Source organism: Amblyomma maculatum, chromosome 6, assembly GCF_055883805.1.
Source record: "Amblyomma maculatum isolate TAMU_Amacu chromosome 6, ASM5588380v1, whole genome shotgun sequence".
NCBI lineage: Eukaryota > Metazoa > Arthropoda > Arachnida > Ixodida > Ixodidae > Amblyomma > Amblyomma maculatum.
In genome coordinates, this window is record NC_139349.1 from 96,196,781 (window position 1) to 96,485,138 (window position 288,358).

The 288,358-nt window shown below is 46.2% G+C and overlaps 4 protein-coding genes and 1 pseudogene across 14 annotated transcripts in view; 3 read left to right on the top strand and 2 right to left on the bottom strand.

Moving 5' to 3' along the window:
• The window catches only part of LOC146186351 (uncharacterized), a 34,762-nt gene extending 21,674 nt beyond the window's left edge, over window positions 1-13,088 (bottom strand). The window contains exons 1-4 of the mRNA XM_084608037.1: window positions 12,528-13,088; window positions 7,876-8,005; window positions 5,516-5,734; window positions 766-1,032 (exon numbers count right to left, since the gene is read on the bottom strand). Coding sequence (XP_084464163.1) covers window positions 766-1,032; window positions 5,516-5,734; window positions 7,876-8,005; window positions 12,528-12,817 — 906 coding nt within the window. The 5' untranslated portion in view covers window positions 12,818-13,088. The remainder of the gene's footprint in view (window positions 1-765; window positions 1,033-5,515; window positions 5,735-7,875; window positions 8,006-12,527) is intronic.
• A 4,097-nt stretch (window positions 13,089-17,185) lies between these two features.
• On the top strand, window positions 17,186-35,785 carry mdlc (RING finger protein mdlc). The gene is made up of 10 exons (XM_084607120.1): window positions 17,186-17,441; window positions 19,159-19,232; window positions 21,036-21,131; window positions 21,224-21,331; window positions 21,454-21,563; window positions 22,064-22,170; window positions 24,653-24,836; window positions 28,556-28,662; window positions 30,798-30,928; window positions 35,568-35,785. The coding sequence occupies exons 1-9, from the start codon at window positions 17,321-17,323 to the stop codon at window positions 30,914-30,916; spliced, it is 1,026 nt and encodes a 341-aa protein (XP_084463246.1). The 5' UTR covers window positions 17,186-17,320; the 3' UTR covers window positions 30,917-30,928; window positions 35,568-35,785.
• Window positions 35,786-41,337: 5,552 nt separating this feature from the next.
• Vha14-1 (V-type proton ATPase subunit Vha14-1) lies at window positions 41,338-42,707 on the bottom strand. The gene is made up of 5 exons (XM_084607121.1): window positions 42,549-42,707; window positions 42,175-42,256; window positions 41,961-42,043; window positions 41,699-41,821; window positions 41,338-41,503 (listed from the first exon to the last, which is right to left on the bottom strand). The coding sequence occupies exons 1-5, from the start codon at window positions 42,588-42,590 to the stop codon at window positions 41,474-41,476; spliced, it is 360 nt and encodes a 119-aa protein (XP_084463247.1). The 5' UTR covers window positions 42,591-42,707; the 3' UTR covers window positions 41,338-41,473.
• Window positions 42,708-42,902: 195 nt separating this feature from the next.
• On the top strand, window positions 42,903-239,538 carry LOC146186354 (uncharacterized). 11 transcript variants are annotated; one of them, XM_084607132.1, is made up of 78 exons: window positions 43,176-43,355; window positions 52,031-52,479; window positions 52,941-53,036; window positions 53,802-53,983; window positions 55,196-55,265; window positions 57,585-57,809; window positions 62,518-62,633; window positions 63,551-63,660; window positions 63,859-63,963; window positions 64,098-64,155; window positions 65,214-65,391; window positions 65,782-65,896; window positions 66,148-66,341; window positions 67,258-67,348; window positions 68,084-68,126; window positions 72,596-72,705; window positions 73,349-73,483; window positions 75,564-75,677; window positions 77,301-77,411; window positions 78,519-78,623; window positions 79,463-79,644; window positions 80,245-80,409; window positions 84,121-84,251; window positions 85,991-86,086; window positions 86,696-86,977; window positions 89,617-89,751; window positions 90,134-90,214; window positions 96,379-96,551; window positions 96,995-97,258; window positions 97,395-97,515; window positions 97,801-97,962; window positions 101,246-101,314; window positions 102,093-102,288; window positions 102,645-102,826; window positions 103,521-103,594; window positions 111,035-111,082; window positions 118,090-118,345; window positions 119,620-119,717; window positions 121,821-122,420; window positions 126,082-126,547; window positions 128,397-128,486; window positions 128,752-129,261; window positions 133,728-134,177; window positions 137,584-138,524; window positions 140,162-140,429; window positions 144,024-144,403; window positions 146,359-146,703; window positions 155,627-155,824; window positions 157,785-158,028; window positions 159,502-159,837; window positions 161,973-164,141; window positions 165,473-165,534; window positions 169,230-169,418; window positions 173,548-173,880; window positions 181,420-181,473; window positions 181,585-181,786; window positions 185,049-185,224; window positions 186,743-187,076; window positions 188,819-189,190; window positions 190,385-190,561; window positions 190,659-190,692; window positions 191,432-191,601; window positions 192,660-192,718; window positions 195,948-196,218; window positions 198,196-198,353; window positions 209,062-209,157; window positions 212,792-213,082; window positions 215,307-215,411; window positions 215,574-215,683; window positions 218,482-218,725; window positions 218,809-218,918; window positions 219,276-219,393; window positions 221,708-221,867; window positions 223,968-224,104; window positions 224,398-224,528; window positions 225,184-225,490; window positions 225,621-225,803; window positions 237,893-239,538. In XM_084607132.1, the coding sequence occupies exons 2-78, from the start codon at window positions 52,070-52,072 to the stop codon at window positions 237,983-237,985; spliced, it is 16,956 nt and encodes a 5,651-aa protein (XP_084463258.1). In that variant the 5' UTR covers window positions 43,176-43,355; window positions 52,031-52,069; the 3' UTR covers window positions 237,986-239,538. The 11 variants fall into 11 exon arrangements, with proteins under 11 accessions (XP_084463249.1, XP_084463258.1, XP_084463248.1 ...); XM_084607123.1 differs by lacking the exon at window positions 43,176-43,355 and adding an exon at window positions 42,903-42,989 and having other exon boundaries at window positions 181,420-181,786; XM_084607122.1 differs by having other exon boundaries at window positions 181,420-181,786.
• LOC146186355 (uncharacterized) lies at window positions 228,160-230,925 on the top strand (annotated as a pseudogene).
• Window positions 239,539-288,358: the final 48,820 nt, after the last annotated feature.

Here is a 288,358-nt window from a genome sequence, read left to right on the forward strand (position 1 = left end):
CACCACGTGACAATACACAAATTAGGAGGCTTCGGTTAGGTGCATTCAAGTGTGCTGTAGTTGGTGACATATGGGCTCATTGTGCATTTTCTCTAGCGCTCGTTTTAAAAGGATAAGAAACAGAAAGTAGGGTATAGTTGAGTCTGTTCACATTTTTGTCCCTTGTTCTGTATGGTCGCTAGTGAAAATTTGTTTCGAGGCTTCATCCAGTGTAACCTTGTAAATTAAGGGCTGAAATAACTGAGCACTGGCGCGGCGAATTGATTGCCGCGTCGTGAAAACCAGCGCACTGAAAACGTATCACGCGAAGGAAATAAGACCACAGAGCCACACTGACGTCCGCAGTTGCTATTCTTTATTCTTGACAAACAGCCTCGTACGTCATTCTTGTTACTCAACTTAATCAAAACCATAAGCTTCGATGTCTGACCACAGCACATACGCAGGAAGCGCACAGCTGGCCTATAAAACCACCTTATGGTGTCAAAGTATTATCACTGCTTCAAAAACATTTCGTTTACTCTTGCTTTCGACTGTATTTTGGAATCGCAAGGCAGGCCCCGCGCTATACGAGCATTTATTCTTTGGACACAGTCTGTATGTTTCTTTGGCCTAACAATGGATAGCTGGAGGCTATGGGGATGGGGGGGGGGGGGGGGGGTGATATTGGTTTGAACTGACGGTGGCCAGCTATAGCCATTTTCAGTGCGCTGGCTTTCACCATGGGATGAGGTCTAATATAGGTCGACGCACGCCAATCTTGACAGCCTTGTTGTCCCACTTGTGCAGCGTTCGGGGCGGCAGGGACAGGGACTCGGTGCGGGCGCAGCTCTTGAGTACTTCGGCGCATTCTCGGGCCTCCTCGATGATCGACTGGACGTAGGTACGCAGCGAGGCTCGCACCTCGGGGTCGTTCATCATCTCGCGAGGGATCACGAACTGGCGCGAGGCGAACGCCGACGGCTCTTGCTGCAGGCCCAGGTACACCTCTCGCTGCTCGGGTGACATGACCTCGCGCAGGTGCGCGGGCATCTGCGCAGAGTGACAGATCACAATAGAGAGTTTTAGCTTACCGTGATCCGCCATCTGCTACCGTGATCCGCCATCTGCTACCGTGATCCGCCATCGCGTATTCCACTGCGCATGCCCAGATCCCTTGACGCCGATAGATGGCGCCACATACTGGATGTCGGCACATAGACCTGCCACGTCGGGACCAATCAGCTTGTGCGCCCCGCCCACGCACGGTAGAGGGTCACGGTGGTGGATCTCGGATCACGATAAGCTAAATCTCTCTAATGGGTTTTCATAGCGCAAGGGCAGATGCGGTCAATGGGTGGCAAGTACAATGTCAATGACCCATACAGGTAGAAAAAAAATTAGAAGAGGACAAAAGGGAAGAACTGTACCACAAGCAGAACTTTGGTATACGTCCGCGCTTTTCTAGTGTGAAGCGAGCATGACTCTTGTGTATCACCAAATGGAGAACATTAGCTTCACGCACGAGCGTTACCGCTGTCATGCTGTTCTAGCTTGTGCCGCAATATATAAGGAAAATCAAAGGAAACCACTTTAGGAAAGCACTGCGCACATGTGCGAACAGTTGTGAGTTAGAGAAGCCGGCCGAAGGTACGACAGCTTGTTGCTGTATACACTGTCCCAACCACGGCCGGCGCGGTATCGAGGGGAAGCGCGCGCGCTACCCTCGAGACCAGCCGTGACATTGCGCAGGAATATGCTGGAATGAGCGGTGCATATTTAGGTAAATCCACAAGCACCAAAATCTATATTTAAACCAAAATTGTGAATATTATAGTCGAGCGGGAGAGACATTGAAACCATTTGGTCAATGGGAACAGAAAGCCAGTTCAGACAAAGCAACCCAGTCGCAACGCTGTTCAGAGCGCTCCTTTTGCTACGTAGAGCGAATGCAGTTGAACGATACGAGGCTAGACATCCGTGCGGTTTGGCCGTTCGTTCGATAGCTGCTGTGACCCAGCGCGCGAGGCATGGACAGACGTTGCGATGGTAGAACGCGAGAAGGCAAGTGCGCCCCCACAGGGCCAGCAAGCCGGAAGCGTAGGTACGAAACATACGTATACTGTTTTGCCAAAAGTAACCTTGCGCTTCTGGGTTGTATTCTAAAGCCAACGTTAACTCCCAGAGAATCGCAATTGTTAAGAAATGAGGACAGGAGCTATCATTTACTTTTCAAAGATTGACAGCTTCAGAAGTGGTACAATGCTCTGCTGTCCGGCTGATAATTGTGGAACACGCACCCTGGTTACTTTTGGCAAGGACGGTACGCGCGTACTCACTGTGCGCATATATATATATATATATATATATATATATATTGTAAAGAAGACAAAGAACAGAAAAACGCTGCGGCATCGCCATCACCATCGCTTGTCTCCGGCGCCCATCTAGCTCGCGCTGAAGCTGTGCCCTGCGGTTGGTAATTCGACCCTTCTGTGCCCGAAGTACTGCCAGTGCTAGACGTTCCAGCCAACCATTAAATCCACATTTCACTTGGTGGAGGTCAATCTGAGGTTCCCTGTACTCATCTCGCCCTGGAACTTCGCAGCAGAACATTGACTACCCCAATGACGGAGCCGACTTCACTGCACCTACCTCCGTCAGTCACCTGCACAAGTGCCGTTCGTCAACGGGACCCGGCTACCTTCAGTGGAAGCAGCGATGACGACGTCGACGATTGGCTGACCACTTACGAACGGGTCAGCCGTCACAATAACTGGGACGACAACCGTAAGCTCAACAATGTCATCTTTTACTTGAGCGACGTCGCTAATCTGTGGTTTCGAAACCACGAGTCGGACTTTGGCACCTGGGCGAATTTCAAGACGAAATTTTCTGATGTCTTTGGCCGCCCCGCCGTCCGAAAACTCCGCGCGGAACAGCGTCTTCGGTCGCGACTGCAGCTGCCCGGTGAAACGTTCACCAGTTACATTGAGGACATTGTTGATATGTGTCGTCGCGTTGACCCGACCATGACCGAGGCCGCTAAAATACGTCATGTCCTCACAGGAATTGATGACGGCGCTTTTCACATGCTCATCGCGAAAGGCCTCACTACGGTCAAGGAAATCTATGACCTCTGTCAAAGCTACGACGAGCTCCGGAGGGAGCGTGCTTTGATTCGCCAGCCTCATACATCACTTGCTGGACTAGCCGCGGAGAGGGAGTCATCTAGCCTCTCTGAAGACATCAAGGCTTTTGTACGCCAGGAAGTCGCGCGACAACTGTCCCTGCAGCCCTATGTTAAGGAGTCGTCAACAACTGGCCTTGTTCCGGAGCTTCGCCATGCAATCCAACAGCATGTATCTGAAGTCCTCCCTAATCCTGTTCCTCAACCAGCTCCGGTCGCACCTTCAATGCCGTTACTCACGCCCACAGTTTCATCGTCCGGCGTTGCGCCACTGAGGTATACGCTCCAGCATTCGCGCCAGCTCCTCCTCAAGTATTGCGCCGCACGTATGCCGAAGTCACTTCAAGTCCACCGCCTGAGCCAGCATATGCCTATGCTTCGCCCCCCATGCGGTCGGCACCAACAGCTTTTGCTCCCCCCTTGCTTCCGACACGATCTCCATGGCGCACATCAGACAACAGGCCTATTTGCTACCACTGCGGCATCCCTGGGCACACTACACGCTACTGCAGGCGCCGAATAAATATGGCCTTTGCTGCACGGCCTGCGCCACCTTATTTGGCCCCCCAGTTCCCAGTCCCATCGGGTCCTCCAACAGCACCCCCTCATCCTCCGGACTTCCTCCCTTGTCGTTCGTCATCACCACGTCGCCGCTCCATTTCGCCAATGCGCCGACGACCCGCTACCTAGCCGGAAAACTAACCGCCGCAGTTCGCGAGGCACGAACTGCGTATCCGACCGAATTTCAAAGTCCTCGTCTTAATCCCGCGAATGTTATTCCTGTCATCGTTGAAGGTGTTCATACTCTTGCGCTCGTCGACACCGGTGCCGCTGTATCAGTTATCAGCCAAAAACTCTGCCGCTCCATCCGAAAGGTGACTACGCCTCTCGAGGGACTATCGCTTCGTACCGCATCCGCTCACAGTATACAGCCGACAGCTATCTGCACTGCTCGCGTCGTCATTGCTGCAGCCTTGTACATCATCGAATTCGTCGTTCTCCCCACATGTTCTCATGACGTCATTCTCGGCTGGGATTTCCTGTCCCAGCTTCATGCTATCATTGACTGCGCCAGTCCTCAAGTAGAGCTCATTGAATCGAGTGATGCACCGTCTGATACCCTGCTCCACGAGCCGTGTCCTCGTTTTGCGACCAAACTCCTCGTAGCACATGACACAACCATCCCACCCGTTAGCGCTGTTCTGGTTCCCCTCACTGCCTCTTACCACCGCCGCGACAGTCCTCTTTGTGCCCTCTAACGTTGTCTGCCGCCGCCGCCACTTACCGCTGCCGTTTGCCGTCCTTGACATGAAAAACGGCGCTAGCACACTTCTGGTAGCCAATCCTCTTCCGTCTCCCGCTATGTTGATCGAAGGGGAGTGCCTCGGCCGCATCGAGCCCGTGGACCTTCTGTTCACCTTTGATGATGTGTCATTCCCTGTTTGCCAAGTTGACGCCTTGACTCCAGCTCGTGTGGCTTCAGATCCGCTACAGCGGGACCTTTTTGACCATTCCGTGGACAGCGCTCTAGAACCGCGCCACCGCGAGCAACTTCTTGACCTTCTACACCAATTCCGCGCCTCCTTCGACATTCCGCAATCTTCCTTGGGCCGCACGACGACCGTTTCCCACCTCATCGACACTGGCGCTCACCCACCTCTCCATCAGCGGCCGTATCGGGTGTCCCCGACTGAGCGCCGTGTTATTGCCCAACAAGTCGATGACATGCTGCAACGCGGAGTAATTAGAGAATCCTGTAGCCCATGGTCGTCTCCTGTGGTCCTAGTTAAAAAGAACGATGGCTCCATACGATTTTGTGTTGGTTATCGCCGCCTCAACAAAATCACTCGTCGTGATGTGTACCCCCTCCCACGAACCGACGATGCCCTAGACTGTTTGCAAGGCGCAGAATTCTTTTCCTCACTCGATTTACGCTCCGGGTATTGGCAGGTGCCCATGGCAGAGGCGGATCGTCCTAAGACCGCCTTTATTACTCCAGACGGACTATACGAATTTAATGTTATGCCATTCGGACTCTGTAACGCCCCAGCCACATTTGAAAGAATGATGGACACTGTACTGCGCGGCCTGAAATGGAACATCTGTTTATGCTACCTCGATGATATCGTCGTCTTTTCAATGACATATATATATCATTTATATCATTTATATCATTTTCTTTGCAGCTTAATATGTGCTGAGATTTATCACGAATAATCGTTTGCACATTGCTTGACTGCAGTTGCATGTGCAGCCTCGTCTTGCGCATGCAAGACCAGGCAGCATGGTCGCATTTATGACGACTAATGCACGGGTGTAGGAGTAAAGACCACGGGTTACGCTTACGTGCAGGAAATACGGCGAATCAGGGGACTCTGAGCGCCGCTCGGCCATGGTGGACATTTGTACGCTGGAGGTGTCGACCCAGCGACGCTGGTTCAGTGAGTTGTCCCGGGGCGGTCGAAGGGATTCCGACAGCGAGAAGGGAGTCGACAGCGTCTCGAATACTGAGCCTTCGTGGGCCCCAGACCGCTGCTGCTGCTGCGTACGCTGTTGTTGCTGCTGCTGCAGCGGATAGAGGCATAAGAAAGGCTTTAGCATAACGCATACCGGGAAGGTAGGAGGGGGGGGGGGGGGGGGGGGGGAGCATGAAAGGTAGAGGAGACATAGTAGTCGGCTTTCATTCTTTATATTTGTCTGATTTTTCATGTAGGCCTAGCAATATTTATAACTTCGGCACAGATGATAAAGATTGCAATTAATTATTCACTTTACACAAAGGCAAAGGTCGCATCTATGAACAAATTAATCTACAGAACAAGGACTACAGTTTAGGCTACTAGTAATGCACCTTATAAATAAAACGCTGCTCAACACCAATGCTGGCGTGGCAAACGCTGTAAAACACGCGCACTTTTACACTATAGTTTAACAGATCAACTCACGCCAGAAATTCGAATCCACGTCCAACGCTGTACACACGCGGGGAAGACGTATCTCGAATAAATTGCACTAGAATAGGCTGGTATGCTTTACTTTGGACCTTTGATATCAGCCACGACTATTTGCATGACACTTACGTATTTACATGTGAAATTATAGTTGCCACACGCAAGAATTGGTTGAACATGCAAGCAGAGGTACTTTGCACGCCCCGGCCATTCATTAAGCACCTAAACTATAGTAAAAGAAATCTAAACCAGGATGTGACCATTTATGTACTTCCTAAAAAGATATCCGTTACGAATTAAGGGCGTACCTTCAGAAAAACAAAAGAGTGGGTACATTCCCCCCCCCCCCCCCCCCCCTCCCCCATGGAGCGCTCGAGCGTTGGAGTCTGAGCACGTTTTGACTGTGACCACATTTTAAAGGCCAACTCCACAGACATTTCTGAAATTTCTCGGAAGCAATTTTGTTGTCTACGGGTGCCTGAAGTTCCTGAGAGAGAGGCCATTTAGCTGAGACGTCATAACCCTGTCGGCATAAAAGCGACGACGACGAAAACGCCAACGTTGGGTTGTTTGGGACACAAGACATTTAAGCTATCGCGTAATGTATATACGACAGCGCTGTCAAGTGTGTGGCACGATACCTATGGCTGCCCGCACATAATGGAACAGCCAAAGTACCAACACTAGGCAATAGAGAGTTTTAGAATAGGGGAACCCTATTGCGGGGCAACAACACGAACGCGCGGAGTGCTGCGATGAATAGTCGAGGGGTTCGGTAATCACCCTCGACATGCGCACTCTCGCCTCGCTATTACCCTATTCCCCTAACCGATAGGGTCCCAATATTCTAAAGCTCCACAATATGGAGATTTAGAATAGGAGGACTAGCAAGGCGACAATGCGCACGCGCGGAATGCTGCGATGAATGGGCGAAGGTGCAGCAATTAGTCTGAGCCTGCGCACTCGCAGCCTGCTATCAATCTATCCCCTTAACCGATATGGTAATATAGGGGCGAGAATGCGCACACAGAGTGATAACCGTACCCCCTCCTTTCATTGCGGGTTTCCGCGCGTGTGCATCACCGACCCGCAATTACCCTATCCCCATAATTGGTAGGGTCCCCCTATTATAAAACTCCCCAATGTCACTTCTTTCCCGCAGCGTATGCGCCTATGCACGGCGCCTTCCTGAGGCAGTCTCCAGCACCTGCCCACCATCTTGGGGGAGGAGCCTTAATTCCCTTTCCCCGAAGAACACGGACTCCTCACAAGTGTCGCTTAAATAAAACTTTTCTCTGCGTCTCGCCACTGCGGCGCCTCTTCTGTTTCCCTTCTTTCACGCTCTCCTTCCTCCCTTACTTCATTATCGGTTGAGATGTCCATCGAGAATTCAGGAAGCTGGTACGCTGTTCCTTTTCGCAAAACAAATTTTAATCGTGTTTCGGCAGTGGCGAATTGGCGCACCCTCTAGTGGAGGTCTTGTCGAGAGATTAAATGAATATGTATCCTTGTAAAAAGAAGGTTCCAAATATTCATTTGCAACGTCTTAGAATATCTGCGGTGAGTGTTCAAGACAATCCTTGTATCCGCCGGCCAGCACCTCCAGCCACGTGTGCTCTTTTCGCGTGCAGCTCTGTACCATGTGTGCTTGAGGAAAAAAGTAAACATAGGAGCAGACAAAATTAACGCTTGCTTATTGCTTGTACAGTTAATGGTTGGAAGCTTTAGTAAATGAACAAATAAACCATATTTTACCAGCGGTGGTCTCGGTAGTCTCCCAGACCTTGCCAGTTGCCCTGTTGATTCCACTGACCGGCCAGTGTTTGGTGTCCTTGTGTGAGAACCATGCTGGTCGTAAATGGCCTTGGACAAGGACTTGTTGCTCCTGAAATATGTAGCCGGCCGCTAAACGTTGAATGCACTAAGTGCGAGCTGGGCAAGCAGTCTCGCTGGAAATTGTTTTGGCCAGAAAAGAGCAAGGCGCTCTGTTCATCGCCTATCATAATTTGGCCTGACGCATTAAGGTGCGTTTGCCGAATTCGGATCCCTCTTCCGGCGCATCTCTTTCGTGAAACTCGAAGCAAAATGTGGATAAAGGGGAAGAAGATAATAAAGACTCGACCGCTTCTCTCATATCTCCATACAATTAGGCGCTTTCTAAAAAAAACACTATCCGAAAGCTTCCCCTTCAATCGGCCACAAAATGTGAGAGGCCGTGCAGTGAACAAAATTTTCTTGCCGAAGTATGGACTAATTAAGTGTAATAGCACAGAATAAGAGCGCATCAATGCTTGTATCGCCTACACATGTGCTGTTGCACTGCATCGCAGTGGTACGCGTGAGGCTACCTAACCGTGCCTACGCATTACTAGTGCAGATACAATAGAAACACCAAACAGCGTACTTACATGTTGCAGGAGCAGTGGAGAGACGAGTTCGGCCGGCGTTGCTAAAAGCTGACACTAAAGGGAGAAACGCTGAATTGTCACCTTTAGAGTGGGCGCTTAAGAAGCCTGACACTGGAAGAATCAACAATCATTCTTAGCTCGTGCTGCCTCGAACACGTGCGCACATGGCACGATCGTCTTCCTTTCCTCTGTGTACGAAGCGCGTTTTAATTCAGCTGCGGGGAAAAAAATAATAACGAGGTTCGAAAATTCAGTTATTACTGTGTATGCGCATGTTCTGTCCCAGCGTTTTGCGTTTGCAGCTTTGTCAAATTATTGATGACATGCATCAAAAGTTTTCTCTATCTACTCTTCCATGCGTTTGGGAATAGGAGGAGGAGGAAGATGAGGAGGAGAGGCAGGGAGGTTAACCAGTAAAAGCAACCGGTTTGCTACCCTGCATTGGGGAAGGGATGAGTGGATATATAAGTTGTGAGAGATGGATAGTTGAAGTTAGTACAGTCACATAACAGACATGCCACATCACATCACGTCACAGTCATATCATAGCAAATTCATAGTCTTTCGATTAGGCCTGTGCTTTTCATAAAGCGGAGCAGTGCCTGGGAGGCCTTCACCGCAAACGATCGCCGTGGCCAGGGACCGAAAATCTTAATTTCAGTCAATGGGCGTCCATCTAGATGCTCCAGCGTACGGCACAGACATTGCCTTTCCTCACTGTATACCGGGCACTCACAAAGAATGTGGCCTATAGACTCGTCGCATCCACAGTTTGTAATGCAGGGCTGTTTGCCATGCCTATCATAAAAGAATACGAGTTTGAAAATGCTACACCAACCCACAGGCGGCACAGCAAAGTTCTTCGCGTCGGGGTAAGCCAGGTACAAGGCGGAGCTTCAGGTCAGGGTCCAGGGATTTTAAGCGGCAGTTCGCAAACTGGCCAGAATTCCACAAGGAGAGTGTGTTCCCGCGCAAGTGTGCGAAGCCTGCCCGCTGCGTCTGCCCTGGAAAAGGGAATCAACACACTATCGCCGTCTTGGTGGGCTGTTCGTGCGACCTCGTCCGCCTGAAGATTGCCTGCTATGCCGCTGTGTCCTGGAAGCCATTGGAAGATGATGTCATATTCTTCATTAATTGCACAGTGATGAATTTGTCGTATTTCCGCAACGAGTTGTTCATGGGCTCCACGGCGAAGAGCCGCTTTTAAGGCTTGCATGGCTGCTTTTGAATCTGTTAAAATAGACCACCGTTAGCGGCTCTGCTGACTTATATGCCTAATTGCGATACGAAGAGCAGTTAGCTTGAAAGAAGCACGTGTTGTTTGGGAATAGGTTTCAATGACATATGGCAGGCTATTCTCCTCCCCCTCTCTTCGTCATCATCTTCTCGACTGGAGTCCTAACTACAGCGCCCCAGTGATGCTCCGAAAAAGTAGGGCCGGTGCACCAGGAACCACAGGAGATGTGGCTTCAGCTAGGAGTGAGGAGAGCGTTATTTGGGGGTGACGTGTTCTTGAAGGCGCCGCCCTGAAGCCGTGGCGGCAGCGGTGTAACTCCAAGCTAAGGAGCCATGAAAAGCTGTTCACGAAACTTGGAAAAATGCACGACCAATAGGTATTCTATCAATGGTTATCGCTACTGAAAAATTTTTAAGCTATCTTGATTGGCGCCGAATATATTGGCGATTGAAAATGGTAACAGAAGTAAACAAGTCGCGACGGCGCCTCATGCCGTTGTCAGATAGGAAGGGGATTTGGCAGTTGGCACCCGCCGCGTCCCTGGATCACTCATAATTCATCAACCTATCATCATCCATCCGACGCCAAGACCCCTCCCCCTCCCAGATGGGTGGGGGGGGGGGGGGGAGAGAGAGTTTTTGTTTTGGGGCAAAGGTCCTGCCCGCACAAGGGCCGCGACGCGCCATGACGACGATCACGGTCAAGTGGCTTGCGCCCCCTCCTCTGACGAGGAGCTCAGTTCTTCGCAGTCGCACCGACCTGGCAAGGCACCCCAGCATAGCACACACGACGCAACAGAGGCACCCTTGCTTTCGTACGGCGGCGACGGCGCCCGCTCATTTTGCCTCTTGGCACTCGTAGCAGCTCTCGATGTCGTCGAGCTTCCTGTGGATGCCGTCCGGACCAATGTTTTTATCTAAAAACGTTGGTCCAGACTCCGGTGGTGGGCGATGTGTGGCTGCAGCCCGCGGCCTGCTTTACAATCACTAGAAAAAAATTTCAGAGTACCGCATTCGTTTTCCCTGCGCCGCCGACTCGCCTACTGGCTGATCCGCGTCGCGTGACTTTGCGTCGCCATATCCCTTCCAAGCGCGTGCGCGGAATATGTATCTTGCGCTGCTGTTCCTCTTTTTCCGATCGTTTCTCGCAGTATACACGTGAGAAATTCTGCTGTGCCTCTGGTGTGACGCTAGACCTGAGTCTAGAAATGCTTTCTTTATGTGCCTGAACGAAAAGAGTGAATCTGCACCAGTGGTAGGTGTGGCTTCATAGAACCAACCAGGAAAAATTCGTGCCATCAAGGAGCACCTTGTGCGAAATACGCTGGTTCATTGGTTTGAAATTTTGTTCGTTTAGCCGCGAAAAAAGAGCACGAAATATTCAACGGGACATGTTTCGCCTAACGGCAACATGTGTTTACCTTCCAACGCCGTGTGCCGCACGTGCGCAGCATTATGCAAGGTCCATTTTACTTGCGGAAGTTTGCGAAAGCTGTTCTCACATTAAGTTAAATATCCAGCCAGCCGGCATCAGATACATGTATGTTCAGTTCTGCGAAATCACACGCACTCTGCGTGTTCGAATCGATGACCCCCCCCCCCCCCCCCCCGCAGCTCTTCCTTTTTTATTTTTATTGTTAATGTAAATATACATAAATCTCTATGCACAGATTTATTAGTTATTTATTTCTAGTTGTACGTTAAAGAAACCCAGGTGTTGAAAATATCCGGAGCTATCCACTACGGTGTCTCATTGTATGAGCCGCTCCGGGATGTTGAACCCCATTAACTAAACCAACCAACCATAGTTGTGTGTTCGCAGCTAGAAACTTTTGGCAAATCTCTGTCAACCAGATATGCCATCAATGACGGCATATCTTTTTTTGACGGCAGCTAATGAGCGACGTTCTAGCAGATTGGCGGCACGAGGCGTATGCCGATGAAGCACATACAGAGATATAATTACACAATGAAAAGTACAATATTCACAACCGCGCGGTGATAGCCATTATATAGTAGGCCATGTTTTTTCTTTTTTCAGGGTGAAAAATGGGTGCGACCAGCGCATTACTTTTCCTTCACTTTATGACAGCGCCGCAAAAGAATTAAGTTCACGCAAAACAATATACTTCAACGAAGCCTGCTTGGCGTTCTTGGCGCGGCGACGGCGATACTAAATTGTATGTTAGTCTATTTAAGCTGTCTCGGCAAGCCTGCTGCTTCACTTTGCGTTGCTTATACAAGGCGATTAATCGTATCAGAGCGTAATAAACTCTGCACCTCGTCCTCCGTGTCTTTACCGCGTTTGGCACAGCGGCGCCAACGGACGGCATTCTCAACGACTTAACACAATACGCACACGCTCCTGCGATCTTCGCAGACATATTATTTCACACTTCATCACTTTATAATGTTGTAAAACATGTAACACTACTGCACTACGCGTACAACACGAGTTGATCCAAATTGCCGGCGATTTACAAGAGCAAGCGCCCTGAAGCGTTCGCCGGTTCACCTACACGCATCATCTTTTCCCATCGACTACGGACTAAAGTAATAAAGTCAGGGACCAGATAATCATTGGTGATACTTTTCCGAATAAACATATCAAAATATTTCAGTTTTGCTATCTTTAAAACCTGTTAGAAGCCTACGAATGCGGTCACTCGCTGTTCAGACGGTGGCTGGGTCCGGCGGTCTGGGAGGAAGATGGCGCCCGCGGGCACGTTTGCGGTATTCTGAAAATTTTCCAGTGATTCTAACCTGCTTCGCTTCCTCCTGGTGAGGGGAGTGAACTCCTCATCCCCGGATTGGTCGAGGCTGCCGCTCGTCTGGCTCTCCAGCTGGTCCACAGCGACCTGGTTGGGCGCCACGTGCTGTTGGTTCTCGGCCATTGAGGGGGCTGCCTCCTTGTACCGGTGTGTTCCGGGCTGCTTCGCGGCGGGGTCTGTGGTAGCTGCGAAAGCGTGGCCTGCGAAAGCGAATTCGAAGCAGTAAGGTTGAGTTCGCGGCCACGTCCATGGTTGTTGTCCTCTCCGCGGCGTCCTCGGCATCCTCCGGCGGCCGCTCGGAAGGCACCGCACCGACTGGCTGGCTAGCAGCAGGCTGAACAGGTGGCGGCAAAGCTGCGGCCGCAGCGGCCAACCCCATTGCGTGCTTGGCCACGGACGCGAAGGTTCGAGCGCCGCACTTTATCACCGCGTGGTCCGCGTCGCACTGAGGGCAGGACAGGCTACACGAAGGGTGGCCGAAGACCCCGCAGCGCGCACAAGGGGATGTCGCACGCCGCCCGCACGTAGTCACGCGCGCCACAGCATCGGCAAATACGTGCGACCCCCTCGTACTCGCACTGCAGGGTGAATTCGGTCACCTGCAGGAAGTTCGGCAGGGGCCACCGCATATCCATCTTCACGCGGAGGTTGCCTCTCGGGGTCCCCTCGAACACCGGTACGAACATCATGGAAATGGACTCCACGGGCCCGTACTTCTCGAGCGCCTGCGGAGCTCAGTCACCTCCAGGTCATCGGGGACGCAAAGCGCAAAGCGAACCGCGGTGCCTCGCATGGTCACACATGGGTCCACGGCTCGCCTGGAAATCCTGGACGCCTCCAATTTCCGATTTGCCACGCCCCGTCCCGACCGCGTATTTTGAGAGCCTCCAATGAGCGGGCGCGCCCGCAAGCCCATTGATGTCACTTGAGAAGTTCGCGCGTTGCGCGCGGGCATGTGTCGCCCCGATCGGTAGCGAGCGGTCGCCAAGAGCACTTTTTAAAAATTATTTGTAAATTACACGCTTCACGCAAAGCTTTCAAATTTGACTCGAATACTCATAAAGGCCCCTTCTATGGATTTCTTGCATTCGAATATTACCGCATGTAGCATTTCAGGGGCCATTTAAGTTATGCTTCAGTGTCTTGCCCATGGTGTATACGGACGTGACTGGGTCTCCACTATCCTTTTCCGGTTCCGAAGTCGCACCACCCGGTTCCGTCATTTCGACCAATCAGATGACTCGAGGTCACGTGAGATAGCGACATTTCGATAACGACGCAAACTCGCAATACGGGCCCAGGTCAACGCCGCTTGCGGCGGGGGCTAGCCAGCCACCAAATTTTCTCTGTTATAGGCCGCCATTGCATCCGCCACTGCTTCGGTGGTGGACGACGGCTGTTGCGGCGCGCGTCTTTCGCTCCCTCTTCTTTTTCCTTTCTTCTCTATTTTCTCCTCTGTCCGCGCGAGGCAGCGGAGGTGGGAGGTGGTGAAGGGTGGCAGTTCCTGGCCCTACGTGGCTGGGACGGTAGGTCAACGCCGCTTGCGGCGGGGGCTATAGCCAGCCACCGAATTTTATCTGCTGTAGGCCGTCATTGCACCCGCCACTGATTCGGTGGATCTACCTTGGGTGGACGACGGCTGATGTTGCGGCGCGCGTCTTTCTCTCCCTCTTCTTTTTCCTTTCTTCTCTATTTTCTCTTCTCTCCGCATGAGGCAGCGGAGCGCACGTTAAAGATCCCCAGGTGGTCGAAATTACTCCGTAGCCCTCCACTACGGCTCCTCTTTCTCTCTTTCCACTTTCACTCCTACCTTCCTCCCTTCCCTTGCGGCGCGGTTGCGATGTTCACAGAAAACAAGTGAGACAGTTACCGCGCCTTTCCCTTCCTATAAATAAATCAGTTTTTTAAATAAATCAGGCAGCGGAGGTGGCTCAGCTACAGAGCCAGTAGCAGGCCCGTGCATTTTCTTTTCCTTCTTCCTAGAGCAACAGGCAGCGGAGGTGGCTCGGCTACAGAGCCAGTAGCAGGCCCGTGCATTTTCTTTTCCTTCTTCCTACAGCCACAACAACGCTGACATCGTACAGCACACGGACGCCACTTCGTTTCGCCTTCAACGAAACGCAGCCGCCGTGGTCGGGATCAACGTTGTCGGGATCGAACACGGGAACACCGGCACTGTAGTCGGACGTCTTACCCTTTCTTTAAAACTGATGCAGGCAATGCTAAGTAGGTGCTCGCGTGGTGCTTTACTTTTCAGCACCGAGTGCGTAGCACGAAGATGCTAAGTTTTAACAGACACACAGAGAGACATGAGGAAACGCAAGGTGAACACGCAGTAGGGATCCCGCACACTGCTGTACCCGCTCTTCCCATCCTTGCAAAACTTGAATAAAACTTAAGATATCTCTATCTAAAAAAAGAAAAAAGCTTTAATTTTTTATATATGCCATATTAACCACTTTCTGTTAAAAAACAGAAGATATTTCTATTTTTTTTTTATCTACAACCAGCTGTAGTTCTCCAGCGGCGCTAGTGAACCTCGAATTTTCTAGATACCTCCAGGATGCTTGAGTCAGCACGGCTATGATTATTTATTTATTTATTTATTTACAATACTAAGCACTTACGGGCTGTTACAGGGTGGAAAAATAAAGAAGAAATACAGAAGAAAGCCAATCTTACAAGCTGATAAAAGGCATCTTCATCAAATACAACACTGCGGTGTGCTCCTGTGCGCATGTAGAGAAGCTTTTCTCATTTCGTCGCTTTTAGCACGCTCTCATCGCCCTCTTTCTAGACTAAATAACGTTCAGCCATTTTATTTTGTTTACCTTGTAGCTTATTTTGACAAAATGCAGAGCTTAAAAAGTTTGTTATATCGCACTAATGGCAATATAACTGTTCAGTTCTTCAAATGCACGCAGGTTGCGCCTTTGCACCTGTATGTACAGCTACAGGTCGGTTCGCATGAAGAGCATTAGTTCAAAGAAATATATCGCTAGGCTGCTTGTGGAAGCAATGCACTTATCTGTAACCATGACTTCAATTTAATGTGAAGTTCTGTCAAGGCTAGCTGCCCAAACAGTAAATCGGTGCTGGCAAGCCATTTCAGAAAAACTGCTCTATAGGAATGCTCTAAAGATTCCAGAAAGCACGGTATAATTTCCTAATGCCGCTAATCAGGATTTCACTGATTTATCGAAGTATCGACGATGTAGTACCGAGCATCCGTATCGAAACTCGATTTCGATCCTGTATCTTGTATCGGCATCGGAAATACAATTTTTCAGGGTATCGAGTGTCGGTATCGAAGATACTTTTTCGAAGTATCCCTCCCAGCCCTGCCTTCCGGTGCAAATTTCATTTAGGAAACAGGGCGGGTGGTGAAGCTGACTCGCGAAGCTGCACTATCATAGCTGCACGTTCTTTTGGAACAAAAGTTTAAATTCGGTGGGGGCCACGTGTTTCTTTGCAAAACGTGACTACAGTGCACGGTGAAAGAACATCTTACACCGCGCTACACATAGAGTTAATACAAAGACTCTAGAGGGAAAGTGGTTACGACGCTCGACTACTGTTCCCAAGGACGCGGGATCGAATCCCGGCCTCGGCGGCAGCTTTTCGGTGGAGGCGAAAAGAAAGGCGTCCGTGTGCTGTGCGATGTCAGCGCACGTTAAAGAACCCCAGGTGGTCGAAATTTCCGGAGTCCTCCACTACGGCGTCTCTCATAGCCTGAATTGCTTTGGGACGTTAAACCCCACAAACCAAACCAAACCATCTAGAGGGAAAGCTGGGCAGGGAAACGAGCTTCTCACTGGTTCGCCGCCATCATCAAATTTATCATTGTGGCCAGCACAGTTTCTGCTCACTGCGTCAAAAATGAACAAAGGTTTGAACAAAAGTTTTAAAAACCGCTGCCGATAACACAACTGTAGGAAATTTCTATAGATTGTTTTCAAGTTTCAAGCATATTATATAATCTTTCAGGCACCTTCTTGGCCATAAAGGAATGATGTAGAAAAATTGGAAACCATGTTTGCGAGCAGACGTAGCAGATCAACAGTAAACACACACGAGCACCTTTTGACATTTACTGTATGCAGCACTAGCCATCCCGGATAGACCAAGGGCCGTTGCTGTGGAATTCGTCAGTTTTTTTTTTTTTTTTAATATACTGTGGTCGTCGTCTTGCGCCAAAGCAAATTTCTGACATATTTTGAGGTGATTGGGCACAGAGGAGATGCATGTGCGCTCGACGGACGAAATGCATGCGAAGCGCGGAACAATCGCAGGGATAGCCGGCCTTGCGATAACAACTCAGAATAATCAGGGCACCTATGTGATGTTGCAGTAGGTACGCGACGCAACATATCACAAGAAATGCTCCACACGCGACGATTCTGCCGTTGTTTACAGCACCTACTGAACAGTAACCGCCCGCCGTCGGTTAGCTGCACGCCGCCATCTTCCCACGATCTAAGTTGCCAGCTTCAAACCATCTTCTTCGTGTGCCAGATGTAGCAAGTAAAATTCATCTGGCAACCAATGAACAGTGGGATAATGGCGGCAATCACGCGGTCACCCCTCGAATGCATTGGGTGAACGGGCAGCTTTCCCTCTAGAGTCTTTGTATTAACTCTATGGCGCTACAGTGCCCTAGTTATCAGTTACATCGTTAGATTGGTTAGATGGTCACGACAGTAGGCCGGTTGCAAACCATGTAATACAAAAGCTAAAGTAGCCAGGGCAAGTGCGAACCGAAGTCAATCCATCGCGGTATCTACCATGGCGTCGTTTGCGAGCGTCGAAGTTTCAGATCAATCGGAGAAACCAGTATGTACATTCATTAAGAAGCCGAACTTCAGAAAAGGAAATCAGAGAAAGAGAAGAGGAAGCAGTGAAGAAGGTAGCTTCGTGCCCATTATTTTGGTGTGAAGCACGAGATGGCGGCATATTCAGAACGGCGGGCTTAACACATTTTATTGGGGTGATCGTTGATATTGTTGCCTGCTTTGAAGAAATTAAATGAATCGCCTGTCGTGATAATTATGGGGCGCCGCTGTACATGCATTTATTAGACAACAAAGCTGCTTGCAGTTTGGCATCGTTTACCTTGGTAAATAAATTATATCTTTGCCTACCAATTCAGTGACAGTACCCTTCAAATGGCGCTGTTCGTTGTATGATTAGATTTGTTTTATAGGATTTAACGTCCCAAAGCGGCTCAGGCTATGGGGAACACAGCAGTGGAGAGCTTGGAAGTTTCAGTCAACTGAGGTTCTTCGCGTGCACTGACATCACTCGGTACACAGGCGTCGTGCTTTTCGCCTCGGCTTGGATTGAACCCGCGTGTTCTGTTTCAGCGGTCGAGCTCCCTAATCACAGCCACTGCGGTGGGACGTTGTGTGATTAATTGCATAATAAATAATATGAGTAAGCTCTATCTGAAGTTCGGCTATCGCTTTCACAGGAAGCTGGTAAGACGGGACCGAAGCTACCACGCTCGTTCGGTCTTACTTCTAGCTAGGAATTGGTTGCAAAGAGCTCGTCGATGCACCTTACCTTTGATTTGTTCGAAGCCCACTAGCGTAGTTGCAGGAAATGTGGACAAGCTGCCCAACGTGCCGCCTCCCGAAATGATCGTAAAACTTCAGTTTACTGTATACTTGCATCAGTATAGCATCTTTGAATGCTGACAGAGGTTCCACATGGCGCGACACGTACTTCAACTCTCGCCACAGTTCAAGCGCCGCGTGAAACTGAGGTCAGGGTAGCAGTGCAAGCCATATATGGCTTGAATGTCGAAGAACTTAGTGTGTCGTCCATAAAGTCATCAAAGGTGGTGGTAATTTGGGACTGAGAAAGAAAAAGTTCCTTTTCAAGAATGTCCCAACTTAACTTGTGCTTCCTTAAAAAAAAACATAGGTGTCCAGCATAACCAGGCTGCAAGAGTCTTGTGTGTACAACAATCGTTATCTGCTGTTCCTTTCATATGTTAGCCTGCACAATGGTGTCAATGAAATATCATTGCATTGCCTTTGCTAGGTGCAGAAAGCCCCGAAACTGAACACTGTGTGATCAGTCAGTGAGTCCGGTTCTTGCATCTTGACACTTCCTTTTTTTTAAGGCTAAAACCTTTAATGGCTCATATTGTCGTGGACAAAGTTTGTACCGCTTTTGCGATGGCTGCTGCGTGGCGTTCCTTGGTGCGTGTTCAAGTGTGGGATTGCAGATGGCAGGAACGCTAGACAAGACGAGACTTCTCAGGCTTCCGCCTTTCACTACTTTAGTCGCTAAAGATTCCCCCCCCCCTTTTTTTTTAATGACTAGAATTCAATTAGCCGTTGAAATTCCCCAGTGAATGCACACAGCACACAGATGTATACATGCATCATACATTTTTCAAAAAAGAGAAGTATTTGGAAGGAGTACTGACTTTGTGTAGATGCCTGCAGGAATGCTTTTGTACTCATAATTTTGTGATTGCTTGCTTTTATAAATACTTTGCAAAAAATGTATGTAATTAAGTTCTGTTGCATTAGGTGGGTTTGGCGTCTGTGGTTTTAGTGAAGACTCTTACATTATGCTGCTTGTGAGATTAATATTCCTGTCCTTATTTTCAGCGAGTAGCGAAGATGAAACAAGAGTTGTGAAGAAGGAGAAGAAGACAGACAATATTAACCCAATGATACAAGGGGCAAGTATTGCATTTATAAGGTAGAAAGACCCAAAAGTCCCTGGTGATCAAAGTTTACTGGTATCTTCCAAGCAGATCGAAATTATGATGATGTATTATGCTACAAAGCACAAAATATATGGGCCCCGCCGGGGTGGCGCAGTGGTTAGGGCGCTCGACTATTGTTCCCAAGGAAGCAGAATCGAATACCGGCCTCGGCGGCCTCTTTTCGATGGAGGTGAAAAGCAAGGCGCTCATGTGCTGTGCGATGTCGGTGCACGTTAAAGAACCCCAGGTGGTCGAAATTTCTGGAGTCCTCCACTACGGCGTCTCTCATAGCCTGAGTCGCTTTGGGACGTTAAACCCCACAAACCAAACCAATCAATAAAATATATGGATGAATAGTATCATAACCACTTTAATAGATGCTGTGAAGCATAGTAAATTACGGGTTAAATTCCAAAATGAGTGCATTTGAACTTTTGCAGTACACTTCAGTTAAAAAATTGTGGTTTAGCTCTGGTTAACCCTAGTTAAATTGCAAAAGCAATGGCGGAAGTTTCTTTTGCCTACTGCATTATTCCCCTATCGTGCCCTATCAGTGTAAGGTGCTACATTATTGAATACGCTTAAGCTCGTTCTTTAAGGGTATGACGCGAGAGCGTAAGCTACCAGCCCACATATAAAGTCGCACTTCAACCAAGTCGTATGGACGTGCCTGCATGTTGTAGGTGTAACGATAATGCAAACGGTTCTGGCAGGCTGATTGTGATATCACCCTCCCATATGAAAGGAGCGACCAGAGGGGTAACGTGAATTCAAATGTCATGGCAGGCCGATTTTTTAATGAGGAGACCGTAGCTACGCCTCTTCACGACGTAGCTGCAGCCACCCGAGGTCTCGCTTTGGCTGTCGTAGTATTGCATTCGCAATGAAACTTTCTTGTACCACTTTTCTGCCAGAAAGATTATTGTCTTTGTTGTGTGTGAGATAGATATTTTTATTGCGAAAGCAATACTACGACAGCCAAAGTGAGACCTTGGGTGGCCTTAGCGACACCGTGAAGAGGCGTAGCTATAGTCTCCTCATAAAAAAATCAGCCTGCCATGACATTTGAATTCACGCTACCCCTATGCCATGGGCAGGAGATGCCAACTTGGGTCGCTCCTTTCATATGGAAGGGTTATATCAGAATCAGCCTGCCAGAACTGTTTGCATGCTCGTTACCCTTACGACATGCAGGCACGTTCATACGGCTTGCTTGAAGCGTGACTTTATATGTGGGCTGGTAGCTTACGCTCTCGCGTCATACCCTTAAAGAATGAACTTAAGTGTCCCGAGTAATGTAGCACCTTCCACTAATAGGGCGTGATAGGGGAATAATGTAGCAGGCAAAAGAAGCTTTCTGCCGTTGCTTATGCAATTCGACTAGGGTTAACCAGAGCTAAACCACAACAAATTTTTTTTTTTTTACTTTTACAAAGTATGGCAGAAATAAAGGCTTTCTATCAGCAGCGTCATAAATAACGTACAACTGAAGATAAAGGGATTGTCAACAGTGTGTCTCTGCGTAGCTTAGAATGGAAAGGCAGGTTAGATGTGAATCGAAACCATTGTACGAGTTTTTGCCTGAATGTTTTGTTTTCGAGCCACCATGCTCCTACTAAAGTATACTGATAGCATGTGGCACTCAATATCAACAAGTAAAGTCTTAGAATGTTTTAAAGCGTGTTTGTTATTGTTAAAATGCATGGTGGTGTAAATGTTTGCTTATTTTTATTTATAAGAACATCTTTGTGGCACATGTCCTTCATACTGTTGCAGACATCAACAAAAAAGGCAACAACTTACACGACTCACAGTGACAGTGATGATGAGGCTGGCACTGTCGGAGTTTCCTACAAGTCCCGAAGAACCACTGTAAGTTTTGATAACTATTAAAGTCAAGTGAATTATGCTGTTTATTTGGGATCACTCTTGCATAAATGCTCTGTGGATGTTTCGCGTTCAAGGAAATGGAAGGACCCAAAGATATGGGTGCAACCGCTGTCCTTGAAATCGACACAGAGAAAAGCAAGGACGCTCAGACCATATTTGAACGAGCACAGGAGATAAACAAGGTACGGCATATAGGAAGTGTTGAAAGAATTGTAATGGTCATGCCATGACTGCAAGTGTCTGTGCTGCTGTGTGGTCACTGGTGTGAATGATGTGTGATCTTGTGATCTAATACTTTTTCCAGGAACTTAAAGGGAAGCCAGATGACAAAATTTACCGAGGAATGAATAATTACACACAGTACATAACGAAGAAGGACACAGCTCAAGGGAACGCCTCGAGTGGTATGGTCAGGTTAGTGGAAATGGTATAGCAGCTTTGGTCAGTCCTAATATACTTTTTCTCTGGGAAGTTCTATGCATTCTATATTCTCATAGCTCGTTTTCTTTCCAGATAAGTTACCTTTTGCAGTTCATCCAGCTTTCGTTCTGCATAAAAAAAAAAATGTTTCTCTCCGTGTGTTAGGTTGATGCTTGCACAAGGAGCAAACGCTGCATTTATTGATGAGAAAATGGGATTCAAGAATAAAACATTTTAATTTTTCCTCTACTTGATTCAAGCCTGTGGCATCACGATGAGAGGGAGTTTGTGATCACTGGCTTCGAGTGACTAGCAATGTGGCCTAGCCTCAGAGACTTGTATCAGTAAATAGAAAAAGCAATGATATCACTGTCTGTGAAAATGAATCACGGTGGTGATGATGTCTGTGTTTCATTTTTGGGCTCGCTAGCGTGAAATAATTTTTCCTCTTTGTTACAGTGCAGTTCATTGTTACACTTGGCTTTTATTTGCAGAAAAGGCCCTATACGAGCGCCTGAACATATCCGCTCTACTGTCCGATGGGACTACCAGCCTGACATTTGCAAGGACTACAAGGAGACTGGGTTTTGTGGTTTTGGAGGTAACTTTCCTTAAAGCCTACGGTGTACATTAAAAACAGCAGTTTTGGAATTAACTTTCCATGGAGGTTACGGTTTGCATTGAAAACAGCAGTTCTGGAGGTAATGTCCATAAAGGTTAAGGTTTACATTGAGAACAGCAGTTTTGAAGGTAACTTTTTATAAAGGTTACGGTTTACAATGAAAACAGTAGTTTTGGAGGTAACTTTCCATAAAAGTTACAGTTTACATTGAAAACGGCAGTTTTGGTGGTAACTGTCCATAAACGTTATGGCTTACATCGAAAACAGCAGTTTCGGAGGTAACTTTTCGTAAAGGTTATCGTTTACATTTAAAACAGCAAACTGTATTTTATAGTGGTCAGGGCCATAGCAACCGCACTATATTGTAGGTAAAATGCAAAAGCTGTCCTTGTATCGAGATCCTTGCTTAATGCGTCTGCTGGCTGGGAAGCACCAAACCTTCTCTGCCTGGTGACTAACAAGTGTTGCTACACTATCATCACTTGATTTGGGCAGTTAGCACTTAGGTTAACCAACTGCATGTAGAGCACATACCTAGTTTCTACATGCAGTTTTTCATCATTTAACTTGTTACCTTCTAAGGGACTAAACACTGACCAAAATATGTAATGGGATTATTTTGGAAACATAAAAAGATCTTGCCTCGTGTAATATAGGTTGAGCACTACAACATCCAAGAGACGAGGATTTGTCATTTTAATTCTGCACTGAAAATCACATAAAAACGACTGAACTGGCCTTTTACGGCAAAACGTTGTAATTATCATTGCACATACACTTTGCAACTTTTTTTATTTGTTTATTTCCAAATACTGTTAGCTCCTCCGGGCTCTTACAGGAGGGAAAGGTACATTCAATCAGTTCAATACAGTGTCAACATTTCTAAGGTTTTTAAAAAACAAGCTCTATCAAATACACGTTGGTCAGTGTTATTCCGAGCTCTGCCATAGTGGCGCAGTGGTTAAGATGCCTGGCTACTGTGCCGGAGTACCTGGGTTTAAACCCGACCGTCGGCGGCTCCATTTCGATGGAGGCGAAGCAGAGAGGTGTCTATGTGCTGTGCGATGCAAGTGCACCTCACAGATCCCCAGATAGTCGAAATTACTCCTTAGTCCTCCACTAGTGCTTCCCTTTCTCTCTTTCCACTCTCACTGCCACGTTCCTCCCTTCCCTCACGGCGTGGTACAGCTGTCAATAAAAAGAAGTGTGACAGATTCTGTGCCTTTCTCTTCCCGTGAACCAATTATTATTATTGTTGTTCAAGGTTATTCTATTCTACAATTGTTTTAGGCAGAAACAAAAATTTATAAACTTATAAACATCAACTCTAGGCACATAAAAGAGAACTGCAAAGGGGTCGTTAGTATGGGACGACATTCTTCCGGGCGGATGACAGTCTGTTTAATCAGGAATCTTTCATGTATGCTCCTGTTATTCCATGCATACTCACTAGCATATATTCATAACCTATCGCATTATGTGGAGGATCACCTGATGTAAATATAAAGCCCTGCTGTGACCAAGCTATACAAATGTGCATGCTTGGCTGTGAGGTAGCACATCTGCCTAGGTATTCAAGGATCCCAGAGGTTTCGATTCCCATCTCATCTTCCCATCTCAAAAGTACTTCTGCCAATGCAGCCTTCATCACGTGATGTCACACAAGCCAATGGCCAATCAGTGCCGGTTATGTCACCTGGCGACTACCACCTGCCAGAGGCGTGGTCGTGATTTTACGCTCAAAACTAAAACAATGTCATGGCCTATCCTTATGGAGAATGGGGCCTTTAAAGGCGGACAGCCTCATCTACATCATCGAGGAGGTTGTCGTAGTAGGGGGGCTGCAGTACCAACAGCATCTCGGAGGTCTTCGTTTCCTGGCCGCCGTTTTTCCATGGCGCAAGCGACCAAGATATCTCTTAATGCTGTCGTGGTAAAAAAAAGAAAGCCCACATTCAATTAATAATGACATGAATGACGCGCTGTAGAAGAGAGAAAGTCTACCCAACACCAACACTATACCAACACTGCTTTCATAAGCAGTGTTGGTATAGTCAGTCTCAAAACGGAGTGGCTTGAGGTACGGCTAGGTTTAGGTGCTCTGCAAAAGGCACTCAAAGGAACCCTTGGAAACAGAAGCATACCCTTGCAACCTACTTTTGGGCCCCTCATGTTGAAATCAACAAATATTAACTCTTCTAGCCATGATAAAAGTATATGTGCAAGTAGCAGCCTTCTGCTTTTATGTATGGTAACTATCATAATGTGGCGAACTGCAGACAATGTGGAACTATGGGGCATAATTGCTTGAGAGTGAAAAACAACAAAGTGTTAAGACATATCGTGACAGCATCATGTTATTGTGGCCTAATGGAGTGCTTTTGACTTGAAGCTATGTTGCTAACTTGAACAATGATTTTATGGTCTTCTGTATTCTTTTTTTTTTTTTTCTTTCTTTTAGATAGCTGCAAATTTATGCACGACCGATCTGATTACAAGCACGGCTGGCAACTAGAGCTGGAGATGGAACGTAACCAGTACCGGGAGGAGGACACTAGTCGTTATGAAATCAGCTCCGACGAGGAGGACCTACCGTTCAAGTGCCTTCTTTGCAGGAAATCGTTTGTGGACCCTGTTGTCACTAAGTTAGTAATTTTGCCATCACCAAGCTGAAAGATTCGATAGCCTGCTTTCTGAACTTGTGGTTATTGTTAAACCATGTCAGCTTTCAAGTGTGTGCCATAGGGCTTTTAGATAGCAGTCGGTGCTTTTGTTGCTTTTTTTCTGAATTTCATTAAGGCTAAGCTGCTATGTCAAGGAATGGAAGGGGCACCAAAGATGAAGAAAATGAGCTTTCTTGGCTCTCTGTGGGTATGGTAGTATTTGGCAGCAAAAGACACGCTTATTGATAAAAAGAAATTTCATTTAATAATGGGAGATTCTTTTTTCCATTTCGTAATTCAAAGTCGTGAAGGTAATTAACAAAAAGGACTCTGTGGTCACCTTATGGATGAGAGTGGTGGCTTTGGAGCCCTGTGTGCAGACAAATAAATTACATACTGACATCATTGCAGCTTGCTCGTGAGAATGGCGAGTAATGGGAGCACCTATATATGGCGAGCGGGGAAAGAGGTGGCTGCCCCTTCCAAACGAGAAATTTTCTGTGGGAAAAACAAGGGGGGCGCCAGTTTCTTTTTTTTGGAACTGGTAGACCAATGTGAAAGAGCTGCGAAACTTGCGCGTCACACAGCTGCGTCATCTGCTTTCTGCGGCATTTCAGTATTTGCATGCGAGTGTCGTGTTCATATCCGTTTATTCCTGAGCCCTCCATGCTCCAGAATATCAAATTTTGAAAGCTTTTTCTATTGCTTAAATAAGAAAAGTCATTTCCTTATTTCGCGCATTTTTGATGTCGAGCAGACAGTGTATGTGATAACATCTTGTCACGGCTTGCTGCATGCAACAAGTCGTTCGCAGCGAGTGGCAACATTTAGTACATTGACCTTGTTCAGGCTGCTGCCGAAAAGGTTCCTTTTGTGTAACGATAGTGTAAGTAGGCCCCCTCCACATGAGTGGCGATAAAGGGATTTAGCCATCTAATTGGTAGTTGTTCGCTCCCAAAATAGCACCCAGAGCATTCATCTTTGTTGTGTGCACAGGCTTTAATGAGTCATCTCCAAGTAAAGGCTGCAACCTACTTTTTTGTGAACAGCACAAACAGAGATGTTGCCACTGCCTCGGCATAGCAGAAGACTACATTATTCCGTTGCATACTTTTTTTTTTTTTGTACGTAAGCTTGCCGTAAGGCATATTAAAGAAACTCATGTAAATGGTTTTTCGTGAGGAACCGGAGCAGGCTCCCACTCTTAGGGTTGTCGATGAGCCATTGAGAAAAGTCCTCTTCCCTTGTTGTGGTTAGTCCCACTTCGCGCAGAATCTGTGTCCTTGATGCCCTTGTCCCTGCACAAGTCCATAGCAGGTGGCGAACATCCACTTCTGCCGCTGGTGTGGAACACTTCGGGCATGTGGTTGGTCCAATGTCTGCTTGCGATTCCCATCGGCATTTTACCGACGGGGTAAGGGCCGCCCCAGCTCTTATCCTTCTAAGGGAAACCTCCTCCAATCTCGTTAAGTTACGAGGGAGTGGGAATGTACACAGGGGAATGAGGGCACGTGTACTTTCCTTAAAGAGGATGCTAAGATGCGTTGCATACTTCTGTGCCCCTCCATTTTGAAAACACAAGGTGCCATCTTAAAAATCCCTAAAGCTCCCTAAAGCCCAAAGGGCTATAATTTTTTCTGATCAAATTTGTAGTCCTGTGTTGTGCACTCTAGCCTGCGCATATTTTGCTGGTTTTATTCTTTATCTGTATAGGTCTACTGGGAGCATATTTATTACTTGATATGTATCAATTATTTTGCTAAGCCCACAACTTTCTAGAACTGCAATAAATAAGAAACTAGCCTCTCGGATTTAGCAAAATAGAAAACTTCGCTATTATTGCCAGGCAAACAGTAGCCAAACAATGAAGTAGCACAATTTCAACCACGTTCGCTGCTGCAATTTTCTCTTGCCTCGGAGGAGCGAAGTCATATTTCCACTTTCTAAACATCTGGAAAGTCTTCTTAGATGGCACTCTTTGTGTAAAAGTACACATTCAAAGCCACAAGTCAATCAAGACACTTTTAAAGGCAATGAACAAACATGGCACCGGAGAAAGATACTTAATTGGCCTCTTGTTGGAGTTTGCAAAACCCTGTTTTGGGTTTCTATTCTTAAGGCAAAAGCCTTTCTAGGCTCGTGGAATGAAATCCCTTGCGGGAGAGTTGTGCATGGGATCTGTGCATTGGATTTGTGCGCTGATGTGTCACTTGCTAATAACGGATGTATGAAAAAATATGCAGAAAAATAAAAATCCTGTCTCCACAGGGAGTCAAACCTCCATATGTCGGATACCTGTCCGAGCGCTTTAACCAACTGCGCCACACCCGGGATCGTGAAACGCACATCATAATCCTCCTTGTCTACCGTGAGGATGGTAGTAGTGATGACAATGATGCTGCAGTTAGTGATAGTGGTTACAGTGATGATTTTAGTGATGATAATGATAGTACGTTTAGTTGATAATGATAATGAAAGCAAACGTGATGCACTGTGTGCAGCAGCAACGCTCAGACGTACGCATTTCTGCCATGTAAATTCCACAGTGCTCTCGAAATATGCTTAGCTATGAGTGGTAATGACTACAATGACTAGGTATGACCCAGAATGACTACAGAACGACCAGTATGACAAACGACGACTTGTAATGGCTGCAACTGACTGGAAATGAGTAAATATGCTTAGCTATGAGTGTAATGACTACAATGACTAGGCATGACTCAGCATGACTGCAAAGTGACTAATATGTCAAGCAAGAACTTGAATGACGCAACTGACTGGAAACGAGGCAAATGATAAGGGGCAAGCAATGAGACAGATATCTTTTAGATGTATTAAGAGACATCTAAGAGGCCCTTTAATTTTTTATCCAGTGAGGCACAATTTTATGGTAGCCCTTTTTTTGCTCTGCATATGCTTTGCCGTACTATGTGTTGACAAAGAAGAGCGTAAGCATAAAATGACCTTTGAAATTAGGTTCTGCATGCCTTGCCGGCTGTATTCCGCGCTCCGCACACGCGCTTTGAAAACGGGGCTCACGGCTCGTTTTCGAGAACTTGAGGCAATGTGCATTGGCCACGGATGGCAGGTTGATCATCACTTCTTGCTTTCTAGAGCACAGATAAAAACTAATTTTCTAGTAGTTCCTAAGTAAACTCGGCAATTAACAAGTTTAAAAATGAAAACCTCATTTCTCTGGTGAAAAGCGCTGCGTTTGCTACCGCCTCTTTTCGCCCGCGCATGCGCGATGCACCGGCTGCAATGCTTGGAGGTAGGACAGCATCCTTCTGATCGTTGCAGAGGAAATTCTAGCTCAGGTTCACTATTGCTGCAGCATCTGTTAGCATTTATCCTTCTTGTATGGCACTTACTACATTGGTTATGGTGTCTCAGGATGAAGTGGAGTCGAATAGTTATTTCATTTTACTTGTCTGCACTGCACAAAACCTCTGCTGTCACAAAATGACATTGTCCATCATTACTACTGCCATTGGATGCCACTAAAAAAAAACAATTGAACTTGATAATTAAAAAAAAGAATTACATTTATAGCTTTGAAACAGTTTAGTGAAGTAGTTTAAAAGTTTTCTAGTTCACTTTTTGTATTATAAGGTTTGTCATCAAATGCCAACAAGAGGGCACAGTTTTGGTTTCCTGGATATCTTTTTCACGCCTGTGTTTTGTGTTCTGTGGCTGTGCAGGTGCAAGCACTACTTTTGTGAAAAGTGTGCCTTAAAGCACTACAAGAAGACGACGAGGTGCTATGTCTGCAGCCAGCAAACGAATGGTGTTTTTAATCCTGCTAAAGGTACCTCATCGTTGCAACGTTCAGTACTATTGCATTGACCATTAACCAAAAGAATTACGATATCATTTTTTGTCGTTTTTAATGTCATAATTACCAAAAACAATGGTTTTCATTCAGGAATCTTCTTAAAACAAATGCGACAACAAAAATTATTGTACATTTTTATTTTTCATAGTTTATTGCACAGCCCAATATATATGGAAAGTGTGCAATATTTTATTAAAATAGCTACTCAGGGGGAAAACGCTATGAATGTTCACGTAAGCTAAAATGCCAGAAAACTGTGTTTCGAGAAAAAGAATAAAGAGTTCGTGTAGCTACATATGTCATATAGCAATGGCCAAGAGAATTAAAATTGGCTACATTTATAGCCAAGGTCCTCCTTAGTCTTCTCTTTACCTCTTTTTGCCTCTGCATCTGCTTGCTTTCTTCGTCACGTTTCTTGCGGCATTGATAGAGTGACGGAAGGATTTCTCGATGCGCTGTTTGTCACCTGTCAAGCAAGCTTTTAAACACCCATGTAGTTAAAGCACGTAAACGAGTGAAGTGAAGGCCTGGAAGTACACGAGGCCCTGAGTGGGTAGTCTGCAGGATCAATTCATGCAGGAACGCTTCAGTGTGCACCGTCTACGTGATTTGAACATCATGCGTCCCTCTTGTGAACATCTTTATTCTTATATGTAAACACAAATAGATATTCATGTATGGAAACTAGTGTGATTACAAAGCATAAAAATTAAACAAAAAACTGCAAGACTACCAAAAGAGGGGAATATTTTTTTGATACGTGGAACCCGAAAATAACAGTTTCGGTTTGCCAAAATGCTCAGACTTTTGCAAGCTTGGCTGTCTTTGCAATGGTTTTATTCAAAAGTATAATTTCTGTCAATCATTTAGAAATGATCATATAAATTGCCAGAATAAAATTTAAAAATCAGATCAGTTCGCAGCTGCATCAAATTGAAACCTACGTGGGCAAAATGTCATGCGCCTTCTTGTGAGCGGTTTTGTTGTTGAAAGCAAACAAAAATCGACATGCATGCTTAGAAACAATTAATGATTGGAAATTGAAATATTTAGAAGGAAAATAATGCAGGACCATGAAAACGTGAAAAAATATTTCGGTATGCGGAAACCGAAACTGTAGTTTCGGTTTGGCACAATGCACAGGGAGTTACAGATTTAAAGAAGAGGGCTTTGTCGGGCTGGTTGGTTCACGTTGAATGGTAGGAAGAACCAGCTCAAACGGACAGGACGTGTTGTTAGTCAGCTCTTGTGTCTGTCTCTCCTTTCTACATGTCCCGTCCGTTTGAGCTAGCTGTTTCTTCCCTCAAGTTACAGATTTGGTTGTATCTCTGAAACCGATTTAGTTGCATAATTTTTTTCTGCTAATCATTCAAAAATTATTGCATAATTTAATAAAATAAAATTTGCAAAATAGACTTTTTTTTTCAAAAGTAAGTTTTCAAAGTGGCCTCGTACCTTAAGGGTGTGACGCGATAGCGAGGCTACCAGCCCACATGTAAAGTCCTGCTCTAACTAAGCCATATGAACGTGCCTTCATGGTCTGGGGGTAATGTGAATGCAAGGATCAGGGCAGGCTGATTCTGGTATCACCATTAGGTGTGAAATGAGAGACCCGGCTCCTACCAAACGTAATGTCGGGAACTTATATGCCCAGTTAGTGCTCAGCTATGTCAGCTGCCGGCTACTGCTTGCTAGTGCTATGCTCATGATTTTTCGCTCACAATGCCAATGCCGATTTTTGCTGAATCGGACCTTTAGCGCTCTTATGTTAAAATCATGACCATGGCGTTGGCAGGCAGTGGCCAGCAGCTGACATGGCAGTGCACTGACTGGACTTAAAGTTGCCTGACATTACGTTTGGCAGGAGCTGCCAACCACTGGTGATGCTATGATCAGTCTGTCAGGACCTTTGCATCACGTTACCCCTAGGCCATGTAGGCACGTTCATATAGCTTGGTTAATGTGGGATATATACTATGTGGGTTGGTAGGTAGTCTAGGCTGTCCCGTCATATCTTTAAAGGCAGAGCTTAAGTGTTGCCCCTAATTTCTTTCTTCATTCAGGGCTTTGAAGCACACCTGTATTTTTTACGTGTGCCTGCATTTCAGAAATAATACAGAGACTGAAGAAAGCTAAAGAAGAAGGTGGATTAGAGGAAAGTGGTGAGGAAGAGGAGCAGCAAAAGGATGCCACACCTCTGCCAGATGAAGACGACAGCGACGACTGATGAGCTGCTGAGGTCTGTTTTTCCTAAGTTACCAACATGACAAGGCTGAATAGGCTGAGCTTATGTGACAGCCCCTACTTATTGTTCCCTTTTTTCCTCTGAACCAATGACAGTCGTGTTGTAGGTTGCCTAGGTATGCACAGCTGTTCATTGCTTCAATGGGCGTACTGAGGCTAGCACTAGGACCCACATTTTCTTACATGCACCTTGCTCATTAATTCTTGCAGTCTCCATAAAGAAAGGAGTGGCTTTTGAAGACTTTGTACATGCTGCTTTTCTGTGTATGTAGTCTACAGAGTTTGAGGGCTAGCACTTGTCATGAAGTGCCTGAATGCTGGTGCAGTCTGCATGGATGTCTCTGTGCAGAAATACATTCTTACACACTTCAGGAGCCTTAGCAGTGAGGCTGATTAACATGCTTACTTTACCTTACTTTGTCTTGAGTAAACAAGTAGCTTTTTCAAATATTATATACTGTATTTACTCGCATAATGAATGCACTTTTTTTTCCAAAAAACCGAAGCAGAATTTGGGGGGGGGGGGGGGGGGGATGCGTTTATTATGTGGGTTAAATTTTACAAAAAACATTTCGGGATGACCAAACAATGTGATAATGCAACACAAAAAAAATATGCGTTAGACAGCTTACCTTTTGCAGTTAATCACGCAAGCACTAGTATATGTGAACAGCTTCTGTGCTAAGCTGGGCGTGATAAAGAACAAATGAGGCAAGGACCTCACTGAAGCCTCAGAGATAAAGAAGAGGTGGCAGGAATACACAGAAGAACTGTACAAGGAGGACCCGAATGTGCAAACCCAACATAAGACGGTTGTGATTACTGATCTCGAGCCGGGCATCCTGAAGAGTGAAGTCGAATGGGCCTTAGCCAGCTTGCTAAGAACAAAGCTAGCGGAATTGATGGCATTCCAGTCGAGTTGCTTCAAAACCTCAACCATGACGCTGTTAACATTCTGCATACATTATGTCAGAAGATTTGGACAACCCTGCAGTGGCCACAGGATTGGAGGAGGTCAGTTTACATCCCCATTCCAAAGAAAGGCAGTGCCAAAGATTGTTCCAACTACCGCACGATCGCGCTTATTTCGCATGCTAGCGAGGTGATGTTGAAAATCCTCCAAGGTAGGCTGCAGCAGTATGTGGATCGAGAGCTTCCAGACGTGCAAGCTGGGTTTCACAAGGGCAGAGGAACTAGAGACCAAATTGCCAAACTTCGCTGGATCATGGAAAAAGCAAGAGAGTTCCAGAAACCCATCTACTTCTGCTTTATTGATTATGCGAAAGCGTTTGACTGCGTAGATCACAGCAGATTGTGGCAAGCTCTCCAAGAGATGGGAGTTCCAATTCACCTCATCTGTCTCCTCAGGAACCTGTATGAAGGACAAGAGGCCACAGTCAGAACTGGGCATGGTCTTACTGATTGGTTTCCGATTGAGAAAGGAGTGAGGCAAGGCTGCATACTGTCGCCCTGCCTATTTAACCTATATGCAGAGTGCATCATGAGGAAGGCCGGTCTGGACGAGTCTTCAGCTGGAGTGAAGATTGCTGGAAAATGCATCAACAACCTTAGATATGCGGATGATACCACTTCAATGGCAGAAAGTGAAGTGGAACTCAAGAGACTTCTGATGCGCGTACAAGAAGAGAGGGAGAAGTTTGGGCTTAAACTGAACATTAAAAAGACAAAAATCATGGCGTCTTGCCCTATCAAGTCCTGGAGTATCAATGGACAAGAAGTGGAAGCTGTGACAGATTTTCTCTTCTTGGGCTCCAAGATTACTTCGGAAGGAGACTGCAGCCATGAAATTAGGAGACACCTGCTTCTGGGAAAGAGAGCAATGGTTAGCCTTGACCGCCTAGTAAAGAGCAGAGACATTAGTCTGCCAACCAAGATCCGTATAACTCGTGCTATGGTCTTTCCAGTTGTGATGTATGGATTCGAGAGTTGGACTGTGAAAAAGGCTGACCGCCGAAGAATTGACGCGTTTGAATTGTGGTGCTGGCGAAGACTCTTGAGAGTTCCTTGGACTACCAGGAGATCAAATCAGTCGATATTGTCGACCATAAACCCTGACTGCTCATTGGAGAGTCAAATTCTAAAGTTAAAGCTCAGCTACTTCGGTCATCTGATGAGAAGAGAGGAGTCGCTGGAGAAAGATTTGATGTTGGGAAAGGTTGAGGGTCGCCGGAGAAGGGGTAGGCAGCGAACGCGATGGTTAGATGGCATCCTCGAGGCACTGCAGATGAAGTTATGTGATGTTAGGAAGATAGTGAGAGACCGGAAAGCGTGGCGTGACATGGTCCATAGGGTCACGAAGAGTCGGACACGACTGAACTGAACTGACATCTTCGTTTCTCTATGCTTCACTCGTCAGAATCTCTAGACCAGTCATACACATCGTGCTCCCACAACTGGCCATCCTCGCTGCCGCGCTTCCTGGCTGTGGCTCGCACGTGTGACCTGATCATTTCATGCGAAATGACACAGCCTTTCTTCCGCAGGTCCCGGACATATTCCAGGACCTCCTCTTCCACACCAGGAAACTTCGCCATCCTTGGTCCCATAAAGGCACGCCGCTCCCGATTCGTAGCTTGCAGCTTGTTGATCGTGCTGCTTCCGCCAGTAATGCACGCAAACTTCGTCTCTTCCGGAATGCCTACCAGTTGCACGATTCCCGTGCTGAATTGCTTACTTCACAGTCTGTAACTTGAAGCCGGCCGTGTAACTGACATTGCAGCCCACCACCCACGGAAAAACGCAATACACCAAATGCACGTACGCAAAAGGCACAAAAAAAAAACAAAACGAGCAAATCGGAGTAACTGACAACGTTGTCGCGGAGCGGTAATGGCTGCCAGAAAAAAGTACGGCTAGGACTACGCCACTGTCTACTAGCGTCGTTTTGATTGGCTGTCTCCGCGCGCCCCCGCCATCCTCGCCGCCAGTTGCCGCTGGCTCCTGACAGTTTCGCACTGGTAGGAAGCGGCATTATAGGAAAAGAGTGCTAGGGCGCAAAGAACTGCCGCACGGCTGTTGCTTCTGTTGCCGTGACAACAGGCAGATCGAATGAAATGGGAAAGCTACAGCGCAGCCATTTGCAGGACTCAAGGGACGAAAGTTGGGGGTGCGTTTATTACGCGAGAGAAAAAAATAGAAATTTTGACGACGAAAGTTGGGAGTGTATTCATTATGCAAGTGTGTTCATTATGTGAGTAAATACGGTAGTATTTCTGCCCTTATTTATTTCATTTATGTTTACAACGTGTGCAGATGTGTTTTCACTAGGGGTGGGCAAATATCCGATATTTCAAACATGAATGATGATTCACATTTGTAAAACTGACAGTATTGCAATATTTCGGAATATTAGAAAATTACCAAATACACCGAACATTTTCGAATTCAATGGTTTTCCCGCACTGCACGCTTCACTGCAATGCTTGAGCGTGTAGGCTATGCAGTGAAGCATTCTCAAAATGCCTTTAACCGAACGGCCGCTGTGTGAAGATACCCTTTTAAAAAGAGGGCCTTCCTTACAGTGTCAAAAAACATTCGCAGTTCGGTTTCATCTCAAACGCAGACATCCATAGTACATGTGTTGACCACATAAAGTTACTGTGATGCAAACGGTTTTTTCACGTCCATTTGATAATTCGAGCATTCAGTTAATTCAGACATTTTTTCTGGTTCCTTGAAGGCTGAATTAACAAAAGTTTACTGTATTCATTCAGCAGCGATATGAGAGCTCCACCTATTCTTATGCAGGTCCTTCGTGTACAAAAACAGTGGTACTACATATGTGCAATCCTGTATAAAATTTATACTGGAATTTTCTAAAGGTATAAATTTTTGTTCAATATTAATCTTAGTTTCAAATACTACGTGAATTCTGAAATAAGGTGAATAGTGTTTGATATTAATTTTCCATTTTTTTTAACTTGTCAGATATATATTCAATATTTAAAGGCATTCTTTTCCCACATTCATATTTGATGTGTATTCGAAAAATTTCTATATATGTACACCTCTAGTTTTTCACAGTTGCATCAAGAAAAGAAATTGCAAGTGCGACTTTATTCCTTCCATTGCTGTACCAGGGGTTTTCACAGATGTATGTCCTATTTATTAATGCATAAGCATTGTGTGGCTATGCAGGCGGGTTTTGCAAGGGCGTGACCCTGTCGGAGCTGTAAAAAAGGTACTAGTTGGTATTACGGAAAAGGAATGGTACCATCAGATAGGGCATCAAGGAAAGGTGCGCAAGCGACAAAATGGTTGATGTGGGTTAATTATGGAATTATAATTAAATCCAATTGTGTAATTTGGAGCCAAGATGGCCGCCAACCGACTTTCGATTTCGGTTCTCGGCTTCCGGTCGCATGTATCAGTGAATTGCCCATCTCAATGGGATGTCCCTTGTGATTCCTTTGAACTCATCAAAGTTGACCAGCGTTCTTTGACCGGTTTACAGGAAAGGAAAGGTCCAGGATCTGTTACTCGTGGAATCCCACTGATGCATCTCGCAGACAACATAGTAACGCTCAGGCTTACACATTTCTCCAGTGATCCCGGAAGATTTTTTTATCATTAGCACTCTTGACGGATTGACATTCTTTTTTCCCTCTCTGCAGGCGGAGAACGGAGGTCCGGACATTCAAGTGCACCAATGTGGAGCAAAGCTTTGGATTCAAGGCCATTTCATTTAATCGGCTGTGGATCACGTGCTTTTGCTTAATGTGGAGCAGGAGAGGTGTGGTTTGTGATGCTGTCGCTGAAACAACTGTGTACACGTGTATATAAATGCAATATCGAGCGATAAAACTGCAGGCTTTTGTTTCACGGTGCGAAATCACTGTTTGTGTAATTGTCTTAGTGGCAGGTGCAGAAAAGGATCAACAGAAACCTAACCCATGACCATTTCAACTCTTTATTCAAAGCGGCAGTGTCTCCACTGCACATGCAAGTTTTATCATTTCTCAACCAGCCATTTAACAGAAATAAAAGAAAAAGTGGCTGACATAGTGTAGCAATGCGTCACGAAGGTTCAGATATACAGTCGAACCCGGATATATCGAACTCGAAGGGGATCGCGAAATAATTCGATATATCGATAATTCGATATACAGAAATCGGCTTGTGACGGCACTTACGATGCGAAAACGATACCGTATTTGTCGCGTAATCAACCAACTCGCATAATGAACCCACCCTCCACTTTTGCACCCGAGAATTTGAAAAAAAAAAAAAAAAATGCGTTAAGGCTAGCTCGCTCACATGCAAGCGACGAGCGGCAGCGACATGGCGAAAATTTTCAAACTTGTTGGAACTGCGTCCCTCTCGCCGCTCGAGCCACCGCGGCAGCTCAAAACAAAGTTTCTGTGTTGGTGTTGCATGTCGATGGCGCACGTCAGTCCGTTTCGGTCGTCTCATCCACAGCTCATTGGCAGCGTGCCAAGATGCTGCGCAGCGATAACGTCAGGGCGCGTTTATCTTTTTATAGCTCCTGCAGTGACGGGGAGCGAACTTGGCAGAGTGCCCGTGATGGCTTGATTGCACAAGCCTGGTTCGATTTATCACGCCGCGCTTGGGGCGGGCGTCATGATCGCAGCAGCTGACCGCGTGCTTTCGCTGATTCATACATGCAAGGATAAACGATAAAAAAAAAAAAAGGAAAAAATCCCCTGCCGCTTTTTAACGTCCGCAGCCGCAATATCTTACGCTACGCCGCGCGTACAGCCCAACGATAGGAAAGGATGACTCTCGCAAAAAAAAAGAAACAGAGAGCTGGCGCTTCTTAACATCCGCAGGCGCCATAGCCACGTCCGCCGCCGCGCCGCCGTACGTACGTAGAGGGTTCGCAACACACGCTGGAGAAAGCGTCCGACGGCTGTCTGAAAACGGTCCGAGCTGGCTTGGCGCATGCGTTGCGCGTGCTGAAGGAGAGAGATAGCTCAGCAAAAGAATGGGCACACCCACGCACATGGCTTGCAAACGTCATGTGTTGGCGCGCGGGAAACGACAACTGCAGATGCGCGCGCCTTTGGGGAATGGGCGCGGCGCTGCCCAGACCAGCCGTCGCCGAAGTGTCCCCTCTCATTCCTTCCGCGCGTGGCTTGAAAACGTCACGCGGCAAACGGCCAAGGGTAATGCGACCATCTTTGGGGAAGGCACGCTTTCCAGTGCGTGGTGTGGAGTTCGATATATCGAACGACCGGTGAAATTGAGTTCGATATATGACGCGGCTTTCCTATACTTTTACATGGGATTTTCAAGGGGATATTTCGTGAGTTCGATATAACCAAAATTCGATATATCCGGGTTCGGTATAACCGGGTTCGACTGTACTTTGAAAGAAAGGGCATTTCGTGGCAGCCAGCTGCCCTTGAACTTTTCTTCCTTAGCTATTTGTCAGCGTCGTCTTCTTCGAAGCAGCAGCTCACATTTCCCCAGTGATCTTGGAAGATTTTCCTAAGTTACCAACATGACAAGGCTGAGCAGGCTGAGCTTATGTGACAGCCCCTACTTACCTTGCTTTCTTGCAGCTACGACTTGGGGCACAGTTTCCAGCTTAATAATGCAAACTTGAAAGGGGGGAGTTAGGAAAGCCCCAGTCTGCTGACCAACCTTTCTGTGGAGGAACTTGTCTACAAAATTTTTACCATTTGCTTTGGAGAGATTTCAGAAAGCTTACCGTTATTGATAAGCTCATATGCTAATTTGTAGAGTGTAGTGCGTGCAACGCGTAAAATTTTGGATCCCATGCCACTAGCTGGAAATACATCCTGTCAGATAGAAGCAGATCTGTGTGAATGCATTTGCTGTGCTTTTGCATGTGCACTTCGTTTTGGATTATGTGAATATTTTTTGAGAGCTCAATAGACTGGTGTCATTGAGCTTTGGTGGTATAAAATAACGTTCATAACTAACCAGTATCACCTTGCATTTGGCTGGCACATTATGGCTTAAATTGTTAGTGTGCCTTTATATTGGAGGTATATTACTATTACTGCTGCTAGGTGTACTCAAGTGAAGACAAGCCCTTTTGTTGAAATGTTGGTCAGCATAGTGTATGCTTCCCTCCCTTTCCTTGCTCAAAGTTTTTGCTTATGGGAAACCATCTTCTGTTCTCACCCATTCTGTAGTTGAGTTATGAAAAGCTATATAGTGGTTTCACACAACAGTGTACTATTTCACTTGAACTATGATCAGGATAGAGTGATATTGTTAAGGTCTCATTTTTAGGGAGCTGTATGAGAACTTCACATTTTAAGTGGATTGCTACTATGGTCTTGCGATATTGCAGAACATTTTTTTGTTCAGTTCATTAGCTGCTGGAAATTTGAAACCCTCCACCACGAGGTCCCTCATAGTGCGATTCACTTCGTGGTGTTACACCCCACATACCAATACCAACATGAACAATGCTTGAACTGTTGCTGGGACGTAGTAAGTCAGGGTTGTGGTTCCACAGCCAAGCACTCATCATGCTAGCATCTGTTTGGAGTGCGACCGAAGAAATTAGAGCAAAGTGCAAGAGCCTCATGTATGCTTAGTTTTTTACCCTGTAATGAACTTTCTTAATGAGCACAGATGGAGCAGAGTGAAAATGTGCTGCCTGCTGTGAAACTCGTGATGTTCACATCTGGCAGTTTCTGACCGACAGCAGGCATCAACTGCCAGAGATGCTTCTGAAATAACTTGATGGGTTTAGTTTAGTAGTGGCTTCAGTAAGACAAAAATTTTTTGAAGTTATTACATTTGTATTTCTGCTAGCATGTCTTGTTCGTTCAGCGAAAATATCTGTCGGTTGCAATGACACCATTGCGTTACCTACAATCGGTTGCAGTCTATGTACTTGGGCTGGGCCATTCACAAGGTTTCAGGTGGTGCAGTGCAACGGTACGTGGCCTAGATGAGAAAAGGGGAGAAACAGCACTGAAATAACGCCATTTCAGCACTGTGTTTGTCCCCTTCTCTCATCTAGGCCACATGCCGTTGTGCTGCACTACCTGAAGCTATGTTTGACCAACTAGCCCTCCAGTTCATGCTGTACCATTCACAAGGATAAGCAGAAATCATAAGCAGGTTTGTATTTTTTTCCATTTGTGCCTTAGAACCCGCACTGTGGCGTCCTTGGAGCCAAGTGTGCTCAATTGCCCAATCGATGCGCCATTTTTTGCACAGGGCTTCAGTACATTTACTTTGGTTTTCTCTGCTGTCTCTCAAATCAGCAGTGAAGATGGCCATAATGAAAACTTTTACTAATCTCGTTACAAGAGACGCTCGGTTATAAGAGACATTTGAAAATGGTTTGGTTGGTTTTTCTATGTCTGCCATGTTAACAACATTGCATACAAGAGACATGGTTACAAGAGACACTCGGTTACTAAGGACAACTTTTTCAGGTCCTTGGAGTAAATTCTTCACTATTTACAAGAGACACTACCCAGTTGTGCTCATGTAATGCATCTGGAACGTACCAACTCGTACATGATGCACTTCAGATTCCCTTAGCTAAATTCTGTTCCATATCAGTGCCCTTTTTATTATGTATGTCAGGAACTGAGGAGTGCTTCCCCATGATTGGAAAGTCAAAACGGCATCGCATTACTGTTACCTACGAAGCAAATTAAAATGCATGAATGACATCCAGCATTTTTAACTCCTCACTGTTAAAATTTGATCACAAGATGAAAGCTTAGAATCCTGATGTCTTTCTCTTCTGAATCATCTGAGGGTGACGAGCATGCAAGAGTGCCTCAAAGGTATTAGAGCAACAGGAAGGCTTGCAAAGTGAAGTGCTTTACCTCCAGAATTTGGGAAGGAATACACTCTGCACTCACAAGAATACATATTAGTAGGAATAACTTCTTTAAGCTTTCCTGAACAATTTCCTGTTAATGCATGTGAATGCATTTATATACTGATGTGCAGTAAACTGATCAACACAGTGATTTTAGAATTTTTGGTTACAAGAGACCTTGCTTACAAGAGACGTTTTTCGGGTCCCTTGAGTGTCTCTTGTAACGAGGTTTTACTGTATTCTTTTTTGTCAGTTCCACCACACCTAGCATATAACATAGATGAACTACCGATAATAACGTGGATGAATGATAAAAGTACCAACTTTGACACAATTCAGAAAGTAATTTGTTCCAAAAGGCACCATGCCATACATGGCATTTCTACCCTAGTGGTAAAATATGACCCAAGAACTGTTTGTTCTCTGCAGGGCTTCAGTTCACTAGCCCTTATACTGCAGGTATGGCCATGTGACAGTGCAATTCCCTACTGTAGGCTGATGACTGCAATAACGCTATTGTTTTAATTTGACATGCAGGTTCACTAATGTGTGCACAATTGCAGTGTGTGTTGAGAGTTGTATGAGTTTATCTCAAAGGGACACTGACAACAATTTTTATGTTAGCAGAACCCGATAGTATGATATTTCGTGACATTGCCGTCACTTGTCCGGCAGCAAAAGATGCATTTATTGATGAAATATTGTGATAAGAAGATAAGCAGCGCATTTTTTTTTTCCTGCTGGTTGAATTTAAACAGTTCAACCCAACTACATAGTTCGATAAAATGACGCCGTGCCTGACTGCTGGCCTGCATTGAGCGGTGGGGTCCAGCAGCAGCCGAAATGAAAGCATGAAAACTACCGCTGGCCTTTGCGGCACGCACGGAGGCACGAAGTGCACAGTGGTCTAGCGTAAGGTAGACTGCTGTAAACTCAATGAACATATGTTGCAGGTGCGCGGCGAAACATGCTCTTCCAAAGACACTTAGCCATTTCAGCTGCACGTCGAAAATGAAATTATGCGAGCACGCCTGCGCTGAAACATCACTGAAACTAAAAACAAAACAAGGCCAATTTAGGTTGCCTTTTCGCAGTCATCTCCACGTGATAAAAGCATGTTATTTGGAGACAACCTACTATTCGATTCAAACATGCAGTGTAATTAAAATTTGTCAGTCTCCGAGATCTATCACGCGTTATGCGACTCACATTTGCGAGCTTCGGCCGTTTCGGTTGTGGCGGCGATACCTGTATCTCTATTCTTGCTCTGTTCTATCTTACTAAAACTTTTTTTTCAGTAAGAGTGGTGTCCTTGTTATCAGAAACTGGCATTTTATCGACGCAAGCTCACTTCACTTGTCTGTTCAGTGTCCCTTCAAAAAAAAAAATTTAGCTGTTTCTTCCCCATTTTGACATTATCTACCACTTGCACATACTTAGGAGTGTTGGTCTTGTTGCATGACAATTCAAATGGATCAGTCGCTGCTAAAACTAACTCTGCGAGAGCTACCACTGCCGAGGGATTGAGTTCCAAATTGAACTTTGTTGACGCATTAGACACACCACAAGCTGCCTTATGAAAGTATGGAGGCAACATGCTTGCTCTTACATGTTTTATTTAATGTACAGATGCCACATTCAAAACAGCCAAACATGTTCCTACAGAATAGTTTTCTTCGTTATGCAGCACACCACTTGATTACATTAAAGTATGTTACGTACAGAAAAAAAAAACTACTTGTAATCTTCGGTGGTAAACATCCCCTGCAACAGAAAATAAAATTTTAAAAATTATGGTTCCTTCCAGAGCCCAAGATTCACTAACTGGGTACTATAATAAAGCGGCAGCTGCCATTTTCAGCACTGACAGCACTGATACGAGAGCAGCACGCTAACTACAAGCTGGCTCTTGATGTGCTCACGCCACATACAAGTTTGAAACCAAAGTGCGTTTGTCACCTTTGCTCTCCTGAGGATCGAGTCCTTGTTTGGGTCGTAAGGTTGGTCTTTGGATGGTATTTCCAGGACTGCAGGTATCGATTGTGTGTGGCTGTCAATCGCATGTCTGATCATTTCAGCTATCTGCACAGAAAAAAAAAAAAAAAAAAAAAAGACAAATTTCGCTTATATGCACTGCACTTGTGTGTCTGCATAATGTAAATTCTAGACAATGACTCGCAATGATAACACATTCAGTTACAGGAATAAAAAGAAAGCATACATTCTGGTTGATGAGAATAATATCCACGTCTCCACGCTTGACGAAGTTCTTGAAGCATTCTTCTATTTCCGAAACACTTGTATCTGAAATAATATGGCAAAAGGTTTAATACACGGCATTAGTAAGATCAAGCTATTGCGATCCTGCAGGCAATACAGCGGGCCACGGACCCATTGTTCGGAAATTACAACGAATACTATAGCGGCAAACGTACTCTTGTCAACAACTTTGAAGTTAGGCTGTCTCTGCTTGTTGATCTCCCCAATGCCACCGAGAAGAAACCCAACACAGGTATCCTGCGACAGAAAGAAGCAGGTGTAAATATTCGTCGCACAGGGGTCCAAATGCCTGGCCGTTGGAAGCAAGCCTAACACCGTCATTGTGGCACAGGGCGGAAATAGGAGTTCCAAGCTCGTTCTTTCATTAACTTTTGATAAACGCAAAAACACCACTACGATGTTGGAAGGGAGGCGATGTATCTAAGTAAGTACACGGCAGTTTGGACACAACCGAAACAGCCTGTCCAAGGCTTTTTGCAGACGCTGAAGGAGCACGATACTAAAGCACACGCTATTTTTGTTTGCTCACCTCATCTCCTATAATGGCAATAAGCTTTCCCCTCGCGCCCATAATTTCCTTTGCTCGAAACTGTGCGACACGGCAACAGCACCCAGCCGAAGTCACGGGACGTCAAACAGACGAGCAGAAATGTTAGAACTGAGCAAGCCTCCCTCTCTCATCCATAGATCTTCAGTAGACGGCGCTAGCATAAAGCGCATTTCATAATGTATGCAACGTACGCCTTTACTTTCATTAAGTTAACAAAGTGTTTAATTTTTTAACTTAGTTATAATAATGTATATTTTCTGTAGAAAGTACAAATTGTATACAAGCTTTAGTTACTTGTGCATTGCATTTGACGCATTATTTAAGTTGTCTTGGTACAATGTGCCTTATTTTCGATTCCGTTTTTAGGGTTTTCCTGCGCGGACCAAGTTGAATCGTGAGATCTGAAGCTAATATAAATGCGTAAGTAGTGTGTTTACATTATTGAAATGAGTTCAGGAGAGCAAAGCAACTGTGGAACAAAATTACAAGCTGCTTCACTGAAGGAAGCCCGAGCAATTTCGCTGCGTGCTGAAGCCCTGAAGTGAAGTATGCCGAGCATGGTTGTTGGCAACGTTGGTCTATTCAGGGTGGGAATCGGCCCCTTCAGTAAATCGGCGCTGCTGGCGCTAAACATGGCGTATAGTAGTTCGTTTTAGTGTTGGTGTGATGTGTTTTGGTCGTGCCGTTGTTATTTTTCTTGTTATTGCCTCAAGGTCGCAGTGTGTTGTGCACTTTTTTTCATGGACCAAATGTTGAACGTCTTCTTACAAGCAGCAGCACTGCCCGGTGAGTGTACCGTCGCGATCAGTGCGTGCGCACAACGTTGCGGCTTCCGTCACCGCACGATCGTTCCTCAGGTTGGCCTCTCGCTCGGCATCATGGCCGAAACCTAAGGTCCTGTCCCGTCTAACGCGATGCGTTTGCGTAAGGTGTCAGACAGCGTCCGCTGTTTCTGCGTTGACGACCTGCGCTCCCTCACATGCTTTTGGAACTTTGGCCGGATAGTTTGATGTTTTTTGTTTTGTGCACTGTGGTCAAGAGCGTCGCGACGCCTCGCATGCGTGATTGTTTGCGGTCCGAACACTTCCCGTCAGTTTGGGATCCTTCGATCGTAGACGTGCTGGTAAGCGATGCCGAGTCTGCGCGGGCCGTGATTTTGACACACACATCTTGAAAGTGGTGCTGCATGGTGAAGTCCTACCGCATGCGGATTCTCGCGCGTGCGGTGCGGCGGCACTGGGTGAAGCACACTTTTAGGGGACACCGTCGTCCATGATCTTGATTTTGACCACTCGCCGCCGTGTTTTTCCATACTCGTGCAGCACTGCCAAACAAAGTGGAAATTTTATTTTAGCGCAGTAAATTCACACCTTACGCTTGACGCACTACACAGTCGTGCACTTCTGCGTATTTCCGTCGCAAATTTTGTCGACATCAGCTCGAGTTGTAATGAGCTCGATCTAATTAACATAATCGCCTTTGCTTGACAGGACTTTGACATAAGGCGCCGTACGGCCGGTTAACTACGAAGTCTCTTTCAGGGACATAAACTTCAAAAAGAAGAAGAAAAAAAAAAAAAATCTAGTGCATTGATCAAGTGCGGAGTAAGCTTCTGCGTCGAGTTGCGAAATAGACCGAGTTCGTCCGGCAAAATACCAGCCGTAGGTGGGCTTTTTTGCGAGATCCATGGAAGTCGAAAAGAGCAGTGGGTGTCTTGCGATTATTGATTCGTGGTGTTCGAAATGCAGCAGGTCCTTTCGGGCGGCTGTAAATAACCTGCGTACATATGCTGTGTACACATTGTGTAGGTGAATACAAGCCAGACTGCCTTCTGACGGTTTGCGCTGTCCAGTGCTAGGTGCCATAGTCACGGTTCTGCAAGATTTAGTACATAATTTTATGCATACTACAGTTATTTCTGTTCTTAAAAATATATATATATATATATATATATATATATATATATATATATATATATATATATAATACATTGAATCGGATGTAAGGTTTTCACTGCACCTCTGTGCACCTTTGCCTCAGCAGCAACTGCATTATCCAGGTTTTAGAGTGATGGCTCAGTCGACTTCTGTAGGTGCATGTTTGCATACTGAGGGTAGTGTGACGAAGAAAAGAATGTACGCAGAACTTGCAGGAAGGTTCTAAGTATGCTTGTTGGAGGCCGCAGCTAATTCTTGTTGACTTTTATCTTTCTTCCAAAACCAGTCTTTAGTTTGAGATAACAACCTTTTGGCTAAATCTTTGTATGTGGAAGCCTTGACTTATAACATTTTTTCTGTTGGCAACCTTGAGCAAAGGCAAACCTGCAAATATAGTGCCTAGAATATACTATAGTGCCTAGAATATATACTACTATAGTATATTCTAGGCACTATACTGCAAAGGAGCATGAAATCTGTCTCAACCAACAAGGGCTCATAATTCGATTCCTGATTACTAATTGAAGCATGCCCCAGATTGCTGATAGAAAGCTTATTTATGTTAGTAGATTCCATGTCGACATGTTGAAAATTGTACTGGTGTTGGTTCGTCATTAGTTTTTAATCAGTGATTTGGCACGCATTTTACCATGTCCAGGTATTTCGTTTGATACCATAGATACAGCTTCTGCTAACTTATTCATTGCTGAACTGCGAAATTAGTTGTGTTGTAGGTTCAGGTAATAGACACATGAAAAGTGTGTTTTTTAACAGCAAAAATGTGTTTTTTGTAGTGTTCCTAGTGCGAAAAAAGGTATTGCCACGTTTCCTTTTGTGATGTTCATTTTTCTTGTGCTGTACTTTTTTGCTGGTTGAGATATAGTTTGCTTTTTAAACCACAGTATGCGTACCTCAAAGGAAGTTGGAGGCCGATTGCCTATTGATCTTACTGAAGATTCCATCAAGGACTCGCGGCTTACTGGATAGGTTTTGCAATCTAGAAGATCTAACCCAAGCATCGTCTCTAGTTGCTCTGTTTAAAGCATAGTTGAGCAGTGGGTATGCCAAATGCAATGGATTTTCACCTGTGTATGCAATTGAGATGTTAATTTTTTCTCTTGCTTGCAAGTCACTCTAGGCATTCTTTTCTTTTCTCATTAATGATTAACATTATTGCTTTATTTTAACTCGCAGGCCTGTTTATTAGAAATCTTGCTAGCTGTAAGATAAGTGTTCGGTTATCACTAGTTTAGACCGTAAGGTCTGCTGTGAATCTTTTCCTGTCGTCAAGTTTCATTTCCTCATAAGTGCACAAAGAGCACATACTGTTACTTATGAGGGAGTGAATTTAATTGCTTGGCAAGTGCTGAATGTGGGTTTTAAGAATGTTTGTTTTATTATATTCATCTGTACAGTACTGCAGAGATAATTTTAGTTCTGGCAGTAGGAACGAATGTTTATAATCTTTCAACTTCAACACAAATGTCAGTAGCAGTAGTGCTTGCTTCAAATGAGTGAGTAAAAACGTAATAAAGTGTAGAAAAATAAAATGAGAGATTTCTAGCACTATAAATCACGACATCGCAGCTCCACACTAGACAGATGTCAAGATTACAATACACTTGCTATAATGTAAGCACCAATGGCTAAACTTGCCGTTTTAAAGCACACTGTGCATATTCCCTAAATTCTGTCATGCGTTGAATTGATGTGTATGTGATGGTGGTTTTTCTGTAAAAATCTCATTATGAAGTAACATTTTTACAATAGGAGTTAAAGATGTAATAGACATATACGTCCAGTGACTAAGTGCACTTCAAAAGACTCTGGTGTCTGTCTGGTTGCAGAGGTATGTAAGCATTTTATTCAGAGGTGTGAGTACTTGCAGTTTTCCTCTTATTCTTCGTAGGCATCAGTTGATCTTTTTTACGTGCAATTAAAATTCATTAAGTCCTTTCAGTATTTATTGAATGCAAGCGTTTATGTGTTGCTATGAGTAATCTGAGAATGCTCGAATTAAGGTGCCTTATCAAGGGCTTTGGAATGGTTGTTAATGCCATGGATAGCAAGTCTGCGAAGTCATTGAAGCGGTCTGAGTCCTCTCTGTTTGGATCGGCTGTTGAGATCATTAGGTGGTGGGATCATGAAAGTGTGAGTTAAATAAGGTTGCTTTATGCATAGCAAGCAGCCCATAACATTGCTTTGAAAGCTGTGGGCCATTTTCTGCAGTTGTTTCGTTCTCGGCCTTCTTTTGTAGTTCAACCACTGTTTATGCCTTTTGCGGGCCGAGATAGCAGGTGGCATATAATAGACGCATTCCTTTAACGTCACGAATAGCAGGTGGTAATGAAAAAGAAGCTGCAGAAATACTGAATTGTGAAAATATGGCCGGTCATTTGACTAAACAGCATTAACCCTTATGAGAGAAAATGCAACATTGAAGATGCAGTCATCAACACACTGAGCATTGAAAATTTCTCACATTTCTTGCATAGAAGCAGATTCGTAGTGGCTTTGGCAAAGTAGGAACTACAGAGGGGATGGAAAAACTTGTAAGCACACTGGGGGAAAGTTTTCAATTGGTTGCTGATGCAAATTGCATATGAGGCCTTGTAAAGGGAGAGATATGCAAGCGGTGCCCATCAAAGGTATGCTGAGGATCACTCCGTACCGTTTTCATTTTTAGTAGAGATTGTTTCACTTTTTGTGGCGGTGTTGATTCTTGTTTGATAGTGAAAGAAGGGCCTATTGCTGGCAAAATTGGATTTGAAATTTGGAACTTCTTTTGTGTTGCACGGCTTGATCCAATTTTGGGATATCGGGACCAAAACGAACTCTCCGATCTTTACATGAAAGTGGATGGGTGTTGTAGTCATAGCCTTGTCTGAGGGATCTGCACTGACAACAAGTCTGTCTTGATGTTTGCAGTTTGCTCCCGAAAAAAAAAAAAAAAAAACGAAAAAAAAAGAAACTGGGCAGGCATCAGTGATGCGTGCATTTTATTTTTTGTTGGTCTTTTCTAGTTTAAATGCCAATTTCCAGTGAAAGAGGCCTTTCTCTATAAGAATTTGGCAGTCTTTCAGTATAAGGCAACTCTAGTTTTTCCTCCGTTTGATGTAATACTGAACAGATTTTTCAGTTTTGGGAAAAAGGTTTTCTGGAGCTAATTAAATGATGTGGGCCTCTCTTGTTAGGCTTGTTTCAGTACAGACAGCTATTTCCATTCTGCTTTAGAGTACTTACTTTTTGCAGCTTTATTTTTTTTTTTTCCTTTCTGTTTTCTGCCGCTGTCAGTAACAGTAGGCTAATATTATACCAGGTAAGCATTATTCCTAGATTTTGTTTAAAACAACCGCCTGAGGACTTTTTTCATTCCACTTGACTTCTTTCTGTGTGAAGTTAATGCTACTGCGCCTGAGATTAAGCAGAGGTTTATTGTTGCCATGCTTCTAGTTGTTAACACCCTTTCCTGTGTTCCTTCGGTATTGTCGGTTCCAAATTAATCTGGTGCACTTTCATGTAACATGAAATTTTTGTTTCGGTGTGAGAGACGTTATGCGAATATGTATGTCAGCCTCATTATTTATTTTATTTCCATAGTGTGCACACTTGACAGCTCTAAAAGGTGCAGATAGCCAGTGTTCTGAAAGAGTTTGTGTGCGTGGGCTGTGTTTTCATGACTTTTGACTGGGTAGTGCTTGTGTACACAGATAAAAAAGAAAGAGTATTTGACAGTAAGTTACTGGACACAAATGTAACATGTGCAGAGAGAATACATGCAAATATGGGTCGAGTATATTGTGTGCATTACAAACAGTGAAGGACTTGTATGTTTGTTTTTGAAGTGAGTAAAGTCAATGCGCAGGCACCGAAACACATTGTAAGCAAGCCTAGTCTTTTCTCGGTAATCCAATCGTTAGGAGGCAAATTCCTTCGAATAAGCGAGAGCCATTTATTAGACTTGACGATGGTGGTATCAAAGCATCAGTTCAAGTAAGCTGCTGAATTCAGTTATGTGAGTTTGCATTGATCAGAGTCCAGTGTAGTATTGTAAAACCTTGGGTAGTCTACGCTGGTAAGAGAGTAGTACATCCCATTTACGTGCCGCATCTACAATTCTGGGTGCAACCCATCCCTAATAATATTTTTGTGCTTTTGCCAGTGTGGTATCAATTATGGTAAAGCCACGAAAAGGTGAGGCTGGTGAAGTTGAATGGTTGATGATTGAAGCTGCAAAACCCTAAGTTGGCTTTGAATGCTCTCAAGTCATGGTTGAAAATACATGCTCTTGTGGGGGGGGCACTGACAAGTTAAGTTTTTTAACTTCCCCGAACCCAGGAACAAAAAAATGACTACTGCGGGCTACTTCGCATTTCATTTCATTTGCTTTTTGCCACAGTTGGTTGGAGTATAGCTCAGTAGTGTGAAGAAAGAGCAGTCCCCGAAAAAGGCGCTTTTTGGCTTTCAAACTGGGGATGCAAAGAGGCAGTTGCCTGCAAGCAAGAAACTCGAAATGGTGTAGATGGACAGGCTGCACAGGAAAAGTCCTGGAATCTTTCTGTTTTCACAAAACCTTCTTTTTCACAAGTGGTACACTAAAGAAATATATGTGAGGTGTGTTCTGTTGTAAGTAAACATTTAACAGTATTTAACAATAAGTTGAGAAAATCAAGAACATGTTGGAGTGCTTTAGTTCATACAGCATCTTTGGGACATGATGTCTGCGGTTGTGAATGCAATGGAAAAATGTTCAGATGTGAAAACGTTTACATGATATTTTACACTTTGCTTCCAGCAGTTCTGATCACACTGTAGGTAGATAATTTTCCCTCTCAGCTGGTTAAATTGGAACGCGAAGGGAATATAGATTTGTTGTGTACTGTATTAAGCTGTAGGAACATAAGCAAAAGGAAGTACCTTTCCTTGTCTGTAGGCCAATTTACAAATAGGGGTGCTCACGGATGCCAGAGATAGCCGTGGGTTTATTTGCACCATTGTCTTATGAGGATCGGTGTTCACTTCGATTCACTTATCATGGCTTTAGCTCTGTTTATGCAGATTTGTCTAGGCCCTCAACAATCGAGATTGCTCACCTTGTTATGCCCTTCTTCAAAGCACTTATCAACTGTTATAGAGTGACCACATGTGTCAGTACGCTATGGAGCATGAAGAGTTTATTGGATAGTTTATGTAGGTCACTTTCCCTCTCGGTACCACCAACGGGGCTGACTCCCATGTGTGCATATTGCGGTGTTCTAAAAATGCACTCATTTTAAAATGATGCTTCACGCTCTCACCATCTGTTTTGTGATGTACTTGGCCTTTCTTCACAAAAGGATGATATTGTAAGCTTGCTGGGGAATTGGAAAGCCGCTTCGAAAACTGTTGTTACAGTAATGAGTAATGACCCTAGATTTTATCCGCAGTTGGCGATAGCAGTGTCTCTGTGTTTTGCCTCCGCCGCAAATTGGTGTTGCACTATAGTTATTAGGCGTTACAGTGACCGTGAACACTGTCCCTGTACTTAGGTCTTTCAATTGCATCCACACTGGAAAGATACAGTGCAAAAAGACACAAGACGAAAAGAAGACGGATAGGCAGAATTGCATGTCTTTAAACTTAATTGAGATATCTCGCTGTCTCTCTCTCTCTCTTTTTTTTTTTTCATTTGAGTTGTGCTGTGAATGGAGTGTGGGCTCGGTATTATCTTTGTTTTTAGCCAAACCAAACAGAGGGCACATTTCCTAGCATCCTGGTTGTAGCTGACTGCTGCGGTAATAAATGAGTTGAGCAGTCAGCGATATCCATGTGCCTCCACATAGCATTATGCAATACTGAGCAGGAGCTTTCCTGGGGTTGTATAGGGTAAGGCTTATGATGGATTAAGCGAAATACTGAAAGATATCTATAGTGGCTGCACAACAACCATAGTTCTGCATAAAGAAAGTAACAAAATTTCCTATAAAGAAAGGTGTTACACAAGGAGGCACAATCTCTCCAGTACTATTCACAGCTTGCTTAAAGCGTGTATTCAGGGACTTTGAATGGGGGCAGTTGGCGATAAGGGCTTATGGAGAATACTTCAGTAATCTGCTGATGACATTGTTTTGCTAAGTAACTCAGGGGATGAAGTGCAAAGAATGATTGATGACCTAGACAGGAATAGCAGAAAGGTAGGCTTGAAAATCAATATAAGTCTAAGGTAATGTTTAATAGACTTAGAAAGGAACAGCAGTTTACAACAGGTAAGGAAGCACCGGAAGTGGTAGGCGAATATTTCTGCTTAGGACAGGTAGTAACCACAGATCTGGACCATGAAATGGAAGTAACCAGGAGAATGAGATTATGATGGAGCGCATTTGGCAAGAACAGCATATTGGTCTAGTTGGTGATTTATTATAGGTTAAAAGCGTAACGGGAATACGGAAGAACACGACACGAGCAGCAGATGAAAGACTGAAAGAGCGAAAAAGTAATGTTCATGAAAAGGGCAGACATATCTTAGTACATGTGAGAGACTGCCCTCAGAAACTTGCACCGCAGCATTTGACCGTTGCAAAGTGCTTGAAAAACATAATAAACAGCTTTCGCGTGAGACAATAGAGGCAGCTGAGATGGCTAGACTACAAGAACAGCGCATAAGCAAAATGCCGCTGCTGCTAACAAAAAAGGAACTCAAGATGTTGAACGTATCGTGATTTCCTGAGTGCGCAAAAGTATGTGTATCATGTAGTGCCAAAGTCACATGTTTGTGGCACATGTGCTGCTGTATATGCGGATGTGTGCTTATCGAAATAAACATTGTTGAAAGTCAGTGCTCATAGTGTCGACGTGTTCTTTTGTGTTCCCATTACGTTTTTTGCACTTTTAACCTAAATAGCATCTGGTAAGTACTCACAGATTATGACTAGCAGCTTACTGGTATTGCTCAAGGGGAAAGCATATAACCGTTGCATCTTGTGTGTACTCACCTATGGGGCTGAAATGTGAAGGTTAACGAAAAGGGTTCTGCTCAAGTTGAGGACAACACAGAGAGCTAGGAATGGAAAATGGTAAGTGTAACGTTAAGAGGAAGTGTACTGAGGGGGTCAGAGAAATAACTCGAGTTAGTGACATTATAATGGAAATCAAGATAAAGGAATGGGCATGGTCAGGGCATGTAATGCAAAGAGAGGGTAACTGATGGTTGTTAAGGGTAACAAATTCGATTCCAAGGGAAGGAAAGCATAGAAGGGGCGGAAGAAAGTTAGGTGGGTGGATGAAGTTAAGAAGTGTGCAGGGGTTGTGTATCCAGCTAGCACAAGACCGTGTTAATTGGAGTAATATGGGAGAGGCCTTCACCCTGCAGGGGGTATAGCTCAACTGATGATGATGGTGAGGTGAAGTAGCATGAAACTTGTATTTCGAGCTGTGTGATTTCATGGAGCTTCAGCAGTCCTTTTCTTTGCTGATCACACAGGAGTGCCTTTTCAAGAGGAACTTGAAACACTTTGAGCATTTCTCGTTGCTTTTTCTTGTTTTCAGAGGCCCTTGGGACAAAAATTCGCCGAGGCAGATGTCGCGATGGAAGCAAAACTGGATAGAGCCGCAGACGAAGGCAGCAGTGATAGTGCTGCTGCCTCTCTGCCGCCTGCCGCCACGGTCTCTCTTCCTGCTGCAGCGGCCAGCGGCGCACAAGGTAGCGCCAAAGAGGAAGGTTCCGTTCAGGTGACCGAAAAGGCGAACCCGTCAGATCGGTCGGGTGCTGGGACTACTTCCCTCGATGGAAGAGGTGGCGGTGCAGAAAATGACGGCCACCAGCGCGAGGGCACCCCTGTCGTTCAGCAGGCTGACGACTCTCCAAAGTCGTCCGGTGCACAGTCGGGGACGGCATCTGGTGGAGAAAGCAGTGGGGTTGTTTCCCCGCTGGTGGTGAAGAGGGGCCCCGGCAGGCCACGAAAAGATGGCAGCAGTCCAGTGCAGCGCAAAAAACTGTGAGTTGTTTTACTTACGGGGAAGCGCAAGTACCTAGGATGGGGAAGGGGGCGCCACTCTCGCCACTTTCGGGCCTTTCCAGCTTCTATGCAGGGGTGTCTAAGTGCTAGTCAAGCGAGTTTTTAACTCAACCCTAGGCATCTCATTTCTTTAGCGCAGTTCAGTAGCTGAATCTCCTTGTAATTAATAGTCTCTTCATTTGTTCGGTCAAGAAAGCAGTTTCTTCTTTTTTAGCCAAGTAACGCACATTTGACTGAAGCAGATTGTAATTTCGTGTCATAGAAGTTACCTAAAAATGTTAAAGGGACTGAACGCTGAATTTTGAGCGTCAAGGTTCTTTTCAACGCAGTGGAAAGCTTGTTTGGTAGAATGGTTGATTCCTCAATGGTTTTATGAGAAATGCTCTAGAAAATTTTCACCCAGAATCTTCCGGCCAATACATGTGCCCATTTCTATGCAGTCCGATGCTGGAAACCGTGATCAGCGAACGCGGCAGTGATTGCGTGTTAGGAAAAGTGATGTACCAAAAACTAATGCACATCTCGTCCGTCAAACAGTAAGTAGATATTTTTACTTTAGAGCAGTGTCCCGTTCAGTTTCCACACTCAAGGTTGTTATGGGATAGGCCTTGTTTAGCTTTATCACTGAAATTCAAATCACTGTGGCACCATCTAGAGAAAAAAAAGCTAAGAGCACATAATTATATTGGCAGTTTTTCACTACAAGATGGCACTCGAATTTCTTGTTTTACGTAATTTTTAGAGCCAAAGTAAAATGATAAATTTTCATACCTTGCATATTTTAGTGCACAGTTTGTATGATATGATGCAAAATCTTTTCATATCCGCCATAATCTTATGACACGCACTGGTCAATGTTCGGTCTCTTCAACTGTGAAATTCATAATCAACCATGCTACAGTCCTTGCGCTGTCTGTTCTCCACTGTGTGGGATTCGTTTGACATTCTGATGAAACTAGTGCAAGCTGAAAACCCCCTTTATTGGACTTAGAGCGCCGTTACTTTTTTGCAGACAGTTTATTCATCACATAAAGCGTGTTGCTGATAACTTGTGACACCAAATTAGAGCATTTCGTCAGTTTGCAGGAATTCCACCATAAATATTTCCATTTGCAGAGAGATCGTGCTTTTACATCAGGCTTCATGTGTTGGCAGTTGAAACATGCTAGGCGGTATTGTTAGGTTGTGACAGAAAAAAAGAGAGCTGTTTACAAAAGTTGCTGCGTGACTTTGTCGTACTGCTACTTTGCAAGCTTTGAAAATGCGTTATTCAGCAAGAAAATGGCGCCACTTTGTCCCAGGCACAGCTTCCCTGGCAGGCCCAGGGTGCGATCGCGGAAGCCGAGCTTGCTGTCGCTGGCAGGCAGCAGCAGCCGGACGCCCCCCGGTGGCTCCCTGCTGGATTCCTCGTACGAGATGGAACTGGAGCACCCAACCCAGCCACCACTCACGCCTCAGGCCAGCGCATCCACTTTGGATAGTGGTACATTACTCCCTTTACTCCCAAAAAACAAGTGAGGTGCAGACCCAGTCCACCTCGGCGTCTTCCGTTGTGTATTTTGACTCGTACTGTTTGACCTTTACCCCCTTGCATGTGAGTGAGGTGGATAGTTTTTGGTATGCCTTGGATTTCTTGCAGTGCTCGCTGGCTTTCTTCGGAGTTTGCCAAGGCGTAGTAGCGTAGCAGCAAAGAAAAGACAGGAATGAGGCCCTGACACAAGGTGCTATCTTCCAATAATTTTACTAGAAAAATATACAGCACCTCTAGTAAAAAAAGAAAAACAAGCAAAGTGGGAAAGCAGAGAAGAAACGGGAACAGCTGAAAATTTGCCTTACAAAATCAGTTATAGAAATTCTGGATACCCGATTCTAATGTGCACCGATTTTCCATGCTCAAGAAAAAAAGAAAAGTGCAGTGCCTTTGTAACGTAGACCAGATTTTTATACCTCGATAAAATATGAATCTTGTCTTCACTTGAAACAACCTGCTCTATTGTACTTGCTCTAATGCCATTGTTAAGCATATGGTGGAATTGTCTCAACTTTCAGCTTGGACAAAAAAAAGATCTACATGTTTTCACAAAATGTGTTGTTATCAAGCACTTACTGCTGTCCATGTTAGGCCCTTTTGCTTCGCCAGCCGCATAGCCGTATCTTTCAAGACCCCCCCCACCCACCCCATGGTCAGCTCTCTGCTGTTGCATGAAGTCGACAGCCTCTTCTACTTTCAGAAACATGCCCTTCTTCGTCCTGTTAAAACCATTTAGATTCGACTGGAGTCGACTAGAGTCGACTTGCATTTTCCAACCGCGCATGGAAGATTCAGGAACACCAAATGCACGTGAAGCTTGCACACACGAGGCCTATTCCTATTTTTTCTACCCAGCATCATAGTGAATTTGGTGTGTCTTTACAGCAAATACTTTCACATTGGCTCATGTGCATTCCAGCAACTGCACAGTGCTGCAATAGACTAGGTAGGCGATACTGACACGCAAAAAATGCCAAGCCGCCATTTTGTCATGCCAGTGATGACGGCATGTTGCTAGTGTAGTTTAAGTTTTGTACTCTATTCTAGCATGCATGCCATTTTTAGGTGCTTTATTTTCGGGGGAAAAAAAAGTGCTTATTAGAATCGAGTAAATATGGTGTTTCCTGATATGAGCAATATGTCTTCACTCTCATTTTGGTGCAGCTCATTCTTATGACCAGCCTGGTCTGGCAGAATCTCCAATCGAGAAGCAAGATGAGCTGTCACAGGAAGGGTAAGTGTGGGGCACGCCATTGCACGTCCTGCCATATAGTTTCAGTGCTTACCCAGTGGGGCTGTTGTGCCTTGGCTTCGTTGCTTGCCACGTGGGGGCATTCTAGTTCTAGCCGAGGGCAGAGTCAAGGACCTTTGAAATGGTTTCAATGACGCCTTTAAAAAATGACAGTTGAGCTAGTTTCTCTCTAAAAAGCAAGGTTGTATAGATTTTCAATGTAGGAGCGCTTCTCAGATGAAGCAGTGGAAGACAGGGAGAGGATGTTCTTTTTATGCTGGCGAACTATTGTGAATAAATTGTCAACTGGCATGACTAATATGAAAGCACTAGAGCTTGAGAACGTGTCAAGAAAAAAAAAAACAATCTCTCTGACAATGCTGATGCTAAGTATGACATAACTCTCCTTGCCGAGGCTAACAATTAAGGAAACAGAAATAGTCAGTTTGAAGAGGGAGGAAGACCGGGGCTAAGCAGGAGTCAAAGGATTTGCAATCTATGCGATCAAAAGAAAAAAAAAAAAAAAAAAAAGACTCCTTGCCCACCTCGAATATCGTGTCCTTGGAATCCTGGCATTCTCCTTGGCATGGAAAAGAGAAGTTTTCTCATTTGGCTTTTGGCAAGGCCATTGTTTGCTGAAAAGGAAAGGTGCAGTACCTGTCACACTTCTCCGTGGACATTTTAACCGTGCTGAAGCAGCAGAGGAAGAGAGAAAGAGGTGCTGTAGTGGAGGGCTATGAAGTAATGACCACCTGGGGATCGTTAACGTGCGCGGACATCACATAGCACATGGACACCATTGCATTTCGCCTCCATTGAATTGTGGCTGCCGAGATCAGGTTCGAACCCAGGTACTCTGTTTCAGTTGCCAAGCGTCTTAACCACTGATCCAACACACGGCGGGTGCACTAAAATGTTCGTTATGAGGTCCATTCGATTCAGCTGCACTCTTCGAACCAGCTTTGTAAAGTTCTGCGGCAGTGCGGCAAGCGTGCAGCGCCCGTTTCAGCAGTTCAGGTGCAGCATCGGCACAAGCCGCTTCCAAACGAATGGTAGAGTGCAGGCCGGGCTGTCTGCTAGCCTTGGCGTCGCCAACAAGCTGTGGTCGGTTGTGGGTGCAACTCGCATCAGCCGATGCCAATGACCCGGTTAACTTGATGAATTTTCAAAAAGCACATGGCAATTAAGTTTTGCCATTATCCAGCTGTGATGTTTTTGGCCTGTGCGTTGTAATAAACGGCGAAACGACCTGACATCATTTATTACACTTGTCAACGAGAATGCGATCAAGTTCGCCAAGGAAACGGCTACGCATATTCGCAAGAAGCAGATGCACGCATGCGGTGTAATGCATGCTGATTATATACTTCAAACATGGCTATGTGCGCTTCGATTGCCGACTGCCGCAAAAGGTATGCATTTGCACAACACGTACTTAATGCGATGTGCTATTTGAAAATTTTTATGTTCGGGATGATTAGTGCCTTTGATCTGAGTGGCATATGCACAGATGATAGGATTCATTCATGCATGATTATGCGTTGCGTATATGTATAAAAGTTGACCGCATTCATTATATTGCCACTCACATCAACCGGCGCTAACATGCCGAATAAGATCAATTTTTAAATAGCACATCGCAATGAAGCATTGACACGAAGCAGCCTCGATGCATGTGCACCATGCACAGCTGGCACGAAGCGCAAACAAACTTCGATCATGATTGAAGTCACCATGAATCATAATGCATGCACGTGCTTACTTGTTAGACATGGTTTGAAGTACGTGTCTTCGTTTCTTTGCCGAACACAGGCACCATTCTCATTGACGAGTGGAATATCTAGGGTCGCTTCACTGTTTATCGCAACACGTAAGCCATCGTCGTGCAAGCTGTCTGCTTTCATGCGGCGGCTGCAGCTGCACCATTTCGGCACTGACCACTGAGGAGGTGCACAGTTTTGCTGAATTTTTCGTGAACTCGACCTGCACGATGTCTGCACTTTTTGAAACGAACGAAGTGGTGCAGAGGGTGCCATGTTGCGTTGCTGAAATGAATGGCAAAGTGCAGCACCACAGGAACCAGTTCACTTATTGCAGGTGAATCAAACCTATCTGCTGTCATATGCATAACTAAAAATAAACTGCGTGCTCATTTCGTAGCACTGTCCAAAAAAAAAAAAAAAAAAAAGACCAATACAGGAGGTACGTCGCTAGAAGAGATACCCGACCCTGAAAGGAAAAAAAAAAATATAAACTTTGTCTTGTGAGTAGAGTGTGCATGATTGAACCGGGTGGTCACACGAGCCGTGTCACATAACGCAGGCCCGAGCGTGTGTGTGCGCTGTGCAACCTGGGTGATGGCAGTGCCATGGGGCAGGGCAAGCTGGTGCGCTTCGACCCGACCTTGGGCTTCCAGCCGTTCCGCAAGGCCTCCAAGCTACTGCAGCAGAGGGGGCCTGCACCTAGCGACGAACGGTCTGCCCTCCTGCAGCAGGGGAGTCCTGCACTGCCCATTCGCCGAGGGGGAAAGGGTCTCCGAATGTCTAGGTATGCTCGTCCTGCTTCTTGTGTTGGTCTCGAATCGCATTCTTAAGGTGGCCCTGCAACACTTGTCCGCTATGTTCTAGATTAATTATTTGTGTCACGCAGATACTGAATCAAAAAGAATTACAGGAATTGGTGCGCTAGAACCGGAGTTATTAAGGAATGAATGCTCAAAATACAAGCAGACCAAAAACTGCCCTCAATTCAATTTTCCTGGTCTTTTGCTTTCCCATTTCACTCGCACAATGACGATGCTTGTGGCACCAGTCGAAACAACCTACCTGAGCACGTCACAACGATGTCATGCAAAATGTCTTCTCATGCTTTCCTGGTCATTATGGCACGTCTCTGCTTAACTCTTTCGGGACCGCCCGAAAAGAAGGCAATTGTGATACAACTTGGAAAATATTTTTTTATTCAATGACATTTTCTGCTAGCTTGTTGTAACATATATTGTTATGCAGCTAAATGAACGCACTTTCACGAGAAAAAAATTGAGATGCCTTAAAAATATACATGATATCACAAAAAAATCTCAAAATATAACTTTTCTTCTTAAAAAAACATAAAAAAGAAGGAAATTCTTGAATACGGAAATAAAAAAGAGTAATAAAAATATTTCAGAATATACAAAATGTGATACAATGCCTCTTTTCTAACTTCAAGACAAAAAAAAGTGGGAGGCTTATGTACAACATTTTTTTTGTGTGTGCTTTCTTGCACCACTTGCGCGGCCTGACGCGAGGTTGACGCCATGGTTCTCAATCTGCGCCGCCGCCGCGCCAAAGGTTAAAATCTCTCCCGCGTCGCCGCCTGCCGTGAAAAAGGCAAACTACACCAAAACCGAAAGTTTAGATACTAGACTACTCACTAGATGGCGACACGTGTTCCAATGAGCGGATATTTGAGCTTGAGAGCGCGCGCGATTTGATCGTGCATTTTTACACGATGGCCTATGGCGCGGTCCCGAAAGAGTTAAGTTGAAGAGATCTCTTCTATGCCGCCTCGCAGAAATTGAATGAGGAACAAAGAGACCAGGAGCAGGCAGGGGAAGGAGACATTTCTTTGTCATCATGCACCCTCAACTATTGTGCTTTTCTCATGAGCCCACTCCTTGACCTCTCCTTTCTCTCTGTATGCAGGCATTCTAGAGTAGCGACAAGCGAGTGGCGAGGTCGTTGAATTTTTTCTGCTATATAGTCATAGGTCGTGAAAGCAGGGAAAGTCTGTGGTGCGAAGTAGTAACCAGCGCCTCTGTTGGTGCTTTTCGAGTCACTTGCTTTGCAGTGCATTTGTGTAAAGCAAACATGTTGGTTTCATTGTCTTAATATAAAATACAACAAAGCGACAACAAATTTTTCTTATTGGACACAATTTGTTGGGCTCTTGCTATTTATTCAGTCATTAAACGCATGCCTGTTGATGTCATATCCGCTGCAAAGAACCACCACTGTGTGCCGACACCGTCAGTACCAGGATTTTGATTCTCAAGCAAATTACAATATTAAGTACTGAAATATGCGTGTTACGACAGGTGGTAATAACTTCGGCATAACTGAACAGTTGCAACAAACAAGCAAAACAATGCAGTCAAGTTACGTTGCAGGACCCCTTTAATGTGAAAGTATTTCTTGGCTCATTAGTGCTGTGTGCAGAAAGTGACTGTCTGTGGAAGACCAAAGGACAGACCCAAAGCCAATCCAATACAGTCTACATAACAAGCCAAAAAAGGCAATTGACTGAATCCAGTCATGATTACATGGCTATAATGACTTAATGATAGTGCATAATGACTAGCCACATTAGTCATAGCCCAAATCCAAGTCATATCCAAAAAATACAATCCAGGATCCACATTACAAGCCAGTAAAATCCAGTCATGGTTAAGTGGCTATAATGCCTTGCATAATGCATAACGACTTGCAATATTAGTCATATCCTGAATCTAAGTCGGCCAAGAATCCAATCCAGAATCCACATAAGCCAATACCAAATCCACCCATCATTAATTGGCTTAAATTGGTCATGACAGCTAACAACTGAGCATAAACTGATCATTGCATTTCACTCCTCTCACATTAATTATACATCCTCGAAATTTGAGCTCATTCGGTGCAGTAGATATCTTTAAAGTTAACTTTTATTATTAATATCAGAATCAGCTTTCTGGTCTGGCAACCATTGGCAAATGGCTCGTGAGTGCTTCAACGTAAGCATACACCATTTAGTATTTAGTGTGTGAACCCTAAACTCCCGTAGGATTGCGCCGATTCGCGGATTACGACTGCGCCCCCAGACTGTTTGTTTACATAGCTTTTGTAACGACTGGATTTATGTTGCTCATTCACATGGCATAAAATTCAAGCTGAGCTAGCGATACCTAAACTATCCACTGTTTTTTGCACCGGTTGCACTTTTATTTGTTCACAAACTACAACTGCGCTGCAAGAAGCGCCGTGGATGCTAGGTCCCCTGCCTGCACCGGGTATACCGTATTTACTCGCATAATGCTCGCACTTTTTTTCGCGGAAAATTGATGCTAAGTTGAGGGGTGCGATGATTATGCGGGGAAAATTTTCGAGCAAATGTTTTAGAGTGCTAAAAGCAAATTTAAATAGGTGTGAATCGGGATTCGTAGGTCAGCTATTGTAAATATAACCAAAACGTTACTTTCAAGCAGAACTTACCCTTGTTATAAAAGTACAGGGTCGCCAAAAGCACTTTATTTACTGCACGAATCCTCATCATCACTTCCCGCGTTCCATGGTATAATGCTCGCAGCAGACCATACAGTTCTACTCTTGATCAGAGACTTGATCCGAGTCCTTGTCGACACTGCAATCGCTGTCTCGTACTACGCAGAACTCGTTGACGCCGAAGTGCCTGCTGGTAGCGCGGTTGCTATGCTGTAGCCCATACTCGAAAGCTTTCAGCTTGAAAGCAGCTGTATAACTTTCGTACCGCCCCACCGCAATGCGGCACCAAGAACACGGTAGACGGTGGAACAAAGCAAGCAGCACGGATGGAACGAAGGAACAATAACGAGACGCGGAGACATTTCACAAAATGGCGACGACTGCGAGCATCACGGAGGTAAAAAAAAACAAAGGGGGGCGAGCATAACCGATGATGATGATGATCTACCCAAGCACGCTATCGCCGCCTGGTAGCGCGTGCACACAACGAGGCCAGCTAGGCTCAGTAGCGCTCCAAAGTTGGCGCTTGTTACTATTAGCAGACAACTCTCGCGGTGGTAATATTGGTGGTGTGATGATTATGTGAAGAAAAAAAATTCCGGTTTTGGCACCCAGTGTTGGGGTGTGCGAGCATCATGTGAGTAAATACGGTACACACAAGCGACGCCGACAGCTGCCGGCTGCGCTGGCTAGACAGGGTCACATACCCGCTCAATGTGCACTTGCCTTGTAATGTAAGCAGTTGTCGATTTGGGGTCGCTACTGCCAGAACTACACTCAATGGCTACATGCAACCGCTAAAGCTTGTGAATGCACACTCCGTAATCACCGAAGCACTAGACCCAAACTGCGTATACTCGCGCTAGGCCTACTCGTCGCTGAATGAGCCGGTAGTTCGGCGCCGGCTAACATTTCTGCCCAAGGTCAATGCTGATGACAAGGGGGAACATATGAAGTGTAGCCTCTTGTTTTCCTTTTTCTAGCTCAGTTAAGCTACAGACAAGTGCAGCTGTTCAGGCCGTTCACTCATCGTGTATCAAGTTCTTGCTCGGCCTTCGATCCGACCAAAACAGATTGGACGACCATACACTGATCAGTTCGGCCGGCGTCGCGGAGCCAAAAACCTCGCACTACGGTGATAGGTGGCTGTTGGCCGTTCTGGCGTCGTTGCCAGTATAATGTGAAAGATCAGTACGTCGATAAGCCAAGGAATCTATAACCGTCTAGCCCACTGACTGTGACCGGGCCTTCGCTGAGGAAAACATGCCTTACTCTATATCGCTTTCGTGCAGTAACATCTTCATCTAAGGAACCTATAACCGTCTAGCCCACTGACTGTGACCGTGGCTGTGCTGAAGAAAACATGCCTTACTCTATATTGCTTTCGTGCAGTAACATCTTCATCAAGCACTTCTGCATGAGGGACGACCACTGTTCCAATCATCCAAAAAAAATTAAAAAGAAAAAAGACGTGTCTTTAGATATTGCAGCTTGCATGCAGAGGACACTCCGCCACATATCCTCAGTGACGTCACACGAGCATTTGAAAATGCTGGTCACTCTTGGTGGAAGGAGCTTCCCGATCCAGATTTCTATTGAGTTTCTTTGTAATATGTGCCCCCGAGCTAGGAACTAAAACTTTGCGAGTAGAATCACAGACCTGTATATTATTCATAGTAGTATAAAATGGCAATACATCAATGTTCCTGTCATTGCCCCTTTAACAGCCTTAATGCAGCCCTAATCCAAGTCATTGCCATCAGTGTAATCAAGAATTCACAAAGCAAAAGAAGTGTTGCCTACTGCCGTGTGTTTGTAACACAACGATCTTTGTACAGGTGGTCAAGTTGCAACTGAGCTGCCTTTATTTCTCTTTTGTGGTTTCATTTCTTGCTCCTTGCCTCTAATGCCTTTAAGGGTTGCATGCTGAAGAAAAGAAAGTGCTTTTTAGCCCTTTGCACTTTCTAAGTTGCTAGGAAGTTCTGGAATTTTACTTTGGCACTTCATTTTTCCAGGGGAAAGCCGCTTTCACGGCTGACTGCTGAATTCAAGCCAACCAACAGTGCTGAAGAGACCCTAGCAGTGGGCTTTGCGGAAGAGCCTGAGGTTGGGGCTCTGTTTGAGCAAGACGGTATGTGACTGCTGTCTAATCTCCTCCCTCCAGATCTCTTCAGTTTGGAAGCTTTTTTTTGGCACACCCTGTGCTTTGGTGGTTAGCATGGCTATGACATGTTAGGCTGTCACAGTCCCTAGCATCTCTTAGTCATAGGTTGGCGGGCTTCACAGATCTTTAATCTTATCAGTTTCAGAACTTCCCGTAATATCTTTCTGTAAGAAAATGGCGGTCCTTAAAAATTGTGGCAATGTCCGTGGCCACTGAGTAAACTGTAAAAAAAAAAAAAAATGCCAGCGTTAAAAAAAAACTAAGATTGTTTGATAACCTCACTACCACCACCTGGCAACGAAATATTTGCAACAGTTGTTGTAGAATCAAAAGGTTGGGGAGTCACTCAAAATACACCACAAGATTACGATATAATATTGTTAATTGTTCCAGTCTGCAACTCTTCTTCCGTATTGTTGTTTGCATATACCCGCTATGCTACTTGCATAATCTTCTGTGTCTCTACTGTGTTGAACATATTCACTGGCATACAGTCGTAAGCTACTACCCAGTTATGTGAAAGATAATGTTAAGGTGATGTTAAGATAGGCTAAGATAATGTAATAAGATAAGATAATGTTAAGATAAGCTAAAGGTAAAAGATAAAAGGAAAAATCTGTTCAGAAAATAATGGTGATAACAGGCAGCAGCATTTATTGACCTCTCCTAGATTTCCGCGGAGGCATTTTTCAGTATATGGATTTTGGAGTTTTTTTTCTTTAAGTTATTGTACGAACATTGGGCTGATACAGATATCTCGGTCGGCGCTTTGGGATTCGTATCAGTCACTTTCTATTGTAGAGCAGTTCTAATGCAGTATGGCGGTGTCTTCTCTCTCATAACACTGAATTTCGTTGTTTCTTTTTTTTGTTTTTTTTTCTCAGGCCATACGTATGTGCACCGAAATTGTGCTGCGTGGTCAGAAGGTGTTTGTCCGGGGGAAGACGACAGCCTTATTCATGTTGACAAAGCAGTTTTCTCTGGGATGTCACAGGTATGGTGGTTTACGACTTGATGTGTCATGCATGTTTTCTATGTGGGCCCGTTCTTTTCTTGCTATGTTGCCACATCTTCTTTGCATAAGTGGCATAGCTCATGAGCGGGAGATAAAAATGATTTTTTTTAAATTCCTCAATCACTGTGTTTGCCTTCGGATTATTTCCAGTCTTCTTTTCTTCTTGTCGTCTTTCAGATTTGTAGTGGATGTCAAAAATACGGAGCTAGCATTCGATGTCACCTTCCGGACTGTAGCATGATCTTCCATTTTCCGTGTGCAGCTGCATATGGTTGCTTTCAAGTAAGGGCGTTTGTCCGTTCACACCTCTGGGCCCCCTTTTGTGGCCTATGATTGTTACTATATTTATATACGGCTTTTTCGTTTCTGATTCGTGCCGAAATAAATAGTAATCGTTGGCTATTCCCGCTTTTCAGGATATGAAGGCCCTGATACTTCTGTGTCCTTCTCATGCAGACAAGGCCGTGTCCTATGGTAAGTGTGCGCAGTTTTAGAATCCAGAGGTCATTCTTGGAGCGCCATGTGCTGGAGTTGTTAATTTTCATATGCAGTAGAATACCTCTGGAATGAACATGATTTAAACGAGTTATCGCACATGCTGAAAAGTGACCTCACTTTTAGCTTTGAACCGAATTGGCTACCTAAATAAGCTCGTAGCCAGCCGAAGCCATAGCTGGCTTTGCACGTTTAGCTGGCTCCGAAGCCGTAGTCATAGCCAGCCATAGCCAGAGTTTCAGCCCTGAAGGCTTCAACCGTACTAGGCCTTCTATCAAAAAGTCTGGATCTAAGTGATGGATTAAAGAGCAGTAATAAAAGTAAGTCCTAGTATGTTGTATCAAACATAGTTGGACCTTTTAGTGCCTCTTTTGGGTAATACGATTTTTGGAAACGGGTCTTAATTTTCACTGCCAGTGAGAATCGTTGCAACTAAACTCCACTGTATACGGTAGCTCTGCTTGCTTTTCCTGCAATAAATCGGCGCTTTGATGGAAACTGCACTTGATGCTGCCAGTGTTTGTGGGGTTACATCCTAGCAAGGTTTCATGTGCTGAGGAAGTGTAGTGAAAACACTGGCTGCTTATGTTGATCAATATGCATATTCTTTGACATCTCATTGTTTTCTTGTGTTGAGCAGCTAGCATTTATGCTTTAAAAAAAGAAAGGGGGGGGGGGGGACTTAATGCACGTCAAGCCGCCATCGACACTCTGATGACACATTACTCCAATTAATGGTTAAGGGGTATTGGCATTTTCATTGCGGCCAGACACCACTATGTACGCTTTAACAAAAGTGAAACTTCCTAATGCATGTCCAGCCACCAGTGACATTCTGCTGACATGTCGCTCCTCATAACCAGGTAAAGGTTGTTGACATTTTCATTGTGACGAGCCACTACACTTTATTCTGTCCCGGTATGGTTGAGTGACCGTTTTCACCTAGAGGGGAGGCTTGAGAGGCCGTTGATGACTGCGAGTACCATTCTTGATGGCTGCCGTTCACGTCCTGTCTGGTGTGGCCTTGGGGGGGACAGTGGGTTCGCAGGCCAGTTGCCAGTCCTGTGAGGAAATGGTCTCCATGCCCGAACTGCTTTTCTGCACCGTATGTGGCGCCCACTACCACGGCTTCTGCCTGGACCCACCTGTGGTCGTCACGCCTGCCTCCCGCCTGGGTTGGCAATGTCCCGACTGCAAGACATGTCAGGGCTGCAGGTAAGGACGACCTTCTCTGGTTCCTCCTTTGGCCTGCACAGATAGGGGGAGCCGTTAATGCCTCAACCGTTGATGTTGCCTCGGCAGCAGTTTGAAAGAGGAAGGAGAGGGAAAAGTTTTTTTTTCAATCAGTGATGCCTGTGAGTTGAGGGGTCGGCGTTATGCAGCAATGCACTGTAATTGTCATGCATTGCCTGTCTAAAACACTGCTCAATTCGCGCCTTTGATGAAAGCGTTCTGATTGAGCATCTTAAATGTAACATTTTACTCACTATGTGGTTTCTGTCCTTGTGGCTTATCAAATCTCTAGGTATGCACGATGTACCAGACTAACAGATTGAGCCTGTATGGCGAGGCTCATGTGTTCTTTGCTCTCCCCTTCTATTCCAGGCAAGCTGGCGATGAGGCCCGGCTGTTGACGTGTGATGCTTGCGACAAAGCGTTTCATGTCTACTGTGTGAAGCCCATGGTTGCCAACGTTCCAAAGCACGGCTGGAAGTGTCAGGTAAGACGCCCACCGGCTCATTTGAGGACATCTTGGAAACACCTGTGTGTGATGCGCAGCTGCCCAGTCCAGAGTTTTTGTGCCATGCTTTTTCTAAGAACACCTTCGGCTTGAATGCCGGAGTGGAACGGGACTTTGCAACACTTGTGCTGCAAAATATCTCCACCATTCTGCGGCATGTGATGTTTTGTTGTTTGTTGGTGCGTCACGGAGACCCGACTTCTATTATTTTTTTTTTTGGCCCCTTGCAGAACTGTCGGGTTTGTGGGGACTGCGGCTCGCGGACCCCTGGGAGTGGGCCCAGTTCTCGGTGGCACATGAACTTCACGGTGTGCGACAGTTGCTACCAGCAGCGCAACAAGGGCGTCGCGTGCCCGCTGTGCGGCAAGGCGTACCGGCAGTTCAGCCAGCGCGGGGACATGGCCCAGTGCAACATGTGCAGGAAGTGAGTGCGCGAGAAACAAAAGCAGCATTCCACCACTGCTTGGCAGGCCTCACCGTCCTCCCTGAATTTCGGTAGCAACGTAAGATGCTCGAAAAGAAAAGCATTCAAAGTAGAAATTAAAACAACACTCGATACAAAACTCGACGTGACATATCTGATGCCCATTACGGACAGACCAAGTTGTGCAGTTTGAATTATGTTTCCAAAGCGAATTAAGGAGCTTTCCACTGTGTTTAGTTGGACTTGACCCACACTTTAGAGTATCTGAACATTATGAACATGGGGTAATATTGACACTAATGCCGTCCTCCAAGAAAATACATTTTGTGCCTCATTGTTTTATTTCTTTCTTTGTGCGCTAACTCCAGCAGTGAACTTGTTTTCAGTTTTGCATAATTTTATTATCTCAGCCTTTTGTCTTTTCATTGTAACTATCCTATGTCTGCCCCTTCCTTTTGTAACATATATCTGTACCGGAGGATGTTATAAATAAATAAATAAACAAAGAAATTAATTAATTAACTTCACAAATTAGGCAATGTCCTATTCGCCTCAACTCAAAGCTAAATGTATCAGTGCTTTCCCTCTGCAAAAGGCCATGTGAACAGGGTCAGTGCGTGAACAGCTTTTGTCTTAAGTGTGCTTCTTTTGCACGGAGTCATACGTAAACCAGCCAAAATGCTGTCACATTATTTACCTTATCCGAGAAATCATATATTATTTCATGTTTGACAACTTTGCCCTAGGCACATAGGGAAGGAGCTTGTTTTACCTGCATGTTTGTGGCTCGTGTTTGACCGGAATCTGGAATAAATTCATTTATGGGGGGAAAAAAATGCATTTATTGTATGATTAAGTCATCTCTGCAGGGGTGAGCTACTACAATGTGTGCGTGTACCTTTTTTTTTCTATCCAGATTTATTCATGTGGAATGCGACAGCCAACTCACAAGCGCCCCCAAAGATGGTGACTACACCTGTCCAGTCTGCAGCAACACAAGGCAGCAGGTATATTCGGTGCTGATCAGTAAAAAATGGTGTTTTACACCACATGATGCAAAGCAGCCAATAGTTAGGTTGCAGGTCGTATTCATGTGCGGAATTTTTATCTTTGATCTCACACAGGGGATGGGTGGCATTGGATACATTTGCGTAATGTAGTCCTGTGTGTTGTTTTATTGAAGGAACTGAGCAATGTGTGGTTTATACAGTTCTTTTTTGTCCAATTTACTTTAGTTTCAGTAAAAGCTTGTTAGTTCGACCTCTATTAATTAAAAAAAAGAAAGCAACATAATTCAAACAGCCAGCCAAGCTTTCCTGGCCATGCCCATGAATGTCTGTGGTGTCAGATGGTCGCTAATTTGGACGCTACGTGTCTCGCTCCGGTCAGTTGGAATGGCTTCTTTAAAGGGAGTTCACATCTATGTACGATTGGGACGGCAAGCAGTGGTAAAAAAAATCCCTATTTAATCCCAAGCTACTGCAGGGTTGCCCATGCGCTTTTGAAGTGTGTAACGCAGTCACTCTGGCACCGTTCTCGTCTGCCTAGAAGGCGACCATCAATAGCGGTCTCTCACCAAATAGCTTTACCATGGTGCAAGCGGTCTTGTCAGTTTGTTTGGAGTGGTTTCATAACTCAAGCAGTTTTTCTAATCCCTTGAAGTTTAAATTAACGAGCTTTAACTATAGTGCATCTTAGGACCGATGAATATATATTTCATAATTCTTTTATATTTGTTTCAGGCATCATTATTGCAGTCTAGCAAGGGTGATGGATCCGTAAGATGTAAGTTGTCATTCATTCCTCCAAGGTACATTGGTGCATAAGCTTACTCAGCTAATAATTTCAGCTCACATCAAATTCAAATGAAATAATGCCTCTTGATAATGGGAAATGCCCAGCTCAAGTTGGTTTCAGTTTCATTTTATCTGTTCTAAGCAACTGGAAACTGCATTTGGTATTAAAAAAATGGAGGACCAAATGTAAAGCAGCTTGTACTTGAGGCATTTCTGCTATGTGCAAGTAACAGCTTTTGGTTCTTAGAAGCAAATGGCTTTTTATATAGAATGTTTTCTATAGAATAGAACAATATTTTATATATAGAATATTTTCCCTGAAAGATGTGGCTGATAAAATTTAAAAAAAAAATTGCTTTCGACTGTGTGCAATATTTGGCCAATAGATAAGAAGGCCATCTCTCATTTTGGGCAATTTTTTTGCTTGTTTATTTTTCCGTGCTTTTTTGCTCACCTAATGTGATTTATAGCCAGAAATCAAATTTTAGGATGTTTGTGATTGTAAAAGATCATTCTCTTTTTCAATAGTTTTTGGCCAAAATTTCTAGTATTGCAGACGGCGGTAGATCTTGTGCCCACTGCCAAATGCTTGAGTGTCCACAGCGGATGAAGTGTTCTCTAAGAAATTTGTATATGCTGTGGCATCAGACTTCACTCCAGGTAATATTAAGAAACTTATAAGTCACAGCTTGTTGTTGTTTCAGCGGAAAAATAACTTCCATCGATGTTTTTTTTGGGGCGAAAATATGATGCTGTCCAAGTGGGCTTCAGGTAGAAAAGATCTAAGCCTACTTTTCTGCTCAAATCATAGAGTTCCTTACACTACCTAGAGGGAAAGCTGAGGGCGCTGTACTTCAGCCACCATGGGCACGCTAAGAATCATGGGCCTGTGTGCCACTTGTTGCGGGACAGTCGGTTTTTCTCGGGTACGTGGAGTGGCGTCACTGCGATGTTTCTTTTTCGTCATCATCATCATCTGAAGGTGCGTACATACACCGCGAAAGCCATAGTAGCGAAGGCGCAAAAGCAGACGTCGCCAATAAATGGTTTCTGTTTCCCGAAATGCCACTAAAAACTTCCTTAAGTGATTGCACAACAATAAATATTTTCATAACATTTTTTTTTTCAAAGTTTGCCTATTAAGTACGAAATATTGGTATTTGTGCTGCTCAAAACTAAGCCAATAGGAGAAAGAGCCATCGTTTATATTGGATAAATCTCACACTGGCATTCTGTTTCATCTCTCTTTTTGTAATTTATAGTCACAATATTCAATCTTAGGACATTATTTATGGTAGAACAACGTTTATCTTTGCATTAGTTTTGGCCAAAAGTTGTAGTTCTGCACTCGGTAGCTCTCCGGCCCATGATGCTTTGAGCGCCCATGGTGGCTGAGCTGGCCGTCTGAAAACTCCATGTAAACTCCCATAGACGGCAGCATAGCTTTCCCTCTAGGTAAGAGTAAGAAACTCTATGGCTCAAATATTAGCATGTGATGCCACTGTGTAGAAAGAGTGCATGTGTTCAGTGTGCATTTGTTAGAGTCAATGCAAGTGTTTTAGTCACACTTTTTACTTTCATCCTAAGTTTTCTCAACTTGTATACCGTATTTACTCGCGTAATGAACCCACCTTTTTTCCAGATAAGTTGACATAAATTTGGGGGGAGGGTTCATTACGCGGGGAAAAAAAATTTAGATATTTTTTAGGTCGAAATTTCATGTCACAATGAAGATAGGAAAATATGAATGTGAATTAAAAATTCATTTTTATTTTCATGCTGCTGGCTGCTTATGGTCTGTCTCACTCGGGCTCGCTATCTGAATCCACGCTTCAACTCATATCGCTTGCGACTTCGTCGGCGTCGTCGTCTTCCCGCAGCGCGTCGTCTTCACTGCCGTCGAGGCTGTTGGAGATGCCAGTCTTTTTGAAGCTGCGGACGACCATCTCGCTGGGAATCACACTCCATGCTTCTAGAATCCATCGACAGAGCATGTCGATGGTGGGCCTTCTAATCTTACCTGCGGGAGTCAGGTCGTGGTTTCCCGCGGCCATCCACTCTGTATAGAGCCGGCGCACGTTGTCCTTAAAGGGCTTATTAATGGAAACATCAAGGGGCTGCAGCACTGATGTCAAGCCACCTGGGATGATAGCGAGGTCCGTGCGTAACTCGCTCATTCGGCAGCGGACATTTTTTTCCAGATGGCCGCGGAAGCTGTCCATAACAAGCAGCGATGGCAGGAGAAGAGCCCCGGGCCGCCGTCCCCAGACTGTTTTCAGCCAGTCGGACACCAGCTCGGCCGACATCCACCCTTTCTCCTGGGCGCGAATGTGGATACCGGCAGGAAGAGTTCCCTTTGGCAGAGTCTTTCTTTTGAAGACGACGAACGGCGGCAGCTTCCTGCCGTCCGCTGTTACAGCTAACATCACGGTGCACCGCTGCTTCTCGGCGCCCGTCGTCTTAACCTGCACACTTTTCGCACCTTTCATATCGACAGTGCTGTTTCTTGGCATGTCAAAGTTTATAGGCGTCTGGTCCGCGTTCCCGATTTGCGACAGCAGGAACTTTTTGTCCTCACGGATCCGAATGACAAAGCGGTGGAAATCACGCACTTTGTCCCCACAGTCTGCCGGCAGCCGCTGGCATAACGTAGTACGCCTTCTGAGGCACAACCCGTTCCGGCGCATGAAACGAGTCGTCCAACCACTGCTCGCCTTAAATTCACTCGCGGCAATGCCGTGACTTCTTGCAGTGGCCCGCGCGTGATTCTGTATCAGCTCGTGGGATACGGCACATCCTTCGTTGCGGAGCCTCTTCACATAGCTCAGAACTTCTTCCTCGACGCGAGGAAACTTGCCCTGCTTCGGCCCGCGAAAGGTCCGGCGATCTTTCTTCGTCGCTCTGAGTTCCTCTTGTTGATTCCTCCAGTAGCGCACACGCACGGGGTCTACACTAAAATGCCGTCCAGCCGCGCGATTGCCATGCTCCAAAGCATGCTCCACGACTTTGAGCTTAAAACCGGCCGTGTAGCTAGCGCAACGCCCCATCGCACAACGCGCAGAAAATGCGCAGCACGCACGAAATAATGCAAAGGTCGTAGCGAAGCACTTAAACAGCAACAAAATAGGACTGGCGAAATGGCGACCGACGCTGTCCAAGTGCGTTGTCTTTACTTCGTTCTGCCGCCGCCGCGCATGCATGGCGCTATAAGCAGAGGTTTGCTTTGCATTTAATAGATGGCACTCGGCAACCTGCATCATCATCATCATTGTAAAAAAAAAATCTAGAGAAGTTTGACAAATTGCTTCGAGAAATACAAAGAAAATAGCCGAGCGTGGTGGAAACTGCCGTCACCCCATTTCAAAGAGGACGCCCCAGTAAAGCCCTTTGCGCATCCACCAACGATACATGCAAGGTCAATGAACGATCAACGAAAGCGTGCAGTCGACGCCCGCGTCACCCGCGTTCGCGTCGCCGGTGTTCAGCATCGTTGGCTTCAAATGATGTTTATTTTATCACTGCGCGATCAGACAATTTTATGATCGTCGACAGTCGACAGCGCCGGCCAATTGAGCCGAGATAACGCGAACATGCTGAACACCGACCCTGCGGGCGGGTGCGCGTTATTTACGCGACGTAAAAAAAAAAATTCAATTTTCGACGACAAAAGTGGGGGGTGGGTTCATTACGCGAGTGGGTTCATTACGCGAGTAAATACGGTAATATGCTGTTGCTGTGCACGAAAAAATATTGTTAGCCCTTCTCAAAGTGCAACTTGTATACAGGTCTTGCATGTGTACAAATGAAGTTCCAGAATGACTCAAAAATCGAGTGATTGTTCTGACCATTGGAGTGTTTTGAGAAGGGGTAAATATTTGTACCAATGACTTTGTAAGCTCATAAAGAGACATGAATTATGGTATGTGTCTGTACCCTGGTCTTTTTGAAATATAAGAAAGCTAGCATTTTAGTTGATAATTGTTTCAAGAAGGATTGTGAGGCGGCTAAGCAAAAGGCTAAACAAAAATCTTAGCAGTTTTGAAGTGATCCTTTTTCTCCCATTCATCGAAGTATGCACCTGTAATTTTAACGCTGCAGAACTCTCCAAGAGGGCCTGATAGCAGAAGGTAAAAATATGCTGAATGGTTTGTCTGCTCGTTTGGAAGTCAAGGAATTATAAAGAAAATCAAGATCGTAAAAAAAAAGGCAGTTTTTAAACCTGACTCTTCGTTCTAGAGCTATTGGCTTGCATGGAAAGCATCTGCAGTAAGAGCACGATTGTGCCGAGTGATTGTTTTGTAGGCGAGAACTATGCATGCCTCCAAGAAATTTGTATGGAATTCAGTGTTCGCATTTCCTTGCGTTTCTGCCTTTTCCAAAGCTCCTTGTTTGAGTGGGTTTCCCTCAGTTTTTGTTTGTAGCGTGACTTTTCTTTCTTTCTCTTTCGACTCTCTTCAGTGCGGACGCCGACGTCGGATGGCTCACCTGATTACATGTTTAGCCCACAGAAAGACATTGCAGCCTGTGGTAATGATGACTCTCGTTCCAGCAATGACAATGATGTACAGGTAAGCTGTGTTGCCCCGTTTGATTCAAATTTTTATAAAGTTAGGCAGCTGGCATGCAGACGCAGGCAAGTAGACAAGTTGGGCAGAGAATGAGAAATGCGGTTTCTTAAATTTATGCTGCCTCTTGGTGGCGCTGCTCATCTGTCATAAACATACCGCCAACCCTTTCTAATTTGCCTGGAAGACTTTTAATTTTTGACACAACTTTCCATGTGTATGATCACTGCGCCAATTAGTTTGCATTGGCTGCAGCGGCGTGTCAAGAACACTCGGCAGCTGTGTCCAGATGCCTCGGCACACGTCTCTAGGGCTCGCATTTCATGCTTGCTGTTGCTGGTTGTGCATATGTTTAGGATTGGCGCGAATTAAAAAATCTTCTGATTTTTGATCTCGCCACGTTGGCAGGTACGCATAAGGGTCGCAGTTGACTTCCGTTGACACATAAATTTTTCTGTAGATACATAAAGCCATCACGAGATTGTTTTTCTGGGTGCATCGACTATAATATTTTATTTAGAGGCATTTTGGCGAGGTCAGGAATAGCATATCTCACCAGCCTTAGCATGTGATTCGTACCACCATTATTGTGTGATAAATTTGCGTTCTAAGATGCTTGTTTATGTTTTCTTCTTGTGCACTGAAGCAGCAGATGTCTTCAGGGGGCATGCAGTCTCCGGAGAGCGAGGCAAAGTTTCCTCCTCCATCTCACCACTCGTTAGGAAAGCCACCATTTGCCCGCTTTCCAGGAAAACGGAGATTCGGTGTTGGCCGTGCTAGGGTGAGTAGAAATGTGGCCACATATTGCATTTACGGACCCGATTTCACTTGGTGGGCTACTCTTTAGAATCCCTGCTTGTGGAGCGCTTCTTGCATAACTCACCATTGGTGTCATTCTGGTGCTAATGCGAGTCTCAGTGCAAAATTGTGCCAAAGGCAAGAAGACATGCCAGAAAGTTGCACGCATTTGAATCTCTGGGTAACAAGCCTCCATGTAGCGAATTCCTCAATGTTACAAAGTCTTTTAATTCCTTTGTGCCGCCCCCATTGAAGCTCTTGTATTTGAAAACTCCGAGTAACGAACGTGTTGTGGCGATTGACCTTGATATAATGAACTTTCAGTGTTGATCGTTTTTGATCTAATGTTGAATTACTGAAAATATCGCAGAACCCCGCAAGTTTCATGATGATAAAGCACGAACTGACATGTGAAGAACTTCTAACACCGCAACGAGCGACCGCAGTGGGTACAGGGCGCCGTGTTTCAGCGCTAATGGTGCATCTACGGGGCAGATGCAGCAGACTCCGCTGCTTTCGCTTCTGGAACTTGGCACTGCAATAGTTCATGCTCAGAAGCAGCGAAAAAAGACAGGGCAAAGATAAAAAAATATGCGGGATGAGCTCATCACCACCACACAGTTGCTCGCGAGATTCCGGTGTCGATGGAGGAGTGGTGAGCACCGACTTAGGTAGTTTTTTCTTGCGTTCAATTTTGTTCTTGCTTCTGTTCCGCATTGTCGAGTCTTCACGCAAAAGCTGCATATAACAAAAATTGGGATAATGAAAAATCGCAGACATTTTACATTTTCATTGTAACCAGATTTAACTGTACATTTGCCTTCGGTTTGCTTGGGAGCTGTTGAGATTTTCAAGTAGTTATGAAGTACCTTGCAGTTGGCGTGTATTTTCATTGCTGCTGCATCAACCACTTGTGGAGGTGACTTGTGGGTGTTACTTAATACATGCACGTGATTTCCATGTGCCCCACAATCCCTGACGCCATGGTTTACTTTCCTGCTCATAGCTGCTGCTTATGATGGGCTGTGCAATGGGATTCTGTACTGAAAAACAGCTCAGCCGCGGATTGTTAATAAGGACGAGCTCACTAAACATGACCTTAAGGGTATAAGCCCCCTCGGAAGGTTGTCAGCAAGGGGGTTTTAGTTGGTTTCATGAGTTTATTCATTTTCTTTTTAGCTGGGGCAATCTCTCTTGTAGTTAGTAGTTACCGTATTTGCACGATTCTAACGCGCCCCCGATTGTAACGCGCAGTAATAATTAAGGCCCGGAAACCACAAAAATAACTTGGCGCCGATTCTACCGCGCACACTGAATAACGCAGTCAGCAAGCGTCTGAAAGTTGCCTAAAACATTTAATCGAACTCAAGATCAAGAATCGGAACACACGAACACAACCACGAGATGGGAACATCATAGTCTACTCGCCGTCAGAGTCTGAAAACAGCTCTTTTTCACTACCGACCACAAATGGTCATAGTGAACGCGTGTCTCCGGGACATCTAATGCACGGGACGCTGCCCGGTTCCCCTCTTTTTCTGCTAACAGGATTATTTTCCGCTTAAACGACGCCTCGTAATGAAAGCGTCGTTGCCTTTCCACCTTGTCACTGTGCTGTGGGTGAATGCACGTATCCAACGCAGCTTCTGGGTACACCAGCGAAATGGAACGTTTGTGAAAAATGGCGATCGAAACGCTGGATCCGTTCATAGATGGATCCGGCTCAAAACGGCTTGCTGATACCGATGGCAATGCGGCTGACTATCATTCATTGAGCTGCTTCGTTTCGGTTTTTGAGATGTAGGTTTCGGTTTGGAGGTCTTTTTGCGTTTTGAGTCTGATTGTAACGCGCATGTATTTTTGAACGCTTATTTTCAGAAAAAAAGGTGTGCGTTAGAATTGTGCAAATACGGTACATAATTACCTGCGTGCTACCCACATGGCTAGCAATACTGTTGTTAGCGCCTCTATTTCTGGGACTTGGCAGGGTGATTTCGCTGTGACTTGAATGCATGGCTTATTGCGAGAAGTGAGTGGCTATCATTGTGCTGTCTGGTTTTCAGGCAACTGGCGGAAAGTTTGCTGCAAAACGGAGAGCGAAAGCAGCGGAACTCCGTAGAAAGCGTGGACCAAAACCCAAGCTCAAGTCTTATTATCCCTCCTGGAACGTTTCTCAGGTCTGGGTCGTTGCTGTTTTTTTTTGTTTTGTTTTTGTTATTAATTAAAAGCTTTATTTTAGCTAGTGCTTGTGGCTTGAGTGCTTTTAGAGAACATTTAGTCTATGAGGACGCATGGGGCATGAGGTTATGTGAACACCATGAAGTGAGGTAAATGGTGGCGCTGTTCGAACTGAGGACCCTGGCAACTGTGAAGAACGCTCTTAAGTGAATGTTTTTAGTTGCAGCAGCTTTGTGAATAACCTCTCGTGTTATGTGGCCGCATTGATATCACCAGTTTCAACATCAGTTTCTAGCACTTAACATTACTAGGTGCATTTGTGGAATTCTATTGCCATTGGAATGCTTGCCCCATGCATTTAATGGTTCTGCCTTTTTTTTTTTTTTTTCGTTCTTGTTGTTTCATATCTCCGGGTCCCTCATAATCCGAGTTTACCACATTTTCAACATTTTCGCGTTTACCTCGCCTTGTCACATCGCACGTGCACATTGATGTCATGCTGACAATGGTACAGTCATCAAATGTCAAACTTGCGTTGGAGTTGCTGTTCCTACATGTGACACACACTATGATCCACAGTCAACCTTGAAACCACTGGAAGGCTCGACTTCTCTTGACAACTTGGCACTTCGAGAGTTGAAGTCAAAGTTTTTGCTGAATTTGATTTTCTTTTTTTTTTTTTTCCTTAACTTTTGAACAATAAAATTTGCCGAAGAATATAGATCTCGTGCAGGCATAGCAAGAGCCAGGGAAATCTTGGTTTAAATGGCGTCACACATTGAGTGGTGCAGTTTAGGTGCGTGGGATCGGTGCAAGTGCTCACAGGGATGTTATCAAATGCCTGCCACTTGTGGTCCACTGTGTGGTACTTCGGCTATGTGTCATTCATTTGCTTGGCCATGGTTGCTGCGTTTATGTCCTTTGCCGCACCAGTGTCATAGTCGAGTTAGCTTATATGCGGCGCACTGCGTGAAATTGGGTGTTTCGATTCACTAGCAGCGAATGCAGCCAGAGCACATCGCAGACCTCCTTGTGTGGCACAAGTGGTGAGAGAAGTGCCTTTTTCCACGATTGTTTCCTTTATGGAGCGGAAGTGGTTGCTCTGATTGTACAGCACTTCCATGCTTTGACATGGTAGTTTTGAGGACATATTCGAGACTCTCAGAGTGGACAGTAATAAAAAAACCATGAGTGACCAAAATAACTGGGTTCGCCGAGGTGGGGGCTACGTGAGCGGGCAATGTTCAGAGCGGTAAATTTATTTTCTGGCGAAAACAAACGAAATAATAGTGACTTGTAAGGAATACCTTTCTCAAGGCTATGTCAAAGCTGTCTTTAGTTAACTACTTTTGATATGCAGCATGTGTTCAGAAAAGATACTCTTGTACGCTATAAACTGACTCAGGCTTGCAGTGAACATGGCAGTGCTGAAGATGATGAAAAAGTTTATTTGCACCTCATTATGCGGTATGAATCTTCACACGACAACTCATTTATGAGCATTGATATTGCATAATAAGATGGGAAAAGATTGGACCACCATGCCTCACAACAGCTCAATAGCTTTGAAGGTTGGTGCCCAGTGTGCAAGTTGCATGCTCACCTGTCCTTCTTGCTTGCAGGGAACCACTGCGGCCACTGCCGAAGCCAAAGACATGAAGCAGGAAGATGAACCGGCCAGAGACAACAAGATGGTCATCTTCTCGGCTAGTGACGAATTTGTCTTGAGTCAGGTAAAGATCTCAGTGGCTTCTGCTGCGCATAATACCTTCACTAAGGGTATTACGAGGGGCAGACTACAGTTGGGGAGGCGGTGATAGCTAGAGCTGTCCTGGTTAGCAGGAAGAGTTATCACCGATGTGAACGATTTTTGTGAAAAGAATGTCCTGCAGAATCGGAACACAGAGTCAGAAAGGATCTGTTTTCACATGCTATTTCACATGGCACCAAAGAAAATAGAGCAGAGTAAGTAGCAGGTGTTTCAGTTTTGGAACAACTTCAGTGTTTTTTTTTTTGCATTCCCAGCAAGCATGGGAAGCGGTCGAGTACAGGTTTCTTGACAGTTGTCCATGCTATACGGAGGGCACATCTGTGATCCTATCCCAGAGCGTTGCATGTTCTTATGTTGACGATCTCATGTTCCCATTCATCATCATCATCAAAAAATGTTACAGGTGCCATAGCATGGGTCATAGAAGAATGTTTGTTCTTTCGAAAGTCTCCTGTTGCATTTTTCGATATGGGGAGATTGGCTGCGAACTAGGTTGTGGGCATTACTTATCGTTCCTGTCTGAATTTGGAGCTCATGCTAGCTGTTCATTTCAATTAGTACAGTCAAGCATGCCACCTAGTGACGTTTAAAACTGGATAAAGGCATCTAGTTAGCCATATGCTGCGCAGTTCCCCGGTGAAGATGTCAAGCTGCTTGTACGATGGCTGAAGTGGAAACGGCAGTTAAATTAAGCAAACTTTTCCCCTGCATATGAAGAGAGTGCCTTCCAGGCCTTACAATATCTGTATTGCGCAATTGTTTAATTCCTGCTTCTAATCGGAAGAGCAGACCATCATTACAAGGTATTTCAGGTAACTAAGGGAGGGTTCGGTTCACTGTGCACTCTTAGTGTGCCATGTTATTTAAAGCGATAAGGTCATTTTTTTTAAAGTTGTTTTTCCTGTGTGCAGGAATTCGCCAAAGTCTCAGTAAAGCAGTATCTTCCAGAAAGGTTGCGTAGAAGTGAAGTTGAGTCTTGATGTTTTCATGTGTTGAGTACTGCTGTGCTTGTGAGTGGTCTTCTGCCATCGCCTTACTTTTCGTGACTTTCGGAAATTCTCTTTTCCAGGACCTGTGTGCAATGTGCGGCAGCTTTGGGCGAAATGAGGAAGGCAGGCTTCTTGCGTGCTTTCAATGTGGGCAGTGCTACCATCCTTACTGCGCCAATGTCAAAGTGAGTGCGAAAAAAAAATGTTTCGAGTTATATTCTTCCACATTCTTTGCCACCATTGTAATTTTGCAGGCTTCGTTTGCTGCGTAGTTCTTATAGTAGGTGCAGCGTTGTCACGTGTAATTAAACTTTTCCCCTATTCTTAATTTCACCCCTTGAAGGACTGACCATTTAAACCACTTTTCAAGCTAAAGGGTAGTAGAACAAGTGGAAAAATGTGGCTACACAGTATGAAAGAGCACAGAACAAGGGTTGGGGGGGGGGCTTGTCTTCGTCTGCCTTCCCAGACGAAGACAGGTCCCCTTGTCGAATGTTGGTTCGTCTTGCAAAACGGGGCTCTCGACCCTTGTTCTGTGCTCTTTCATATTTTCAGCTAAAGCAGCAGGAGTGGTCGTTGCATTCACTTGCTGCGACGCATTGTCATTGGTCTGCCGTCGAAATGAGGACATGCTGATTGCTTCTAAGACACTTTTTTAAAAGTTTGAGAGCTCTTAATTTTAGCTGGATGGCCTTGAACACTGGAACGGCCGCTTGGAGCATTGGAACAACTTGAATGTTACTCCAGTCATGTACTGGTAGCTGCACTCAAAAGCAGCCATCGCAAAGAAAATTGATTTGTCACATATATTTGTCTTTATATGTAAACATCATGCTGCAAGATGCATATAGTGAAGTGTTAGAGGGGGGAATTGCCTTTGCTTTCCTGTACAAACCTCATTGTTAGTTCTAGCAGTTTTGTGATAATGTTTCCAGCATGTGAAATACTAGTTATATCTGGAAACTAGCTGACATGCAGAATTCCTTAGCCATTATTATGTTTTTCTTCTCTTTCTCAATGCCAGTTGACAAAGATGATCTTGAAGAAGGGATGGCGCTGCCTGGATTGCACCGTGTGCGAAGGCTGTGGTCAGCCGCACGACGAGAGCAGACTACTGCTCTGTGACGAGTGTGACACTAGTTATCACACGTATTGCCTGTCGCCGCCACTTGAGACTGTGCCACAGGGAAATTGGAAGTGCCGCTGGTATGGACTGAGCCACCTGTTCTCTCCTTTCTCTTCGCTCTTTTGTTGCGCTTTTTGTCAGGTTCTTAGGTGGTGGATTATGGAGTCTCCAAGTCTTTTAGTTTCACACTTTCCTATCATCCTGCCGTCAGTAATTGGTATCGTCATCATCGATAGGGGTCGTCATTTTCTTTCGTGTACCACTTTCTTCCATGTCATTTTTTTTTTATAATGTTGTTTATTGCATCAGGGCATAAAGGAATATGTAAAAAGAAAATTAAAAGGGGTATTAAATGAAAGAAAGAAGGTTGGCTGTTCTAATGTAAAGTTCAAGAGGGAAGATAAGGCCTTTGCGTCCAAGCAATGTAAGAAGATGGGTTGTTAGGCGAAAGGCCCACTGCCTTTGCTTCAGTACCAGGTGAACCCACAACAAGTAGTGAATATCTGCCTCATTATTTTGCTTATTTTATTTTGTTATTATGTCTTCTTAATTAGTGAATGCACAAGGACCTCAGACTTGGCATCACCCTTTGTTAGTGGCATCCTTTCTTTCCGCCGCCACCTTCTACAGGGCTTGTATTTGATGACGTTGCATTTTTGATTTTTTTTTTCTCCTGCCAGGTGTGTGGTGTGTCTCCAGTGTGGGGCCACAGACCCAGGATTTGGCTCACAGTGGCAGAACAACTACACCCAGTGCGGTCCCTGTGCCAGCCAGACGTCCTGTCCCTTGTGCCTGCTCAAGTACCAGGAGAATGACCTTGTCATTCAGTGCGTCCAGTGTGAACGGTGAGCGCTTTCTCACTGCATGGTGGGGCGAAGCTGCTAGTTCGCTTTCCCCGCTTTTTGAAAGGACCTAGCAACACGACTTAAAACGAAGGACTAGGGAAAGAAGAGACACTCCTTACCAAGCGCTGACTTCAACTTCTTCTTCACTTCAGGAATGAACATAAACATCACAGAAACAAAAAATACGTATGTACTTATAAAAAAAAGAAAAGATAAGCGCACAAAAGGCACGCAGGCAAATATAACATAAAATAAGAAATAAACAAACAAAGAGCCATTCGCTTATTCTTGGGCACCTACAGGCATTTAAGTTTCGCTCTTACATCCTTTTGAAATGCAATTCCTACTCACCCACTATGCTAGATTGCTCCCCTACACTGTCTGGATTGCCCCTACTTTCTGGGTGCCTCTACTTTCTGGACTGGTTACCGTTCGCTTCGGCGAACACCAGCCTTTTCTTGAAAGGGGTTTAAACTGCCACCATATAATGTCATCCATTGCTAATGAGGAGTTATATTCTAATATAGGTCGAAAAAAAGAGAGCACGCAAAAACAAATACACCAGAGACTTTAAAAAAAAAAAAATACAAGCAACTGCAAGATGTCGATATGGCTTCGGCAATACGTTCGCAAGCAGGCACCCCATATGTTGCCAGACTGTGCCTCACATTCTGCTAAATACTGATATATGAGATGAGGGGCAGCGTTGGCTTGCTTTTTTCAACAAAAAAAGTCTCGACCTATATACTGGTTTATATGGCACAGTGCATTCTCGTTAAACGGAACCTTAAGGGACCAGGAAAATATGTTCCGTTTATCAAGAGTTTCGTTTAGAAAGAGAATAGATTTTGAACAAGCAGACCGCTCCCGCGCGCCATCAGCTTGGTCCCAACACGGTAAGAGTGTGCGCAGTAGGCAGTCTGCAGAAGCAGTATTTAGACAGTAAAGAGAACAATAGACAATGAGCACAAGATTATTCCACAAAAGCAAGCAAAAACTTTTTTTTTTTCTGTTGCGTGAAACGGGCATCCTCGCGATGAATCCATTCACTAAAAATGGCCTGCGTCATCCACGCCTTGCCTTTGGCTTGATAAGAAACGGGAAAGATTGCGATGCTCTTGAAGCACAGTGGATGCTTAGATTTGCCGATCACTAGCAACTTTAGAATTTGTCGCTTCCCTGTACGTTAGCACCGATGAAGACGGTCAGTGTGTCCTTGCTAAGCTTCCCCCCGGTGCACTTCTCTCCTTTGAACGCGAGGAATTTAGAATGAAGCAACTTGAAAAACAGTGCTGTCTCATCTACGTTGTAGTTGTCCTCTGGATGGTATTGCTGCATAATTCCGGGAAGCCGTTTTGCTCGCCACTCTCCACATGCCGTCGCGTCGGCAGCCGCAGATTCCCCTGAAACGGTACAAAGCACCAGGCCATTTTGTACCTTAAACCTAGTGAGCCATCCTTCGCTGCAGGAGAATCTTTTGATGCAGAACTGAAGAATGAATTTTTCCGCTTTCGCACGAATGATTGGCCCGCTGATTGGAATGTTTTAACTCCGGCCTCTCCACAGCCAAAGCAAAATCTTCGGGATCAGCTGTTCACAGTCTTTTTCTCTCGGGGCCTAAATGGGACGTTTGGAAAGCCTCTCGCAGCTTGTCCTTATCCTGCAATATCCTTGTCAGGCTGCTCTTAGGGACAGCATACTTATCGCAAGGGCTGTTTTAGTGAAGCGACCACTCTCGAAGTCTTTGATTATCTCGAACTTCCTTTCCTAGCGGAAGCGTGTTGTGCGGGCATTTCCGCGCTGCCATCGGACGCTGACCATACGACGAAACACAACAAAAGCTTTAAGCTTAAGCCTAATCCGACTGCTACCACCAGCGACGACAGCGAGGAAGCAAAGGAAGCAATGGGGAATGGGGTGCGATGGGGCCGCTGTGCAGTGTGCGAGACAACCGGAAATCTCCGGAGACTGAAACAGGAAGTAAAAAGACAGGAGGGTTGAGGGTGGGATGTAGCGACGCATACCGCGATGGCACTGCGCATCGCCGATTAATTGCTGTTTCGAGTCCGTTTTCAGTTCCGTTAACATGTTGGCCGGAAAATTTGAGTTCCGATTAACGAGATTTTTTTTACATTGGCGTTTAATACGAAACCAACCAATTCCAGAAAATTTGTTTCGTTTAAGCGGCAGTTCCGTTTAACAGATTTCCGTTTAATGAGATTCTACTGTAGTTCTCTAGAACATTGGGTGCGGTAGTTCTCTAGTCTGCTTGTCCCGGGTGTTTGAATTGATCACTGCAGCTTTTTGACGCCTTTCTGCAGGTGCTGTGCACTCTTAAGAGCAGTGCACATTGTCCGCACCACTATTCGATACTGGTTCAACATTTCCTTTCCAAGTGAATAGCCTGAAACAGCCCAGACGAGATATTCGGATGCATCATCTCCTATGAAGCACAGTGTTTCGGAATTGTTTCTTCCTGTAACGAAATGAAAGTTTCTACCGGGAAGTGCAAGCTTAATTTTATTCGTAAAACTACATGTGGAAGAAAACAGTAGTATGAATCGCAGCTTATGCTTACAATTAAAGGATCTTTATGAGCACCTTTGTAACAGCTTGTGCCTGTCAGGGCATGATTGGACTTTTGTTCCTCAGCAACCTGTAGTGCATCTTCCTAATCTGTGTTCTGCACCCTAATTACCTATGTGATCAAATGGCAGTTGGTATGCAAGGCTTATATATTATCATCACAGTCATTTAAAGCACTGTGGTGATTACTGGCAGAAAAAAAAAAAATGAATATATACACAGCTCAAGGATTTGTCCTTGATTAGTTATTAGCAAATACCAATATTGCACACCTTCGTGAACATGTGGGTATATATACATATATATATATATATATATATATATATACCGTTCGCCGAATGGACCAGCTGTATAAGAGAAAGAAGATGGCTACGCATTATGAAAGAGCACCGAACAAGGGTTGAGGGGTAGCCTCAGTTTGCAAGCTGAGCCAAAGTTTTGACAAGGGTACTTGCCCAGATGAAGACAAGTCCCCTTTGTCGGAACATTGGTTTGGCTTGTGAACTGAGGCTCACCATCAACCCTTGCTCAGTGCTCTTTCAAACTGGGAGTTTGTTAGAGTGAGGGTGAATTGTTTCTCGTTTTTATTTCTTGGTGGGCTTAAGAAGCCAGCTCAGGTGACCACTGTGATAGTTTGTGTCGACGTCAAGGCGCCCGTAAATGATGAGTGTAATGTCCAGTGGGCCTGTGATGCATGTGTTGATATAAAGCCTTGCGCAATCGGAACAGCTAAAGTTAGTGATACTGGGGACAAACACCGACTGGAAATAGGAAACGAGAATTTCGACGTTGTTCAAGGGGTACCTTACTGAGGGGGGGAGGACGAAGCAGCGTGAAAATGTGATCATTAAATGTGCCGTTGCAATAAAATTAGGTGTTCCAGCGACATCAGATGAAAAACTTCTCTGAAGCCTGTACGAGGCAGAGTTTTAAGTGATTCCGCATACTGCACCACAGGCTTGCTGTCGCTGTTTTGCTAACGTTGCTACTTCACCTCGTTAAATTAATGTTGCTACTTTACCTTGTTAAATTAATCAAGTAGCTACTTGAAGTGAGTTTAAGTGGAAGCGAAATGTGAAACGTTATGAGTAATTGCAAAATATAATGGTTTCTTTCTACCCTCAGCTGGATGCACGGTATCTGTGACCAGATCTCTTCCGAAGAAGATGCGGAGAGATGTGCCGAGTACGGTTACAACTGCCCCTACTGCCGTCCCAAGGATGAGTTACCACCTCACCTCCTGATGGATTATACCGGTATGCACATACAGTGAAAGCTCGTTAATTCAAACCTCGATAATTCGAATTTTCGGATAATTCGAACTACACTACTTGGTCCGGCCAAGCTCCATAGAGATCTGTGTATAAGAAAGCCCGTTAATTCGAACGCGAGTCGGTTCCGCTACGGATAATTCGAACTACGCGCCGCCGCGTCTGGGCGGCTTGGCGCACATCACGCGGGAAAAAAAAAAGTAAAAAAACACCTCCGCGATCGGTAGGCATAATTAGAGGCTGCGCACGTCCAAAACGGGGATAGAATAAGGAGCCAGGTAAAACCATGGAATAGTGGGTAAAACTTAAATGGCGCCATGACCGGCGTGGCGGCCGGCGGCATTGAAGGGAGGGGACGCGGCCGCGGCAAGGTCAGTGCATGGCCACGCGGTGGCGGCTGCCTGCTCTCTCTTCTGCACAACCTCCGTAGCTCGCAACTAAATACTCGTTAATTCCAACCCTGTTAATTTGGAAACAGGGATAAGTACTGTCGGCGTGGTCCCAGCCAATGCCCATAAAAGGCTATGATTTTGGACGGACACTATGGGTTAATTTTTTTTTTCGATAGCCATCCTTCCTTCCACCCAACAGTCGTCGACGGAAGCTCGCGAGTCAGCCGGGATCATGACGCTGGCTTTTAGCACCGTTCATTCCGATGATTGGAGTGGCAGTAGACGGCGCCGCCCGCCCAAGTGGCTCATAGCATGGTAAAGCGAACATACTGAAAAGGAGGCTTGCACAACCGGACAAGCGCTGGCACTTTGCCAAGTTCGCTTTCCTCCTCCCTACCCGAGCTAAAGTCAAAAGATAAACACGCCGTTATCTCCGCGTAGCATCTTGGCGCACTGCCAAGAAATGCGTTGTGGACGATGAAGGCGCGAAACGGAGGGACGCGCTAACGACTGACGCCTTTATTATTATTTTTTTTTTTCAGATTCGTAGGCACAAATCAGGGCTTGGTGGGTTCATTATGTGAGCGAGTTCGTTAGGCGACTAAATACGGTAGACTAAATACGGTACATTTACCGTAGTACAAACGGTTTTGGTCCGTTTTTTCGAGGCCATTCGATAATTCGAACATCGCATAATTCGAACTTTTTTCCCGGTCCCGTGAAGTTCAAATTAACGAGCTTTTACTGTACTCCATAAGCCTGAAGAGTATCAAAAGAATGGAGCAGTTGTGCGTATTACTGCGTGTTTAGTTTCAGACTTGATGCAGCTTTGTTTCTTTTTGTTTCCACCCAGATTTTTTGGTCTGCCATTCTTGCTTTAGCAACAGCATCGGGCCGTATGAACCGTATTATAAGTCGAGTGGGAATATAGGTTGACCCCCTTACCTTGAAGTGAAAAAATAACAAATAAAAATAAAACAAAAAAAAAAAGTGGAGAAGCGCATATATTTACATTGGCTGTGTCCCTGCATTACCGGAGCTACGATCTAACGCTTTTATGCAAATTGGTTTTACCTAAAAAGGTGGTCCTGCACTCATATACCTGGCTCGCTAATGCCAGTGATCACTTTCACAGTCGCACCATTCGTCTTTGTAGCTTCTTCCACTCCAGGAGGGCAGGAAAAGCTGTGGAATGTGGTACATCCTTTCCCTGGAAATAGCGCACCTTTCTGGCACATTTTTTCTTTAACCGCATCTGTGTTAATGGACGACCAGCATGTCTAAAAAACATGGAGTACATTGCTGATGCGATGGTACATGTGTTCCTGGCAGCTGCCATGTCGCCTTCCCCACCACCACCACCTCCGAGGCCCGAGACGCCCCCTTCGCCACCACCTGCCCCACCTGTGAAACCAGCGAAAGAACCAGGTCAGTCGCTGGCTTTGTTCGGTCTTTGTTTCACTCAGCAAGTAGAAGAACCAAAAACTGAGTGAGTTGAGCTTCTGATAGAGCTACGTAGCTGTTTTGTTTGCATGGGACCTACGATGGCTGCAAGGAGTCCCTATGCTCAATTTTTCGACATCTGCGTTCTGCCTTCTGTTAGTCAGTGATAATTGCTGTTACCTAGCACTTATTTATCCTGATCTGTAAACAGCGTTCTAAAAGAGCATAGTCAGATGCGAGCAGAGTAGCCTTCCGCTCGGCCGAGTGAAAATAAAATAGTGGAACAGTGTGTTAAACACCAGAAAATTTTTTTGCTACAGATTTTGAATTGATGTGTTTAGCTCTTGTGAAGGACAGAAAAATTTTCGGCACTTTTGTTGACAGTGCTGTTCAGTGAATGGCTTCATGAATTGGATCGCCTGAGATGGGTCCAGCTAGAAGTGAAATCGGTGTTGGAAAATAATTAAAAAAAAAAAAGAATCAAAGGAGATTCGATAGGAAGCAACTAGTTGGTACCAGCGTACAAAGAAAGCAGTGCCACTTGGAGGTCAGCAAGGATTTAGGAGGCCTGGCGCACAACACTTGCTGTTGCAGAACCTCCGCCAGTGCCAGCGAAGCCTGCCAAGCCGGTTGTACCGCAGTTCTTCATGGACGGCGTGTTCCTCTCCGAGTCGGGACTGCAGCAGATCAAGTCGCTGACCCTCGAGCAGCCCAAGCGGCAGCGGGTGCGACGGCCGCGCCAGCCCTCCGGAGGCCAGCCCCCGGCCCAAAGCAGCACGACAACCACGCCGCCGCAGCCTTCTGCGTCATCAACTGGAGGCCTGTTTGGGTTCAGGGCTCGGCTCTCCACAGAGGACTCTGAAGATGGCAGCAAAGGTGTGTTTGCAACCTGGTTTGTTGTCCAGAATCGCCTAAACCAGATTCACATTTTAACGCGATAGCGTCAAAGGCCTAATCTGCAGGAAATCTAACGTTTTTGGCATTGTGCATGAAAATCATGGGCATGGCTCTGGCAGGCAATATGGTTGGACACTGTCTGGTTGACGGGTTGTTTGGGTTCACAAGACTGGATGACAGTAGTGAGAGCTGCCAATTGAGGCTTCTCCTTTGGGGTGGGGGGGAGAGATGGGAATTAAGCCCATGAAGACCTTTGGATCTTGTGTAAGACACACTACTCCAAAGGCACGCAAGCATGTTCGTATGGCTTGGTTAAGGTATGTGTGAAATAACAGATGCACAAATTAAGGGGTTACTAATTAAGCTAGTAGCAAGGGTTGTATGTAAATCAGGATCTGCAAGGAGAGCTACAGGCTGGAGCCATTAACTTCTAAGTCATTCAACCAGCTTTGGGAACTTCATCACTCAGCAGGGCTTGCGGTGTGACTATTGTCTTGCCACTTGGGCCAAACTTGCCATACAGGGGGCATGACTGCTCATTAGTGCAACTGCAGTCTTGGTTCACGGCAAAACAGTTGCACTTCTCTTAACATTGGAGTGATCCACTCTGGCTTGATGTATGTATACTGTTAGTGGACTCCCTTTAATCAAAACTCGACGGGGACAAGGAAATTTGTTTCATTTATTGGCAGTTTTGTTTAAGGGTTGTGACCCCCGAAGAAACCGTGCAACATAGTTTCAGGTTGGCATGCCGCTGCTTCACTAAATAGGCATTCATCTTAGCTAGGCTGCACGTGTGCTCCAAGCAGCCCTCTCGCTCAAAGTACTGCTGGAGTACTTGAACTGCTTGGCTAGCCTCATTAGTCGACACTGGAGAGCTTTGATTGTTATGATGTTCGGTCTCCTCTTCACTGTCATTATCGTTGGCTTCATCGACGTCCTTCAATATGTTAGTCAAGGTGTCCTCACGGCAGGTGACAGCATCATCATCAATAGCTTCATAATCATCTATGGTCACAGTGCCACACTTGGGAGCCAGTACACTAAAAACAGCTTGTGCTTCAGCAACTTCATCAGGTTCTTCTTGGTCAGCGGCCACTGCTTTGGAAAAGCCCGCATGATGAAAGCAAAGTTGAATTGTTGTTGCCGTAACTTCATCCCACGAGTGAGCCAAAATGTGCATGGCAGAGAGGAGGTCTACGGTGTACTCTTTGCAGTTGTCTATACACAGCATCATCATTTTCAGGATGTGGCGACGGAAGAACACTTTAACATTGCGAATCACGCCCTGGTCCATAGGCTGGAATACGGCTGTCGTGTTCGCGGGGAGGAATTCCAGGTGAATTGTAGTCAGGTCTCGCACTTCACCATGCGCGGGGCAATTGTCAACAAAAAACACGACCTTTCTGCCTTTTCTAGTAAACTCTGCGTCCCTCTGCCGCAGCCAGGTTTCAAAAATGGCCTGCGTCATCCAGGCCTTGGTATTCGCTTCATTCAAAACCGGCAGGTTTTTGACACCCTTAAAAACTCGCGGTTTCTTTGCTTTCCCGATAACGAGAAGCTTCAACTTCTCGGACCCGTCCATGTTCACTCCCACAAGAACAGTGACACGGTCCTTACTGTGCTTACCCCCCGTGCACCTCTCACCTTTAAAGCTGAGTCTTGTTAGGCAGAAGCTTATAAAAAAAACGCCATTTCGTCCACGTTGAAGACGTCGCTCGGCTCGTAATTTGCAAGTAAGTTTTGAAGCTTCTGCTGCTGCCAGTCAGAGCAAACATCATTATCTACCATGGCACTTTCACCTGCTATTGTGCGGAAAACAAGGCCGTGGCGCTTCTTGAAACGGCTTAACCAGCCATCGCTGAATTTAAAGTCTTCAATTTCCATCTACAGTGCAATGTCTCTCGCCTTCTCCTCCAAAATAGGCCCGGTCACTGGAAGATTGAAACTTCGAGCACGCTTGAACTACAGGAAAAGTGCCTTCTCGAGGTCCTCATGTTCAGCCAGATGCATCCTTTTCCTATTGGGGGTGAAAGCGCCGCTGTTATATGCTTTTTCAATCTTGTCACGATCCTTCAGAATCCTTGAAAGCGTGCACTTTGGGATGCCATGCCTTTCGCGATAGCAGTTTTCGACTCCTTGGCACACTTCACATCATCGTGAATTTTCATCTTGGCTTTTAAAGACAACGCATTATGGGGACGTTTTCTAGCAGCTTGCATACTGCATGCCGGAAAGAAGTAACGAAACACAGTCACGGAACAGAGCAAAATGGCGCCCGCACAACAAAAATCAAGGCGTGCAAGGTACTGGATTGGATTGGATTCTGGATGTCGACATCAACAAAGACGACTCGTGCGCAGTTTCGGTTTCGTTTATTCGAGTTGCAAGCAAAATGGGGTTTCGATTGTCGAGTGCGACTCTGCACAGATTGTGTATAAAACCAATTACTTTTTTTGAAATTGTTTCATTTAAAAAGAGTTTTCGTTTATGCGGGTTTCGTTTAGTGCACGTCCACTGTACATGGGCCTCATTGTTGTGTAAGTTCTTTCTGGGTGGACCCACCTTACCCCTATCACTCACTAATGTTCCCCTCCGTGCATGCTCACTTTGCTCAGCAGACCTTCTGGACGTGGACGTAGAACCTAAAATGGAGGTAGACGAGGAGTCAAAGTTAACTTCCGAAGAGGTTGCCAAGCAAGATGCTGAGAGCGAGCTGAAGAAAAAGCGCCAGCGCAAGCTTCAAAAGCTCGGTGAGTTTGCTCTCTCCCGTTTCTCTAGCAACACAAATAACTCGCGTGAATCGTAGTGCCTTATGGGATTTCCTTGCATAGTAGCGTCACTATAAATTTTGAATGGTACCGTAAGATGGCCATTTAATTTTTAATCTCGGCTCTAGTCTATTCTGCTTGCCCGCTTACGCATAGTTTATTTCTGCTCTGTGCTCTTGCTCGTGTCGTGGGCAATCTTTGGGCTTTCTTTTCTTTTTGTACCCTTAAACATTTTTGGGCGTAAATGAGCAAGCTTTACTTCGTTGCTTATGTGTTCAAGCTAAGCAGCGTGCATTTGGATATGGGCTAAAATATTGGTGCTAACATCTTCATGTGTTGTGCTGTTGTCCTTCCTTTGCCTCAGGAATCGGAGGATTTGTCGCAAAAGCCAGAAGTCGGAGCATCTCTGCCAAGGAGCAAGACGTGACGTTGCCCTTGGCTGGAGGTGAGTGCTGACATTTTCTTGAATAGGGACATCAGACTTGTAGAGCACAGCACTGCTCGAAATTGAGTGCGACAAATTACTGGACTGCTCTGCGCAGACAACCTGTGTTTCCAGACACGCAGGCAGCGGGATTAGGCTACTTGGATGTGAAAGAAATGACACAACGTTATCGTGGGTGGCCAAAGAGGTCCGAACAGATAGTGCTTCGAGATGATGCAAGTGTGTGGAATTCGGCGGGCTGTGAAGTGCACACGCGATCTTCGAGAGGTCTTCAAAACCACGTATATGCTTGAGCTTTTATTGCGAAAGCAATACTACTCGCACTTTGAAACCTTCGCGTGACCCGGCTGCAGTTAAGTCTTACTCATGGGATGCCGTGACGTTATACCCCACGTGACACACGGGCTGGCATGAGCTGCCAATTTGGGTCTCTCGTTTCACATGGGACGGTTATGTCAGAATCCGCCTGCTAGGACCCTGGCATTCACGTTACTCCTACAGTCAAACCTCGTTATAACGAACACGGATACAGCGAATTATCGGATATAACGAAGTAAAAGCAAAGTTTGGTTGGCTGTGCTTTATTTCTATGGGAGTTCTATCTGTATAGCGAAATGAAAAACTGAAAAATTTGACCCTAAATCGGTTATAACGAAGCATGTTTTGTATTCACACGACTCAAAATCCGCAAAGAAGCAAAATAAAGAAATTTTCAAAACGCTAAATTTCGGTTTTATCAATCGCCTCCACCTAAAATGTGTTTGAATCACCCGCGCTTTCGCACGCCACGCCATCTAGGGACCGCGAATGAATCTAGCATCAACGGCTGCCTGGCATGTGACCGGCACGTGATCGAACCACTGTCCGCGTCACCTCCACCTAAAATGTGTTTGAATCACCCGCGCTTTCTCACGCCACGCCATCTAGGGACCGCGAGTGAATCTAGCATCAACGGCTGCCTGGCATGTGACCTGCACGTGATCGAACCACCGCCCGCGTGTCCCTGATCCTACTTTTTGCCGACCCGCGCGTGTGCTCACTTTCCTCGGGGTCGTGCCATTGTCTTGCAGTGGCACAGTCGACAATAAGATAAGTACAACCTCGATAATTCGAACTCGGTTAATTCGAAATCCCGGATAATTCGAAGGTTTTCTGCGGTCCCGTAATTTCCAATGTAAATTTGGCCGGATAATTCGAACGGCGGCCTGCGCCAGCCCGGTTAATTCGAAAATTTGGACTGCTATGCGGCAATGCCTGATCCATGTTTCGCCGCAAACCCGGCGAAACGACGGCCCTACGGAGCCGCGAGGCAAAGCCACATAGTAATGGTGATGATTTATAGGCGAAGCGCCCCAGCCGGAGCACTCTCTGCACAAAAATCGGTCCACAGTGCGCCTCGCGCACCGCCGAAACACACGCCTGCAGAGGAGAAGACGTGCTTCACTGCAACACGGCGGGCATACCGGTTTTTATCACGTGACCTTGCCCCCACTCCATCCCATGGTGTGCTTCGCCCACTCTTCCCCCGTGCCTCCGACGCTGCAAGTACGCCACCACCACCGTCGCGCCGGCCTCCCCTGCGCCATTTCTTTGTGTTGTGCGCTGTGGTTAGGGGTCGGCTACTGTGCCGTTTTTTTGGGCGGGACTGTGCAGAAGTGCTAGCTTTGTGACCGTAGCAGTGCAGAAATGCCAAAGTACAAGACTTTAACGCTGCAGCAGAAGTTCTGCTTGATCCAGGAAGCAGGCAAGAGCGCTTGTTCGAAGACCGAGTTGGCCAAAAGGCATGGCGTGCCCCTCTCGACGTTGTCCACAATATTGAGCAACAAGTCAAAAATACTAGAGGCTTACGGCAAGACCTATTCTTCGAAGCGGTCACGAGTGCGGGCTCCCACGTATCAAGATGTGGAAGCTGCTCTGCTTCGCTGGCTGCAGAAAGCAAACGCTGCCCACCTTCCCGTCAATGGAACGCTACTGCGGGAGAAGGCCAACGACCTAGCTCTACAACTTGGGCACGAGGAATTTAAGTGCAGCAATGGATGGTTTTGCCGTTTTAAAGAACGCAATAATTTAACCTTTCTCACCGTCTGTGGTGAGAGCGGCAGCACTAACAAGAGCGTTGTCGAGGATTGGAGAAACCACACATTGGCGCCGCTGCTTAGCGAGTGCGGTGCAGACGACGTTTACAACCTTGACGAGGCTGCACTTTTTTATAAGATGCTGCCAACAAAAACATTCGCAGTGAAGAACACCGCCATCAAGGGTAGGAAACAGGCCAAGGACAGGATTACTGTGCTGTTCGGCGCAAACGTGCGGTAAACACAAGCTGGCGCTACTGGTCGTCGGGAAGATGGGGAAGCCTCGCTGCTTCAAAAATGCGCGGCTGCCGCCAAAGGATGAACTCGTCTACAGGCACAATAAGAAAGCCTGGATGACAGGTGCAATATTTGAAGAGTATGTGCGGCAACTTGACCGCAAGTTCGCGGCTACGGCCAAGAATGTCCTATTTGTCGTCGACAACTGCCCGGCACATGGCGACATCCCACATCTCCAGGCCATCAGGATGGTATTTTTACCTCCGAACACCACTTCGATCTCACAGCCGATGGACCAAGGCGTCATTCACCACACTAGGAAGATTTATCGGTACCACCTGCTCAATCGCATGCTCCTTTGCTACGACAATGGCAAGGAGTACTCCATCGACCTCCTCGGAGCCATATGCCTCATGGTGTACGCTTGGAAACAAGTGGAGCCCACATTGATCAGACGGTGTTTTGAACACGCTGGGTTTTCCAGTGAAAGCACTGTTGATGCCGATGCAGACCACCCATGTACTACTACTCTTGACGAAGAAGGAGCAGAGTATTGCGACCGCATCAATGCGCTCTGCGCAGAGGATGAGTCCAACGCAGTCGGCTTCGCCGAGTATATCAACATTGAGAGCGAAGAGCAGACTGGCTACTCTGACTTGGAGAGTGAGATCACTGCTGGTACGAACATGCGCGATGACAGCGACGATAGCGACGACGACACCGACGAGCCTCCCCGAGCACCTGCTCTTGGTGAAGTTATCGGATTGCTGAACGTTATCCGCAGTTTTGTTGAGTGCCGCGGTGGAAGTTCAGAGATGTTTCGTCTATTTGACCAACTCGAGAGCATGACCTTAGGAGCCGCAAACTACCTGACGCGGCAAACCAGCATCTCTGATTACTTTCAGTAGTAATTCAAAATATGCCGAATAAAGGTAACACGTTCCTGCAACAAATTTTTTTGCCTAAGTCTTATTTCTTGGTGTGTTCGGTTAATTCAAAAACCCGCTTAATTCGAAGATTTTTCGCGGTCCCGATGACTTCGAATTAACGAGGTTGTACTGTATTGCTTTGTTGATGCTGGCCTAGCACCATCCACCAGCGAGACTGAGCCCAACGACGCCCACGATTCTGAAGGTGAAGCGGGCAATTTCGACGAGACGACATGGCATCAACTGGCGGTTCCGAATGTTACGTTCGAGGACTTTATTGCTGCCGATGACAACTTGGCTGTGGTGCCCGAATTGACCGACCAAGAAATTGTCGATCAGCTGCTTCCTACAGATGATGTTACGAGCAGCGATGAGAGTGAAGAAGAAGGCGAAGAGCGAGCTCTCAGCAGCACCGAGGCCGCCGATATGGCGAGGAAATTGAGAAGGTACCTTGAGAACCTACCTGTGGCCAAATCAGCTGACATTGGGAAAGCGCTGCACAGTGTCGATTTCGTTGAGAAATTTATTCTATCGAATAGTGTGAAGTGCCGCCAAATGAAGATTACGTCGTTTTTTAAATAAATCAGTTCTGTGTGGCCTAAATCCCGATTTGTGTGCTCATTTTTGCTTGGCAGTGCAAAATGAAAGGTAAGGTTTCACGTGCTTATACCATGCTTTAAAGAAAAAAAAATGCTTTTTTTTTCAGCTCTGTGCTTTCCATTTTAGGGTAGCCTTTACTTGGGTTTATGAACAGAATTTTTTTTTGTAGGAGTTTGTGTGTACTTTTACAACGAATATCGGATATAACGAACAAATTTCCGCGCAAAATGAGGCTTCGTTATAACGAGGTTTGACTGTATAGACCACTAAGGCACGTTCATATGGGTTGGTTAAAGCGAGGCTTTATATGTGGGCTGAGGAAGAAGAAAAAAAAGAAGAACAACAACGCTCGGTCACCCGCAGCTAATGCTTTCGCTCAATATTTGGTTCCGCAGCGGTGAACCCTTGTAATTTTTTTTTTTCACTTGGCACCATATCTAAGGAATTTCGCTCGTATTGTTCATTAAACGACATCCTGTGTCCTTGCATCGTCACGTCTATCTGTCGACTTTGTGTAGTATGATCTCAGAACTGTGACTCAGCTGTGACCTCTCGCACGGTTTATCTATTAAAGCAGTAGAACCCTGCTATAGTAAACTCGGATAGAGTAAAAACTCTGATATACTAGTAAAGTGAAACTGAAGTCCCAGTTCATTCATTTTTTGTAGGCAACTGTACATTTTTCCCCCATAATAGTAAAGACGTTTTTGGTAAAAATCGGTTGTAGTAAAGTGTGCCTGTCTGCGGTGACGACTCACGATATGACATCGCCGCCCGTGCACTACCTAGAATCGCGAGGCAAAGATTTTTTGTATTTGAAAACAGAATAATAATACCGAGTGTTCGTTTAAACCACCAGGCTTAGCAGCGTTCAGGAGAAGCCTACTTTACAGAGACCTTGGAGCCGTGAGGGAAAGCATGCAGCGCATAGGAAACAAAAAAGAAGTAAAACTGTCTACAAACATGGAAAGGAGACGGTGCGGTCCGTTCAGAAAGTACAGGAGAGTAAAAGTGCTGCAAGAAATAGAGAAAGGGAAGAAATGGGTGAACATTCACAGCACTGTGCAGCACGAAGCATGAAGCAACGAAGGCAAAAAGTGGATGGGCAGCGTGTGCGTTCTTGCAGCACTTGACTGCCACGCGCATTTATCATTTGTTGCCTTTTGAAAGACAAACAGCAAAACATGACACTGTGTTCATGCAAGGCTTTGGCTTTCACATGAAATCAAACTTGATTGCATTCATATCCACGTTGTCCTCATGCATAAGAGGTACTTCCACAAGATTTAAAAAATTTTTATAGCGATAAAATTGCACAAAGAGCTGATAAGAGTGAGATAGAAGGTATTTCAGAGGTTTTTTTTTTCATTAAGAAACAAGACGTGTTCAGTAAGTGCCTATTTAACTACCAGACAGCTTCTTCATGACCATGTCATCAACAACTGGTATAGTAAAGACCCTGATATAGTAAAGATTTTTGGTGGTCCCAGTGACTTTACTATAAAGGGGTTCTACTGATGTGCTGTGTGACACCACGAATCCCAAGCGTCCACATTTTGCTGTGTCCGGGCAAAAGGGGATCCTGTGAGGCTAAGCCGGCGCCCAAGTGTGGTACTTCTGTCACCTGTCACCTGCCGTAATGTATGCGTAACGTCAGTATATGAATACATCAGCTGGTTGAATGTTTTTCTCATGCAAGCATGCTGCAACGTTAATAAAAGTTTACTTGCGTATCGCTGATTTGAATATTACGTATTGGGGCTGGCACTAAAAGCAGCGTGTGGTATCTGTGTGGTACGCCTTCGCCGTGGAGAACGAGCACTCGCATGAAAGGCATGGGGCGTGCATGATATGGCTCACACTGGGAAAATTTTCCCTTTAATGAATCAAGTTAGAGGATATAGTGCACGCATGTGGTACTCCTCAAATATATACGAGCTTTTTCCAAAGCACGTACCGTCTTTCTGCTGCGCAGCAGAAGGAGGCCACGCCCGCGCTCCCACTCCACATGCTGATGGATGTGCATGCATTAATGCGCACACGCATACTAAGAGCTGGAATCTGCGGCTATGCTCGAGAAGGTCCTACAACAGCGCAAAATAAGTCGAGACTACGGATTTGACAGATGAAGTATTGTGCGAATCCGAATTTACTGAACGCGCAGTACTGCACTTGTAAACGGCGAGAAGAGATCATTGCCATACGCGCACAGAATAAGTAAACGACAACTATTGAATCGCAGAAACTTGACACGCATAGACGCGACTAACATGGCGAGCATGTGCGCTCCCGAGAGTAACGCAACCACTGTGTGCCCGTGCAGCTGGGGAGACAAGTTCAGAGGCAGCTCTAGCTGCTCTTTCTGGAGACGTGGCTGCCCCAACACCTGAGCCACCTGCGGAGGCAACACCAGGCACGGCGGCAGAGAAGCCCAAGCGTCGGCGGCGAGTGAAGAAGAAAAACCCTTTGGAAGATAGCTTTCCCTCATACCTTCAGGTGGGCTCTCCTACCACCAGCTCTATTTCCTTAGAGAAAAAGAAAATTTCAAACTGAACTAGCATTTCAGGCATCGTGATTGCGCTGGCTTTCTTTGCAAACTTTTTGTTAACGAGCTCAGGTAGAGGGGGGGAGTCTTTTTTTTCTGCATGTAGTTGTATTGAAATTTTGTATATAATTTTCTTAATCAGCGTAGACTTTTTTTAAGTTCAAAAACATAAGTCTGCTCCTTTGTGTGTACAGCTCGCTACCTCTCAGCAGCACTCACTTGTCTGGGTGCACAGACTGCAGCAGGTTTCGGATACCAGACATTATATGTCTCGCGAAAACAAATCATGCAAACAAACGTTTTGAGGGCATTGCTTACTGCACTGCATGTTTTTCTATAGTAGGGTTGATTCCGATTCTGGCTGTTGCTCCTCCCCCCCATCCTCTCGACGCAGGAAGCGTTCTTCGGCCATGAGCTCCTCGTCACTAGCAAGACGGAACCGACCCCTGACATGCCGAGCGAAGACGACGAGGATTCTATGCTGGGGCGCTCAGAGGATAACTCCATTGTTGTCCTGGAGACGCCGCAGGAGAAATCGGAGGACGCTTGCGTTCCGTCGGACAGTGCTGCTCCCTCCCCTGCTCCTAACACCGCCGCCGGTGGGAGCAAGGGAGATAGCCCCGCTCTCCATGACGACGGCACCTGTACACCCATCAAGGTTAGTTGGAAATGGTGAAGGGCTTGGTGGTGCTTTTTTGATGGAAGCATGTTGCTCTGGCCTGTACGATGTCTGCATCAGTATTGATCTGTTTTGTGTGTCTGTTTTTTTTATCATTATAATTGCATTATTCAAGACTGGGAGTGATGACGAGGACTTGGGGTTGAAGGACATCTTGCCTCACGACCTTCCCCAGGATGACGAACTGATGGACATGCTCATGAACGAAGGCGATGACCTCTCTAAACAAGGATCTGGTGAGAAGGCAGTGGTTTTGCATAAAAAAAAAAAAAGAGATGCTGCAGAGATTTTTTTTTTTCTGAGCTTAATTCTAAGGTTATCAGAAAAGTGCTTGTTGTTTGTTTACTTATTTGTTTGTTTAATAATTTTGGAAGCTTTAGGATCTCTCTCACTGCCCTGAGTTGAGTTGAGTTGTTGTATGCTGCAGGTGGGATTAGTGTTATTTATTCTGACAGCAACTGCTCCACCGTAACGTCACTTATGTGTTAAAAAAAGAACTTATCTCAAACGTTCCGTGTCAGGCTTGGATGACGTTACCCTGAACGAGCATTCGGGCGCCGGTGTGTCAGAAGAAGAGGGCTCAGCTGGTGTCAAGGACAATGACCCACTCTCTGGCAACATTGACACAGTGCTGTTGAGTCCCCACTTCAACCTGGTTGACAGCATGGTGTCCGCTGGCTCAGGTGAGTTGACGATCTGTTTACTGCTCTTAAGGGGGGACACTGGTCTTAGAGCTATTTTCATTATTTTAAAGCCAATCCTGATAAAATCATACCCTCTTGTTCAGATTTTTATGCTGATTTCAAAAATGTAACTTGTTTTTCTCTATGTCAGTTAATTCCCGAGATAATAATATTAATTATTCATTTAATTAGTACTTCCGCGCAAAAAAAACGCCTCTATAAAACATCATTTTTAATGCATGGCGGTACAGTACAATGACCAAAGAGTGCAATGATCAAAGCAGTTTTTCCATTTTACCCTTATTAGCAATTTTGCTGCACTTTGAAAGTTGTCCTTCAAGACGTGCCTATCATGCTTCAATTAACTTGGCAAAATAAAAAATTTTTGAAGCTTGAATAAAGAATTCTGCTTCGATCATTGCATTCACTGCACCTTCAGCTTTATGTAGAAAAAGGAATTACATCTCTATCTGTCCTAGATGCAGAGATATCGACGAACTAAACCAGCCAAGTGTCCAAAATTTGAGTTTTGAGAAAATGGGAAAAAACAAACTAGGCACAATTTATTCAAAATTTCGAAAAGATATATACATATTTACACTTGCAGACAGCTAATATGCACCAGGCATGTAATCTGACTGCTTGGGCTGACTAGAATGCCGCTTTTTCAGTGCCCGATGCATGTTTTCCGCAGAGGCACGCTTGCGTACTGATTCGGCTGTTCGGCGCCTGTCCTTCTCAGCCATCCTCCTGATATTCTGGACGCCAGGGTTCATATTTAGCTCACTCAGTATTTTTGAGCATGCTTGTAGGTTTCCTGCATTGAAGCGGACAACAGCCTCCGCAACAGCTGCTTGAACGGAGAACAGTGACGCATGGCGCTCCTTTGGTACGAGTGACCATATTAGGGAGTGCAAGCTTTCATTACTGTTCTGGGTTTTTCCCTGCTGGCACCGCTCTAGCAGCTTTGGGTCTGCCAAACGCTCATAAATAGGCAAAAGTGCTTTGCACACATGTGGTGGCAAACTGTATCTGTGCTTGGGAGCAGGCTCTCCCTTGGCTGCAGCAGCATTCTGGCGGCACCACGAGTTTGCGCCTGTCGGGCAGAGGGTGTGATTTGACACGGTATCATTGGAGGTTACGTGATGATAGGTAGCCATCACTGCCTTATGCATTGCCCCAACATCTCCAGCATGGGACTTCAGGGCCCAGCTGTAATACGATGTCAACTTGGTGACAAGGTCGCCTGTCAGCTTTCCTTTGCCACTCAAGCTCTCTTTTGCATCACCTTTATGCTTGGCAATTGCATTGCGTAGGGCCGTTCCCATCCGCTTCTGCACATGGTTTGTGCAATCTTCTTTGCTGATTTCGATGTAGCCGTACACAGCTGATTCTTGCAATGCAAGAAATGTGCGGCTATCGCCGTCTGAGAGCATGGTCGTGTACCTAAGGCCATGTTTCTCCAGTGACCTTTCGAACAAAACAAGTCCGGCCTGAACTTCCATTTCACCGGACTTTTTGTCCGTGTTCTTTTGGCACAAGTGGCTTTCTTTCCACGCCTCATGGGACGGGTCACCTTCTTTGGGCCCACGCTCACACCCAGCACAAAAGTTACTGAAAACTACATAGTCAAGTACCAGTCCAGTAAAAAGTTCTACTACGGCGCCGACACCGATGTGGGATGAATGACCCCGGGTCATCCATGAACCATCGAAAGAGACAGAAATGTTCCCGGGGTTGTCAAGGTTCAACTCGTTATAGAGTTGCCGAACAGAACGGGCGCTGTCTTTCAACACTCCTTCGGCTGCGCGTGTTGCTGCGGGCGTCAGCTTACTCTTTACGTAGTCCTGCCACGTTTTCGTGTGCAGGCCACGATGAGATATGTTCATCGCCGCAAACACATCATTCAGCGCCGTTTGCCTATGTCCGGTACTTTGCATCGCGCGTGCAGCAAGGATATTCACGGCAAACGGATTTATCTTCTGGCTGCCTTGCACGCGCGGCGAACTCCATGCCGATGAAATGTCCCCGCAAATCACGCACGCGAGAGAGAGTTTAACGGCTAGACCATATTCACGATTTCCTTTTGAAATATGGACATCCCCGCCACACACTTTACATTTCACAGCAGACAACAGTTCGTTCAGCGACTCCAAACTCACAACAGTGAACGTCGTATCGTCCGCACGGCAACCGCCGGTCGCGTCAAGAAGACGGGCATCAGAAGTGGCGATGAAATCCGCTTTCCTCTTCGTCGCTGCGGTTGAACCCAGCTCCTGCAGCATTCCTTCGGCTTTTCTTTTCTTTTCAATCAAGTCCGAAGGCTGCAGCATCGTCGTGTCGTGGCGGACGCGTCCGCTGGGCGTAGGCGCCGCCGAGCTCGCTAGGCCTATTTCGGCCGCGGGGACTTCTTGACTTGCCGCTGGCTCCTGCACATCCTCGGAGCTTTCGGGTGCCGCAGGACGGTTCCGAAAGTTGTCGCCGCGCGCACTCTTCTTCTTTTTGCCGAATTTGTGGCGCGAGCGGAATTTACTGAGGGGCATCGTCTCGCCTCGGTCTCGACTCAGAACAAAATGGCGTCTCGGACGCTTTCAACGGCTGCTGGCCCGCCGCAAGCAGACGACGTGCGATAGAATCAGCCAATCGGATGGCTCAGTTGCAGTCACGTGCGCTCAGCAGCGAATCAGATGCCGCGTTTTCGTTTTTCTTTGTGGTTATTTTTCTCAGTGGCCATTGAGGGCAGACAAGCGCTAGCGGCGGGAAATTGAAACCCAGAAAGCGCTCTTTCAAACGAGCCTAACATGGCCGAGATCGGTCCGGCGGAACGGCAGTTGCGCGCAACGAAAAATGTGCCGTTTTATCGTCTGCTGCTGCGCAAATTCAGCCCGCGCGATGATTTCAATTCGTTATTATGCTGAAAATACTGACTTCTGGAAGAAGAAAATTGGTGAACTTGTAGATTAATAGCCACAGATTCCAAAAATGCCATTTTCAGAAAATCGGTTTTTTGGTCATTTTTTGGTCCCAAAGACCCGTGTCCCCCCTTAAAACAGCGCAACTCGCCTAGGTTTTACCTTCACGTCAGCTTTTGCATATCAGCATTGCACTGGCACTCGTAAAAGAAAAAAAAAAAAGAAGGAATCTTCACTTTGACGCCTGAAGTTTAATGTCAAAACCAGATTTTGGTGTTCAGAGGGCACTGTGTTTATTCATATCTTGGTTTTCACTTAAACGCTGACAGCCCTTTTATGTGGGAAGGTTTTGAACTCTGTGGTGCTTTCAGGGTTACCGCACATGGACAGCAAGGATGTCGAAGATGTCTTCAAGGGTGTACTTAGCCCCGGAGACAGCTGTAAGTGCATGCCTTCTTTTTATATCGTAGCACTAGAGCTGGCCGTAATGAGGCATTGTTGGTGTGACCGTGTCCCGACTTTGCGACTTCACTGGTGTGTTACAGTCATTCGAGGGAGTGCAGCTCATTTTAGTTGTGGCGATTTCCACTGGTCGTGCTAGAGCAGGTTTTTTTGCTCTGGGATGACGATTTCGAACTCCTTCGGTCAGCCGAGGTAGGTTGCGTGCATTCTGCAGGTCGCCCGGAGCAACTTGGATTTTTTGGGCTTAGCGCACCGACCAGAGTCGGTTCTCGCAGGTGATGTCGTCACTTCCAGGGATTGCAGGATTTTTCTTTTTTGTTGTTGTTTTAGTGGTTTCTGAAATATGAGCAAAGTACACTCTACATCGCCTTTTTTTTTTTTTTTTTTTTTTTCGCGCCTATATATGAAAGTGCATCTATGGAAAAACATCTGCAGCATTTTAAAAGCGTGCAAAAGCAAGTTGCAGAGTGCTGCGCTCCAGCCTATTTATCAATCGCAACACATTTTGGTACTTTGATGCAGCTTCAGCTTACGGAACCAGTTCAGCATTACTTCCAGCACGTGCTCCGCATTCTCCGCTGGTCAGGCAAGGCTGATTCGCTTTGTAGGCGTTTAGATTGTCACTTTGTTCCGATTCCGGCGCCAAGCTCCAATTGACCAGGGGAAATCGCCATCGAACAGACTTGAGTGTGACACTAATAATGGGGTTGACGTGCGCTTCTTCTGCGGTAACACTTGCTGTGTCGGCATGTGCAGGTGGACCGCCTGAGAGTGTGGGCTCCATGGGTGCATCAGCGACCAGTATGTCGCCCCTGCCGCAGCAGCACGGCGGTGCCTCCGGCTCGCGGCCTGCACCCGTGATGCAGAACCCGCTCACTCCTGCCAGCTCCCACAGCGTGGGCTCCCCCTTCAGCATGCCATCCCCATCACCTTTCCCTATCGAGTACGGCAGGTGGGCATCTTTTCCCCTCTCTCTCACCTCGTGTCTTTTACTATAGCTCTAGACGTTGTGTTGTGCCCACAGAAGCGTCCGAATCTTCACTCTGGTAACGTCTCGTAACTGCTTCTTTGTGCGAGGCAGAGCAGATGGGCCATGTGAATACTAGCTGCACTTACAAAAATCCTGGTTAGAAATTTCTACAGGCAGAGAAGGACCTCATTCAGTGCTTGCAGTGGTAAACTGGCCTCCTGGCGAAATGGTTGTTAAATCACTCCACGGGCATTTCCCTGTCTTGCTCTCCTTTTTCTCCTTGGCAGTCTTTAATTTTTTTCTGTCGCTGATACAATAATGTTTTGCTACGAATGCAGCCCCCAGCTGTCGGAGCCCCCTCCGAGCCCCTGGATGGACCCCGATGCTGACCTTCCGTCTTCCGGCGGCCAGAAGAACATACTCAAATGGGAGAGTGATGAAGCCCTCGGCTCGGGGGCGACCATCTCGCCTGTCCTTTATGCCAACTTGAACTGCCAAAGTTTGCGCTTGGAGTATCCAAGTGAGTACTAGTACCCGTTTAATCATTCTGCCTCGTCCTATGCCTCCTTTATTTACTTCCCATATTCGCTTTATTTGCATCCCAGACTGACAGCTTTATTTTTTTTTTCCGCATGCAAAGATCGTTCTTCACATTCCCTTTTTCACTGTAGCGATCTTGACATGCTTGTTCAGCGTGACAGAGTTCTGTGCGTAGAACTTTATGCGTCTGAAGGAGGGTAGGTGTCTTGGTTGGAGGGAGTTGACGGCTTCAGCAAGCGCCGATTTGTTACTGTAATGAAATCCATCTGCGTAGCCTGCACAGGGTATGATCAGCTGCTGGACTATATACGCCGGCAGAGGGCGCAGGGTGGCTCTCAAGCTGCAACAATGCAGCTTCTTGCCTTGCGTCCTCCCTCCTTTGTTACTCATGTAACCTTGTGAGAGTTAAAGATATCATTCATTCATTCATTCATCATCATCATCAGCCTGACTATACCCACTGCAGGGCGAAGGCCTCTCCCATTCATTCATTCATTCATTCATTCATTCATTCATTCATTCATTCATTCATTCAAATTTATGGAAGTCCATGGAGCTTCAAGTGCTTGAGCTGTTAATAAGTCTTAGCAACACCGGAGGTCTTAAAACAGGGTCCTGTACACTTGCGCTGCTCTTGTGTGACAGACACGCACTTAGTCTTGCATTTGTCACAGGCTGGGCCGAGCGATCGAAGCAGATCGCAAAAATTTGGAGAAACCTACCGCCAGAGAAAAGACAGCCTTACCTGGTAAGTGGCTGGCTTGCTTTTATCCTTTAAGTTTTGTTCATCGCTTGTGCAGTTGTTCCTGTATTGTTCAGTGCCTGTGTAGGCTGCTTACTGTGCAGTGACTGTTACGATTGCTGCGCTTCTGTGTGAAGCTGTGTATCATCTCCTCCTCATGCTGGTGGGCAGCACCGTTTTTAAATTGTGGCATTAACATGAATGAAGCTTTCGCGAGACTCTGCTGTACACCTTTCAAAGCCAGTGTAACATGTATTACCAGCGAGGAAAGTTTTCGTCGAACATTTGTGCTCTCAGCCAATGACGGGGGTGGAAAGGAAATGAGATAATAAAGTCTGGTGAAACCTCGTTGAACACGTACCTCAGAACCGCAGTGTGGCAGTACTCGCTAGCCAGAAACAGCTTAAATTTATTCATTTATTGAAAGGGTGGTACCTGAGACATGCACAAGCACAAGGCACCCGCGGAGGCGTTTAGAATTAAATCTAAACCGGATAGAATTAAACCTAAACCAGATCATCACGAAACTCAGGAAAAGTCCGCAATTCTTCATTACATTAAGACCAACTGCTCTATTACGCTATGTATTTGTGGAAACAGGCAAAACTCATTTGGCGTGTGCTCAATTTCACATTGACAAGAGGGGAGCATGCTTTTACACAAAACATTCACAGCTCGTTTGTCCGGAAAGCCAATGCCTTCTTTGCCGTTGCCGTCGCAGTAACCCAAATTGGGAAAAATAGTGTCGGGGAAAAAATACGCGCATGAATATTTGCAGAAAGAAAAGGTGGTGCTAAAAGCTTTTTGCATCTACAGTTGAATCCCGCTATAACGAAATTCATGGTGCACGAAAAAAAATTCATTCTCGCGGAACTTCGTTATCGCAAAAATTTGACGTGAAACGCAGAAAGAATTGCCCAAGCAGCAGCAAAGGCGTTTAATGCCAAAAATCTGTAAGCTTGGTTTGCTTACGCTTCACGGCGAGCAACGCCGTCACGCGATTTTCGCACTCGGTCAGCAAACCCATTGCAACATCGTCGTCTCGGACAGCAACGAAATTCCTGATGACATCAAAAGCGTCCATCACCTGTACGGCGGTTGCCGCAGCCGGCGCTTCCTGTACATCATCGTCTTCTTCATCGGAAGAGTCCTTATCATTCCGGGCAGCTTTTATGATCTGCTCATCACTCACATCTTCGTGAACAACAACACAAGCGTCAGCGCCGATGTATTCGTCGAGCTCGAGATTAGGCGGCACGGTTCCTATTTCTCCCAGCGTTTTCCAGGCGGCCGCGATCCCCGGAGCCGGTGACGCCTCTTCGTCGTCGTCTGTAACGCCTGGTGTTAGGCCAGCAGAGTGTACGGGTCGACCTTCGGCAAATCCGGCGTGCCTGAAACAGTTCACAATTACTGAGCGCCCCAGTGTGCTCCAGGCAGCAGACATAATCTGCAGTGCCACGTACAAGTCCACCTTCGTGTCTCGGCCGGTTTCAGTGTTAAAAAGCAGCCGCTGAATTAACCTCCCGCGGTAAGCGCGCTTCAGGCTAAGAATCACGCCCTGATCGAGAGGCTGTAAGACAGACGTGCAATTGGGAGGGAAAAACCTCAGCTCCATGTTAGTGAGCTTGACTTCGTCGGAGTGATGCGCTGAACAATTGTCCAAAAGCAAGCAAACTTTACGGCCCTGCCGCTTCATGTCGCGGTCGAATGCCATCATCCACTCGGTGAAAATAGCGCGGGTCATCCATGACTTGTTGTTCGCCTTGTACTGCACAGGTAGGCTACGAGTTCCCTTAAAACAGCGCGGCTTGGCACTTTTGCCTATGACTAACGGCGGACGCTTGTCCGAGCCATCCATGTTTGTGCAAAGCAGCACTGTGATGCGTTTTTTGCTGTGTTTGCCGCCGTGACAGCGCTGCCCCTTGAAGTCGAGCGTCCTAGCCGGCAACATCTCGTAGAATAGCCCGGTCTCGTCGGCGTTGTAAATGTCTGCAGGCGCGAAGTTGCTTAAAATTCCGGCCATGTTACTCGCCTTCCAAGCAGCTGCTCCGTCCACGTCTGCTGACATTGACTCGCCGCACAACACTTTTCCAACGATGTTATGGCGGGCCTTGAAACGGTTTAGCCAGCCAATGCTGGCTTTAAAATCATCAATGCCAAGTAGGCATGCATAGTTCAAGGCTTTCTGCTGGACGATGCTTCCGGACAGGGGGACGTTGCTGGCTCGTGCTTCCACAAACCACGCATGCACTGCTTTGTCCAACTCTTCATGGAGGGGCCGCGTCACCTTTTTGTGCTTCGAGGATGTGCCTGAAGCAAGTGCCATTCTCACGCTGTCCTTATTGCCTAGAATCGTTGACAGCGAACTTGCAGGAATTCCGAAGTCTTCAGCAATTGCCGCTTTCTTCCTTCCGCTTTCTGCTTGGGCGATTATTTGAGCTTTTTGCTCAAGGGAAAGAGTTTTGCGTTTTTTCACTTGCGTTGCCATCGTGTCCTGCGGATGAAAACTCGTCGTTGTCGAAGAGAAAGGCAGCGAGTGAACAACGCGACCACGACACAAAGCCAAAATGGCGGAACTGCAATCACGTGATTTCATGCTTAATGTGGCTTTGGATTTGACTTGGACTTCTCGCCAATAAAACTAGTTTCGGTTTCGATTTTGAACGCGAAAATTTCGTTGAAGCGGAAACGCTCTGCAAAAATGGTTCGTTGTGCAGAGAAATTTAGGCCATTAATTCTTATAGGATACTCGCGGGGAATAAAAAATTATTCGTTGTCGCGGAAATTTCGTTGTGGCGGTATTCGTTGTGGCGGGATTCAACTGTACTCTTAAGACGAAGGTCGAGCATATTCCGAACTTTTTTTTTCCTCCGAATATGTAATAGCAGCTACCAAGTTTGTGTATTACTTGCTGTGCTATGTCTCCAATCTCTCTCTTGATGCATCGCTATGGTGTCAGTGTTGGGAGCACTTTTTTAAAATTTCGCTGGAGTGTGTGGCGCAGTTCCCGGCTGGTTACGGAATAGTACGTATGTGGTAACATTCGCAGTAAATCCGTATGTCGTAAACCGGTACTATATGTATGTGGCTTACTGGCAGCCGAGTCAGGTATTTAATTTGGCCACATCTAAAGCGGAACTACTAAAGTGAATGTGGCTAAATGAGGTTTTACTGTAATATTTTGGGTGACGACGCTGTTGCAAAAGGACAGTGCATAAATGTAATGCATTACACTGTAGGGTTAATGTTAAGTTCCCCTGTGTGTGTTGGATTTGTTCGGTAAGTTTTTCCACATTTTCGAAAGCCTGACACTGAGGCTTTTCATTGGGGAATGTTTGCACACGCGTGCGAATATTCCAAATTTCGAATACGGGTCGGATATGTTTGCCACCCGATTTGTATTTGACTCGAAAAACTGATATTTGGAAATTTTTGAGTATTTGAAAGTTATCAAACGTGCACACCGAAAATTCCTAATACACCGCAGTGCGTGCTTCACCACAATCTTGACTTCATAGACTGTGAAGTGAGTGCTGTGAAAAGTTAGTGGCAGGATGTCCAACTAACTGTAAGGAAAATGGACATTTTCGATTCGTATTCGAAATTTCAAGTATTCGCACAGCCACAGTAAATAACTAGTATTTGGTTCAAACCTGAAAGGAAATTGTAAAGTTAATAAAACAAACACCAATGCTGAGATTATTGATTTCTTGTCCTTTCTATCATGATAAAACTTTCCTTATCAATATCTGTACAGCTACTTTGTTGCCTAACTGCTAATCTGCATTATGTTAACCGCCACATGATTGTCCCACAATGCTGCAGATACCAAGTGTCACGACGCGTTGTTTGCGCGTGTATGTGTGCGTGTACCACATACTACACCACCGCAGAAGAAGCACATAACACCACCGACACCACCACCACCACCACGGTGTCCTCAGTCAGCACTGCTGGGCTGCACTGTCTTGTCTGTTCCTTTTGCTTTTGTTGTTTCTTGGCTGTTATATATATACAGTCGAACCCGGTTATATCGAACCCGGATATATCGAATTTTGGTTATATCGAACTCACGAAATATCCCCTTGAAGATCCCATGTAAAAGTATAGGAAAGCCGCGTCATATATCGAACTCAATTTCACCGGTCGTTCGATATATCGAACTCCGCACCACGCACTGGAAAGTGTGCCTTCTCCAAAGATGATCGCATTACCCTTGGCCGTTTGCCGCGTGACGTTTTCAAGCCGCGCGCGGAAGGAATGAGAGGGGACAGTTCGGCGACGGCTGGTCTGGGCAGCGCCGCGCCCATTCCCCAAAGGCGCGCGCATCTGCAGTTGTCGTTTCCCGCGCGCCAACACATGACGTTTGCAAGCCATGTGCGTTGGTGTGCCCATTCTTTTGCTGAGCTATCTCTCTCCTTCAGCACGCGGAACGCATGCGCCAAGCCAGCTCAGTCCGTGTTCAGACAGACGTCGGACGCTTTCTCTAGCGTGTGTTGCGAACCCTCTGCGTGCGGCGGCGGACGTGGCTATGGCGCCTGCGGATGTTGCTGGATGTTAAGAAGCGGCAGTTCTTTTTCTTTTTTTGCGAGTCATCCTTTCTTATCGTTGCGCTGTACGCGCGGCGTAACGTAAGATATGGCGGCTGCGGAAGTTAAAAAGCGGCAGGGTTTTTTTTTTCTTTTTTTTTTTGCCGGGATGTTTATTTTATATACCCTTGTCACACGGGCACTTGTAAGGCCTTGAGAATTAAGGTTCTTTGCTTCAAAGGCGGTTGACGCACAGCTACACGGCAGTCGTGATAAAGGCCAGTAGCGGGAAAGGCGGTCGTCAGCGGCCTTTAGCTTCGTAAAGGAGCTGCCCGAACCTGAACGCCACGGAGCGGACTAAAAAAAAAGTAAACGGAGAAAGAAAAAAGTTGACACAAATATAATTTTAACATTATATTTAAGTCTAATTGACGCTACTTAAGGCTGGCCCACATGGAGCGATTTTCCCGCGGCAAACATTGCGAACAGCCGCCGACGGCCGTTCGCCGCTGATCAAGCCGGCTGCTGCTTGGAGTAGTGCGCGCCGGCGATACAAAAAAAACGAGCAAAAGTGTGCTAAATTTTGTTGTTCCCATGAATGATGAGCCGAATGCCAAAACTGAGTCTTTCTTGACGATCGCTAAGCCGTACCGAGTCGCTGTATGGAAGCGACAACATGCATTGCAAACAAGTAAATATCTGTTCACAGCCGGCTGCCGCCGTAGCGGCGCGGCTGCTCCGGCCCGCTTTCACGGCACCTCCGCTAAAACATGAAGCCGAAATTAATCATATTTTGCTTTTATTACTAGAGAATGAGACTGAGAGTTAGGCAGCTCTATGAGTAGATCATTCACTATAGCACGAAGGAATTTCATAGCGCTGTTTCATGTGCAATCGGTGCGAAACATAACAGGCCTAGCGACGACTAGGGAGCAGCGCACGGCCAGAGCACTGTTGTCCGCCGCGCTAGCGGGCGGCACCGCTTTGGTAAGGTCGCGTCATAATGTGCTGTAAGCATTGCGATTTTGCCTATTTTGATGATGCAGCCTAAGCGGTACCTTTTTCGACGTTTCGCTCAACAACACTCGCTCAAACCCTGCTGCAGAGCGACGCGCCTGCAGTACGCTGTTGCTGGCAGCGTCGGTCGTACTCGAAGGCTGTATACAAGCGCTATCGGGGGCAATTTAGGCGCTGTCTATTTATGTGTTGCTCTTAAAATGTCATTTAGTGTGAAAAGTGCCTCGTTGAAGCGGACCAGCTTGTGCGTTTTCTCACTCGGGCACCGACGCCGCCAGTTTTTCGCTGCATGTGGATCGGTGACAGGGCATCGGCGTTGCGCCACGCCTCATGAAGTTCGCAGAGAAAGTTTGCTCCATGTGGGTGGCCCTTTAGGCGTTAACTTTGCATTTCAGCGAAATTTAAGCATCTCGAGCGTTGATAGAAGAGTTCGAACGTTTCAACAGCACCATCGACATACAATGTCTCCTTGTTATGATTTCGCTCTTTGCTTTCACGTCTTGGGTCTCGTCACTCGTAGTTGTAACACACCCTATAAAGATTTCTTCAAAATTCGCACGAGCAAAGTGTGCTTCGCACGCGAGCACGTGGAACCCAACGAGTGCGCGTCTACCGTGGTCAGAATGAAATGAAAGGAAAAGGGAAAAAACTTTTGTTACTAAACACGCTTCATGCTTCAAACCTTCAGAATCTTTCTATATTAATAATTCGGTTACTTTTCCTAACACAAACAAGGCCAGTCTTGTTCACTTATCATTCTAGATGAAAGATATCGTCTACTTCAATTTTGATAGCCTTTATTAGCGCCATTTCAAGCGCAGCGGTTGACAGCCATTAGGATTGTCATTCGACAGATGGCGCTCACAGAGAATGCCTATCATCATCTTCATCCATCTCCTTTGCACTTGCCGTGTAGCTGCGCCGCTTCTCCTTTTTAGTTTTGCTCCTTTAATGCAATAAAGCTCCTTTGCAGTAAACACCTTGGAGAAGTGCCGTGTGACTGGGGTATTATTTATTTATTTTTATCGTTTATCATTGCATGTATGAATCAGCGAAAGCACGCGGTCAGCTGCTGCGATCATGACGCCCGCCCCAAGCGCGGCGTGATAAATCGAACCAGGCTTGCGCAATCAAGCCATCACGGGCACTCAGCCAAGTTCGCTCCCCGCCACCGCAGGAGCTATCAAAAGATAAACGCGCCCTGACGTTGACGTTATCGCTGCGCAGCATCTTGGCACGCTGCCAATGAGCTGTGGATGAGACGACCGAAACGGACTGACGCGCGCCATCAACATGCAAGCGAAAATGCTCGCGATTTCTGCCACCGCAGCGACACAGAAACCTTGTTTTGAGCTGCCGCAGTGGCTCGAGCGGCGAGAGGGACGCAGTTCCAACAAGTTTGAAAATTTTCGCTCTGTCGCTGCCGCTCATCGCTGAGATCGCTCAGTCGCTTGCATGTGAGCGAGCTGGCCTTAACGCTTTTTTTTTTTGTTTTCAAACTCTCGGGTGCAAAAGTGGAGGTTGGGTTCATTATGCGAGTGGGTTGATTACGCGACAAATACGGTATCGTTTTTTCGCATCGTAAGTGCCGTCACAAGCTGATTTCTGTATATCGAATTATCGATATATCGAACTATTTCGCGATCCCCTTCGAGTTCGATATATCCGGGTTCGACTGTATATATCAGTGTTTTTTCTTTTTTTTTTTTCCTTCTTGTTTGTGAGTGATGCATTTCCTGCCGCTGCCGCCACTTCTGTTTCTTCATCATTCCCATCTCCCTTGCCTCCCCTTTTTTTAGTCCTCCGCCACCCCGAATTGCACACACACGTTCACTTGTGTGGTCGCCACTGGGGGGCGTTGAATGCATTTGTGACCGTCGTTGGTCTGTCCTCTTTGTAGCAAAAAGCGAGGGAAAACCGGGCAGCCAGTCGCATTCAGAAGTCACAGGCACGTATATTGTCTGCTTTGTGTCCTCCTCATCCTCCTTTTGGTTCTCTTTTTTTTTTCTTTTTACTGCTCTTCATCCAGGAAGTGCGCAATTGTCGAATGCTTTTGGATGCGGAATGTAAAAGCGAAGCCATATATGGTGAGGTTTGTAGTGTGTAGTGCACATTTGCACTGTCTCATGTATTAATGAAATAATTAATTAACCTATCTATTTATTTATTTTTTTGAGGACCAGCGCAAAAACAGACACACATGCTAGATAAGAAGAGCGACAAACACAGCACTGACTAGCAACAGATGGGTCTTTTTTTCCTCAGTCGAAGTAGTAATAATATACACAAGCCTGCCAATACGTTTTGATTCAGTTTAAAGGTACTGCTTCTACTTGAATGTAAGGCAAGTTTCTTGTACAAATTCGCGCTGTAGTCACAGCAACGAAGAAAGTGGAGGAGGCAGTTAAAGATGCCTTCAATCACTGACTCTCAAAAGAGCTCACAAATAAATCGCAAATAAGCCTTTTCTCAGTTTTAGCAAAGAAGAATGTTGAATGAAATGCAGTGTTTCCCAAATGTACACTGTGGGCAGACTTCTGATGTAGTTCAGGTTCTGTCGTGGCTAGCCTTAGTGTAAGGGTATCTATGTTCGTTTTTTCTTACTGGCTACCATATGGCCTGAAAGGAGCTGAACAGTTGTTATCACAAGACATGCCAAGAAATTGGGGGCATCCAAAATGTTTGATACTTGCTCACTTCTTGACATTTTTTAGTGCCTGTTTTACCTTTTTTCTTCAGTTTTCTGGGACAGTTCTCTTCTTTTGATTTCTCCCCCATTGACTGCATTGCGGGTTCTTGTGATTGTGTAGAAACGCTTGTGTGTTATTCTTGCCGCTTTTTAAAAAGTTTGTAGCAGCATTTTTTTTTCTTGTGCATAGCTACGCAGTTTATTTTTGAGAGCCTTTCGGTGTTGATATAGTAGTTAAAGTACTAACAGATGTCAGGTATAGCTTATGCGTTTCTAGTAAGCTTGTGAGTTTTGTTTAGAACTAGTGTCAGATATGCAACTAAATGACATTCAGTTCAGTTTTGACGTGGAGGGCTGCTGTTAAAAGTTTCTTTAGGTCATGAATTTTTTTGCCATTTGCGTTCTGTCGGAGCGCACCTAGTAGAAGTGTCATTCCAGTTTTCAATTTGTAGCCTTAGCTAGGAAAAAAAAAAGAAAGAAGCATCGAATACAGTTCACATTACTAGGCAGCAGTAATTTTTCATTCCTACGTATACGTATACGTAGTATATAGTAATTTCCCGTTACACCTTATGATAGGGATGGGCAGAAAACTTATTTGCCTTTATGTGCCAGCAGCATGTAATTTGTATAGTGTGTTAAAAGGTAGCGCTATATACCTTATCATTATCGTTTTCCTCCATTGCGTGCTTTAAGTGGCTTCATCGGCGCATTGTTTAGTGCTGTTGTGTTTGCTGTGCTGCATTGCAGTCCTTTGTGTGTTTAGTGTATGCTTTTAGTTGCCTCACGTGACAAGCTTTGCCTCTGCAGTAGGGGTAAATAAAAAAACACAAACGAGATTAACGTGGGATGGAGCACTTGGTGCTGTGAGCACAAACTGCTCACTGTCTTGGGATTGATAGTTGCGGGTGTAGTTATGTACAGGGTTATGGGAGGGCGCTAGTCTTACCTCGTTTGCAGGAGCAAACGTAGGAGGGCACCAAGATGCGGTACAGTGTTAGGGAAGACTGGTGGTGGTGTTCAGAGAACCGTGTTACAGCTGCTGACTGCTCTTCTTAAAGGCATGATTTATGTTTGCTGCTTTGATGGTGGTCTTTTTGGCTACGCGGTTGGCGCTTTTCACTTCCCGTACGCTTTCTTTGGCTCGCTCTGTTTCTTGCGCATCTGTGGCAAACTCCCAGCTCACACACGTGCGCATGTACAAGCATATGCATGCTACATTTGTCGGACCGCCACTTGCAGCAGCGCCTGCATGGAGAAGAGCTTGAAGGTGCTAACATTTCTCATCGGGGTTACTGACTGGAAGTTTACCCGGCACATCTTGAGTGGTGTGGGGAGCCGCTTATTGCTGAATATTTACACTTCAAAAAGCATTTTGCTTCTTCCTTAAAGGAGTATAGACACCATTTTTTGAAGCGTCGGAAGGAATACGATTGCTTTCCTGGTTATACAGAGATGCTCCCCAAGCAATCCCAACCTCGCACGTTTCCGCGAAGATATTTTAATTTGATTTTAAAAACAAGCCAGGCAAGTACTCCGTTTTTCAAAACCCATTGGCATCGACATCTCTGTGACGAAAACGTGTACATAGGTAAACAACATGACGTCATCAAACAACTCTGACGTGGAGTCGGCAAAGCAAAGAGCAGTGACGACACATGGCCGGACTCGAACAGCGCTACCGCCGCTTCCGGCCGTGCCCTGAGAAAGAACTCCGCTTCTGCTCGCTTTACTCGATGGCTTCTTCGTTGGTGCATGTTACAATTACCTCACCGGTGTACGTATGGAGACTGCCTGCTAAACTCAGGCCCCAACAGCATGCCTGCGCAAGTGCAGGGCTTACGGCAACGGTGTCCCTCGATGGCGCGCCGGGAACATACTGCACCGCTCCCCGCCTACCCTAGACGTCGCTAGCCCTAGCTGGTTTCACATCGAAGTGCCAGCGAAAGGCGCTTCGGAACGGGCTAACGCTGTAATAAACGTCAAAGTTTAGCGCCACTTTACTAGCAAGCCCATCTCGTAAAATAATTTCTTGCTTTGCGCGACGCCTTCAGCAGCGGAGCTAGCTGATATCAGGTGCGTCGCATCAGGCAGCAGCTGTCGGGAAAAAAAAGTTCGCTTGTATCACTGTAATTATTTCTACCAGGACCTCCGTATTGGCCGAATAATCCTCGCAATTTAACCTTGACTGATAGTCCTTTGTACAAATAGTTATGTAAGCGAATGAACGGCGATTTGCGATAGCTAGAGTACCGATAGCGGCTGCTGAGGCAGCTATGACTTTGGAGCCGATCGCGGCGGCCACGGCTTTACGCATCCAGATTGCCTTGACTGCGCCAGATGGCGCCACATGCTTGGACGGCGGCACGCAGGCCTGCTGCGTCGGGACCAATCAGCGCGTGAACAGGCGTGAGCACGGGAGCCATCGGGAGAGCTTACGGGTTACGGTGGCTGATCGCCTCATTACTAAAACATTTTTTTAGAACAGCTTGGCTCACAGCGTTGGCCAACCGGACTGATAAAGCAGCATCTTTACGGTTCCTTTGTTCAACATTCCTACCAGTTGACATTTCCTGCGCGTCAACCCACCAAGCTTTCGTGGCTGCTGCTGATTCCAGCTTCGTCGCTTGAGTCGCAGGCGAGCGCGTCAGGATTAAAGTGCCCGGCAATGTTAGCAACATCCACGCTATTGGGCGAAACAACGTCGCAGTACTAATTATGCTATGTTGAAGCGCTGCTCGACGACGATATTTTCGTGCACGTGCGACAGTAAGCAGACGAAAAACGCGACCCGAATGAGTCATCAGATTTTGTGTTTACGCGATCACGAACCTTGCGAGTAGGGGGCGCTCGTGTAACGTTCTCGTATCTTTGACGTCATCGCGCGCTCGTGTCTGGAGAGATCAAAACCGAAACTGGCCCTGATAAATGCACTGATAACAAATTAATTGGTTTGTGCTGGGGCTTTTTGGGTCCCAGTCCCTCTGTTTTGGACCACTGTGGATCGATTAAAGCAAAAATACCGGAACAGAAAATGTACGTGTCTATACTCCTTTAACGAATGCTTTCTTCTAATGACACTAGGCAGAGTTCACTGCAGTCTGTAGAGCAACTAACCATAAACTAAGAGCCGAGCGTAAAGAACAAAGGGGCATCCTTCGTCCTTTTAATGAGCACGGAGCAGGCTTTTAAGCTACCCTCAAGAAGCAGCTTCTTTCACGCGTGCAAAAACCCACTGGCTTACTACAGTGGTGCATTTCTAAGGATTGGTATTCACATTCTCACGGAGTGAGTCGCCCTTTGTTAATGTGTTTTATCTTTGGCCGGGCTTTCCAAGTGCCTTGTTGCCAGCTCTGTGTTCATAACATCATTTTTGCAGTATTAAACAGGGTGTCTAGCAACCGGGAAAACCAGAAATTGTCACGGAAATTTTATGCACCGGGAAAAATCAGTGAAATCTCAGGGAAATCAAACATTTCACCAAGTCAAGGAAAATCGCATGATATATTCTGCTGTGCATTTTCATTTTAAACTGGTGCAGAGCAAAAGTATTATTTATTATTCATGCAGATTTTTTGGGGCGGCGGGGAAGGGGGGGGGGGGGGGGGGGGGCTGTCTCAGCAACGCGCAGCCGCCATAAGGCAAGGCGCAATAAATTATTTTGACGCCATGAGCTGCCACAATAGAAGAACCATTACGCATCTGAGGTCGGGACTCAATAAAATGTGCGGAAGCACTCCGTGAGAGTAGTACTCGACAAAAAGCAGGGACAACCGCAGCGCCCTGCGCGAAAGCGGTCGGCGAGCTGTGCTGCCAAGAGCGCACGCAGCCATATTGGATTGGATTGGCTCGGCTGTTTTTGGGGTGAGTGGCTCACGTGCTCTGAGGCTGGCATCAGTGTGCTTTTAATTTTTAGTAAACTTGATGTTCTTAACGGCCATTAACACCAGAATTTTTTAATACTACCTGTTGCGAAACTTCCCATAGGGCCCATGTATCAAAAACTGCGGTATTGATTGTTCAAAATTCAGGCATATACGAATAGTGGTGGCGCCCACGGTAATGACAAGGTGTTTTAAAGTGGTTTTCTTACCTTAGCATGACGCTTAGTGTTCCTTAGTGAGTAGTCACGATTTCTTGGCGACTCTGTATATATATAGATTAACCAGTGTTGCTCGTCCAGGTGCTGCTGCTTGGGTATCCAGCTGAAAACTCTTGAAGAGGTTCATTAAGCTAGCACTGTTGTTTCTGGGTATATCCAATATATGAAACATGGCAATATATATGCTGATATGTGACCTTGAAGCAGGAAAACAGACTACAGATATACAACTCAAAAACCAAAACTCTTGTTTGGGTTTCTTCTCTGGATATGCCCAATATATGAAACATGGCAATACATACGCCGATATGTGACCTTGAAGCGACCTTGCGGCAGGAAAAAACTAACCACAGATATACAATTCAAAAACCAAAGCTCTTATTTGGGTTTCTTCTCTTGATATACCCAATATATGAAACATGGCAATATATACGCCGATATGTGACCTTGAAGCGACCTTGAGGCAGGAAAAAGTTGACTACAGATATACAACTGAAAAAAAAAAAGCTCTTGTTTGGGTGTTGACTATTTGACTATTTAATTTCGGGTTAAGAAAGCAGAAGTAAGTTTATTTTTGCCTTACTCCTCTGATAATTTTCATTACTTTCGTTTCGCCTAAAGGATGCAGACTGCTTCGTTGTAGGGAGTGACCAGGATAGGGTCATTGCATTGTTCATCTTTGAAAGGCAAAGGGAAATTTCAGGTCCTTGTTGCGAAAAAGTTTGCCTCTGTCAAGAAGACGTTAATGCTGCCCAGTTGCTACGTAGCAGACTTGCTTTTGAAATGGGCTTGAAGACAGTGGATCGTTCTCTTGTAACGAACAGTATGGACGCAGAATTTTATTCAAAGGGTTAGTCTGAATTTCATCGTGCTTGTCAAGGAATAAACGCAGAGGTTTGTGCTCATAAAGTCTAATCAGTGGGCTGGTTGTTACAGTGATGAAACCTTACTACTTGCAAATGTTAAAGGTGTATTACGTGCATGTGATTACCTGCTGCAGAGGCAACTGCACTTGGACACAAAGGGCTAGAAATTTTGTTGTACTTGTACAGTCTTTGTCAAAAGTATACGGGCCAAGGATTTTTGTTATAAGCCCAGTAACGGGGCTCGTAAAACAACTGTGGCGTTCGAAATCTCGTAGATGACAAATCTCGCCCTCATTCTCCTCTAGCTTACATTTGTATTTCAGTAACTCTGCGAGCAGCCGTTTTACAGCGCTTAGAAACAAACCTTTTGGGCCGTATACTTTTGACAAAGGCTGTACATTGTGCTTAACTTCAGTGAGCTCTTGCCATTGAAATTTAGGTTTCTTGCTTTTTTGTTGTGCATAGGGCTCGGTTTGAATAGCTAGGTCCTATAAATTCCAGAGCATGCACTGAGTATTTGCATTTGGGGGATTTGCTTAATGTAAAGTAAACCTGATGCCTAAACAGGACGTTGCTACGGGATTACAGACATATTAGGTGCAACTTCTGGTACATTTTCTTCGGTCTCCTCAGAATGCCTTAGGTTACGGTGATAATGATAAGGAATTTTGATTATGCTTTGTGCTCACAACTGCCATCCTTCTTTGCTAAAATGCCAGCTCATAAGTGTAGTACCAAAGTGTAGGGAGAAGTAAGACTCTGAGAGAGAGGCTGTTGGCAGGGAGCCGATAGCAACCTGTTTGTGATCTCTAATTTATCAGCATGATTCGGTGGCTATATTAGGGAATTTCCTCTTTGCTTACTATTTTGATATTGTGATAGTGAGTGGAAGGAAGCAAGTCATTCTAGAAACCTCTGAGCCGAACCAGTTTCAGTGTCCACATTTCTTTTCTGTTTCTTTTTATGAATGTAGTTTGAGCTATCCAGTGAATGTACTGAGATAAACAGTGCAAAAGACCCAAGGGCAAGACGAAGAGGCCCTTGTCGTCATAACTGGGTTTTCTTCTTGTCCTTGTCTTCTGCTCAACTCATTTCAGTATGTGCTTACAACCGACTAACTTAACTTCTCAGAAAACTTTCATCGATCATTCAGTGCATACTTTTAATCACCTGGCTTTAATGTATGTTATGGAAGCTGAAAACAGGCTTTAACAAAAAAAGAGAAAGTAAATCTTCTGCCTGTGGCATTTTACGGTACTCTCGGTAATGATGTGCTCTGCTGGCTGGCGCCTCGACAGGACCCCGGTAAGGTTGTGCGCGAGCAGAAGTCGCCGCGGGAACTGGAGCAGGAGCGGCAGTGGAAGCAGCTCCAGCATGTTCGCCAACAGCAGCAGCAACAGCAGATTCAATCCCAGCAGCAGCCTCAGCAGCAGGGACAGCAGCAGGGACAGCAGCAGGGACAGCAGCAGCAACAGCAGCAGCTGCCCGCACAGCTGCAGCAGATGCAGCAACAGCAGCAGCCGCACCTGATGACTGAGCCGCAGAGAGCTGCTGGTACAAATTGTCAGGAACTTGTCAGATTTTTCATTACTTTGCCCTAATATATGCCTGGCTCTTTGCTTGGTGGGGGAAAACGAGTCTTTTCAGGGTGATGTAGTGCACAGTAATTTTTTTTCCCCCGTAGATTCGAGCATTAATCTCCATTGCAGCTCATCATAGCGTAGCTAACAGAATCCTCTGCTTAAAGATGGAAAGGACAAAGTCATAGTATATATATTTGCATAGAAAAGGAAAAAAAAAATTATCAATTGGCAAAATTTGAGAGGCTTGCACAAAAATTCTCAAAGATTATCTCTATTCTGAAAACAGGAGAATAAATATATAGGATATATTTTTAGTGCGTAACTGTGTCAGAGACGAGTATTTAGAGTTACAGTATCTTTCATGTTAAACTTTCTCCTCTGCAAAAGAAAAAAAAAAAAATGAATGATTCTGGTACTGAAGCACACTCCTTTTGCAACTAATTAATAATAATAATAGTATGTAATTGAGCGGCATTACTTGACTACGAGTGTTCCGGATTGCTCTGAATGGGGTAGTCTGTGTCATCGTTCAAATTGAGCAATTTGAATAGGCATGGTGAGGGACATTGAGGACGATGTGGTCCATTGTTTTTGTTTCGAGTAAATGCCATTTTATGGGCTCATTGGGGCCACGTTGATGTATGCTGGACACAAAAAGACAGTTATGGCTGAGGAAATTAGAATTTAGAAATTAAGGCATTTTTCCCGCTTCTAGACTCCTAGCTCATAACATCAGGGATGAAAAGGACGTGTGTGATTACCGCTTGGAATTAAGTGACAGAGTGAAATGGTCCAGCTTTGGGCATCATTGCCCCCCCCCCCCCCCCCTAAAAAAAAATGCTTTTTTTTTTTGTCGTTGCAGTTTGCGTGTAAAAATAGCCTGGCCAGCCAGTGATAACCGTATTTAATTTTCGGCCCTGTGTAGCCCGTTGAACCTTTTAGTGAAGGTACTATTTTTTTTCTTAATTTATTTTTTATTTATTAATTTTATTATCATTTTTTATTCATTTTTCAACAAACATCCACACCCTGACCATTAGTGCCTGATTTGTGTAACACGTCAGCGTAACGTTCTTCATTCTTTGCTGCAACGTAACTGCTCTGATACGACTACCAGCTATGCAACAAAGAATAGGTTTAGTTCTCGCACTGCATACATACATGTCTGTTGAATTTTTGGTCACGTTTTGTGCAGCTTGGAGGAGTGATGTTTACGCATCCTGTGTGCTTTTCTTTCCTTGACAGCGGGAAAGATGATGCTGGGAGAGACCTCTCCAGCAGGGTCTCTTTCTCCGTCTGCTCCTTCACCGACTTCCTCACAATTGATTGGTGCCACTGCACAGGTCTGTAAACATGTGAAGCACTTCCTTTCTTTTTTTTTTTTTTTTCTTTTTTTTTTTCAGAGTGGTCATGGCTTCAAGATTGTTTCATGCTCAAAATAATATACTGATGCAAGCTTTTCAAGAGACTGGAATTTCGCTTTCAGCTGCCTAACTAAATTATAAGCAATAACGATTGCGGTGTAATGAGCAGTGCCATCAATCGCATCTTTTGAACGATAGAGATTTAGTGGAAATTGCAGGGACATCTCTAAATGTAGTGCTGATAGGCTCTACCCATTGATGCCGTTGTTCAAGACCGACTTGACTCTCATCGTTATTTCAGGAAAGAGAGAAATTAAGGCTTAATAGGTGCATGGAAACCGTATAAAGCAAAAAAAGGAAGCAGCCCACAAAACTTGGAGAAATGCGAATGTTTGAGTTTCTCACATTCCTGGTGTTTGTATTCTATCCTTAACAGAGACTAAAGCGCAGGTTCCAGAAAATTTCTCCAACACTGCAATTCATTTCGTGTAATCAAGGCAAATTTAGGACTCCATTGTACGGAGCCCTAAAGGCCTTGGGAATTGAGGTTCTTTGCTTCAAAGGCAGTTGACACGCAGCTATGTGGCAAAGCCTCGAGACCTTTGTGAAAAAGGGCTGTAGTGGGAAAGGTGGTCGTCAGCGGCCTTGAAGCGGCATAAAGGAAACAGCTCCCAAACATGAATGCCGTCGAGCGAGCTCAAAAAGCAAAAACATTAACACAAATATAATTTTCTATTCTATGCTTAAGCCTAAATAATTCTATATAGGAGCTAATTTTACACTACAATGAACTGTGAAAATCTGGATCATTGAGAGAAGGCTTCGAATGTTTTCAGTAGTCGCGTCAACGTACACATGCTTTGCGTTGCTTCTTATCCAGTGTTCTTCCTTTGTTGCCTTTTTGGTGTGTGCGTTCTTTTTTTATTTGGCGTTGTTTACTCACTAATTTACTATGTTTCATATTGCCAAGCTCTACTAAAACTGTTTTTATGTATTTAACGTGATTTTGCCACTCGATAGGTAGTGCTTGTCATCCTCATCATCAGCGTCATCTGTCTCCTTTGCACTTGCCGTGTAGGGGCACTGCTGCTACTTTTTGGTTTTGCTTCCTTAGAGCAATTTCCTTGCAGCAAAGGCCTTGGAGAAGTGCTGTGTAACAGGGGTATAATTTGATCCAGCAAAATATACTTAAAGGCCAACTAGAACAAAATCTTGCTTTAGCTACAACGCCTGTTAATGTGATCGCTTAGTCCCAAAATTAACTGTGAAGAAGTTATTATTTGCTATTAGAATGGTAGTTTTGTTGTTACAAGCATTTTAAAAATGGCATAGCAGACGATGCGTGCTTTTGGCGGCATGTCATGGAGTTGGGCTACTCACTGCATAGGATGTAGAGGCGGGCATTCGAGAGCTATCCTCGAGTCGGGACCATCTTGGATGAGCGGATTTCGGATGACATCCAGTAAACAGCTGAAGGCTGAAATGTGGCTTGGAGGTCCTAGGTTTGTTACAAGGGGGAAGTTTTTAGAACTTATGCTGCAATTACCATGCGAAAACATTGTGCAGCCGTCAGGGGCATAGGCACGCACAGCGTGCAGAACGCGCATGTCGCTTGTGCTTGTGGTATACAGAAAGTATAGGTCCACGTCGACGTTTCGATGCTCATTCACAGTGCTGTAAATTCAACACATCGTTGTTCGCTTTCTTAGAATACCCGAATATGACATTCGCCCACTTACAAGCAGCAGAAAGCCTCTAAAATGTGCAAACCACAGTGCCTAACGGTTCATTTGTGCCCCTTACTGCGTTATTTCCGGCTCTTTAGTAATGGCTGCCCTTTTTTCCAATTTCAGTCCGAAAAACGACAATTTTTGAAAGCGATTTCTGAAATGCTCACTTCGGTTATGCATGCCATACTTCGTTTCTAGTACTGTCTGTTGATGTACTACTAAAAAGTGCTCCTTTCAGGGAGAGAAAAATTTAAATTCCAGCTGGCCTTTAACCTCCTTTCAGCACTGTGAAGATTCGTAAATGTTCCGAGTAGAATAACTTGCTGATTTGCTGTTTGTTGTGAACTTGCAGAGCCCCCTGTCTCCTGCACAAGCGCAACGCTCACCCGGCCCTGTGCGCATGCCCTCAGCACCCGTGAGCCCCCTGATCCAGGTGTCTCGAGTGCGGCCCCCCATCGACCCCAGCCGCCTGCCACCGACATCGCCCGACCCTTATGGCTCCTCTGGCGTCTCTCCCATGCCGGGGGCGCCACCCAGTGGGCCACCTGAGCGCTTTCTGCAGCCACTCAGACCACCCGGAATGGTGGCTGTGCCCCCACGCCCACTGCTGCGTCCGCCACCCCAGGAAGAAGCCCCTCCTCGAAGCACACCCCCGCACACACCTTCACCAACCGCACGGGCGCCACCGTCCATGGACCCGTATGCCCAGATGCCGGGCACTCCCCGTCCTTCCCCAACATCGGATGGTAGCTACCACCCCGGATACATGCGAGCACAGCAGGCAGCTGGTGCGGCCAAGATGGCGAGGACCACTACTGGCGACCCCTATGCGATGCCTCCAGGAACACCTATGCCTCAAGTGTCCATGTCCGAGCAGCAGCAGCAGCAGCCCCAGTACTCGCCACAACAGGGCTATGGGGCAAGTCCACGAGCAGCTCCGCAGACTTCGCAGGCAAGCGGGCAGATATGTTCTTTGATGTGGTAGCATGTCGGTCTTTCCTGCAGTATAGTGGAACCTGATTAATATCGCCCCACTTGTACTCAGTTTTTGGTTCAAGCGTTGTCATGCCAAATCCATCACTGTGCCGCCTTTGCATTCAATTGTAATCTATTTTGCGAGCACTTGATTCATAGTGGCTTCCCACACAAGCATGGGTTAGCGCGTACTGTGTGTGGTTACGGCGCTCGACTACTGTTCCCAAGGAAGCGGGATCGAATCGCGGCCTCGGCGGCTGCGTTTCGATGGAGGCGAAGCGGAGTGGCGTCCGTGTGCTGTGCGATGTCAATACACATTAAGGGGGGAGGCTACCCTTGAACACCAACTTTTTTATTTCTTGAGGTACTTGAATGAAATTTCCAGGGTATGCTCATAGTACACACATTTGAAGAACTACCAAGTTTCATGGAGCTGGGCTCATTGGTTCTCAAGTTAGAGGAGTATATTAAGATAGTTTACATCGGTCCCTAGGGGCGGGCCTGGAGAATTTGCAAAATGTGCTAGCAGTGTGAAATTTGTTATGGTCATTCCTGGATAGTTTCCCCAGGGCAAGACAATTCCCTTTTTCCAAATTTCCTCTTTGAAAAATTTTAGTACAGCCCCAAATTTAGTGTTCAAATTTACACCTGACTTAACGATATTTTAATTGACTGCCCCTAATTACACATGAAATATTTTGAAAAAAAACGAATTGTCTTGCCCTCAGAATTTTACTTAGGTATATAATAAAAAAAACCTCATGAAAATCCAATAAGCGGTTGTTGAGCTATGACTTTCCCTAGCAGCCACACCGTGCAAAAAATTGATTCTGAGAAAATGGCCCTCAAAGGTTGAGAGAACAATAACTTTTTTGTTTCTCAAGTTATCATGATGAAATTTTCAAGACAGGCTCATGACATTAACAAATGAAAAACCACCAAGTTTCATAGAATTGTGCACGCTAGTTCTCAAGTTACAGAAGCATATCAAACTGGTTCGAATAGGTCCTTTATATCAAGCCTGGAGAAATTGTGAAAGGCACTGGCATTGTGCAATTTGTCATGCTGATTCCTAGATAGGTTCCTCAGGGCAAGACAAAGCCCTTTTTCTAAATTTTCTTGCTGAAAAATAGCATAAATTGGATTTTTTGTTATCAATTAGACCTATGTTGATTAACCAAATTAATTATGACAAATTCCAGACATAATATTTTGAATACATGGGCTTGCCTTGCCCTCAACAATTTATTCAGGTACATTCGAGCTCACTTATAACGGCCCCACTTAAGACGAACACTCGCAATTATAACGAACAAGTCCGGTGCGACCGTCAAAATATACATTAGGGCTATGGCGCTCCGTCGATCTCGGCTACAGCGAACATCTGTGCGACTAGCCGATCGGCTACAGCGAACGCCTTGGTGCCGCAGACCACTTTCCACATGCTGAGATCCGTCGATCCTGTGCTCTGCAAGCCGCGACAATCGGCATTCCCGATGCCCCCGCGGCATTTCGCCCTAGCATGATGGGCAGCGCAGACGCAGCAAGCGGTTTCCCGGTTTATCTATTGCGGCATCTCGCCGGAGGAACGAGGAGCGGCCCAAACGCGACAAGCGACTTCCCGGGTTATCTTCCGTGGCATAAGCGCCGAAACGAAAAAAAAAAAGCTAGCCAAGTCTGCACTGAATGCGTGTCGCACCTCGAGGCATCGTGAGCGACCACGCACGTTGCACGAAACCGTTCAGAGGGCACGACGAGAGATCGTAAATCCGGCGATCACAAAAATGGCGAAAGGCGAACAGAACGTACGAAGTACAAAGACAGCCAACAACGACAGCAAGCAAAGAGCCGTAGCAGACGACGCGGGGAGGTGGAGACCGACGCGTCAGCGGCCGCAGCAGCCAATAGTAGTCGCCCGATCCCCCGCGTTCTCGCGGAGCGCGCGCTTTGCCCAATCGCAGCCTTGAATTCGAGCGCGGGAAACTTGAAAGCCGCCACGAGGCTCTCAATCGGTAGCAAGCCACGCCTCGACCGCGCCGCCGTCGAGGGTGGCAGAAGAAAGCACAAGAATTCACAAACAAAACAAGACCAAGATGGCGGCGCTCAGTTCGGCGGGAGAGGAATGGCGCGCGCGCGAAGTTTGGGAATTTTCGGCGCTTGCTCGCTGCTCCGCGGCTGCCGCCGCTTGTTAAATAATTTCGAGTATTTCTACGCCTGGCTGGGCATTGATAATTACAGAAATGGTAGTTTATAAGACATACTACCGGAATATATAATCTTCCAAAAATCGACTGTTTCGCGATTTTTCGGTTTTCAAAGGTCGCGTCCCCCCTTAAAGAACCCCAGGTGGTCGAAATTTCCGGAGTCCTCCACTTCGGCGTCTCTCATAGCCTGAGTCGCTTTGGGACGTTAAACCCCACAAACCACACCAAACCAAACCATTCTTTATTGAGTGCGGGGTTGAAGCAGTTGCCTGATTGGCAACATCACTGATGTTGCACTGGGCTGCAAAACATAACGTATAAATCCGCATATAATACGAACCCACATGTAATATGAGGTGTAATTTCGGGATAGCGAAAACGCACGCACAAAAAGGTGTCATCCGCATATAATGCAAGCGAGGAAACATCAGAAAATGTATTTATTTGCACTACATTTCGCGGTTGCCCTGCGAGGCATGCACGCTCTTTTGCTTTCGCATCCACACCACTGTGCACCAGGCTTTGAACAGTGCCACGAACCTCCATGCCGGTGCTGGTTCGCTTTCCTTTTTGCACCGACATGCTAGATCGTAGAATTTCATGCATCGTGAAAAGAGCAGCTCACATTTGCCCCGGCAATCACGGAAGCCATATGGTTCTCAGTTTGTCTAAAACCGGCTGGCTACTTGCAGCTCGGACGCGAGATGGCAGCACACGAGTTGCCGGCTAGCATGCGCCACGCTCGCGCCTCTTCGCGTTTAGTACCGCATGCAGGCACATGGCGTACGCATCCAGGAAGTGTTCTTGGATTCAGGGTTTTCGCTGTCGTCTTGCGGTGTATCATTTGCCAACTCTGACTGGAAGCCTGGTGCTAATAACGCTGATAAATAACGAAGCTGGAACTGCGAATTGAGGCTGAAGTTTGTTCGGATCTGCATATGATACGAGGCAGAAATCTTGCCTCATAAAATCGGGGAAAAAAAAAACTCGTATTATACGTGGTTTTTTACTGTATTTTGCCATTGCAGCGTGAAGACCACTCTTTAGCTGTTTATACCCCAGTTTTAACAGAGTCGGAGTGCAATGCATTTGTATGTCATGTGGTACAGCACATTGCTTTAAAACGAGTTCAAATTAATTGGTGGGGTGGGGTTCTGCAACTAGTGAGCACTGTTTGGAAGCACCATGATGTTTGGGTAAGAGTTCACACGAAGAAATGTTTCATAATTGCACTTTGGAAATAAACTATAATATTTGGAATTGCAGATATATTTGTTATCGCTTGTGGTTAACTGATGGATAAAAATTGGCTTTCTCGTTGTCTCTACAAACCTGCAGAGACCATGCTGTGAGGTGCTCTTGTACATTTTTTTTTTTATTTGTTTCAAAAGCATTGGCAAAAAATAATAAAAAAAGCAACAAATAACACTGCAGGCGTCGATGGAAGCCCTTGCGAGTCAGCAGCAGCCACCACCACCTCAACAACAACAGCAGCAGCAGCAGCAGCAGCAGCACCAGGCACAACAGCAGCCGCAGCCGCAGCCACAACAGCAGCAGCAGCAGCAGCAGCAGCCACAGCAGTCGCCACAGCACCAACCCCTTCAATCTCCATCAGCTTCGCAGCCTCCCGAGCCGTTTGGGGCCTCTCCTGACCCGTATGCGCGACCCGTGCCTACACCACGTGCGGTGCCGACCTCTCCCGGCGCGGGCACTCCACCGGCCGCGGGCGGAATGCGGACCCCAGAGGAGATGCACGGTGGGGAGCAAGTGCTGGCGAGGCAGCAGCTTCGGGACTTGCTCCAGCGTCAGATGAAAGGTGCTCCGCCCTCCGGCCTGGCGCTGCCTCCACAGCAGAAGCACCCGCAGCAGTGGCCTCCACCACAGCAGGCCATGCAGCTCGGTGGGTGCTTGAAAACCGTTCAGCTGTGGCACGCTTGTAAAATATGGGTTTCAGGAAAAGTTTTTTCTCGTACGGCCAAACCACATTAATTGGACTCCAACCACCTTTGGAAATTGGGATACGTACAGAATGTCGCCAAACTCCCACCAAACACTCATGTATGTCGATGGCAGCCCGTCTATTCGGGTGCCCCGGGTTGGCATCAATTTGTTCCACCAGGCTACCCAAGTGGCGCCATGTTGGGGCCTGGCAAATGATCGTCCATGTATTAGTCCTCAACCCTGAGCTGCATTATCACATTGTTTCCCATGCCACACATTAACTGCGTGGCTTTGCAGAGTGGTGGGGGGTGCAAGCGAGTGGCATGACCGGGCAGTGGTTCATTCATGTGCTGGTGACGTGCCTGTTGATGCTCGTGCGGCGTGCAAGCGTTCGGCCAATTCAAATGCGATTCTTCTTGGCCATTCAACCATTCAATCAACTGAAATATTTTGTTTCTTGAAGGTCTTTTTTTATTTTCGTTTTTTCTCCTTTATGCATTTTGAGCCATGCAAATACAGAAAACGTCTTTATAACTGATCGAGCATAAAATTTTGAATTTTTTTTCTTTGCTACACAAATGGAACTTCCATAGACAAAAAGCATGTATCGACTGAACTTTGCTTTCACTTTATTTTATCTGACCCATTCGCTGCATTATCGTTTGTTGTAGTGAGGAGGTTCGGCTGCACATGATGACGTCGGGAAGCAACAGTGGAGAGCTAAATAAAGTTGCCAAAAGTGTCTTTTACTATGTGCTCCTCATTACGAGCAGTCAGAAAGACACGTGCGTTTGCATATTCTTTTTATAAATCCATTTGATCTCCCTCTAAATCCTTTTTCCCTTCTCTTCTAGTGTGCCTATAGGCATTCTAGCAGAATAATGAAATGCTCTTCCACAGAATATTTGAGGCTGTCGTGCTGGTTTTCTCATCTGAGTTGCTCTATGTTTTGCACGGAAGGTATTTCTCCTTTTATTAGTTGGTGCCGTTCGTGCGGAGTCTTTCTGATATTGTTGTGCCTCTACTGTTGCATCACCAACCCAGCCATAAAGTTCAAAATTGGGAACTGCAAATATTCAAAAGCTTCGAATGGCGAATCGAATATCCCCCTGTTCGATGGGCCTCATGATTCAAATAGTGTTATGTTTCCACAGCGCTCAAACGTGGCATGTAAGATTAAACAGTGCCGTGGGGCTGAGAAGAGTTCAGCAAATCCTGCCCTTAATGCCCAATTTCGAAAGCCGTGGCTTGCGCATAGATTGCTGTTGCCTGTTTTATGCCCCGACAAAAAGTAATTTGTTTCTGTCCGTATAACTTCACACTTATAGACGTCCATAGACAGTTGTGCCCAGTTGCCAGCGTGGTGCTTGGCGTTTAGTAAGTACAAGGTGTACGTAGAGTGTGAATAGTGCTGGTAATATTTACGGCGGTTACATGAAAGCAGTCATTGCAGTTGCAACTAGGTAGTAATAGTCACTATAGTAGCAGCCGCCACGCTACTCGTTTTGGAATTGCAGACTGAGGGGTTGAAACGCCCGAGCTCTGACGTTCGTATTTATGCTTACGTTGGATCGGTGTGGTGATTTATCTCTTGCAATTCTTGCTTGTGCAGTTCTGATTTCGTAGAAGTCGTATAGCAGGTGGTACAGTTGTGTAAATATGCCTGTTCTTTCATGGTTGTGACATTGCCCCCAAAATGGCCTAATCAGGAATACTGGTTGGTGCTTGTGAAGGTCGGAAGTGCCACATAATTCTGCTTGGCAAGGTATCATCTTCAGGTAACGCTCTCTACCCACCTATTTTTGCAGGCATGGCGTTGCAAGGGAACCGGATGGCTATGGCCGGGCCTGGAGAGCTGGGTTTTCGTGCTCCACTGCCTCCTGGAATCATGGCATCTCGTAAGCATCAATTTTAAAACTCGCTTTTTTGCAGCTTTTTTTTTTCCCCCATTGTAGGGCTTTTGTGATTGGTAGCTTTTTTTCTTCATTTTGGGCCAGCTTTTCAAAGCAGCCTGAACAAATCGCTCTCGCTTGGGTTGATCAATCAGTGCACGGATGCACATGCATTCTTGGAGGTTAAACGAAATAAATTGTGCCCAATACAGTGCCCGTGACTGTCATAGGTACTAGTGTTGACGTAACATCTTGTCGTTCTCATCCGCAGGCATGGCCTCTGTCGAGCAGCAGCAGCAGCAGCTGCAGCAGTCACAGCAACAGAAGCCCTTGACGCAGCAACAGCTACAGCATCAGCAGCAATTGCAGCAACAGCAACTACAGATGCAACACCAGCAGCTGCAACTCAAGCAGCAGCAACAGCAGCAGCAGCAACAGCAGCAGCAGCAGCAGCAGCAGCAACAACAGCAGCAGCAGCAGCAGCAGCCTGGTCAGCAACTTCATCCTGGCCAGCAGGGTTTCCCTCATGCCAACTTGCTGGTCGAGCCCAGAGATCCCCATCAGGCTGCTGGCATGAGGCCGCAGATTGACGAGGCTCGGCTCCGGATGCTCATGCTCCATCGCCAGAAGATGTTGCGTCAGCAGCAGTGGCGCCAGTTGCAGCAGCAACAGCAACTACAGAGGCCGCCGCTCAATCGCCTGGAGGCCTTTGACCCGCAGCGAGCGGCGGCGATGCAGGCCCAGGCACAGCACATGGGCATCTCACCTCAGCATATGCCAGGTGACAGACCTTTCTTGATGATGTCAGCAGGCGGACATGTGGGCATCGCTTTTGAACTTTGCTGAGATGCGCAGTGATTGCGAGTGCTTGTATGTTACATTACTTATATTTGGTTGTAGTGTTCGAGTGATGGTGAGCACCCATTAGCTTTAATGCAATGGTTTTATAGGCCCCGCTGCTCCGAAAAGTCCGCCTTAAGGGGGAACGCAGGTCTTGGAACGGTCGAAAATGGTAAAAAAATCGATTCTGAGCAAAAACTCATTTTCGAAACGTTTATCCTTTCTTACACCTACACTCAAATTACTAATGCAGAATTTGGTCAAGAAATGCGATAAAATCGGCTTTCAAAGCATCACGGCAGTAAGGAAATTTGCTCAAAGTTCCCGCTCGTACCATGGGCTTCGCAGCCGGCCGATCGCTGTCATCGGCTGCGCAATTTACACCATCTCTAAATGACGGCGCTCAAGCGGAGTGGCAGCCCGCGTCGGTTTTCCGAAGGCTGTTTTTGAGTCTTTTGATTAGCTCACACGCAGCATACTTTTCAAGAGCACTGTTCCGCAGCTCCCATTGACTGGCGCATCATTTTTTTTCTTTCTGTTTTGTGTTCATCACCACAGCTGCCGCTTCATGCGCGTCTGTATTTGCACTCGTGTTTCACGGCGCACCACTTTGTGCCAAGGTTTTCTTTGCCATCGAGATGCCGGAAAAGAGTAGACCGTAACCATGCATGCAGCGAGCTTTTGGAAGCAGTAAGGAACGGGCGTGGAACAAAAACCCAAAGGCGTCGGGCCACAAGTTTGCTGACGGGGCCTGCAGTTCAGCTGGTGGCAGACTGGTCAGATGTACAAGGAACGTAAACCGTGCTGCCCCTTAACGACACCACGGGTCCAAACTACAGCACGAATTGCTTCCCAGATTATGGTACACTTCATGTTAATGCCGCCGCCACGTACTACTCTATGATGGAGGCAGTGCTCTATGTTGAGTGATCAGCGCAAAGTTCGTAATACAGTAAAAGCTTGTTAATTCGAACTTCACGGGACTGGGAAAAAAGTTCGAATTATCGAATGGCCTCGAAAAAACTGACCAAAACCATTTGTATTACGGTAAATGTACCGTATTTAGTCCCGCAACGAACTCGCTCGCATAATGAACCCACCCAGCCCCGTTCGTGCCTACGAATCTGAAAAAAAAAAAATAATAATAAATGCGTCAGTCGTTAGCGCGTCCCTCCGTTTCGCGCCTCGCGGCGTCACGGTCCACAACACATTTCTTGGCAGTGCGCCAAGATGCTGCGCAGCGATAATGGCGTGTTTATCTTTTGACTTTAGCTCCGGCAGGGGGGAGGAAAGCGAGCTTGGCAAAGTACCAGCGCTCGTCCGGTTGTGCAAGCCTCCTTTTCAGTACGTTCGCTCATGCTGGGGCGGGCGGCGCCGTATACTGCCACTCCAATCATCGGAACGAACAGTGCTTAAAGCCGGCGTCATGATCGCGGCTGACTCGCGTGCGTGCTTCCGTTGAGTTGACGACTGATGGGTGGAAGGATAGATGGGTATCGCAAAAAAAAGAAAAAAGTTTAACCCATAGTGCCCGTCCGAGATCACAGCCTTTTATGGGTGTTGGCTGGAACCGCGCCGACAGTACTCATCCCTATTTCCAAACTAACAGGGTTGAAATTAACGAGTATTTAGTTGCGAGCTACGGAGGTTGCGCAGGAGAGCAGGCAGCCGCCGCTGCGCGGCCATGCACTGACCTTGCCGCGGCCGCCGTCCCCTCCCTCCAACGCTGCCGGCCAGCCGCCACGCCAGTCATGGTGCCATTTAAGTTTTACCCACTCTTCCATAGTTTTACCTGGTTCCATCTTCTGTCCCCGTTTTGGACGTGCGCAGCCTCTAATTATGCCTACCGATCGCGGAGATGTTTCTTTACTTTTTTTTTTTTTTTTTTTTTTTCTTTTTTGCCGTGTGATGTGCGCCAAGCCGCCTAGACGCAGCGGCGCGTAGTTCGAATTATCCGTAGCGGAACCGACTCGCGTTCGAATTAACGGGCTTTTTTATACACAGATCTCTATGGAGCTTGGCCAGACCAAGTAGTGTAGTTCGAATTATCCGAAAATTCGAATTATCGAGGTTCGAATTAACGAGCTTTCACTGTACTGTCCTAAGAGCTGGACACCCATTAGCCCTGTGCTCTCATCATCCAAAAAAAAAAAAAAAAGTCAACCCATAACTCCACGAAAATATTTTTTGCAGTTTTTTCATGCATACATCGTCAACATTTCTTAAAAGATGTTTCTTTGTATGGAATATCACTCTTTTGTTTTGCAAGCAAACAGATAGGGTCATCCAAATAAAATTATAGCTAAAGATTCCTCCCAAAATTTTCTGCAGTCAGTGCGGAAACTTCAAATGCAATTTTCTCAACTTCATATTATTTCCAACACGACTAGACTTATGGAACTTTTCATTATGTTCTTGTGACACAGTTTTAATAATTCGTATACTGTTGAATTCAGGAAGAATTGAACTGTGGAGCTATGCTAATCTTATATTGCTAGGTTGAACATATCAAATTTTGTGAACAGTGTTGTCAGCCAATAATATTTTAAAATTCTGGGACATCGGAATGTTCGAACATTTATATATGATGATGTAGCTCAGTGACAATATAAATAGCACAAGTCCACATGGCAGGTCTTTGCTGCGGCTACATTTTAATCGGAACCAAATAATTTTGAGGCGAGGTGTCTTAACGGCCCGTAAGAAGTTACCCAAATAGACTCCAGTTGTTTTCTCATAGTATGAGAACTAATTGAGATATAATTGAACTAATTATAGTTCTTGAAAAACAGCGGGAAGAAATATACATACACACTGAATTTCATTACGATATTCCTACTAGTAAAAATTTTCATTTTAAGACCAGTACAGTCGAACCCCGTTATATCGAACCCGGATATATCGAATTTTGGTTATATCGAACTCACGGAATATCCCCTTGAAAATCCCATGTAAAATTATAGGAAAGCCGCGTCATATATCGAACTCCGCACCACGCACTGGAAAGTGTGCCTTCCCCAAAGACGATCGCATCACCCTTGGCCGTTTGCCGCGTGACGTTTTCAAGCCACGCGCGGAAGGAATGAGAGGGGACAGTTCTGGACAGCGCCGCGCCCATTCCCAAAGGCGCACGCATCTGCAGTTATCGTTTCCCGCCCGCCAATACATGACGTTTGCAAGCCATGTGCGTGGGTGTGCCCATTCTTTTGCCAAGCTATCTCTCTCCTTCAGCACGCGCTAGGCATGCGCCAAGCCAGCTCAGCCCGTTTTAAGACAAACGTCAGACGCTTTCTTTCTCCAGCGTGTGTTGCGAACCCTCTGCGCGCGGCGGCTGACGTGGCTATGGCGCCTGCGGACGTTAAGAAGCGGCAGCTCTCTGTTTTTGCTCTTCTTTTTTTTCGAGAGTCATTCCTTCTTACTGTTATGCTGTACACGCGACGTAGCGTAAGATATGGCGGCTGCGGACGTTAAGAAGCGGCAGGCTTTTTTTTTTTTTCTTTTCTTTTTTTGCGGGAGCCGTTTATCTTTGCATGTATGAATCAGCGAAAGCACGCGGTCAGCTGCTGCGATCATGACGCCCGCCCCAAGCGCGGCGTGATAAATCGAACCAGGCTTGCGCAATCAAGCCATCACGGGCACTCAGCCAAGTTCGCTCCCCGCCACCCCAGGAGCGCTATCAAAAGATAAACGCGCCCTGACGTTATCGCTGCGCAGCATCTTGGCACGCTGCCAAGAAATGAGCTGTGGATGCGACGACCGAAACGGAGTGACGTGCGCCATCGACATGCAAGCGAAAACGCTCGCGATTTCTGCCGCAGCGACACAGAAACCTTGTATTGAGCTGTCGCTCGGTGGCTCGAGCGGCAAGAGGGACGCAGTTCCAACAAGTTCGAAATTTTTCGCTCTGTCGCTGCCGCTCGTCGCTGAGATCGCTCAATCGCTTGCATGTGAGCGAGCTGGTCTAAACGCATTTTTTTATTTTTCAAATTCTCGGGTGCAAAAATTGGAGGGTGGGTTCATTATGCGAGTGGGTTGATTAGGCGACAAATACGGTATCGTTTTTTCGCATCGTAAGTGCCGTCACAAGGCGATTTTTGTATATCGAATTATCGATATATCGAACTATTTCGCGATCCCCTTCGAGTTCGATATATCCGGGTTCGACTGTATCTCCCCTTAAGAGTGCCGGTATTGTGAGGGAAAATTCACGAGCGTGCCTCTCCCAGGTGTTAGCTGGAAGGGCCGGGCCCTGAGTACTGGTGAGCAGGTAATGTGACGTCACAACATCGGGGGAACATGAGTGAGTCGTCGACACATACAAGGAGGCATTGGACATTGCGATGGAGATTCTGCTTCTCTTATTCAGCGTCTGAGCACTGAAGCGGGAAGTGCGCTGTCATCTTGCAGGGCCCAGGCCAGCAGTGTTCAGGCAGCAGCTGCCCAGTGGATTCCCTGATGGGTCCCTGCTGTCCAAGGAAGGGAACCTGCTTCAGGGCGCCTTCCCTGCACAAGGCCCATCACAGGGATCGTCGCAGGGCATCGTTGCTAGCTCCATGCCGGGAGAAGGTCACGTTCAAGGCATGCCCGAACCTCCACGCCAGCTGCCACAGCAGCAGCAACAGCAGCAGCAGCAGCCAGCGGCCACCAGTGACGGGGGTGCCAGTGAGGCAAGTGCCAACACTGCCTCCCCCGCTTCTGCTACCACGGCTGCTAATGCTGGCTCTGAGGCTTTGGAGGCTCAGCCGGCGAAAAAGAAGACTGCTGGTGACCTGGTGAAAGAAGTAGAGGCCCAGGACGCGGAAGACCAAGAAGAGGGTGGCGACATGGAGGACGACTTGGACGACGATGAGCTACTGGGTGAGCTAAATGCTATGCTGTGTGGAAATTTGTAACCATGCAGTTCAATGGCTGACCGCCAAGGTGTCGAGCCGGAATCTAATTGAAAACCGGAACTGAACCCAAATTTTTTTCCGCCATCTTGGAACTGAAGCCGAATTGGAACAAATAGGAGGAACCATTCTGAAAACCAGTTCGCAGTACGGTTCCGATACATCATTAGTCTTGGAGTGTGTGCTTGGTTTGACCTTGATTTGATTTCAAAGTCCTTTAGTGGGAGCCGGATGAAACGTTGTACATGTAGTAGGAGAGTTTTCACTTACTATAAATTTTGTGCAGCTGAAAAGCGTAGCGGAAACATTATTTCCTTTTAACTTCCTTTCTGTGCGTGACAGCTTTAGCTGGTTATGTGCCAATGAAAGTAGCCATTTTTCCCCCATCCTGCTCTAGTCGTCGGTCACTCATTGTAAACATTTTGCTCACGTCTGCACATACAGTCTGCGCAGCCCGTCACATCTAATTACAAAAACAATAGATGGACTACTGTATGAATTTTCACCTTTTATTATATACTGGAACAGGAAAGAAAACATAGTATTAAAAAAATGGAGTAAAAAATACACCCGAAGATTTTTTTTAACTCGTTTGAGCCGGTTCGGGCAGGGTTGAACGGTTCAAACTAGAATTAAATGTGTCTCTAGAGCTGAACCTAAACCCAAAATTCGTGAACCCGAACCAAACCCGAAAAAAATTTTCATTCAACACCCTGCCACAATAAATAAAGATATGAGAAAAAGAATGATTGTATGAGATAGAGGAGGAAAAAATGAACCTAGAAGTTAGGTTTCATGACTGTAGGTTAATTAGTTTATTAGTTAGAGCTACAAATGTTATCGAAATAGTGCTGGACGTCAATACATTCAGGGGACGTGAAAGTAGCTCCGACGTCGAAATACCTAGTACAAGAAACATCAAAATTGGGTTACAAACGCTGGATCTGGGTCATATTAGATCAAGAGCATGTAATTAAGAGTAATTAATACTTAAGGTCACCAAAGGACCTATATATTTGTGTAAAAAAGAAAGAAGAAACTTCGATGATGAAATCACATCCAGCAGAAAGACGTCCAGGCAGTGTGAGACCTCGCAAAATTAGTAAAAAACGGATTCGTGTTGATTTAGAATTAAAAAAAAGCATTTAATTAAGCATAATTAACACTTAAGATCACCGAAGGACCTATAATTGGTGTCAGTTGGGGCTAAACATGAAGTAACTTGGATGGCGATGTCACATCCTACAAAAAGGCGCGGCCAATGATGCAGAGATAAAATCACAATTTTCAGCAGAGAAGAGAGTTTTTAAATTTTGGTTGCTTTGGACTGCGCATGTATTTGAGAAACTTTTCACTAAGTTTGGTTGTCATCTGCACAGCAGAAAAATTAAAATACTAATGTTATTTTTTTTTTTTTTTTTTTTTTTTTTTTGCGAGGTTGGGTGCACTGACCACTGAAAGTGCCTATGAATGGTGATTTCAAGATTTAGCCACATAGTGGACAAGAAGCTGAATGCAGAGTGTGTCCCCAAGTTAGAATTCTTGTTTTTCGCTCTCTCTAGTCAAAAAGGACTTGCAATCTAGGATACAGCAGGCTTCAAAAAAAGCTAAACTCCTAATTATTTTCTAAAGAAAAAAAAAAGTCAGATATGTTACATATAAAATGATAACTAAAAAAGTGAAGCTCGTTTTTGAAGTGTTCAGATTTTTACAAGATGTCATAAAGAACCTGCAGTTTGTCTTATCCTGCACAGTGAACTACCTATAAGTTATCTAAGCAGAAATCGTTAGTACATCTTCATGATTTTTTAAATAATAGTTTTCCTAAGCTGACACGCTTAATTACTCATTATGGCAGCAACAACTCTTTTTTTTTTCAATTTGTGCTAACATGATGAAACTTGGAATATATTCTAATAAGAGGAAGGTAAGCCGCCTCTGAAAATTGCCAACAGTGCAGTGAAATTGGTGCAACAGTTGACCACTTAAGCACGCATCCCCCCCCCCCCCCCCCCCCCCTTAAGATATATCCAAGTGCCTTCAACGAATTTTTGCAGCTTCATGCAGTGGATGCATTCTGTATTGTGTAAACTTATGTAACAGGCGTAATTAGTGCATTGCACCATATTGGGAATGTCGAGAGGCATGTGCAAAAATCTCAGAAAAACATTTTAGGGGTAGTGTGTGGGTGACTGTTAAGAGTATCGGGAAGGCAATGCTTGCTAGCATTTTAGGTCAGAGCGAGTTCGTAGTCATCTACTTCGTTATAATTGGCTTTCGAGGTGTCAAGAGAAGCATTATAAAGAAGGTATAAAGGAAAGAAGGTTAGAAGGCTTTCATTCATGATTCATCCGAAATAAACTAAGAAACGGCTGGAAACTTTGTGCATCATCATAAATTTATTTCACGGTACAACTTATTTACCGCTTTTGTGATTAAGGCTGTGTGGAAAGGTGACTTTCGGTAGTTCGTTCGGATGCATTACTGCATGTGCACTGTCGGGAACGTCAACGCAGAAGTGCACCAGAATGGTGAAGGCCTTCACAGCTTCCTCCATGGTGCAGCATTGGTAGTAATATTTCGTATATGTACTTGTTTAAGGGCCATACTTTTTATACACAGTTCTGACTTGTCTCATTGTCACTTGTCAGTCTCATTGTCTGTTAGCTTGCAGCAGATTCTACTATTTGGCCACAATTAAGCACGCATAAAACAGTGTTTTTGGCCAACATTTTTGTTCTTTTCTTTTTTACAAATTACTGGCAGACAATTTGGGTGTGTGGCCCCTGCGTGAATATATACAGTAGTTTTTCACAAATGGCGGGGTCACGCGTCTGGTAGCTGCCTTTGTTGTTGACCACTGCAAAGCTCAGAGAAGTGAAACAGTTTTCGTGGCCACTGATAGAGCCCTCCCGACCACAATGTTGCCGTCCGATCATCGTTACGTCTGCCATTATGTGCACCTCAGAGATTTGTGGGCAATATCAGGTTTGAGAGAAGGGTACAATCACGGGTTGTTTTGGTCACATCTTGAAATGGCCCTTCCCCAGGAATCAGTCTGAATTAACCTATGTGAACTGAGCTGTGGCATGGGCATGGGCTGGAATCACCCATGCCCGCAGTTAGGATTGCCGACTTCTGAAATTGACTCGAGTCGAAGTAACAAGGTTTTAAAGAACTCTCTGAATTTAACGTTGTTGTTGCGCAGATTGGTTGCTTTCTAATATTAATTAGTCCATGCATTCTGGTATGATCACTGTTTTTGAAACTAACTTGTGTAACAGTCGCGTGGATCCTAACTACTTGGCATGGTGCCGTAGTTTCCACCAAAAGCAAGCTTTAGTGATTTATTCGTGCTGCTTCTTGGTCATCAGGTCTTGGCAATGACTTCAACATTCTCGAGTATGCTGATCCGGAGCTGGACCGGGCATTTGTGGGCGAAGGAGAGAAGAGCAACATCCTTGACGAGCACCTTGACTTGGACGACAAAGAGGATGACCTGGATGAGGTTGGGCGTCAGGACGCGGAGACCAAGGAGGAGGATAACAACAGCTCTCAGGACAGTGGTGTCAAGCAAGACTCCACGACGAACAAAGAGGAGAAGCTTGAAGGCCAAAAGTCCGACATGGGCTTTCGGCCATTTTCGGGGAAAGGCAGGGGGGACGCACCCAACCAGCAGCAGCAGGGGCCGCAGCGACCAGAACAGCAGCAGCAGCAGCAGCAGCAGCATCAAGTGCAAGGGCTGCAGCAGGCACAGCAGCAACAGCGGCAGCAACAGATGCCCAAGATGCCACACGCCGCATTCGACAATCGGCCTCCCATGAATGTAGTACCATCGGCCTCCTTCGCCGTAGCCGGCCAGCACCCAAGTCTTCGCGGAATGCGGCCACCGCCTCCTTACTCGGGTGCTGCCGGCCCAATGCCGGCTGGAGTTCGCATGATGGCAGCTATGCCGCCTGCTATGAGCCATCTGAGGGGCTCGCTGGCCGGTGTGAGGCCCCCGGGAAATGTCACCATGCCGGGGGCTGCCACCGGACCAGCACTGGTCGCTGGTAGTGTTGGGAGCTCAGCGGGTGAGCAGCGGCCCCTCCTTCTTCAGGAGCAGCCGCTGCTTCTGGAGGACCTGGTCGAGCAAGAGAAGAGGGAGCAGCGTAAGCAGAGCGGGGAAGCTGCCATGGCTTCCCTGCTAAGTGACGTGGACTTTGAACGCCTCAAGGCCGATGTGCTCTCGGGTCCTCCCGACGACAGCATTGGAGCTCCGGCCACCGTAATGCCCCAGGCGTCCCTGCTGCCTGCCATGGGACAGCAGCACCCCGTGAGTGACACTTTGCCTGGTACTACTTGTAAACCTTACCCACCTGTGGTAATGCTGAATATCACTGTATATAAGTCACTATAATTTTAATGTAACGTTAGAGGTCCCATACTGGCATTGGTATCTGTGTTTGTTTACAAACATAGCTATTATAGATACATATTGGGGTAGCCAACATAGCTATTGTAGATACACATTGGGGTAGCCAACATAGCTGTTATAGATACCTATTTGAGTAGCCAACATAGCATTGTAGATACATATTGGGGTAGCCGACATAGCTCCTACAGATATATATTGGGATAGCCAACATTTCTATATAGATACATATTGGGGTAGCTGGCCTGTGTGGGAAGCCACCCTACTTGTGGAGTCTAAGAGAGCTTTGGCCGAGCCGCAAATAGTATGCATCCTGCACCAGTGCTAATTTCCTTTTCCGACAGGATGCATGGAGCTGTGCATCAAGAAAGAATAGAATCTCAGTAATGCAGATTTCAGGAGGTATATGATTGCCAGGCTGAACTACATCGTATGCAAATTTGCATGACTTCAGACGTTCCGAACGCTCTCCTGCTCCATTGCAGATGATGCAAACGTGCGAGCCATGGCAGTACACTATGCGCTACCTGCACATTATTGAATCCACAATTACTAGTTGCACTGTACCCGCTTGCTGCAAGCGTGCAGGGGTGCTCGGGCCACACATCACTGACTTTGCAATCGCTAGTTGTGCTGCACGTATCGCGAGAAGTCTTTGGTGGCGCGCGGCACGCACGTCTCCAGCTTTACGCATTCCAATCGGGCACGACGTGCTTCGGTTGTCAGTGCATTTTAAATGCGCCAAATCCCTATTCCTTTCCTGATGACAAGCACTGACACTTCTGCTGCAGTGCAGTTCGGACATTCCTGAAATTGTACAGTTATGCACTTAGGATTTTGGATGAATTCTTTGACATTGCCTACACTGTTTTGTGCTAAGCACTTGATAAAACTGCGAAATGTTGTCGCTATCGCTTAGTTTCATTTCAAATGTGAAACCGTATTTCAGGTGGTCAGTGGATAAAGTTGCTGCGATGCAAGCGGTTTTTGGCAGTTTTTAGTGTCATTCTGTAATTCAAATCTTCGGGTAATTCTAATGTTTTTCCTAGTTCTTTGAAGGTTGAAGTAACGAGATCTTGCTGCAATAATTTTTTGTTGTTCTCCTGGAACCTAGTCTCAGGCTTCACATTACATTTATGGTCACGTCGCATTTGTATACGTGTAGCGTCATCCCACCGCGGTGGCGCAGGAGTTAGGGCGCTCGGCTTGTACCTTCCAGGATGTGGGATTGAATTCTAGCCTCAGCCCTCCGCTTTTTGACGGAGGCGAAAAGCTAGGCTCTCGTGTGCTGTGCGATGTCATTTCACTTTCAAGAACCCTAGGGACTAAATTTCCAAATCCCTCCACTATGGTGTCTCTATAGTCTGAGTTGCTTTGGGACGTTAAACCCCACAAACCAAACCAAGCCAAATGTATTGTGTCATGGACCATGTTTTATCACACAACTGTTTTTGCATCTTTTCCTCCTTCTAGTTTCAAAACTGGCCATTTCATGCAAGGGGGGCAACGCTCATTAGGGCTGCTTACATGTGTCGCAGGTGAACCCAGCCCACCTGATCGGTAACCCTCAGCGTTACCACCAGATGCACCAGCCGAGCGGGCCAGCTGGCTGGGGTGGTCCAGGAGGCATGGTGAGTGGCCCCCAAGGTGGTCCCTCACCGCACGTCTTGCGCCAGCCCATGCCTGCCGGTGCGACTGGGCCCATGGTGCCTCCGGGTGGGGCCATGCACCTTGTGCGTACCGAGCAGGGCACCATCCGGATGATGGGTGGTCCTCCACATCGGCCACCAGACCAGCTCGGCCATGGTGAGTTGTGATCCAGATGAAATGGCAGAAACTCGGTGCAGCTCAGCGCATGCAAAGAAGAAAAGCATGCTTAAAACCTGCGTGTGCCAACTTGCATGCGGATCTTAATGCCATTTGCAGCTCTTCCATGATAGGTACAGCCGCCCAAATCTTTAACTAGCATGCGTGAGGGCCGGATTTTCTGTGATTCTAAGCGTTACAAGAGCTAACCTGCAAAAAGTCCAAGAATAAAAAAGGGCTCACCAAACCCTTACTTGATCTTGACCTTCCGACAAGTTTTATTCGTCCTAAGGCGCGGGTGCATAGAAAAGACGGCCACCGTGGTGCACGCCAGTTAAAATTTGAGTGGCTGTACGTATCGCTTTAGAGATACAAGCTAAGGGAAGAATGTGTGTGTTCATGCACTGTGGGATTGGTCAGAAGGGGTTTCTTCCTGCAAATGAGCATTGACAGAAATTTTAACAGAAGGTGTACAAGTAGTGTTCGAGATACAGTTTAAAACAGTGTCATCAGTGTGTGTTATGCAATATTATTATCGTCATTATCTATGCAGCTTTTTTTTTATATACACATCCTTGAGTTTTCACGCGTGGTTTGAAGACTCTGTCAATTTTGAAATGCATATATGCCATATTTACTCGCATAATGCTCGCACCCCCAACATTGGGCGTCAAAAATTGGAATTTTTATTTCCTCGCATAATCATCGCACCACCAATTTTACCATCGCAAGAGTCGTCTGCTAGTAGTAACAAGTGCCATCTTTGGAGCGCTACTGGACATAGCTGGCCTCGTTGTGTGCACGCGTTACCAGGTGGCAATAGCGTGCTCGGGTAGATCATTATCACCATCGGTTATGCTTGTATTTTTTTTAAACTTTTTTTTTTACCTTCATGATGCTTGTAGTCGTCACCATTTTGCGAGTTGTCTCCGCGTCTCGTTGTCATTGTTCCTTCGTTCAGTCCGTGTTGCTTGCTTTGTTCCACCGTCTACTGTGTTCTTGGTGCTGCATCGCGGTGGGGCGGTACGCAAGTTATACTACTACTTTTAAGGGGGGACATGGGTCTTGAGCAAAATTTTCTTAATATTTGTCCTGTCAGTATGAAATTTGCAGGGTTTATGTAAATTCTTGTGCTGGTTTCAAATATGTTGTTAGTTTTCTTCTACATAAATTTGCTGAGTAGTTACAGCAACATTGCTGTTCCAGACTTGCGGGAAGCTTGTAAAAATATCTACTGAAGGGAAATTGCTAAAATGCACATGGATCTGTTCCTGAATGTCTAAGGAACACAATAAAACAAGTTTTGTGCTCCTGCCTTACTACAAGCCAAAGTTATGGAAGTTTTAAGTTTCAGCTTCACAAGTGCAACCACCCCCTTTCTACATCTTCGTATGTTTAAAAATTTTTCATGCAGTTGAGACCTTGTATAATAGCTTTATTGTGTTCCTTTAACACTCACGAGCCAGTAAAAATAAAAATCATTACAATCTAAGGAGTAGGAGAGCCACAATGCCACCCGCAAAATAGAAGGGTAGGCAAAATTTTCATTTTGAGAAAAATGGAAAAAACGAATTGCAATGTCGAACACTAATTTAATCAAACAAAAACTGTAGAAATGCAGGCCACTGTGGCCTAGAAGGCTCCTGGACAGTAATCTGCATTGGGTTTGCCCTTCTGCTTTCGTTTTGCTGCAGTCTGAAAAGCTGCAGAGGAAGCACGCTTCCTCTCTGCTCTCAGACATTCACTGGTGCAATGCACACGTTTACAATTTAAAATGGCTATAAACCTCCAGGAATGTAGTCTCTTTGCTTTCCAACGTCCAAGTGTCGCCTCTTTCATTTTGATTTGCAGTTGCAGCACATTCAGTTGCCACTTTTTCGTTTCGTGTTTTTTTTTTTTTTTTTACGTTTGTCGTTTTGCTACGTCCTCGCATCAAGATCGCGGTGAGGAACGTTTATTGCGGAAAAGAAATGTAATTTGGAGCTGTTTGCTGCTTCCCAGTGCTCTGCATTGCACTGGAAGCAAGTGAATTCCCTAAGGACTATGAACGAGGTCCGATCGGCGCAAACGCGCGGCGAGCTCTACGAAGACGACGTGTCCCGCAGTTTACGCATTGGAGAATAAGTTTGACGGCGATTCCTTATCCCCGTTCACTTTTTTAAATGCCAATACGCCGCCGTATGTTTTACGCTTCGCCAATCTCGGCAAACTGTTTAGATCTGACGATCGGGAACTCCGCATCGCCAAGCGGACTGTCCGCCGCGCTGCCGTCATCGTTACGAACACAATCCGTCTACCGCTTCGTTGCTGGAGTTGGCGCGAGTTCAAGCTTTTCCTGTTTTGAGCTTATCTTTCTGCTCATCTGCGGCCAGCGTTATCACTGTCGCGGCGGGTGCGACCGCTGGAAGTAGCAGTCCCCCGTGCTGGGGAACACGCTAGGCCTACTTCAGGCTCGTACACACGATCGTTCGGCGCACGATTTCCGTCGGCCTGAGTGCGCACAGCCGGGGCAGGGCATCACTTGAGATGATTATTCAACTATTTTTTTTTACTTTTTTCACAAATTCTTGCCATGAACGCACCTCGCGGTTCGGAACCAAGCGCGGCCGGCGTCACGTCTCCGCCGTCTCCCCGCGGCTCGGGCGCGTCGAGCAGACGCCGTCAGCCAGCTCCACCAATGCGGGGACGCCTTATCGTCACGTGCACCCCGAAAGCCAATGGGATTGCAAATGCCACGTTTTCTTCTTTTGCTATTTTTTATGCGACCAATGGGCGAATGTAAACAGCAGAGGCGGCAATTTGAAGACGAAAGGCGGCTCTTTCGAATGAGACCAAGATGGCTACGGTGCCGCGCACAAAATGGGAGCTACGCCTCGCGGAAAATGGTTGTTTCGGGGGTCGTTTTCGGCCCAAATTTGGGCGACATCGATTATATAAATTGGCATTGTGACTAAAATACCGACCCTACAGATGAAAAACTTAGCAGATAGGTAGATAAAGAGCTACTGATTTCGCAAATCACATTTTCTAAAAAGTGATTTTTTCGCGATTTTTTGGTCCGCAAGACCCGTGTCCCCCCTTAAGCTGAAAGGCTTTCGAGTACGGGCTACAGCATGGCAACCGCGCTGCCAGCAGACACTTCAGCTTCAACGAGTTCTGCGTAGTACGAGACAGCGATTGCAGTGTCGACACGGACTCGGATCAAGTCTTTGATCAAGATTAGAACTGTATGGTCTGCTGTGAGCATTATACCATGAAACTCGGGGAGTGATGATGAGGCTGCGTGCGGTAAATAAAGTGCTTTAGCAATTTGTGCTTTTGACGACCCTGTACTTTTATAACAAAGGTAAGTTTTGCTTTAAAGTAATATTTTGGTTATATTTACAATAGCTGATCTACGAATCCCAATTTGTATCTATATAAATTTGCTTTTAGCACTCCCAAAACATTTGCTCAAAAATTTTCCCCACATAATAACTTAGCATCAATTTTCCGCGAAAAAAAGTGCGAGCATTATGCGAGTAAATACGGTACCTATATTCATCCCTTGCTGCTGGAATAGCTGAGTGCACACTGCTGTGCCTCCTCGTGCAGTTGGCCCCTCGTCCCACCCTGCGGGGGGGCTGGCCGGGAGCGGCCTGGCCTCTGCGGGCGACGGGGCGGCAGCGCCCGTGCCTTTCCAGATCCAGACACTTCCGGCACCGCCTGCGCCGTCGCTGTGCGTGGGGCAGGAGCCGCCGCCGGCGCCCATGGTGGCTGCGTACGAGCAGTGGCTAACGCAGCAGGAGGCCCTGCTCGGCTCGCAGAAGAAGGCCCTCGAGGGCGACGTGGGCAAGCTGCGCAAGGCCAAGAAGGCCCTGAGCACCAAGCAGCGGCAGCTGGCCAAGACAGGCCAGGAGCTGCCCCAGCACAACGCCCTCGAGCTGCACCGCATCGCCCAGCAGCAACCAGGCATGCAGAAGAACCTCGACCAGGTAGGGTTGTCTGAGGCCGAGGAGCTTTGGTTTATAGTAGCCAACAGATTTTTCAAACTAGTTCAGACTTGCACAGTATTTCAGGCTTTGCTGAGGAACCGTCGCGTACCTCATGTGGTTATGTATGTACAGTCTTTGTCAAAAGTTTAGAGCCCAAGGGGTCTGCTTCTAAGCCTGGTAGCGACGCTTGTATTCCTGAAAGTCCTTTTTATTGGAAAGGGTAGTACACAAAATCCACTTACTTTGAAGAGTTATGGAATTCTGGGAATCCATTTTTTAAAAGCCATACGGTGTGGCTCAGAACCAAACCCCTCTGGGCTCTAAACTTTTGACAAAGACTGTACATATTGACGACTGGTATTCTGGTTTCCTTGGAGCTCAGAAGTTCGAATTTTCGGATTGAAATAGATGCCAGCAATAACTGTGGGGATCATATATTTTTAACCAGAATTCTTTTTTTTTAGGAGCGTAAGCCCTTGCTTTTCACATTTTGGCAATTTCTGTTGGTCAATCGGCAGCTCCAAATTAAAGATTGCGGATGTATCGTGCAACTATCAAGAGCTTGAGTTAGAAATTCCTCCAAGTCTAGAGCAGTGTTCACCATGGTAGTTTGCCACCATAGCAATCCAAGATGGCGTCCACCCTAAGGTCCACTCTATGTAATGATGTGCCACCCTAAAGGTCACCATAGGTCACGTGTTGCCACCCAAGATGGCGGCCACCCCATGGCCCCCCTGGGTTAAGACCCAGTTTGTGTGAGGGACTCACAGTGACGACCTTTGTTCCTCGAAGCCATAGTGAGGGCGACCTTCGGAGCGCTGTGGTTGCTGAAATAAAGTGATGCCACTTGGTCAGGGAGGGACGCCACTTCGTTGCATTGAAGAAAGTGAAGCAACGCATGCAACGAGCATGTCATAATATGCACAGCAATGGACATATTCAAACAGCTTACGTTCTTGCATTTCAACACCTATCGACGGTGCCTGCACTTTTATTTTTTATTTTATTTTTTAAATCTAACATGGGCACGAACAGGCTTTGCCATCCCCACAACTAGCCTTTCGTCCCCGTGAAAGGTGCTTTCTTGAATTTAAACGAAGTCTAGACAAACTGGCTTGGATTGGTTTCGCTACTTGTTCTTCATTGTTGCCACTCGAATTAACGATGCATTCTTGGTAGCCCTTGAGGGTGCCTGCAAAGAAAAGCAGAAGAGCACGCAGGGGTGTTGAAAACAGTGCAGTGGCAGCATCTTTTGCGGTTAGGCAATGCTACTTCCAGTGCGGGGCAGTTGCTGGATTTTTCGGGCTGTTCAGTTAATCGGACAATTCCCCGAGTCCTGCTGAGTTTGAAAAATCAGTTGGCAACTGTGTTAACACACACTCAAGCAATCTGGGCAGTATCGAGATAATTTTATATGGCGGTATCTGCGAACGGGAAGATATCTAGATGATTAGTTACAGTTCCATGTGTTTAATTTTTTTATTCTCTTCTCCGGTACTATGTATGCATTGTATGCCTGCTCCTGCCTAAAGCCTGACACTCAGGCTGGCAGTATGTTTTTAAATAAATAATAAAAAAAATGTCCCTGCCATTTAATTTTAAGCACCTGGCTGGTGCTAGCCAGGTGTCATCTGTGCCATGGTGGAAGAGAGGGCCACAGGTGTATTTTAGAACTAGTGCTTCAGAATTGGTATTTGTCCTTGTGAATAAAAGGGGAGAAGGGAAGAAAGCAGGCTACATCATCATCAACGGGCAGAGGCAGGGAGAATCTCATTAGTGTTGCAGCTTGGGATGATTCTGTGATCATTGCAGTGTGTTTTTGTGTTCAAAGACAGTGCGACATATTCTCTTGCAAGAAAGAAAAATGAACAAATGCTACGCCGTTGCACATTTATTGACCACGGCATTGTTCCTCCATAGCCCACTGAGCCAATATCGTGATTGACGTATTCCAGCTGCGCAAGTTGTACCGGCAGCACATGATGGTGGTCCAGGAGTATCGCAACAAACAACAGAAGTGGCAGCAGCACATGCAGCAGCAGCAGCAGCAGCAGATGCAACAACAGCAGCAACAGCAGCAGCAACAACAGCAGCAACAGGGTAGTCAGCTTCTCCAAGGGGGAATGCTGCCGCAGGGTTCACCCATGCACCACATGGGAGGAGGAGGAGGAGGGGGTCCTCCATTGGGGCCCAGCATGTCACCGGGCATGGGGCCGAGCATGTCGCCCAGCATGTCGCCCAACATGTCATCCAGCATGAGTCCCATGGTGTCCGGCGCATCACACCCGCACACGGTGTCGGTGAGTGCTCTGAATTTGCTTACGGGCTTCCATTGTTCTCCCAGGTTTTGCTTTATTGTATGTACCGTATTTACTCGCATAATGCTCGCACTTTTTTTTCGCGGAAAATTGATGCAAAGGGGGGGGGGGGAGGGGGGGTAACTATGCGAGGAAAGTTTTCGAGCAAATGTTTTGGAGTGCTAAAAGCAAATTTAAATAGTTGCGAATCGGGATTCTTAGGTCAGCTATTGTAAATATAACCAAAACATTACTTTCAAGCAGAACTTACCTTTGTTATAAAAGTACAGGGTCGCCAAAAGCACTTTATTTACCGCACAAAGCCTCATCATTACTTCCCGCATTCTGTGGTATAATGCTCACCGCAGACCATAAAGTTCTACTCTTGATCAGAGACTTGATCCGAGTCCGTGTTGACACTGCAATCGCTGTCTCCAGTAGCGTACTACGCAGAACTCGTTGACGCCGAAGTGCCTGCTGGCAACGCGGTTGCTGTGATGTAGCCCATACTCGAAAGCTTTCAGCATAAAAGCAGCTGTATAACTTGCGCACCGCCCCACTGCGATGCGGCACCAAGAACACGGTAGACGGTGGAACAAAGCAAGCAACACGGACGGAACGAAGGAACAATGACAACGAGACGCGGAGACAACTCGCAAAATGGCGCCGGCTATAAGCATCATGGAGGGGAAAAAAAAAAGAAAAAGACGAGCATAAGCGATGATAATGATTTACCCGAGCACGCTATCGCCGCTTGGTAGCGCGTGCACACAACGAGGCCAGCTAGGTTCAATAGCGCTCCAAAGATGGCGCTTGTTACTACTAGAAGACTCTTGCAGGGGTAAAATTGGTGGTGCGATGATTATGCGAGGAAAAAAAAATTCCAATTTTTGACGCCCAATGTTGGGGGTGCGAGCATTATACGAGTATATACGGAATATGGTGTTGCAAGAGATTACCACAGTTTCAGAATGCGGGAGGAGATTCTTGTCTGCGTGGGAGGTGACAAGGGCGTGTAATTTATATTGGGTCGTGTCCATAAACGCAAATTCTGCAATCGGGAAGTTGTGTTACGTGTCAAAACAGATTTACATCCTTTCCGTAAAATTTGGTACCTTTGTTAATTACAGAGTAGAAAGTTTGCATAAATTGTTGTGTGTTAAGATGGGCAGATTAGCTTGTTAAGGGGGGACACGGGTCTTTCGGACCAAAAAATCGCGAAAAAATCACTTTTTAGAAAATGTGATTTGCGAAATCAGTAGCTCTTTATCTACCTATCTGCTAAGTTTTTCATCTCTAGGGTCGGTATTTTAATCACAATGCCAATTTATATAATCAATGTCGCCCAAATTTGGGCTGAAAACGACCCCAGAAACAACCATTTTCCGCGAGGCGTAGCTCCCATTTTGTGCGCGGCACCGTAGCCATCTTGGTCTCATTCGAAAGAGCCGTCTTTCGTCTTCAAATTGCCGCCTCTGCTGTTTACATTCGCCCATTGGTCGCATAAAAAATAGCAAAAAAGAAAACGTGGCATTTGCAATCCCATTGGCTTTCGGGGTGCACGTGACGATAAGGCGTCAGCGCATTGGCGGAGCTGGCTGACGGCGTCTGCTCGGCGCGCCCGAGCCGCGGGGAGACGGCGGAGACGTGACGCCGGCCGCGCTTGGTTCCGAGCCGCGAGGTGCGTTCACGGCAAGAATTTGTGAAATAAGTGAAAAAAAATAGTTGAATAATCATCTCAAGTGATGCCCTGCCCCGGCTGTGCGCGCTCAGGCTGACGAAAGTCGTGCGCCGAACGATCGTGTGTACGAGCCTGAAGTAGGCCTCGCGTGTTTCCCGGCACGGGAGACTGCTAATGCCAGCGGTCGCACCCGCCGCGACAGTGATATCGCAGGCCGCAGATGAGGAGAAAGATAAGCTCAAAACGGAAAAAGCTTGAACTCGCGCCAACTCCAGCGGTAGACGGATTGTTTTCGTGACGATGTCGGCAGCGCGGCGGGCTGTCCGCTTGGCGAGGCGATATCACCATCATCAGATCTAAACAGTTTGCCGAGATTGACGAAGCGTAAAACATATGGCGGCGATATTGGCATTTAAAAAAGTGAACGGCGATAAGAAATCGCCGTCAAACTTATTCTCCAATGCGTAAACTGCGGGACACGTCGTCTTCGTAGAGCTCGCCGCGCGTTTGCGCCGATCGGACCTCGTTCATAGTCCTTAGTGAATGCACTTGCTTCCAGTGCAATGCAGAGCACTGGGAAGCAGCAAACAGCTCCAAATTACATTTCTTTTCCGCGATAAACTTTCCTAACCGCGGCCTTGATGCGAGAACATAGCAAAACCACGTACGTAAAAAAAAAAAACAAAAAAAAAAACGCTGCTGCATGCGACTCGCGCAGCCGAAAAAGTGACAAATGAATGTGCTGCAACTGCAAATCAAAATGAAAGAGGCGACACTTGGAGATTGGAAAGCAAAGAGACTACATTCCTGGAGGTTTCTAGCCATTTTAAATTGTAAATGTGTGCATTGCACCACTGAATGTCTGTTAAATAATGCCCTGTTTCTTTTTTGCTCTTTTCTCAAAACATGCATTGTCGACCACTTGCAGTTTTGCGGCCTTAATATCTCGGCACTTATTGCAGATAGAGTAATAATTTTTTTTCAGCATGAAGCCAAATATGTGGAGCACACAATGTTGCAAGTAGATTTTTGAATTTCTTGTTCAAAATTTTTAAAATGGCTTTTTTTTGTGACCATTATATGCTATATTTTGACCTTTGAACTTTGTTATGCAATAAAACAAGAAATTATTGCTTAATCAAGAAACTGCTTGCAACATTGTGTTCATCATTCTTTTTAGTGTTCAGCAATGTGTTCATTTGAAGTTTTTCTTCAGTGGTCATTTTGTATTTGTTCTTGTAAGAATTAGACTAATTGATGTAATTATCTCATGAAATAATTGGATCACAAAAGAAATAATTGCAGTTTTGGAATCTGCACAAAAAACTACACAAACCCACCAAGTTGCATAAATTTTTATTGGTAAATAAGGAAAATAGTTTTAAGACCAGTGTCCCCCCTTAAGAGAGTTTCCCACTTGGGGGTTACTGGGACGACGCTTTACACTATCTGTTTCCAGTGCTGTCCTTGAACAGTTGAAAAAGGAGCTCTTTAGTCAACCGTTAGCAATGTTTTGCACTTCCTGATTTTCTTCTCCCATGTGATGTCGGCACAGGTAGTATAAAGGAACTGCCTGATAGTAATCCTGAATTAGTGGTTAGAATCCAGTAAACCCTCATTGCTTCAAGCTTGCATATCTTGAAGGGATTTTCTAATGAAATTCACACATTCTGAAATCCGGCCAGTGAAAGGTTTAAAAATGTATTAATGGACAGCATTGCCCCCTGTTGGCATGTCCTCTTTTGAATCTGTGGTAGCATACATGCTCTATGCTACTCACTTAATCACTTACCTTTTAGTTTGTGCCTCTGTTATCCCACATACACTCATTAGCATGCAGCTCTAAGCTACTGAAACATAGTATTCAAAATTAGCTGGCACAGATATAAAGCCCCGTTTTAATCAAGGCATGTGAATGTACCTGTGTGGCCTAGGGGCAATATGTCTAACTTGGGACCCAAGGGTCAAAGAGGGCTGCATTTTCATCTCGCCTTCCCTTCTCAAAAGTGAAGCCTGAGGGGACAGTGCCTGCCAAAGTTCCCACGTCATGTGATCTCGTTACATCACGCAACTCGCCGACCACTCGGTGCTTGGCCGTGTCATGTGCAATGTACCACCTCCCACAAGCATGCTCGTTGTTTTTTGCTCACAACACCACGCCGACGGCAGGTTTTCTGAAGAATAGTCTTCAACACTCTCTGCACTAGTATGCACTTTCTATTTTGGCCACTGATCTCAATATGGCAGCTTTCATGCTTGTTGCAGCGGCCAAATTTAATCCAACAGTGTTAGACTGTTTTAAGGCAAAGGCCTTTTAAAAGGCTCCTGACTCGCCGGCGTGTCCATGTGTGTGTCCGTGGGTCCGCAACAGCTCCAGTCATCTTCAGAAGGATCAGGATGGTTTCACTACTGATAGTTAATCAATCAAAGATGTAGAAGCAAGTGCATGAACATTAGTTAATGATGATTAGTTAATCTGTAAGCTTTGAGGCATCTTAAATGCATTCACTGCGCATGCGTAGTAGAGTACATCTCCAATCACTTCTCAGACCACAAAGGAATGGTTGCAGATGTCGACCCCAAACATCATCTTCCAATAGATACTTGTCAATAAAGTTTTAATCTCGAAACAGGTCTTGTCAATGCATTCCAGCGCAGCGACACGGCTCCGTGTCACGCCTCAGTTCAGTTCAGTCGTTCAGTCGTGTCCGACTCTTCATGACCCTATGGGCCATGTCACGCCACGCTTTCTGATCTCTCACTATCTTCCTAACATCACATAACTTCATCTGCAGTGCCTCGAGGATGCCATCTAACCATCGCGTTCGCTGTCTACCACTTCTCCGGCAACCCTCAACCTTTCCCAACATAAATCTTTCTCCAGCGACTCCTCTCTTCTCATCAGATGACCAAAGTAGCTGAGCTTTAGTGTCACGCCTAGAATGTGCCAAACAGAGTCAGCAGCAAGATTCACGAAATGAAACCAAGCAGTGGTCAAACAGAGGGCAGTGACAGTGGTGATTAAAGGCTTTTGCCTCTGGGCACTTTAGATTGTCAAAGTGGCCCCTTAATTTTTTTCAGAAAACCCGACGTTTTTAGTGTTGTGAGTAGAAAAATCGCGGGCATGTCTCTGTCAGGTGGTAATTGGCAGGTGGCATGGCCGGGCACACTACTTGGTTGGCTGGTTTGTGTGGTGTCGCAAGACCTCGGGATACGGCCGAATTGGCAGGAGCTGCCATCTGGGGCAGTTCCTTTGAAATGGGCGGGTGAGATGGGAATCGATGCTTGGAACGTAACATAGCATGCGGGAGGAGCATTGCCACATGACGCAGCAGACAAGTTGGTTCCAAGGATGTCTAGCAACTGGGAAAACTGGGAATTGTCAGAGGAATTTTATGCACCGGGAAAAATCAGTGAAATGTCAGGGAAACCATCAAAAATTCCACTAAATCGGGGAAAATGTCATGAGTGCATTTTCATTTTAAGCTGACTCATAGTAAGTATGTTGTTATTCATGCGAATTTTTTTTATTCTTTTGTGCTGTCTCGCCAACACGTGGCCACCATGACAGCCGCGCCCTAAGGCGAGACGCATATATTACTTTGAGGCCAGCGCAGGGCTCAGCTGCCACAATAGACGAACCAATACGCATGTGAGGTGGTTACTCAATAAAATATGTGGAAGCGCCGCTTGAGAGTAGTGCACGACAAAAAGCAAGAATGACTGCACTGGCAGCGGGCAGCACAAAAGCGATCGGCGAGCTGTGCTGCGAAGCGCACGCGTGCAGCCGTATTAGATTGGATTGGCTCGGCTGTTTGCAGGGTAGGCAGCTTGCGGGCTCCGAGGCTGGCATCAGTACGCTTTTAATTTTCTATAAACGTTGGATGTTCTTAACGGCCATTAATACTAATGACAGCCTTTTTACTATCGTAAATGGCTGAATACGATTAATAAAAAGCTTTTTAATGTGAAATATTCATCTGTGCTCGTTATCATCAGCAGTTACATTTTCGAGCCTCTTCACTCGTCAGGGAATTTGAATTGAAATAATCAGGAAAAACTTGGGAAAAGACAGGGGTTTTAAAAGCAGGGGTTTGCTAACACCCTGGTATCATTACATAGGTTTATGTTGGTGCGTGGGTATTACTGGCTCACGAAAAAGCAGCTGCAAAGGATCGTATAGCAATGCTGCATTGTGTCAGGCTTCTTGTGCAAGTTTGCCGATCTAATGTGCATTTACCAGCACTTTATTTAATTTGCCCTCTTGACATTCATTTTCTTCCTTTTAAAACTTGAAAAAAAGGACGTTCTATTCATTTGCACAGCAAAGCGTTACGATAGAAATGTGCAGGCATACCATATTTTCTTGCGTAATGAGCCCACTTATGTTGTTAATAATTTGAAACTTTTTTTTTTTTTTTTCCGGCTTTAGCTTTTTTTAGCACGTTCCTTAGTTTCATGGCGTTCAGTGCATCAAGAAGTTGTACTTTCGTTACATCACATCATGTTTGCACTGTGTACAACGGTAGGCGGCAACCATAATAGTGGAGCAGGGTAATTTAATCCAGAACACTGTGAAACCATCTTTGCACTGAAATGCTACGGAGAGCAGGACCTTAAGACTCCCTGGGAATTTGTGTGAGCTTGCGACCGAGAGCGAAAATGACTGCAGCTGAGACCGCAGCTAACGCTTGGCATTCACGATGGACACTCGTGATCATCCTGTGACTTCTCTAAACCTCACTTAGAAAAAAAGCGCATCTCACGTTCAGAGCTTCGGTTCAGCGTGTTCGCTTTGCTTAGCCACAGTTGGCTAGCGCTGTCTGCTGTCGAAAACTCGTGGGATCGGGCCGCAGTAATGATTACAGCGAACACCTTTTAAAGCGGACAGTACTAAAAACTGCAGACATGATTGCAGCTGACTGCAGCTTTTTTATTGACGATGGACTGATGGATGGACATACGTTTAGGCGGGCAGGTATGCGTACGATGTGAAATTTCAACTCTCGCAAGCTGACCTCATGAAACTTTTTTGTGGGTGTGATGACCCCCCCCCTCGCAACTGATAACTTTTCTTGGGGGATAAAAAAGAAAAAACAAGTTCATTATTCTAGTATGACTTGTGACTGTCATTTCACGCATCGTGATTTTTCGTTGTGTTTTTTTTTTTTTTTTTTTTTTTTTTTTTTTTTTGTAAGTTTCTTAATGCTGAAAAGATTCTTAAGGGCAGACACTGGTCTTAAAACAAAATTTTTATTATTAGAGATATTGCAATGAAATTCGATGTGTATATGTATGTCTTCCTGCTGTTTTCAAACACATAATTTGTTGCATTATATCTAATTTAGTTCTCATACTATAGAAACATAACTGACTCCTAATTAGGTAATTTCTTATGGGTCATTAAGACACTTTCTCTCAACATTATTTGGTTTCGATTAAAATGTAGCTGTAGCCAAAGGCCTGCCATGTGGAGCTATGCTATTTATATTGTCATAGAGGTGCATTATCATATAAAAATGCCCAATTATGCTGATGCCCCATAATTTTTAAATATAATTAGCTGACATTACTCTCCCGCAATTTTGACATGTTCAACCTAACAACATAAAAATAGCATAGAGCTCCACATTTCAATTCTTCCTGAACGCAACAGTGTAAGACTTATTAAAATAGTGCCACAAGAACATAATGAAAAGTTCCGTAAGGCTAGTCATGTGGGCAAAAATATGAAGGTGAGAAGATCGCATTTGAAATTTTGACACTCGACTGCAGAAAATTTTGGGAGGAATTTTTAACTGCAGATTTTATTTTAGTGTTCCCTATCTCTCCCTCTGCAAAACAAAACAAAAAGTGTCTTATTTCATTCAAGGAAACATTTCCTAAAAAATTTTGAAGATGTGTACATGATGAAATTGTAAAAAAAGACATTTTTATCAAGCTATGGAATTACTTTTTTTTTTAGACAACGAGAGTGCGGGGCAGAGATGTCCAGCTCCAAGGACAGTATTTTGAGCCCTGAAAACGGTTTCTTGAGGGAACTAGCGGTCTGGTGCCCAGGAGGCCCGAGCCTATCGTGGCACTCTTGGGTGGCCCTGAAAAGGTCCATTGTGACGCTCGTGTGGTTGACCGCTTAGGTCTTCGCGATCTCGTGTGCAGTATAAAGTTGTTAGCGCTTTCACGTCCACAAGGACGAACTCGGTGCTGGCATCACATTCTGCGCTGAGGCCGAGGTGAAACTTTCGTTGGGTTGCCGACTTTCCCGATAGAACGGACTTTGCTCCGACTGCTCAACACAGTGCGACGGCTCCGCCGTAGAGGAGTATGCTGCGGCGGCATCAACATAAAGTGTACCGTGATTCAGGACGCAATCCACGCTGTAATTTGAACCCGCGGTGTCGTAACGCAGGTCCTGACAGCACGCTTGCAGCCGACGCCTTCTGGCTTTTGCTCCACGCCCATTTCTTACGGCTTCCAAAGGCTTGTTGCATGCACAGTTACAATCTACCGCTTTCCGGCATCTTGATAGCAAGAGAAAAAAAAAAAACATGGCACAAAGTGGTGCGTCGAGAAACATGGGCGCAAACGAGACACGCTCAAAGTGGCAGCCACCATGGCGAACACAAAACAGAGAAGAAAAAAAATGACGCGCTGGTCACGCCAGCCAATGAGATGCGGAAGTGCGTGCTTGAAAAGCGTGCCGGGTGACAGCCAATCGGAGTCCATAAATGGCCTTCAGAAAACCGGCGCGCGCAGCAACTCCACTTGTTCGACGCCATTGTGAGATAGCAGAAATTGCGCACAAGGAAAACAGCTTCAAACCAAGCCCAAGATGGCGGCCATCGTCTGACTGTAATGCCCGCGGCGTGCGCGAAAATTTCGAACAAATTTCCTCTTTTCTTGGGGCATTTCGTGGCTGCTGTGATGTTTTAAAAACCGATTTTATCGTAGCCCTCCACCATGTCTCCCCTTTCTCTCTTTCCACTTTCACTCCCACCTTCCTCCCTTCCCTTACAGTCGGTTTAGGTGTCCACAGAGGCAAGTGTGACAGATACTGCGCCTTTCCCTTCCTCTGAACCAATTAATATTATTATTGTTATTTGCTGACCGAATTCAGTGCTAATAATTTGCGTGCAGGTGCTCGGAAGGTTAAATGTTCCGAAAATGGGCTTTTCTCAAGATCGTTTTTTTTTTTTACAATTTTCGACCGTTCTAAGGCCCGCTTCACCCCTTAAATGGTTACAGGTTTCCAGCGGTGGAATGCCCTGTGGACCACCGCAATCTCCAATGCTGCCACCTTCTTCCCCAATGGGAGCCCCTTCCCCATCCCCACGGATGCAGCAGCCTCCCACGTCCCCAATGGCTTCTCCCCTGCACCAAATGTCACCTCAGCTGCCTTCGCCACGCACCCCAAGGCCACCTACTGCCCACCCCATAAGTCAGGTTTGTCACTACTGTTTGGTTTTTTATGTGACCGTACCTTTTAAGTGAGTAAGTGAATGAATTTAATTTTATTTGCAAGTACCATGTGAATTCTGAAATAAACAAGACGAACAATGTTTGACACTTTTTAATTTTTAATTCTTTTTTTCAACTGATAATTGATTTGATATTTGAAAGCATATTTTTCCGATATTCGTATTCGATTTATGTTCGAAAATTTCAATACTCGCACACTGCTAGTGTGCAAAGGCTACGTTTGTGTATTACAGTCGAACCTCGTTATAACGAAGTAGTATGGGGGCGCAAAATTAGTTAGTTATATCCGATATTCGTTATAAAAATGCACACCCATATTCCTGTAAATAAGTTTGCTAATAAAATGAAACAAAATGCGCACTAATATGGACAATACAAAGGTGCGAAAACGCACAATTTTTTTTCATTAAAAACTAGGTAAAAGCATGAAATCTCGCTTTTCGTTCTGTATTGGAGAGGAAAAATGAGTACTAAGAAGGGATGTTGCCTCTGCGCACAATTTGCGCGACGGAGCTAAAGGACTTGGGGAGTGTAGCGCGTGCGCCCGGGTCGGTCGCAGTGGTAGAGGCTCAGCGGGGCTGGCGCCATGACGAGGCAATGGCGATGGCATCCCAGTCACATGCCTGTCAGCCGTTGCATGGCCGGACTGAAGCAGTGTCGCCACCACCGCCGCCGCTGCTTCAGTCCGGCCATGGCTGTTAAGACCTTCGACCGCGCGGTGATCTCGGAGGCCATTGACCATCAGTGCTACTTTTTGTCGCCGCTGCTAGATGATGCGGCACGCAAACGTGCAGGCGATTTAAACCACGGTGATTTAAACACACTTCAGCGGCGCCGCCCGAGTCCAGGGATGGCCGTTTATGACCTCCAAGAGCACCATGCGTGGGGCTGTGATCTTGAAGGCAATAAGTCGTTGGTGGTAGATTTTATTGCCGCCGCTAAATGACGCGACACGCGAGTGCGCGGGCGATTTAAACACACTTCTGCGGTGGGTGATTCGATTGTTTGAAAAATTGCGTTGTTGGTGTTTTTTTTTCCGGCTCCTTTAGCATTTTTTGCCGTTTTAATGCAAAAAAACTGCTTCGTTATAACCAGTCTAGCGTCAAATTTTGAAATTTTTCTTTCATTATACAGAAAGAACTCTCGTAGAAATAAGCCATAGACCAATCAAACTTTGATTTTAGTTTGTTTTATCCGATAATTCGCTATATCCGTGTTCGTTATAGCGATGTTCGACTGTAGTGGCGATTTCCACTGGTCGATAAGAGCTAGTCGCCCGTACCGGAACAGAGTGACCTAAACCCTTACAGAGCAAATCGGCCTCAGTCGAGCAGCGAATTATACACAGAGCATGGTGGAAGTAATGCTGAACCGGTCGCTAAAGTTGGTCGCATCCCAGCTCCAAACTGTGTTGCGATTGATTAATAAGCGGGGTCGCGGCCCTCTGCAACTTGCTTTGGCACACTTTTGATGCATTAGACGTTTTTCCATAGATTTTTCTCAATATACATGCGGGAAAAAAAAAATGCGAATGCCTAGTGTCTTCTACCGATATTTCTGAAACCATTGAAAACAGTTGAAGAAACCCCGCAACTTCTGGAAATAATGATGACTCTGACTGGAACTTCCGGTGAGATCCATCTCTGGTCGGCAGATCATGTGAGAGGGCTTCAAGTTGTTTCAAAGGACCTGCCTTGGATGGACCATCCCAGAGCAAGAAAACCTGCTCCAGCGCAACCAGTGGAAATCGCCATTGGTTAGAACTTCCGGTTGAATTTGAGTGGCTTTTTGAGGTCATACTGTTTCTGAATTCATATGTCATGAGTGATGGTTTGGTAACTTTTTTTTTATGCTTTTGCTTGCGAATCAAATGCGTCTGTTTCGAATCATTTCAATGTTTCCTCATCATGCTGATGTGACTCAGGATGATTCCGGCATTTTGGGAGATGGCTTCCAATTGCGAGAGGGCATGGATAAGGGCTCTCAGTCTCAGCAACAGCAGCAGAAGCAGCAACAGCAGCAGAAGCAACAACAGCAGCATCAGCAGCAGCAGCATCAGCAACAGCAGCAACAGCAGCAACAGCATCAGCAACAGCATCAGCAACAGCAGCAGATGATGTCTAGCATTGTGCAGGGACTCCTGACACAGCAGTCTCCCCTTCATGAAGGTACTTGTAGTTGGTAGCTTTGTTTTTCCTAATAATTTGTTGGCCTGTCTGAAGGCAAAACTGTGGCGACTATTTTTGCTGCTTAGTCTCCTAAATGCACAGAGCTTGCAGGAAAAACAGAACGAACTCTTAGGCTCAAAATGCGTGTCTGTAGTAAAGACAGATCGTACCACATTTGTGCACGTAATGAACCCACCCCCCAAATTTTGTTGTTTGAAAGGTACTCTTTTTTTTCAACTTAGCAACATGCAGTCTTCAGGGTTAATGTTAAGCATGATTGCTTTATTTTAGCATGACCATCTAGACGCAGAAATCATAGCGCAGGAAGAGCGGAGAACGAGGACAACACAGGACAAGCGCTATTTCAACACAGTGTTAATTGCGGAAACAGGAGCATATATATATACACATATACATATACGCATCTTAATCAGTTGAGGGGCAGAAGGAGGGACACAAATAAATTATGACAAGCATGCCACATGCCGTCATCCTAAGAATTCAAGCTCTTTTCTTGAAAGTGCTAGGACAGTTCTATCTAGCAAGGGATGGCAGGCAACATTCTCTTCAGCAACGTTTTTACTCTTTCTCTGAGGGACAACACATCCTCACACTCAACTTAACGGCTTTTTACTTTCTCCTTGACTGAGTGTAACTCCTACTAAGTAGGCAGAAAACTGTGGCCATGTCAAGAATACTGACCTTTTTCTTTTTTTCTTTTTTTTAAAGCAAAATTTTGAAAATTGAATTTGGCATACCCTTATTTTTATCCTTTTCTTTCTTTGTGCCAAAGAAGTCAAAACTCTGTTTACGGGCCACCTCAATATCAAGGCAGGCAACGAACGGTGCGTCATTAGCTTAAAAGGAGAACAATGCAGAGCAAATGACCAAGCCTGTCCAAATGCAAGATAGCACCTTTCATGGTGGCAAAGAGCTGTTTGGTTGGGGCATTCAATGATTATAGCTGGCATCGAGGTTAGATTGAAAAAAAAAAAAAAAAATGGATTGAAAGCAATTTTCGCTTTATGATGGGCATCTATTTTGGTCTGAAAAAATAGGCCAACTGCTGAAGGGGTAAGGTTGCGCTTACAATTGTAGCGTTATCTGCATAGCAGTATGAAACTTTGACTCATGCAGAATAGGTTTGGTTTGGTTTGTGGGGTTTAACGTCCCAAAGCGACTCTAGCTATGAGAGACGCACTCATGCAGAATAATCTATTGAAACAGTTTTGAATGTTTCTCTCCCATGTAATGAACACTTCCCCCAAAGTGATGTCAACTTTTCCAGGGAAATAAGTTCATAATGCAAGTAAATACGTATGGTAGTTTATGACACTTAAGGAACCAGCAAAAATATCTTGTCGATGTTAGAATTCTGTTTCACCCAGAAGGCATTACAGCTTAATTGAATAAGGGGAAAATTAGATTTTTTTTTTTTTTCAGTGGTCATAAAGTTGCTCCATTTATATGCAGGGGACCTTGAAGATTTTTCACAGCAACAACAGTCTCAACAGCAGCAGCAGCAGCATCATCAACAGCATCTTCAGCAGCAGCAGCAACAACAACAACAGGCACAGCACCATCAGCAGATGCAGCAACAGCAGCAACTACAGCAGCAGTTGCAGCAGCAACAGATGCTGATGAAGCAACGGGAGGATGGTTCTGCGGGCCCATCCACCAACCATGGGATGCGCATGGTGTCTCACATGGGAGCCAGGCCACCATTCCAGCAGCTCGAAGGGCAGCACGTCATGCTCCATCCACGATTTCCAGGCAACCCACCGATTCCTCGCTACCTCAGTCGCCAAGGTAGGGCCTGTACCAGTCCAACCCCACTACAGTGAACCATCTTTTTGCCTGTAGAGGCATGGTAATAGTTGTTAGTGTCCCTCTGTAGTAAAGTCGCCCAGACCGGCAAAAATCTTGACTATATCGCAGTCTTTACTAGAGAAGTTGTTGGTGAAGACATGGCCCTGAGATGCTTTCTGGTAATTTAATAGCTACTTATGAAATACAGTCGAACCCGGATATATCGAACTCGAAGGGGATCGCGAAATAGTTCGATATATCGATAATTCGATATACAGAAATCGGCTTGTGACGGCACTTACGATGCGAAAAAACGATACCGTATTTGTCGTGTAATCAGCCCACTCGCATAATGAACCCACCCTCCACTTTTGCTACCGGGAGTTTGAAAAAAAAAAAAAAAAATATGCGTTAAGGCCAGCTCGCTCACGTGCAAGCGACTGAGCGATCTCAGCGACGAGCGGCAGCGACAGAGCGAAAATTTTCAAACTTGTTGGAACTGCATCCCTCTCGCCTCTCGAGCCACCGCGGCAGCTCAAAACAAGGTTTCTGTGTCGCCGCGGCGGCAGAAATCGCGAGCATTTTCGCTTGCATGTCGATAGCGCGCGTCAGTCCGTTTCGGTTGTCTCATCCACAGCTCATTAGCAGCGTGCCAAGATGCTGCGCAGCGATAACGTCGGGGCGCGTTTATCTTTTGATAGCTCTACGGTGGCGGGGAGCGAACTTGGCAGAGTGCCCGTGATGGCTTGATTGCACAAGCCTGGTTTGATTTATCATGCCGCGCTTGGGCGGGCGTCATGATCGCAGAAGCTGACCGCGGGCTTTCGCCGATTCATGCATGCAAGGATAAACGATTAAAAAAATAAATGAAATAAACATCCCCGCAAAAAAGAAAACCCTGCCACTTCTTAACGTCCGCAGCCGCCATATCTTACGCTACGCCGCGCGTACAGCACAACAATAAAAAAAAAAATGACTCTCGGAAAAAAAAAAAAAAGAGAGAGAGAGAGAGCTGCCGCTTCTTAACATCCGCAGGCGCCATAGCCACGTCAGCCGCCGCGCCGCCGCGCTGCCGCACGCAGAGGGTTCGCAACACCCGCTGGAGAAAGCGTCCGACGTCTATTTGAAAACGGGCTGAGCTGGCTTGGCGCATGCGTTGCGCGTGCTGAAGGAGAGAGATAGCTCGGCAAAAGAATGGGCACACCCACGCACATGGCTTGCAAACGTCATGTGTTGGCGCGTGGGAAATGACAACTGCAGATGCGCGCGCCTTTGGGGAATGGGCACAGCGCTGCCCAGACCAGCCGTCGCCGAACTGTCCCCTCTCATTCCTTCCGCGCGTGGCTTGAAAACGTCACGCGGCAAACGGCCAAGGTTGGTGCAATCGTCTTTGGGGAAGGCACATTTTCCAGTGCCTGGTGCAGAGTTCAATATATAAAACGACCGGTGAAATTGAGTTCGATATATGACGCAGCTTTCCTATACTTTTACATGGGATTTTCAAGGGGATATTTCGTGAGTTCGATATAACCAAAATTCGATATATCCGGGTTCGATATAACCGGATTCAACTGTACTTATATTAGTTTATAAAAGAAACACTCAGAAATGCCTTCAATCGTTCTGTTTACATCTCATTGTGCGTTTTTTTTTTTTTTTTTTCCCAGTTTTAGTTGAACCTTGCTACAGTAAATGCGGGTATTATTATGAAATGAAGCTGAAGTCCCAATTCGTTTTACATAGGCGACTGTACATTTTTTTTTTGCTTATAGTAAATACATTTTTAATAAAAATCAGTTATAGTAAGCGTGTTTGGCCACAGCAACATATCTCCCACACAATGTCATCACAGCATGCATGAAATATTTGATTGTGAGGCAAATTTGAATTCTTGTGTGGGAAAAATAAATATGGCATTTTTGTTTTTTGTTTTTAGATGGCTTTAGTACCAGGCTCACTAGGGCCTTGAAACCGTGAAACAAAGAGTGCAAAGCGTAGGGATAAAAAAGTAAAGCAGGCTATGAACATGGAATGAAGGCAATCCGGTTTGTTGAGAAAGTAAGAGAGAGTGAAAGTACAGCGAAAAGTAGGGAAGAGAGCACGTAAAAGATTCAGTGGTGTTTGTTCTCTCTCAGGTGGGGATCCAGTCAGCCAGCACCCACCCGGGCATCCATATCTGCAGCGCACTGGTGGTGTGCACCCTATGATGAGGCCCCCTCCTCCGTACCCTGACCATCTCCGAAAGCCACCGCCTTCGCCTGCCATCTCCCCGAGCCACGGTGGCGGCGCGCAGCCGGAGAGTGGTGGAAGTCCAGACCCATCGCGCACACCGCCATCACTGTCGCGCCCCAGCTCACAACCTGCGCTTCAGTCCCCGGACCCACGATCTTCCCCCATGGAACGCCACTTCTCACCGGGAACACCGTCAAGCTCTTCCAGTCTGCCACAGCGGTCACCGGCAGTACCGGCTGCCATGCAAGATGATGGAAGAGGGGACGGTGAACGGTCTGTCGAAAGCCTGTCTGATCTGCTGTCCCGTGTTTCGAAAACTCCGTCAGAGTCTCCGAGTCCCCGTACGGACGAAGGGCGCCCCTCGATGGGTGAGCCATCACCAGGAAGGGGCTGCACCTCGCAGGACAACAGCGGCCAAACGCCGCCTTTATCCAAACAAGACAGCATACTGCAGTATCTTCGAGCCGGCTCCGTAGGCAGCCCGGCTAGCAATTCAAATTCATCACGTGGCAGCGTAGACAGCTTCGCTGGAATAAGTGGCTCTGCCCAGCCAATGTCCAGTGCTACGGACACAGTTCCACGGGCATCTGAAAGTCCGCAGTACGTGACCACATCAGTCTATCAGGGTGCAGTGGCATCACCTGTTGGAAGCCCAGTGTCATCGGCTTTTGCAAGCCAGGGGCAGACCATAACACTGACGGACACATTTGCGTCCGACAGTAGCGACAGGAGCAGTCCGTCAATGCAGGTCCGTACTCAAATGGTGCGTGTAAGTCAAGGCATGATGGGCCTGCCAACCACATCAGCCAGCTTCACACGAACCACTGCGATGCAACAGCAGCAATTGCAGCAGCTCCAGCAGCAGCCTCGAATGCAGTACATGCAGCAATTGCGCCAGCACCACCTGCAACAGCAGCAACAACAGCAGCAACAACAGCAGCAGCAGCAACAGCATCAGCAGCAGCATCAGCAGCAACAGCAGCATCAGCAGCAGCAGCAGCAGCAGCAGCAGCAGCAGCAACAGCAGCAACAACAACAACAACAACAGCAGCAACAGCAACAGCAACAACAACAACAACAGCAGCAGCAACAACACATGATGCTTCAACAAAGCCAGTATGTGCCGCAGCAGGGAATGCTTGTCCGAAGAATTGTGCAGGGCCCGCGGTCAGCTGTTGCTGGGCCCTTTGGAGACGGCCAGTTTGCTCGTGCGCAGATGTTTAGGGGTGCCGCTCCAGGGAACAATGCAGTCCGTGCCTTTGCCGTGCGACCAGGTGCTGGTGGCAACAACCCTCCCGCAAACGGGAGTGGTGGTTTACCCGGTGGAAGCCCGCACACAGTCGGCGGAGGTCGAGGACCGACACCCGCGAGTCCTCCCAAGAACTCCTCGTCATCAGGCGACGAGGGCGAGGGGGGCACACCATCATCCACGCCATCGCTGCTGCACCGCGCGGGAGAGAGTGGAAGCAGCTCGTTCGGGGGCAGCACGTTTCACGTGGGACCCTCGTCCACCTTGACGTCGTACGAAGCCGAGCAGTTGGCCACAAGCGTGTTTGTGTCGCTGGACTACCCTTCCTCGACAATCACGAGCCCTGATGGCTGCGTATCTTCGGAGGTCTTGCTCAGCTTAGGTGATGGCTCTCCCGACGTGGCAGCAGCCCTGGCAGCTTCGGAGGATGAAGATGCCACGGTGGAACAGTCGCGCGTCGCCCTCGTGGTGGTTGGCGAAGAGGGTGAAGAAGACGGAGCTGAGGACCATGGCATTGCGCAGCGGGAAGAGCCCCTGGATGTCGCCGTTGTTGTGGAGACAGTGGGCACATTGCCAACGCCAGAGTGCGAGGCCAGAGAGGATGGTTCCAGCCCTAGTGGTTCTGAAGGGGGCATGGACATGACATCTCTGTCAGGCTGTGGGGATCTTCATCACCGTGGCACACCTGCAGGGGATCACAATTACTCCAACCTTCCCCCAGAAGCCATAGACAACGATCTTTCGAAGAAATTGACTGATGAAACGCATTTCTTTGACCACATAAACATGGGGATGGATGTCAAGATCGACGACCATATACTCAGTAAGTTGACTGACCTCTACTAAGTGTGCTCTTGTGTGCATCCAAATGTCATGTTTTCACATTATACATATTTTTTGGGTAACCTACCTAGAAGCTCATTCAAAATTACTATCATCAGCACTGTTTTTGTTGTGGTGCAGTACTACAGTCGCTGACCGAATTTTTCGGACCTGCCTAATTATTCGGACTCTGTTTGTTGCGTGCTCCGTAGAGTCAGGGATAACAGCGACTATAATTCCGGGCATTTCTGGCCTTTTTCTCTCGATTGCAGGTCAAAAGCTGTGAAAATTTGCTTCAACATTGCTGCCGTTTTGTTTTCTGCAACCTCAAACCCACGTTGCATGCATCCCGCATATCCACTGTACTCTCGATAGCAGGTGCGATAGCATGTTGGTTTTACTTCATTTGCAATACACCGGGTGTCCCAACTAAACACGACCTCTAATAGAGCTTTGGGTTCCAACTCCAGACGGCATCACTTTTTTTTTTAAACAATGCATGTGGCAGGCGACTTCCACTGCTCCCGCGGAGACATCCACCAAAGGCCATCACTGCCTTTTCTCTTTTCTTTTTCCTTTTATCTTTTTTTTTACCCCGCTTGTGGGAGGGAAAAAAAAACTATGTAAAGTCACACGAGAGCAGCGAGGCTCTGCCCGAACAGATTTGCTGGCGTCCGGCGCCTCTTTATTGTCCCGCACCGATCCTACCATTGCACAGTTTTTCCGCAGAAACAGGTTGACCAGTTTTTCAAGTCGCTCGGTAAATGATGTGATGTTTTTAGTGAAAATTCGTTTTTCGAACTGCTTGTTTTTCCAGACCCTTTTGTGCATATTCGAAAAATTAGTCGGCAACTGTGTGTAAAAGTCTCAAAAAAAAAAAAAGCATTCTGTGTTTTTGTACTTGTGTCCTTTTTACAGCAACAGCTGTTGAAGGCAGTTCTTTAGTGTCAGTGTAACGAGAAGAAGAGACAAGGAGTGAAGAGGCATGGTGCCGTTTGCCACCCCACGGATCTGCAGCACCCTGTGTGCCCATTGGCGTGAACTAGCATTTGCGCTATTCACGCTTCTGTGCGCTGAACTTGCCATCCTGTGGCACAATGTTGGACGCCTTGGTGGATGGCACGTTCAGCTTTACAAACCTCTTTCGCTGGATCGCACAATGCATTGGTGTGTGATAACTGTTCATCGATTTCTTTGTTCTCGGGACCACTAAGATGTGGGCCTGCAGTTGGGATATAATGGTTCCTGTTTTCATTAATCTTTCAATGCTGTGAAATTTGTGCAGAAATACAGAGCACCTGCAGTCTAACTCTCGCCATCTTTCGTTTCTAGGAATTCCTGACGAAAAACCCTGTATTGAAAAGCTAACCAATGAAAGGACCACCCCTCCTCAGGTGACATTTTTTTTCTTTAAATTTTGGCTACTGAGTCTTCAAAGTCTGCATATCTAAGACAGAGGGAGAAAAGCTTTACTGCTTGACCCTAGTCTGGGTGATCGTCTCAAGCCACTGAGTGGAGGCCTATATCGCTCATCATAATATGGTCAACAAGCCGTGGCCACAGTAATGGACGGAATTTAACAGAAAGATAAATCTCAGCTCTCCAAAAGAACAGGGTATGTGGATGGGTAGGCACCAGCGCTTGAGGTAGTGTGGCGACTGTTGGACAGGTTCACTATGTGTGTGTGTGATGTTGGGGTAGGCACCACGTACTGGACAGTGGCGTGGGGTCTGAGAACTTGGATATGTAGTCGTTGTATAGACAAGCGTCAGCCTGTGACGTCAGTGAATATGCGGCGGCATTGGGGATAGGAGTGTCTGGAGATACTATAGGGAAAAGTCCGGGCCGTTTGCATCGGATGTGCGGCGCTTTCTGTGTTTTTGAGCATAATTCCCAATACTGCAGCAAGCTGCAGTAAGGTGGCTGCGCCGCGAAGAAGACAAAAAAATTGCACTTGTTTTAACAAGTTTCTTGTGGTCGGATAGGCTATCACGCAGATCTGTTTATGGCCGAGGAGATTTACCGTATTTACTCTCTCAATGAGCCCACTTTTTTTGAGAAAAATTTACGTCAATTTGCAGGGAAGATTCATTGCGCAAGGGGGGGGGGGGGGACTTGACAGGTTTTATTATTTTCTTTTTTCGTCCGTCTCTCTATCCATCAATCATCGGCGAAAGTATGCGGTCAGCCGCGATCATGATGCCGGTTTTTACCATTGTTCCCTTTGAAATGTGTTTGCTGCTAATATGCGTTTCGAGGATTTTGTGGCTGTGGAGGACGCCCGGAGTGATAAAGCGAATGGGCTGAAAGCCAGGCTTGCACAACCAGAGGAGCCTAGGAAGCCACCGCCAGCACTCCAGTGAAGGGCGCTGGCACACTTCCAAGTTTGCCTCCTCCTTGCCCCCCCTTCCCCTTTCCTACTACTACAGGAGATAACATCGAAAGATACACACCATGGGTTATCACTTCACCACAGTGCCTTGGCTCGCTGCCAATAAATGGGCTGTGGATGCATTAACAACGAGGCCAAGTGTAGGGAAGCAGTGACAACTAACTCTTCTGCCAAATTCTCAGTGGAAAAGGTGGACAGTGGGTACATTATACGAATGAGTTCATTTCGGTTGTAAATACAGTAAAAGCTCGTTAATTCGAACTTCACGGGGCCGGGAAAAAAGTTCGAATTATCTAATGGCCTGAAGAAACCTGACAAAAACCACTTGCATTACAGCGAACCCGATCGCATAATGAATGCCTTTTGTAGGGAACGGTTCTAAAAGTCGGCGTCATAATCGCGGCTGACCGCATACTTTCGTTGACGACTGATGGCTAGAAGGATGATGGACAACTCTCGTAAAAAAAAAAAAAAAAGTTTTTCCCGCGCCCGTTTTATGCCATAACTTTTCATGGGCGTTGGCTGAGACCGCTTATCCGTGTTTTCGAATTACTAGGGTTCGATTAATGAGCATTTAGTGCCGAATTTCGGAAGTTGCGCGGAAGAGAAAGCGGCAGCCGCCGCCACGGTCGCCAACCGCTCCGGTGCCGCCAGCCGCAACGCTGGTCATGGCGCCAATTAGGCTTTACCCACTCTGCCATGGCTTTACATGGTTTCATCTTCTGTCCCCATTTTGGACGTGCTCAGCATCTAACTATGCCGGTCTTTCGCTGAGGTGGTTTTTTTTTTCTTCTTTTTTGGCCACGAGCTGTGCGCCAAGCCACCCAGACGCGGCGGCACGTAGTAGTTCGAATTATCTGTAGGGGAACCGACCCGCGTTCGAATTAATGGACTATTTTGTATTCAGATTTCTATGGAGCTTGGCCGGACCAAGTTGTGTAGTTTGAATATCCGAAAAATCAAATTATCAAGGTTTGAATTAACGAGCTTTCACTGTATTTACTTGCAGCCGTATGGCCACAGGTCGTCACTTGCTGCACGTACAGTGCAAGACACGTCAGTAATAGGCGGGCTGTGCGCCTGCGCGAACTTATCGCGACGCGTAGAGCACGGCAGCAGATGATATCTGCGCGCCATGCGCGAGCGTCACCGCCAAATGTTCGCGGTGCATAGCACGACTGGTGATAGCGACATCGTCGATTTGCTGGTAGCGCACCACTGCTAACTTCAGGTGGGATGTAAAGTGCGACAGGCGTCTGCGAGTACGGCAGCGACTTACGTGCCACATGCCGCTGCAAACTGCTCGCGGAGCATACAGCGGGGCTGGCGATCACTGAGACAGTGGCGTTCGGGCAGTGTGTAGTGTGTAGTGCTGTGTAGTGCTCAAGGCCTGTGGTCTCGTTTTGCTTGTTCATATCATGCATAGTGCCGCAGAAAGTGTTCGGAACATTGTATACAGTGCACTCGTAAATCCCATAATTCGTACCAGCTGGATTCATATCACCGAGATTTTACTCTATGTTCTGAAAGCACCGTCACAGAGGGCTCTGTGGCTCTCCGTGCACACTGTTGGGGTGTTTAGTGATGGTGTTGCAGGATCGGTTCAGTGATTGCTCAAGTTTTAGCTGAGGTCTGATCTGGAAAGCCGGTATATAATGGCTTCCCAGCGGCGGATGTACATTTGAAGCTTTAGCGTTAAAGTCAGCGAAGCTTCCTCTGTGGAGTGTACATCATGGGATAGTATCTCGAGGTGGCCTGCTCTTGTTTCTCAGCGAGCCGAATCCCTATCTAGCTCTATGTTTCAAAATACAGGTAGGATGATGACACTGGGTAGATGGCGCCATGGCAGTGGAAAATCTGGCATTGGTGGGAGGTATTACAGGGACTGTTTAGGCGTTTCTTGTATAGCATAGCACATGCAAAAGTGGGTAGTAGGATCTTAGTAATTTAGCTGTCTTAATTGGAACTGCTGATTTATTTTAATGTAGTACATATAAAAAGCCTGCTCTTAGTTTGAACTTCGCACGAAGGGAAGCCTATGATTACGTTCATGCGCGGCAAACACTGCCGCTGCTTTCTGACTAGCAAACAATGGGCTCATCACCACGGCATTGTGCCCACCTGCTTTTGTGTGCACGTTGACAAGATCTGTACATGACGTCCCTAATGTATATATAGATAACGTGCGCACCTAATGTGTGTAAATTTCTTCTTAGCAGTTAATTTCACTCTACGTTAGGAAAAAAGCAAACACTGGTGTAGTGTGTCATATTTTTATTTGTTTGCTTTCTTTCTGAAATCTCCGCCATGTGTCTCGAACATTCATTTGGGATTTGGATGAAAATAACGAGTTGCGTAAAACAACATGCGCTAGGCATTGCAAGTCGCATTCAAGGCTGTCGTGGGTTCAGTTGCTGAACCCGCTGATTATAATCCTCATTGGTGACAAACTACGTTTTCAGGCTTCGTTTTCAAAGTTAGAGCGAATAGGCATGCCAGCCGCATTTCAGTATGTTACATGTGGGTCTCATTTCTCGAGCTACTACTATCAGTGAAGGGCTGGATGACGACTCGGTAAAGAGTAAAACAAGGTGCAGGACGCTGCCAGCCATGGCACTTGATCGTCGTTGCAATGAGAGATGCTCGTCTGCTGTCGTAACTGTATGCCTTTGGTGGGCACCTTGTTCTGATTGGCAGGTGATGAAAACACCGTCGCCGCCACTTGCCCCGGTCGCCACCAGCGCCATGTCCTTCCCTGCCTCGGTTACTCACACACTGAACTTCACCCTGAGGCAGACGGGGATGCCTCAGACAGTGCGGTTGCCTCATGACGAAGGCCAGCTGGTGGTGCTCCCCGCAAAGGCCGTCGTTCCTGTGGTGCCTCAGGTAAGCAGGTTCAATAGGTCTCAGTTTACAATCTGCTTACAGTCATGGTCACCTTAGGCATCCCCTTTATGACCAAGTAGTATTTCGAGTTCCCTGCACTCAAATTCAGTGGTTCGATTGGACGAAGCGCCACTCCATGAGAATGGGGGAGGGGATCGGGCGACTGCTATTGGCTTGTCGCCACCAAGTGAGCAAGTTTCAGGCCACCTAAAGCGTTGTTTTAATTTAGTGAGAAAGAAAGCAGATTAATTGCAATAATGTAGAACCACTAAATAATTAGCATGTTTAGTGCTGTGAAGCTGCCGTGCGCTTAATATGCAGCTGAGCCGGTTCATACCTTTGTGGCCTGCATTTACTGGTCCATAAAACTTACAGGGTACACAAGTGGAGACTAGTCTGTCTTAGTAACATTGCAGATTGGGTGTTGTCTGTATTGTACAGTAGAATCTAGATGACACGTCCACCTCGCGTCTTGGTCTTGGCTTGGTGATAGCTTATCTAGGGTGAAATGCTTGGGAAATGGGCCTTTGGCCCCGCTTTGGCTAGGCAGAAATGTCTCGTGACATGGTGCTATTTTTCCAAAGTATGTAAAGCCTTTCTTGATGGTCTATTCTCAGTGATACAAACATCTTGGTGTGGTGAAAAATGTCTCTGCGACTGGCAAAATTTATTTAAGACCGCGCATTACTGCTCACAAGTCTTGACGCTCATCGCGCTACTGGCAGTTGCAATACTGACCGGGAACAATGCAAAAGGACTAGTGTCATGTTCGCTTAATTTGCAGTAGAAACAGTGCCGTACAGTTTGACTAGGCCAGACCTTGAAGGGTCACTATCTAACTCGTGCCATCGCTCACTACTGTGGAATCTCGTTGGTACGGTTCTCACGGGCATTGAAAATTGTATTATCCAAACAGGCTCCAAAAGACTGCAAATACATACACACTTGGCACAAAATTTGTTTTTATTAACGCTTCAAAATAATCTGTCACTTCTCTGGACTTTTTGTTTTTCGATGTCCTGCAGCAAGCTTTTTTGAAACTCGTACAAGTGAGTAGCAGTTTCATCACTCATTTCCGCACACCCTACAAAGCCCCGAAGCAACGCGTCCAAAGCGTTAGGTGCACTGTCAGTAGACAACGGCTGACAATCACCGCTGCAGTCTCCGCGTCTTGGTCGTCACCATTCCCATCGCTCTCCTCATCAGCGGTAACATCAGCTGTGATATCTTGAACACTGTGTAATTTGCATGTCGCCAGTTGGTCGTCCGCCGATACAAATTCTTCCGGAGATATGCCTTCATTGAGATCACCGCAATCCGGGATGTCAATTTCGGTGCCATCGTCTTCGTTCTCCAAAGCATCGCCAGGGTCACAAAAAAAGCCACAGTTCGTGAAGCAGCTGACAATTATTTCTGATTTGACACGATCCCTTCACTTAGCCTGAAAATGGATGACGTCAAGAAGGTCTGCCTTGAAGGTTGCGTCTTTCCGGTCGATTTTTGCCCAGAAGCGTTGCACTAATTAGCCACTAAAGTGAAACAACATTTTTTAATACGCCTGCATCAAGGTGTTGCAAGTAACTGGTGTAGTTGGGCGGCAAGGAGACTTTCACATTCTGCAGCCGCGAAATATCGGCAAGGTGCGTGGCACAGTTGTAGAGAAAAATAATGTTACGGTTCTTTGTACGCTTCCGGGCATCCTGATGGGTGAGGAACCCTGTGAAAAAGGATCCGGTCATCCATGCCTTTCTATTCGTCTTGTAAGTGACAGGAAGGCGCGGGTTACGGGAGAAGCAGCGCGGCTTCCAAAACTTTCCAATGACTGTAGGCTTGAGCTTTTGAGTCCCGTCTGCATTGCAGCATGACTACCGTATTTACTTGCGTAATGCTTGCACTCGCATAATGCTTGCACCACCAATATTACCACCGCGAGAGTCGTCTGCTAATAGTAACAAGCAGCATCTTTGGAGTGTTACTGAACCTAGCTGGCCTCGTTGTGTGCATGCGCTACCAGGCGGTGAAAGCGTGCTAGGGTAGATCATTATAAGTTATGCTCGTTTGTGTTTTGTTTTTGTTTTTTACTTCCATGATGCTCGTAGTCATCGCCGTTTTTCGAGGTGTCTCCGTGTCTCGTTGTCACTGTTCCTTCGTTCCGTCCGTATTACTTGCTTTGTTCCACCTTCTACCGTGTTGTTGGTGCCGCATTGCGATGGGGCAGTACGCAAGTTATACAGCTGCTATTAAGCTGAAAGCTTTCGAGTACGCGCTACAGCATAGCAACCGCGCTGCCAGCGGGCACTTCGGCATCGAGTTCTGCACAGTACGCTACTGGAGACGGCGATTGCAGTGTCGACACTAACTCGGGTCAAGTCTCTAATCAAGAGTAGAACTGTATGGTCTGCTGTGAGCATTATACCATGAAACGCGGGGAGCGATGAGGCTGCGTGCGGGAAATAAAGTGCTTTAGCGATTTGTGCTTTTGGCGACCCTGTACTTTTATAACAAGGGAAAGTTCCTCTTGAAAGTAATGTTTTGGTTATATTTACAATAGCTGGCTTTAGAATCCCGATTCACACCTATTTAAATTTGCTTTTAGCGCTCCAAAACATTTGCTCGAAAATTTTTCCCGCATAATTATCACACTCCCACCTTAGCATCAATTTTTCGCGAAAAAAAGCGCGAGCATTATGCGAGTAAATATGTTATACAGTCACTCTTTCTTTGCTTTTTGTGCCTCCTGGACATGTCTCGTTTTCATGCTGAGACTTTTCTTGGGCTGAAGGTTGATGAACAATTCAGTTTGATCTGCATTGAAGACGTCCTTTGGTTCGTATTGTGAAATTATCGCGAGCAGAGCCGAAAGCTGGTTGGAGACCTCACCTTCATCAGCAGACTTCACTTCACCGGAGACGGTCTTGTACGACAGGCCATGCCGTGTTTTAAAATGGTGGAGCCACCCGGCCAATGCCTTGAAATCCTCGATGCCCAAAGAGAGCGCAATCTCATCTACTTTCTCGCAAAAAACAGTGCTGTCAACGTTCACACCTGCCATCCTTACTTTCTTGAACTATGCCAGGAGGATGTCTTTCATTTTGCCATGCTGCACACTCCTTGTTTGTTTCACAATGGCGCCGAAGACTTAGATGATCTTCCGAATGTCCTCTCCTTGCTGATGATCATGTTCAGCGTGAAGACAGACAAACAAAATTCGCGTACCTGGTCTACACGTTTCTTCGGTAGATGTTCGTCGACTTCTGAAAGGTTGCAAAGTTTTTCTTTTAGCATTAACGCTTTCCACTTCCTAGACATGGTGCAACGTGTCACCAAAGCAGAAGAACTGCAAGTATGAACAAACATAATCTGAATGCACGAAACAACCAACACAAATAGCACCGACAACGACGGCCTGCCTACACCACTTACCTCGTCATCATTGCTTAAGAAAATCGCTGCTTTTTGATCACATGATTCTAATGTGGTTACTCCGTCTTATGATAGCTGGCAGAAAATAGGCCAATTGATCATCATTATCACGCAGCCTGCGCAGGTTGCTCATTGAGGCTGCCATGCTGCCGCAGCAATTCTATCAGGCACTAATTCTGAGGCTTCGCTTTTGGCTGCAGCTGCCTGAATCCTGCTAGAATTCTTTCTGTGTCTTGGCGTAAAAATTGAAGCCACGGGAGATTTTTTTTATGTTTTCACGATCGTATTATTCAAACCCTCGAGGAAATACGATCGTATTAGCCATACGAGAGTGCATTACTTCTATAATGCGTCAGCCGGGAAAGGAAAAAAAGGCGCAATTGGCTGGAAAACGTACGAAACGGGATCGTATCAATGATATTTCACTGTAATAACTTCGGCGATATGCAGGCTATGTGCCGCCATTCACTGCTCGCAGTGCAGACTGCCTAACAGGGGATCGCTCATGGGCAATCAAGATCATCTGCTCTTTGCGCACTCTACCCAGGTAGAAGAATTTGTTTAAAAATTCATATCAGTCGCATTCATATCATCGATGTTCTACTGCATAACTGTGGAGTTGGTTAAGGCCGTTAGAGCAAGGATAGTGATTGAAAGATGCAGCTCCCACATCTATTTCTTTTCTTTCTTTTTTTTCTTTGAACAGCTCTCACCATCACCACCCCTGGTTAGCTGCGAACCCTTGACTATAAAAACCGAGCCAGTGCCACCCGTGGCCACCACCCCCCCTCTGGTGCTGCGCATGCACTCGGTGCCGCCGACACCACCACCGTCGGTCAGCACTGCGGCGGCAGCGTGCACCCCCCGTTGGTCGCGAACACCAGAAGTGGTGACCGTCAAGGAAGAAGTGCTGGCCCCACCGGCAATGCCACCCACCCCGCCACCGTTGCCATCATCGCAACAGCTGTCGGCAGCTGTGGTGGTCAAGCAAGAGGCGCATTCATCGCCTTCTCCCTGTCTCCTGTCTAGCCTGAAACAGGTGAGGAGCGTTGCGCATTTCCGGCCTCTTGAAGCCCAAGTGCCCGCAGTTCTGCAAGGCAGCAAAGGGGCCATTGTTAGCACTGCAATCGCTTTGTGCCAAGCATCGTCCTTATTTATTAATGCGTAAGCATTATATGGCTGCATAGGCGGGTTTCTCATGGGCGTGACCTTGTCGGAGCTGTAAAAAAAGAAATTGCTGGCGTATCGCAAAAAAAATGGTACCATAGGATAGAGCGTCAAGGAAAGGTGTGCAAGTGACAAAATGACTGATGTGGGTTAATTAGGTAATTAATTAGTGCCAATTAAGTGGTTTACAGGAAAGGGAAGGCCCGGTATCGGTCACTGGTGGAATCCCACTGACAAATCTCGTGGACATCGCAGCAACGCTCAGGCTTGCGGATTCCTCCAGTGCAGATTCCGCAGGGATCTCGGAAAAATTTTTAGTCGGGCTCATGATGAGTCGGAGGGAACAAGATGAGGAGAGGGAGGTGTGTTTAGGTAAAAAGCCACTTTAAAAAGTGAGGCCTTCTCTGCAGTAACATTATATTTTTGAAATGAACATTTCTGATGAAAATCGAATGCGAATGGGAAGGAAAAATGCCTTCGCGCATTGAATTGAATATGTCTTAAGTATGAAAAATATTACAGGAAAAGACAGTAGTGCCTGATTTACGTGTCCCCTACCCATGCAACAGCCCACATTTTACAGCAATTGATTGGGACAAATCTCTCGTAGAGGGTAATTCATCAAAAGTCTCATTCATATGGCGCAAAAATATATTACATTATATTATAGGCAGGATATCAGTGCAATTGCTTTTCATCCTGATTTGGGAGCCCCTTGTGAAATTTCACATTGTAGTCTTTCCTGCCTAGCATAATCGACAAAGTGGTATGTGAAAAGCCGCAGTACGAGGTGTACCGTATTTGCTCACATATAACCCGCATCAAAATTTCAAAAAAAGAAAAATGTGCTTTAAAAATTGGGGGTGCGGGTTATCTGCGTATTTCTTTGGGAAGGAGAAGGGGGGGGGGCAAGATGGGTGTGGTCGGCTACACAGCAATGCGCGGGCTCATCGACGCTTGTCAAGGTAAGGAGCCAACAAAAGGCATAGCCAAATCCACGTCCATAGCATACAGTCGAACCTGGATATATCGAACTCGAAGGGGATCGCGAAATAGTTCGATATATCGATAATTCGATATACAGAAATCGGCTTGTGGTGGCACTTACAATGCGAAAAAACGATACCGTATTTGTCGCGTAATCAACCCACTCGCATAATGAACCCACCCTCCACTTTTGCACCCGAGAATTTGAAAGAAAAATAAAATGCGTTAAGACCAGCTCGCTCACATGCAAGCGACTGAGCGATCTAGCGACGAAGGGCAGCGACAGAGCGAAAATTTCCAAACTTGTTGGAACTGCGTCCCTCTCGCCGCTCGAGCACCGCGGCAGCTCAAAACAAGGTTTCTGCATCGCCGCGGCGGCAGAAATCGCGAGCATTTTCGCTTGCATGTCGATGGCGCGTCAGTCCATTTCGGTCGTCTCATCCACAGCTCATTGGCAACAACAACTGCAGATGAGAGCGCCTTTGGGGAATGGGCGCGGCGCTGCCCAGACTAGCCGTCGCCGAACTGTCCCCTCTCATTCCTTCCACGCGTGGCTTGAAAACGTCACGCGGCAAACGGCCAAGGGTGATGCGATCGTATTTGGGAAAGGCACACTTTCCAGTGCGTGGCACGAAGTTCGATATATGACGCGGCTTTCCTATACTTTTACATGGGATTTTCAAGGGGATATTTCGTGAGTTCGATATAACCAAAATTCGATATATCCGGGTTCGATATAACTGGGTTCGACTGTAGTCTGTTCTCCACACCATTAGTCCCGCTTTGTTTAGCCAGCGGTTGTTGGGCCTTTTGTCAGGTGCTGTTTCAACACCAAGTTAACCCAGTTTGCACTGTTGGCCTGCTTTGTTTTGGCGCCATGAGTGCGACTCGGCGGCTGTCTTTCACAGCGAAAGAGAAGCTGAAGATTATAGCCACTGCCTCAGAAATCGTCAACAGAACTGCAGCAAAGCAACATGACATCGACGAATTGTGCATTCACGACTGGAGGAAGATAAAAGAGTGTCTTGAAACAACGAACCAGGACAGGCGAGCGTTTCGTGGTCTGAAGACGGGTTTGCACCCCCACCTCAAGACGCAGCTTGCCAAGTTCATTGAGGAGCAGAGTAGTCATGGCCACACTGTTTCAACAGAGATGTCTCAAATGGAAGCCTTGAAGCTGGCCCACACGAGTTTCGTGCAAGCTATGGATGGTTTCAGCACTCTATGACACGATATAGATTTTCGATGCAACGGTGAACATTGTAGTTAAGCGGGCGTGGTTTCTTCCTTTCGTCCCCGTTTGTTCGCGCTGTTTTTTGGATGGTGAACATTGCTTACGAGGAAAAATCGTTGAGCTTTCAACATTATGTCATCGGACTTCAGCAGTTCAGCTTTGCTGTCTCAGGTAGGAAATGCCGATCGGACCACAGTGTACTTTGAGATGCTGATGGACATGACTACAGCAAAAAAAAAAACAGGGTTCCAAATCAGTCAGTGTGCTGACGACCGGCGGAAATGCCAAGACGCACTGCAGAGTGATTTTATGTGCTTTGGCTGACGGGATGAAACTGCGCCCGTATGTAGTACAGTCGAAACCCGCAATAACGAAATCGCCGGGGACAGCAAAAAAATTCGCTTTCGCGAGAATTTCGTTGCCGCGAAAATGAGACAGAAAAGATAGAAAACAGCCCGCAAAAAGAAAATTTATTGCCAAAAGTCAGTCAGCTTAGTTTGCCGAGCCTTGCCTTGCAGCAACTTCATGGTTCTATTCTCACACTGCAAGAAGTGATCCATTGCCACGTCGTTGTCGTGTGCGCCTAAGAACTACCGGATCGTGTCAAAGGCGTCCAACACATTCCTCGGGTTCGGGTTTGCAGCAGTTTGCCAGACAGAGGCACTTTGTTTGTGCGCTGTTCACAGAACCAGGCAAACACCGCCTTATCAACGTCCGGGAACACCGCAGCCATCACTGTTTTATGCTGTGCTCGAGCACCATTCTCAAGCGCACCGAGAATGGCTGCCTTGCTTTTCAAAATTGTCGACAGTGAGCTGCACGCAATCCCGTACTCGTCGGCGATATCCATTTTTTTCCTGCCTTTTTCTGCTTGAGCAATGATGGCAGCCTTCTCTTGCAGAGACAAAAATCTTCGTTTTTTGGCTGGCGGAGACATCTCAAACGCAAACGTGCGGACTGCTGCTCATACACACCGCCACCACACACAACGAACACATGTGCTCCGTTCGCAGGCCTAAAAGTGCAGCGCTGATGATCTAGTGTCGCCCCCTGATGGTGTCGCTGCGAGGCTGCCTTCCCTGAACATAGCCTCCGAGATAAACAACCACGCGGAACCGATCACAGAGGACACGCGCTGCGCCGGTATGGTGGCTAGCACCGGCTCAAGGTGGCTAAAGTTTTTAAAGTTGTTCCGGCTGCAAGGTTGCCAGGTGCCAATGCTCTCGCTGTAGCCACGCAAGTGCGCTATTGCAGTTTGCTCAATTTGAGTGCTTTTTTGACGCTGTTATTCATAATATGGGAGACAGTATGCGGACCGACGCTGCAGCAAATTTCGTTGTCGTGGGATTGCGGTACAAAAATGTTTCGTTACCGAGAGATACGAAATACATTGGCCCCTATGGGCATTTGCCAGGATCTCAGAAATATTTCGTTGCGGCGAGAATTTCGTATTCTTGGGATTTCGCTATCGCGGGTTTCGACTGTATTTTGAAGCGCAAGCCGCTACATAGAACACCACTGCCTTGGGAATCGCTGTGCTTGCGAAATAAAATTTCTGGATGAACACTGGCCTAGTCGGTGACTGGATCCGAGTAATCTGGGAACGAAGACCAGGTGCCTTGCTGGCACGCTGATCGATGCTCGTGCTGAATTCCTTCCGAGGCCACTGCACTGATGCGGTGAAGGCTCGCCTCGCAGAGACCGGCACCGACCTCGTTGTGATACCTGGAGGCATGACGTCCATACTACAGCCACTCGACGTGTGTCTAAACAAGCCGTTCATATGCCCAATGGATGGCCGATGGCCTTTACGCCCTCATATCGACGGAACGCGTGCGAAGATCCGATATTCCACTGCTCTACCAGCCGATCGTGGACGCGTGGAAAGCGATACCAAGCATAAGAGCTTCAAAAAATATGCTATCAGTGCTTGGATGATTCTGAGGATGACTACGTCTTTGAGAGTGCTGATGAACCCTCGGATGGCAGCAGTGAGAGTGGCGACGATTAAGAATCGGCTAACCAGTGACATTGTGGCGGTCGTTTGAATATATGTTCTGAATACTAAATGATCACCTAATGTGCAGTTCTATCTTTCTAGTGCTCTTTTTTTTTCTTTTTTTTTTTTTTCACATAAGCTTGCGGGTTATACGCAAAGTCCTTTTTCCTTTTTCTATTTTTGTTCAAGGTTAGGAGTGTGGGTTATATGCAGGGGTGGGTTGTATGTGAGTAAATGTGGTATATATTATGTATGATGCACATTTTGGATGGATAGAAAATACTACGCGCTTTCATGTTGTCATTGTTTTAAGCGGGTGATCGGGTGTCTTCTTCACAATCAGTTGTGGTGCTGCGAGGCAAAGCTGACTTGCAGTATTTTGTATCTGCTTCAAGCCTTGCGGTGGTCAAATATGAGCCGTTCACACAAGTGGCAAAGAAGAAACTGAAGGGTGCTTTCGTATATTTTTCCCGACATGTTGTGCTCTACTTTTGTCTGTGTGTATAATAATTGTTAATAGTTTGTATAAACCAGGTATATTAGTCGACCAATTTTTCAGACGCCAATCATTTGGAGCTGCGCAATATTCCAGGCTTTACCAAGTAATAGTCACACATCTCATGCTGTCTTCACTTTTTATTTTCTCGCTGTTGTTTTTTCTTATGACCAGTATACCAAACTTTAAGGATATACACATAAATATATACAGTCAAACCCACTTACAACAATTAAATGAAGTGCCATGAAAATACCATTGTTATAACTGATAATAGTCATAACCGGGTTAAGCCAAAACAACGAAGAAAAGATCACAAACATGAGAAAGTTTAATGAGGAGAAAGTGGCTCACATTTTTCACTTAATCCCAGGCAGAAACTCGTAATCTGTCAGGTTTGATTGCCTCACGGCAGCCTTGTTGACATGTCTCTGCAAGGCGTCTAACTGCTGCAATTACTCGAGGGAAAGTTTTTGGCACAAATAAAGTCCAAGCATGGATTTGGCCACTGTTAGTGCCTCCTAGTGTGGTTTAGCCAACACGGTCGCAGTAAATTTGTGAGTCCTTGTTTTCTTTTAGGTGTGACCCTCAGTGAACAAACTTAATTGTTATAATTGATAATCTACCATGAGAGCATCGCTATATGCGGTTTATTTTACTATAGAATACGTGGTAAAGCTGACCGTGCTGCGGTTATTCATTGTTATAGTTCTTGATATATTGTTCAAAGGGGTGCTGTTATAAGTGGGTTTGACTGTATATTTATGTTCTCTCAATTGCATGGCAATTGTAGCACCTTGTGCTTGTACTGGACATTGTGTAAATTAAAAATCCCTCCTTTTCATGCTTCTTTTTTTTTTCAAATTTTCTGTTCCTTATTATTCCACTTAATTTGTGTGTCTTGATCGTAATTGCATTCTATTGCTGTCTCATTTATTTATTTTTTTCTTGAATGTGGTAAGCAATGGTTATCAACTGTGCAGACTGAAATGCATGATTTCAGCACTTGCCAGTGGCTGCATGAGGTTGGGATAAATTGGTATATATTAGTACAGTCAAGTGATTCTCCTGGTGGAATGGACGGTGATAGTTTAACCTTATTTGAAATTTTTTTTACTACATGAAGCCTTCTTCAGCGCACTCCAGATTTTTGGAAGAATAGTCAAAGAAAGCTTCTCTAGTATTCCCCGAAGATCTGGAAAGCTAGCCTGTTGTATGTGATAGTATATAGTACATCGTCTTGCATCTACATGTTATCCAGCCCGATACTGCGCCGAAAGTTGCCTCTCCACAAAATTTTGCTTATTGATTGTCCTTAAGTGTCCTTTATCAGAGCATAGAAAAGTAAATGTGCGTATGTCAACATGTTGCACTGAAGTTACTTTGGGGGAAGTTGCATTAGACCCTAATCAAGCCTAATTATTTCCTGACACAGCACTGTCTTTGCCACACATAGAGGCTTGGAAGTTTACACAAATAGCAGTGAGACCTTGGTTGTTTACGCATTGCATTTAAGATTATAACTCTAACCATAGCACCTTCTGCAAGCAACATGTCATTTTATTTCGGTTGTCCCAGTTTATTGTGGTGGAATGCCGGCACTAGTTACAGCTTTTTTATGTACATTATGGCACTGGCTTTGCTGACGTTCTATATTAGTCCGTTGTTCTTTGAAATGAGTAGAGGTATCAAATATCTGCATGATTGTTGTTTTTTTTCCTTTGGAATGGCACGCAGGACAATTCTATACATTAGTGACGATATGGAATTTACCTACACCAGCCAAATAATACACAATTGAACATTCAGTCTTTTGCCTTTTCAGTCTCAACCGCTGAACGGTGTCTGTGACATAACACAAATTTGAGGTCACGTGAGCAATCTGAGAACTGCAGTGTAATTGCTGCTGCTTCATTTTTTGCAATTCCAACCCTTGAGCAGACTTGCTTAAGGGCTGATGTGAATTAATATGAACAAAGACGTCACCGGACTGCAGTTTTTATGTACCTCACATTGACCTCAGATCAATAATTATTTCACAGCTATATCATTTGGCTGTTGAAAGCAAAAACGAAGCAACATTAAAAAAATATCAGCTGTAAATAGTCTACCACTGTCGGCACAGTCCACATGGCTGTCTATGATTTCTAATACGATGCTGCATATCATTCCAAAGAAAGAACATGAAGCTAGAATAAATGCATAAATAAATTATCCTGCATTCTATAACACGGTTTCATGCCAGTGTGGGAAGCATGCTCCGGTCTCAGTATTTTTTTTGTTTTTCTCTCTTCTTCTTTTGCCTGCTCAGTCCCCACCTGCTCTGTTGGGGACAGCTAATCTGTGTGTGTGTGAGATGGGGGTCATGCATAACTACTGGAGTTCGCTCCAAGTCTCTCTTCATTCGGGCAATGGGGGGGGGCTGGTTCCACTTTGTTGCCTCTCCAGTGGAGATATTTATACATACATGCCTTGTGTACTGGTTGTTGCATGTGTGGTGGTGACAAGCATGTCTCTTTTTTTTTTCTTTTTTGTTTTTCTTTCTTTCCTTTCCCTCCATTCTCCTTTCAATTCCCCACGTCCTTCCTCCTCTGTCCTCCGATCTCCTCCGGCACACCCCTTCGTTTTTTTTTTCTTCGTTTTCTTTTTGCCTTCCTTGCTCACATTCCCTCTCGGGCGGCCGTGCTGAGAGCAGGAGTCGGAAGATGACAACGCGGAAGAGGTTCTTCCCCCAGAAGAGGATGAGGAGGTGAAGAGTGGCGAGCAGCAGCAGCAGCAGCCAGCCGCGGCTGATGAGGCCTCAGCCCGTGATGAAAGTAACACGTCTTGCGATGATGTCCCTCCTCCTCCTCCCGAACAGACACTGAACCACCCTCCTCTCGCGGCGACACCACCTGTTGCCACCACCCTCGTGGCGAGTCCCCTTCTCACGGCAGCATCGGTCGCCAACACTATTGCCGCCACGTTGGCCACAGCAGCCAGCCTGACGACGATGGCCGTGGCCACCGCTGTTTCCGTGGCGCCCGTGTCAACGATCAAAGTAGAACCTGGGACGGCTTCAGGTATGATAGCCCAGTGCTGGGCGGATGTGCTTTGTGCTGAAGTAATGTTGCAGTGGTCTCAAGTGCCAAAATCACAGATCTATTTGAATAATTTAAATAGTGGAAGGCGGTAAAAAAGGAAGGCATGGCAAAAGGTAGGAATAATAAAAGAGCAATGTGGTTGCTGTTTTCTTTTTCTCGCCCAGGCATTGCAGTGCATTAGATTCCTCATGCATTTGTTAATTAAAGAGACTGAGCACTGTAATTTACGTTTTCTATCGTTTTATTTTTCTATGCAGTGAAAACCCTACTGTCCAGTGTGATTGATCCCCTAACGGTTTTGTTAGAAACACTGTACAAAAAATTTTACCAAACATTTCTCTCTCAGTGCATGTGCCTGTTTTTATATATATTATTGGGCGATTGCGATGACAATTGGGCGTCGCAGAAAGCTGTGTATTGTAAACTAACGTAACTCTCACCTGCCAGACAGTAATTAGACATATTTATCATTGAGCAGCGTCAATTTCAGTTTCCACGCTTCAAGGCTGTTACAATACTGGAACAAGTGCCTCGTCGATGAAAGTTTTAATGGGGCTGGGGTCACCACTTCCTCCAAGAAATTCAAAGCTCTATGGTGCCATCTGGTGACAGACGCTAAAAGCACATCATAGGCAGTGTGATAGGAGTGTTACTTTTTATTGGAGGACACACTGGAGGGAGTGTAAAATAAAACAAAACATGACGAGCTCTCTTGAAATAAAAAAGAGCACTGTGTACTGAAAGGAATCAGTGCTATTTTCCCAAAGTGTTACTTCAGTGTGATTACAGTGTGTTACTTCACAGTTACGTAGGTGTGTTACTACAGCGATATTGATAGCATTTCGTCGCAAGAAGTCACTTTCAGCATGTTGTATGCGATTTTCAATGCCACGTTAAAATTCTAGATCCGTGTGTCTTGGATATTGGATGCTCGCTCGGTCTATGCGTTATGCATAAAGACATTTTTGTTACCACCGTAAACTTTAGCACTGTTCAGTAAGTGTTCGGACTCTTTAATGCAGGTGTAATTTTAGGAATCTGCGAATGTTTTGCGTCATTCAGATCAGTTATTGAAGGCAAATAGAATATGGTTGTTTGCATGCCTTGGGGCTGATTAAGGCTGCCACCAATCTGTATGCACCTGGAACACGTGTGCGAGTAGTTTACTGCTGAAAAGTTGTCACAAGGCCTTCTTATTTTGTTGAATTTTTTTTTTTGACAGTTCCTCTGGCTAACTTCTGTTTCTTGAATATGTGTGGTCCATACCATAGATAACCACTCAGTTCGTCACCGGGGCAACTACTTTGTTTGACGCTGCAGTAGCATCACAGAGTTTAGAAAAACATTTATGCGGGTATTGATTGGCCAAAATCACGCCCAGAAAGAACTGTCCGGTGCTTGAATGCTACCTTATGTTGTACAAGTCCTAAAATTTTGTTGCTCATGCAAGGAGCAGGCAGTAGTGTGCAATTAATGTATGTTTGTGACATTGCGAACACAATGCAGTCTGCAGAAATTGCCTAAACTGAGGCCGCGGAAATGACTTAGCTTTAAATTCAGTTCGCGTGGATACGAATTGCAACACAGCTCCCCAACTCGATGGAAGTTATCAGGGCGAAGAGAAAAACAGACACTAAAAGTTTTATTAGAATACAATAGAACTCCGCTATTGTAAACACGGATATAGTAAACTGAAACTGATGTCCCATTTCATCTTCCATAGACAATGGTACATTTTTGCCCCCTTTATAGTAAAAACATTTTTGGTAAAAATCAGTTATACTGAAGTGGGTCTGGCTGTGGCGACGAATTCCCATGAAACAGAGTTGCGAGGCAATTTTTTTTTTTTGAAGAAAAAGTCGAGGGCTTTACTTCCAGGCTTAGCAGCACTGAGGAGAACTCGAACTTTAAGTGAGCCTTGAAGTTATGAGGGAAAGCATGCAACGAGTAGGGGGGAAAAAAATGTAAACTGTCTGCAAACAGGGAAAGAAGGAGGCGCGGTCCGTTCACAAAGTAAAGGAAATTAAAAGCGCAGCAAGAAATAGGGAAAGGGAAAAAACATTCGAACATTCACAGACTGCGCGGCACGAGGCACGGCATGTGCGGTTTTGCCGCACTTGACTGGCGTGAGCATTTCTCGTCTATTGCCTTTCAAAAGACAGAAACAGCGGAAGATGACACCATGTTCATGCAAGGCTTTGGTTTACTCATGAAATCAAACTCGGCTGTATTCGTAGCCACGTACGTTGGCCTCATCTATGAGGTGCATGCACAAGGTGTAAACAAGAAATCTTATAAATGAAAAAAATGGCATGAATTAGAGACAATAAGAGAGAGATTGAAGTTATTTTATATTTATATTAAGCAACAAGATGTGTTTAGTTATTAGGCATTTAATTACCAGACAGCATCTTCAGGACCATGTCATCACCAACAACAATATAGTAAAGACTGGGATACTATAGCAAAGATATTTGGCGGTCCCAGTGACTTTACTGTAGAGGGTTTCTGCTATATGTACTATGAATCTCAATCCCCTGGAGTTGCTCCTTTGATAAGAACTGGCAAGTAAGCAATGTTTGAATTCATTCTCATCTGGTTCTGACTTGAGTAATGCAGTAACTTGTGAAACTAAGATGCTTTCTTGTTTGTTTGTTACAATTTTTTTATTTTTTTCTCACTAACCAAGTATTTAAGAGCCAAGTGCCCAGTCATAAACTAGCACAGCTGCCTTTTATACTTGCCACCTCGTGAGCCTTTTATACTTGCCACCTCGTGAGCACTGGCAAAAATTGCTTCAGTGTTCTAGCAGACCTCAATCAACCATTTCTGAGAGCGCCTTGTAATTCAGAATTCCTCCACTCTGATGACGACCAAACGTGAAGGCATTTTTCATGTGTCAGCGCTATACAGACAAATAACAAGGCCTACAGTTCATGTCACGGGCCCCCTTTGTTTGTTCTGGGTGTGGTACTTAGCAGCGTACCTTTCCTCTGTTTTCACCACCACTTTGCTCGTGCCTCACACAATGTGCCAAGACTGCTCGGAGGAGAATGTGAGCCATTTATGCATTTCCCACTTACTTCCAGCATTCTGTGTCGGCATTATGATTTAGTGCCCGTTTTCTTCTCTCTTTTGTCCATATGTGAGGCCAGGTCACCGCATGTCAGGCAATCGTTTTTTTGTTTGTTTGTTTTTTTGTTTTTACTTTGTTTTTTTCTTTCCGGTTACACACGCGCAGAGCCGCAACCGACTGCAGGTGCTGTCGAGGACTGCCTTGTGAAGTCGTGTGATGGTTCTTCCGTCGACGATCCAGAGGGCTCCAGCGGAGGCAAGCAGAATGTGCTTCTCAAGCAGCTGCTGCAGAACTGCCCCTCCGCCGAAACGCACAAGCCGCTTGCGGGAGATCTCCCCGAGGTATGGACTCAGACAGCATTGAGCTAATCCAGGTAGTCATGTGCAGCTTGTGTAATAATAGTAACAGCTGCAAAAAAAAAAAAAAAAAAGAAGAAGAAGAAGAATTGGGTGCACCCTGTTCCTGCTCGCTACGTTTTATTACGAAAAAGAGGAAAACAGCCATTCAGTCCCGGATATGTTGAATTACTGTGTACACCGAACACTGAGAACGTCCCCTTGAAAGTTCTATGCAGAAGCGCAGCACTGTTCCTTTCATTATTGAACCTGCGCTTGGCGGGGACAATCCTAATAGATGATGCAGCGCTCTCCTATAAGTGGCGCTTTTCCTAATGGTGCTGCTCCCATGATCACTTTTAGTGGGCGAACCACCGTTGGCTGTACTAGAGCTGTAATATTGCATGGTGAGGTAAACAAGGTATGTGGTGTCCTTTAGAGACTGGTGTCCTTTTTGAGAAGGTTGAAGCAAATTCAACTGACCGAACCCTTAGAGCATAGCTGTTAGCTGGTTTGCTTCCCTTGCTTTACTGTCTGTGATACTGCGGAAACCAGCTGTGCCTTGACCTTAGTGAGAGGTTATTCCGTCCACGGTGTGGTAACAGGTTTTCACTGAAAAGCCAGCAATCCAGTAGGCAGTCTGTTGCTGCAATAAACTAAAATTAAATTACAAATGACTTATCGGTCGCCTTTTTTTTTATATGTTGAACGTCCGTATTTAGTTATGTAATGAACCATTTTTTCAAGAAACATTGACGTCAGTTTGTGGTCATGGTAGAAGAAAATAGTGCAGGAGACGGGACAAGGAAGTAGACACAACATGAGCACTGACTAACAACTGAATGTATTCTAAGCATAAGCGTATGAACACAATGAATCAGTTTGGGGCTTGACTTCATTTTTTTTTTCTTTTTTTCCAAGAGTCATTCATTCATCAGTCATTAATGAAAGCACATGGTCAACCATAGCCATTGTTTCACTGAATGGGAATTTATTTAATGCAGACGGCTGTGCTATATTCTTGCATGGGGCTTTTGAGGGGATATTCTGACATTTCGATGTAAGCAATAATTCTTTATATCCAGGTCCAGTATATATGGAGTTGGCTGTGTTGAGAAACCTCGTGCACTACAAAACAATTTTTTTTTTTTTTATTATAGATGGCAGCGGTGCCTGGTAAGCTTTATTTGCTGTAAGATGCAGTAGAGGTAGGGGCGTTTGTACTTTGCAGGTAACATCTCCAGCATTTGGTTACTGTGCTACCAGGATTCATTCAGATGTGAATGAGTCAGCGGAAGTGCAAGCAGTGAGGCGAGAGGAATTCAGTTGAAGACGAATTAGGCACTTACTAGTACAGCTGATGTTCAGCGGAAGGGTGCGATAGCCACTCCTAGTTAATAACAGAATAGGCTCATATTTATTCCCCACCAGTCAGTGTTTCTTTGCCCGTTTCGATTAGTCGCAGCTGCATTTCTTTTGACTCTGATGTTTGTGCTCAGGGCAGTTGTATGCATTGCTTGTCAGGTGGTGCCTGCCAGCCAGCCAGTGCATAGGAAGTCGGAGAATGGCCCTTCGGAGGTCGTGCAGGCCTTACCTCAGCCAGCGTCGCATCCCTCAAGCCCTTTGAGTGAGCAGCTCTCGGCATCATCGGATCAGGCGATGCCTACACCGGCAGATACAGCGGACAGCAGCGAAGCAATTCCAGCCTCCACGGCCGCCTCATCGGAAGCGCATTCCTCGCAGCCAACCGTTTCGATGGCCAACAGCCAACCTGCGGGAGGAACAACGACTGTGACAACGGCTCCTGCAGAGGGGGACAAGCCTGAGGAAACCAAAGGCCGCAAACTGACATACCTGGGTAAGGGGACGGTCCACTACTTGCCATTAACGGGGTATGAGGGTCTCGAAAGCTCTCTTTTTTATTTTTCAGCATATCTTGTATGAAAATCAGCATATAAGAGCAGAATAGAATGCTGATTTAAAATGTGTGCTTTTAGATTTCAAAAATCTCATCTCAGAGAAGATATAGTAAAAAATAACTATCCTAAATAGATTGTTTGTTATGGGTCGTTATGATAATATCTTGTTAGAGATTTCTTTTAGAGGCATGCTGATATGTTTAAGGGTTCACCACACATCCCAAAGCTTTCCTCTTTTTCTTAATTGTGATACATTAGCAATGAGACCAAATTTTGGTTAATTTTAATTTACGGTGAAAAAAATGAAGTGAAGTTTTTTATGTTTAGCATCCATAGTGGGCCTTTTGAAATGAGTGCATGTTTCTGAAAGAAGCTTTTTTCAATGAGACATTTACCATAATGGCTCATAAGTGACAGACAGTTTATATTGCCATATCTTTTCTTTCTGATAAGATATTTTAAATCTAAATGCATATTTGAAATCAGCATTCTATTCTTCACTTGCATGCTAAGTTTCAACAAGATAATATGTTGATTCAACAAGATATGTTGAAAATAAAGAAAATGTTTTCGCATGCATGGATTTATGGTTTCCAGAAGCCTGCAGTTCAATCGTGGAAACAGCCCAAGGGTTCTAGAAAAGCTAGTTCGAGATCCATTGGTTTTAAGGCAACGGTTTTTATGGGCTTCATGGATCACTGCCTTGTCGAGGCGGAGGGGCTTGCGAAACTCGATGAAGTCGTGAACTCTGCTGTGTAGGGCCACCCAAGATAGACAGGTCACGGCAGAGAGTTCTGACAAAATGTGATTCACTGGAGATGGTAATGGCAACCCACTCCAGTATTTCCTGCCAAGAAAACCCTATGGCCAGTCTTATAAAGAGCAGAGACATTAATCTGCCAACCAAGATCCGTATAACTCGTACTATGGTCTTTCCAGTTGTGATGTATGGATGCGAGAGTTGGGCTGTGAAGAAGGCTGACCGCCGAAGAATTGACGCGTTTGAATTGTGAGGCTGGCGGAGACTCTTGAAAGTTCTTTGGACTGCCAGAAGATCAAATCAGTCAATATTGTCGACCATAAACTCTGACTGCTCATTGGAGGGTCAAATTCTACAGTTAAAGTTCAGCTACTTTGGTCATCTGATGAGGAGAGAGGAGTCGCTGGAGAAAGATTTGATGTTGGGAAAGGTTGAGGGTCACCGGAGAAGGGGTGGGCAGCGAACGCGATGGTTAGATGGCATCCTCGAGGCGCTGCAGATGAAGTTATGTGATGTTAGGAAGATAGTGAGAGAACGGAAAGCGTGGCGTGATATGGTCCATAGGGTCACGAAGAGTCGGACACGACTGAACTGAACTGAACTTTCACGGGCTACTTTAATATGGTTTGGAGGCTAGAAATCTTAAAGAATGGTTGAGGTCGACATGTGAGTGGGCCTTTCTGTGCATGTCTTATATCGGCACCCTCTGGTGGTTCATCCTCTCTTTGGCTCCATCCACAATCTACATATTGCCATTTCCTACTCACCACAACGCATGGCAGTGCCAAGAGCCTGAGGTGGTGCTTGAAATTTGAGTCGGTGGCATCTGCTTATGCTGTGCTTGTGAAATTTGTGACTGGGGCCACATGTGAACTGCTTCTGCCATGAAATTGGGCGCTTCTTTTGATTCTGGGTGTGCAGACATCCGGCGGGCCCAGCTGGAGCGCGAGCCAACGCCCCCTCCTCCGTCGGCCGAGGATCTGGCCTTGCGGCGGCAGCAGCAGCGCAAGCGCCCAAAGAAGGCGCGGCCACCCCCGTCGGCCCCCGCCTCGGAGGCCACGGGGGCGGGCCCCGACGGGCCCCGCCCCCCACCCTCCTCTGGTGGAGGGGGCGGGGCCGCCAGGGCCAAGCGGCCGCGCAAGGGTTCGCGTGCCGACGAGGACTACGAGGTGTACCTGGAGGCCCTGATGGGACGCCTGCGGGCCTTGCCACCCGTGCGCATCCTTGAGCCGCACATCCGGCCAAACTTCAACATAGGCGCCGCCTTCGGCCGAGGGGACCTCAACCTTCGCGGTGAGTGCCCAGCTGCCCTCGTGCTCCTTTTGTACCCGTAATTTTTTCACTGACAACAGTTGTCAAGTAATTGCAAATGAGGTGTTACTGCACAGGGGCGTAGCCAGGGCAGGGGATTCAGTGTTAGAACACCCCCCTCCCCATCTTAATCACTTGGCATCTTAACCACTGAGCCACCTTGGTGGGGCAACCTATGATGACAGACACTGCATCACGTCTTCCCTCTTATGGTTGACGGTGTCCCTCAACTCCATAGTCTCGGCAATTTAATCACTGCAAAACTATGCCTGCCCATGTCTAAATGTAAGCCTAACCAAAGCAAAGTCACGCTTTTGCTTTGCCTAGTTAGGTTTAGCAGGATTAAACCTCAGCTATTTTTTACAAGTTTTATCTTGTGACTATAAACTAATGAGTATGTGTGCATTTAGAGTGGTAACAATTATGGAAGCAGTAATGTAGTCAGCATCAACGTGCTTAGTGGCATTTGATATTCTCTGCTTGATGTGGCATAGTAGCACCAGCATGCAGCAGCCACTAGAACTTCTGTGATCTGATGTACGCTACTGTCTCAACAGATGGCATGTGAGCAGTATAACTTGCACATTTTAAATTCATATTTCAGTACCGAGCCTGCCTCTGTGCAATGCTGTTTTGTGTCTTCAGTGTTCTCCATTCGAAGGCAGGCTTTACAGTATAAACTGTGCGTGTGTTTGATTGCTGAGTGCAGAAGCATTCCAGGGGGACTGCAGGCCACTGTCATGGCATGCCCTTAAGGCTTAGCTTAAGTCTCTGTTCCTTCTCTTTTTTTTTTCTTCTCCACATCTGCCTCTCCAAGAAGACACTGCCTCACGGGTATGTGGCAGTGTGCCCTGGGACACAAATATATAGTGCCAAGTGATCAATGGTGGAACTGAGTTGCATTTTGAACTAACAGGCCTGTAATATGCATAGATTCGAATGGAGCACATTTATCATACAGGTCAAGTTGTCCAGAAATTCAAGTTAATGAGTATTTGGCTTTATTCTTGTGTAAGTTCGCTGTTTTAAAACATTGGACCTGTTGATCATTTCTTTTGTTGCCTGTGGCAAGGGTGGATTTCAGTTGTCCCGTTTGTTGACCACCAGCAGGAACGTTGTTGTAGGGAGCCACCACTTGGGTGGAACGCTGTTGATGGAACGTTGTTGCTTGTGCAGAGCCCGTGCTAAAGGGCAGCTACGGACGAGCGTTCCTGCCGGGTCAGCCGGACCCCTACTCAGTGTGCCCCTTCGGGGATCGGCCCCCTCCTCCCTCGGCCCCTTCCTCTGCCGTCACTCCCTCCCCGACCCCGCTCAGGGGCTTCTACAACCAGGAGTTCTCCATGCATACCAGAGGTGAGAGAGGGCTTGCCCCCACTGTGAAGAGCGCATTCTAGTTTAGGAATGGAAAATAATATTTTTTTTTAATAATGCGGACCCTTTTCTTTTCCAGTAACTTCCGGTGGTGCGGACTCCAATAGGTGCCGGTAGGTCACAATTTTAATATTATCGTGCCGTTAAATGCAGCTGACATGTCTTGTTTTGCCTTTGTTGTTATTATATGTTTATGTTCATTTTGGGGGTTTATCATTGACTTGCTCTGGAGAGAAAACGTAACAGTTACGAGGTGGCAGTAATGAATACGGGGCGAATTCGCAAGCCAGAAGACGCTGTGCTCTGTCAGAATGACTGCACAGCTCCCTGCACTTCATACTTTTCTCGTGGTCCCCGAGAGGAACTCCTACGTATGCTGCAGCATGCGTAGGAGAGTCTAATCTGGTTGTTTGGCTCGTCAATACCTGATTCAGGCTTGAAACTCCAATATTTTTCGCACCATTGCTGCTTGGCAAAAGTTCCAAGTCTGGAGCCTCTGCGTTTTTTTGTTGTTGTTGTTTTTTTTTTTTTTTTGTCTTTTTTTTTTCCAGGGACTGTGCAAGACAAGGTCTATGCATTCAAAGCACAGAATAAATTTTGTGCGTATGGCAGCAATGTGATTGATGCTTCACAGTAATGACAGCCCTTCTGACCGCTGTGAAGCATTTATCCGCACACAAGATATTGTGCAGGGGGTTGAACTGGTCCAAGGATGTGGCCCTGATCAACTGTGAATGCCACGAACAACTTGGATGTGTCCCGCATGTTTACAGGCAATGCGCATTAGTGCTGTTTATTTTTTTCTTCACCCTCTCCAACGAGTGTGCGTTCACGGTCTCCCATGTGTTGCAGTGAGGCAGACAGTCCCGACACAATCGTGGGCGCCTCGTCTCCAGAGTGTGCCATGTTCGAGGCTCCCTTCCGGTTCCGCGGCCTGCAGCTCATCGACGAGGACAGCAACGACTCTGCCAGATCCCTCCCTTCGCCCACGGTGCCCATTGTCGCGCCCATTCCTGTAAAAGGTGAGGAATACTTGCCATTGATTGCATTGAAAGGGACAATTGATGAGCGTGTGACAGCCAGAGGGACTGCAGGGCAACCTTCTTTGCTGTACCTTTGGTTTCCTCTTAGTTACCTGGGCGCCTCAATTCATGCATGTCTTGCTTAGTTACCCCGCTCCGCTCTCTTTCACCCACTTTATATTGAGACTGATTACCTTATATACTGTAATTGGATTGCAGCAATATTATTACCGTTATTATTATTATTATTATTGTAATTTGGGAATTTCTTCAGAGGCCATCCACGGTCATGATCCAGGGAGTTCCCTACACACCTCTTTGTAATTTCTTTAGAGGCCATCCACGGTCATGATCCAGGGAGTTCCCTACACACCTCTTTGTTTTTCTTAAGGCACCCTTTTGATTCGCTACACCCTTTCTTTTTTTTACACTTTTACACTAATGGCCGCCAGAAATGACTTCCGCTTCTCGTCTACCCTCAACCCCCATCCCTCATCCTCCCTTTCCCCCACTTAATTTCAATTTCTAGAAAAGCCCGTTGTGTTCTGGTTTTACATGAGTGTTATGCAGGCAACAGGCTACTAGATGTCGCCAGCGAGTGCGTGTCCGCAAGCCTCTTGTGTCTCTCTTGCACTATGTCTTGCTCCCTTCTTTTTTGGCTTGGATGTGCTCGCCGCGGCCGGAATGAACGAGGGTGTATGCAAGGAAGCAAAGATTTCTCGCATTGGCAACATGTTCTCTTGCATGTTCTCCATTGCATTATGCCTTCGCAACCCTCACTGTTGCTTAGCCGCTAAAAGCCAATCAATTTAGGTCCACTTCTGATGGGGTTATGAGGGCCACTGTGAACATCAAGATTCTTTTTTTCCTTTCTGTTCGACCGCCAAGGTCAAAACCCGATCCATCCTATTTTCAGCCAACCTGTGCATCAAAACTAGTCGGTGATGAGTTTGGTTGTGTGTGTGCTTGTTCAAGAACGGACCCTGCAAAACCTTTGGCAGGTGTTGTTGCTCGTGACTGGGCTCTGCCTTCTTACCGTGCCTTTTCTTCTCTTCCAGCCATACCTCCTCCGCAACCACCTCCTCCTGCTCCCTTGAAAATTCTGATGGACGAAAAGGTGCGTGTATGACGTGCATGTGTTTCAATAGGAAATGTGGGCGGGGCATGACAGCGTAGAAGAGTCGCAGCATCGTTCCTAAAGCTGTGACACCTGTCAGAGCTGGCAGCAAAGCCGACAACAAAAAAGTAACGTGGGAACGATGTGTCGGCTCAAAATAAATGAAGAGGTGGTATGTCATGCAACTGACATTCGTCCATCGAGCACTAGTTGCATGTGGGGATGATTCGCAGCAACTGAAGGCCAGCAAAATTTTGCTTATTGCCCAGAAGCAGCTCGCAAGTCCCCGGGGAGGCAGGCATTTTGAGAGCAAAACCAAGTTGTGGGCGTGTGCTAACATTTTGGGGATACTTGCTTCTTGCTGGTGTTATTGCCATAGGACATGGGGATGGATTGGTGCACCGGGGGTTCAGTGGGAATAAAATTCAACCACTGTGGTGAAGTTATGCCAAGCAGGCATAGTTCTCTTCACTGCGGAATCGAAAGTCGCCTTTGATATTTCAGTCGAGCCTCGATATAACGAAGTCCTACTTGCAGCCAAAAATTTTGTTAAATCACGAATTTCATCGCGTCGAGATTCCAGTGTTTTAATAGCAAAAATAAAGTAACAGGTTCGTGGAACACTGCTAGTAGATGGGAACTTGTGAATTACGAATACCGTATTTACTTGCATAATGCTCGCACTTTTTTTCGCGGAAAATTGATGCTAAGTTGGGGGGTGTGATATTTATGTGGGGAAAATTTTTGAGTAAATGTTTTGGAGCGCTAAAAGCAAATTTAAATAGGTGTGAATAGAGATTCTTAGGCCAGCTATTGTAAATAGTATAACCAGAACATTTCTTTCAAGCAGAACTTACCCTTGTTATAAAAGTACAGGGTCGCCAAAAGCACAAATTGCTAAAGCACTTTATTTGCCACAAGCAGCCTCATCACTCCCAGCGTTTCGTGGCATAATGCTCACAGCAGTCCATACAGTTTTACTCTTGATCAGAGACTTGAACCGAGTCCGTGTTGATGCTGCAATCGCCGTCTCCAGTAGCGTACTATGCAGAACTCGTTGATGCCGAAATGCCTGCTGGCAGCGTGGTTGCTATGCTGTAGCGCGTACTCGAAAGCTTTCAGCTTAAAAGCAGCTGTATAATTTGCATACCGCCCCATCGCGATGCGGCACCAAGAACACGGTGGATGATGGAACAAAGCAAGGAGTACGGATGGAATGAAGGAACAATGACGAGAAGCGAAAGCACCTCACAAAATGGCGACGATTACAAGCATCATAGAGGTAAAAAAAAAAAAAAAAAGACACGAGCATAACCCATGATGATCGCCGCCTGGTAGCGCGTGCACACAACGAAGCCAGTTAGGTTTAGTATGGCTCCAAAGATGGCGCTTGTTACTACTAGCAGATGACTCTCGCGGTGATAATATTGGTTGTGCGATGATTATGCGAAGGAAAAAAAAAATTCCAATTTTTGATGCCCAATGTTGGAAGTGCGAGCATTACGCGAGTGCGAGCATTATGCGAGTAAATACGGTACAGGAAATAAGCAAGAAATTTGAGAAATAATAGCGCTAGCAAGGGCACCGGATGTTCTTTTGTATATGAGGAGCATAATGAGTGATAGCAAACGGATGCAGACGCATCATTTTTCTCCGTGTACACAAAGAGCCAGCGCAGCACTTAGTACTTTGAAGCTACCGCCAGATGTCGCCACTGGTATCATCATATCATCTGTTTGCAAACGGAGATAAGAGTGCCTAGATCGACTGATCTAGCGACTTTACGGGGACTCTGTCGTATTATACTGACCTAAATTAGTTGTTCGCATCGCCCACGCTGGCGCAGCTACCTTGTGCACCGCTATCTTTTGCTCATGCCTCTCGTACGTGTACCCTATACACTTGCATAAGAGCCCACCTTCCACTTTTGGCGCTGAGAACTTGAAAAAAGAAAAAACAAACGCTATCCCTTGGCATGTCCCTCCGTTTCACACTGTCGCAGGTCACATAATTTTTCTTGGCAGCGCGCCAAGTGCGTTTGTTTATCGTGCAGCGATTGGGATGGGCGCCTTAGTAGTAGACGCCTTTTTAAGGGAACCATGCTAAAAGTGAGCGTCATGATCACGGCGGACCAACTAATTGTTTTGATAATCGATGGCTGAAAGGATGGATGAGTCCCGTAAAAAAAAATATTTTCTCGTGTATTGAACCCTCCCCTCGCGTCGATTTTTCGTTAAAGAGGGATCATTACGTGAGTAAATACGGTATTTCTAGCCAGCACTTTGTGGTTCCAACTGGTCAGTGACCTCATGGCATGACTCGTCCTAATACTTCCGCACCGCAGGTTTTCTATGCACAGGTCAGATGGTGCAGCGGTACGGACCTGTCATCGTCATTTTGTTTGCTTGCAGATTCCAGACTGCTGGCAAAATTGGCGCGTGAAAGAACAAATGTAGAATGTGGTGTGTCTCGGCTGAAGTTTAGTTCTCATCTGATTGGCAAGGTGGCTGCTGGTACATGCATGCGATGCGCGAGGACTTCGTTAAGTCGAAAGTGCGGCATAAAATTACTTCGTTAAATTGTAAACAAAATACATGGTTTTCAATGGGGCAGAGATTGGGAAATTTTAAAAAATCCTTTACATCGCGAATTTCGTTACATTGAGGTTTGTCATATGGAGTTTCAACTGTAATTAGGTTACATTTGGAGTGCGCAGCGCATGTTCCAGTAATAAACTCATACATTTATTTTGTCTGTTCCATTTCTTGTGAAGATCTGCAGATCGTTTTATGTGGCTGCACAGAACGCTAAAGCATCTACCTCAAATCATCGCAGCCTTACGTTTTCACCTATTGAGGCTCATTGAACCTTTTATTCCGTTCCTTGAAGTGTAAAGCATTTGTGTAATGTAAGCATGTTTTGAAGGTCACATTATTAAATGGCTGCCCAGCTCTTGTGGCAAGCAAAATCGTGGAGCCAGCCAACTTAGTTGTGTAACGCATCCGAGTTGGGGCAAACGGAGTAGGCGTAGCGGCACGGAAAGTTGCTGTTGGTACCACAAGAAGAGTCTGTCGCCCATTTGTTGTGTTTATTCATTCAAAAGGAGAGAAAGAGGGAGGGTGGATTGTACTAAGGCAGGTTTTGTAGCTTTGCTGATGTGCCTAGCCACGGTAACGGCGGCAGTATTTTTTTTTCTACCCATTTCATCTCTACTCTTTCCTTATTTCAGGACAAGGAGAATGCTTTTCCGGGCGAACGGTTGGGGCTGTGTCGTGGGCGGGGGTTGCCAGGAGCATTTGGCGGTGGGCCGCCACCAGTTCCCCTCCGCGAGTCCGGCAATGTGTCGGTGACGCTGACGCTGACCTCGGAGGCCGCTGGCGACATCCAGGGTTTGCTGTGCTCCCTTGCCAAGCTGCTGCAGGTGGAACCCCCATCTTCCTACGACATTATCGAGCGAACCACCACACCACCCAGCCAGAAGTTGGGCCTCTACAAACATAGTGAGTCGCCATGATAAAAAGGGCAGGAGAGGAGGGGGATTACAGGACCGCCAGTAGAATCATGGTAGTTGATGTGTAAAATGTTTCATTTACATGCGTTCAGTAAATGCATTATGTAGGGCTATACTTTTTTTAGTGGATGTTTTAACTGTTCTACAGTCAAACCTCGATATAACTAACACGCATATTACGAATTATTGAATATATCGAACTCTTCCGAAATTATTTTGTCAAACATGTATTTTTAACTTCCCATAGCGAACGCGGTTCGGCATAAAACGGATACGTATTACGAACTTCGCGACGCCAAGCACTACCTCAGGAGGCAGGCTTCGTTGCACTACATGTGTGTTGTGCAGCGCAGCAAACGTTCAGGACTACCTCGTTGGCGCTGACACCGCCACAGATGCCACGACGGCATTAGGAGTTGACAGCAAAAGAAATCCATGGCCTCCGAGATTACCCCTGCGCGCCTGTTTGTGCGTGCAGAAGTGATCTCGGAGGTCATAAGAAATCGTTCGCATCTCACAATCGCTGACAGCGCCGCTTCAACAGTGGCGGCAGCGGCGTGATCGAATGTTGCCTTTTGCTTTTTTGGTTTTTGCGTTTTTCGCGTTTTTAGTGTTATAGCAGTGGCGTCACGGCGTGGCCATCGTAGCGTTCGGCGCAGGCTGCGTCAGTCATCGTGCCGAGTTTGGTGCGCAGGTGTGCGTAGTGCTGTGATGGCAGTGAACGTGAAAAAAAGAGCTGCACTGACGTTAAAGACCAAGCTCAAGATAAAATCGGGGCCTTCAAGGCAGTTTACAAGAGGAGACTGATTGACACTCTTCTCGTGAAGCTTCTTATGAAGTAGAACTTGAAGATAGACTTGCTGGGAGCATTGAAGCGGCATCGGACAGCGTGAAAGGCGAAACAATTGCCAACTGCTTTCGGCACGCAGGTTTTGTTCCAGCAGAGGCCCGTACATCAAGTGATGATGGGGACGATACCGACGAAGCAGAAGCAGTGCTCCGCGAGCTCGATGAGCCTGGAACGATTTTTCGCGTTTTGTTGGTGATATGCCCGCAACAATGACTGTAGAAGACTTTGTAGGCGGCGATGACATCGCGGCGACCACGGCTGTACTGACGGATGCTGAAATCGCTGTGGAAGTTTCTGGACATCCCGCAGACGAAGCTCAGGCTGACCCTGCAGGCGATGAGAACATTCCGACTTCACAAGAAGCACTTGCTGCATTGGATTTACTGCGCCGCCACTGCAGTGCGATTGAGAGCAGTGAGTTTGCCCTTGTTGAGTGTTTGCAAACTGTGGAACAGGGCGTGATAACGGAACGCGATCAACACAAAAAAGCAGGCCGCGATAATGCAGTTCTTTGCACGTAAATAAATTGACGTGACCCAAGTAGGCACCCTCCAAGTTGCAATGCCTTCTCTGATTGAATTTCGCTGCTCTTGCGTGTATTTTCTACGAAATTTTATATTACGAATTATGAATAGAGCGAACTATTTTCCGATATTTTAGCTGTTCGTTATAACGAGGTTTCACTGTATATAAGCAACAATTCAATATATCTGTGTTCTAGTATATATCTGGCGTTGACTGTATTTGATTTTATTAAGCAGGCAAATTACAGGACAGCATCTTCAGAGCTATGCTGTCGCCAACAGCTGATATGATAGAGACATTTCTGGCACTTGGCGACCTTACTATGTTGGGGTTTAACGACTGAGCACTGAAGTTTGCTGAAGGGAACTGTCCAGATTTAATTTAACTGGGATTGCACATTCAGCATCATTTTATTTTTATTTTTTTAAGAGGGCGTAATAAAACAGCAGGAGACACTGGACGGACGCAGTGGACAGTGCAAAGGCGGTGTCTGAAGCATGATATTCATCTAGTTACCATACATTTTATGCCTTTAACGCCTAATTTTAGGTTATTCAAGGCAAGGCAAACTGATTCTCCATTTTCTTCTAGATCACAAGCACTTGACATCGGTGGAAGAAGCAGAGTACTTGGTGGACGGGAAGCAGCGGTTCTGCCGACATTGTGAGATCATGGTCTCCAAGACTGGTATGGTCAAGAAACAGGCATCAGAACTTAATCTTGAGTCAGCAGTGATCAAGGAGGAGGGGGTAAGTGCAATGCTGTATTCTTAAAAACCTTTTGCATGTTGTTATAATTCTTTCCTTTTCTTTTTTTATTATTTTGAAGTTTCAGGATCGGGTGCGTTCCAGTACAACTGGGTTGAAAAGGTGCATTGCTTAAATTCTACGGTTTTTTCGATAGCGTGACTATATTTCGCATTTGTCTTAGAGTAGCGGGACTGATGTCGACATGCTGGCTGGCTTCTTTTGCTCCGGAATGCAACGTGTAGAAATGGAGTGCAACGTATAGAAATGGAGTTGAAGAATTCATGCAGTAATAGTCGCCTCAAAATTGTCAGGTGTGCGCAAAACAGGAACTAGTTTCTGAAACTGAATTTCCATCAGACCTTATTACAAGTGGCAAAAAAAAAGCTCAAATATAATCAGATACAATGTGAAGCTTGCTCAGGAACTGCTTATTTGGCAAAGGCTTTGATTAGGAATGGGTTAATATTGAAATCTTTCAATACAAATCGAATATGAATATAGGAGAAAAATGTCATCGAATATCGAGGCGAATATTTGACCAGTGAAAAAGGAATTGAACATTAAAAATAGAAAACATTGTTCGTCTTGTTTGTTTAAAGATTCATGTGCTACGGTTGAACCTCAGTGTAAATGAAGTTGCAGTTGTCAGGGAAAAACTTCATTATATCGTAAACTTTGCTGCGTTGAGCATTTAGGTATAATCTTCGAAGTATTTTTTGACCAAATTATAGACCTCGAAATCTTGATTGATGGCTAGAGGTGTAATTGCCATCACTGAAAATTATTGTGAGCTTCCTACGTCAATGCAGCGTGACTGCCACGGATCAGGCGCTTTCATCAAATATGAAACCAAGTGGTGCTTTTGGAGTCCATTAACGGCATCAAGCAACTCTGCCACCCGTCCCATGCTGTCGCGGGCTGATGGAAATGAGATGGGCAAGCAGCAGGCCGCCGCAAAATACTGCAACTGGTCTGATTTGCTTTGTCTAGCTTTGTGGGCCGTGGGCTACCTATTTATAAATATTTACTACTTTAGGGGCCATTGGTGCGCGCGCCGGATATGATTTAACAGCTGTCAACTGTGTCTGCACTTTACGAGTCCGATAGCGTCGCTGTGAGACGGACATGATGGCTTTCTTTTCTTTTCTTTATTTTTCTTGAAAATACAATAAAGATGTGCTTAGTTTTGTTTAAGCCATTTAACGTCCCAAAAAAGATGCCGTAGTAGAGGGATCCAGAAATTTCGGCTCATAGGTATACGACCTTCGAAAACCACAAAACTGCGTAACGGTCTATTTTTTTGAAGATTATATATTCCAGTAGTGTGTCTCATAAACAACCCTTTCTGTAATTATTAGTGCCCAACTCATCGTAGAAATACTGGAAACTAATTACAGTAAACCCTCGTTAACTCGAAGTTGTAAAATCTGGGAAAAATTTCGAGATAAGCGGAGTTTTAAGTTAAGCAAAATGCCGAAAATTTCTGGCAACAACCCCTGGCGATCCGTCGCGCGCTGCGCCGCCGCCGCCAGCGCGTGTAGTTACCTCTGGTGCACATCTCACAGAGCTACGGGACTCTGCGACAGAGGCACGTTTTCATCGTTGCTTTGTTACCGCGCCATCGTCATTTGGTCGCGGAGAGTACAGTTACGCTATATCCCATTTCTAACACTACACAGCTTGAAATACAATAACGCTGATGAAATCTTTTACGCATCGCATTTAAAAAAAAAAGAAAAAGGTCGCAGCGCAGCGGTGTGCTGCTACAGATGCATACTTGCATTGCAAGCAGTGGCTTTCTCTTGCTCCTTTCGAAAATTAACAATATCTAGCCACACTAGCCTTATTATTTTCCTTTAATACCCTACCAAGCTTTTACTGAATTGTCTCGATGTGCCCATATAAGTGAGCGTCTGCAGGCTCTTCGCTCAAGTCGGATAGGGAAAACAAACTTCGCTCGTTAAAAAAAAAAAAAAAAAAAGTCAGGACAGAAATTGAGTAGCCCAAAGCCTTCTGCGATTGGCTGCCTCGCAAGCTGCTTCCTGGTGAGACTCTAAATTTTCTAAAAACCCAGAACCTGAGCGCGACAGCGACGAGCAAAAATGCTTTGGCGTCCCTCGGCTCGTCGCGCCCGTCGACGCTCCACTGCAGAAAGGAAGCTTTTGTAAAAGAATTCTCAGGAAAAACTGAATTTTATTATTTTAGAAGGCAGAACTGGGTAATGCTTTGGCTGCTTCGCGTTAGCATTCAGCCCGACAAAAGCGTCCTCGAGCTGCTGAACGCATCGCATAAGCCGTTGGTCGCCGCTGCTGTATTCAACTTTGTTGCGGACACCATATACACAACAGAAATCATTCAACACTTTGTGCACATAGCGCGACGAAACAGGACCACACAATCACTAAATCACTGTTGCCGCTCTGCACGTGCGAAGGGCAACTGATCGAACCACACTGAACTGGCTGAACCGACTGAGTGGCGTCGGCGGTAATTTTGTATTCGCTCTTCAAACGTGACCGCATTCGGCACTTAGTATAGGAACAAAACGCTCGCTCGGAGCCCCTATCACCTTTCGGTAATGACGGTTGCCTTTGGTTCTTCTGGTCAAAATTTCGAGATATCCGCATTAAGCCCGAAAATTGCTTCGAGATAAACGGGAGCTAATACGTAGCACCTATGGGAGGTGAAGGCGCGGCGTGGAAAATTTTCGACTTAACTGATTTTTCGAGGTATGTGAGTTCGTGTTAACGAGGGTTTACTGTAGATAAGCGGTTGCAGCGAGCAAGCGCCGAAAGTTCCCAAACTTCACGCGTGCGTGCCATTCCTTTCCCGCCGAACTGAGCGTCGTCACTTGGTCTTGTTTTGTTTGCGAATTCTTGCACTTCCTTTTGCCACCCTCTGCGCTATGGTCGAGGCGTGGCTTGCTTCCGAATGGGAGCCATGCGGCGGCTTTCAAGTTTCTTGCACTCAAATTTAAGGTTGCAATTGGGCATAGCGCACGCTTGACGAGAATGCGGGGAATTGGATGACCGCTGACGCATGATCTCCGCCGGATGCCCCAGCGTGTCCTCTGCTCCAGCTCTTCGCTTTCATTGTTGGCTGTCTTTGTACTTCATGCGTTCTGTTTGCCTTTCACCATTTTTGCAATTGCCGTATTTACGATCTCTCGTCATGCCCTCTGAACAGTGTCTTGCAGTGTGCCAAATGTTGCGCAGGCGCTTACGATGCCTCGAGATGCGGCACGCGTTCAGTGCACGGAAGCGAAGGCCGTCCTTACTGTGAGGTGCGCCGCCGCCGACTGCATCGACGCCTGCAGCGTCCTAGCATCTGTACAGTGGAGCTTAGAAAACAAGGAAATTTAGAAAAAGGGCCTTGTATTGCTCTGGGGTTCCTATCCAGAAATTACCACAATGAATTTCACAATGCCAACACATTCCGCAAATTCTCCAGGCTTGGACCCATGTGGCCCATATGATATACTTTTGTCACTCGAGAACCAGCGTGCAGAGCTTTATGAAACTTAGTAGTTATTCAAATGTGCATACTATGAGCCTACTCAAAATTTCATTGAGAGAGCTTGACAAACAAAAAAAATTAGCTTTCTCTCAACCTTCTAGGGCCAACTGGAGGTTTATAACCAATATAACCCTCCAATGAGAGCCCCCATGAATCATGAATGCACTGCATGCGCGCTCACTGGTGGCTGCTTCCGTCATATTGAATCAGGCGAGCGCGTGCACACGGGCGGCGCGCAGAAGCTGATCACAGGATCACAATAACAGATCACGCTATGCTGTAACTCCGTTATAAACGAAACATGGGGAGCGGCGAAGCTTTTTTTTGTTTGTAAAGACAATTTTTCGCAGAAAAGTGATTGTTTTTCAAGTTTACGGATTTTTCGCATTATTTGATTATTCGGACCATTTCGTGGGTCCCACCGAGTCTGATTCTCGCTCACTAGAGAGCGTCTGCCATTTCAGTTTTACAGTGGAACCTTGTTAAATCAAACTTATTTGCAATAAAGACTTTTTCGAATGAAGTCGCTTCGGAACCAATAGGAGTCGCTTTAAAAGCCGAACCGATATTTCTGCTGCATGCCCTCCTTTACACAGTTGTGATTGAGGAGTCGTTGTTCTGGCAACTTTTCTCAATTAAGCCCCATTTCTCTCATGATATAGATGAAACACAGCATAACTGTACCAGTGGAGATCAAAAACAAGACGGTGCTTCGACTGCCTTCCGCACTCAAGTTCGCCCCGAATGGATTGAGGCAGATCTGCACAGCCGTATAGTTTTATATTTCGCGAAACGCGCACATCTCCAAGATTTTTATCGGAAGTTGCTCTCGTGCTACGTACCACTCTCTGAAAGAGTGACCTCAAGCACGACCGAGCCGGGCAAATAGTGTGCAGTTCGAATATTCTATTGCGTAGCTGATTTTCATATGAATTACATATTGAATACATGGGGCTTTGGAGCCCCACATATTCTGCCGCGGATGAGCACCATCATGGGCCATTTACTACTCGTTGCTCATACAAAGCTACCTTACACACCGCAAATAGGTTGGCCAAATTTCTTATGGTTCTTTTTATGCTACAGTTCTTAAAATTAATTTAACCCTCTAGCCACAGCATACCATTAAAGAAATGGCACAGAGCAAGAATGGTCATGTCACGGGACATACACTGCTGGTACTATGGGTGTGAGATGCCTCGATGCCAGCACCCCCGCTATACTCTGCCTTGATGAAGCGCTGAGAGCACATCACAGAGCAGTTCTTTGGGCTGTGAGTTATGGGTCTGGGTTCTTATGGCACATCCAGTGTCGGCAATGCTTTGCAGTACTAGGCCGTTGCTATTTTCAGTAAAATTGGGATTGGGCATTCCCGTGTAGCACTCCAAATCTTCGACTTAGCCAGCCTGATGTAGGCCGGGGCTTCGACTTATCTAGTCATATTTACAGTAGAATTTGGAGGACCGCAGAAACTGTTCAAATGCGCTTCGACTTATCCAGTCATATTTGCAGTAGAATTTGGAGGACCGCAGAAAATGTTCAAATGCACTTCGACTTATCCAGTCATATTTGCAGTAGAATTTGGAGGACCGCAGAAACTGTTCAAATGCACTTCGACTTATCCAGTCATATTTGCAGTAGAATTTGGAGGACGCAGAAACTGTTCAAATGCACTTCGACTTATCCAGTCATATTTGCAGTAGAATTTGGAGGACCGCAGAAACTGTTCAAATGCACTTCGACTTATCCAGTCATATTTGCAGTAGAATTTGGAGGACCGCAGAAACTGTTCAAATGCGCTTCGACTTATCCAGTCATATTTGCAGTAGAATTTGGAGGACACAGAAACTGTTCAAATGCACTTCGACTTATCCAGTCATATTTGCAGTAGAATTTGGAGGACCGCAGAAACTGTTCAAATTAGCCACAGTGTCGTATTTACTTTGTTCAAATTATCGAGGTTTTGCTATATTGGGTATTGCAGCATATAAGTTTACTCGGAACATACCAAATTCTCTTGAGATCTTCTGCAATGAATCTCTTTGAAGCGTGCCGAACACGGGTGCTTCGTTCCAGAAGCGTTGCTGCTGGCTGGCTGCCTGTAGAGATGTGCTCTTTACTTGCAAGGAGGTTGGACATGGTCGTGGTCCTGGGGTGTTTGCTTATTGCTGGACTCCCTTGGCCTTGTTGAGGCTACCCGAGTTATATCCTAGAGCTCTAGAGCTACCTTAGCCTAAAGGAGTGCAAGGGAGTTTCGCTTCAAAGCAGCCATCGTCGTGTCACACAGCCTGCAACGAGTTTCTCAGAGAAGTCTCCAGGGGATCATTAGGCACTGTTTATTTCTTACTAACACAAAAAAATAACATTCAGAACAGCTGATATATGGTTACACTTCTCTTCTCAAAAGGCAATTATCTAGACATACCGTTTTAAAATAAAACACATTTGCTAAAAACAACGAGCATGTTCTAAACACAGTGATTCTCTCTGCTCTGCTGGACACTAGGTGCGGCGTTTGCGGCTCGGCGTTCCCGCCGCCGCTCTATTCTGTCGTTCCGTCTGCAATGATTATTAGCATGCTCAGGTTTTGCTCGCGTAACGAGTGATAACCATATCGTGTTACTGTTCTACCCATCGTTTTCACATGCAAGCTGAGAGCGTGCGAATGCATGCAACAGATCAAAACTGATATTGTAAAGAAGTTTTGTATTTAAGAGCAGAAATAAAAATTACTGAAAAAAAAAAAGTTTATTTAGCGACTCGGAAGTAAACCGCATTGGAAATGAGAGTATTCCCTTCACCCTTCAAAGGAGATGACCGATTTCTTTTGGCTAGGAACTTCCTTAAACTTCCTTTCCTGAACAACTGCTGTGTGATACGGCTCGCATCTCCCTCGAGATAAAAGCTACCTCGGATGAAGAGAGTTGAAAGCTGTTCAGCCATACCTGTGTGACAGGGCCATTAGACTGCTTGGTTTGCTCTGAACTTGGTTTGCTCTCCTTGGGCGTCTGGGGAAGACCTCTTGAGAAGAGAGTCCTTGAAAAACATCTTCTGAGAGAGCCGAGCTGCCTAGACCAATCACTTCATTATTCCCCTGAGTTGGTAGCGATTCTTTGGTGTTGGTGGCTTGAGTCTACGCATTTGCTTTCAGGCGCTCCTGTATTGTACTTCTCATTTGCACCTTTTCATCACAGAACATCATGTTACTAGAGGGTTTTTTTGTCGTTCTGATCAGTCTTTATGCAGCTTCATTCGAAGGGACGTGATACGGAGCTATCCTTGTATATTTGACACCCCTGGGCTACTTGAACTCTATAAAGCTGTCTAAAGTGAACTGTCAACCGACCGTTGTCAGTAGCAGTTTCTTCAGGGTAACCGTAAGCTGTGAAAAGTGTGTGCAGTTCCTCCAAGGCTCTAGCAGTTCTCATCGACTTCTATTCATTTACAGTGCACATCTACTAGATCTAGCAGGCATACTCCATCCTTTTGTAGCATAGCTATCGTGAACACTCTCCCAAACTCTTGTTGGACTAGGCTGGACGAATGGTTTGACAAATTCGATAATTTCCCATTCCTCCGCGTCTTTCTCGAGGCAAGGCTACCAGACATATGCCTTTGCTAGCATCTTCATGCGAGTAATTGGGGTGCTTCCTGCAGTAACGAGATTACATGACCTTGCAAGGTCACATACTCTCGTTACTGCAAAAACATTTCAATGGACTTTCCTTTGATGTGCACGCCAACTTTGTATCCTCGTTTTCCATTTCCCAAAGATTGCACAACATACGTCTGCGAACCCTCTGACTCTTCGTACGTTGCTTTCTTATAGTTTGCCGGTCGGGTTTTCTTTTTCTCGGCACTTCGTTATAGGTGCTCTTTTATCACATGCGCGGCACTTCACATTGCGATGCTGACGTTTCTCAAAGTCATGACTGTTTACGCAGCGATAGCAGGTGCACCGTTGTGCCTTTTCTGTTTTGCTTTTCGACGGCATGCTTTTCATTACCGCTTTTCCTCAAACCACATTTATGTCAGTCAAGCGTTCTGCTTGGTAATGTAGCTCCCCAGTTTGCCTCGCAGCAAGTTCTTTTTCCAGCCCAATTTTTGAGTCCCCTGGTCGTGCAAACCTGCCATGAGCCGATCTCTCAAAGCACCGTTCAGAAATGCCTTTAACTCACAATTACACGCAATAGAGAGAGAGAGAGATAAAACTCTAATGTCCATTGGTGCGGGCTGCAAACCCAAACCAGACACGGCCTCACTGCTCTAGATGCCTGATGAACGGCTGCCCGCATGTTGGCGGTCTTCTGCCGGTGCGAGTCCGTCGGGTGCAGTGATGCCTCCCATCCCTCCCAAGTGAAGAGCTCCAAGCCCGGCAGGGGAGGATCAGCCTGGCACTGCATCAGGATGTGTGTTAGGGTAGCGGTGGGGTGGGAGCATAAGGAACAGGGTGGGGCGAAGGCATTCGGTGCATGCGGGATAGTAGGCAAGGGGTGGGGAGGGTTCAGGTCGGCAGACGGCGCCACAGGATTTGGTGGGGGATGGTGAGGGAATAGTGGGGTGGAGGGTAGAGCTGCCGATCGGCTTGACAGGCCTGTATCAGCTCGCTGAATTTATGCGTGCTCTCTCTTTAGTTGGGCTGGCTAGAGTCCACCGCCGCTTGGTTTGCGAGTCCTCTGGCGTGGACATTGGCAGCCTCGTTACAAGGATTTCACGAGTGCACAGGCACCCAGATGAGCTCCACTTGGCAGGATGGTTCAGGAAAAATTGGTTGTAACGTGCGGTAGGCAGTCTCGTGGATCCTGTCTCTAGCGAAATTTGGTATTGTGGTTTTTGAATTGGAGAGAATGTGTCGAGCTTCAGTGTGGGCAATGGCCGCAGCTATTGCAGCTTCCTCAGCTGATTCTGGAGTGGAGGTGGGTTGGACAGGGGCAGAGATTAGTGTGCAGCTCATGCAGTCCACAACCGCCCCTGCTGCAGCTCTGCCCGTGCAAGCTGCGTCCACCCATACGGCGTCCTTCTCGGACCCGTAGTATTTGTGGAGGGCGCGTGTGCGGGCTGCTCTGCGTGCAGCATGGTAAACTGGGCGTGTGTGGTGCGGGAGGGGTTTGACTTGGAGGTTATAGTGTATGAGTTTAGGGATGGGGAGAAGCTGGGGGTGGTTGGTGGGTATCCAGATGTGCAGCCTATCAAGTATGTGTCTACCTGTGGTGGCTTTACTGATCTGTAGGTATTGAGCTTGTCTGTGAACTTCAACAAACTCATGTGTAGGGTTGTGGAGTCCTAGCTGTAGGAGATTTGATGTTTGTGAGTGAGGAGGGAGATGGAGAGCGGTTTGGTATGCTTTCCTGAGGAGGGCTTCTAAGGTGTCTGTTCCCTGCGGTATACTTTGTGCGCAAGATATTTAAGTTCCGTCACGAAGTCCTTCACGGACTCTCCTTCCTGCCCTGTGCACTTGTTGAACTTGCAACGCTCGGCGATTACTGGACACTCGGGGCTGAAGTGAGACTTCTGTGTTCCTGCGAAGATCTTTTCAGTAGGATTGTGGGGAATTAGAATTTTCTTTGGCTCCTCATCAACTGTACTGCCTACTATGTTCAAGAACAGTCTCAACTTCTTTGTCTCTAGAACGTCATATTGATGTTGTCACTTGGGTTAAGTTCGGGCATGCTTCCGAAACTCTGTGAAGTGATTGGTGTCGCCATAATGGAACGCTTGCCTTCGGATAGTGGTTCGGCATTCGTTCCGTTGCAGCAGCTGTGTGGTGCTTGCATCAGAATCGTGGTATCATCCCATTCTGGTCACCAGATTGCTCTGTCATGGCCGTGAAAAGCAAGGGCAGGAGCGAAAGTGGGTTTATTCACAAGACGCATCCGATTATACAGCGCTTACCAAGATGTTGCTACTTAGGGAGTGTGTGCTCGCTGCATATCACAGTATGCATCACTGCTTAATACTACACCGAGTCAAGACAATCCATTGGGGTCATATTTAACTTGCATTCAATTTTTCTGGTACCATGCTGTGTGTTTGTTTGCACGTTTCACACGTGTGGTTAGCAGAAGTCAGAGGTTCGAACTCTACCTGATGCAGCAAGTCTGTCAACCACCATTTTGTTAGTGAACTCATTCAGCTTGCACCTCACTATACATTGACTTGCAGTGGTATTGGCGCTGTCTTGTAACCCTGCAGTTCAGCTAAACAGTCAGCTGAGCTGCTGTTAAAAATGCCTCTGCTGTTAAAATGTGGTTCCTGAGTCCCTTATGTCTTGATATCCCTGGATGATATATCACCTTATAATCACTTGATGTTTTATTGCAACAGCAGCCATGACCAGTAGTTTATGGCCACATATTTGTAGAGGCTTTTTTCTTTTTTTTTTTTTTCTTTCATTCATCTTATACTAGTGTTCTTAGGACAGAATACTGCGTTGTCTAGCCCACTAGCCAGTGCTTCAGATTTGCGTGGTCACTGTTTTGTGCAAGTCTTGAAGCCTGCAAGTGTGCTTTTATGTAGTACTCCTCAACATGTCGTTGCACCCTTTCCTTCTTTCTTTCTTTTTTTGTTTTCTGTACCAAGAAGGCACACTTTTTATGCACATCTGTTGCTGCCAATTACTTGGTGTTGGCTACTAAATTATCCAGTTGTGTACTGATCTCTATATGGCTGCGCCCTTTCTATACTTCATTGTCCCCCTCCTGCCCCCCTTTTTTTATTTTGTGCAGACTATTAGCAGTGTCGTCTCTTGCCATTGTCTCTGCACCGAGCACGTCTTCTTCTTATGTCTTATTATTATTTATTTTATTTTTTTTTTTTTATTTCCCGGAGGGGGAAAAAAGGAAGCTTTTCTTTCGTCTTGTCGCAGCGTGCTCGCCACACACTCATCAACATTGATGCCAATTGTTTGCCATGCCTCTTCTTTCTCTTGCCCTTCTCTCTCTGTCTCTCTTTCTCCCCCTCACTCGTGATTGTGTTCATTTATGTGTATGTATACATGTATATATATATATATATACATATACATCATCTTTTCATATGTCATATTTGTGTGCCACATATGTCTCTTCACATCTTTCTGTTCTTTGTCTTTTTTTTTTTTTTCTTCCTTTGTGGTCTCACTGTTTCTTTCCCCCGTTCCCCCCCCCCTTTTTCGTCCCGCTGCGTGGCTGCTTCCCTGCTCTTCCTGCCAAAGGACGAAGAGGCAGTTTATTTTTGCTCCAGCAATTGCTACATGCAGATCGCCCTTGCGCACCGATCCCCTTCGGCGGCCGCAACTTCCCACCGAAAGGTTAGCCACAAAACAGTCAATTAACAGCCCAAGACTTTTAAAATAACAAGCAAATTTTTTTCATTATTGCCTTCGCGTGGTATCCTTTTCCTTCGTTTATCTACCTTTTCATTTTTTTTTTACAACCTTCGCTGTGTTTGCCTTTTGTGGCCACTGTCACTACTACTACCTGAGCACCTTCCTTTTTTTACTGTTATTTTTGTCTGCCAGATATGGTTGAACCTTCTCTCTACCCTTTCCTTCCTTCCTTCCTTCCTTCCTTCCTTCCTTCCTTCCTTTTTCTTTTTTTTTTTTTTTTTATGGTTTCAACGGAGCTGATCTTGGTTTGCGGATTGGCTGCTGATGGATGCATTATCATCTCTGTCATCTGGAATGAGAGGCTTTTTGCTTCATTCGACCTTTCCCACCTCATTTTTCTTCCCCCTTTCCCCATTTTCTCCTTTCGGCTTGCTTTGCTCACTCCATCATGCTATCTGCGCTGTTGCCTGCCTAAAACATATGAAGCCTTTGTGTTGTTGTTTTTTTGTTTGTTTGTTTTTTTGCACAAATCTGCTGCAAGCTGTTGGTGAAAGCATGCATTTGCCTGCCTTGCTGTGTGGAGTGCTTTGTGTGTTTGGTGTTTCTGGAATGCAAACTTTTGTAAATGTGCACTTAGGCGTGGGTCAAAAAATATAGTTATAGTTTTCATCTCGTTTTTAAACCATCAATTTTGCTTTCAGCTTTTAGTTATTAAGGAGGTGCTCTAGACCTACCTAATGGGTAACTGTGTTGTCAGCCGTAGAGAGTTTCAATTATGTTTTATGTTATCCCCAAACAGTCACTTGAAATATATTCATCTGCTTTTTATTGATTTATTAAATACTGCCTGCTGCTTGTTGGCATCCAAGGCTGGAGTGGGTACAAGCAAATTAACCAGGCAGTGTAGTAATGTTCGTGTAAAACTTTTATAGAAATACGTTCATGGAACAGAGAAGTAAAAACATCTAAACAAGCTTATCATCAAATTAATTCACAAATTAGTCAACTTTATTTCAAGCAGTTATCAAATATCGGGGCTATTCAATTATTTGTACACACTTGTAATTTGTGTAGTGCAGTGTGTATAATGGATTTTAATGTTCTCCTCTACTTTGCGCCACTTTGCTACCAAAATTATGCTGGTGTTAGGAAATACTAATGATATAGTTTATTGGGTAGAGCAGTAGCTACCAGCCCCCAAAAAATGTATATAAGCTAAACCAGAAGATGAGCGCAAAAAGGTGTACAACCAGTGCCCCAGCATTTCTGTTTTGAATCAAGCTCTAGAGCTGGCCTTCGAGTGAGTGCTGAATGCGGTACTGTTTCCACATTAAACTCACGTCCTAACAAGTTAGCGGTACGCACAGACAAGCGTATTACAACATCAGCCGTCCAGAAAAATTCTGTAAGTTGTTACATTAGCGTTGGCCAGAGCAGGTCGGCTCACTACTTTCTATGCCTCCTACGAAAGTGGCAGCCGCTGACGTGCGCGTTGGACTTCACGGTTACTGCCGGTTCGCTCATCAGTGCAGCGAGGTCAGTGTTGTAGTGCTCCTCTAAATTGAGCCCTACGAGTAGAAGGGAGCAGCATTTTATAGTATCTGCGAGAGCCCCGTTTTCTTCTATGGGAATGATGGGGAAGTGTTATTCTGCTAGGTTTTTATGACGCGTGTCAAAATGGTTTGTGCATGGATGTGGATCATATCGTTGCACTTTATGTGTGCGGTGGTCTTGGCTCTCGTAGCTCATTGCTGGAGCTTTTCATAATGGAGCAGTGAAGAGCATCATAATTTGGGATGCTATTATTAAAATGAATTAAGTCTGTTAAGGTCATTGTGCCTTGTCAAAAACTCATTAATTATTATGTATGAAGCTGCTTATTGTAATTAATGTTGGAAGTTATTACTAGCTAATGAGCTGATATGTGGACTTTCTTGCTGACATCAGTCACTCCTCAAGCAGGCAAAGAAAAATCAAGGCAGCGAAGCTGACGCTGGAAATGAAAGGGAATGCTGACACATTGCTTTCAGTCTTTGTGAAGTCATTTTAGGATACTCGTGGTTCCTGTTAGCAGTAATGATGCGCTGCTTGTTTACCCGTGCCCAGCGGGCCTGTTATGGTTTCTTGTTGCAACGCTGTACTGCTGAGGGACGTGTTAATAGTGCGTGCTACTGTGCAAAGAATATTAAAGAAAATGACTTAACAGAGGTCAAGAATCATAGGAGGTTTTGCACATAAGGCAAAATAGTGCACCCCCCTTTGGGTGCTCTTGTTGTTCCTGTATAAGCACCATGTATAAACACTTTAAATTTAAATTTCAGGCACTGTCAAGGCAAAGGTGGGCACTGTTAATTTTCTCAAAAAAGCCCCATGTTTTATACATAAAAAACATCTCCAAGTGCTCAGCAGCGTTCAAAAGGCCTAAGTGATGCTGACTGGCGAGATCTGAAAGGAACTAATCACATTACGAAGCCCTTGTAAGCATTCTAGCCAAAAGCCTATGCGTATGATAAACTGCGGCACTGTCAACAAATATATTTTGGCCAACTTCACGTGCTACGCGGTGCTGTAATGCCCTGAGGCAAAAAGTTCTCAGTCTGCACTATTAAGAGCAGAATCAAATTTTTGCTTCACAGATAGAATTGATGAGCTATTTAAGCTAACTACTATAAAAGCATGAGCTTTCTTAAGGTCATTGTAAGTACTTTTCAACGGTTAGCTGCAAGCTTCAATTTCGGTTTTTAGAGGCAAAGATTCAACCTTTTCTTATACGGAAAATCTAAGAGGTAAACATAAATGCTGAACATCACCGAATTTTGTGCAATACGCTTGCATTTAGCACAGAGAATTTTCATTTCGACATATGGCTTTGCGTACTTGGGAACACCAGAGCGTCTGTTGACAAACGGCCGTAGGGTTTTTTCATTGCATTAAGATACTTCTCTGCATTCCATTGTCAAGTACAACATTTGCAGCGAGGCTGTTTTGCTTCTAGGATTTAATTTCTTCAAAGGGTATATAAAAAAAAAAGCATTAAGTTTATGAGCACCAAGACACCTACTTTTATCTGCTTGGTTGTTCATGACTGAAATACTGGAGTTTTCGAGTTCGTCTCTTGATTATAGTGAACATTCCTTTATAATGGGCCTTGGCGTGATTCTGCCATCGCCTCAGCTCAGACAGCATACTTTTGTTTCGGTGCCTTTCAAGAACTTATGTGAGTGTTATTCTGCTCATCTCCGTGGAATGTTTTGTTTTTGGCATCTCAAAAGAGTCTTTCTTTCTATCCACAAAGGATACCTACCCCTGAGGATTGGGCAAGATATTTATTTCCAAAGTGGCCAAGTTCCGTGGGCAGTGGGCACTGAAAGTTGCTTTGAAAATGAAACCAGAACCTGCTCCCCCCCTCCCCTCAAGTAATGGTATTTTCAGTCTTAAGGTCATGGGTAGGTTTTAACCAATACCCGATTTTGTTGATACCGACCTAGAGCAGTTGAAATTTTCTTGTTTCTGTTGCCTTGCTGGTTTGGTGCATGTTTATCTGCCCGCAATTGGTGAACGTGAACTTGGGCTCCAGAAGCTTAATGTAAACGAGTGAATTCTTGTGTGCCATCAGGAAGCCGCCGTGGTGTGCCACGCTGCCAAGGATGAGCACGGGGGCGGGGTCTTTCGGGGTGAGTGCTGCAAGGAGCGACTGAACAAGATGGAAGAGGAGGACGAAGAGCCCTGCATCAAGCAGGAAGACAACACCAGCCGGGCGGCCACACCTCACCAGGACGATGCACGAACCGATGCTGAGGACACTGCCGAGCAGCGGTCGCTCGCCGACGAAGAGGACAGCCAGGCCAGCATGGGCTCTGTGCACCGGAAGAGGACGGCCGCTCAGCACACTCTGCACAAGGAACAGGTGGGTGCTGCTGTCCTTTTTGGTGTTTTCTCGAGAGGACTTAAACCATTTGTGGGTAGAAAGTTAAAAAAAATTAGAGGGGTTCAACACTGCTGAATAGAATGTGGAGCGAAAGCTTTGGGTGCGGAACCAGAGTACCTGGCTGCGAAGCCCTGGCAGCTGCGTTATGATGGAGGTGAAGTGGAGAGGTGTCCATGTGGTTTGCGATGTCAGTGCACATTTAAGATCCCTAGGTGGTCTAAATTACTCCATTATAAGTGGAATCCACTTCATGCCCTGCGCATACAATGCCAGCAGATGCTTTCCTGCTCCACTCAGCTCTCCGCGGTGGCGCGAGCATGCCCAGTGGGGAAACTCCCTTCTGCTCCTCTCCGCGCCGATGCGTGCATCTGCTGGGATGCCGCTACCCTCCTCCTCCTCTTTGTAGCGAGCGCAGCGTAACCATGGCAACCAGCTGTTGTTGCCATGGTTACGGCATGCACAGTAGCGCCTTATGCCATGTCATGCGCCGCTCGGCAGAGCAGCCGGCGATCGGGCGGCTGTTGCACTCGTCTCCGGCTGAACCGGTTGCCATGGTAATGGCGCATGCACAGTAGCGGCCTTTTGAGGACACCAGCGAAAGGCGTAAACCTAGCCTTGTATAGCTCAGCTTCTAGCTATGCTAAGCTTTCGCTACAAAAACACCGAGAACATCTTGATCTAGTTTCAGAAAAGGACACATTTGTTGATAAGTGGACTGGGTTTATAGGGGGAACATTTTTCTTCCCGCCTTATGATGCAAACCTTTGATGTCTGTACCTTAAAGGACTCGGTGATAGCTGCTTGAAAATGAATGGTTGTAGTGTGGCTTAGCCTCAGGAGGTTTTGCAAAAATAAAAGTGCATTGTTGCCATCACTTTTTGACTTTTTCGAATTTATAGAAGCTAACAGGGAGAAGTTTGTGTGAGCTTTGCTAGCTTGTAGAAAGCAGTGAGCTCTTTGTCCATTAGAAGGGCGTAATCTGTTGATGCAAGATCAACTTAGACTGGTGCTTGAAAATTCAAGCTTGCATGGCAAACGGAGCATGCAACTAAAATTTGGTTGCCTTTATTGGTACAAATGTGAGAGCCCTGCAGTTTGGGCACCTCAGTGGTATTTTTGAAGTCTATGCTTTATCTCCAGCAGTGGAATGGAAGGATATAAGTAGCTTGGTCGAGCAGCGCACTGCTCCCGCTCATGCCTGCGATGCATGGCACAAAGATGGGGACGAAATGTTTCTACGTAAGCATGAAGAAGGGTGTTAAAATTTGTGCATGCTGCACGTGTGTTGCAACGAGAACGCAGTAAAATGTTAATTTTGGAAGTCATCAGGACTGCGAAATATGTATGCAAACTTGCCAAGCTTTCTTTAATTAACCAAGCACAGCAAAACAATGAGACCGAGGCAAAACATTGTACTGGGAACATACTACCTTTATTGGAGGACGAACTTGGTAGTGAGTACCGTATATTGCCACATAAAGCTTGTCCCACAAGCTGTAGCTTTTGCCGGCCACAGAAAATGAAGATGTGGACTCCAAATATTAGAGAACGCTTTTGCCCTCCCCCTTTTTGCCACTTCGTCCCGCCAAATTATTTTGTTTTGTAGCTTCCTGTGGGATGGCATCACGGCACGTTAAGACAATAAATATGTAACGATATGATCACAGGAAAGAGTGTAAAGGCAATGGAGAGAGAAAAAATATGGCACTCCGTCATGCCTTCGACATTTGCGAATGGCCTAACTATCTGTCTTGCAGCAAACCAAACTGCAAACAATCCTGTTTTTGATTCCTGCGCAATGTACGCCCCAAAACTGATCAAAAGTTAGGAATCAAGAGCTTACTTCTGCTGCCTACCGCCATTCAAGGGACTGACCACTGGCATGAACAAGCTGTTGAAACGATGCAAAATTCAGATTTTCTGCAGCGGAACTGATCTGGATACGAATTAATGGCTCCTTACGACATATGGAATACCATGGGTATCAGCTTCATGTGCATACCACTGCCCGCCTCTCTCGTCCAAAACTGCCTTAGACCCTGCAGATATGTCATCTCTGCGTATAGCTCAAATTTGTAATTCCATACGGTCGTTTTTGTTTTGTTTTCTGGAGATTCGAAGTTATTAGCCTTAGTTTTAATTGGTGGTGTCAAGCAGCGACTGTTTTTTGTTTGTTTTCTAACAGCTTCTTTCCCACACACAGGAGCCCATCACAAAGAAATGGAAAGACGTTCGGTGGAAGCTTTGGACTGTTGACTTTGTTGGTGGTACAAAGTATGAACCTCCCTCAGAAGAGGAAGTTGCTCGGGTAAGGAGTGTGTCTGTGATTCTGTTGGAACTTTCGGTGCTTTTTGGAATGTAGTATTCGTACCGTAGCTGCTAACAGAGGTTTTTAGTTTGCCTGGTGGCACATTTTCTGTCATTCCAACATTTCTTTTGTGCCTCTCCTTGGTTCCATGTTTGTCCACAGCTGTTGGATGCCCAGGATATATGTGTAAAGCCGGATAAGCCAGTGGAAGACACAAGGCAGTGCATTTTGTGCCACGACATTGGGGACGGCGAAACCAACGGTGCTGCCAGGTAATGCTTCCTGTGATTTCTGTATGTGTATTTGACATGCACAATTTTGGCGGCAGAGTTTAGTGCCATGACACTAGTCATTTGCATTGCGTGTGTTGTGTACAGTCAAATCTCGTTACTACGAACACCACATTAACGAATTTTTTAAAAATATCCAACTGCTTTTCTACATTTCCAATGTAAAAATACAGTCGAACCCGGATATATCTAACCTAGATAATTCGAATTTTGGTTATATCGAACTCATGGGATATCTCCTTTACAAATTCAGTGTAAAAGTATAGAAAAGCTGCGTCGTATATTGAACTCCAATTTCACCGGTCGTTCGATATATCGAACACCGCATCACGCAATGGAAGGTGCGCCTTCCCAAAAGACAATCGCATCACCCTCGGCGGTTTGCCGCGTGACGTTTTCAAGCCACTTGGGAAGGAATAAAAGAATAGTTAGGCAACGGCTGTTCTAGAGCAGTACCGCGCCCTTCCTCCAATGGCACGTGCATCTGTGGCGATCGTTTCCCGTGGGCCAGCACTTGACGTTTGCAAGCCACGTGTGTGAAGGAACAGGGAACCGGTTTGGCAACGACAGGTACGGAGCAGATGCAGCCAATGCAACCGTGCTGTTCGGGAAAGGGGAAACAACGCAATAGAGCAATGCAAGGGTGTGCTCATACTTCTGCCGAGGTTTCTCTCTCCCCTTCCTCTCTCTTTGTGGGAAGCGGCAGATTCCCCCCCCCCCCCCTTTTTTTTTCTTTCTTATTTTGCGAAAGTCCTCCATTCTTGTCAGCGTGCTTAACTTGCGGCATAGCGTAAGCTATGGCAGCTGGGGATGTCAAGAAGTGGCAGATTTGTTTTTGTGTGTGTGTCAAGCTATAATGCTTTCCAGTGATCTTGTGGCAGTGGACTCTGCCCGCCCGAGTCCACCGTGATGGCTTGTGCAATCAAGCCATCACGGGCACTTTGTCAAGTTCGCTTCCAGCCACCGTAGGAGCTAACATCAAAAGTATAGTCAAAAGATAAACACGTCGTGACGTTATCGCTGCGCAGCATCTTGGCCTCTGCCAATAAATGAGCTGTAGATGCGACAGTATAAGCGGAGGGTTTTTTTTTTCAACTTCTCAGCGGCAAAAGTGGAGGGTGGGCTCATTATGCGAGTAGTTTGATTACGCAACAAATACGGTATCATTTTTCACCATCGCAAGTGGCATCACAAGCCGTTATCTGTATATCAAATTATCGATATATTGAACTATTTCTCTATCCCTTTCGAGTTCAATATATCTGGGTTCGACTGTATTTCAGAATTGCAAATTTCAATACTATAGCGTATGTTTCATAATAACATACATGTTTTATTTTTTTATTTTATAATGTAAGAACATAGTATTACGAATTTGGCTAAAATTTACAACTACACAGCTCGCAACTCTCGCGTGAAACAGAAACCGCCGTTCCTGTGTGTATGATCCGTGGGCTGTAGCTATCATCAGCATATCTAGTGCCAGCTCCTAGTGCCACCACAAAGCTGTGGTTTATTATGCAGTAGTCAACAGTCCTAGCCGCCAGCCTTTCTTTTTTTTTCTGCGTTGTGTGTCGTTCGCTGGTCGTGCCATTCGCGCGTGCAAGAAGGTCTTTTTCTTCTGCTTCTTTTTTTTTTTCGTCGCAGACTATCATATTGTGAAGTTTGTGCGAGATCATATGACGATTACAGCCAGCGAGGGTGCCAAGAAGATAGGAAAGCAGCTTTCGCTGCAAGAAATCGGCGCAGGGAAAAAGTGAACCGGCCTCTGCAGACAGCTAGCATTGCCTCATTGACCGCCGCAATCTCATTTTGAAAGGCCGAAACGAAGTTTTGAAATTTCAGGGATCACTGAAGATGAGGTCATATCGACCTCTGATGTTTTTTGCACATCAACTACACACTTTTATTGCTCGGTGCAATCATGTAGCGGTGAGGTGTGCACAGTGGAAGATGTATGTGCTGTAGTGGCGTAATGTAGCGTGGTGATTGTGTGTGCTGCATGTGGCAGAAGAAAGAAATTACAGCCGATTTCCATAGTTAATCAAATGCGAAGTAGGCGCGTAGCACTGCTTAGCCCTGCTATACTTTTGATACATTTTACACTTCTTGCACTGTTTAGCTGCAATATCAGAATTGGTAGACTCATGTTCCCACTGTGTTCGTAACCGGGTGCTTCAGCACATGGAGCACAGCAAACCTGCACCGCAGTGCCAGACGGCCCGGCTTCATCCATTGCGACGCAAAGCAAATGCGTGGTGCAGCTACATTCTCCGCAAAGGGGATTGTTGGGCGAGTTGGTTGGACATTATGGTAAAACAGTGCTAGAAACATGGACAGATAGGAAGACAAACACACGTTGCACTCAACTGACGACTGAGGTTTTATTCATGAAGCCTGTCTTTATATACACAGAGAGTGATAGAAAGTGAACAACCAAATTCGTTTATGTCACCCTCTCCCTTCCAAAAAAGCCCTTGCCTTCGCATGAAGCATTAGGGAGGTGCTGATCACACGTTTCTTTACCATCTGCCATGTTTACTGCCTCAATAATTTCTCTTGCTGTTTGGTCTCGGTTTCGGCCTATTACTTCCGTCTTTTGGAAGCACAGTTCACACTTGCAGTCCTCCCAATGGTTAACGAGATTCCTGTCCCTTTTCTGCTCTAAATTGTTCTTGTGCTCACGGATCCTATCATTTAAACAGCGCCCCGTTTGACCAACGTATGCCCTTCCACATGTCAACGGAATCCTATTCCTAACTGCTTTTTCGCATGCGCAGGCTGCTGAACCTGGACGTGGACCTATGGGTGCACCTCAACTGCGCCCTATGGTCCCAGGAAGTGTACGAGACGTGCAACGGGGCTCTGATGAACGTGGCCTCGGCCTGTCGGCGCGCCCTGCAACTCACCTGCAGCCGGTGCCATCGCACGGGCGCCTCGCTGCACTGCTTCCGCCTCCGCTGCACTGCCGCCTACCACTTTCCCTGCGCCAGCAAGGACGGCTGCTCTTTCTTCAAGGACAAGGTAGTACAGTCTGGCCCTCTCTTTTACTTTAACCTGTAAGTGGAGCACTGTTTTTGCTTACGCGCACTACGATTATTGTGCAGAGCATCCTGTGTCCTCAGCACACACCTCGAAACCTCGAGAACGTTCTCGAGTCCATGGCTGTCTTCCGGCGGGTATACATAAACCGTGACGAGCATAAACAAGTCGCAAGGTAAGTTCTCACTTTTCGGCAGGGTTTAACCTCACGGGGCGCCCTCGAGATTTGTGAAATTTTTGGGTGTGCATTTGGAAATGAGCTGGTTTGATCAGCCGACGACAGTGCGAGAGAGCAGAAATGCATTCGCTCATTTCAACCTTTCCCTTGCGTTGGCATATTATTTTGTGTCGTCCAGCAAGTCGCCTTGCTCAATGTTTTCTTTCATCGCACAGTAGGCTCTCTGTTATACACTTTACTCTTTTCTTGCACTTTTCTTTACGCTGTACTCTTTTCTTTTCGTACCAAAATGGTGTTGTTCGGTTTGGTTATTTGTTGGGTGTGAAACGCTAATCTCTTTTTATTTTCTTCCAGCATGATTCACAAGGGGGAGCAGAACCTTCTTCGTGTTGGTAGTCTGATCTTCCTAAGCATTGGGCAGTTGCTGCCTCATCAGCTGCACAACTTCCACACACAAAACTGCATCTACCCCGTAAGTAATTGGGCCTGCTCCTTTATCCCAGTTGTGTTCAGTAGGACAACACGGTACGGTCTAGTGTTGCAGCTTTCAGGAGTGCAAACTAGGGCTTTTTGATCATACCAGTTGGGAAATTCTGCTTCAGAAAGAGTGACCAGCGTCCGCATGCTTTTTTGGGGGGCTCTTATGTAGCGTAGCACTGTCTAGAAGCGGACAAAAAAAAGCTGTCTGCTATTGCCTTCATTGTCTTCTAAAATCGCCTCGCTTATCTTTTCTTTCCTCTCTATTCCTACACACTTGTACGCCTAGGAATTTCTACTAAGCACCTCTTCAGCTGATTTTATTTGTCGGGTGGTCCTGCATTTATCAATAATGTGAAAATTTACAACTTGGACACAGTTTACTTCAATGACTGCAGTTGCTGCCACTATCCATATACAGTCGAACCCGGATATATCGAACTCTAAGGGGATCATGAAATAGTTCGATATATCAATAATTCGATATACAGAAATCTGCTTGAGACACCACTTGCGATCGTGAAAAATGATACGGTATTTGTCGCGTAGTCAACCCACTTGCATAATGAATCCACTCCCCATTTTTGCCCCCTCTCATTCCTTCACACACATGACTTGCAAACGTCACGTGCTAGCGCAGCAGTGATCACCGCTGATGCACGCGCCTTTGGGGGAAGGGCGCGGCGCTGCCCTAGACCAGCCATCGCCGAACTGTGCCCTCTGATTCCTTCCACGCGTGGCTTGAAAACGTCACGCGGCAAACGGCCTAGGTGATGCGATCGTCTTTGGGGAAGGCGCACTGTCCAATGCGTGGTGTGGAGTTCAATATATCGAACGATCGGTCAAATTGAGTTCGATATACGACGCAGCTTTCCTATACTTTTACGTGGGATTTCAAGGGATATTTCACGAGTTCAATTAATTCGAACCTCGATAATTCGAATTTTCTGATAATTCGAACTACACTACTTGGTCCGGCCAAGCTCCATAGAGATCTGTGTATAAAAAAGTCCGTTAATTCGAACGAGAGTCGGTTCTGCTACGGATAATTTGAACTACGCGCCGCTGCGTCTAGGCGGCTTGGCGCACATCACACGGGAAAAAAAAGTAAAGAAACATCTCCGCGATCGGTAGGCATAATTAGAGGCTGCGCATGTCCAAAACGTGGACAGAAGATGGAACCAGGTAAAACTATGGAAGAGTGGGTAAAACTTAAATGGCACCATGACTGGCGTGGTGGCTGGCCGGCAGTGTTGGAGGGAGGGGACGGCGGCCGCGGCAAGGTCAGTGCATGGCCGCGCAGCGGCGGCTGCCTGCTCTCTCTTCTGCGCAACCTCCGTAGCTCGCAACTAAATACCCGTTAATTCCAACCCTGCTAATTTGGAAATAGGGATGAGTACTGTCGGCGCAGTTCCAGCCAACACCCATAAAAGGCTGTGATCTCGGACGGGCACTATGGGTTAAACTTTTTTTTTTTTTTGCGATAGCCATCTATCCTTCTACCCATCAGTCGTCAACGGAAGCACGCACGCGAGTCAGCCGCAATCATGACACGGGCTTTTAGCACCGTTCCGATGATTGGAGTGGCCGCAATCATGACACGGGCTTTTAGCACCGTTCCGATGATTGGAGTGGCAGTATACCGCGCGCCGCCCACCCCAGCATGAGCGAAAGCGAACGTACTGAAAAGGAGGCTTGCACAACCGGACAAGCGCTGGCACTTTGCCAAGCTCGCTTTCCTCCTCCCTGCCGGAGCTAAAGTCAAAAGCTGCGCAGCATCTTGGCGCACTGCCAAGAAATGTGTTGTGGACCCTGACGGCGCGAAACGGAGGGACGCACTAATGACTGACGCTTTTTTTTTTCTTTTTCAGATTCGTAGGCACGAACGGGGCTGGGTGGGTTCATTATGCGAGCGAGTTCATTATGCGACTAAATATGGTACATTTACCGTAATACAAATGGTTTTGGTCAGTTTTTTCGAGGCCATTCGATAATTCGAACATCGGATAATTAGAACTTTTTTCCCGGTCCCGTGAAGTTCGAATTAACGAGCTTTTACTGTATAACGAAAATTCGATATATCCGGGTTCGACTGTACATCCGAATTTTGACCAGTCAAAACAGTCGTATGGGAAGTTTCTCAGCTGATAATATAAAAGAGCTCTGGCGGAAACTGCATTTACCTTGCGGGTCGGAAAAAAAGTGCCTTAATATTGCGAGCCACCTTGCGCTGAAAATGAAGCACCTTGCCCCCCCCCCGTCAACTTTGAATGTGACAATGTCCTCCATATCTTAACTCTCACCACCAGGTGGGGTATAAGGTGGTGCGCATCTACTGGAGCATGCACAAGCTGGGCGCCCGCAGTCGCTACACGTGCAGCATTCACGACGTGGACGGCCAGCCCCAGTTCCGGATACAGGTCTCCTACAATGGCCAGGAGAAGGTGCTCACCCACAACACACCCAAAGGTGAGTCCCTCGTCCGATCGCCCGCCACTGTTGCGCAAGTCTAATTCTCCAGCTTTTGTGGATTTCTCCACCTGTGTTGCGTATTACCAGCACGAAACTCTACAAGGAAATGTAACCAAAACCCCCTTTTTAATGCAGATGAGAACGGTCTTTTTAGGTGCCGAAATTCAATATCTTTTATGGCAGGCATTGGTTATTCCCAAATAGAAAAGGCAACAGTCTGTGGCGGACGGTTGGCAGGCATTGATTATTCTCAAATATAAAAGAAGGCGGCAATCTGGGGCAAACGGTTGGTGCTTTTTGCAGTGACAAGGTTTGAAAATATTGCCAAAATTCCAGCCACTTGTGCCAGCATCGCAGTGCCTTTCTCAAGTCACTCCCTTGCTGTAGTCTGTGAATGTACACGAGTTTGTTGTTGTAGGAGATGCAAATCCGGCTGTAGGCAAAGGCAGATGGCATCACAGTTTCAAGCAGATGGCTACATCTTCTTCATACGGTGCATTGTGAGACACAGGATGGAATCCGTGGATAGTGCTGGCAAGAATCTTGTGCAAGAGTTGGGAAAGCCCACCAGGAATCACCTTCTGAAGTGGGCAACTGTGTCTAACCCTAACAGTAGTACAGTCGCCGACCGTTTTTTCGGACTTGAAGGGACCCGAAAAATGGTCCGAATAATCGAACAGTCCGAAAAATCCGTGAAGCACAAAAAATCACTTTATTCAGAGGAAATCGGCTTAAAAAAGTCGCCGATTTTACCTTGCGGCAAATTTCTTTTGCTGGCGACGATTTGCGCTTGTATTTGCGCAAATCGTTGCGTTCGCCCACTCAGCACTAGCTTTATGATCGCTGCCTTTTTCTCAAGGGTCATGGTAGAATAGCTCCCACGCTTCTTTGACGGACCCGGCAGCACCGGCGGGGCCATGTCCACAGCCCGAGTGCGCACCACACCGCTCGTCAAACACGCAAAAATGAGGCACTTTTCGTTCAGAGCGGTGGAACCGCCGGACGCAATCACAAAACGGCCAAAGGATTGACGGCGCGCCACTCGGTTGACGCGGTCGGAGAAACTCGTGTGACAACACGGCGGACGTATGAGACAAAGCACAAAGAGATAGCTGCCCGCGTCAGCGTTGGCGACAAAAGCAGGTTGACGGCGATGACAATCCGACTGCCACCTCGAAGTGGCAGAGATTGCAGGGGCCTCTCCTGGCAAAAATGGGGCACCGAAACCATGTCAAGCCAATCCAACTGCAGAGCCAATCCACCTCAATCCAAGATGGCGCTTGTTGCGCCGGCGAAAAGCCGATAAGATGGCAGATTTTGGCCTGCAGGGGACTGAAATTAGTCCGAAAAATCGAACTTTCGGACTTTTAAAGTCCGAAATATCCGTCGCGAATATGTATGCGCTTCTATGGGGTGACTGACGGTGCCTCACTGAAGTCCGAATTATTGGAGTCCGAATTACCCGTCGGCTACTGTAGTCGGACATTGGCAGTTGAGTACAAAGAAAGCATGAAAGTCGCAATTGATGCTCTCAAAATTGTCCAGATGTTCACTAAGATGTAAAGCATCATTCTTAAGACACTGCTTTATGATGGATTTGTGGCTGCAGACATTCACTCCTAATTTTACTCACATTGAGTTGATTCCTAGAAAAGCAGTTGAACCTTGCACATGGTGCCTCGACCCATCTGGAATTCAAGGGCTGCTAGCAAATTTTCCTGCCCTGTGATGCTGAACAAAATCTGTTTGACTGAATTCAAGTAATGGAGTTTGTTTTTTTTTTCTTTTTAAGGTTGCGGAAAATTTGGGGCTATCGGGGGTTGCCCTGCAGAGGATGTGGTCTGAGTTTACTCTTGTAAACGTGCTGTATGCGTGGCAATGCTTTGTGCCTCTTTTTTTTTTTTGTTGTATACATTGCACATAAATACCTTTTGATTATAATATTGATATAGTATCTATGGATATTATATCAACTTTGGGTTTCTCCCTGTGGTTGCTTTAAGATGCAGTTAAGGTACTGTATTCACCTTCGTGTCTATTTATTTATTCGTTCGTGTATTTTGAGTGTTACCTGACTATGTATTGCTGTCCGTGCAGGTGTGTGGCAGAAAGTCATCCAGCCCATCCAGAACTTCCGCAGGGAAGCGCAGGCCATCAAGGTCTTCTCCAACTTCATCACGGGAGAAGATCTCTTTGGGCTGACTGAACCCGCGATCGTGAGGATCACTGAATCGGTAAGCCCTTCGATTGCTCGTGCAGGCCCTACAGGTGGGAGCAGGGTATTTTGGAGGCGGAAGCTGACCTGGACATTAGTTTTTCAAAGCAATAAATAAGAGGAAAAGGTGCAGAATCACTTGGATGCCTGATTAGCAGTCGAGAAAAGCTTTGTCTGTGAATTTCGCCTTTTCAAGGATTAGCCATCGATCTCTCCCCATCTCTGAAAGTGTTGGTTGCACATTGTACTTGCCATCTGACTTTGTAGGCTGTTAATTTTTTAAAATTTATTCTTATTCTCCTCGTTCTTCAGCTTCCCGGTGTGGACACACTGAGTGATTACAACTTCAAGTACGGGCGATCGCCACTGCTGGAGCTTCCCCTAGCCATCAACCCCACTGGTTGCGCCCGATCAGAGCCAAAGCTACGCACTCATTTCAAGAGGTGGGTGGCTGTGGCTACTTATGGTTGGATTTAGTTCTGCCACTGCAGGTAGACATTGTTGCAGGTTAGATTTCTTCTTAATCTTGTTCAGAAATCCTTGGTTTGTTTTTATTTTGTTTTAATTATTTTTTTTAAAGCTGATGCAGCCCAAACTGGTGCTTCACATTTCAGAAATAAACCTTTTTTTTTTTTTCCTTTCTTTTTGCTCACAGAACTTATCAGAGCTGCTAAAGTTGTCAGTGGCATACTGAAAAATATGGAAGAATGTATGTAGAAGGAAAAAAGCAACTGTATTACTGTAATATTCACTTTTTAAAATAAGGTCTTATGTGTTGGCAATCCAAGTTCTTGTAATTAGAAGTGTGTAAATATAAAATCTGACTCAGAGTGTATACAAGTGTAGTCAGAAGTTGGGTGTGGTGAATGCAGCAATGATCTTGATGAGGATTAATTTAATTACTTGTTACAGTGAAACCCCGATAGCATAGAACTTCATTTCTTCATTCCCGGCTCCTACGAACGAAACCAAGAGTGATAAAAACATGCCTCATTCGGCAGTTATATTTTTCAAAACTAAGCTGAAGATGATTGGACCATGTGTGAACCACACAATGACGAGATGCCCTCTTGCTCTCTCTTCCGAACCCTTGCCCAGGCCTCACACGCTACATTCGAGCAACACGCTCAAGCTGTCGCTGCAGACACTGGGTGGCGGTGGTGGAGGCAGCTGCCTGGACACCAGCTCCCCTTACACCAAGCATTTTGTGCACTCCAAGTCGTCCCAGTACCGGCGCATGAAGACAGAGTGGCGCAACAATGTGTACCTGGCGCGCTCGCACATCCAGGGCCTGGGCCTGTACGCTGCCCGCGACATCGAGCGTCACACCATGGTCATCGAGTACATCGGGCAGCTCATTCGCAACGAGATTGCTGAGCGCAACGAGGGCATCTACGAAGCACAGGTGAGCGAGCCATTTTGTTTCGAGCCATTTTGCTGTTGTCTCCTACCCTAAAGCATTCGTCTGAGAACACCCTTGCGTTTTTTTTTTTTTTTTTTTTTTTTTTTTTTTTTTTTTTTTTTATTCCTTGCAGAATCGTGGCGTGTACATGTTTCGTCTCGAGGAAAACCGTGTGATCGATGCGACACTGTGTGGTGGCCTCGCGCGCTACATGAACCACTCATGCAATCCCAACTGCGTTGCTGAGGTCGTGCAGATTGACCGTGAGAACAAAATCCTGATCATTGCCAACCGCCGCATCACACGAGGAGAGGAGGTGAGTGGCGCTGTGAGCAGTGTCTGTTTCTTAAGAGAACTTCTTGTTGGGGTAGTTGGTGTCTCGCGCGCTCTGTCCCGTTCTTCTTTTCTTGTGTGTGTGCATGTTGTTTTGGCACCTTTAACTTATAGTGTCTGTTTCATTGGTGGAGCTGAGTGCTGTGCTCTGTCTTTGCAGCATAAAAGTGCTTGCTTACTTTTGAGCGCTTGCTGAAGTGACCAGTCGCTCTAGCGGACGTGCAGCGAAAATTAGATGAGCTGGCACGCTCGGTTAATACTTTACCAATGCTGTGTATTGTGCAACCTTTCTTGCAGAAGGAAGTGTTGCATGAAATTAGCACTTGATTTTCTTTCTAGCGTTTTCTTTTTTTTCCTTCAATTTTAATTATTGTGGCAGAAACTACAAGATTTCTTTAAGCTGTGCGTAGTTGAAAACTTGTGTGGCAAATACAGTCTCCGACTGATTTTTTTGACTCCGCTAGAGCAGGGAGGTGGTCCAAATAATCGAAGTGCGAAAAATCGGCTTTATAAATTACAAACTTCACCGCTCCACATGTTTCATTTTCAGTCGAACCCGGATATTTCGAATTCTGGTTATATCGAACTCGCGGAATATCCCCTTGAAAATCCCATGTAAAAGTATAGGAAAGCTGCGTCATATATTGAACTCAATTTCATCGGTCGTTCGATATATCGAACTCCGCACCAAGCATTGGACGGTGCACCTCCACCAAAGACGATCGCATCACCTCGGCCGTTTGCCGCGTGATGTTTTCAAGCCACGTGAGGAGGAAATGAGAGGACATAGCTCGGCAATGGCTGGTCTAGTGCAGCGCCGCGCCCTTCCTCCAAAGGCGCGCGCATCAGCGGTGATCGCTGCCGCGCTAGAACGTGACGTTTGCAAGTCACGTGTGTGAAGGAACAAGAGGGAACCAATGCAGCCTTGGTGGTCAGGAGAGGGGAAAAACGCGATAGAGCGAAGCGCAAGGTTGTGCCCACTCTTCTGCTGAGCTTTATCTCTCCCCTTCCTCTCTCTTTCCCGGTCTCGTTCGCAGAAATACGCACTCAGCCCGTGGCAGACGCTTCTCCTGTGTGTGTTGTGAGCGCTCTGCGCTTATAAGCTACGGCAGCCGCAGATGCTAAAAAATGGCAGATCTTTTTTTTTCTTTTTTTGCGAGAGTCGTTCATTCTTGCATCTATGAATCAACGAAAGCACGCGGTTGACTGCGGTCATGCCACCGGCTTTTAGCATTGTTCGCTCCAAACGGAATTTGCAGCTATCACGCTTGCCAATGATTTTGTAGCAGTGGACTATGCCTTCCCTACCCTAAGCGCGGCACGATAAATCGAACCAGGCTTGTGCAATCAAGCCATCACGCGGGCACTCTGCCAAGTTCACTCCCTGCCACCACAGGATGTATGAAAAGTGTAGTTAAACAATAAACACGTCATGGCGTTATCGCTGTGCAGCATCTTAGCACGCTGCCAATAAATGAGCTGTGGATGCGGTTGTCAAAACAGAGGAATGCGCCACCGAACGCTTTTTCTTCTTTTTTTCAAATTCTCTAGGGCAAAAATGGGGAGTAGACTCATTATGCGAGTGGGTTGACTACGCGACAAATACTGTATCGTTTTTCACGATCGCAAGTGGCGTCTCAAGCCGATTCCTGTATATCGAATTATCGATATATCGAACTATGTCGCGATCCCCTTCGAGTTCGATATATCCGGGTTCGACTGTATATGTCAATAATAGCGAGTTATAGCATAGCGTGATCTGCTACGGTGATCTTCTTCCGCACACCGCCAATGCACACGTGCTAGTATGATTCGATACGACGGATGCAGAAGCGGATCGTGTTAAGGGGGGACACGGCTCTTTCGGACCGAAAAATCGCGAAAAAATCAGCTTTTCAATTCTACCATATTCGGATTCACGAGGTCATTTTGCACCTGCCAACAAATTTTTAGAAAGAAATAATCAGTATTTGCTTTGTAATAAGCACCTGAAATTACCAAGGCATGAGCGCTGCCCTTTAGATTGAGGTCAAATCGTGCCCTTCCCGTTGCACGGCATCTACGCCGTCTACGCGCTCCACCGACGCCGTTTTGGTCTCGTTGGAAAGCCCGCGCCTCCAGCTTTTTTTAAAAATCGGTCGGCAACACTGTGCTCCTTCCGTTCGCACACAAAACCACCACAAAGAAAACGTGCGCGTCGCGTTGTCATTGGCTGAAAAGGGCACGTGACCAAAATGGCGTTTTGTGATTGGCTAAGTTTTAGACAAGGCTTGTCTCCCCTGAAGTGCTGCGCCATTTTGAAAGAGTCTGCCATCCACGCCATCAGCGCGACGTTCGCAATGCCAGGAGGATGGACGAAATACCACTCTGTGCATCGGTTCGGCGCCCGGAAACGGAGGAAAAACAAACGGCGCAAGGAGTCTGGACCTGCGCAGCCTTCGCAAAGCGAAGGTCAAAGTTCTGGTGCCGCGTTGCTGCCGTCCGACGCCCGCGCCGTGAACGACGACGCATTGCTGGGGCCTTTGTCGGCTCTGCTCCCGAACGACGAACGCGCACGTCGTGTCGACATCAACCGCATACGCATCGGCGTTGGAGCTGTCACGGATAGTGATGTCAACGAAGCTACTGCCCGTGAACGTGCGACACTTCATCGTCTCAAATCGACGCCAGCGACAACGCGGAGGACTGAGCCTTTCGCCGCGTCTCTCTCTGCGGCGTCGGCAACAGAACCTGCGGCGGCGTACGTGATTGTTGACCTACATGTATTGAATTCGCTGTTGAGCGCCGTTCAGTGCAAAACATGTAGCGGCCCAGTGCATTTGCTCCGTGGTGATCGCAATTACGGCCTCGCGACGAAGTTGACAGTCGTGTGTGATACCTGCGATGAGATCGCGGAAAGCTGGAGTTCGAGACGGGTGGAAGGCTCCAAGAGGTGCAACCCCTTCGAAATCAACATGCTGGCCTGTCGCGCGATGCTTTCTACTGGAAACGGTCAGACTGCATTAAATGACATATTTGCGGGTATGGGACTCTCGCACCGTGGAATGCACAAGACATTCAACGCCATCTGAAGCAGACACTAAAGCCTGCAGCAACACGGGCAGCTGAAGCTGCCATGAGCCAGTTCGCGCGGAAAGTGGAGGCACTATATGAGGACTTGTGCTTTGGGCACAAAGGCAATATTGCCCTGTGCTACGATGGCACATGGATGACCCGAGGCCACTCTTCCCATATAGGCGTCGGGGCCGTCGTGGAGCTGTTCACGGGATACGTGCTCAACTACATTGTTCTGTCGAACTTTTGCTTGGGATGCAAAAATGGCCCGAAACCTGACTGTGAGGGCTATGCGCAGTGGAAAAACAACCATCAGTGCCAGAAAAACAGCGAATCTAAAGCTGGACAAATGGAAGTTGAAGCTGGCCTGATTCTCTTTGAAAGGTCACTCCAACAGCATAACATGCGCTACACCACCATTCTGTGTGACGGCGACAGCCGTACATTTAATGCTATTCAGGAAGCAAGAGTTTATGGCTTTGTTGAGGTGGAGAAGGAGGACTGTGTTAATCACATTCAAAAAAGAATGGGGACAGCGCTCCGCAATTTAGTCCAGAAACACAAGGTAGATGGAAAATGAGGCCTTGGTGGAAAAGGCAGATTGACTGCGGAACTCATCACCCGCCTCAGCACATACTATGGCCGTGCCTTGAAGTCGCATGAGGGGGATGTAGATGCCATGCAACAGGCAGTGATGGCAACATACTATCACATAACTTCTACTGATAGCTGCCCAAACCACAACCTCTGTCCGACCGGTGAGAGTTCTTGGTGCCGCCACAATGCTGCCAAGGCAAAAGGTGAAGTTCAGCCTAAGCACCAGTACAACTTGCCCAAGGATGTTGGAGAAGCTCTGCTGCCTATCTATCAACGCCTGGCCGAGAAGAACCTGCTTCAGAGGTGCCAACGGTGCAAAACACAAAACTCCAATGAAAGCTTGCACTCGGTAATCTGGAGCCTTGTGTCCAAGGAAAAGCATTCTTCACTGTTTGCAGTGCAAGCAGCTGTTGCTGAAGCAGTGCTCAGATTCAACACTGGCAACAAGTTCACCACAACCGCAATCTTGGATGAGCTGGACATGAACACCTGCAGCACTGCCTCAAAAAGGGCTAAAGAGAAAGACTTGCGTCGCAGCTCCATTCCACCAAGAAGCGGGAGTCATCACTCGGCATCGCCAAGATAGCCAAAAGGCGGCACAGAGGTGCAATGCACCCAGATTATGCCCCTGGTGCATATCTATGAGTGTGAAGTTACTCAGTGTGCATAAAAATGATTTGAAATGTTTTTTCTCGTTTTCTCAAAACCACAGTTTTGACACATTTGCAGTAGTGCAGGGAAAATATCTCGGGTTCTAGATTGGCTAGCTTCATAGTTCTTTTTTTTTTGTTAGAAAGATAAACTTTTGGTGTGTGCATTAAGACTAAAACAAGACCAATCACAACTTAGTACAATTTTAAAACAATACAATTTGTTCGAGCCTCCATATTGAATTTTTTTCTGGTGAAGTTTAACATGCTGTAACTTCTGCTCAAATGGGCCTAAAACGTTCATTTATGTCTTAATGCATTCCGTTGGAATTCTAGATAATTTCTATGTGCAAAACTTTGCTGCGGTTTCTGTTACTACTTAATTAAATTACCTGCATTTTTTAAACAGTAATTATGTAATATTTTGAAAACCACTTGTTTCACAGAAAAAGTAAAAGCATATTTGAAATCAGCACATTTAAATACATAAGCTAGGAAAGTTTCATAAATATCTATCAAGAAATAAAAAAATGGTTTTTAGAGGGGTGTCCCCCCTTAAGCTGTAGCCATATAACTGTCCAGTTGATAGAATATCTCAGCCAGTCAGGCTTTCTTCATGACCATGCCACTTCACGACATACTGCAATGCAGCTGCAGTTCATGCTCATGCTGCCAACTAATGCACGCGCCGCACGAAGCAATAACATGTCAGTTTCCATGGTTAACATGACATAGAACTCGGGGGGGGAAAAAAAAAGCGAACAGATTGAGAGCCTCTGTGAATGCATCCCCTCCGCCCCCCCCCCCCCCCCCCCCCCCTCCTTTTTCCCCACTTGCGACAGTGACGGATGGTGCTCATGTTCCATTTTCAGTTCGATTGCTCTCTCTTTATAGGTTACCATGATGCGACGAGCGTTCCCTTATTACTACCCTTTCCAATGGCAGTGATGAACAAAGAGCTAGGCTAGTCCGGCCAAGAGATTGCCGGCTGAATGGCATCGATGACCGCTTGCATCTAAGTCACGCCTTAAATCAAGCCTTCTGCCAAAAAACAATCTCCAAAGTATTGCTGGTGCTAAATTTGGTCCGGAAAAATGAAACTTTTGGACACAATAGAGTTAAAGCATCGGTCGTGAAAATGTACTCTTATGAGGCGTGCGGCGGTTCCTGAGTGAAGTCCGAAATATTGCGCAGGTCCGAATTATTGAAGTTCAAGAACATTGCCGGCTACTGTAAAGAAATTAACTGGTGTATAAAAAAAAGGCAAAAGTAACCTATAATTAAGGAGTCCCTTATTTCTAATCTATGGTGAAAATTCTTAGTTCAAGCAATCTTGAAAAAAATATCTGTGATATATTCTTCAGGAAGCCCTTGACATGGCAGCAGCCATTAATCACGCAAAGGAGGTCAGTTAGCCAACAGATTTATATGCAGTAAAGCATCGTTATTTTGAAGTCCCCGTAAACTCCTATGCATAATTGTAGGGACCTCGCGTGCACGTCGAATTATCCGAATTTCCGAACTAATGGGGGTCAAATTAACGAGCTTTCACTGTAATTGCACAATACGATGGATGGTGCATCAATACGGCCCTTTTATGTAAATACTCATTTGCAGTAGTCATTGGTACATGACTGCTTGGCGGTGTAGTTCGCAGCAGCGTATCCAGTTGACTAACAGTGTGCAGCATATTGCTGCTACCGCTGTTGTATACAACAAAACTGCGCACAACGTTTAGTGACTCTACAACCTAAGCCAAAGCCGCTGCGGGCGAGTTCAGCATCACAGTCACCATCGTCAGAACGTCCTCTGTCAGAGATCTCACCTTCCAAGTCCGCATACGACATTAGCACATTATATTCAGCATTCAGGGAGTCTATGATACTGTAACCGTCGTCTTCACCGATTTCATTCATGCGCGCACGGAATGCTTCCACTTCATCGTCTAGCATACTAGGAGCATGAGACAATCCATTGCAACTGTCACTCTTTTCATTGGGCAAACCAGCATCTTCCCACTTAGAAAACCCAGCGGGCTTAAACAGCGCTGAATCAAATCACCCTTCACCTGCTTCCATGCGCGCGTAATTAGGCAAATGGCACCTAAACATCCACAGAATATTCTTTGCTGTTGCCATAGCAGAGGAGGATTCTTTTTAACAGATGGTAGCGATAAATCTTTCTTGCATGCGGGATTATTTCTTGATTCATGGGCTGAGGTATTGCGGTCACATTCGGTGGCAGAAAGATAAGCTTAATCTCTTTCAAGTGGAACACAGTGAAAAAGCTTTCCACTCCGATACAACAAACTTACGAACAAGGTGGCGCATACACTCCTTGAAAAGCGCTGCTGTCATCCAGTCCTTTCGGTTGCTTGTGTACAGCACGTCATCCTTGGAAGGGAGTCATTTGAACCATCGAGGCTTCGCTGCTTTCCCAATGATTAGCAGTGGGAGCTTATGATTGCCTTACATATTCGCTCCAAACAATATGGCTATCCTTTCCTTCGGTTGGTTTCTTCTAATGACAACCGCTTCTTTTGGAGCAAACGTCTTTGTGGGAAGCATTTTGTAAAACAATGCCGCTTTTTCTAAATTATAGACATCATCCTCTGCGCGCTCTTGAAGCAGCGGAGCCAGTGTATGTGTCTTCCACTGGTCGACGTTTCTGTCAACGCTTCCGCACCCACCACACTCTGTTACGAATGTGAGGTCATTGGCGGTCTTTAACCCTTTCGCTGTCAGGCGTTTTTGGCCGTAATGCACCCCCAGTGTCTGCTTGGTTTCAGGGAAGAAGCATAGTAATTTATTTTTGATTATGGTTGCTATACAAATAAAGTACCGTTTAGTGCAGAATATAGGTTGAGATTTTTTTTTTTTTTAATATTTCTAAAAGGCCACCCCTCGACTTATATACCGGCCCTTAGCATAACCTGTATAGTCTGGCAAAATCTGAGAGCGCGAACCTTTTGGCATCCGCATCGTTATCGCCTCCATGCTGACCGACTCGATGCGTTGACGCCGCAGTTATTTTACCTTTTTTACCGCAGTTGGACCGACGCCATCTTCCCTTTTTGTGTTTCGCGACAGCAAGCAAAATAAGTACTGGTACCCGATGTCAGTTCACCGCAGCGTTTAAAAAAAAAAAGTTATAGAATATAGTGAACTGCACGGAAACATGTCTGCCCAGGGACAGTTTGGCGTCTCGGAGAAATGCGTCCGATATTGGCGAGCGCAGAAAGTCAAGCTGTTGGCCTGCAACGCACGAAAGACGTCCTTCCGCAGGCGCCGCGCGGTGCATCCTGAACTGGAAAACAAGGTGGCAGATTTCCGCGAACACCGTGCGAGATCCTTGCCAGTAACAGCGGAACTCATCCGCATCAAAGCTGTCGAGCTCGCCTGTGAATCCGGGCTGTACAGGGAGCAGTTCAAGGGCTCCATTTACTGGGTTCGTCGCTTCATGTGACACAAGAGATTCACGCTTCGTCGGCACACGTCAATCTGCCAGAAGCTGCCAAAGGCATACAAGGACAAGCTGGTGAAATTCCAGCCCTATATTATCAGTCTCCGGCAGCAGCATGGCTGCATGCTGGGACAGATCAGCAGCGCTGATGAAACCCCAGTGTGGTTTGACATGCCGTCGTCCACCAAAGTGTGCGAACGCGGCGCTAAGGAAATCAAGCTTCTTTCAATGGGCAGCGAGCATTCGCGCTTCACAGGGATGCTCGCATGCACTGCGGACGGCAGAAAGCTGCCTCCATATATCATCTTTAAGAGGAAGACGCTTCCGAAAGAGTCTTTCCCACGGGACGCTGTCGTTCGCGTGAACGAAAAGGGCTATATGGACGAGGCCTTAATGTTGGATTACTGTGTGGAAACAGCGACCCGACGCACTCCTGCGGTGTTCCAGCATGCTGGTACTGGAGGCTTTTCACGGGCACTTGACCGCAGGCGTAAAGCAGGCGCTCTGCGATGGGAAAACGGACCTCGCTGTCATTCCAGGGGGGCATGACATCAATGCCCACTGGACGTCGTCCTGAACAAGCCGTTTAAAGACCGCGTCCGTGAACTTTACAATCAGTGGATGGCTGGTGACAACCCAAAAACGCCAACCGGTCAGCTGCGCAGGCCGCCTCTCGCCACTGTGGCCACATACCTGAATCATGACAGTACCGCTGGACGGCACCGAGGATGACATGTTGTGGGATGCAGCCAGCGAGAAACAGTCATCTTCGGACGAGAGTTCGGACTGCTCTGAAGAATGAGCAGGCGAGGAGTCTGGTGGCACATGAATAAAACGTCAAGTTTTGTGCTTATGTTTTTTATGTTGAGTTTTTTGCTTCAAGGTAAGGGGGTTGACGTATATTCCGCCTCGACCTATACTCCGCATTATATGGTAGTCAATGGAATATGCATATTTCAGTGTTCTGCAGGTGTTGTTAATTGACATCCTCATCATTACCAGCCTGATTATAAATGAGGATAATATAAGAAGATAATTGCTCGATACTTCTTGAGAGTCCAAATCCGAGCCTGGCTCGTATTTATAATCAAAAGAACCATCACTCTAGTCCGCAGACGAAGGTCCCACGCGGTCAGCCATCCAGAAGTAACCGCACGCACGGAGGGCGCACTTTCGGTTGTCCGCACAACGGAGAGAAACGGCACATTGTGAAATCAAAATGACAGGGGGATGGAAAGAGGCTAAAACAACTTCCTTTGCTGCTGTTATCCGCAAGCAAAGGCACAGTATCTGTCACACTTGTTTCTGTGGACACCTGAACCACACAGTAAGGGAAGGGAGGAAGGTGGGAGTGAAAGTGGATAGAGAGAAAGAGGAGCTGTAGTGGAGGGCTGCGGAGTAATTTTGTCCACCTGGGGATCTTTCACGGATGCCTCTTCCTTTCGCCTGAGAGAGAGAGTGAAAGCAGGGATCGAGTCATGTGTAGACATATTATATTGGAGAGGCAATGACGCGAACCCCTGAACTTAGCAGACACGCTAACAGAATAAAAATAAAAACCAGCAAACATGCGCAGAATGGCAGAATAGCCCTTAAACCCATAACTGCACTCACGCGCCGCATGATCGCTTAGCGACCGTGCCCTCCAGCAGAGAAGGTGGCGAGCGTGGGCGCAGTCGCTCCATACTCTTCAGTATATACGTATCAACACAATGCGGGGTGAAAATATGAACATGTAGAAAGATTTGACAGTTGGCGCAGCCTGTCTAACTGTGCCAGCTTCGCGCTCAGGCGTGGAATTTCGAACGCATGATAGAGAATGTACCGGTATGTTCGTGACAGCGAAAGGGTTAAATCGGCACAACCAGCTGTTGCTGCAATTAAATTCCTTATGACCTATCCGCAGGCAAAGCTCATTGGACTTCTAGTGTAGTAGCGTGCCATTAATAGGCAGATGCGCTGCATTTACGTGCTGCAGCCACTTCAATAGACCGTCTTCAACGTCCGGATAGGTTGGAGAACAAATTCTTGTCCACTCGATGAATGTGTATTTTCATAAGCTGCAAGAATCTTCGCTTTGTTCCTCAGGATAGTCGAAAGAGTTGATAGAGGCATGTTGTGCTTTTTTGTCAGCTGCGTTTCTGACATCGTTGGTTCTTCAATCTCCTCAGTCGGGCACACCCTTTAGCACAGAGTCGAGGCTTTATATTTGGGCATTTCCTACTCAGAAACTGAGCACACCTGGTCGGAAACAAAGAGCAGAGCACATAGCACATTCTATTACGGCACAGAACGGGGTGAAATGCGGCGAAGATGACTGCAACGACCAGAACGCAAATCAGAGACAAAGGAACAGCGGAAGCAACATTGGGACCTAGTGGCGCCGAGCAGTGTCCCTAGAAACTGATTCTAGCCTTAGAGGCCTGTACCCCACAACACAGATCACAGTGGCCGCAGTCAAATCCCATGAATCGATCGAGTTGAAGGCGGCTGACTGTTCAATTTGTCTGGAAAAATTTTGTGTTGGGACCACTGAAAACCTTCGAATTGCGCGGGATTTCAAATAAGCCTAGTTCATACCTGCCAACTCTGCCGTATTTTCCGTAAAATGTACGAATTTTGACCGGCCTTACGATTTTACGTATCTTGCGGGAAAGTTTACGGAAAGTGTTTTACTTTCGGGAAAAAAAAGTGCGGACATCAATTAACATCATGGCCTCCGAGATAACGTCACACGCGCGGAAGGGTAATCTCGTAGGCCATGTTAACACTGTTATGGTACCTTTGACGGCCACGAGAGGGCAACACATATTTGTGATATCATCATCAGCAGCTGCAAACGTTGTAGTGACTTCTATCTTCTACTCGGGGGAACACGAATCAATATCCATAACTCGATACCGCCTCCGCCAGGCTGCTGTTCCTTTGTTCACGTGTTTGGACAACTTTGGTGTTGGCCTCTGTTTTTGCGTGATCTGCAGCCGCGTCCGACTCAGTGTGACTCTGAAGTTTGAGTAGTAGCGGTTTCGCAGTGCAATGGCGGGCTCAAAGCCGCGAGAGTACTTCCAAGTATTTTTGAAGTCGTACGCGGCAGAATTTCCGTGCTGCGTGCCGTCTAAGAAAGGAGAGAAATTCGGATTTTGCACCACGTGTGCCTGTGATGTTAACATTTCACATGGTGGCAAGTCCGACAAAGATCCACATGGCTTCGAAAAAGTACCAAGGATACGTGCGAGCCGCGCACAGCCAGCCGAGCCTGACAAGTTTTGTTCGCTGTGACAGCGACCTCGGTGTGATTCGTACAGAATGCCATTTCACGGCGTTTTTAGTTGAACACAACATTGGCATGACAACCTCCTCTGTAGTTGAGACGCTGACCTCAAATGAGAAGGAGCAGTTCTTCTCGGCTGTACGTCTCTACTTCACTGCAGCATGTTATTATGTTCGCCACAAGTTCCCGTTGGAAGACGTCAGCCTGAAGATGGCTGAAGTTGCCCAAGTGCAGGCTCTAGAAACTGCTTCATTCAGCAGTGTACTTCATTTCATTATGGTGTTTCCTGCTATTCTGCCCCAGCAGAGTGGGGAAACAAGAGAAGAAACAATTGATGCACTCGAAGTGGACTTTGCTAACATAAAAGCTTACCAGATTCCAGCAGACGTACTGAATGAGCCAAGGTGCGACATGCACTGGTCGCCATTGGGAAGCATTCGAGATGTCGACGGATCGCCCAGATTCCGCAGAATCTCAATGGTTATGCTGGGCATACTCTCCATTCCCCACAGTAACGCTGAACGAGAGAATATTCAGCTGTCAACAGAACTCGAACGACGTTTGGCTCATCTGTTTCAGAGAAAACTTTAGAAAGTCTACTGATGGTGAAAGGACACCAGAGTGGCACTTGCTTTGAGCAAGCCTACACAGAGAAGTTTTTGAAGCAGGCGAAGTGAGCAACTGCAAAAGCGTTGCAAAAACAAACCGTGACACAATGGAGGTTTCGCTCATTACTCTACGGGACACGGATTTTGCTTGTGGGTGAGTGAGCAAGGGTGTCGCTAAAGATAAATTCTTGGAAAGTAAAAAAAAAACAACCCCCCCCCCCCCCCCCCCCCCCCCCCCGGTCGCGGAGGTTTTAAGAATTTTGAAATCTTCAGGTTGGCAGGTATGCTAGTTTGAATTGACGATGTTTAACTGTATTTGTGTTCGATGTGCTGAAGTTTGACTGTACCTCTATTTTTGTGCGATGGAGGCAAGTGAATGAAGTGACATGTCAATGTATGGAATGTTGATGAGTTATCCTTACTTTTCCAGTTGACCTATGATTACAAGTTCGATGTAGAAGATGACCAACACAAGATACCATGCCTCTGCGGTGCTGCAAACTGTCGAAAGTGGATGAACTAATTGTGCGGCTTAGTTTGTGGAGAGACACTGAAAAAACTTTTTACTAGAGGTGCAGACAGCTGTGTGTGTGTTTTTGTTGTTGTTTTTTTTTATTATTTTCATTTCTCTGCATGGCTGTTCGTTGCCATTCCTATGGGCATTGAACATTGTATATGTTCACATTTTATGTACAGTCCTCTTTTTTGTTATTGTTATTGCTCTGGTTGAACACATAGGCTGTCCGTGTATTTACACTTATGTTGATGCTAAATGCGTTGCATGTGACCATTGATAATTAATTATGTCTAATGGACTGCTGGCCATGTTGTTTTCTGTCTGTCTTCTCTCCCATTTTGTTTTCTTATGGTGCCCATGTAAATTCTATAAATAGTGACCTGCACCCATCTCTTATTGAATCATGACAGTCCCATTGAGAGTGTGACGTGCTGCGACATTATTGTCTGTATTGTTGTAATTTGATCGAACCTACTTGACATGCATTGTGTATAGAAGAGCAGTCAAGAAATCTGTAGTGCAATACATGTTTATAAAACGAGCTATGCTTGAATGTACAACCCTGCTTGCCGTCTTACTTTTTCTTCATCATTGCACTGGAGGCCTTATTTGTAGGCTATTTTTTGTTATGCTGGAGTGTGTCATAGCTAAGCTGAGTCTTGAGACAGACATCTTTCTTCACTGATCGATGCTTGCCTGATCTCTATGCCAAGCGTAAATTCAGTGTTAAACCATGCCACTTGGGCACGTTTAATTGCCACTTGAAAGCACACTGAGGACAGATTGCATGACTTTTTATTGCTAGACTACAGCTTTCATCTAATAAAAGACCACTCTTGCCAAGAGCTGGGATTCCATAAGCTACGAAAGGCAAAAAGATGAAGTGCAGATCTTGTACAGATAAAAATGCAGATAAATCAACCCTTTGCTGTCGGACAAATGTTCCATAAAGACTCGAATCAATTTTTACTGATAAAGATGACTCGATAAAATTGTCTGTGTGCCTTTAAAGCATTTAGTATTCCCTTAACAGAACCAATGCACAAGAATATCAGTGATTCGGATTCATAAGATTTCCCAACCACAGTGCATCGCATACAGAATGCAGAATTTCAGGTGTTCCAAACACCCTCCCACACTGCTACCAACAATGTGAATGTTTGAACTGCAAGCCGCAACCGACACCCCTGAGAACTAGGCACTGCTCACACATCCGCGACGCCGATATCGCTAATCGCATGGTAAATCCCAAGCTGTAAGTGAAGGCACACGGTCCGCATATCACCAACATTGCAATCACCAGTTGAGCTATATGCACTGCAAGTGGTGTAAATCCTATCTGCTGTAAACAGATGTTACAAATTGCCTAACAGCCCCATCAGTTTCATATCATCAAAACAGCGTTGTATTCCGATTTAGTGCCGGATATGCACACGGTGAAGAATTACTTTGGGCGCATTGATATTTTAGCATCTTTAGCATGTGATTTTTATGTGTTATGAGGAAGTGACAGCCTTTTGTGGCATAAGTTATTGTATGCATTAAAAATACATATAGGACCTTCTCATGTCTTAGCAGTAGTAGTCCTCTCGCCAGTCATGTTCCTTTTAATGTGCTTTGCTTTCAGAACTGGAAAAGGTTATCTTCTTAATCCGAGTGGGCTGGGAACAATTCCACGTTATGTTAGCAGGTTTCTAATGGGAATCTGAAGACTGTTTGCAGTTTTTCAGAATGTTTCTAGATATAGAGAACCCAAGCTTAAGTTTTGCTGCGCGATGACAGCGCCGCATTCCTGGCGTGGTGGCGAAATGGGAAACGACTGGACGCCGCCGGAGCAAACGCTCTGCTAGCTTTCTGTGCACATGTGGTGATCGAGTTGCCCCTGGCGGTTACTTGGCGATACAAAAACGCTTCCGCAGATTCAAAACAGAGGTACTAAGTAGCATTGTATCATGGGCAGCCGCAATAATAGGCGAAGCGCCAAATAGACGAGGCTCAAGTGTGAAACTTTGCAGATTCCCTTGGATGCATTTCTGCAAGACCTGTTTTCCAACCGCATGACAGCGTTCTTAGAAGTCTCGCCTTCTTTTTGGAAATGAAAAGGGCCAATTTCCCCCTTCTTTGTAAACTCGAAAATGTTGACAGTTGACAAAGACGGCTTGGCGAGGTATCAAAAGAGTACAATGGTTTAACACCATGCATACAAAGTGAAGGGGATGGAGGATTATCTTGCTGTTCGCTTCCCGTGTGTCTTGTTTTGCCGATTTTCTGTGCTCTCTCCCTGCTTTGTGAGTGTTCTGAAAGCAACCAAATCAACGGATATCCAGCATGCGACGTCTGCAATCGACACTCGTGTGAATTGAATGTGCCCTGAGTGCCCACTTTTGCCTTTTAAATTTTAAAACGACCCAAGGAAATATCTAGGAACGAGGCCTTTGTTTTTTTTTGGGGGGGGGGGGGGCGGTTGGAAAACACCTTGCTGAGACACTTTCACAGATTTCTTCAAATTGGCCTATGAGTGATGAGGTCACGTGACACATACAAAAGTTACTATATGTTAAGTATATCCTTCTTTATAATTTTCACATGAACTCTTAAAAAAATCTAAGCTGCTCCAGAAGTCGAAATGACAGTGGTTGAACAAATAACTATTCTTTTGAAGTTGCTGTGGATTTCGCGTGATCCCGTGTACTGACTTATGACACTGTGTCAGGGTAAATTCAGTTATAAATTATTTACTGAGCCTGGGTGAATTTCACCCTTTAAATCATGTTTACTATTGTCCTAATTGTAATTCCAAAGCAAAATGCACTACGAACCCAAGGTGGTTGAAGTTCTTATCGAGCATTTCACTGTGCCACAATTGTCTAGCCCGTTTCAGGACAATTGAACCCTACATACCGTACCTTATTTCTAAGCATCTGGGGAGCTTGTTTAGCGGTGGTTTTGGTTGGACATAGGAGCAGCCACAAGGTAGAGTGGAAGCCTCCCTCTAAATGTTTTCTTATTGTCAACATTTTTTGTTCATTGTTTTTGGAAGCAGTGGACGATAAGCACTTATTTCCCATGCAGGAAGATGTTGCTGGGCACGTCACTGAGGTTAAAATGGCCGTCAAACCACTGGACATCGAGAATCTCCGGCCCATCTCTCTCGCTCCTTGCCAATTGGCAAACTCTGTGAACATATTGTGCTCATGTATGCCTCCAGAACTTCTTCCCTGACACAACGGTAGGCTTCCAGTCATCTCTCCACATAATGTTATGCTGCAGCTGTATGAAGATGTCCTTCAACTCCAGCACAATAGTCGGCTACACAGTTAGTCATATCCTCTATGCGACCCCTTGTCTTAGACTTAATTACTGCAGGCGAAACTCAACAGCTAGACGCCATGATTCGGCAAGTGACAAGAATGGCTCTGAATCTACCAGGGAACACAAGAAACGAGAAACTGCTTGTCCTAGGGGCTGCACAATACAATATGCCAATTAAGTGAAGCACACCTTCAAGTCCAATACATACGCCTTGCTGCCACACCCACAGGTAGAGAAATATTGCACAAACTTCACGTCGGGATCCCTGCCAATGGCCCAAAACTAAGCACACTTCCATCCCACATCAGGGAATATCTACATCAAACCGCTACCGCACTTTTTGCGGGATCAAGGCTACAGGATTGCACGGGCGGAAGCACTGCGCAAGTGGTACAGGGACACCCCTGATTCGGTCTGGGTAGATGCAGCTGTAGAAGACTGTTGTTGTTCTGGCTGTGGGAAGAAGAAAAAGAAAATGCACGGGCCTGCTACTGGCTCTGTAGCTGAGCCACCTCCGCTGCCTCGTGCGGGCAGAGAAAAAAAAATAGAGCACTGCAGAATCTACATTGGAGTAATGCGAAAGCACGGATGCTGCTGTTGGTTGCTTCTAGTAGCTTAATTCACTTCTTGTTTGCCCATTTAAATGGGCCTTATACGCATCCGAAATACCGTAAGGCTGCGCCCCGACTACTGCGAGCAGCCGAGCCACAGCCCCATTTATTCTCCTAGCGTGACGTCACAAACAGTGAGCGCCCTCTCTCGGCTGCGACACAACGCCGTGTATGGACTCGCCGCCACCATCCGATGGCGCGAGCTGGGGCCCCGTCTCTCGGTCTGGCGTGACGTCACACGGTCACGTAAAAATGGCGTGACGTCACCGCTGCGGCTCCTGTAAGGACTCACCGCCACCATCTGATGGCGCGAGCTAGGGCCCCGTCTCTCGGTCTGGCGTGACGTCACACGGTCACGTGAAAGGTCATGTATGGAGGCGCCACGACACGCCAAAGGCTCGAAGTGCTAGCAGTATTGCTTTCGCAATAACAGCAAAGAAGAAAAAGAAAAGGGAGAGAAAGACGTGCGCCGCAACAGCGGTCGTCTACCACCTAAGTGGTGGCGGGTGCAATGACGGCCTACAACATAAAAATTCGGTGGCTGGCTAGCCCCCGCCGCAAGCGGCGTTGACCCACCGTCCCAGCCCCGTAGGGCCAGGAACAGTCACCCTTCACCTCCCTGTAGACGACCGGGGAGCTACGGCCAGTTTTACCGAGAGTGAGCAGGAGAGGAGGAAAATACTCTCTAACCAGATTCCTTGCGCCGGCCCATTGTTGCCAGTACCGAGTGGGCTGTGCATTCGCACACTTCATGCATAGCCGCGAGCGGCCTTGCACCTCCGTATATTGTCGTTCGAGAGACTTGAGTACCTTTTTAGTGCCCCTTTTAGTGGCAATGTCATCGGGACAGCAGTGCGTGATCGTGGGCTGCACAATCAAAGAAATCGCAAAATTATTGCCGAGAGCGTACGCGGGAAGCATGCAACTAGTCCAAGTGCGGCTGTATAATATGTTTCTGTTTCACCGCTTTTGATTGATTGAAGGTCCTTTATTGAATGGGAAGGCCCATGGCCATGGATGGGGATAAAGGGGAGTAGACAGAATCTTCATTGTTTAGGTCGTCACTCAAATCACACTGCTCTAACCAGGCCACTAAGCGAGCCATACTTGGCAAATATCATCTGTGTGTTAGCATCAGTTTCTAGAAGGGAACGGTAGTTCAGGCGGTAGGGTTTGATCTCGGAGCGTCCAGTAGAAAAAGCAGGGCAATCCCAGAGTAGATGAGATATGCCGCCGCGAGTACAGTCGTACAGTAATCATTTTCTCTGTATACTGACGCCAGCGGGCCATAATGCGTGGCGTGTAAGCCGCATGGGCAATTTTAGTCTATCCTGAATTAATTCGTCTATGAACGTTTTGTGTAAGCCAGATAGACTAGTACGACGGACTCACGAATATGATGCCCATTTTACTTCCTCCGCCGTAGTAAACATGCATGCCGGACTAGAGCACTGTAGCCGACAGGCCGTGCCTCCCGCTAAACCTCCGGACAGCGTTTCCAGATTGGAAAGTGGCCGCGACACTAGAATCTCGGCGAAATTTCCCCGGATTTTGCGAAAATTCAAAATTGCTATAAAATGCTTAAAATGACCAAGAATCAGCTGTCATCACTCATTTTATTAAAAAAAAAAAATCTAGAGGGCACTTTCGACCACTAAAGTGTGATGAGGCGAACGCGCTGTGGATCGTAGCCCTCCACTAAGACACCTCTCATCCCTTCCTTTACGGCGTGGTACATGTGTCCGCGGAGAATTGTGACAGATATTGCGCCTTTTATATCCTGTAAATCAATCTGAAATGCTGCCGATGCCTGTTGTACTAACGCCTCCTGTATGGTGGTTCTAGCCACCATACCTCCTGGACATCTGGTTCTGCTTCTGTTTGCTGTGTGGTGCGGCGTTCGAGGAAGCGCCAAATGAAAGGCGCCGCACGGACGCCCGGCGGGATCAGCCTCATCTATGCATGGATAAATGGATGGATGGATGGATGGATGGATGGATGGATGGATGGATGGATGGACGGACGGACGGACGGACGGACGGACGGACGGACGGACGGACGGACGGACGGACGGACGGATGACAAATTTTATTGTCCACCTTAAATAGAGGCCCCTTACTCCCCACCCCCGGCTAGGGTGCCTCGATGTAGCGCGCCGCCGTGCTGGTATCGAGGCACCCTAACCGCCGGCAGCGTATTGACAAACCATATCCCGTAGGAGCACTCGAGCAGACGACGCTCTGACGCGCAAGCACGTGACAAACGTCACTTCCGCGAGTAGCAGCGACGCTGTTTCTCCCTAGCGCCTTGTGACGAGACTCCTCATGGTTTCTGTTTCGTTTCGCGCAGGGCTCGCATTTGCGTTTTTTTTTTTCCCACTGGTGTTTGTCAAAGGTACGCATGTTTCGGTGTCGTTTTCGCGCAGGGCTCGTATTTCCGCACGGCTGTCAGCTGAAGTTCACGTAAAAGTCACGCAAATTGCCGTCGGCTAAAAGTTCGGTCACGCGATCACGTTAATTTCGGTCCAGTGACCACTATGCGGGGTTTTCCTCTGGTGTTCTGTAAACGTCGGTCGGTTACCGGTCACGTAAATTTCAGTCCAGTGGTCACTTGCGTGGCTGTTCTTGTTCTGGTATGTTCTGGAATCGTCGCTCGGCTCGGCTACACCCCGAAGTTTGCACTTCTCTTCATTCGCATAGCTCCGCGCTGTTCGTCCGGTGCTTTTGGGTTGTACGCACGTGCACATGGCTCATCCGTTGCGCGCTGCGCTAGCCTGGGTGATTTTGTGCTTGGCGAACTTGTGTGTCAATTGCGGATAACTAGAGGTGATGGACGAGCTCCCAGAGCCGCTCGAGCTCGTAAAAGATGAGCTCGCGTCAAAAGGGCACGGATCAGTGTAATCGCGCGAACCTGACAAACGAGGCAGCCGTCAACGAATGGCTGGAAGCCTACAGCGTCGAAACCAACAAGTCTTGGATCGTGCAAAAGGTTCAAAAGGATGGAGAAAGGTACGTACATTGCCGATCAGCCCGTATTGCTCTTAGCAGTATATTTCAATCATTGTCAAATAATTTATACTCGGCTAGTGCTATATGTGGGTTGGATTTTAGTCAATTTAATAAAAAGCGGAGCTACACTTCTCGCTAATACTGGAGTCGAAAGTACACGAACGCAATATATTAGGCGATAGTTTCCATGCAGACCTATGCAGTTAGCTGGCAAGCTCGAGAGAAGAGACTTTTGAAGGAAGTCACAACCTCGAAGCTAAATGACTAATTGCAGAAATGATGGCACAAAGTGCTAGTTACATGCCATCAATCTGATAACTTTCCCTTGTAAACGTTCGTAAAATCAGTTTACAAAAAAAAAAAAAAATCTTAGCCAATGAACTTATACTCAGTGAACATCCAGTGAGTATCTGCCGCACATGTTAATAATATATCATTATAGTATACATTATAATGTCCACGTTAAAGAGAGTAGAAAGTGGACATGTACCGAATACCCACATATGCCCACACATCTCTTGATGAGATATTAAATGATATTCTGTAGATATGTAGCCAACATCTTTTTAGGGGTTGTGAGCTGTGTAGTAAGAGTACAGCACTTTATAAGAGCAATCAGAGCAATTGCTGAAAAATGCCAAAGAAGATAATTGTTTATCCAAGGTAAACATTTCCTGCTGGTTTCTTGCTAGGATCCTACTAGTTCCAGTAGTACTGGTTTATTAACACATTTCCCATAGCCACTGGAATCTGTAGCGGCTGGGCCTCCCTGCAGAAGGTCGGTTTGGTGCATTGGTTCTGGTGGGCCTGTTGACCTATGAAAATCTTGGTGCAGCAGCTGCCTAGGGCCACACTATCAAAAAGAAGACAAGGACAAAGGTTTCATAAGTATGAATCATACTTTATTATTTTCCATGTCTACAAAAGTTCTGCAATCTGCATGGACACTTTTGTCTTGCTGTCTGGTACTGCTGCAGGTGTTCCAGCTTCAATCAGATGTTGCATTGAAGTTAGCTGCACAGAAAGATTTTTTCAGAAAAACATGCTAGCAACACCACACTACTTTAACAGTCAAACACCACAAATTGTTAGTGCTGTGCTTCGCATGCCTACACAGCTGCTTACAGTGCAATCAATCATGTCTCTGTCTAGTTTGAGATTTTTCAGAATCAGTGCATGGCGAGCCTGTGTATGCATTTGGACCAGAATATGAGAGTGAAAGTGTGTAGCTGCGTGGTGTATGTGTGCAATGACAACTGGTCCATGTGGAGAACATGCACTTCATGTGTTATACGTCGACTATGCGAGACGAGTGCAATCCACTGTGTGCGTGGTCTCCTCTATAACTCGAACCAATTCACTGCACTACAACTTTGTCATCAACCATTTGTATCATCATTCTCCTTTTATTTCCCTTTTCTCCCTTATCTAGTGTTGAGCAGCACGCTAGGGTCATATTGCTGCTGGCCGAACTCTCCACCTTTCTTTTCATTGAATTATTTCCATCGCTATCTTGCTTATACACTGTGCTTTGGGCCTCCTTGCAAACACAAATGTGGCTATTTGCAATTCAAAGTAGTTTCTTTGATGGCTGCATGGCTGCCCAGTGTCATTTGTAGAACTGAAGTCACATCTGCCACTTTTTCCTGCCAAAAAGTTGAAGGAATTTGCCAGTAAAACAAACTGCTTCTGCATAAATGGTTTACAATGCATTGCTTGCCGTGCATTTACTGACAGCAAAGGCATTGTTTCATCTCAATTTAGAAGCAGTGCATTTCAGGTTTGTTTAGTGTCCCAATTTGTCTTAGGCTCTGCAGGATTCTGTAGTGTAGGTCTCCGGCTCATTTTTGACCAATGATATTTTTTAACATGCACTGACATCACACAGTAAATGGGTGCCTTACATTTTCCTCTATTAAAACATGGTCGCTATGGCTGTAATCGAACTCGGGTTCCTCAAATTTAAATGCCTAAAACTGGTTGTTTCATACTATTTCCTAGACGACTTTCATCAGGGCAGCCTTGTAGTACCTAATTTACTATAAACACACTTGTTGCACATGCTGATGACATTAACAAGCGTTTCTTGAAAAGTTGGATTGCTAGCTGATCAGTGTGCAAACCATAAGGGAGTGATGTCAAAATACTCTGGTTCTCCCCTCTTCAAGTGTTGCTATAATTTGTGAGCTTAATCTTTTAATTTTGTAGCAATGCTTCCCTCTTCAAAAAAATTGGTAGGCATAATGGTGCAAGTACAACATGTCATTTAATTCAGAAGCTTTTGAAGCGGCTGTAAGATAGTTTGGAAGCCAAGGTCACTTTGAGATGTATACAAGGAATAAACAGTTGTTGTGAAAGCCAGCACTTATTCATTTGACTCAATATTGAGCTGCACCATCCTGCGTAAGCATGTTATGAGGTGCCCACGACTGCAAAAATAAACACTCTTGTTTCTTCTTGCCATGACACTTGAGCAGAATACGGATCACATACATAAAGTTACAAAAAACAAATTACACAGCATGCTATGCCACTGCCTCTGCTTAACAGGTGCAGTTAAGTTAGCTACAGCGCTCAACAAATGCCTATTCAACGCAGTGCTCTCAAACAAGCGTGAGTACTTTAAGAGGGTGGACATTCTGGCTGGTTTGTGCATGATCTGTGGCTAAAAACAGCGCTAACACGAGACGAAGCAGACGTGTCCCCTCTGCTTCGTCTCTTGTCAGCGCTGTTTTTAGCCACAGAAGCGCGTGAGTACTTGGTTATCGAATTCACCTAATATCCCACTACTTTCAGAATCAATAGTTTGACGTCGCCAGATTATGGGCTTCAGAAAAGGGCGGTTGCCGCTATGAACAGGGTGCAGTAATCATGCGTGCGTTCACAAAACGAGATCATGCTTTCATTTCAAGGATTATTACCGCTAATTTCAGAAAACTGGCTCCGCTGTCCCAGCATGTTGCCATATAGAAACATTTCCGTATTTAAATGTCGGAAATTGAAAAAAAAAAAAAAAATCCTGAGTGCAGACAGCTGCTCACAAGGTAGCATAAAATGAGAGACGGCCTTTGAGATGTAATTTAGCATCGGTAGTAGTCTACATACGCCCTTGGGTAGGCCAGTAGCTTTAGCATCCCTAGCGAAGACCCCCTCGAGCAGCGATGCAGCATCACAGCAAATGTTTCACAAATACACCACGTAACCACGTCTTTTTCTCTCTTACCCCCCTTTTTAACCCCCTTATTCCAGCGGTGTTTATCCAAACATTGCAGTGCTACTAACCAAGGTAGCACTTTCAGCGACTAGTGGCTCCAAGGCGAGCATCCAACGGCGCTGCGCAGCTTGCTTGGAATCGACGCACTTGCACATCCAGCACCAGCACAGTCGGCATCCAGCATGCTTAGGCAGCAAAAGTTCAGCAGTCGTGGCTTCACAAAATCGCTTGCTGTCAGAGTCAAACATGACGGCCAGAACACTTGTTTCGAACTGCAAGCATCACAGTATCCAGCATCTAAATGGCACGGCTTGGGCCACTGCGTTTATAAAGCCTCAAAATGCGGCCGCAACACCCCTTAAGCCACAGGCACTACCACTAAGCCATGGTAGAAGGATACGCGCTTGTCTGGCTAACCAACGCCCCAACGCCAGCGTCGGCGTAACGGCGCGCGTGCGTGCGCCGCCATCTTTCTTTGACGTAAAAAAAATAGAAACAAGCAAAAAACAACTTAAAGGAAGTGACGTCGTGTCACGTGCTTGCGCGTCAGAGCGTCGTCTGCTCGAGTGCTCCTACGGGATATGGTTTGTCAATACGGCCCCCGGCGTGCAGGCCTGGTGACGTCATGATCAGTCGTGACGGCACATATGGCGCGCCCCTTGTTGAACACAACCAGCATTCCATTGACGCATCAAAGTTCACCGGCGTTCTATAATCCGTTTACAGGAAATTAAAGGCGCAGCATCTGTCACTCGCGGATTCCCGCTATCACGGTAGGCAAGGGGAATTATGATGAACGCTTCACGATCCGGGGCTTCGCGTTGGGTAAAGTGCTCGGCCGGGAATCCAAGGGATGGAGGTTCGGTTCTTGGTGGAGAGTAGGTTAATTTATTTATTTTTAACTATCTCCCTCGAAAGTGTGACATCCCTGCCGACAGCTCCTGCTGACAACGACGAGGCATTAAAGGCTTTCCCCTTAATAAAAGTATGTCGTCATCATCAGCAGCAGCCTGACTATACCCAGTGCAGGGCGAAGGCCTCTCCCATATTTCTCCAATTAACCCGATTCTGTGCTAAACTTATGTCATGCAGCCCCTAATCATCACTTTGGGCGTCATATATATGTCTGAGCGGAACCTGCGTAGCATATCATCGGTGATAACGAACTTCACGCAGCGCATACATTGAATTTGGCACATCTGCCACGGAGGCCAATCATAGAGAAAGGGCCAATGTTGAGCGAATCCGTATAATTGCATTCAAAGTTTTCAGCGAAATCTTGTTTCGGTACTTGGTCTTCACAAATGTAACTTCACTGAAGACCCGCTCCACTGCTGCATATTTTACACTGGGCACGAAAGACATGTCAGTGCATACAATACCAGTTCCTTGTAGGGCTTTTCACCTATGGCGTTTTCGTACTTGAAAACTTCGACTTACAATGTTGCAGAGTCCTCTGGAAGTTTGCCATCGAAGATGGCCTCCTCACTCCAAAGATGCTTGACAATTTTCCTGTATTGCACTTCAATATAGGTCCAGTTTTCTTCTCTTGAGATTGAGCGGCCGCTTGTGCCACCTAGTGCTAAACGTTTGGATCAGCAGCGCCGGTGAGTGGTTTTCCCCAGGTAACACCAGATTTTGTCTGGTGTAGTAGTTCGTGGACTTGGACACCAGAAGCTCTAACAATTCTCCAGATTTCCGAAATCTGGTGGCGAATTTCACCAGATGGAAACGGGCCTCCGCGCCAACGATACGCGCGGTAAACCTCTTCCGCCAGCGCCAGAGGAGCGTGCGAAAATCTGTTCTTCACTTAAGCAATAAGCTGACAGCAAGAAAAAAAAATCTTTCTTGCGGACCTCTGACCCATACTGTTTGCTTATAATTGCAATACAAACAAGTTTCGCAACACATTAAGCCGCTGGTACGACGTGCGGCTCATTATTTGCACGCTGGCTCCGCTGCTAAGGCGTCGCCGAAATTTACATCTTTCTTTTACTGATACAATGGGATCGGCAGCAGGGCAGTTTTATGAGAGATCATTTACTCTAGCGCTGCAATTACAAAGCGCATTTGGATCTGCCTTCGATGCGAAAAATTTAGGCCTATCGACGACTAGGGAGTAGAAATCGGCGAGGGTGCCGTCGTCACCGCGGCGCCGCTTTCGTAAGCGCTGCTTGTATGCGCCGCGAATTTGTCGTCTTCGTTCATGGTGCAGCTGAGAGCGCACGTCTTTCCAAGTTTTGCTCAACAATACGTCGTGCAAACGATGCTGCTACGACGTATGGGACGGGGATGCGATGTTGTTGCGCCGCAGGACGAACACCAATGCTGCATAAAAACATCGACGGATGGTACTTTAGACACTACTTATTTCCTGTGCTGTTCTTGAACCGTGGTTTAACTTGAAAGTATACGTTGTTGAAGCAGGACAGCTCAATCGTATATCGAAATGGGTCGCACTTCACGTTAAATAAATGCGGCATGACTGAAAAGCATCTTTCGTATAGTATCTGTATTCCTCATTCAGTAGCTGCCCGTACGGCTCATTCTTTGTGTATTTATGTGTACAGTTACCATTGCGATTATAAAATATAATTAAAATACATGTATCGTGAAAGATAGAACAGATACATCCTCACAGTTAACTGATGAATTTGGCCTGGGGAAGCGGAGCGCAGTCCTTCGCAGTCGCCATGGCCGCTATAGGGCTGTTTCCAATAGCTGCCGCCATGCCGAACACATGGTATATGGTTCGCTGGCGCACTCAAACAAAGCACAAAATAGCACCAAGGTGTCTGACAGCTTTCACGAGCACCGCGAGGCAGCACTTTTACACTGCTGCATCGCAGCATCAAAACGCACAGCACAGCCCAAGATGGCGTCAAGAGGAGCCGGAGCGGACTTTCCCAGTTTGGCTCATATGGGTCGCCACCATCAAACTAAGATGGCTGCGCCCAAGCATCGAAACTAAAATCGTCTTATATCGACCCCCTCTTCTCGAACTGCCACCAAGCATCACAGCAGAAGAGGCTGAAGAGACCACCATCGTCATGGCCCTGACAGACGTGCCAACTACATCATCAGCGACTCCAAAACTGCAATCTTAAATTAAATTAGAGGCAGGGTACACCTCTCTTCGAAATGTCTGCTAGGCACACCTAACTACCCCCGACGCGTTGAGCTCATCTGGGTGTCTGCGCACTCAGGAAATCCTGGCAATGAGCTAGGCCGCTGACTCCTTAGCCCGAGGGTCAAGAAACCGGGCACAGGTGGGACTCAAGGGGGGGGGGGGGATTTCTCGAAGGCGCGCATGCATGCCTTCGTTGAGCTCACCGCACACTTCCGCACCGAACGGCAATACCCACCACCACACTTCTCCCAATTACCACCAGGGAATAGCATCTCTGGTGACGATTGCAAATGAGGACCCTCCACACTCCCTCCCTTTATCTCACCATCAATCAATCCCGCCAACCTACCCCCTCTGCCAAGCCCCTAAAGCGACACTGAACCATATCCTACTAACCTGTCCGGCGGATCGATGCCACTCTGGAGTTGGGAAGACGGGGAGACCACACTACGCTCCAAAGACCCGGCGAATCAAAAGATAGCAGTTCGCCGGGCTGCCGACGTCATGGACAGATTGAACATGAACGTTTGAGTGCTGTGGAGCCGTGTGGGGACCCAGGGGGCCAGGGGGACCCGAATACTCTTGCGTCAATAAATGTTTTGTCCTCCTCCTCCTCCAGCCACATCTCTCCACACAGAATGTTTTGCTGCAGCTGCCTGAAGAGGTCTTTCAACCCCGCCACACAAAGCGCAAGGCCTTTGATAATATCTATCACGCGGCCATTTTAGATACCCACTTCTTTTCAGGTCGGCTCGCGCGTCCACTTTGCATACCTGCCTTTCTTCGTAACCGTATACAACTAGATCATCTTTGACTCCCTTTCATCCCATACTTTCAAGCTCGCTAGCAGAGGCACCTCTGAAGGCTCTATCCTCTCTGTACTGTTCTTTAACATTGTCTTTATCCCGATGGCACATGCCCTCAACCAAATTCCTGCCCAGTGCCGGCAACATTGCGCCATAGTATAAACATTACAGGCCGGAGCAGACATTTTAGCATCTCTGCCGCAAACATCGGCTTGGCCTGTTCTATCAAGTCGTGGAGCTTCTCGTATTCCGACCTCCTAAATGCCGCACATACAGCGGCCCTCCTCCACATATTGGTGTCCTTTGATGGCACCTGGATACCAGAAGTGGGCAAGGGCCGCATTATCGGTATCTTGATACAAAACAACAGCAATGATGTCACCGTCATAAGCTGACGGTGGCTTTTCATCGATCTGCTCACCGCATTGCCAACCACCATCGTGGCATGCGCGAACTTGACCTCAGACGCAATTTGGAATCTCTTTTCCTCACGCGGGCGGAGGAAGACAACGTCAATGCCCTCATCCGACAGACATATTAACTTACCCCGTTACAAATCCAATGAACGCCTTCTTCGCATATAGGCGTCCATACACCCTAGCGGAGTTCAAGGAAGCCAACCGCTCAGCCCAGTAGGAGCGACATGTCTTCCATGCTCACCGGCAGCAATACCCTAGCTCGAATCCAACTCTCACCTCCCGGTCAGAACCGCGTATATCCCCCGCTGCCGGTTACTGCGCTCTACAGAGCATGCCCTTCTCCCTGCGATACATCGCGTCCTTACTGTGCATCCCCTATATGTATGTACCCAGAACACCACGTCGTTCGCCGCAAGGCACGCGCGGAAGCTCTTCACAAACACTACGGCTTCGGGTCAGAGACCGTCTTGTAGATACTGCCTCATACCCCTCCGGCCAGCATTCGCGCTCAGCGCTGTTCTCCAGCTGGTCGCGGTCGGCACTACTTTTTGCCTCCGCTTCCCTCGAGGCGGCGGTCGCCATCGACGACTACCGTGCCACCACCATCTTTAGTGACTCTAGATTCGCAACCGGAACTTCGCCTGCGGTCGGATCTGTGGCCCAACTTCGCCTCCCTCACCTCATTCGACCACCCGCTCACACGGGCGAAGCAGCCCACGCTTGCTCGAGGATATACGTCAGCCGAGCAGGGACTGCCATCATATTTGGGGATGCTCGCGAGTGCATGGTCTCTTATCACGAAATCTCTCTCTATTATCGCGATGAGTGAATCAATATACATTTTTCACAAATCTCTGACTAAACTACAACACGTGGCGTGGCGCCAGCTTCAGACCCGTAAGTTCCATCCCCTGCCTTACTAGCTTTAGATAATCGAGGACTGTTCTTGCCACAGGGAACCCTATGGAGAGCATGTGAAGCTAATTTTAATCACACGTTTCGATGCTCGGAATTCCAGCCTTTTGACTACTCTCCGACCTCGAGCGATGGGAGGCTGCGGTGTCCTGCTCTGGCCTGGTCATTCAAAAACGGCTGGTGGACTGGGCTTTAGCATTAGGATTTACCCATCGTAGGTCTCTCAATACTGCATAGTTTTTTACCGCGGCCATCACCTCCCGAAGGAGGTTAATTTGGCTATGCTTTTCCCCTAGCCTGTGATTTGTTTCACTCCCTTTTCCTCCCGCCTCACCGCATTCGTCCGCCCCTTCCCCAGCTAACCTTAGCTTGCTTAATTACTAGTTCTCTCCTCACTCGTAGCGTTGCTGTACTCTCCGCAGCGAAACCACGCATGCATTATTTGGGTATGTGTATACCATATAAAAGTTCGGCGTATACGCTGCCGGCCCTTATAGGTTTTGCGCATTCGTATGCAATCTCGCATGATGCCATAGTTCAGTCAGTCCCACGAAACACATAACGTCTAACAAACTTCTTTAGACAGCTCTGGAAGGCTACAAACATCTTGTGCTAGAACAAAACATCTCACAGACGTCGTCGGAAAGAAGTTTCCTGAAAAACTTCTCTACCACGTCCATCTTAAGACGTTTCTTCAAAAACTTAGATATGTTTTTTTTCGGAGACGATCAGATGTTTTTTCAAAGACCTCAGCGATGTTTTCAATTATTCCTGAAAGGGCAAGAGCAAACTGTCGACGCAAATGGTAACGTGTGATGTCCCGCCGTTAAACAGCCTGTCAAGCTTGCGATGAAGTGGGTGTGTCAAACTCCAAAAAAATCTCCGAACTAGTGGGCAAAGTTATTTCGCCTAGCCCTGCGGGGTGTCGGAAAACCGGGAGTTCAGAAAAGGGCCAGCGCGTGCCGGATTCGTGACCGAGTTGAAGGAACAACAACACTCTTCGGCGACACATGCAGTAGGTTTATTTTTACTGATTTTTCTTTTCTGTTTATTTTTTACCCATATCTTGCTCGATTCATCAGTGGCAGGGGTCTTGAAGGGTTGACAAGCATGCGGTGCAAAAGGCGCGGTGTCGGCGAAAACATCTTGAAAAAACGGCGTCGCGGAGATTACTTTTAGCAATGACGGCCGCGATCACCGCCGCGTTTTTATATAAAAGAGAGAGGGGTAAAAAAATGCAAGCAAGAAAGAAAAGGCGGGCGCCGCGCTGCTGCGACAGGTCTCCGCAAACATGCAAGTAAAAGGAAACATAAGATCTGGGCGAAAAGGAGCGAGAAATTAAAGAACAAAAACAACAACAAAAAAAAGCTGGGGGCGACACTGGGGTGACCGGCTGCACCCGGAGGAAAGAGGTTGTTGCACGACGTCCCCAAAAGCAGCAGCGGCTAGGGCGGTGCGCGTTTGAGGAACCGTCTCCGCCGTGGTTTGCGGGCCGACGGCTTTCCTTCACCCCCTCCACCCTCATCTTCCGTGATTCTCTCTAGCTGGTTGCTGCGCGGCGCGCTCTTCGACATTATTTCTTTGCGGACGCATATATATTGGACGAACATGTTCCGTCCTGACCACCACGCCACCTGCGACTGACTTCTGAAATGTCTGTGTTCGTGTGTGTGTACGCGCACGACCGCTTATTTTTCGTACACACAGACATGCGCGCGCGCGCAGTAACGCTTCCCCACCACACTGCCCCAGTATTTTTTCATTGTGTCGTTTTCTCTTTACATGGGCTTTATTTATTTTGCCTCCCCCTCTCTCTGTCTGTCGCGCAGCCGTTGCTTCGATGGCAGCCACGCGCGCGCGCGTGCACACACACACACACACACACACACACACACACACACACACACACACACACACACACACACACACACACACACACACACACACACACACACACACACACACACACACACACACACACACACACACACACACACACACACACACACACACACACACACACACACACACACACACACACACACACACACACACACACGCACACACACACACACACACACACCGTCTCGAAGCCGCGATGTATGGCGCGAGTAGTTCGATTGGAAATGGCGAAAGAAATAAGTTCGCGAAGAAGCGACGCGATATTGGTTTTGCTCGGACAACGCTGAGAGGACGCATGGACGCTAACACACGCGCGCGCGCTGCAAAGTAAAAAAGAAAGAAAAAAAAAAGCTATAAGCTATAGCAGTTCGCGAGGATGTCGGCGGAGGAGGAAGGCGAAGAATTGAGAAATACAATAATAATACGTTGGTTCCGGTGTGCGTAAACTTTACTCCGCAAAACCCGTTTAGGAAAGAGCACGAGGCGGTGTGGCATAGAATGCCGCATTAATACACGGAACAAAATACAGTGGATGTAGAGAAAGGCCGTTGAGGTTAAACGTTATAAAAGACCCTTTCTCAAATCTATTACACTTTTCTCATACTCTCTACTCTCCCTCTCTCATCTCTCTACGCATCTACGCACGCCCGCAACAGAGGCAGGCCGACACGAAGAACGCGCGCGCGTGCCTTTCAGGAATTGTCATTTTAGTAGGGAAAGGGCGGGGGGGGGGGGGGGGGATGCGTAGTTCCCGATTCCTTCGCGGCGCAGCAGGAGTTGTGAGCATGGGACGGGCTATGGAGGAGAGAAATAGACGAGTGCGCATTGTTGCAGGAAATTGAATCTAGCGCCAGAAGAACGGCGGGAACGCTCGCGCACATGTATCTGTAGCCTTTAATGTTTACAAACCAGAATACGGCCGCTGTGCAGCTAGGTATTCGCCGGCTGCTGAGGCCGTGCTTCATGGTTCGTTCTGCTGCTGCTGATGTTGCTTCGTCGCCGCAACAGCTCGGAGCGCTCGACGTGTGTAAACCGCTTCCACAAATAACCGAGCGTCAGCCCGGCGGTGGTGGCCGAGCTCGGGCCGTGTTATGGCCCGGAGCTGCCGGAGTGACAACTACTCATCGGAAGTGAGGGGAAGGGGGGAAGAAAATGGGAGTTGTTTGCGTCGATCTTCAGTGATCTTGCCTTTTCTTCGGGGTGCAGTTTTTCGTTTTTCCCTTCCAGGACACAGTTTTTCGGTTAGCATGGGAAGCAGCTGCTGCCTGAAATGGTCTCTGGCGTGTCGGTATATGCCAGAGAGGATGCATCGCGACAAGTCCTGCTGTCGTATTGAGGATTCGCGCATAATCACCTTCGTTGCTGCTAAGTGACTTCCCATTTATATTGTTTACAAAGCTTAACAGCTTAGTGACACGGCGTGCCGCAACGGCGGGCTGCGAAATCATCTGAGATTTACCAGTCGGGTAGGCTGTTGCGCCCTCGAAATACTTTCATGTAACCAGTCGTATTTGTCTTGTATAATAAGGGAGTAATTAGTCATTGACACCCACCCAAGCGCAGTCATATGGCTACAAAGGAAAGGAATCTACCCCACCTTTGGATATTCCCCAAATATTCGATCAACACCGTTTCCACTTCGAGTCACTGATTATTTCGCTCTCGCCCTATATCTGATCCGCTGAGCGTCCTAGTTAGTTCAGAGTAATAAAGGGGGGGGGGAGTCTTGTTTAGCTCAGCTGGTAAAGTGACTGCATATGAAAGGCGGTGGTTCTGGGTTCGATCCCTACACCAGGACGAATTTTTCTTCAACTAGGAATTTCTGAGAAAGCTGTATAGCTTTCCTTCGTAGCCTTATGACTGCGCTTGGATGGATTCCTATGAGTAATTACTTTCGTATATACAAATCTCATCCACCTTGGAGGATTCTGATAAATAACGCAGATGAAGCCATTTCATTCTAGTGCGAACTGCGCATCTACTTCTAGGACGAGTCGAACAAATTGCCAGGAAATTATAGATGTCTTGTAAGGAGTGTATATGATATACGCAGCGTTGATTGATTGAGGTTGGTTGATAGTGTGAGTGATTTATTAGCGAGTAATGATTGGTGATTAGGGATGATTAGGTAATGAAACCAACGGCGTGTGGACGAATTTCGCGCACCAAGGTGCATATTCCGCAAAAGCTACTTGGAAAAGCTAGTCCCCTTCGGCTAGTCCGGAAGGCACATCGACTTCCGCTGCAAAATACTGCATTCTTCCCCTGAAGGCAAAAACGAGCCTATAGTCATGGACTTCAGTGCTACGGTGCAGTGGAAGTTAGGAGCTCGTAGCTGCTGCAAATACGATGGACTGCCGGAAGTGTGCTGCCCTTGTGCTCTCGTGACCCAAACGCGTACGTTGGGAAACCATTGTATGGCGTACGTATTGTCTATTATAGACTGTAAAAAGTCGTATGTGATATATTATCGACCTGTCCCATCTTCACTCTGCAGCCTTCACCCTCTATGGATGGGTACCGGTCACAATATTCTTATAGAATCACTCTGAACATGGCCAGTGGCTCACGGGTGGTATCAACGCGCTGTCATTTCTCATGGATACGCTCAGCGTCCCGTATTTGGTTTCTATCAAAATGAAATAGTTTATTCCCACTGTCTGGTGCTTGTGTACGCGCTTGCTGTTTGCATATTCATTGGGTCTTCATTGCACTCTGAAATAATTTTAGCTCACGACGTGCCACCCGTCTCCTGATTTATCTTTGTTCGAACATTGGCAAAAGGATTTCACATTAATTAGCCTGAACACACTGCACTACCCCGCTGCCCTAAAGCATCAATTAGAAGTGGCCGTTGTGCTTGTTGCGCAGTCATCATCTTTTCGTCTGAATTTTCTGCTTCACGCCAACAAGTTCTTATTATTCTTCTTTAAACATGGCACATAGCCGCATGGTGGGATTTACCAAAGTGTAGTGGTATATACATGAAAATATCTACAGGCGATTACGAGAAAATACTAACGGCAATAATCTGGAACTTTGAACAATATATTGATGAAAAGCGACAGAAGAGCACGTAAAATTAAATAACGAACAGAATATGTGGATTCATCATAACGAAGTTGTAGAAACTGATTGAAAACAGCTAGTAATTTAACTTACCAGTTGCAATTATATAACCACGAGGAATCCCGCATATTGCACCCAATGCAAATTATTTGGCGCTCGCACTAAACGATATTAATATGCTGGGAGCGTCTCCATGCGTGCTGCGTACAGCAGCCAGCAGGAGTAGCATGTATTTACTCTTCGTGCCATGTGTCCTGAGAGGATCGAATTAACGGAGGAGTATTCTTTCCTCGCTCGCCGTGAGAAGACGTATTTCTGACCGCTCTGCGGAGTACCGGATGTACGGCGTCGAGTGGCCTCATGGGACAGGCGCCTGAGGGGTGCCGCGAACACTACAAATAATACTGGTAGAGAGAGGGGGAGGCCCTCCAGGTAAGTTTATCAGTGGCAGGGGTTACGGGAACACACGCCACATCCTTCTCGGCCTCCCTCCGTGTACGCACATCCGCAATGGCTGAGGAGGCAGCCATCGCTTTAGCCATTACAAATTCAGAGGCAGATATTATCATCAGCGACTCCAAGACTGCCATACACAGTTTCGCGTGAGGTAGAATTGCACAATCTACTGTAAATATTCTTAATAAGATTCCCTTCCCAGATAGGGACATTGAATTGATTTGGGTACCGGCACATTCTGGCAACCCTGGAAACGAGGCGGCTCACCAGACAGCCCGAGGTTTAGTCGGCCGGGCGGTGACCACCTCCGCTCTTGGGACAGCCAAGGATAATCTTATATCATTTCATGATTTAACCCACCACTTCCGCCTTGAACGAAGGAGGTTTCCGCCCCCGCACAAGCGTCTAAGCAAAGAACACGAAATTACCTGGAGGAGACTCCAAACAAACTCCTTTCCAAACCCGGTAGTTCTCTCACATATTTTCCCCAGCCAATTTTCTCCCGACTGCACACTGTGCGGTGAAAGAGCTACCCTCAACCATATACTCTGGGGATGCAAGGAGGACCCCCCACCTCCAGAATTAGGAGAAATCCTGCATCCAGATGACTGGGAGACCCTGCTGCGCAGCTCGGACCCGTGCATACAAGACCGGATCCTCAAGCGCGCCTACGAGGTCGCTAACAGGCTTGACCTGCCGGCCATCTAGTAGAGCAATATAACTCGGCCCGGCCCTATATAACTATCCGCCTAAATAAAGGTTTCTTCTCTCTCTCTCTCTCTCTGAAGTGTGAACTTCTGGTAGGAAAGGAGGAAATGTTCTATAGATTCAACTGCCCGCATGTGCGCTGCTGCCTTGGCAGCAGTCAATTGCGGTCCCCACCTGCTGCCTCGGTTGTCTCAACCGCCGTGGCGTCCTGCTGACATCAGCAGTCTTCGCTGTGCCTCGCAGAGGCGCAGTACCAGGCTTCGCCTGGACCTACCCAGGAGCGCTGTTGCACCGGAGCCTCCACGCCGGACTGCCGACCTGCCGATGTTCTCCGAGCTCTTTGCTTGGTGCGGGCCATGATGAACTACCCCCCCCCCCCCCCTCCCTACATCCCATCTCCCCATCCCCCGGACGCCAAGAGTGCCGCCACGACATTAGGCTGGCATAACCCGCGTCCGGTATCCCCTCCTCACGAATACTCCACAGCACCTAGAAGAAGAAGAAGGTTTGTTTGTGTCCACCCACATCTGCATAGGTATACGTTCGATCTGGGAATTCTGCACCGCAGCAGCGAAATTGAAACCTCGCACATCCTGGTTTTGCATGCCCGGACGTTCCAATTATATCCTAAGTGTCGATGATCGGCGGTATTTACTAAGTAATCACGTAGGCTGGCTGATATACGTGCTAGAACAGCTGAAACCTGGAAATCGCCAAAAGACGGAAGTTAGGGACGGGATATTTCACTGACGCATTAAGAGCCGATCTTGCTAATAAATCAGCCACCTTACTTAATTAAATTAATACTTGCATGACCGGAGATCCAGATAAAACTGACCTCTTCCAAATTGCGAGATAAAAATTTGAAGGAAACGGCTCAATGATATATTTGTGAAGTTTCGAGCGGAACTTAAACTAACGATCAGCGAGGATGATTACGTGCGATACGTGACATGGGATTTTGTGCAGAGCCAATCCAAGATCCAGAAATTCCGCAAAGAATATAGGAATGTAATCCGGAATGCGGACAGAATAGCTCCAAGCCGAATCCTCCGAAAAGATGCTAACTGCCGCTTTTTCGCAGCTGACGAAGCATCTTTTGAACGAACAAATGATGAGGTTATTGCTGTAAGTTAAATTTTATTGTTAAACCTGGAAAACGCATAAAAAACACACGGACAACAGCAAGAGACAGACACAAGCGCTCGTGTGTCTGTCTCTTGCTGTTGTCCGTGTGTGTCTGTCTATTGCTGTTGTCCGTGTGTTTTTTATGCGCTTTCCAAGTTTAACATGTCTAACCAACTCGCCCAAACGCTGCCATTATTGCTGTAAGTGTTCGGAAGGACCATTTAAAAAGTTTGCGGGCATATGCTTCGCATGACAAGGAAAAATGTGATCATAATTAAATTCCACTGTTGCCTGCAAGTCATCAACCCTCTGCAATGAACTGAGCTCACACCGACATAAAGGTAAGATTAAGAAACTCTGGCTGCAAATGAGCGAGCGGTGCAGAGCTCGTGGTTCTTCTTTCTTTTGAGAAATTTTCTTTGGCTCGTGACTCTCTTTCACTCGGTTACACGGCGACGCGGCTCAACCGGCTTAGGGACGCATGTAAGAGCTACGCTGTAAAACGTCGAGGATATTTAGATACGAATAGACCGTATGCAAAAGTGCTGCCATCTACCGGAGGAAAACCGAAACGAAAGCGGCGCCATGTTGGAGGATTGCGGTCGGGGGATCGCCTGGTGCGGAACGTATGACCTGGTTTCTCGGCTTGGCTATCATTTTATTTTAAAGCTTAAGAGAGAAATAATGACTAACTAATGATCCGTGGACTTTTCTGTGCTTTCCACATTTCTCAGAGGCTATGCAGGTACCTATATGCGTCGAAAACGCAATCGGAGAGGCACCGCGGCAGCAAGCGAAATTCACAACGGTGCCCTAAGACGAGGAATTGCACTGGGCAAGAACATCTTTTCGTTTTGAAATGTCGGACTCACACTGTCCTTCAATCGTTGGCCTCTGTTTGTTTCTTTTGTATTTTTTTGTTTGTTTGCGTCGACGATCATGTCGCTGAGGGAGCGCTGTTACAACGCCATATTATTATCACACATTCGATTACGGGTACACCTTGCTGAAGCTTGCTAATTGCTAGTGTGTTTAAGGCTGACCAAGAGCTTGTGCTGCTGAGCAAGAAGGTGCGTGCTCGATCCTAGCACAGGAGTCTTTTTTTTTTTTTTTTTTTTTATGGAAGTGAAAAAACACTCCTGTGTGTCGAGATTTCAGTTCACGTTAAAATGTGCTAGAAATTAATCCGCAACCCTCTACTACTTCATGCTTCGCACTGTAGCCCAGGTGTAGCATGCACGCGTTAAAGAAGGGAATGTCCTGATAACTTGCACTGCTGCGTGCATTTCGGCGCCACGATAACAGGTGATCGGCTGAGTGACGGCCTAACCATACTGCCGATGCTGCGCTGCAGCTTGGAGAGTTCTGTTTGGATGATTCGATCCTTGTAAAATACGCGGGAAGCCCGAACAGCCGACCGCGAACGGTGAAAGACGGATTTACGCAGCCTACTGCGTGCGCCGGCCTAGCTGAAGGTCATGTTCCGGATCAGTTTATAGAAGCAGGGATAGCATCAGACCGCCTGTAGCTGTCCTTAATACCCGGCTGTTCACTCGATTCTCAATGTGGCAACATGACTCCGAGACTCCTTGGCGCACCCCCAGTTCCCTCCTCTTCCTTCTCCTCGTTCTGATTGAAGATTCCAGTGTGAATCTGCAACACCGTTCGCCTGTGACAGTTAGATAAACGATAGCTCGGTTAACGCACATATTTATCAGTTTGAAATGGTTTTTACGTAGTTTAGCGTTGAACATTGGCTTCTACTCGTCGATGCCTTTTCAACAAACTATAGCTTCACGTTTTTGACTAAAGATAATCACATTTAACTAATTACCAGTTACGAACGTAGAACTACAATTAGTGTAGTGCAGTTGTACTCTATATAAGCTATCCAGCGATATATGACTTGATGTTGTAAGGCGAAGCTCAATTTAGATACAATTACTTATTAAGTCACTAATTTAGATATACAATCAGTTCAGTGCAACTGTACTCGACATAAGCTATGCGACGATATAAGACTTAATGATGTAGCATAAATTTCGAGTTAATCCCAATTACTATTTAACGGCAGTTAATTGTGACCTAAATTTAGTAAATTCCAATTATACTCGACATAAGCTAAGCAAATATATAACACTTGTGGCTATTATACTGAGCATAAGCTGCACAGCACCTGCAGACACATTCTGTACACATATTCCATACATGGCGTATACATGAGCCAAGTAATGGTGGGCATTAATAAAAAGGTGTACGAAGCTGGCACCCTCACTTTGTTTTCCTGGTTATCCTTAGCCTCGTTTTGTGCACATCAAGGTACACAGCAATAGTTCGGTACCTTAGGCGACGATAAAGGCCAACTTGCGCGTCGCTATTACTGTACTGCCATATATTGCGGCGGTATCCAGAATCCTCCAACATCGCGGAAACGCCCGCGGTCAGCACAAGGGGGAGCCAGTTTTTGTATAAGGTCTGTAGCCGTGACAGTGCAATAGTATAATTAAGAACCTCGTTGTGAGCTACCATGCATGACCGCACATAATATAACACACACACCACACATTTACACACACAATGCGTCACTGGATATGCACTGCACATACGCACCTCGCGCTCGGCGGCTGAAACCAAGGACGCGGATTCAAATCCCGGCCGCGGCGGCCGCTTTTCGATGGAGGCGAAAAGCAAGGCACCCGTGTACTGCGCGGTGTCAGTAGACGTTAAAAACACGAGGTGGCCGAAATTTCCCCCAGCACGGCGTCCCAACGGGCTGAATGGCGGGCGTTAAACCCGATAAACCGAACACATCGGTTAAACTGACCGGAAACTATCTACGCGCAGCAGCTACCTCCCGGTCTCTTCCTCCTTTTCCCTAGAACTGCAGGAGCGGAAATTTCCTCCTCTCCATTTTGTTACCTGCCAACCGCGGCTCGTCGCAACTGGTTCTTCCATGTAACATCCTTGGCCGGTGACAGGCGTGTCTTGTAAGTGGCAGATAGTGGGTGTAAAGTGAAGCTTTTATAATGAGGCAGCAAAGAGCTAAGAGCATTGGAGCCAAGAACCGACGTAAGCTGTGTTATACATCACAATAGTGTGCGACAGCGCCAATGACCTCATGAAAACTTTTATTTAGCACATATTAGTGCGCGGTGGTTCACGCCGGCTTTTTGTTTCAAAGAAGGCTTCATGCTACGTCATAGTAAATGCTTATTCACTTGCTCAGCTTTTTTCGCATCGGCTTGAGCGGTTAGTCATGCCGAGTTCCATTGCATTGCATGTCCCTTTCAACGCCGCTCTAGTGGCTGGGCAGGTAAGAATGTATATAAACTCTCGGTTTGTATAACAGTATGAAATTATAAGGAGGCATTGGCTGACAAAGCAGCTTGTGTACTAGGCGCTCCATGTACTTTCTAGCTTTTTTATCCTGTTACCTCAAGTGGTGCGAGCAACTGTGGCAATTTTTTCACGCACTCTGAACTGCGGGCATGACTACAGCGCACAAAAATTGCAGGAAAGCGCACTTGGTACACATACAAAAAAAAAAAAAAAGAAAAACAGGCAGCCAGCACAGGGTTTTAGTGCGGGGACTGAAGGAAATTTACAGTGCTAAAGGTGACAAAAAGGTTTGGATACCTGCCTTGAAACGAGTGCTGCTTGCGATGGTTCTGCGTGACCTTGCTAGTATATCGGTATACGACTCTCAAGGATATATATATATATATATATATATATATATATATATATATATATATATATATAGAGAGAGAGAGAGAGAGAGAGAGACAAAATGGCATTTTCAGATGTACTCGAACTCAGGAAGACGGTCATCTTCCATTAAATGTCGTACCTTTTGTCCCTGTGGTTATTAGGTAGTGTATCTGGCTCAAATGGCGGGATTTATGCACAAAAGTCCTTAGCTTGCAACGTCATGGACGGAACGAATTCTTTAGAGACGGTTCTACTCGATTCGGGAAGCCAACTGCTCTGAACCACGACACTGGCCTTACGCGCAAAGTGCACTTCTGGGCCTCTCCGGAAAATTACACGCTAGACTTTCAAATATCCAGAAGTTTTAGGAAGACCCAGCTGTAAGTCGGCTTGAATCCTTTGTAATTACACAGCCCGCGAAGCGAGACATGCGCGATGCATCTCGGGTACGCGCGGGCGATTGGCCTCAAAGCGTTTAAGCGGATTCAGGTTTGATGGAGTCGTCAGCCTCGACTTGCTGATCCCTAAAGAAGCCAAGTGCGTGGGGTTAGAGCCAGGTAAGGCGGGCCGCGCAGCAAGCTTCGCGAGGAAACTCATTAGACCGGATCTTAGGGGAAGTTAATTGCCCCCCGGAGAAACGGCGTGGCCGACCTGCTCCCGATGGAAACGTTCAAATCTTGGAGAGCTTTGGCCGAAGTCTTCGGAGGTCATTGTTGATTAGCCCCGTCTTTTCGATGGCCGTTCCATTTTATAAACTGGCCGCTGGTGATTGCAGCGCTGAGAGAGCATTCTCACAGATCCGCCGCAAGGAGTGATTTGTTTCTCGAGAATAGACCTTGAAATTATCGGGCGAAAAGGTAACGGCGATAGTGGACTTCGCAGAAACGCAGTGGTTTTGCGCGCGGTGAAGGGTATTTGTTGGCTGCATTGGGGGGGGGGGGGGGGGGGGGGGGGGGGGGTAACCGCTCAATAATGTTTGGTGTGCATTGTCGCAAGTAGGGGTAGAGTATTTGCTACAATCCTTTAGAGCAGCTCAGTCATCAGGTTTCTTTTATGTCGATGCTAAATTTTTATTTGCAAGTTTATAGTTATATTCTGTTTTCTTCGGTTTTGCCGTATATTTTTAAGGTATAACTTTGTGTCATATAACACGCAATTTTACGTTGTCTTTTATTGTTTTAACATTTTTTTTAATTTACCTTTAAAGCCTCCTGTATACTAACACAAGACATATTCTCAACCGGAACTATTTAAGAATTATTGCTCTGAAATCATCTGGACGAGGCGCGGCGCATGGCAAGAAAAGCACTTCACGCTTAGTTAGATTCCTGAAAACATTATTGTAAACGTTGGGTACTTGAGCTTAAAAACAAAGGAGCGATGTTTCTTTTTCTTTTTTTTTTTTTTTGGTGCGAGTGCAAGATTTTTTGTTCATACTCAAGCAGCTTCTCACAGTTTTGATCTAAGGAACACCGCCCTACATTTTCAGCTTAATGACCTACAATTTGAGTGGCGTGCAAGTTAATTTCTTCTTTTCATTCTTGTAGTCAACCAGCCCTAGACGGTAGTGGTGATGCGTTCTCCTGTTCTGCAAAACTTTCTGGAACACTGGAGTTTAGCCACCTGAGGTCATCGCTATTGAGTGCGCTGATGTCACAGAAATGCCGTTGTCATCAAATCTGAGGCATGAAGAAATTTCAGAAGGACGTTTAAACTTCTCCTTAAGAGTGGACGTGATAGTGAGCGCACTAATTGCCTCACTTCTAATGTCTGCACCGTTGGCCGCCTCGACATCCTATATTCGCTGCAACCATCTGATTCATAAATGGGCGACACAGGACAGGCGCTGAGCAGTCAGCTTTACTTGACTATACATCTCTTCTCCTGTGGGCCCTTTTCGCCATCTGTCTCATACCGAGCGTTTTACGCCTTCTCAGCATCCGTCTTAGTCTACCACGAGAAGACCCATCCTGAAACGAAGCCCCCACGCTATTACACGCACCTAGAACAATTCCAGGCGATGTTGTAACTGTACCAGCCACAGGTTCCATCATCATGTTCAAACTCGACGACAAAGACACAAGATTATTCGCCTACACAACGCTGGTTTCATTCACTAATCACCAATCATTACCCACTCACTAATCAATCACTCACACTATCAACCAACCTCAGTTAATCAACCAACACTGCGCATGTGATATACACTCCATACAAGACATCCATAATTTCCTGGCGCATTGTTCGCCTCGTCCGAGAAGTAGAGGCGCAGTTCGCACTAGAATGAAATGGCGTCTATGTTGGCAGAGCCACGTCAGGTCGGAGTTCCGGTGGCATACGCATCGGCGTCACCCAAATGCTTTTCCCGCCATAATTTTCACTTGGCCTTGAAAGCTCCCTCTCAAACTAAGGTACGGCGACGGCTTTTCGGCGCAACTAGCACAGTATACGCTTCGCGTGAAATGGTGTTGTGCTTGAAATCAACCTGCTATCGCTTAAGCGCCAAAGTGCCCAGGCACTGCGTCATGTTGGGCTCTCTTGTCTCGTACAGTTACTGCTGCTTGCTGCCTTCGATGTGCAGCCTTAGCTTGCGTCCGGCCGTGCGTGAGACAAATGCACATAAACAAAACAAAGAAAATTATATCTGCATCTACGCTTGCGTAAATGGAGAAAGAGCTGCGCGAAGAGCAGGTGCGCGTGCACTTGATGCACCACTTTCACTCGTTCACGTCGTGCAAAGACGGAGACGGACAGTATGGTCAGTGGTACTCGATAAGAAAAATGGCAGCTGTGTGCGCGTATCAGCTTTCAGTGTAAAGTTAGCGTCTTCAGACGAACCGCTGCAATGGAAGTTCGAGGGCTTTGCCTGCAAGGTGAGTCGCCATTAAGTGGATATACAGAGTTGACTTGCGAGCGCCGATGTATGTGTACGAACCACCGGTTATCGATCGACAACCTTGCGCGTGCCGATCACGAAAGCGAAAAAATAAAAATGGAAGCGGTTTAAAATGTAGCAGACACGCCTAGGTTATAAGGCACTATATCCATGTTGAGAGCGCTGCTTAGCTTAGAGTCGCCGGATACTGCAACCTGATGCTCAGCCACGGATCCAAGAACACGATCAACTGTAGGAAGGCTCGTCCAGCTTTCGAACAGTAATGGAGCACAAACACAATGGCGAGGGAGAAAAAGCGACAGCAGCGCACAAAGGGTTGCCTCGGCCGGGCGTTCGCCAAGGTAGGGCTATCCGGTGGACATCGATCGACGTCGGTAAGGCGTCCTAGAAGTTCGCGCGTGATCAAGTGGTGTGGTTTGGTTTAGTTTGTTGTGGGGTTTAATGCACCATAGCGACTAAGGCTATCAGAGACGCCGTAGTGGAGGTCTCCGGGGATCCGGAAATTTCGACCACCTGGGGTTCTTTAACGTGCACTGTCACTGCACAGCACACGGGTGCCTTGCTTTTCGCCTCCATCGAACAGCGGCCGTTGAGGCCGGGATTCGATCCCGCGTCCTTGAGCACAGTAGTCGAGTACCATATATCACTCCACCACTCCGGCAGGGTGCCAGTGGTGTGGTGCGTTAGGGACCAGCTATGGTCAAGTGAGCGTGTTGGCTACTGCAAGACCGTTCCGGTCAGATTGGCCCTATTGATTGACAAGGGTCCTAGTGCCAAAAAATAAATAAATAAAAGACTGCTTCAGCGAACTACGCCGGACGGGACTGATGGATGCCTGGTGTAAGGACGAAAATGCATGATGATACATTTTTGTAACTTGCTCCTTAGTCGAACATTAATTAATTAATTAATTTTGTAATTTGCTCCTTAGTCGAACATTAGAAGCGATTGGTTCTTTTCTGCGTTTACACAAGGCTACAGTAACAGTTGAGAACAGACTTTGATAACGCTGGGAGGTACGTTTATATAGGGTCGTTGTTGATTTAAGGATTTGATTATCACCGGCCTGTGCTGCGTGCGACCGGAGCCCATATAATTCATGGTAACTACGTTGTTAATGTTTAACTTATGAGAAACAGAAGCGGCAAGACAACAGACATGTCCTAATTATATTCTTTAATTAATTTGGCATTTCAAGCAATGATAAATGCCCTAACTTACCAATATTTCGTGAGCGCAATATTTCGTAAGTTCGATTAAAATCGCACTTAACAAATACTTCGCGATGCCTAAATCTCGCGCCGTAGGCGGAAGAGGCTCCTTAGTTTTGCGCTCTTCCCCGAGACATTTTGCAGCGTTCTGGTGTTGCAAATGCAGTTAAGTGCATGACCCGTGATACATGGTGCACCACCCACGAGATGAGAAGGGAGTTGTTTCTAGAAAGATGGCGCATTCCTTTGGTGAAAAGAATTCACCTCGTGCACTTTGTACTTGTTTCAAATCGAAGACAAAGCTGATTTGTGATAACTTCTTTTGCTCGACACGTCAGTGCGATTCGAAAAAAAAAAAAAAAAACTGAGTCCTTGCGAGAATTGCGTCGTCTGCATTAAGCCCAGCCGGGCAAGGTTATTTTTTTTTTCGTCGGCCAGATTTGTCTGCTGCCATAGCTCTGGCGTCTTCACAAAACATGATTCTTAATCGTCACTCTACGGGCATGTTCCTTTAAGGCCCGTTCACACTTGCGACTAGCAGCGGTCGCGCGACCGTTTTGGTCGAAAAGCGACAGTCGCAAATGGTCGCATCGGTCGAAAAGCGACTGCCGCGGGCCGATCGGGCACTACTAGTCGCAAACCATTTCCAGTCGCGCGACTACTAGTCGCAAACCATTTCACCAATCAGCGAGGTCCCGGAGTACTCGATCGAGCACCTTCTCAATGCAATTAAAGATACCCCTTCCTTTTCAACAAACGGCACCCGGAATTCAAAGGCAGGGAGAAGGAATATATGGCCTGGGCGGAGATTGGAAAGATATTCAGACTATCCGGTAAGTACCATGAACTTTTGAGAAATGGGTTTTTCACGCAGGCGCAACATTTTATATTGACACCACGGTGATTGACACCGTCCATTCATCGTCGGCGTTCTCCTGGAAACACGAGAGTGCGGCATGCGCACCGGCTCGCCTGAAAAAGCTGAAGCGTCTGGCAAGCGGCTGCTACCGACGTTCGCTGTCATCGCCCAGCAGCTCCCCTACTCCCAACTCGTTCGGAATGAGAAGGCGACTGTCGCAAGTGTGAACATCGGTAGTGGCGAGCTCCTCTCCTCTGGTCGCAAGTGTGAATAGACCTTTAAGCTGATAGAATAAAAGTAACTTGCAAGTTGCTACTATATAAAAAAGTGCAACACTTAGTGAGCGCGAGTGCTCTTTGCATTGATGATTTTGGCAGTTTGGATGTTACTGAAAGAAATTAAACTGGCGCTTATCGAACACACTGTTGTTATTATGTTCAAGTGACCGAAGTTCTCTCCGCTCAACTTTATATGTATTGTGCGCAACGAATTGAACAACACGGGTGAACTGGCAGAGGCGACATGTGATATCCGAGGCATAAACGTTTGCTTTTCATCGAATGGCATTGCGGGAATGCTGAAATACGCGCATTTGAGCAAGTTTTATCGGACGAGATAAGCTCATGATGAAAGGGTCATATGACATGAAAGAACACTCGGAAACGAACCAATCGGACGACTAAACATGGAATGCAGTCGACTGCCTCTGCACCACAGACGAAATCTTTCCATCTTAACCCTGAGAAGTGCTTGGTAATGAATATGTAAAAATGAAACCTTTCTGCAAGGATCGTAGCTAGATTTGTTTGCAATAGATACAGAAGGACTGACAGTGAAACTCAAATGATACATTTTCTTAGCTTAGAATCGCTCCATAACCCCTGCATGGCTATATCTGTACAAATTCCGCCGAGATCCTTCATGAACCAACTGCCATTCCCCTTATGCCAACTTTTCCCACTGCCTATTTTTCTGCCCGGTTGCCCTACAATCGGGTTTCTTTCCCACCCCTCGCCTACTATCTGGACCTAGGTGGACTGGCTTGGTGCTAAGGTTGAAGAACAGCGCCGTCTGGCAGGTCATCGATGTAATAGGCGCTCAAGTGCTTCGCTTTAATAAAGGATGCTGCTGCTGCGACTACTACTACTACTACTACCACTACTACTACTACTACTACTACTACTACTACTACTACTACTACTACTACTACCACTACTACTACTACCACTACTACTACTACTACTACTACTACTACTACTACTACTGCTACTGCCACTGCTACTACTGCTACTACTACTACTACTACAATTACAACAACTACTACTACTACCCCCACCATCACCACCACCACCACTACTACTACCCCCACTACTACCACCACTACTACCACCACTACTAACATCACTACTACTACCAATACTACTACTACTACTTCTACTCAAAATCGTCATGAGTATATTATCCATGTTTCCCGCGCAAATACGCGTTTTAATAATGTAAAAATGATTCAAGAATATTGAGCTCATAGTATTACGTTTAAGTACTAGCTTTTTTTGTCAACACACCGCAAACTGCCGAAGGTGGATAGCCAAAATGTGGAAACCTTTCTTGCTAACCTTAAAGGCCTCGAGTGTGTGATCTTTGCAATGTATCGTACAATATGCATGTGTATAATGTACCATATGTTTGTGTATGCATTTTATTGTGTCATTTTGTGCCCACCCCTGCTTGGAGTCAAGCGACTGCGCAGTATTAAATAATAATAATAATAATAATAATAATAATAATAATAATAATAATAATAATAATAATAATAATAATAATAATAATAATAATAATAATAATAATAATAATAATAATAATAATAATAATAATAATAATAATAGAATTAGTTATGTACCCTACGCCTCATATATAGGCGCCGAATAAGCCAAAAATGAGAACTGAACAACACTAATTAAAACAATTAGTTTTAACAGGTGGGAGCAGGTGGGTCGGATACAGTGATCTGATTTACGCACGCCCAGTCCAGTTGCGTGACTTCGTAGTACTACGGCGATGAATTGCGATGCCAAGATGATGCCAAAGCTGAGAATTAATGGGCGATAATACTTGAGACTAAGATTTTCATTGTTTCGACGGCGCAAGACGATGCTCATGCTCAGAAAATCGTGCGTCGAAGAATTGCAACTTCGGTCAAGCCCCAGTGAGCTATACATTTGCTGCATACTTTGTCTGTCACGATACTGCTATATAACGAACTGAGTACACTAAAATGAAGTATAACAACGATCCTCTCACGAATTTCACTTAAATATGTCATGGTTCGTGAGCTTTCTCTATATGTTTGTTGAGACAAAATGACGAACATGCGCAGCTATAGCGTTTCTCACAGAGTCACAGGAATACAAACAGAGTGGTTTTCGGCCGGAAAGAGACCGCCTATTTATAAAAGTGAACGGGCCGCGAAACACTGGCTTGCTTAACTAGAACGCTATAGTCTCCAAGTGAAGTGCTCTCCACGCGACTGACTCGCCGTTCGGAACGATCTGGTTACAGTTCATGATGAAAGCACTGGCGTGCATAGAACACCGTTTTCTGAACTTTCTCGGACACAGCGTCCTTGTAAGTGTCGAGCGTGCCAGAAGTATGGTGGCACATAGCGCGTCAAAAGGAAACTTTCTTGAGGGGCTCTCGGGGTGTTATCTCGTGTTCCGAGATGACGATGGGACTGGGCATGGAGCGTATGCCAAGACTTTCGAGATAAACCTGTCGGTGAAGCGGAGTGGGCGAGGAGTGTAGTGCGTGGACAGAACGCTTCTAATTAGCACCGTAGCGGCGAGCTCACTTAGTCCTAATTGCCTTAGCGAACTGGTGACTAATTGGACCACGCACTTGAAGAGCGCAAGGCCGAGAGAAGTATCTATACGACTTCGAGGAGTTCCACGCCTCTGAGTCGTAGCTCTATTATTTCTTTTTCATTACTTTTTGTGATTGTGTGCATGCGCGATGTACATCCTACATATGGGGTTTTGGCTTAACGACGTGCACATTTTACCTGTACAAACAGCACGATATGAAAACGTTGTGTCCATCTTCTAATTCCGCACTTCAAGCTGGCTTTGCAGCTTTAAAGCTGCAAAGCCGCACCTGCCTTCGGATGACGGCACTCGTATATTTTTCAGCGCATGCGCTGCAGCACGTTCGGGTGACCGTCACTCAAGCAGTGCCGTACATTCCGCTGAGACGAGCCTGACAAGAGTTCTCGGCCTCGTGCAATCGTGGACACTGACAGTGGAGAGTGGTGCAATCCCATCGTGAATCAGGAGAGGCGCTGTCGACGCTGTCGTGTTCAACGCTACTAGAACAATGGCAAATTGCAAGCTTTAACAAATAGAAACAAGAGACGAAGTACCTCAACTGGGGATATTTTAAAGAAACGTTAGGTCTATTAGCAGCTGTAATGTGCGCTGCACTGATGCAGCTACCAGCTGACGACCCGTGCGTAGTCGAAGCTCTGCAATGTGCCCATAGTACAATGTATGCTTAGAAACTGGCAAGCATAAAACCGTGGTACCTGAGAAACCCTTAACGCCGTAATAGCAACATTCCGTTAGCATGCGTCGGCGTCATTCGTTACCACCCGTTCGGCATCATTCGTAAGAAATTACTAATAATGCGTGCGTAGCGAGTGCAGGGCCTCCGAGATCTTTAAGCGGGTCGGAGGCCCTGGAGAACAGGAGGAAGGACGAGCCACGGCATGCGAGTGTTTCTTACTCTCGGCTGAAGAACATAGGGACGTCCTACTTGTGTTATATCCGACGCTACTTCCTGCGCACTACAGTGGAGGCAGTGTGCCTCTGTCGAATTCATAACGAGTTTCGTGGTAGGCACTAACTTTGGAAACATTACGTTCTTGCGGCATAAACTAGTCTAGAAGCGTCCCCCGTACGATGCCGAGCTGTTGAGTCCGTGCAATTTACATTTTTAGACGCACACGAAGAACAGATAAGGTTTTCAAAAGTTGCACATACTGTAGAGCATACGGTCATTACCGAGGGCCTGCACGCGGGCGTCACTGGCATGGCAGCAGTTCAAGTTACTCATTAAACGAAGTAGAGTTCTGGCTTCTTTCTACATTTGTTTTCATACCTTGTCGCGGTTAAGCGCTTAATAAGTTAAAGCTTGTAATTTCGTCTCGGATTACACGGTAGCCCGTCCCGGAAGAGGGCGGTGGCGTTGGGCGTGCAATTGTTATCAGTTCTTTATGCTCCTAGGACGCGGTGAACCGCCTACGCTTAAAGTCGATACGACCATGCACCGACTGCTACATGGCAAGCAACTAATATGCATGCACGTAGGTGCGTTGGAGGTGTATTATGTTGACGGCATTCCGCGCGAATTGACGTATACCCGGTAACGCTCACCGTTTTCTATTATAGAAATTCAGCGTAGGCATAATAGCGAATGAATGATTTTCATGCACGCCCGGCATGGTATTGAATGACAATGTAGTCAGCAACGTATGAGCCCAAGCTGTAGGGAGTAGAATCACATGATCTCCAAAGACCTTTCTTTGAAAATGGGCCGTCGAGTTGGCTATATATGGGTTGCTTGCGCGGAAGTTCCAAAGTTAGAAAGCAGGCTTGAAGGCTGATTTCGTTTCCTCGTCAACTTTTATGAAAGGTGGCCGGCGTGTTTGCGTCGTTCCTCAGTGTACAATTACAACTGCGGTTGCTCGCAGGCGACAAACACGAGACGCATAATAAAATTTCCTTTCTCACTCACGACGCGTAGACTTACGTTGAAGTGGGAAAATGCGTTGGCAGCATTTGAATATACGCGAACCGATGCGTTCTGACAAGCATCGCCATACTCTAATGGTAATTGCATTTTCGAAATTCTCAATTCTAACAGCCATGTCAGAAATCTCTATTTGTAGATACATGCACATATTTTTAATAGTTATAAAATTGCGAGAGAGAAAAACAAACAAGAAATATCGATGAAAGGCTGTTTTCAAAAAAGGTGAACCTTTCACGAGCCTATTTGCGCTAACAGTTAACAAAATATTTGATTCGCGTTTGATTTTCCCTTTTGTCATGAGCTAAATATTACTTGTCCCGACGAGATGCCGTAAAACTTTAATTTTTGATTTGATTAAAATTATAAGTGATTGCAGCTTAAGTAGGCTGTGAAGCAAGGGCCACATTCACTATCGCCGCGAAGAATTCATTCCTCCGTGACAAAAAAATAAAAATAAATAAATAAATAAAGGCGACCGCGTCAAAGCTGATTTTGTTATCTAAACAAGAAACGGTGTAGCACAAGGCTCCGAGAATAGGGCATATTGCAGCAAACTGCCAATTGTTTATATTGTACAGTACAGTAGCATACAAGCCGGTTACCCCTATTGCTATATGACATGATTCGCCTGTTTTCTAATGTCTAGGGCCGACCTTATTCCAATCGGTGCACTGTGCGAAACTCTACCGAGGCTCACTTCACATCCCCTTTCCCTCATTCTTTATTTTTACCTGCTTTTTATTCTATTTTTTTTCTGTTTATAGTTCTCCTGACAGCTTCCAGAAGGAACCGTGCTGCAGAATTCTGTGACAGTGCGTGACAGTGGGTTTGTACATATAGAGAACTGGTGCAATCAGTAAAAAAAAAGCACCAAAAATAACGACGAAAGCTTTTCCGCGTATTTTTTTTACATTTACACTAAAATTAAGGAAGCGAAATTTTCCTGAAATACTCATACTTTTTTTCCTCTGAGGCCCCTTCTTGACAGCGAGTTTTGGTTTCGCACTCACGTCACGGTAACATACCTCCGATCGCACGTAGCAGGTGAAGCTTCCAAATGTGTATGTTTTCGCTTTATTCCTTTCTTCAGATTGGGAATTGTATTTTTGCGCTCTCTTACTTATCCAAGTAGCATAAATTAACAAGTTTTGTATGTGCATGCCTGCTTTCCATTTCTACGCTATTAGGATTTTTCCTTTTTATGCTAATTGATTGTTATGCTTTGCCGTGTGTACAATAACCCTGAAAACTTTCGTTACATGTCCTTTAGCGTGTTTCCACTGCTGTGTGGTTTGTAGTTTGTGGGGTTTAACGTCCCAAAGCGACTCAGGCTATGAGAGACGCCGTAGTGGAGGACTCCAGAAATTTCGACCACCTGGGGTTCTTTAACGTGCGCTAACGTCGCACATATGTATGTATGTATGTATGTATGTATGTATGTATGTATGTATGTATGTATGTATGTATGTATGTATGTATGTATGTATGTATGTATGTATGTATGTATGTATGTATGTATGTATGTATGTATGTATGTATGTATGTATGTATGTATGTATGTATGTATGTATGTATGTATGTATGTATGTATGTATGTATGTATGTATGTATGTACGTACGTACGTACGTACGTATGTATGTATGTATGTGTGCGCGTGTGTGTACGTGTGTGTGCGCGTGTGTATGTATGTATGTATGTATGTATGTATGTATGTATGTATGTATGTATGTATGTATGTATGTATGTATGTATGTGTGTGTGTGTGTGCGCGCGCCTAAACTAGCTTCGACTATTGTCTCAACATTATGTAAATTTAAGCATTTTACTGAAATAAATGATTGATTGATTGAAATGAATGTTCGCAATTATAACTCTCAAATGACGAACCGTGTTTTTAACGTTTCTCCATATCTCAGAGCTTCTAGTTCGGCTATTGGCTTCTATATATTTCACCCTTTTGTGATTAGTCCGGTTTTTCATTATGGCTATGCTTTGTCACATTTGGAAACCTTCTAACGTGTGTAAAAAAAAAAAAAAGACGTTTCCTTTACCTTTTGAGTTCGCCCCTTTATCGACTGCTCCAGGTATGTTCTGTCACCTGTGAACGAATTTGCTCTGTTCGGAAATGTGCACACTAATCCACTCCAAGGAACAGCAGTTTACATTAGGTAGCGAAGTACTGGAAGTAGTAGGCGAATATGTCTACTTAGGAGAAGTAGTAACCGCAGATCCGGGCCATGAAAAGGAAATAACAAGGAGAATAAGATTGTGATGGAGCGCATTTGGCAAGCACTCGCAGATTATGAACAGCAGCTTACCAGTATCGCTCAAGAGGAAAGTATACAACAGTTGCATCTTACTTGTACTCACCTATGGGGCTGAAACGTGGAGGCTAACCAAGAGGGTTCTACTTAAGTTGAGGACAACCCAGAGGGCTATTGAACGAAAAATGGTAGAGGTAACATTAAGAGATAGGAAGCGTGCAGAGTGGGTCAGAGAAATAACTCAAGTTACCGACATTCTAGCGGAAATTAAGAAGAAGGAATGGACATGGGCAGGACATGTAGTGTGAAGAGAGGATAACCGATGATCGCTTAGGGTAACAAACTGGATTCCAAGGGAAGGAAAGCGTAGCAAGGGGCGGCAGAAAGTTAGGTGGGCAGATGAGATTAAGAAGTTCGCAGGGGTCAAGTGGATGCAGCTAGCACAGAACCGGATTAATTGGAGTGTGTATAGTGAGGCTGATGATGATGATGATGAATCCACTCAACCGACTAGCAGGAGAACGCGTGCTTGCGTTCCCAGCGCAGCGAATCGTGGGCCATGCAGTGAATCGGGTAGACTGATGCAAATGCGTCCATCTGAACACCTTGACGCAAAAAACTGCACCGACTGCACCAACTGCTCTCTCTCTCTCACTCTCTCACACACACACACACACACACACACACACACACACACACACACACACACACACACACACACACACACACACACACACACACACACACACACACACACACACACACACACACACACACACACACACACACACACACACACACACACACACACACACACACACACACACACACACACACACACACACACACACACACACACACACACACGCGCGCGCGCGCGCACACGCAAGCAGGTATATATATATATATATATATATATATATATATATATATATATATATATATATATATATATATATATATATATATATATATATGTATAATATGCATGCTTGATGGCTCTGCTGATGATGTGCTGGGAGCTTAATGATAATCTAAGGCTTATTTTCATTTTAGTGTTAACGGAATTATTATATCGTATAGACTAGTTCTGTGGACAATCGTTTTTGAAGTGTTCTTTTTTCTGAAGAAGAAAGAATGAATCAAATTTTTTTTTGTCGAAATTGCATATAAATTTACATCTCTAATTGAAAAGCGGACGTTTGAAGGGATGCAGTGAATAAATATGGTCAACCAGTGGTCATCACCAAGACGTTGCATAAGGTTCCAAAGAGCACAATGAAGGGACCAATAAATTTTCCATTTGAGTACAGAATACTTGCATAACGAAATCTCTCTCTTATGCAGCGGAGTAGGGTTTTGCGAATGCATTATTACAAAGCCACTGCACAAACAGACGCCAAGAACAATAGTGAACAATTATTAAAGCAATAAATATAGAAGCAGAAGTGGAAGCGCATCATATTGCAGTTTGTATCCGAGGGCCTTCGTCGTGCATTACATGTTCATCTTAACGAAGGAACGTATGAGAGGTAAAAAAGAAGTAGCAACTTCAGTGATTTGATCAGTTAACTATTCCGTGCATCTCAATTTCGAAATGCACACTATGCAATAAGTAAAAACGTATCACATACTGCTCAAAAATCAGGGTAAAAGTCATGTTTTTCAGGTCGAGAAAGGTACCTATTATGCGCCACGGTAGTGGAAAAATAATCTGGAAGAGGAAATAACCGTATGCTACATATTATAAACATATAATTCTGGGAAACTTAAGTTTCAAGAATCAATATCGAAATACAAGCTAGCAGTATGCCCGATGTATCAGGTAAACGTAGCCAAATTTAAACAAAAAGTATGGTTTTTCCTGGGTGAGTGAGGCCAGCTGAAGGATGTTGAGAGTCGGGACCTAGACGAGAGCTTAATTTACGCACTAGACGTCGTTCGATCGAAAAGGCGTAGCCGTCGCCGTAGCCCAAAATACAGAAAAACATGTTGGAAAAAATATTCCGCCTTTTGCGCGAGGATGTGGCGCCATCATGCGGGAGCGGGCGGGAAACACATTGAGCGGCAGTGTAGCAGACGACGCGAAAGCGCACCATACGAAATGGCCACGCCAACGCTGGTAGAAAGCGAAAGCTTCCCCCCTTTTTTGGCCTCGGAGCGGGAAGTAGTGACAGTGATTGCAGCATATCAAGTTCACGCATGCAGTATGGGGGAAGGTAGAGCGTTTTCACAATCCACTCATAACGCACGTACGCATATACTATCTTCGTATTGTAAGAGCGTGTAGCGCGGGCCGTGTTCGACGTGACAGAATTAGACGCTCTCAGCGTGCAGGAGAGCGGAAGGGAGGGGGGGCAGAGAGAGAGAGAGAGGGACCTCAAAGGGCAAAGCAGCCAGGGGTTTGTTGATGCTGCATAGCTATGTGGAATCGTCTCCTGTGACTTTGAGCGGCGCATATGCGCGGGGTGTCTTGAGTTACCGAGCACAATGCGGTCACCGCGGCGCCGGCATGGTGCAATGGGCATAGCTTCCTCCTCGCGTCATCTACAACTGTGCAGCTATAGGATTTCATCCACGAAGATCGGCAGAGAGTCACATATACACACCCCGTGAAAAGGGCATTGTCCCGGCCGGAATGCACACCTGCAGGAAACGAGCTGCATTTTTCTGGCAATGGATGATTCAGAGCTGTAGCCGGTTTCTGGCCTCAGGAGTCGGAACGGATGTGGTCGCAGTGGTGTAAAGGCTCTCGGTGCGCAGAGAATGGTCATTCTGTTGTGAAAGGATCTGCAACGTTCATTTCTGCCTCCGCCGCGATTTCTGCGGAATCAACAACTTGGTGACACATGTGAATCTCCTACATATCGGATGCGCATCTCGGTCGGGAACCAACCGTGTTCTACGTCCAGAGCGATCCACTCTGCAAGTGAACGAGCATGAACCCTCCAGGAGACTCATTTATTGTGCCGGGCGGCTTCCTTGCCATTGCAAACGGTTGGACGAAGACGACGATTATCAACCTCCCTAACGAAGTGCATATGATTGCGTACATTAAAGGAACAAACTCCGGATGCTTTGGCGTGCACGAAGGCGAGCCTTTAATTAAAAAAAAAAAAATACTGCGTCGTGCAAGTGTCAAGTGCGTCATATGCTCCGAGCGGCAAAAACACAGATACTACAGGTATGTATGCATCTAAGCGAAATAGGCATGATGAAAAGTACCTACTGGAGTTTTCACCCAGGCTGTAGCGCACCAGTGATAGCTGCAATGAGGATTTCTTCGGTGCGTGATTGCTTTAGTTGCACCGGGGCCTGAAGGCGATGTATTTTGTCCCTTCTTATCTTTATGTGCGAAAGAGCTAGGTAGCTTAGATATCACAGGCGGCTGTGTGCGCTAGGCCGCAATATTTAGCATGTTTTATCGTGACGGCCACCTCACTAACAAGAAAAAAAAAATACGGCGTTTTAATGCACTGCCGTTCGCGAGCGTCATGACCAGCTCAACCACTCGGCTCGCTAACGGCGGTGCATCACAACAAACACCCTTTTTTTCTTCTTTTTAGTCAGGCGGCAGTCGCGATAAAACATGCTAAATATTACGGTCTAGCGCACACAGCCACCTGTGATATCTGCGCTACCCGGCCCCTTCGCACATAAATAAAACAAACGACAAAATACATCGCCATCAGACGCCCCGAACAAATGCTCATTGCGGCTATCACTGGTGGGTTACAGGCTTGGTGCAAACTCCGGTAGATACTTTTCATCATGCACATTTCCTTTAGATGCATACATACCTGTAACGAAGTGTTTTTCGCACAGTCGAGAGCACGCAGTCGGCTGCCAAGGTCGCCCATTCACGTCTTGACGCTTGGTTGCCCTAATCCAAGCTTCACGCCGTTGCAGGTCGCGGCTCGCCGAAGGAAACCTAACAAAACGCATCTTGCATCCCGGCACGCCTCGAGAGTGGCAGCCGTAAGCGGCACAGGTGGTTGGCATCGTTTTACCGAGGCTGTTAACGTGACCGCGCCTCCAGCCTCCGTGCGTTGGCTATGAGTGCGGCGACGAGAAGCGCCGTCGACGCCTCTCAGTGTGTTTTCATTAGTCGCCGCTGGGGCTTCGCGCATGCGCAGAAAACTCGCGCAAAAGGCGGATTTTCGGCTCAACAATGAGCTCAACCGTTCATTGTTGAGCGTTCAAGGTTGTGTTATGCCATTTCGCTTCACATTTAACATTCGGTTTGGTTTAGTTTGGTTTGTGGAGTTTAACTTCCCAAAGCGACTCAAGCTATGAGAGACGCCGTAGTGGAGGACTCCGGAAATTTCGATCACCTGGGGGTTATTTAACGTGCACTGACATCGCACAGCACACGGGCGCTTTGCTTTTTGCCTCCATCGAAAAGCGGGCGCCGAGGCCGGGATTCGATCCCGCATCCGTAGGCACAGTAGTCGAGTGCCCTATTCTATGCGCCACCGCATCTGCAAGTCAGGTTGGAAGTCAATTTTCGACCGAAGATACGGCAATGGACAGAAGAGGTGGCAGACCAATAAACCATGGCATATAGCCTGCCCATGCTACAGCCAACATCTAGTTAACAGAATTGGGCGAGATCGAATCCCGGTCAAGGTGGCCGCTTTTCTATGGAGGCGAAAAGCTACGCGCCCGTGTGCTGTGCGATGTCAGTGCACTTTAAAGAACCTTGGGTGGTCTGGGACATCTGAGTCGCTCTGGGACGTTCAACGCCACAAACCAAACCAAAAAAAAAAAAAAAAATGGACGCCTTCAGTGGTTAGCTTTGGGAGGTACATGACTAGGCTACCCATCAGTTCAGTTCAGTCGTTCAGTCGTGTCCGACTCTTCGTGACCCTATGGACCATATCACGCCACGCTTTCCGGTCTCTCACTATCTTGCTAACATCACATAACTTCATCTGCAGCGCCTCGAGAATGCCATCTAACCATCGCGTTCGCTGCCTATCCCTTCTCCGGTGACCCTCAACCTTTCCCAACATCAATTCTTTCTCCAGCGACTCCTCTCTTCTCATCAGATGACCAAAGTAGCTGAGCTTTAACTTTATAATTGGACCTTCCAATGAGCATTCAGGGTTTATGGTCGACAATATCGACTGATTTCATCTTCTGGCAGTCCAAGGAACTCTCAAAAGTCTCCGCCAGCTACACAATTCAAACTCGTCAATTCTTCGGCGGTCAGCCTTCTTCACAGTCCAACTCTCGCATCCATAGATCACAACTGGAAAGAGCATAGCACGAGTTATACGGATCTTGGTTGGCAGACTAATGTCTGCTCTTTACTAGGCGGTCAAGGCTAGCCATGGCTCTCTTTCCCAGAAGCAGGCATCTCCTAATTTCGTGGCTGCAGTCTCCTTTCGGGGTACTCTTTGAGCCCAAGAAGAGAAAATCTGTCACAGCTTCCACTACTTGCCCCTTGATGATCCAGGACTTGATAGGGCAAGACGCCATGATCTTTGTCTTTTTAATGTTCAGTTTAAGCCCAAACTTATCACTCTCTTCTTGTACGCGCATCAGAAGTCTATTGAGTTCCTCTTCACTTTCTGTCATTAAAGCGGTATCATCCGCATATCTAAGGTTGTTGATACGTTTTCCAGCAATCTTCACTCCAGCTGAAGACTCATCCAGACCGGCCTTCCTCATGATGCTCTCAGCATGTAGGTTAAATAGGCTGGGCGACAGTGTGCAGCCTTGTCTCACTTCTTTCTCAATCGGAAACCAATCAGTAAGACCATGCCCAGTTCTGACTGTGGCTTCTTGCCCTTCATACAGGTTCCTGAGGAGACAGATAGGTGAATTGGAACTCCCATCTCTTGGAGAGCTTGCCACAATCTGCTGTGATCTACGCAGTCCAACGCTTTCGCATAATCAATAAAGCAGAAGTAGATGGGTGTCTGGAACACTCTTGCTTTTTCCATGATCCAGCGAAGGTGACAATCTGGTCTTTAGTTCCTTTGCCCTTGTGAAACCCAGCTTGCACATCCGGAAGCTCCCGATCCACCTATTGCTGCATCGTACTTTGGACCTTGCTAGCATGCGAAATAAGCTCGATCGTGCGGTAGTTGGAACAATCTTTGGCACGGCCTTTCTTTGGAATGGGGATGTAAACTGACCTCCTCTAATCCTGTGGCCACTGCAGGGTTGTCCAAATTTGCTGACATAATGTATACAGAACGTTAACAGCATCATGGTTGAGGTTTTGAAGCAACTCAGCTTGAATGCCATCAATTCCGCTAGCGTTGTTCTTAGCAAGGCTGGCTAAGGCCCATTGAACTTCACTCTTCAGTATGCCCGGCTCGAGATCAGGAATCACAACCGTCTTATGTTGGGTTTGCACATTCGGGCCCTTCTTGTACAGCTCTTCTGTGTATTCCTGCCACCTATTCTTTATCTCTGAGGCTTCAGTGAGGTCCTTGCCTCGTTTGTCCTTTATCACACCCAGCTTAGCACAGAAGCTTCCGTTGATATCTTTGATTGTCTTATACAGAGCTCTTGTGTTCCTGAATTGGCTGTTGTCCTCAACTGCTTGGCACTGTGTGTTCAGGAAGGCATCCTTATCTCTCCTTGCTATTTTTTGAAAATCCGCATTGAGAACCTTGTATCTTTCTCTTTCTCCCATAACTTTTGCCATCCTCCTTTCCTCAGCTATTTGCAAAGCCTCTTCAGATAACCAGTTTGCTTTCTTGCATTTCTTTTGCTTTGGAACTACCTTAGTACAGTCGAATAATACTATTGTGACTGGCCATAGGGTTCTTGGCATGAAATACTGGAGTGGGTTGCCGTTACCTTCTCTAGTGAATCACATTTTGTCAGAACTCTCTGCCGTGACCTGTCTCTCTTGGGTGGCCCTACACAGCAGAGCTCACGACTTCATCGAGTTTCGCAAGCCCCTCCGCCACGACAAGGCAGTAATCCATGAAGGGGAGGCTACCCATAGGGGCGGCCTATAGATACAGATGTCACCGATCTGGTAAGTAAAACGCGAAAGCTTTATTTTTTTCGGGACTCTTCCTTCACCAATTCAAACTTTACTGAAGGCAAGTGCCAGACGTGATCTCAGCTATCAGCTAATATTGGTACTCAATAATTTTCAAGTCGCGTTCAGGCAGTAAATGCCATACATGGGTCGCAAAGTTCAGGAGACATCTTTATTAGGAGTGAGTGAGTGAGTGAGTGAGTGAGTGAGTGAGTGAGTGAGTGAGTGAGTGAGTGAGTGAGTGAGTGAGTGAGTGAGTGAGTGAGTGAGTGAGTGAGTGAGAAGACTTTATTTACACTGACATAGACCTCGGGCCAGGGGCTCAGCCAGGGGGAGGGTCTCCTTGCCGGCTCTCCTGCGCCGTGGCAGCAGAGAAGGTCCTCCGCCAGGCGTAGGACGATCTTTTGCTCATCCACATTTGGGCTGCGGATGTAGGACTCCCAGGTAATTTGGTCAAGGGGATCAGTTTCTTTAGCTCCCGGAGAATCGGGGCATTGCCAGATTAGGTGATTTTGACTCAGAGGTACGTTGAAGAGATTGCAAGCCTCTGGGTCCTAATAAAGAAGTAGCATCTTTATTAGGAGCGTATTAGTCAAGTACAGTATTAAATTTTGCGCCTGCTGAGGGTTTCGCAATCGGTATCTTTAAATCTAGCCAGTTGCACAAAGTAATAATGCATGCAAGGATATATACGAACCATGTATTGGCTCAGTGCAAAACACTAGGTGACCTAAGCCACGTGCGCTAAGAGAGCAGTTGCGTATTCCCTCCCACGTCATCCACCGAATTCTTATCCACGTTCTACATTCTTTGCCTCGTGACACGCGATCAGAAAGACAAAGCTCTTCGATATTACCAGTTGCGCAACTTCCCATGCACCCCATGTACGAGAAGGCGGTGATTCTGATTGGCCGAAATTCGCTGCTTACGGACACTGGCGACGCCCGTGGTCATTAAACCATGCTGTCCAATTTTCTAACTTCCAGATTGTTCATAAATTCCGAACCGTATAGCAAATAAAATCAGTTGAAGAGACGCAGTAGCAAAAAATGTTAGCCGTAACAGCCATATAGATAAGAAGGAGGGGAAAAAAAAGAGGAGCGATTTTCAGAGAGCAACAACGGAAATAGCAGATAGCTTTTATTGAATCATACGAGAAGTGCACACTAAAACTTCACTTTTTGAAGCAGAATTTCCCAACTGGTATGATAAAAACCTTCCACGGAAAAGCGAAAAAGGAAAAGCGAGCGAGTTAACAAACTCCACCTTAGTAGAGCGAATATAGCGTCCATAGTAGCACCTGGCAATATACAAAAGATGAAGTCAGATAATTTTTCTCACCAAACCTGTTGGGCTTACAATGCAGCCCTGCAGTGTCTCTGCTTAGTATGCATTTACTTCAGGGGATTTTCGGAGTTTGTTAGGCACTAAAGAACCGTCTTCTGTATTTCGCTCGAATTCTCGACCCACTTGGCTTGCAGTGTGGTGTCCCGTGCTAACATTGGCGTACGGTAACGATACTCGTTAAAGTATTTGATCAAGAGGTAACAGCAGTAAAAAAAAAAAAAAAAAAATATTTACTGCGGATCACTAGAGATACCCCAAAACAAAAAGTAAGGTACTGTTCGTTTTTTCGCAACAAAATAAAAAAGGGAAAAATATTCACACAAGCTGAAATCATCACAGATACTCTGTTCATTTTTCCACAGGGGCTTCTAAGCCTATGCGCAAAGATAATCCGCTAATCCCTTGTTAGTTCGTTTTGAAAAACAAAAATGTGCGGTGTACAATATATCACCCAGGAAGGACTAATTTTGAAGCTCTGCTAGCAACTGCGTTCGTGTAGACCTGTCATAATCACTCTCGACCTGCAACATGGGACTAGACAGAAAAAGAACTCAGCAGTGGACAATATTAAAGTCACGGCTTTTTTTTTTTTTTTTTTTTGGGGGGGGGGGGGGGGGTGATTTTTAAAATCCCATTACCATCCTTGGAACGATGAGTAGTCCAGAGATACGTAATTGCCAGCTTAATCTCATTTCAGCGTTTTCTAATTAGGTCGCCTGTGTAGCGAACGTTACGGAAAACAAAACAAGCGTTCATACTGAACAGTTCAAAACGGTGCGAATAAAAAAACAACTTATCGCGCTATTCACGCTGTGCTGCCTACTTGCTTCATATCACGAGGATATGATGAAAATGAATTAAAAAAGAAAGAAAAGGGCCTGGATTTTGTCAGTCCGCACTGAAAGCCGGCACGACAGCTGAAGTCCCAGAATAGCGAAAATATATCGCTATAAAGCATATGCTGCAGCTTATGTTTTAATTAAAGTTTCTTTTTATAACCTTAAAACTACTCTGAAACAAAGAGCGATGGTCGAGAGCAGAATTCGTGGAGCGTTATGGAAAACTTGTGAATGATAAGGATGTCTGTTTATTAGGTGCTTTGATTTTAACGTGTTTAGACATCATGTAGCAATTAGCGGGGTTTGCGGATCAGTGTACGCGTACAACCTTTATGAAAGAAAGCAGATGAGACCGTGGTGACATGGGCCAATCGCGATCATGTGACTGTTCTTAACATCGCGGAGACACTCCCTGTTGACTTTCATGCAGCTTGCTTTTTAGAGTTGTGTGGCAGCTGTGTAAGCTAAAATGATCCTTAAGTACGTATTCCGTTTTCTAAATCAGAGCCACTGTTTTCGCAATATATGCTGCTATAAATATTTGGATCACGTCCTGTCCAGGAAAGGCGGGGCGGGCTTTCGCATTTTAGGACAGCCATAGGCATGGCGCCCGCAGTCTCTGGTGTGCGATTTCATACTGCTTCCACTGTACGTTTACAGTCGGAAAACTGAATAAAGACGGCAGCGATTGTGTTGTGTGGATAAAATTAACAGCGCTGCACATTGTTGCATAGTATATACGATGCATCTGTCACAATGCTCTGCCTCAGCCTTATCTTCTGCGGTATTACTTATGACTAATTGTTATTACTAAATTTCACTAATTATTAAATATAATATAATAATTATATAGTTGTAATGATAAAATAGCACATAATAATAACTAATTATTGGCAATTATTTTCAATTATTTATTAATTTACAACAATGGAACGAGCTAAGCGTGCTTACTGGAGAGCAGCGGCCGCTGTTGTCACCGCTCCCACGGTCGTATTTTTGTCAGCGCCTGTTTGCTGTGTTGCCATGTTTTTTTGTTTTGTTTCTTTGTTGCTAAATAACTGTTAGCATATGTTACTATACGGCGGTGACACCATAATATCTCACTGATTAATCGTATACATGAAAAGCCCATTGTGACAGCCGCAATATCACGCACTAAGTGTATAAGCCACAGTTATGATGCCATAATTACGTGGCTACCCGCCCCACGGTCATGCAAAGTGTTGAAACGCGGAGCCTGAACTGAAATAGGAACCATAGAAGAACCGGAATTTTCGTCCGGAATCGCACCAAATTCGTATTCGTTCAATAAGGTGGAAACTTAGGGCTTCTTAGTTCTGATATTTAAGCATCGTTGTAGCGGAACACACGACAGGGACAGAGAAGGAGAGGACAAACACACGGCGCTAACTGCCAACAACTTGATTGTGAAGAAACACGTCTGTCTATATATACATGCAGCACTGCCGTGATATCACCAGCCATACGTGATATTATCGGGTCCGAAGGTAAGCAAATTCTTTTTCTTTGTTTTGAACAGGTCTGGACAGAAAGGTGTGCTAACACAGGCACTTCCTAATCTATATATCTTTTCTGCTTCAATTACTTTTCGCGCGAGCTTATCCTTGATTTTACCGATTAGAACTGTCTTGCGCTTGAGCGCTCGAAGGCGATCTGAGTCACACCGACAGGTTTCCTCTGCATACTGTTTACCACAAGAAAGCAGGATCTGCTGCAATACACCTTCTTTAAACTCCACAAAGGGAACTTTGTTTTCCTTCGTACACATCCTGAGCACTTGAACTTGTGGGTTATTAACCATGCGTGTCTTGACTATCTTTTCATTATCTGAAAAAGCAACGCATACATCTGCGCGCTTCGTAATAAGCTTCAAATTATGGGATAGAGTGTAATTTATGGAAAAACTAAGCTTTATTTTTATTTCTTCACCGACAGCACGAGTAGCAGCTTGCTTTTTCTCGTTAACTATCTTAACAGTGATTCGGCAAAAGATATCTGCAGATAACCCGACAACCTGTGGCACTGTTGCTGGAAACTACTGAATGTCAGTGAGGACAAGACTTTCGGATGGCATTTTGAAAGCAAAGGTTGGCAATGGCTCGTTTCACCAGTTTGGAATGTGCTGGATTGAAGGATAGCAAAGGCTTGTTGCTGCGCGATTCATATGTCCAGCAGGTATGACATGGTTGAAAGGCCAAGCTAATGTTCAGAAAAATAAGCCTATTGTTAGATGGCGGGTCGTAAGTCAAAACAAGCGGGTTCAAGAGATAGATCGATTAGGAAAGTATGTCCAGAAAGAATTTGCTGACTTTCATACCCGATGATGGCACTTATGTCTTATGATAATACGGCAGTGCTGTGTGTCTAAATAGATGCGCGTTTCTCCACAGTGTGGTTATTTGAAGTTACCGCTGTGTGTGTGTGTGTGTGTGTGCGTGTGTGTGTGTGTGTGTGTGTGTGTGTGTGTGTGTGTGTGTGTGTGTGTGTGTGTGTGTGTGTGTGTGTGTGTGTGTGTGTGTGTGTGTGTGTGTGTGTGTGTGTGTGTGTGTGTGTGTGTGTGTGTGTGTGTTGGTCGGTCGGTCGGTCGGTCGGTCGGTCGGTCGGTCGGTCGGTCGGTCGGTCGGTCGGTCGGTCGGTCGGTCGGTCGGTCGGTCGGTCGGTCGGTCGGTCGGTCGGTTGGTCGGTTGGTCGGTTGGTCGGTTGGTTGGTTGGTTGGTTGGTTGGTTGGTTGGTTGGT

What these genes read in the sequence shown, in the direction of transcription:
- mdlc (XM_084607120.1), top strand. Translation starts at nt 17,321, where the DNA reads ATGGCGTCGTTTGCGAGCGTCGAAGTTTCAGATCAATCGGAGAAACCA. An exon ending in GCCTCGAGTGGTATGGTCAG is followed by an intron (nt 21,564 to 22,063) that starts GTTAGTGGAAAT and finishes TTTTATTTGCAG; the next exon opens with AAAAGGCCCTATACGAGCGC. An exon ending in TGGGTTTTGTGGTTTTGGAG is followed by an intron (nt 22,171 to 24,652) that starts GTAACTTTCCTT and finishes TCTTTCTTTTAG; the next exon opens with ATAGCTGCAAATTTATGCAC.
- Vha14-1 (XM_084607121.1), bottom strand. Translation starts at nt 42,590, where the DNA reads ATGGGCGCGAGGGGAAAGCTTATTGCCATTATAGGAGATGAG. An exon ending in TTGCCATTATAGGAGATGAG is followed by an intron (nt 42,257 to 42,548) that starts GTGAGCAAACAA and finishes TTTCTGTCGCAG; the next exon opens with GATACCTGTGTTGGGTTTCT. An exon ending in TTATTCTCATCAACCAGAAT is followed by an intron (nt 41,822 to 41,960) that starts GTATGCTTTCTT and finishes TTTTCTGTGCAG; the next exon opens with ATAGCTGAAATGATCAGACA.
- LOC146186354 (XM_084607123.1), top strand. Translation starts at nt 52,070, where the DNA reads ATGGAAGCAAAACTGGATAGAGCCGCAGACGAAGGCAGCAGTGATAGT. An exon ending in CACATCTCGTCCGTCAAACA is followed by an intron (nt 53,037 to 53,801) that starts GTAAGTAGATAT and finishes ACTTTGTCCCAG; the next exon opens with GCACAGCTTCCCTGGCAGGC. An exon ending in CAGCTCCGCAGACTTCGCAG is followed by an intron (nt 122,421 to 126,081) that starts GCAAGCGGGCAG and finishes ATAACACTGCAG; the next exon opens with GCGTCGATGGAAGCCCTTGC.